This window comes from Sturnus vulgaris, chromosome 1, assembly GCF_052056855.1.
Source record: "Sturnus vulgaris isolate bStuVul1 chromosome 1, bStuVul1.hap1, whole genome shotgun sequence".
Taxonomy (NCBI): Eukaryota; Metazoa; Chordata; class Aves; order Passeriformes; family Sturnidae; genus Sturnus; species Sturnus vulgaris.
Window position 1 is genome coordinate 69,867,029 of NC_142243.1, and position 288,358 is coordinate 70,155,386.

Consider the following 288,358-nt stretch of genomic DNA (forward strand, 5'->3'; position numbering starts at 1 on the left):
GAAACAATCATCTTCCTGTCTCTGGGGAAACTTTACCATGTGTTTTCAGTATATAATGGAGGCATATAAGAAAGATGGAGAGAAGCTTTTTATGAAGACCTGTAGTGACAGGACAAGGGGCAACAATTACATACTGCAAGGGTAGAATTAGATTGGACATAAGAAAGATATTATTTATGGTAAGGGTGGTGAGGCATTGGAATAGATTACCTGGAGAAATGGCTGATGTCCCAGACCTGGAAGTGTCAGGGAAGTCTTAAAGGTCCCTTTAAACCCAAACATTCTGTGTTTCTTTGTGTTTCTGTCTTCAGCTGAGACCTTGCTTGCCATGTGTGCGGTACAGAACATAAATGAGAGAAAGCTCAGTCGCAGTAAAGGGCTGGTTCTTGGACTTTGCAAATGTCTCTGTGATGTGAGAAATGGTGGGAAATCAGCAAACGGGCCAGCACTGCCCATGTGCAAAGCTGCAGCCAGGAGGGCAGGGAACTTGGCTCTTTGGCAGGCTGCAGTGGGAGACCTCAGAAGAGACCAGTTTGCAGGATCCATGGAACTGGAGCTCTCTCTCATCCTCCTCCTGAGCAGGTGAACTGCTGCCTTAAAATAGTGAATCTGCCAGGCATTTCCTTGTAGCAAAGTACACTGTAGCAAAAGGAGGCACTGATTAGTGCATGCAATAGAAACTGCTCTGCCAAAGCCCTTTTTTTTTTTCCATTTTTCATTTCTTTGGTCTTATCAGCAAGGGCATGGTTTTCTCAAAGGTTATTTGACAGCCCAGAGTCATGAAGCAAACACATTGGCCCACGGCATGAGAAATACAGCTAAGCAATGAAGGAATGACAAAACGCTGCATCCTCTCTGCAATATAGCATTAACACTTGAGGTAGTCCTGGAGCAACACAAACCATAAAAGTGGTATGAAGAATAGAAAAATTAGGGAATCAAGCCTTAGAGCAGGGCACAAGGAAGAAACACACATGCATGAAGGGCCACTCAAGAGAGACAATTACAGCAGAAAATCCATATAGCTGCTGAAATTGCAAAATGTTGCAGTGCTCATTTGAACAGGAAACCTGTGCTCAGTGGTGTTAACTGCATGACCAGCTCTACTGGCTTTAAGAATGTCTTTAAGCTCATGCTTGAGTATCTGCAGCATCAGGGTCAGATGTGTGTCCTTTCATGGGGTGCCAGTGCAGGACAAAGTGCAGGTGACAGAAGGATTTAAAACATCTGTTGAGGTTTATTTTTGGGAATACTGAGAAAGGAAATTCATGTTTCCGAGCTCACAGGTGCATATGGTCACCCTGCTGAGGCCACTCACCTCTTGAGGAGTGTGCCCCTGTTACAAAAAATCCAAAGCTCAGAAGCTTCATTGAGCAGAGGCCATTTCTCCTTTTTTAGGAGCTTATGTCTGAGTCTAATGGGCTTCAGGAAATATTTTCCTTCTTTCCATTCAGATCTGTCAGAGGTGTGGTTCTCTCACCACAAGGATTTAGTGATGCTTTTTGCATGTCTGAGGATGTTAGAAATATTAGACAGGATGCTGTTCTGGATGTTAAAAGTGGCCACTGACATTTCTTAGAAAGTTTCTCCCTGATCAGGGAGACCATGTGTAGGAAAATAGCAGCTTGGAAGCACAAATAGATCCAGGGCTTGTCTCCAGTTTCTATTATGGAGAGGTACTTCATTATAATAACGACATTCAGTGATGCAATAAACTTCATGACACATGCCCTGTGGCATAAAACAAACAAAACCACCTCTGTCTTTGTAGACCTAGCAATTATTCTTAAAGTTCCTACTTGGGAGGGGCCAACAACAGGTTTATAGTCGAAAAAGAGGTTGCAAAAAAAAAAAAAAAAAAAAGAAAAGAACAATCTGGAAAGAAGAAAATGATAATCTGAATGCAAGGAGAGGAGGTCAGGTAGTTCAGTGCAGGGAATCAATACCACAACTCGGTATCAAGTTCCCAAAGGAAGTGACTTTGGAGGAGAAAAGAGAAATAGATTATCCCCTAGTAGTTCTGGCCTGGAGAGGCTGCTTAGCTATTCAAGACTAAAAAGCTGTGATTCTGTGGATGACCACAAGAAGCAATTACTGAAATCTGTTTTTGCTTAACAGCTAGAAATCGAGGTTGAGACTTTCACCAAAAAAGTGACTAAAACAAGTTGCTGGTAAACATCTTGCCTGGATTATGGAGATAGCTAATTAAACTGTCCCACAGGATTCTTTTTGCTGTGGGCTGAATTTCCCCTCCTAGAACTTTTGCTCACAGCTTTCTCTCCCTGAGGGTTTCCAGGCTTGTATTTATTGTTAAAACTAATCAACTTATTTTGATAAAATAAGGAATAGGGAAATGGGAATGCTGATGCTCTTAGCTTCAGTGCTAGGTGCCGTACTACAAGGTTATTGCTGCGGGAAAGAGCCGGAGCTGGCCGCGCTTTCCTCTCCTGCCTCATTCCAGCCCGAGTGCCTCTAGGTGGTGCCTGCATCCGCCGCCTGTTGCCAGGAGCCGGGAGCAGCAGCTGGAGATGCCTCCAGTCGCATATCACACCCGTGCCCTCCCGGCGCGGCAGAAGCAGCAAAGCAAGCTCCTCTCTCTCAGGCCGGGACACTCGGCTAGAACTGGAAGGATCCCTCCAGAGCGATAGGCATGTCTGCAGTTCATCCAGACCTCACACACAGCCTTCATCCTGACCTGACTGAGACACCCTCTCCCAAAGCTGCATCCCAAAGAACACCGCCAGTTGTTTTGCTTTGAGGATGCTGAAAAGCTATGTCTTCTAGAGAATTTGTGTATATAAGGAAATGTAACCAAGTTTGTACCCTTCAGACTGAAGTGTTAGAAGAGAAAAATGAAGTGGGCAGGCTCATGGGTCATTAGCAGGAGCAGGTGCCTATTTCTTTTCTGCTCTGCAGGCTATTTTGCTAACCTGAGCAGTATGAAAAGTGTGGTGTGTTTGGCAGGAACAATTAATAGAGATACCTGTGGAGCAAAGGATGCCATGGAGGATATAGAGCTGTCTCCTATCATTGACTGTGAGGGCATTATTAAGGGTAATATTGTGTGAGGACAATAGTAAGGATAGGAATTGAAAAGCTACTCTGAATTTTTTAGGTGCGGAGTGAGCGGTTCTTGGTATTTTTCTTTACATCTTTGAGGGATGAGGGACTTTGTTATGAGGGACATAACACCAAGGAGATTCACAGCCTTGGGGTGGTCACACAACTCTTCAAAATGCATTATGCAGCTAGGAAGCAGAACAAAATCTTAATTGGGAAGACAGGAGCTGCCTTGGAAGGCTTGCTATTTTCTTCCCTGATACATCATCCTTTTGAGTGGAGTGACAGTACCTGTATTTAGTATAGGGACAAAGAATTCACCCTTGGGCTTCCTACTTGTCCCTACAGGTTTCTTTTTGCTTGCATGTAAGGAGTGAGCAAACCTGGGACAAAGGGTGAGGTGGTGTCACAGATGGATGGACATCTGAGAAGGGTCAACTCATGAGTTCAGCCAGAAGCAAGACAAGCCAAGCTGGACGAGGGGATACATCTTTGACATGCACTGCTCTCCTGAGCAGGCTGAGGATTAGCCCCTGGATTTGTTTTTCAGATGATCCCATACTAACAGCTTTGGGTGGATTTGGTCTGGCTTCTCCACAGTGAGTCCTTTGACCTTTTAATCCTCCTGAAATAACCTATTCCTTCCCTGCCTCTGTCAACTCCCAACCCCACCAGATTTCCTTTTGTTGTTTTTCTCCTTGGACATGTTTTAGGAGCTTGTCGCAGCTTTCCTAGTGGGCTGGGTAATTAGATAGCAGCTCTGGCTCCTTCCTCCCACTGGACTGTACCTGTGGCTGTGCTTATTTAAGAGTCTTGCTGGACAAGGGTGTTAGATTTCCAATTTGAAAGTTTTTCAGGGCTAAACCCAAAGTCTGGCTTTTATGATAAATAAAAAGGAATATCTCTGACTTCTTTACCCTTATTTTAACCTCTTTGTCCCTCATTGCAACTGGTAGGCCCAAAGGGTTATGCAGTTCTATAAGGGGAAGAAAATAAGCCTGTGGAAAAGAAAATTACAGCTGGTAAGTGAGGCCAGATATAGCCGTGGTGTGGATGAGAAAAGAAGGAAAAGAAGAAAGCTGGAGTGAACTCTGGGAGGAGAGGGCTGCAGAGCTGGTCACATAGCAGAGGTGAAATATTTTAAGGACCCGGAATGTGGGGGAGGTGCAGAACCTCCTAAAGCCACTGCACACATGGTCACTAAAAGCTGTATGAGAAGGTCTTTTACAAGCCCAGATTCAGCTCACATCGTTTTGAGGCTCTGAAAGAAGCAATGGCTCCTCCATAGGGAGGTTCAGCCAGCTTTAGCCAGAGGATGGATGCATGCTGTGTTTTATCCTTAAGATGCATAAGACGCTCTGTCTCCAGCCATGTCCTGCTGTCTCTTTGGCTTCCTCTGCCATCTGCGGCTGAAATAAGAGGATCACAAGTAGTTCTTTAAAAGCATTTCACACTGGTGCAGGAGAGGAATAATTAGTCCATAGTTATTCTTCTGGGCTTGGGTCTTTAGGCAGACAGGTCGATATACTTCTGCTGTTCATCTTCAAACGTGTGTGTAGAGGAAATGCAGGCGCTGCTCAGAAAATTGTGAGGTGCCCTGCAAGGCTTATAGTTATCTGGGGCCGTTGAGAATTAGCATTGCCTTTAAAATTATGTATATACTCAAGATTTCTTCTCAAGAAAGATGGCTTAAGCATATTGGAATTGGAAAAGTCCTTTTCCCTCATCCCTCATGATCACCTTGTACAAAACTGAGCGAGTTCATGGTAGGCTGATTACTAGGTAACAAAATACACAGGTGTTTCCTTGGCTTTGGACAAGAAAAGGCAACATTCTGGGGACTCTCAGCTTTCTCCTCTTCTCTTCCAGTGAGAGCTTTTGAAGAGGAAATGCACAGAAAAAAAGTTGAAAAGCTGACGTCGGCAGCTGCTGTCAGTGTCCAATGCTGCAAGAGCCGAATGCAGAGGAGGAGGAGGAGGAGGAGGAGGAGGAGGAGGAGGGCAATGCCTGATCCAACCCAATACAGAGAACATTCACCCAAGGGATCAGAGAGGAGCAGAGTTATCTCAGTAGATCATCCCACACCCCTGCCCAAGGACACCACTGCCAGACTTGAAAAGGCATAGATATTTCCACACAGCCCAGGAAGTTTGTTCACTTTCCTTCTACAAATAAAACTGCCAGGGTCACAGTTTCTGAACAGTTTACACTCATTTTCCATGTGAACAAAGGAAGCAACTAGTTCTCACACTCCTTTGCACACCTGAGAAGGATGATGGCATAGATCTACAGGCATTATACTGCAGACCTGCTGCAAGATCAAGGTTTTGGGCTTAATCATATGTGATACATAGGGAAATAAATTCCATTTGAATGAACAAGATAAAGGAAGCAGCCTTTTCACACCTGTCACCATGTCCAGTGACATGTTTAATTGAAAAACAAAACAAAGTACAGCATAGAAAAATCTTCACAAAAAGGTCCTAAGACAGCATGCTTTTTACTTTTTCCAGGCAGTAGCATAAATAGTCTGATTATTAAGGGGCATCTGTGTATGGAAAAAACCAGAAACTTCTACAGCCTCTGCACCAAATACCATTAAAGTAAGCATGGTAAATATAACCCTGAGCACTGTTTGTATTTAAAAAAAAAACCAACAAATTCAAACCACTGAAATTTCGACAAGTCTTGGAAGTCAAAACCCAAGAATGGCTGAGCTGCCACAAGAGTCTTCAGTAGGATTCTGGAGAGTGTGTGTCAACCAATGGTTGGAAAACCAAAAAAATACATAAGATTTTGGGTCAATTCCTGCTCTTAGGAGTTGTCTTACCTTGCTCATCCTCATCCAGGGCATAGGTGCTATAAAGCATGCCCTTCAAATCCCTTGTGCATCCATTCAAATCCCTTGTGCATTCTGCATGCCTTGTTATGGGGAGGATATTGTGCTGTCACAATCCTTTTCCACGTGCATGGACACCTGTGCTGTGTCAGACCAAAAACCGCCAACATCAGCCCAAGGCAGATTCCTAGGAATGAGTAAGAGAATCGAGGAGGAAATAACTTGAGACACCTCCATGAGTCACAGAAGACTTCCTGAGTGAGAGGTGGTGCTTATGAATGCAGTAGCTCTCCATGGATTCCTGTTCCACTGAGTTACCTAGTTTTCAGAAAATGGATCATCTTTCTTGTTACAGCATCTCACAGCCAGTTGTTGTGGCTCACTTACATTTGGTGTGAAGAAAATACATCCTTTAGTTCATTTTCAGTCTGGTATATCATCCTTAGTTCCTGTCATGGAATATCCTTATATCCCTCCCTCCTGAACATGCAAGATTTACAGATTCCTGTCATCACCCTACAGTCCTTCCTGCCCTACGGGGACTGGTTTCCCATTCTCCTGTGCTGTGTAAGTCAGAAGTAGAAAGTTTGCAGACGCTGTACACGAAGCATGGAAGAGAATATGTGTGTGTGGTTTCTTAATGCAAACTCTGGTGTATCCCTGCAATTTGGCTCTAAATCTAACACAAGGTATTTCCTTATGCTACATCTAAAGGTATTTGGTGCCATTAGTAACAGAGTAATAAACCAGTGATCTTTTCTCTCCTGTCCAGACGGAAAAGAAAACGGGGACTTGAATGCTAAATTCTGTTTTCTGAGCTTTGGTTTTAGAAGCGTTCAAATTTATATCCTGTAAGTCCATGTTCACCCAGAAATTCAGTGAATTCTGGGGAAACAACTGGTCTCTGAACAGCTGTTAGTTTGGTTTTGTGTAGTTCAGAGGATCTTATTAAAATAATAAATTTCCATAGGAACTGCTACTGCAGCATTTAAAAGTTTTTTTTCTTCCCCAAGAGGAAAGTTATGCAAGGCCTTGGATGATATCAGCACATCTGGATGGCTCAGAGACTGGGGAGGTTTAATGGAAAGAGGAGATAAATGATAAACAGCAAAGAAACTCACGGTTTTCTCAGCTTGGGGCAAGTGGTGGGATCCCGGAGAGAGAACTATAAACTCTGCCAGCACCAGGAGGGCTCTGCCTGGCTCTTTGCTCTCCAACAGGGTGCTGTGTTTGGCAGCCATCACAGACAGCAAACAGCTGCTGATCGCTGCAGTGGGAAGTGCAAGGCCAAGCAAATTCATTCATGATTCCAATACTAAACACTCACTCCATAGCTACGGTTTGTATTTTTGCTCTCGGGGATCTGTGCAGGGAGGGTTTGTTCCCCCTCTTGCCTAAGTAAGAAGTATTGCACAACAAGCAGGTGCTGGATGCCTTGGAGCAACTTCAGCTCAATTTCCTGCTGAGAGGAAAACCATGGGATGTGCATGCAGGTGGAGGGGAGCCTGCAGCAGCTCTTGCACCTCACAGCTACCGCTGTGCAGTGACATCCTTTCAGAGCCTTCCGATGCTAGCCAGGGCAGCAGCTACTTGCATTTTAGCTTAGACACTCGCAGCTCATAACCACAACTTCCATATCAGCTTCACAAGCCTTCAGGACACGACTGATGGTGCAGGGGGCCCCCTCTGGCCTGCTGGCAAAACCAGATCTGCTCATTCCAGAGAAAGTGTTGCACAGTTTTTTTAAAAAAATTGCTTTCATGTACGTTTTTCCACACATCTTCACAATATAACTGTTTTTCAGTAGAGCCACCTCTTAAGCACATAATTAGACGTCAAATATTAATATGGACAATCCATGTCTTCAAATGCAAAACTTCCTCTGTCCAGAAATTTCCTGTGCTTGGCTAAACCTTCAGGGGCTAGTCATTACTCTCAGGAGTAGAGTTGCTTAAATCACGGTGATTCATAATCCTCTGCAAGAGAAAAATCAATGCTGGAGTGCTTTGCTTGTGTAACAACTTGTATTAGTGAGCCTGGAGTGTCTCTTCAATGAGATAATACCAGGCAGTTAAAATATGTAGAGGGAGCCTCCTGAATTCATTATGAATCGATTTTTATCTTTTTAATATTCTTCCTTACAAAGGAGTTCCTGTATAACACATTGGCCTTTTTCTCTGGTAGTTCACCTCTTTCTTCCTCTTTGGTCTTGTTCCTTGGTGCTCTCCCAGAGTGGACTGGTGGTGGGAATTATGGCAGGAACAGGCTGCTGTTGAGCTCTGCATAAACTGAGCCATATAAACTCGACATTAAAGTGTCTACAGATAGAGAGAAGAAGAGAGCAGAAGGCAATGGCTAATAGCCCTTGCAATGACAAAAATAACAACTTGCTATCAGTCTTTCTCTATAGCTTCAGGTGGCCTGTCCTGAGTGAATGGGAGCTGGCTTCTCCCATGCCTGTGGACATGCCTGCTACACCTCCTCTGTGGTTTTTCAGACAGCTTTCCAGGGATAAAGTGATTTGACAGGATTTGGTAAGATAAACAATTCCATTTACTACCTTGCAAGACATGAAGAGTTTAGGACTGAGTGACAGTAAATCATGGTCTCTCTTAAAAAGGGTTAACCACATAACTTGAGCTGTGGCAGCATGTGTTAGGTCTCCTCAGCCCGGACTGTCTCTGGGAAAGAGCACAAGTTTTGGGGGGTTTTTGCCTTTTCTCAGCAGGATAACTGTACCTGTAGGCTGAGCACACGCTCTACAGGTGTGTCTACCCCAGGTGATTTTTCCACTGCAGTGGCAACATTCACCAGCCACATCTCCTTGCAAACTCTATCCTTCACAAATTCATCAGGAAAAAGATATAAAGAGGCCTGACCTCCTGTTCTGCTTTTCATAGGCCACTGTAAGTCTACTCTGCCTCAGCCCAATGAACTAACCAAGGCTTAGGGAGCTTATTCTGCTTAATTTTTTTTGACAAATTGAGTATATGCTGAAAATTAGTACCTGATGTACACATGGCTTGCATGTATACTATTTGACTATGTCTTAGTTTGGTTATTTATAGATGATTAAATACAAAAATAGATTAAAGCATTTGTATGCCAGAAAATACGTCTTGGATGGGGCTGATAAACGTCTTTTCATATGTTATTTTAATAGCAGTAAATATCTAGAGATATACAGAAACCAAGGGTTCCAATGGAAAATGTTTCAACAACAGATGCTGGCTTTATGCTTAAAATCATAATTAAAATTACTTAAAGCAAAGATCCTAATATCCTGATGAAATCATTATTTTTCTCTGGGACTTCTAGATGTTTTAGTGTCACTTGAACTACAAATGCATCTGTTTATTTGATAAATAATTTGTTGCATCCTCTTCTCCCAGCCACCCCTTTTTACATCCAGCCACATTGTCCCTCTCCTTGACCTGGGCTATCATCCTGTAGCTTTGCATTTGCTGCACAGAACCCCCCCGGCCCTGAGCTCTCACTGTGCCTGAGAGTCCTACCAAGGGCTCTGCTTCTCCTCAGGAGGTGAACTGCCACAGAGACATGCATCCATCAGTGTGCTGTCATAAGCTGTGGTGTTAGATAAAGTGTCCAGCTGGAAGGGGAGGAATGCTGCTTTTCCCATCAGAAAATGCCCACCCACTTCCAGGGGCTAAATTGTGTCTAAAGCCTGTTTGTGCTGATGTTTTCTATCATAGCAGTGCTCTCACAGGGTGCAGGTGGACAAAGCATTTTGAGGCTTGGGGCTGTCCTGCACTCACAGGCAATTCTCAGAAAAGACCCCAAATCTTGGAAATTGTACACGTGCTCCTCAAAACGTGGTGTTTGATCCAGGATCAGTTCTTGGCACAGGAAGCAATGTTCTCTGCAGTTATCCCTAAGTGAAAGTTGCTACTCATGCAAACCTGATCTTTCCTCAGTCAATTTAATGCAGCAGAAGTGATGACAACTTATGCAACTTATTCTGGCACATGGAATTTTTTCTGAGCAAGATAAAGAGATGCATAATTTTGGGCCTCTGATCTTTGGAAACTGCTTATGTACTCCATTCTTAATGAGCAGGCTAGAGAAGTTTTCCCCACCTCTATCTTAGTATAAAGAAAATGTTTAAAACAGCCTTTTTGTTCTCAGTGATCTATAAAGAAGCATATTTTCAAATTCGTGCCCACGTTAGATTATTTATATCATTACAATTGGTCTCCCCATGGAATTTGTTAACATGTTGTTGGCTATTTTCATCCTCCACATGAAAATGAATCCATTGGGTATCGCAGTGCTCAGTTATTATGAGGTTTTTTGATGAAAGACTTAAATTGCATCTGAGAAATACGAATTACAGGGTCTAATGTCCCCCCAGAGGTTTAATTTAATACACAAAAGGAGCTGATTACTCCCTACTGAGGTCATTACACGGAAATATTTTTTCTAGTGAACAGAGTAATTGGGACCAGTGGAGATTGTTTCCCCTGCCCCTCTCAAGAAAAAAAGGATGGGTCAATTTTGGCTGCCTCTGAAGGTTCATAAGTTTTCTAAGTGATCATGCCCGAGATGAATTTTGTTGCTGTTGTTTCTATCAGGAACAAAGAACTTGTGAGAGCCCCTACTCACGTACAGGTGTTGCTTGACATGGTGGCCTCTCACCATTACAGCACAGCACTGCAGGAAACCACCGAGATCCAGGTCCCCACAAACCTGGGCACCCAAACCTGAGTGCCAAGGCCACCTCCTTTGGAATGCAAAAAGCCCTCACAGAATGCAGTGGGACAGTGAGAAGGAGGGTGCTCTCCCCAGAGGTTGCCCATGTCCTGGGTGCCTGAAGGAGTTCATGGCCAGGGGGGCTGGCTGCCACTGGCCAACATCATGGAACCGATTCCATCCCCATCTGCTGTCCCCTTGTGACTGCTCTGTGGATATCTGAACTTAAGGGCTGGGCAGTGTAAGGCAGATCCAGTAAAGTCCCCACATACCCGTTTAATTCCAGGATAAACAAACATGTGCTGAGGTCATCCCCAAGTTATGGCAGCGTGGGAGCCAGAGGGATGTCAGCAGGTCAGGCTGCAGGGTCAGGGAAGATGATCCCACCACAGCCCCTGGTACAGTACCATTAACCTCAGCAGCTTCTGGGCAGTTAAAATTTAAACCCTTGCATAAGTGGTTTGCTGAACTGGTGCCAGAAAGATCAGTGGCTTGCAGGACTGAGCCCATTAATTCTCACTCTCTGAGAAGTAGCAGAGGGAACAGATGAGCCAGAAAACTAAACAGCTTCGGACTGTTTGATCCAACTAGAAGGGCAAATTCCAAAGTCGAGGAAACCTCACAGCTTTGTAAAAAAAGACGAAGGGACATCAGGGTTTTCATGCCACAACCATGCTTGGGGCTGTGGCAACCATAACTTTGCATGGATGCAGGGTGTTTTTGCACAGCAAAGCAAGCCAAGACATTATTCATCATGCTGATTTGTAGGCACAAATTAAGTGTATCACTGGTGTGAAATTCAGCCTCTTATTTCTAACTTGAGACAAACTTTCCTAACACTCATTTTTTTCTCAATCTCCTGTTGAAGAACAAAGCACTCAGTAGAACAGGCAGCCAGGAGACACACTCATTCCCGGAGTGCCACTAAACTTCTTTAATGGATACAGATGATAACAAGTATACTAAAAACAAGGGTGAAATTATGACTCAAACAGAAGTAATATACTTCCAAAACAAGGCTCTCAACCACACAGGTTTCTCCCAGTGGGGGGAGGCTGTGAGAACAAACAGGTGACACTTTTTAGTCACATCACTTAACTGCACGCCTGGAGAGCACTCGGAGCTGCTGGTGGTGGGGAGGACGCCGTCAGACCCTCTGCAGAACATAAACACTGCACTTCAGTAAAGGCTTTCACAATGGTGTAGATGGAACCATTATTTTCCCCCAGGGTTTAAGGCACTGGATTCTTTCAGGAGCTGTTTAATTATTTCGTTTTATTTCTGCTCAATCTGTATAGGAAAGCTTAGTAGAAGGACTGTTCATTTTGACAAGATTCCTCAGGGAAACCTCAAAACAAAATAGCAGTAATTTCTTCCATGTATAACTCACTAAGAAAATAGCAGTGGAAATAAAAGGGTAATAACGGAAAGGAGAAGATTATATTTTAAAAGCAGTTCCTTAACACCAATGCACAGTGAATATATTTAATGTCATAAACATTGGTTTACTTAGGGAAGACATGAGGAAATGTCAGGAGCAAAGAGACTCTTACTGCTAAAATAAAATTAAGACTGGCAAGTGTAAGAGGAGAGGGGGGGGAGGAGGGGAGGGGGAAAGAGAATCCCTCTAGTGGGAGTCTCATGGTCCTGATGAAGACTTGATAGCTGTATCCCAGCTGTGTGTTTCCTGCTGGTTGGGCTGCCAAAGCACCTGCTAACCTGGTGGCCTTACTGGCTTTCTTTCTCCTGAGAAGGAGACAGCTTAGGCAGAGACCTACAGATAAATACACACATCTGAATTCCCTGGTGTGAACTTGCTTGTAGAGAGGAGACAAATCATAAAGTCCTGCTCCCCTGAACATGCAAGGGCTTTGTTTCCTCTGCTCTGAAACATCCAACATTGCTGATCCCCAGGCTCTTGACCCAAGCAGCCCTACCTTTCTTCCCATCCTCTGGCTACACTCCTGGCTGATAACACCTTCTTTCTTCCAAGCACAAGGACACAGGCATTTCAGGGCTCTGCTTGCCACTGGCAGTCCCTTCCTTGCAGGACTGTCCCCATGCCCCAGCTGAGAGCTTGGTGTTGCTGCCTGGGGAACTTGACCAGAGCTCCTGCCAAGCCTGGGAGATGCTACCTTCCAGAACAAAGAGGAAACCCCATCCAGCAGTTATCAGTATATTTTCGGATTATAGATCTTTCCTCATACCTCCACAACCAAGGTGTAATCTATGTTCTTAAGCTGATTAAGAGACCACAGTGCCCAGGCCTGCAAAACAGCACAGCATTTTCTCACCTATACTTGTTCTGAACCTTCTGGGCCCTGAAACTTCAAATATTCACTCAACTTTGCAGCACTTTAGTTTAGTAGCAATGAGTTTCCCCTCGGACTTAATATGTACCTGACTATGGTTTGTGATTGATGTGGTGACCATTCCCCCAGGTGATTTCACTGCTTGCAGTGGGTCAAGCACATAAATCATGGCAGGTTTCAGGCTTGGACTTTAGGAGAGAAACTCTCCCCTAGAAAATGTGTTGAAAATACTCAGTTGGGTGCAGCTCTCAGCTGAGGATATTGGTGACACAGAGTGCAGGCATGGCTCAGTGTCCAGCACATATCCTTGCAGGTAGATTAGTCCTTGTCTCACACCAGGCAGCCAGCCAGACACCGGGATCTTAAAAGCAAACTCCATTCCTATAAATTCATATGTCTACAAATTTTACAGCCATGGGGAGCATTAGGACTCTCTGCTCTATCTTTTGTTTAATTGGAGCCAAAGAAACTCATTCAATAAATTCTGTGTCAAGCTCAGAAGTTGTGATTGAGCCATGGAGAAAGTTGTCCAAATATTGACGTAAGACTAAAAGGAATGGGGAACATCCCATATTAAACTCTTTTCATATTGGCTATGTATCCTCATTTGCCTTGAATCTTTGCAACAACTCACATGTCTCACTGAAGTTTCTAGCTTTAGGTCTTTGCTACTTCTTTATTCTTTGCCAGATTGAATAATTTTTTTCTCCTCCCCTGCCTCCAAAAAACACCTCCCCCCGCCAAATAAACAAAACAAATGCTCTTGTTTGAGATTTAATAGCTTGGTTTTCCAAGCTGCCATCACTTATACTTCTCTCTACTATTCCATGAGCAGGCTACTATTTTGTTGCTAAAAGCTGATTTATTTTATATTACCTACCATTTTATTTTAGTGTGAGAAGCCCTGGAAAGCTTAAGAAGAGCGTCTTGAAGGAGAGACAGCATCCATTTAGACTGCATGGGAATTTTTGTGATGCTTGCTCCTACAGATGACCCTGGAACAACAGATAGACACGTAAATGTTTACCTCAGCTGAGGCTCTGGTGCTTGGCCCTCAAGACCATGCTTTTGCCATAATAATTGTGCCTTTAAGGAGTTAAATTACACAGTTTAAATGACTTAGAGAAAATGCTGATCCCAGACTTATACTGTACTGACTGGACTACCAGAGCTGTGTTTGGGCATTCAGGCATTAGTTCTTCCATATTTGATATTAATTCTCTTCATAGGGTTGCTCTCTCTAATTTTTTACAAGGCAGAACTCTTGGGAAAGGAAAAAAGGAAAGCAATTATGAGAGAAACATATATTCTACAGAAAGAAAAGCCTGGGGCATGATTGCTTTTACAGCAGGCAGCTGCAGGATCCCATACATAACCAATAGCACTACAAAGCTCCCTTCCTTGTGGTGCAGCAGATGTGGTTAGCAAAGACTTCGAGGAAGACTCAGGAATTTGGCGGGTATCAAACAGACCTGGGGATGTTCTTTTACAGTTTTTGTGGCCGTATCCCTCAGGCTCACACTAAAAGGTCTAAAAGGCACAAATTTCTGCTGGACAGAAGAGAGAAAAGCAGGCGGAAAGAGAGAAGCCACAGCTTGTCTTCCTCACCTTATACAAACACTGTGTGAGAAAGATCCACTTCAAAAGTATAGGCAAATTGATAGCAAATGGGAACAAGGAGGTAGGAAATAGGACTCTCTTAGCTGGAGAGAGTCCTTGACAATGAAAATTCAAATCTGGTTACTCCCACATCCCAAAGCAGCTGCAGTCCTGGGCCTGCCCATCATCGCTTTTCCCAAAATCTTCCCCCATGCACAGACAACTCAGCTCTGTGTGAACTCAAACTGAACCAGATTGCTCCACTTCTGGTGCTCAAATCATGACCACAAGAATTAGAGATTTGACTTGATGTTTATCACAAATAGATATTAAATGTGAGACTGAGTGTAAATCAAGCAGCTAAAGTCAATCTGAGCACAAGAATAATTCTTGCTACATATTGTGGCAGAAAAGTTTGCTCATGTGAGCATGAGCCTCTGTCCTGCTCCTTCCTCTGAGAGACCACTGTGTTAATGAAAAATTCATCCATCCAGAGCCACCAGCTTTCTTGCTGCCCTCCCTCCTTTCCATAGTCTGCCTCTCTGCTTAAGAGCTCCTCTCACAACCCACACAAAATTCTGGCTGCTAAGCCCAGTTTATATCCCATTTCCAATCCATGAATGTTTTCACACTGACAGGCATTGGCTTCAGGCTCTTGGCTTACCCTGACTCTCAGCCCATCAACTTTGGGGCAATTCCTCACCAAGCTGTTAACATCTTCTATGAGACCAGGTAACAATGGTGTTCTCCTTCCCTTATTCTTTATCCTTCTCCTCCCCTGCATCTTTCCTGACACAGCTGACTCCATATGGTGCTTCTCAAACTGGAAATCTGGTCTCTTCAGTATCTGGATTATCCCTGACATGACTGGAGGAGTTTCTACAGAGTCCTTTTGGCTTACATAAAACAAAAGAACAACTTTTCCCTTTTCCTCCTGCCGATTTTTAAAATAGAACTATTCGTTTTCTGTATTGTTATTCTGCTTGACTTAATGAGCCATTCTCCTCAAACACTTCACATTAGCATGTTTATGTATTTGCTTGCCTGGCTGGGTTCTTTAATAGCATGCCTTTGGTTCAGGTGCTCCCAGCAGAGGCTGCTCTGCCAGGCTGCAGGAAAACTTTCCTCCATTCACTGCAGCTGTGTCTCCAAATTATGCTTTTGGGGCAATTGCTCAACAGTACTAAGAAGGAATTTGATAAATTGGGTATTTTTGTACACGACCTGTTCACACTGCCTTGGAGAGACTGGAATCTGTCTCATTCTTAGCAGGCTTTTTTCTGCAGTATTAGCTGAAGATCCTAGCAGGAGGATTATTTAAGAGTAGAGTCTAGATTAAGATATCCTGCAAACCTAGAATATGGCTAGGAAAGCTGATGCAGGGGGAACCAATAGGTATGGGGATAACTCTAAAAGTAAAACTATTTTAATTTTAAACAAGGTTGGAAAGCCAATGGCATCCTTGCCAGAAAAGGGATGTCTGATCTGGCTTATTGACTGGTGAAGCCTGTTTCCAATGTCAGGCTCATTTCTTTGACAGCTGTTAGAAAATCTACACCTGCAGGGCTTTTCTTCTCTCTTTTGCCCTTGTGCTGGGTAAACTTGAGTTCTGACTGGTGTAGCAGCCACAGGAAGGCAGGCAGTGAGAGTAAGCCTATCTACCATCCCTACATTGTTGAAAGCTTCCTGTGAAATTGGATTAGCACTTAAATGTTGTGTGACAGAGCTTTATGTTCTAGGTTTTGTAAATGTTCTCAAGGAAAAAGGAAAAAAAATCACTCCTCAAACTCTGTATCATTTGGGGACAATTATAGTATTGCCAGATTAATTACAGTGTTTCTACAATGCTCTCCTCTGATTCTACTATTAGAACACAGCAGAAATCAGAGTCTGTTTTGACCTTTATTCAGAGCCTCCTGTTAAAGTGACTTTCACAACAGAACTCAATTTGTCACATTTTATTTGTACTTTAATTTTATTATTAACAGATTAATGAAGCTGGTAATGGATTTCCCAATGCTCCCCTTGGAAATGTGAACTGTGTCCCTTCCTTACATCAATCTGCTGTCAGCAGATGAAGTGCCTTTGCAAAATGCTATTAACTGTTACCAGAAGCAATTAGTCAAAATAGCAAGTCAGCTTCAAAAGGAGAGACTCCAGATTCCCTCAGTGTGTTAGGAAAAGCGCATTAGTAGGATTTAATCTCTCCAGCAGTCACAAGCTTTAGGCCCTGCAGTAGGTGTCTGGGTTAATGACACATAGAAATGTGAATGTATCAGACTTTAATTTGCTCGAAGGAGTAATGCCAGCTTAAAAAAAAAAATAAAAATCACTTTCCGGTGTCATTAAATAGCAATCCCCACAGAGCCAGAAATGCCCATGCTCTGTTGTAAGATACTGTCTCTGTACCAGCCTTAAAAATCCATGAGTGAAATCCTGGCCTTCCTGAAGGCAGTAGAAGATTGCTGGAGACAATGCTGAGGCCAGGCTTTGTCTTCTTTGTCTTAATTTTCTGGCCCAAACAAATATTTGAAAAGTATTTCAAATCACCTTCCAAAGCATCAGATTCCAACTCCTTCTCCAGCTCTCTTTTTTATGCTGTGCCAGAAAGTCACAAGATAATTGCGAGTGAGACACACACAACCTCCAGCTCCACTTCCCCCCTGGGAAGTGATGGTTTGGAATCATCATTATTCTGACAGCTTTACTGTCTGATCAGGGAGCACATGGCAGGGGGGGGTTGGAATGAAATGATCTTTAAGGTCCCTTCCAACCCAAGGCACTGTATGATTTGATGGGCCTGACGAAATTGTTACTGTGCACACACAGAACACAAGGTGTGCTCAGTAAATGGTCCCCAGGAGGAGGAGGAGGTAAGAGTCTGAGGAACAAGACAGCCCTGGGTAAAAAGCCAGCAGTCCCCAGCTCCCTCATCATTGCCCCAGATGAACTGGCAGGGAGGAATCTGGGGGAGGTGAAGGATCTGGTTTAATGTCCTACATGCTTAGCAAAGTTTCAGCCATATGCTGTGGTATTCCTACTGCTTTCCAGATTGGACATACCAACAATTGCCTCCCTCCTCTTTCAAATGTTGGAAAAGGATGTTATCCATCACTATGTCCAGTGCATTTCTAAGTATATGTGTATTGCATACATGGGTCCAATTAAAGGGGGAAGGTCACAAAAACAAGACAAATTCCACTGATACTGAAAATAAAAAGATTATCAATTTCTCCTCAGGAATGGGCAGTGAGGTTTCTGTCTCTATGCAGAAGGTTAATATTTTTCATGTCATTTGGCCCTCATTTCTTCAAACCCAGTCCCACCTCCTCTGGGTGGTTGCAGTAGCCCTGATGGCTGCCTGAGCTGCATCAAGGGGCAAAACTCCAGGCTCATTTCACATGCCTCTCCACAATCCTGCCATATGCCAATACTCCCACACTGGGTTTTTTTTTTTTTTGGAGGCAAAGAACAACTCAGCACCAGACCTTGAGGACATTTTTCCTCAAAGAAAACATAAACAGCTGAACCCCACCCAGGAACTTGGACAAACTACAGTCTGGATAAAAACCACCACCCTTTATTTTCCAAGACCTCATCGATTAAGAATATGCAGCTCTGATGATTTTGCTGAGTTGTTTGCAGAGTGTATTCCTGTTGGGTATTCTTTCCTCCACTGCCTTCAAGTGAGTATTCACAGAGCATATGGTTAAAAGGGTTTTTTTCCCCTCCAAGTGCAGAAAGATACAAGGAGAGCTAGAAGTCTGAGACTAAATAAAAGCCTGGCACAGTCCACTCAAAGATGTAAGAGCAGCACATCCTATCTTCCTTTGATACGAGCTTAATGACAGCAAGAGACTGTCCTCGGGTCCCTCAGTCAGCTCTTTCCACTGATTGGAGGAAGAGCTTGTTGAAAAAAACACAATGCATTCTGTCGTCTTAGATCAAGCATGGCTCTTACACTTAAACATTAGGATTAAAAGGCATCCATTAAAAGGAGAGTTTAAAATTCTATTTTAAAAAAAGCACAGAAGCTTAAAAGACTAATTATTTGCGTAATCTTCTAGATCAAACACTGCTGAAATAAAGACTTTAACTCCTTTATCAGATAAAACCTGTGCGTGAAAATTGCAAGAGGAGAAGGGACTATTAAGATAATCTAGTTTGACCTCATGACCTCAGGTTTTGGCATTTCACTAATACAAGACCCTTTCAGTTGTTCATGTAGCCATATAGAAAATTGAGTAAAACCACTGGGGACACAGCAGACTACATAAAATTGAAAAAAACCAGACCATAGGTGTTCATGTTCCTTTAATTTTTGTGTTTGTAGGCAAGGCTCAGTGCTTAAAGGGATAGTCCCAAGTCCTCTGCTGATGCAATTGGTGCAGGAATTGCTGAAGCTCATGAATGTCATTTTCCATCAGATGAGGATCTAGCCTGAGAAGTTCCCAACTGCAAGGGAGAACTAAGTAAGTACGAAAGTGCAAATACCTAGAAAGGGCAATTTGCAGAAGTCTCTGGGTAAACTATCTTCCTAAAGTCTCTCTCAGTTTTTCTTCGTTTTGTCTTTCTACTTTTTATGACAAGTGCTTAGGATTGTGTTCACTGTGCCAGTTTTCAGCAGGACAGGAGGGAGAAGCTGGGACACATTTCTTTGTGTACGTCTTTTCTAATCTGTTCGAGCTGTCTGATGTCTTCATATCTAATACATTCGGGAACTTTGATCTGAGTTGGAGGATGTCTCAAGAAGGAGTGATGATTCACAGGGAAACAGGATATCCACAGGGGAGCTAGTTGTCCAGTCCAGCAGAATTAATCAGCATTAGCTGTGTGAGCTCTTGCTCTGAAACACTGTAAATAAGAAAAGTGGCACAGGTCATTACAGGTATGGGAATAAACAAAAAGAAACACAATTTAAACCTCAAAGTGTCAAAAATAGTTTCTGAACCACCCACTTGATTTTTTGGTGGAGCAAAACGGTCTTGTGTCCAGATGAAAACATGACTTCTGTTTTGCAAAGAGGCACTATTTGCTTCTGTTCTGGCACCTAGACTGTTTTTGCAAACCAGGGACACACCTAACACTGGGTAACAGGTCTGAAATACAAGAGCTGCCTTCCTGTGCCCAAACATCCCAACAGCCTGGTTACAATGCCAGGCTCTCCCTGGCTTGCTCTGTCTTGCAGCTTGGTTTATCTTTCCCTCTTTCTCCTGGCCTCGTTTCTGCCAGCAGGTGCCTGCAGCTGGCCTGGCCAGAGCACAGGAGCTTGGAGCAGCCTCCTGGGAAGGAGGTGTAACTAATGGAGGTGCCCTTTCACCCAGGGACCTGAGGGACATCACCTCCCTTGCTGTGTAGTCCCTGACTGCATCTTCCCTGTCACCTCTTGGTGGCAGAGACTGCCACCACTGCGGTGTCGGTAGCTGAGTGCAGAAGAAATGGGCAGCACCATCTCCTCCTCCTCATGCTCACGTGCTCAGGATGAAGCCCTTGTGACTGGGTTGTATGAAAGGTATGATCACTCTGGATGTAGTGTTCCTGAAGGATACTACCTTGTTAGATCCTGTGCAGGACAGCTGGGTGCCAGAAGGGCAGCTGCTCAGGCTGGGATATGTTTGAGCATTAGTGGAATTAGGAGATGTAGTAATTTTCTATTCAAACAAGGAATTTTGGCTTCTTGTTAAAGTTCCTTCTGATTAGTAAAAAATTTCTGTCAAAAGATTCCTTTTAATCCTTCATTTTGACTTGATTTGCCTTGATCATAAGGGATGGGAAGGGTTAAGTCTCAAGATGATGGCTTTCCACTCAGGTGCTTCAGGTCTGGGTTGGTCCTGTTCATAGAGTCATGTTGGAGTTGGAAGGGACCTTTTAAAGGTCACCTATTCCAACCCCCCTGCAATGATGACAAACTTCTTTTTCAAAATCTGCTCCTGCATGAGGCCCAGCACTGAGCAAAATTCCTACTGGTGCACCTTGTCCTTGTGCTCCTGGGAGGTGGGTGGATGATCTCGGTGATGCTCCCTCTGTGCTATGTCCCTCACTGTGTGTTCACATCCAGGGATCCCTCTTGCCTTCCACAGGCACCCTGTGAAAAGCCCCTCATGAAAGTGGGGCTGCAATGGGGATGAGTCCTGTGCCAAAAGGTGGGCTCTAAACTCACTTCCATACCTGGATCTAGAGCAGGAAGATGATGGGGTGGCAAACAGCTCTTAGTGGTCAGTGATTTTAATGGAGAGCTTATGGAACTGTCACATGTGTCACATGCTCTCTTTCTCAGGAGGTGGAATCCAACCTTAATGTATTTAGGTACCAACACCAAAACACCTTAGACCTGAATGACCTGCAAATGGAACTTCTGAAGCCCAAAGGGATGTTGTAACTGCCTAAACTCAACAAAAAGAGGAAATGCTAGGGGCATTTGACTTTACAAACAGGCTTCAGCTGGCCCATTTCCAGCACAAATGCCTCATGCATGGTAATGGATTTCAAATACACTAAAGAGCACAGCCACAAAAACCAAACAAGCCTTAACATTTGACCTTATTGGGGAAAACAAGCCTACAATTACTAAAGAAAACTAAGCATGCCTAGCTAATTGACTCATCTTAGAACTCTAAGTTTTGTTTCCATGACTGACCCATAGGAATGTAAAGTCTTGCCATCTTTCAGCTAGCATGGTTTCCTTAGATCTCATGGAATATCTGAAAATCACCAGTCACCTCCTAACATTTTGAGTATTCTGTCTTTATACTGATAAAGAGGAGAAATGTACAGACAAACATAAATGGCAACAACGCCTTTTTTTTTTTTTTTTTTTTTTTTTAACATTCCTGGAATGAAACATGAACATCAAATCAATGAATTACAGGCTGTTACACCCTTGTTGCTGTATGCTCATCCACCCTTGAACATTCCATATGAAATAACCTAACAATCAACTTGAAGTACTTTATAATAGCTTGTTTTCATCCTAAGTCAGTAACAGAATCAGCAGTCCAGTATCTAGAACTAAGACAGGGGTCTTATCCTCAAAGATATAAGCCAGAAATGGTGTTAAGTCTTTGGTATTTTAAGTATAATTTAAAAACACCATCTGTAGGTGCTGAGACTTCTTACAGGGAACAGAAATTTCCCTAAGACAATTCTAGCCATGTTTTTTTTAGTCATTCATAATGTAACATTCACAATTAGTGACTAGCCAGAAGTCACTTAAGATGGGTGACACTTTCTGCTCCCATGGAAAACCAGGAAAGCAAGAGAAGGATTCCCTGCTATGAGATGGTCTTACTGGTCTCAGAGGATCTTTCCAAAGCAACTGAAGCAATGGCCCATCAGATAAGTCAGCTGAAGGTATCCTGAGTGAACACTCTCACTTGTGGATTGTTTGGTTTCCATGGCTCTTGGCAAGTCACTCATGCTAAAACTGCAGATTTTTTTATTTTGTTTTGATTAAACTGTCCTAATGTTAAACACACGTTTGAAGGGCAGTTTACAGGTTTAAACTGCAGTGTTTATAAAAGCTTAGTGTGGATTATCTTGCAAAAAATAAGGACTTCTGGAGTAAGTTATATAGTGACAAATTAATTTTATATTGTTTAACCACATGTCAGTAAACTCAAGGCAAGATAAATCTGTTAAGAAACCATACAGAATGTTTGCTAAGTGGAAGGCATGCTATGTCTGTTTCATGGTGCATCTCTGGCTTTGAGGTGGGCCATATTGTGTTCAGCCTAGTAGGTTGTCTGAGATGAAATACACATGATGGGCACTTGAATTTGCATGCAATACACTGGTATCAGACTTTCTGGCAGTGGACTGCCTGATACGGACCAACTGTGGGCTGCTCTAGCTTCAGGGCATAATTTACAGCAACCTGAACCTCAGTCAATTACTTGAGAAAGAAAGGGACAAAGGTGTGTACAGCAGCAGCAACCAAAGCAGGGCAGAGCATCCCTGAACCTACAAAGTTTACTTTATTTCAGCTGTGGTCCAGAAGCTGGGAGTTGCATCTGGGGATGTAATGCTACAGGTCAAGAGATCTGAGGCCAGGTAGATTTAACATGTTTTAGTGAACTCTGGTTTAGTTCTTGACCTAAGAAGTGATAGATAGGCCACGCTGTAGCTTATTAAAGCCCCAACAGGAAATAGAGACACATTTAATAGAGTTCATGTTCCAAACCCATTATTATTGTTATTGTATGCACATGCTGCCTCCAAAATCAGGGACCCACATCACCAACCAACATCATGTATTGCAATGAGATACCAAGTCAGATCTAAATTGAAAGAGCCACACGCCACTGGCCACTGATTGTTTTTCTAGTGAGGGCTTTTGGCAGATCACAGGGAAGCATCTGCACGGATCCCACGGAAGCTGACTGTGCCATGTCTGTACTCTAGCTGTATTTGTACCCAGCCTTTAGCTGGCACCTGCTTGCACCCTCCTGATGAAATAGGTTGTGAGAAGATGCCAGAGTGTGCCTGGGTACACTGAGGATCAACACTTGTTCTGGCCTTTAATGTTTAAACAGCTGTGCTGGATTTGCCAGAGGGTGTCTGACAGAGTTGTTAAAAACTGATCCCTGAGTAAACAGCCCAGTGTTATTTACTCCAACTCAGCTGTGATAATTCACACCATCTGAAGAGCAGCCTAATCTGGCATGTCTCTGAGATGTCTGCTACTGCTTTGAACAGAAGGATCCTTGTGGCAAGGGGTTTGTGATTTCCCCATCGCTGATGACTCTGGACAAGACAATAAAAGATACAATGCAATTTAAAAGAAAAGGAATTAATTCAGAATGAAAATGTAATTGCTAACGCAGAAGTCACAGGCTTGTGCTCGTGTAGGACACCCGTGTGTGCTGACGTATTTATAGATGTTGGTTACAGGCACTAACAGAGGAGAAATACAGAGTTTAACCTTCTCTCAGCTCTGGCCAAACTCCTAGTTTGTTTCTTCCTCTTGTTGCACAAACTGTAGAGGCAACTCAAGGAATATTCATTTGGAAACATCCTATAGGGAAGGGAAACAGTGTAATATTCAGGACCACAGTCTTCTAGAAAACTGTGATTTCCTCCAACCTTGATGTGAACATTAAATATATCTGCTAATAGTAGAGCTCCTGATTCAAAGGTGGCTTAACTGCTTTGTCTGGGTAAGTGATGATCCAGTATTAGTCCTCAGATCTCTTGACCTGCAGCTTTACTTCCCCAGATGCAACTCTCATCTTCTTGGCCTCATGGCTGAATCAGTGCTCACTCTCTTGGTCCTTTCTCCATGTTGTCCTGATATGAACTTACCAAATAACACGTCTTAACATTCCTCTTTATGACATATCTGTTGTCATGTCATTCTTACTCTTCAAGATATGCTTCCATCTCTTGCCCTTGATGTCTTCAAAATACCTAGAATAAAAAAGACAGATGTAGATCACCCAATTCACCCAGCTGAATTATCTGTTAAATTGGAAACTTCCTGGAATTAACCCTGAGCAGAATATGAGCGAATCACAAATTGCTCATCAAGTAAATATTGAAGATGTGTATACAGTAAATCTCTGGAGTTTAGTAAAATCAGGACTTAGGGGCATGTGCAACAGCAATTTCTTACCCACTGCTACATTATAAAACTGAGGGAATTGGTAAAAAGTTGTGATGACATTCAAAATTTTGGAGATAGTTTTACTTTGCTGTAAAGCTATATGATTCTGTAATCCTATTTTGGTCATGCTTCCAACAAATAAGATCAAATTAATTATCATCGTTCTAGTTTGCTGGTAGGTGTCCATTTCAAAGGAGCTAAAACTAATGCAAAATTTCTTGAGTTCATCAACTGCAAACTGTCACCTGATTGTACCTGAAAAAGCTTCAGGGTCTCAAAGCATGTGTAACACAGCAATGTTTTGGTTTTAGCTTTGGCTGGTTGGGGTAAGTTCACATAGGTATAAATGATAATGATACAAGACATGTTGACACCACTACTACACTTATAAAAAGAACACACAAATGCACAGTGACACTTCACACGGGGGTTGCACGTAAGACACTCAAAAATTTGAAGTCCAGCGCTGCGGGGAGCCCTCCCCGAGGACTCTTAACTCTCATTAAGCTCAATGTGAGTTGAGAGTGCTTGGTGGCTCAGGTGCTTGGGCCCTCAGTGAGGCTCTGCACATTCATGTCAGAGACAGGAGTAATTTCCCCTTTCTAGTGTGTGTGTGTTTCTAATTGCTAGATTAGTACAATTGCCTGATAATCACGAGTAATAGAAATGGATTTCTGGTACTGAAGTGCTCTTTCTGGAAGTTAATAAAGCTCATTCAACATCGCCTACAGTTTTACAACACGCCGTAATGGAATAATGTAATGAGTACAATGTGAGTACTGTACAAAAGCCAGGGTAAAGTTAAAAATGGATCTAGGATAGTGCTGCTTTTGCATATGAGCAGTGCAAGGTATGAGTTACTTGAGACGGATACAGGAGTTAATCTGTGAACAATGCAGCCCAGCTCACATTCAAGTTCACTCCCTTTTTATTTTCCAGATTTGCTTCCCATCCATTTCTTCCAGTTGTTTTATATGTGCTCATCCTTGTTAATTCCATAAAGGTGATCATGTTTTTAATTTACACCTTCCAGTTTCCTACTGGAATTTGGCTATTAAAGGGGTTATAAAAACTTCTGTAACAATGTGATAAAAGGACACGGCAGGAAACCAACTCTACTTAAAAATTACAGCATGAATCCCAAGTTAATTTGAAATTTCTAGGAATATGTAGCCCTGTCAGACGTATCTCCTGCCATTGTTGGAAGGCCTCAACAATTCAGTGATAATTTTACATTGTTTTCACTACGTGCAAAAAGAGGAGTGTTAAATTTAATTTTCCGGGATCCATCCATGTTTTGTATGCCCAGTATGACAGGTTTGTTGTTAAAATGGCACTTTAACTGTATGTGTAAAACCTCTAGTCCCTTCTTCTTTTTCTGCATGAATAAGACAAAGTTGCATTTAGGGAGAAAATGGCTTTGTCTACCTGTAAATGAAGATCTCCTGAAACACAGTCTCATAAGAGGTTGATGGTAATCAGTAATGCCAAATCCCCATTATGGCAGTGGCATTTTCACCAAGTGGATAGTGGATTTTGCAATTAACACACAAAGAATTATTCCTTTCTTGTGTAACAACATTTTAATGTCAGTAAAAAGTGGTTTTATAGTTCAAGATTACAAATAAAAAGTATTTCATCTTGACTCTTTTGCCATTTTCCCTCAGGCAAGTCTTCAAATTTTAGTTAGGAAAAAACCACGAGTTGGATGGATGCTTGCTCTGCAGAAAGCTGAAGGACTCCCTCCCCATTCTGCAATTGCCAGATGCTTTGAAATGGAAGATTTTACTCAAGTAAAGCCTGATGAGTTACTCTCTCTCCCATGGCAGGTGAAACCACAGGGGCTTTTACGACCACCAGATCCTTTCAAGCTGAATCAGCTGGAAGGGCACTTAGAGGAACGAGTCAAGCGCCTCTCTAGCTACAGGACTGCATCAAAAAGGCACAACATAAGCAATGGTAAAGTCAGTAAACAAAATTTTACTGTAATATTTTGTAACACAGATACTGTATTTCTCTTTGAAGTGTAAAGCTACCGTCTTACACAAGAAAGATGGACAGACCCTTTTCCAAGACTAATATGGATACAATAAATATGGAGTTTTACATACTAGATCTGTACACAGAAACTTTGTCCCACAGCCATAAAAATTTACATTTAACAGTGCAACATATAATTTAATCCTTTATTTATCTGACATAGGATGTTTACTTACTAAACACAAGCAACTACCTGGTTTTAATATACATATTTTATATATATATATTTATATATATATATTCAACAATCTGTACAGGTTTCTAAACATAAAACTCCAAAAAGGCACAATTGTCTATACAACATGTACAAAAATGGCTGGAGCTGACAAGAAACAACAATTATTGGTCAAGAGTTCATGATTGCACGAAGATTAGTAATGGGTTTGTGTCAGAAAAATGTGCTTTAAGGAAAGGAAGGTTTGCAAAGAAACCTGCAAGTGTTATTAAAAAAACCCAAAAAACCCTAAAAATAAAAACACAACGAAAAACAAAAACTAGGTTGCTATTACAAGTCTATCCTCATCGTCACTGCTGCCATCGCTAAACTGCACCGTGTTTTGCCGCTGGGGCGGGGCGGCTGGCCTGGGTACCTGTCTGTCCGGGGTGACAGTTCGGTGGACTGGGGACTTGGTTAACGTGTTGGGATTCACCTTGGAGCGGGGCTCTGCCGGGGCAGCCCTCTTCACCTGGAGGGCAGGGAGGTCACGCTTTGGCTTGCTGGGGTTCGTGAGGTCAGTCTTTTCAGGATCAGCTTTCCCAGGACCAACGGGGTTGGTCAGCGGGGTGGGCTCGGGATGGCTCTTCCCACCGTACCGCTGGCCGCCAGCCACTGCCTGAGGAGAAGCATCCCTGCCGGTCAGGCCAGCCTCGGCCACAGGGAAGCCAACAGGAGCTGGCTCCAGGTGGACCTCGCCGGCTTTGGAGCCTGCGGTGGGTGCCTCGGAGGCTCCGTGGCCGTCGGCGCTGGCGGGGCTGACGGAGGGGATGAGGGTCGGCAGGGCGATGTTCAGGATCTGCAGGCCGGGAAGGTGTCCCTGCGGGCTGGGGGTGCCCTGCGGGGCCGCGCCGGCCGTCAGCACCTGGAGGCCCACGGCGTTGAGGGTAATTCCCGGAGGGCGCATCTGCGGGGCGATGTTGGTGTTTGCCAGGCCCAGGATGTTCACTGTCTCCATGCCCAGCGGCGGCAGAGGCTGCAGGTTGGGCGTGCCAAGCCCCTGAATGCCCGGCACGCTCACCTGGCCGATGGGAATGCACGGCACCACGCTGTTCACCTCGGCGACTCCCACGGGATTCGTGGTGGTGCCGGTGGCCGTGCCGCCCGTCTCGCCAAGGGCGCTGGTAGTTCTGTGAATCACACTCACAGCTGGGATAGTGAGCTGCACTGGCCCCGCCTGGATGGGAACAAAGGTGGAGTAGGTGGCCAGGCCGGCAGGGACCACCTGGATGCCCCCGACCGGCACCATGCCGTAGGGAGCCTTGGCTTGCTGCTGCGAGTGCAGGGGCAGGTGGCTGAAGAGGTGAGTCTGGGGAGCTCTTGGCTCGGCAGCCGGCTTCTCCTCCGGGATTTCCGTGTAGGGTGACGGCACCGTGGTCGGCATGCTGTGGTCTGCTGGCGAGGACGGGGAGCTGATGGAGGGCGTGCTCTGGGAGAGAACAACACAGGCGTGTTAATGTTGCAGCCACCGCTGCCCTTCAGTGACATGAAAACACAAGGGAGCTGGGACTGCTTCCCAGGCCCCCCTTTAAGACAGAACAACAAAATGGTTCATAGTATATAGTGCTCAGCTTAAACAATGAACTGATTTCCTTCCTTTCTTTTTTTACCTCCTTCCTCACCCACTAATTGCATTTTCCTCTCCTAATTACCCCTGCTTAATTTCTCTCAAACACTAGTGCTCAAAAACATTGCTGAATATTTTTTGAATGTGTTTTAAGTGGCAAGAAGGCTTTGGAGAACTGTTTTATGTGGAAATCACCCCAGGCAAGAAGGTTAAATAAGCATAAGCTGGAATTTTTGATGCATCGGTTTTGATGCACAGTGAAGGCATTACAGCCTCCGGCAGGCAGAGGCAGCATCACAGCACATTTGTCATAGCTGCTTCTAATGTGGCAGACAGGGTACACAGTGACAAGAGATGGCTGACAACTACAGCTCCTGCAGAGGTGGACGTGATGGGTGGATACTGGAGCGAGATGTAGGACCCACATCCCATCGCTGCCTCAGCTCACTGTGATTTATTCGGTGCACACATCTGGATTTATAATGCTATTTCTATCCTCCCTTTTCTTCTCCTACAGCCTGTTACTGACCAAGGCTTGCAACTCCTTTCCTAGAACCTCCTAAAACAAGTAGCCTGAAAGTTCAATTGCACTCTTATAATTATTTTTTTAATTTAGGCACATTCATCACATACGCACACACTGGTGCAACCTTACTTAGTTTTTACAGTCCTAACACTCAAAAATTCTCTAGAGCAGGCAAAAAACTCAAAACGAGATGGAAATGCTTTTGAAATCTGCTGGTAGAAAATGTATTGGCAAAGGGAGAATATGATTAGCTGGCTATGCAGCACCAACTTGTCTAAATGAGAAGATGGGTGTGAGAAAGAAGCCGACATCTTTCTCAGAACTGACACCTCACAAGAGATCCTGATAAACTGGTATGGATGCTTTCGAAGGAATGTACAACAGCTTTCCTGAGCTGTGTTGACTCCTTTTCTCCATTGCAAGAACTGGGATCCACAGCCTTTCACAATAGGAAAAGACTGTAGATTAACTACTGGAGACACAAGGCTGATGCTTCTTTTGGTCTGGGAAAGGAAAAGAAAATCTGGAAAGGAATTACTTCCTTGTATTACTTACATGACTTCATTTTTTTTTTTTTGTTTTTAAATATATTAATGTAGACAATTATTAGAGCTATATAAATGAATACCATTCAACATTTTTAATTGCATGAATATTTACTTGAGGCTTCAGTGATTTTATTTAATGAGGGAGTAAACTCAATTAAATGTCCTTCTGGTATCCATTGGCAACAATGGAACCTAAACTCCAAATACTGGGACCCTACCCATTTTATGGCAGGCATATAAAGTGATCAGAGACCACTTCATTTTATACTCTGTCAGACTACAATTTACATTTGACACATGAACTCACAGTTCCTACAGGCAGGGATGAACCTGTGTCAAACGAAACAATACAGCAATAATTTTTACTGTTTCTCCATATCAACAGTTCGCTATCCTAAACTGTGTAAAAAATGAATTCAGTAATGTAAATTTTCAAAGGAAAAACCAAGTCACTAAGTACTTAAAACAGATTGAAATTTTTACTTTTTATGCTTCTGAAAATTTTCTGCTACTTTTTTTTCAAAAACTGCACACAGTTAGGTTTAGGCTTGGACTCAATGATCCCAAGAATTTTTTCCAATCTAAATGATTACATGGTTCTATATAATATTTCTAAATATTGCACTCATCATGGAGAAGGCAGTGCTTTGATTACCCCTTTAATTAAACTATTTTGTATCTCATTTTTCTGAGCATTACTCTGAAAAGCTCAAATGCCTACATGGTCTGTAGCAAGAATTCAAAACTTCCAAAAGATATCTTTAGGGTCGGTCTGGTAAAGTGACTTGTACCATCCCCATCACAGTCCATTAAAGCCAATCCTGAATTGAAAAAGGCTCAGCAGCTGCTACTTCCCCCTGTGATTTCGTGGGCACAGTTTTAAAAAATACAGTTGCCAAAATTACTGAATGCTCCCACAGACCGGCACACAGACTGACCTCACCTTCCTGCACACTGCTTTGAAAAGTCGCATGTCTAACAAGTGCATGGGCAAAATCCATCCTTTTCTGATTAAAATCTTCTTTCAGCTTGGAGAAAAGCTGAGAGCACTGGGAACTCAGGTCTCAGTCCTGTGCTCATCTCTCCTTTTGTTATTGTGCAAGGGCAATCTCCTAGTTTCCTTGAACATCTGGTGCTCTTTCTAATTCTACTATTAAGCATTTCTGGAGGATAGATAAACAGTTGCACCATTTTTTTTTAGCAATAAGGCAAAGAGCTTTGGGACTAGAATAATTTCCCTTTGGAATTACCAGTGATTGTATCATCATATTTCAGAGTGAAATGATTGCTGAATTCTATCACTTTCTCCTGAAAACTTCATAACTACCACCCTATGTTCATTCCACATATTTGTTATTTCCTCCTGATTTGTAACACAATCTACCAGCTCCAAACATCAGCTGAAATGACCATATTACAATTAAACGTTTCAGGAACAATACAATCAAACCAAAGAATTTGAAAAGCAATGCTCCTACAACATCCTTGTGTCTAGAGTCCTACCTATTTGTGCTTGGATTAATTTTAACTCTTCTGAAAGACTTATCACAAAGAATTCTAAGAATGAAGGGAAAGGCAAACATTTTGATCTTTGAAAAATTTCCAAAGGGATCTTTTCAGAAGGAGGACTTAAAATCCCACACTCTCCCTTGTTTTGGACACTCCTACCTTTGTAAGAGCTGCAGTTGATATTAAGGAGTGGCCCAAGGCTGTATCTGGATCAGAGTAATCCACAGACATGTGGCGACCTGGAGATGCAGGAGCGATGTCCGTCAGTGCTGCATCAGCACCGCAGGGACCCACTACTCTCTCTTGGACTTTGCCCTCATGTGCTTCCTGAAGAGTGGACTCTGCTGGCGACCTGGAGGTCCTGCTGACCGACTGCACTGTGCTAAGGACAGTCATCTTGGTCAGCAGCGCTTTTGGGAGCCCATCCATGGAGTCCGTGTGAGCCCCGGTGAAGCAGTCGGGAAGCCGGATGTCATCGTCGGTGCTGGCGGCATCCTGCAGGCCGTGGCGAGAGGGGTGGTGCTGGGGGCTGGCTGTCACCGAGGGCGTTGTGGATAGCACTGACTCAGCCTGGCTGTCCTCATCGTCGTCCTCATTGTCATTTTCATCTTCATCGCCACCATCAGACTCCTCCACATCATATCCTGACCGGTCATAACCAAATCTTTGCTTCTCACCTGCAAAAGTGGAAGGAGAAGTTATGACAATGAAGGCCCGGGACTGACTGGGAAGGAAGCAGGAGAGAACAACTAAAAACACCAAAAAAACACATGGCCCGTGTATTTTCCACTCACACCCCACTGCATCAAAGCAACAGGGAAGACTTAAATTTTTGTTGTTTTTATTTTCCAGCTTACATACTTTACTATTACAGCTACTTAATCTTTCATCTTCTGCTTCTATGTTGTTTTTAATCATCTGGATTTCGCCATTTTCCTTCATGCCATTTGTAATAATTTGCTCAAAGTCACCCTTCACTCTTGTGCTCAGGGAGCAGTGAGCAGATTCTCGGTTCATTAGGTTCCCTGTGCTGATGTGTGGGGCTGGTCTGTCAACCTTAGCCATGGGATATTCTCTGGCTGGTTCTGACTCATAAGTGGGTGTCCTTGTACCTCATATGAATCATGGCTGCAAAGGTTTTTGAAGGATTCAAACAGAGAGACTGGAGGCTGTTAGTCAAGAATCTGCCTCGTTAACAGGCAAAAGAGACCAAAATTAGACCTTACTAGATTTCTTCACTTCACTAATGTTTAGAAAGGTTTATTAAAAAATTACCCAAAATGTCCTAGGAGCCAAGAAAGCATTAATCATATAAAAACTTACCTCTTACCTATGAATCTCTGTTTGCATAAAAAAGCCCTCCTGACTTCAAGTCTTAAAAGTCAAACCTCTGTCTAGGGGTAAATTTCTCTACAAAATGCAGTTCTATTACAGCTTTTCACCTTCTTTTGTATCTAACTTGGAAAGAAAGAGTCATCTTTAGTAAAGTGACAGAAAATCCCATCTGCTCTGTTGGATTCCAAGCCAGACCGGGATCATATTTTATAAAAGACAAAATGCTTTGAATACATTAATATTTTGTATTTAATTAAAGGTCTACCTCTTGAGCTGTCCAAAAAAACATATCAGCATAAAAAACATTTGGCTCTGTAAAACCAAAGATGTCAGATAAAATCTCAGTGATGCTGTTCTAGGCAAATTTACACAGCAACTTACCATCAAAATGAACAATTATGAAAAAAATCAGACCCTTAAAAGAATTTGAATATACTGCCTATAGTTTAGGATGCTAAGTTACCAAAACCCAAACAAACATTTTGAACACCAGATAAAATAAATGGGCCTAATTGAGCTACCTTTTAGTAAGTTACCCACCATTATAAACCTTTATAGTTTCAAATGAGCAATGCAATTAGGAACTAATAGATTCTTTGACAAAATCCCTCTGTAATGACTTTCCCTCTCTTTGCCTACACAATAATTTGTACATTAGCTAAATATGGAAACTTCCTACATTTACTACAGCAGATGTGAACATGTCAGACATTATTAAAAATAACCCACATACTCCAGGTCATTGGAATGATCCTAACAAAAATATTTATCAGAATTTTAAATACTCCTAATTTATAATTCTTATCCACAGACAAAGCTGTTCAAAATAGAAAATTTTAGTGGAAAAATTAATTCATTAACTTCCATTCCAAAATTATGGCAAGTACAATTGTTAAAGATATTATTAACAGTAACATGTGGAATGACTAAATGTTTTTGGTATTTTTTTCTCTATAATTCTGTCATTTCTATTCTTCATATAAACAGTGTTTTTTTGGTAACTTGCAAAGCAAACATGTCTAAAATGTTAGAACATCTACATCTGTTTGATTTCTGAATGGAAACAACTACCTCTGCCTTCAAAACCAATGATAAGCTAGGAGAGTCCCAGTGCCTCAGCTGGAGGACCATGGCTGTGAGAATATAAACTCCTAGTCAACTCTGAAGTTGTGTGGGAACTGCTGCTCCAGCTGGATGCCTAAAGTCTATGGGGTCTGATGGGATTCATCTGAGAATACTTGAAGAGCTGTTGATGTCATCATAAGGTCTCTCTCGATGATTTTTGAGTGGTCTTGGGAATCTGGAGAGCTCTTAGCTGACTGGAAGCTGGCTAAAATGTTGTCCCAGTTTTCAAGAAGGGCAAGAAAGAGGACCTCAGAAAGTACAGATCAGTCAATCTCATTTCTGTGCCTGGTAAAGAGGATTATCTTGGGATGTATTGAAAAACATCTGGAGGACAACACAGCCACTGGTCACAGCCAGCACAGCTTCATGAGAGGACAGTCCTGCTTATCAAACCTGATTTCCTTGTATGGCAAGGATGCAGTTGACCAAGGGAAGCCAGCTGATGTAACCTTTCTGGATTTCAGCAAACCTTTTGAAAGTGTCTGTCACAGGATCCTTCTGGACAAACAACACATCATGTGATGGGTGAACAAATGGCTCTCGGGTCAGGCACAAAGGGCTGCAGTGAATGGGGTGACATCAGACTGGTGACCTGTCACTACTGGGGTTCCACAGGGCCCCATCCTTGGCCCTGTGCTCTTCAACACTTCATAAATGACTTGGATGCAGGACTGGACACTGTTCACAGATGATACAAAACTGACAGAAGCTGTTGAACTCCCCTGAAGGCAGAGAGGCCCTGCAGAGAGACTTTGACAAATCAGATAGGCAATTCCCATCTTTATGAAATTCAACAAGTCAAACTGCTGAATTCTGCCCCTGGGACAGAACAACCCTGGATGTACAGACTGGGGAAGGAGAGGTTGGAAAGGAGCCCCATGGAAAGGGACCTGGGGGTCCTGGTCCATGGCAAGTTGAACACGAGCCAGCAGTGCCCTGGCAGCCAGGAGGGCCAACCCTGTCCTGGGGGCATCAGGCACAGCATGGCCAGCTGGGCAAGGGAGGGGATTGTCCTGCTCTGCTCTGAGCTGGGGCAGCCCCACCTCCAGTGCTGGGGGCAGTTCTGGGTACCACAATTTGAAAAAGATATCAAGCTGTTAGAAAGCACCCACAGGAGTGTAACATAGATGGTGAAGGGCCTTGAGGGGAAGCCTTACAAGGAGAGACTGAGGTCACTTGGTCTGTTCAGCCTGGAGGAGACTGAGGGGAGACCTCATTACAACTTCCTCATGAGGGGAAGAGGAGGGGCAGACACTGATCTCTTCCCTGTGGTGACTAGTGACAGGACCCAAGGGAATGGCCTGAAATTGTGTCAGGGGAGGTTTAGGTTGGATATTAGAAAAGGTTTCTTCATCCAGAGGGTGGTTGGGCACTGAAACAGGCTCCCCAGGGAAGTGGTCACAGCACCAAGCCTGAAAGAGTTCAAGAAGCATTTGGACAATGCTCTCGGGCACATGGTGCGACTTTTGGGGATGCTGCTGTGCAGGGCCAGGAGTTGGACTTGATCCTTGTGGGGGACTTCAACTCAGAATACTCTGTGATTCCGTCAATGTCTCTGTAACAGATATTGAAGACTTCTCCATGTGTCACATCTAAAGGGCGACCTATAGGTTTCCTGCAACTCTTTAAATAATGCAGGGGGCATTGCAAAGTCTTGAAATTCACTCTGGACTCCCCACTAAATTCAATCAGTTACCAATGTAACACAACTATTCTCTATGAAACCCTTCTGCTTCTTGTCTTTTTCTCTCCATCTCTCCACATGAATCACATTTCCTATGAAAGCTGATGTCAATCATGAATGACTGTTTCTACTGGCAGGAAGAACTACCTGAAGTGATTAGACTGACTTGTCGCATTTGTAAAGCAAGAAAAACATATGTGCAAACAATGATTTTGAAGAAACTATCTTCTTTCAAGTCAACATTTAAAAATGCTACAGGATTTACCAGCAAATGCTGCTTACGTAGGAATTTTCTGCACCCCAGCTTTCTACAACAAAGCCTTGGAAAGAGAAAGGGAAACTGTGTGGAACACAGATTCCTCACATGCAGGATTCCACGGGATATCATTTCCCTCTATTGTTTCCCTGTTTATCTCCACCCTGTGTGCATTTGCCAGCTTCTATTTGAGTGTGGTTACCTGGAGCCAGAGCCTGCAGTGTAGGCGAGGTGACAGCGATGAGTGTGGTTCCCCTACTCCCACACCGCTTTGCAACATCACATGAGAAAAAATAAGATTCCTGACTTGCTTATTCTGGCAATGCTCAAAGGAATGCTTTGCTCTGACTTTTATACCTGTATGCATGTTTGCTGAAACAAGAGGTGCCCGGGCTTTTCCAATCAGTGACCCCACTAAGCATTGCTGTGGAATTACAAGATGACCTGATGCTGCAATTTTAAGCAGTAGAAGACCCAGGTAGGGTTATGGGTCTCCTTTGAAGGAGGCATCAGGCTGAGGCTGTGACCACTCCTTGTGGTGGAAGATTCTCTTTCAAGCAGTGTCTTTTTAACTAAGTAGTATTGGCCTCAATCCATTGTGGGGATTGTACACTGCCTACTAAGGTTCCCTGGCAATTTTAATTGGGGAAAAATTAATTCTTCGCTTCCGATCTTGAACTATGCACAATTATAACCATATGCTCATGCAGCTGATATAGAAATATATATATAAACATAGATGTAACTAGAACTGACTCAATTTCCAGAGGGAGCAAAATTACTTCTGTGTTTAACTTTGTATGAGGTTGTAAAATGGTGTACAGTATTTTCGAATGGAGGATGTATCATACATCATATCAAAGGCTCCTAACATATGGAGAAATGGCTTTTGGCATGAAAGTTCAGTTTCTTTTCTAAAAAAGAAAACAGGAAAAAAGTTTCACACTATTAAGTGAAGGCTTATGAAAGCTACTTCTCTTTCGAATTTGTAACTCAACTCTCACCATTTTAACAGACAAACTGTTCAAGACAGTCTCAATTTTTTACAGTCTTTTTGGAAGAGTAGGTGATGCCTTTCATCCTCTGTCAACTGCTGCAATCTTTTATTTTAAATTCTTAGAAAGACTCTTTCTTCTTCCTGGACTTCACAGGAGTAAGTGAATTTTACAGGCTTGAACTCTGCAGAAATTAGGAACAGCTGGAAATAAAGGCTTAATAGAAACATGGACAAAACTTTTGACTGGGGATTTTGTTCACAGGCAGCTACAATTATTTTTAAGAAAACTGAATTTTTTTATCCTATGTATTGAAGTGTATACAAATCATAGGCAAAAATACCTTAGTCCTTCATTTATTTTGCTGTCAGTCCTCAGTTGGTCAGCTCTGTACTATGTTTGTGGTGTTGGTGTTGAGCTTGTTGGACAAGGCTCTGGTATAGTGACATTTTACTCCAGAGCAGAAAAGAAAAAACTCCAAGTTCCACAGCACAATAGCATTAGCAGGAATTATCAGCATACTAGGATGTCCATTTGTGAAGTGCCTGGGGCTGGTAAATCCACATACTGCTAATTCCAGCTACGATGCTATGAATTAGGTAATTGAAATATGTCTCCTTATTTACTTTGAAGTTCTACATTTTATTGGAAGTTTTTCCTATAGGAATCCTTACTGCACATGGTTTTAACAACAGCCATCTAATTATCATCATACTGCAAAGTACTAAAACAAAGGTTCTTCAGAAACTCAACTTACAGCTTTTAATTCTATTTGCAGTATCATTGCCACACGGCCTGACTTCCTGAGTACCTGCTACAGATTCAGTAATTTCTGTACCAAATCCAGCAATGAAGTTCAAAAACTTACAACTTAGTCACATTTAGTTATAACTTAATCATATTTAAGTAGATTGTCACATAAAGAGCAAAATGTTCTTTTTCATTCTTTCAGTGGCAGAAGACAGGAATGGTTTGAAAGTACGAGTCTGAACTGCTCAGTTTTACAGATTCCTAAGGAAATGTGCAGTTATATAGACAACTATATGACTGCCATTAGCTCTACTTATGCAGATTAAAGACATAGTTTAATAAGTATCTATTCACTATCTATTAGCATCTAGATTTATTACATTTATTGGCTTTTAGCACCTGAGTAATACAAAGCAATGTTTATTGTCTCAAGTTCTGGAAATATCTTCAGTTATGGACTGGCATTTACATAAAACATTTAAAAATAAAGCATCCATTCTATATTTTATATATTTTCCATCAAACTCAAGAAAAAATGTAGACAGTGGCAAGAAAGACACAAGTACTTTTCAGCATGTCATTATAGGATCATAAATCGAAAGTGAGGTCTGTATGTCATCAATTCACTCCATTCTTCTAAACAATTACAACTTAGACTTGGCTTTCACCCGTTGTATTAGACTTGCAATAGATCATTCCACAACCATTCACACTAATTTAAAAAGGGCTAAACAAGATAAGGTTAAACAATGCCAGCATCTGTACCCCACCCTGCTGTCCTCCTGTCATTCTAAGCCTGTTCATAGGCTTCAATTATCAGATTTCAGTATGGCTTCAGCTGCTGTCCACTGCTCATCACCTTCTAACAGGACTCACAGTGACATCTACTGGGTTAAATTCAGACTGGTGATCACCAGGGCTCCTCAGAAATGAGAAGAAGAAAATCTGTGGGCTTTTGACCTTCATTCCTAAGAGCACAGAAAGTAATGAAGTGAAACTACACCAAAAGTAAGAGCAACTTCTGCTTAAAGAGATTATTTACACCCAAACCTTCCTAAGTAACTCGTAAATTGTTGATCAAACCTAGCACTAGGTATTCTAATGTCAGGCTGTGGGTGGAAGGCTTCAGCATGCCTAATGTACATCTAGTTGAAGAATAAACATTGATAATTAACAAAAAAAATTAAAAATAATTATTGTAAACAACACAGAATCAACCTTCCATTCTCTTTGTAAAAGGAGGATATTATTGCAAAGATTTTAATTTATTTTCACTTCTTAAATGCCGATTCAGTGAAAACACAGACTGAATCACGGTTAAGCTAATGAAGAGCCATTGAAACTCACTTAAAATCTACTATAAGTAACATATAGCTAATTAACTTAGAACTGTGGTAATAATACTGCAGCAAATGAATTTTTTAAATGCGTGTGTGTATGCGTAGATTTCTATGAACACGTATCTGAAACTTACAATTAGGTCTTTTCACTGGTAAAGTAATGAATATTTTGGGAAGGAATTTCTGCAGAGAAACCCCTTAAATGTTCTGTCCATCTACTGATTTAATTATTAAGGAATACTCTTGTGCAAGTTTACTCAGACATACCATACCATACCATACCATTCATACATTAGCTTATTACAAGTTTAAAGTTTTGAACTGTTTTAATTTGGTCACAAATTCTTGTTGTTTTTAAGACTGGATAGCAAAATGTTGTGAGAGCAGGGCCAAAGAGGATATCCCCAGTTGCAGTCTGTCACACTAAACAGTTCACCTCCTCTGACAATTTAATTCAGATATTAACATTCCTCACATTGTAACCCTGTATTTTGGTGACAAGAACATTCCACAGAGCAGAAGATGAAAGATAAATGGATGAGGGAATAGTTTCGAATACAAAAACCCAGGCCAGAAAGTATTTACTAATACCCAAATGATGACAAGTCCAAATACAAAGAATGCTGTGTTAAAAGCTGTGATCACATACAGTCTCAGACAGCTAGAGAGCATATTTCTTTTTTCCCGAGACACCACAGCACAACAAAATTTCAGCTTCTCAGATTACTGAAAAAACACTCTGTGTGTGTGTCTGCCTGTGCTCAGGATTGTGCACGAGTTTTCACTCCAGGTTAAGTTTGCATCCATTTAATCTGTACTGCTGTTGATCACAGCTGGCTTCTCATATGAATCCAAAAAACTGTATTCCAAAATAATTGTGATTTCCCAGTCTTTAAAAAAACCTACAAAAGACTGGAACCAGCAAATTCCTTCATAAATAAAAGGTTGGTGGCTTTCTTAAATTTATTTCTTTAATTTCTTTCTTAATTTCTTAAAATTCTCTAATTCAAAGTGGAATTCTAGTGGAAGACATACAGCTTAGTTATTTTAAGCAAAACTGCAGACATTTCTATTACCATAAGAATAATCAGTATTCCAAATGTTCAGATAATGAATTAGCTGGAGACAGACAGATAAGACAGACAGACATGCTACAGGTCAGGAAACAGGCCAATTTCACACAGTCTTCAGGTAGAAGTTTTTTTTCTGAGGTCATAATTATTTCTAATCAGATTTTTCTGCACCTTCCTCTATTGCTTCTCACGTTGCCTTCCAGCTGAGGAAAGTGATGGGAATAGACAGACCACTCTCTAAGAGACAGAACATTTTTAACAACTAAAACCCCAAAATTCCCGCATTTAAAGATGTTGGTTTTTAAAACATCTGAAGGGTTTGTGGCACAACTGTGCCAGCAATGCAGGCCAGAGGGAGGAGGGTGGAAGGGCCAAAGATGTAACACTGTAAGTGCAGCTCAGTAGCCCCGGCCCATGACACTGTCCTTTGTGGGTGATGTGCTGCTGGCCAGGGCTGTCCCTGGAGCCCAGACCTGGCACGAGAGGTGCTGGCCCCAGTGTCAGCTCTGCTGCGCTGCCCCAGGGAAAGGGCAGCCAAAGAGGTGGCTGAGGCTGATTCAAATGCTGCCTAAAATTAGCATGTTCAGGATTTCAGAGAGGGCAACTGAACCACACTTAAACACGTATGCAAATAGATCACACTTTCTTTCCCCTCCTGATTCTGCCTTAAAAATAGGCTGACAAGAAAGATTCTGAATTCTCATGAGAAAAACTTTCATGGCTGGCCAGGTGAGCAGATGGATGAAATCACATTTTTTAAGTGTAGGGTTGCTCACTGAATTTCCGTGGATAATTGTAAATGTCCTGTGCTCTGCAGCAACTGGAGAGGCCGGACTGGTTTGGCTGCAGCAAATACATCTTTATCAGGGGTTTAATTACCCTGATTCTTGGATAGGTCTCTAGTGCTGAACTTTGTGCTTCACTGCTGGTTTTGCTATGGGTACCTGAGCCAGATCCTTTGGAAAAGGCAGGGTTTTATCACCAAGTTGTTTTTTTGGTTTGGGGCTCCAATTAAAGAAAGAAGTGCTACGTCCTTTATTTTTGGGGGGCAGGGGGGAAAGGCATTGTAGCCATATAATTAAATTAAAGAATTAGTGAAGAATTTCAAGGATTATGTAGCAAATCCTGCAGATTGTCTGTGCTTTTTTTTCCAAAATAGAATATTTCATTTATTAAGTAGTTACTGTGCGGAGCAAAGAACATATTTCAGGGAATATATAATATATTTATACTATGGTCAAACAGGCCTGTACATGATATGTAAAAAGGGAAAGCCTCTCTCTTTCTTGATCAAATAGTCTTGAAGTCAAAGGAAAGCATTCTTTCAACAAATGTTTGAAGTGGCTTCCTTCAACCCCGTGTTACTGAAAATTCCTTATTACCTGAAACATTTCCCATTGCATTATAACCACAAATACAACTTTTAATGCATGCAATTGGGAATATCAATTTATCAATCAACAAAATGTTTTCAGTCCCTAGTAAATGGAAGTATCTCTTCACCTGTAGTTTATGAAACTCACAAAAATGTCAAATGCTACAGAACATTGCTTTAAAAAGTGACAAATTTTCTGTCATGTGAAGACTGAAAATATTAATAAAAATTGTTCCTCCATAAGAAAAAGACAGTAATTTTCTGTGTTATTTATTTGGTACCACAAATTGTGAAGGGAGACATATTTTTTGCTTATGAAAAAGGAGTATACTGAAGAAGGCCAAAAAATGCAGGTTTCTTTCTACCTAGTGCACTACTGAATCACAGCAGCTGAATCATATTTCCTGCCTTATTTAGAATTAGATTCAAGATGATTCGCTTATTCTGCCAGTGGTTGTCATATGGGAGCAAGTGCTTTCATCTTTCTCTCCCCTTACAGTTTAAATAAAGACCCCTACTGCTTTCCTTTCTCCAAGCCTCATCCACAATCTAATAAACTATTCCACTGGAGGGAGAAAAATACACCAAGGCAAGGCAACACAACATCTCCCCACAGAGGAATGTGAGGAAGGGAAAAATGCCATCACTGCACTGAGACATGCTGAGATCCCAAACAGTCCAAATGCACAATCCTGTTCTCCACCTCACTGGCTCTGGTGCTGAGCAAGGCTCTCATGAACCTGGTTTGGCCCTCTTTGACTGTCCTTGATCTCATCTCCTCTTCAGGAGAATCTTCTTGGGATGTGGGAAGTGCAGAATTCCAGTTTTTAGCAAATACATTCATTCTGAAAATATTCTCATCACTAATGAAGTAGAACAGGTCAAGATGAGTAATGTTTTTAATTTCTCTATGTTCTCTGTCTGTAGATTTATCCCAGTTATTTGTGAAGGAGGACAGAATTCTATGCTGGAAGATGATTAACCTCCTTGCACAGCACTCAGCAAAATATTTGTGATTTGTGTGGCATGTTAGATTTAATTTCTATGAAATATGCATCCCAAAACTTGGACCATTACATGCACAACTATTTTCAAAGAAGCACTACACTTGACTGCATTTTTTCTAGGCAAACAGCTGTTTTTCTGGTATTTTCAATCTTGTCATATTTATCTGTGAAAGTGATAAAGTTAAACTGCATAACACTTTGTGAAAAATTCAGCAGCAATTTATCCTTAGCATATGCTTGTCATTTCTTTTAGTGAAAGTTTTTCCAGTGTTTCTGGCTCCCTTGGACTAGCTCTTAAGATTTTTATCTCTATATCTTTTCCCTGTACAAGAATTAAAAAGCTTTGGAAAAGAAAGGATAAGAAGCTGAGATGACAAAATAGATACAATAATTCAGAAAAGAAAGAAGACTTTAATTTCTTACCAAATTCTTCTTCTCCATCCTGGTCATCTATTAAGCCTACTGAGACTCCCAAATCCATGCATTTTTTGCTATGTGCCTTTGACTTCATATGCTTTGTTAAATTTCCTTGAGAAAAAAAAAATAAAAATTACCTGCTCTGTGAGTACACAAACGTCTAAAAATATATGCTCAACATGTCCATCTCTTCTCCAGGTACATTTATACCAACTGTACAATTTGATTTCACACTTGCTAGAACCTTGTCTCTCAATGCAAGCTGTCAAAGGCTGAAGCAGATTCTCCATCCTGCATGCTACCAGCTCGCTGTCTACATTTCAGGAAGTTTTATATTGCAATAAAATAGAAGAGGATGGAAATTCTACATGATGATGTATTTTGTACTGGTGTAAGAGATTCCTCCTTTGTTTATGGCAAAGTATAAAAAGGGGTGATTCAGTCTTTAAAGTCATGTTGACAGAAAACTATTACACGAAACTGAAGTTCGTATCTTGCAGCTCTTCCAGTATTTGATGAATTCTATTTTTAGTATCAACATTTTCAATGCCAACTTAAGCAAACATGTTAATTTTATTCAAAATCAGAGCATGAAGATACTTGATCTGATTCTCAAAAGTGAATGTGTAGTTGAGAGGCCCCACAGGCTGCTCTCCCCTTCTGCTTTAAAAAAAATGGCAAATATCATCAAGAAATGGCTAAGAGCGGCTCAGATCTGTAAATGATGATATTTATGAAATGCATGTTACTACAAGTAACTGCCCACCTTAAACTTCACAAAAACTGTTTCTTTGAGGTATTTAAACAGGAAAAATTAAAATGTATCACTGACTCTTATATGGTTATGGAGTAACTTATTTCTGCTTTGAAATGAATGTGATAACTCATTCCGAATACTGAAATAATTGTTGCAAATATATTGACTCACAAATAGCAAATTTTCCAGTTTTTGCACATTTCAAGAAGCTACTGGCTACACTGTCCTGTCATGAAGAGAGGCTTACCAAACATCAAACACCCAACTGTGTGACCTGACTGCCAGCAGTAATGGGAAGAGCCAGGCACAGCAAATGCAGAAGAGAATGTGAATACAACAAGTATGGTACAACTGAAACTAGGGAGAACTTCACATGGGCAGAACTTAATTGCTTGAACTTGGCAAGCACCCCTCCTCTGCAAACACCATAATGAGAATTTACTGGGCTTGCACTCCAGCATTTCATCATAAAGGCAATATGATGACCCAGCCTGTCAGGATGCAGTGATGAGTTTTGACACATCTGAAACCTATTCATCCTACACCGTACTGGGTTATTTCTTGGAAGTCTTCCACCCAACCACTGAGTAGTCTCAAAAGCACTAAAAACACAAATGTTCCTGAGGTTACAGCTGGGGGGGGTGGATTGCTGCTAAATGATGTTCAAAGCCAAGAAAATTTTACTGCTTCGAATTTTTTTTTCTGAAATTATTTTGGCTTTGAATTTCTCCTGTCTATTTCATTTGAGTCCTGGATGTACCACTGTTTAATATGCTGCCTGCATAAACTGGGATGCATTTAAGTATCTAAAGGTATAAACAGGCTTTAAAAAGTAGATGTCCAATTAGAAGTTCAAGTGGAAAGCGAACCTTTGTCCTTCAAGGGTAAAAAAAATATATCATTTCAATATAATAATTTATTAGAGGCCAATTTCTTTCCTAGAGCAATTGGTTGAGTGCCCATAGGAGTGCAATATACATCCATCTCCTACCGCCAAAAGACACTGTAAAGGACTTAAAATTCTGTGTCCCATCTCTAGGATGAGCACCATCTCACTTGTCCTCACCTAACTTCATCATACTCCCATTATTTCCCTCTTCCACTCCACTTTTTCACCCACTGTGGCATGCCAGACAGCTCATTCATGTGAAGATGTGATCATATGAATAAATATACAGAAGACAAAGGAAAGGCAGGAGCTCAGAAATTACAATTATTTGAAGCATTAGACAATAAAACTCCACAGAGAGGGAAGCTCTTTAGCTCATGAGCAGCCAATTATAAGAAGAAAGGAATTCTACTTTAAAGTAAAAAGTGGGAAAACCAAACCCAGTAAAGAAGCCTTACCTTTAGTTTTGAAGGAAAAGTTGCAGTAATTGCAGTGGTAAGGACGGACGTCGGTGTGTGTGCGAATGTGCTTCTTCAGCATGCTGGGCTTCTTGCAACGTATTCCACATTCCTCACAGATATACTTCCCTCTCCCTCTCCCTCTCACATACACATAGTCTTCATTTGACTTGTACCTAGTAACAGTACCATAAGAGCAAGGCGAACAGTTGTAATGGGAAAATGAGTCCAGCTAGAAACCCTCATCTACCAGAGTTTTTAAAATAACACATTAGATGAAAATCAATTACTAACAAAACCAATCACGCTCTTTTTCTGCTCACTCTTACACGTATTTGTTAAATTAATATCTATATTTATCACTAGCTAGTCATAGACTTGTTTAGGAATAGCAGCTAATCTTTTTAAATAAAGGTACTGTTGATACTAAGCATTTAAAGTTAAAAATTCAAATTTCCTCTTAGCAACACAGTAGCTTATCTTTTAAAGGTGTCAGTTCTTGGAAGCAGCTTTGAGCACCATGAGGGAGCTTTAAAAGTGCATCTTTGAGGCTCTGCCTTGTGCAGAAAAGGAATAACATTAGTTAAAGACTATGGGAAAGTCTTTAAAATTCCCTATCAATGTCCTCTGGACTCAGCCTACGGGGACTGTCTCTAGATGGAAAAAGTAATTCAGATTCAACTAGGCCCTTCATATTTCCACTCAAGGATGCCAAATGTTGTCTTCAGCTTTTGTGACCTGGTCCTTGCAACGTCTGGATCTGAGCAGAGACAATATTTTACAGCAATATTTACCTGGGCAGTTGGTAATGATTTAACTGCTGGCCTAGACTAGATTCAAACTGGGACCCAGTAACTAAAGCCCTGCAGCTGACCATCGAGACTAATCAAATATGCACTATTTGTGCTACAAAATTTTACAGGTGTCACTGGCACTTTTCTATTTAAAAATCTGTTTTATAAGACGTTTTACATAGTGCAATACTGTGGCTAAAGCAACTGTTATTTATATCAGGCAGCAGATTTAAAGTATTATGGTGCAGGGAGGAGAGCTCTCAGTAAATATTTCCATGGCACTTTTCAAATCAGAGCTCTCCAGCCTGTGTATGCCACAGCAAGCTGCCAGACAGAGATGGCACCGCAGGCTGTTACTTAGCCCCTGGACTATTTCCTCCCCAGCTACAGTTATACAACCTTGCTGCAGAATAGGTATTATTTATCACGTAAGAGAAACATAGGAACAGAATTTACATCTCTGGCTGTATCTAGCTGCCTTTAGTGCTGATTAATGCTCATTCCCTGGGAAAAAAAATGCATCACACTGCCTACTGTTCTTTATTTTACTATCCCTTCTCATAACTCTCATGGCTCCATGCTACTGATGACTTTCCATTTTTCTTGGAAACATAAACCAACATCCACAGAGTGCAATATGGCAACTGTTGTTTAAAATAAATCAATCAGGAAGCAACATCTCTATGAAGTCTAGAATCTAGGAAAAATATCTTCCCAATGATATCTAGTATACAAAGTACAATACTTGCCCTCCATCAAATATTTTAACTCTTCTTGGTACAGTTTTGATAAAGGAGTTTTCTTTATCGTGCTCAGTGCTTGATTCAGAGTTTTCCTTATTGCTGAATTCAGTTGGAGTCATTTTTTTCCTATTTAATGCCCTCTGAAAGAAAATGAGATACGCTTATCATTAAAATTAGTGTCTTTCATATGCTATTCAAATATTCAAGTTATGGTGAATAAAAGCATCATAAAAGCCACAATTCTAATAACCGTTTTTTAAAACTGTTAAAGAGACGTGAAGCAAAAAATATCTTTCGCTAAACTTCTTCTCTACTATACATTGCCTGTTTGTGGACTGCTAAATCTATACAGAGATTATGGCCTTGTAGGAAACCAGGAATGCTTTGATTCTGAAGCAGGACATTATTTTTCCTTGTTCGGAGAAGATGAAGGTGATTCTTTTCAGCTCACAAATAACCTTCGAGAAAGATGTGTGCAGTCAAACCGAAGTGCTTCCTGAACAGCAGCAGCTGGACCAACCTGTCTGCTGAACCCAGGACACAGCAGTGCCTCATGGCCGGCAGGAGCTGCCTTCCCATGGCACAGCAGAGAGGAGAAGGGTGGCAAGGAGGGGTGTACCTAGGGAGGTTATTAACAGGTAACATTTCTGAGTGCTAATACTTTTCAAGAACTACAGCTCTTTTGCTCTGGAGACTGACTGTTCCCGATTTGTGAGGTTATTAACAGGGCTTCCAGAACCCTTTCAAAGCAGGACTCCACACTGCCAGACCAAATTACAAGAAAAAGCATACAATTGTCTAGCAGAACAAGATTATATTTTTCATTTCCCCTGATTATTAGTCAAGGAATTTTTTTTTGTTTGTTTTAAGGAGGATGAGTTCCCCCAGCATTTGCCAATTAAAATCTACTCCTTCCAACCCTAGGATATTTATAAAAGGGCAACAATGAAGGAATGATTCAATTAGCCAGCAATTATTACTGCTATATTTATAAACTGTTCTACCCACATAGCTGGCACATTTACCTCATTTGCTCATATTGATAAATGAATAAAATGATGAGACAAAAAAAAAGTCTGGCCTTATGTTTTTCACTCATTATAAAATTTAATGCTCTAAGCTTGTGAATTCTTGGCAAGAGGAATGACTTCACTGGCTGGCTTAAAATGGCTGATCAGTTATGCTGGTTGTTACATACATTCAAGGGTGACATAATTCTGGCACCTGGTCCTTGCCATTGTCCTTCATACAACCTCAGACACTGCCTTCACTTCTAATTCCCACATGATAAGGAATTAACACAGATCAGAGGAAAAGCATCTTCCTATTCAACTGAAAGCCCCAGGAAGCTGCACATGCACAAGCAGTGCCCCAATCCGTATGCCCTCATACAGCCCCCTGGAATGATTCAGGCTGCATTTTCAAACGTCTGAGCACCAAAGCACACATGACAACTCTGCCTGTGTGTAGGAAGAAAGAAATTTCACCCTGCGTGAACAGCACTCATATAATGTGAAAGGAGATGATGTTCTGGATGAGAAATATAAGAAGTGAAGCCTGCTCCAATAATTGCAACTCAGCCATTCTGCAGTTCCTATACACTACCTGGAACATGAACTGCTTTTGTTTCCACTGCAAACAAAGAGCAACAAGGTGACATTCGTAGCTTAACAGTAAGAGAGCTGTGGAGAATACAGAATATACACAATAAACCAAACACATAAATATTCCCAAAAGCTGAAATAATGCAATCTTTAAGTGCCTGATCTTTCAATACTATATACCAATTACTTTTTCCAGATTTAATTTTATGTAGTGAAAAGACGAAGGAAAATGAAAGATTACAGAAGTCTTAAACCCATGTTGTTATCCAAACTATGATTAAACTGTTACAATAAGTTGTATATTCACAAAAGCACTCAGAATGCAAAACCAAATCATCAAATGCAATCATCATGAAACCAAATACCTCTGATGCTCCCATTGCCCATCTGTTTTTTTTAAACATGTGTCTATGTACAGATATAAGGCAGTCCAACTTGCGTATTAAAATTATTTACCTCCCCTGCTGTGCTTTAGTTTACTGTTTATTTGTTGCTTTAGGAAATTGTTTCAGTGTCTTGGACATGCAAAATGCTGATATCAAAGTAACAGAAACATTGAGTTTCTTGTCACAGAAATCTACAGAAATGTTCACTGACAATGAAAAAAGCAGTCTGTTCAGGTTTTTCTGAAAAATTTCAATTTGATGGTAAAAATGACTTGGCCCTGTGTACATTTTAGAGAGCAACCAGTCTCTAAGGAGCACAAGTTTCTTGTGTGGAAATCCTTAATGTACCTCACCTAAAATCCCCCCAAGCCCCATATGAACTGGTGGAAAGGGCAGAAAAAAATCAGTACTGTAAAATATTCCTCTCTCTGATTACTTCTGCTTTCTGTTTCTAACAGAGAAATTTGTCTCTCTACTCCCATAGAGACAAGGATCATGATTCATTTCTACTTTACCCATTTTGCTCCAATTTAACTCCACTGTCCTCAATTACTGGTATAAAACTGAAAAAAAAAAATTCTCTTAGGGCTGCCCAGAGACCACAGTTCAACAGATACTTCTGGTACTTTACAACATCCTTTGGAAAAAAAACATGCTTGCAGCCTGAATCATCAAAGTTATAAATTTCAGATTAGAATATTCATTAAACATTTTTCCCACTGGCACACAGCCACTTGGGGAAAATGTTTTAATATCTTTAACCTTTTACTAGTTTACACATAAAAATCTTCTGCATTTAACTACTTTCCAATGGTGAGCTGGACTGTTGTGGCATATCATCCAAGAAAGGAAAGCTTTCCACAGTTAGGAGAAACTTTCCATTCTTCAGCCTATCCTTGCTCAAAAATCATCACCCTGGAATATTGCACACACTACTGATTCACTTTAGTCAGAAGAGCCAAGATCAATGTGGAGGCTTGAGCAAGAACTCCTGACATAACACCAGTGAATTCAAGTGAGGAAAACTGGTGAAAAGTAGTAATAAGTGGAACAATAAAATAAAAAGAAGACGGAGATAAAATAAGCCTTTTCCATGCAGGTGAAATCTCCTGTTAAATTTTAACACGCTGCACTCATTCCAGAAGCTTCTTTCACAATAACATTTTGTGGTTTGTTTTCTGAATCACTGGAACGTGGCAACTTCATCTATTGCCTCTGAGCAGTGAATTGTGAAGAGCAAACAAAATCCCAGGGTTCCTTTTTGTTTGCATTTTGTTCACGTGTATCTTTCTTTCCCATGGTACCTATTGTTGAAAGAACTGCCTTTTTTTGTGACAGTAATTAGTAGTGGTTATGCAGCAGCACGAGGTGTCTGTAAACATGGTTAAGTTCTGGGGGCAAACCCAGAACAGTTCAGCAAGTTTCTTCATCTTGGTGAGAAGATCAGCAGTTATAGCCCCACGAGCAGAATACACCAAATGAGTCTAGAAAGGGCTACAGCTGTAAGAGAGGAGGTGAGACATAACAGTACTGCATTTCTATTATTATCATTATTCATAAATTGGATTGTGGCAGCACTTAAAGCTCTCTGTCAGATCAGGGTTAAAATGTGCAAACCACTTGAGCAAACACAACCCCCAACACCTACAATCCAAACCATGGTTCCCCAAGGAACTCAGGACCCTGCCAAGCTTCTAAGCAGGAAATCAACAGCATTTTTAAAAAATAATTTGCTATTTTCTTTGTTAGCTTTGTTTGTGCTGTTTTGTTTTGTTTTGGTGTTTGTTTTTGTTGGTTTTTTAAAATGGAATATTAATTTCCGAAATTATCTCCAATGCTTTCCATCCTCAGACTCCAAACAAAAAAGCCCCCAGTGGAATTACTGGGCTTGAGCTGAGGAATTTCAGTTTTTGCTTTTTTAAAATGTGGCTTCAGTGAGGAAGTTTCCGAGTTGGCATCACCTATTCCATTACCAGGTCTAACTGGAGACTGGTAACACAGAGTTCTATTGTAATAGCAGCAGCAGCATTCTGGAAAACAGCTGAAATCCTGCTGCCTAAATCATAAGAAGGGAAAGTAGACAAACTCTGGAAGTATTAGATAGAAAAACCTATCAGGTCTTTGAAATTTTTAACTTCTGCCATGGTACACCTTGCTCATACGATCTGAGGTGCCAATTAAACTTTAATTGGTGCTATTGCTACTTTTTTCCTTAGTAATGGCTCTGAGCAAAGCCTGTAAATCAGCCCCAGCAGAGCTTAAAAACTCTTAATTTCCATCATGCTCGTGTGCTTCATTGAAAACGTCAGCAAGAAAAACTGAAGAAAGATTAGTAAATGTGTTTCTTTTGTGGCAGAAGCACTGTAAATGTACCTGACAGCTGCCTATTACAGCATTTAAGCACTCCCGGAGTGTTTTAAAACGGTGCTGTCAAAATATTTTTTCAAAATATTATCATCCATTATTTGTATTCTGAACAGAATTTGTTTGTAGAGAAAATCTGTTTTTCAAGAGGCATACAATTGCTTTGCTATCACAGAATTTCTTCTGATAGACTGTTCTTCAAAAATAAAACAAACATGACTCAATGACACAAGGATATGAGACTTTCCTGAGAAAGACTTGCTCAACTATATACAATGAAAAAAGCAAAATACTTTTTCCTTTTTTTTTTTTATATTAGCACCATTTAAGTGCAACATCTCATGAAATGTATGAGGAAGCAGACTGAAAAAAAAAGGTAGTAAGAGTTTAAAATGAAGGCAGCACACTAACATGGAACCAACAATTCGATTCAATTACAGCACTAAAACAAAATCAGCAGTCTGTATGCATTTTTTGCAGGAATCATTATGGATAAAGTTTTGAATTCAAATATAAATATTAGCAAGTCTCCCACGGATTTCAGGAGGACCAGGTTTAACTCCACTGCCCTTTTGGCCTTAAAGGTTTCAGCGTATCTTCACAACTCACTCTGTAATTCTGAAACTACTTCTTCCTGCCTCACAGTTTCTCTTCCTATTCTTTTCTCCCCACTGACAATGTTGTATCTTAGCAAAACATTTAGCAGACACAGGAACATTCCAGGGCGACTTCTGACAGCAGCAGTTTCTATCTCTCAACACCCACGCAAACAGGAGTCTTTTCCCGAGGCTGTGGAATGCCTCCTCTGGAGTGACTGCTGGCCTATGGACAATGACTACCAATGTCTGGGACATTTTGCCATGGCAGTAGGACTAGTCACAGTCACTTTTACCCCCTTGCCAGACCACTTCCATGCCCTGAAGGATCATGGAGAAAGGAAGCTCTGTGGCTTTGTTGATGCTCTGTTTTTGCCAGCTCTGATGTGTTTGGAAATAAAGACACGGCATATGCAGCGCAGAGCAAGGAAAAGCGCGACACTGCTGCACGCTTCAGAGAGCTTTACAACTTCAGTGGATGGGACAATAAAATCCACTGCTGGGTCCATTAGAGACACAGACACCTGCTGCCATATGGGGCTAAGAGCCACCTTCACCCATGCACAGCGGGGGTTCAATCACTAAGGAGCACCAAATCCAGTCTACACCAAACAGCTTTGGTCCTGTCCGTAACAAAATTGTCCAGCAAGTAAAATCTTGATCACATCTGTGCAGCCCCAAAACAGCTAAGGAAATAATGAGACTATTTTGCTCTGCCACTTTGGACTCTGGAATGATGTGGTTTTTTTATGTGGGTCACAACCTTTGCTTGGATTACATTCCTCAGCATAAGATTTAATGTTATCTTTGGAGCCGTATCAATCCAATAAGTTGTCAGTGGTTTTATGGCAGTGGAAATTTTGTTTAAACCTTGCTATTTTTGTTATTATTTCACACGACTGATTAACCTAGGTGGGAGAAAGAGAAATGGTCCTCTCACAATTAGATGATCAGTGATGGTAAAAACTGTTTGCATGGTGTATCCATGGACACCTGTCCAAGCACTCTTTTGGAGCAAAAAATACTCCCATTGTTATTTCCTTAGATGACTTTTAAGGCAAAATATGCAATTATGATATTAAATTAAGTTAGAAGTGTTTTAAAAAATATTTGTATCAGGCTTATTTCGTTCTACCCTTTGCATGACAAAAAAATAGCCAAACACATTCCTGCCACAATAAACACTCAATACACAGATTTAAGCCCTGGAACTAATTTCCATGAAAAAATGATAAATCTTTATGAACAGGTTTCCTAATTGAATTACTTAAGATCTTGTTAGCAGTTTGATCCAGCATAATTAGAATAAATAAGCACATATATGGTATTTGTCAGATATATTACATTCTCTAAAATACGAAGAAGCATGATTTCCAAAACAAATCCTCTGTAAATGATCAGTATACATCAAACACAGCTTAAGTACCTTGGTCAAGCTGTTCTTCCACTTGCTTGAATAGACCAACACATCAGATCTGGGGTGCGTAGTTCTTGCTAGAGTGTACAGTGGCTTTTCAACTTTTTGTTTGGAATTGAGGAGGGAGAGAGCTACCTTTGTCGACAAACCGAGTGGATTGGGGTTGTTAGGACTAACGCTCCATGTAGAATAGGCAGAGATTTTTTGATCATTTTGCAGCAGATGCAATGGTTTTCTCTTCATGAGGTAACACCAGGTAAAATTTGTTGTGGTCTTGAGGCTTGGAAATGACAACCTCTGCATTTCTCCTGCATTCATCACAGCCAGTGTCACTACAGGCTTTGCTTGGCCCGGGCTGCTGATGTGGGTGCTCTCATCACTGTTACTCGGGGACCTTCTTTCTTGACTGCTACTTACAGCCTTGAGAAGAGAACTCTGGCTATTCACTGGAGACAATTCAGAAGGTTTCCTAACTACAAACACCGGTGACGTGGAAGACTTAAGGTCTTCGGATTCTGGTGACTTCTTTAGGGTTTCTGAAACCCCAGTGTCAGATGACTGATGGTCAGGTAGGTCTGAAGTACTGGCCTTGCTGCTCTTTTCATGCTGTGTAACATCAGGATCCAAGAGGTGATTTTCTAGAGGCTCTGTGGTGCAAACCTGTCTTACCAAAACTGGTTTCTTTTGCTTACTAGTAGGGTCATTAGATCTAACGCTCAGTGATTGCAATGGTCTAGCATCTGTCATACAAGCAGCCCCACTCTCATCTTTAACACGCTTCTGCTGTTTTTCCATGGCAATATCTAAACTGTTTGCTGGGGAAAGCATTCGTTTACTTGAAGCTGTAACTTCTGGTTGAGGGAAGAGCCCGCTAACTGGCACTTTCTGAATGATATTTGAAGAGCTTGACAAAGGTGAATTTCTGGTTCCGCTTTCCAGTAGTGAATTTTCAAATTCAAATGAATTTGGCAAAATCCTCTGATGATCTTTGTGAGATTTTGGCAGCTGAGTTTTGCCTTCAAGCATTGGCACTGTCACAACATTTGTTTTGCAGACGGACTGATTTCCCTGATCCTGAGTCACTAAAATGTGAGGCAGGGGTGTAACAGTTGCAAAGCCATAGGATGGCATACTGCTCTGAATACGGACAGGAACCACAAAAGGAGCAATCTGATGTATCTGACTGCTGCAGTTATTAGGAACGATTTGCTTTAGAGGAGGCACAGAGTATGGATTAGACATGTCAGAGAGTTTTGTCTGCACTTCAAAGGAAGATGCATTCTGGTCCACCCCAACTTGACTCGGACCAGTCTGAGTTGATAAAGTATTTTTTAGCAATTTAGAAGAGTATGGCTGACCTATATGTAATGTTTTAACTTGAAGTTGATACTTTGGAGCAAAACAGTCCTTTTTTTCTTCAGGATGACAAGAAAGCGAGTTCATGCTTGCTTGCTCCCCTTGGGCTGATGTTTTAGTAGATGGCTGGGAAGGATGATGAGTCAAGGATGGCTGGCCTTGATTATTCACCATGTGATCTAGAGGCTGCTGAGCTGAAGATAGGCTAACAGGATTACAATTTTGAATTGCTGAATGAGGCCTGGAGTTAGTCTGTGAATGCTGAGTACTTGAAGGAAACTCCACTGAGGATTTGCCAGGGGTCTGCAGCCTATGCAATGGCACTGTGGACACATCTGAGGCATGAGCTGCCTGCAATGAAGTCGATTTCACTTGAGGCTGTTGATTTTCTGGAGCAATATTTAAAGATATCTGTCTTACAAATGGCCCCCTCCTCCTTTCTAGCAGAGGCACGTGTCCAGCAGCCCCATTTGCAGATGACACTTTCGGAGTGGCTACCTCTACAAGCGGGACAGGTTTCGATGGAGACATGCTTCCACAGTCGAAAGACTTACTCCTGTAGTCCACAACCTCCATCGAGGGCTGTGTGCAGCTGATTTGCTCTGAGGCTGCACGTCTCATTTCTCGGTAATGAGGTCCAGGCACTGCCAGTGCGTGTGAGCCAGCAGGAATCATGAGGAATTCTGAAGACTTACTAACAGGCTCTGCTTTGGAAAGGTTCTCAGTCTTTAAAGTTTCATCTTTATCAAGTGAAGTTGAGAAACTGGAGGCATGAGACAAGCTACTCTCCCGACTTAGGCTTCTGGAAAGTGTAGAGTCAACGCTTGATTCAGCAGATGAATGTTCCATTTCAGCCAACCGAATTCTCTTCTTCTTCGGTGGAAGCTTTTCTGTTGGCAATTTTGACAGTGTTTCACTGCGTTGTGGCCAGTTAAACCTTTCTGTCTTTTCCGGATCGCTGCATTGGTTTTCTTGCTCTCTGTCTGGTTCTTCTGTGACCAGTATTTCAGGAACCTGGATGTTATGCTGGCGAACGAGTCTTGATGGCTGAAGTGGTGCACTTCTCTCATTAGAAACTAATTGGCTTCCCTGAACTTCCCCTCTAGGTGGTTCTGATGACAAGGGTTGGTGACGCTGGGGAGTGCTCATATGAGAGTGTCTGTCTTCTTGGATTACAACTGTGTTCAAAGAGCGGTGCTTTGCAACCTTGTTGGTCTCTTGAGAAGAAACTGGCGATACTCTTTCAAAAGACTCTGATTTCTCAAATGAGCTATTTCTGCTCAGTGAATTTGTGTGCTGTATTACTGAAATGCCAGTCCCTTGTCTCTTCAACTCCACCTTTTCTTGCACAGCTGAACTTGCCTGCTTTTCAATGAGTGGAGCCATCTTTGGCTCAGTAGTCTGATCTGTGCTGCGAGCCACAAGCTGAATTTGTGAATTCTGAAGCAGAAGTTTGCTTGGTTGTTGTGATCCTACCACGGCTGTGGCACTGTGTTTTGACAGACTGGAAGAATTTGCTGGCTTGCTTTGGCCTTCTGTGTTCTTTGATGGTATGCTCGTATCATTTTGCTGTGGGTCATCATCATCACCAACACTTTTCATTTTCCTTCTTTTCCTTATCTGGGGCGTCTGCTCCCAGACACCAGTTGAAGTTGTAACTCTGTAGTGTAGAATTTGAGGCTGTGTACTGTTTGGAGCAGTTTTGTGCTCAGGCTCTCGGATTGCTGCTTTAGTTTTAGGTCCATGCAACTCTGAACAATAAAATTTCTTGTGGTTTTCAAAATTTTCCAGTTTTCTATATCTGTTCCTGCAGGTTTCACATTCAAACATTGTTCCTCGCACCTGAGGGGACTTCTTTGTTTTCTCTAAATTTGATCCCTGTGCCAGGGATTTGCTCCTTTGCAGTAAGGATTCATTTGATAAATTACACCCCAGATAACCTTCTTCTACAGATCGCACTGGCCCAAGACCTTGGCTTTCACCAGTAGAGGAGTCTTCTATTGCTGCCTGTCTAACCAGGGTCCGAGGATGTTCACCTTGGTTCAGCGGAGTAGCAGGTCCCGACACAAAAACATCATCGTATAAAGAGCCAATTTTATCATCAAATGACTGGCTTCCTCGAAGGGGATGAGAGGGAGGTATGACATTAGGAGGTACTGCTGAGTAACTGGTGGTAGGCATGGAATTACTTCGTGTTATAGGTAAACAGTCAAGGGATGGTACAGAAAGAAGGAAAACTTGCTTGGATTTCTCAGTGGGTGTGAAAGGAGACTTTGGTATATCAGAGCTTGAGCTAGTTCTTCTTCCCATGGGCTTTAAATCAAACTGGAAAGAATCCTTAAATATATAGGATTTTGGTGAATCTATGCTTCCTCTTCTTGAAAGAGATGTTCTTCTTGGTTTCACACTATCTAACTGTTTGTCATCCACAACAGCTTCATTATCAGAAATTAACTTTGAGATACGCTCCTCAAGGGTTTTTGTTGCTAAGGGAGGTCGCATTTGGCCAGAGAGAATCAGATTTTTTTCGGCACAAACAGTTTGTACCACTGATGCTACCATGCCACTTGCTCGTGGCACACAGGGCAGATTTTTATTTGGATCTTTCTCAGAGGTCAATAATCCCCTTACAAAAGGAGCTGGAGGGCTCATTGTTTGATCGGCACTTTCAGAACGAGAGAAATAACCAGAATCAGTACTACCTAAACTTCTAGGGCTCAAAAGACATTTTCCTTGCTGATCTTGAGAACCATCAGTTGCCTGTTGTCTCTGGAGTTGAGCATGCACTGGTCCTCCTGTTGATCCTGGCTGTTCCTCTAACAGGCCTGCTTCTACTTTCTGATGCTGCTTTATGTCATTCTCCTTGAATGCGGCTGTATGTGTTAAATTTGACTGAAGAGTTGTGACTTTAGAATCACCTTTTCTCTGTGCTGCAGCAAGCTCAGGTGCTGGCTCTGTCACTTTTGGGCTATCAGCCCTCAATGGAGAAACATTTACAGGATGAACTACTACTTTTGGTAAAGCTGCCCTTACTTGAGGTTCTGCATCATGTAACGAAGAGTCACCTGGCATACAGTCTGGGTTGCCTAACGGAACAGGGCTTCCTTTCTGCAGTGTTTCTGCACTTGAAATGACTTTCATTAATTGTGCAGGTTCCAGTTCTTGATCATCTTGCCTTTCATCTGCAGTACCTTCATCTTCACTTTCACCGCTTTCCTCCACATCTGAATGAATGCTAAGTGCTTTGTCCGAGTCATGAGATAAGAAGAGGCCACCTGAATCTGGTTGTAGGACAAGTCCAAGTTTGATGGCGTGTGCATGTGATTTTTTGTGCTTGTAGAGATTGCTTTTGGTTTTAAATGAAAACCCACACGTCACACAAGGATATGGTCGCTCTCCAGTATGGGATCGGATGTGCTTTTGGAGAACACTGGGCTTGGCACAGGCCCGATTGCAATACTCACAGACATATTTCCCTAACTTTTTAGGCTTCTGGTCTTTCAAGAGGTTACATATTTGTTCTACACCATGGTTTACAACTGATGCTATCTGGGCTGAATTATACACCGGACCTATAGACAAGTGTGTTGAACTCGATGTGTTAATTGACAATGGTGAAGATGAACTAGCTACTAACGGGTTTTGAGAAAAAACCTGAGTTACAGTGGAAGATGAAGTGTGAACAACAGACGAAGTTACTGCTATGCTGTAGATCTGCTGGAGCTTGGGGTTTTCTTGATTTTGCTGTTGCACCAGCGACCTAGTTAAACTTGGACACATAACAACCTGGTGATTTTGCTGACTGGTTTTAGTAATAAGGTCTTGTGAATGAGAAACTGATTGGGCTTGTGCTTGTCCAGTCTTGGCTGTTGTTGCTACATGCACATTGTTCAACGGGTAATAGTGAGGTCCAGCTGCAAACTCCTGCTGTGACGAAGCAGACTGATTTTGGACACTTATTGTATTGGATGTGAGACTAGAAGAGGTGCTTACAGTTTTATTTGGTCTCAGTTTCTCTATTTGCATTCCATAAGGGGGGCACTCTTGTGCTAAGGTGTTCAGTTCAGGCTCCATAGCTTTTAGTAAGACATCGAATGCAGTACGCGTACATGGGGATGACGTACTGCAATCAACAAAATTAATACATTCATTACTGTCAGTCTTTGTATTACTTGATGAGGAGTTTGAGGGAGGCTTCTTCTCTGCTGAGTTCAGTTGGTTTGCATCAGTATCCCTTGCTACCTGTTTACACAAATCTAAGGACTGATGCGTCAGCGAAAGCTTTGTCTGCATTGATGTCTCAGATTTGGTTGTTTCAACACTTATCTCACTGCTAAGTGCTCCCCCATTTTGTTTGGTACATTGATTTCCATTTTGCATGGGCAAGTGATCCTGTGCCCTGGCATGTTCGGAGGCATCTGGAAGAGCTTTTAGCGGTGAAGAGTCTACATTTTGCTTAACCTTGGCTTCAGCAGGGCTTCTCAAAGGCGATTTTGGTATTTTTTTAAGATGGTTTTCAGACACAATCTTTTTCCTTTTCACACCTTTAATTGTATCTTGGGTTCCTCTAGTACCAGCATCGGTGATTTCTGTTAAAACATAAAGAGAATAAAAAAGAATATTCAAACTGGATAATGCAGTATATTTTTTATTTAGACCATTTTACCATCTCTAAGCTTCAACAGTAAACCCTGGGGCAAAAGGACTGTCTGTCACTTCAGCCTCCAATGCTTTCAGTTAACAGTAAATGTATCTTAGAGAAGATCTATTTTGTTTTCATCTAAGATGAGCAATGCTTTCTAACTGATGCTTGAAGACATTACGAAAGCAATTTACTATAGGAAAAGCTTCAAAGGAAATGTAAGAAAAGGAAGGCTTCTGAAAGAATATTTTAGCAACTCCTTTTCAGACAAGTTCAGAAGCCGCTCTCTTGCACTAGTTTAAGAATTCAAATTATTATAGAAGGAAAATGAAGAACCAAGACATATATGTCATGTTTGTCACTTTTTCCATCTATATGTTCCCATAGTCAAGGAATGAACACAACTTCCTCATGGTTATATTTGTAAGTAGATTTATCATGGAAATGGCACAGCCACCCACACCATCTGTCAAATACTGTATTTCAGAGCTCCAATTACTGAATTTCAATAGCATTTCAGATGAGCAACTACTGTGGATGAATAAAATCAGTCACACTTAAATGACTTCCTATTTGTGCATCATGAAACAAAATAAACTAAATCTGAATTATTTCATTACTAGCTACACTTGTTGCTGATTTTAAACAGATATGCATGCAGAGATTCAGGGGGGTAGGGAATAGCAAATGAATTGGAGCATTATTCAGCAGAATAATAATTTTGTAGGAAGCACTTGTATTTGTAGACAGTCCAATTCCATCTATAACAAAAACCACAAATAGACTGAATTTCAGTGTTGATACACAGAAGTATTTTATTTTAGTGGATACCCAAGTTACACACCTTTGTCTACATCAAATGTATGATAATCTATCAGCTTTTTAATTTTTTTTCTTCTATCCTAACATAGACACAGTCATAGCCACTGCCTCCACTAGCATCACTGGTAGGACAGAGGAAGCTAAATATTAAATGGATGTAAATTCATTTTTTAAGGCTTTGACAACTCTTTCATCATGCTGTTAGCAAAACCCCTACTTGTCTGACTGTCAATATTATAAGCAAAGAAGGAATCCAGTGTGACTGGAGGGCTGATGGCTCTGGGAAGGTTCAGACACACACATTTTAGGAAGCAGCACCAAGCACCAGGTTTTTCTGCATGAGTAACTCAGGAACAGAGGTTTATGTGCACTTCTAGGTAAAGAACAGCCTTACAACAATGTATTAAGGGATGAAATTCTCAGTCAACTTCACAAGAAGGCAAGTGGAGGAAGCTCCCAGTACCCATCAACCCTAGAGCCCCTTGGACTGGCACAAGGACTGTCCTCTTGCAGAAACACCAGCTAGATTCCATACTGTGGTGGGAGGAAAGCCAATGCATTGTGTGCATCTGACAAGAGATACTGTAGTTGATGAATCCAGAGTGAAATTCCTGCTCTGTAGAGGAAATCCAGGCAATGCCTAAAGCTTGTCTAGCAGAAGAGAATGTCAAGTGACCAGTAGGGGAAAAAAAAGCAAAGACGTTATGTTTTCTCCATGCCAGAGCACAACCCAACTGGGATGTGTGGTAATGCCAGATACTTGGAATTTCGAAACCTAATTTCTGCCTTGATGCCAACTTAATGATACACACATATTCAGTTAAGCTGAATGGATATTCAGGTTACACTGCAAACTGAAAGATTAAAGACTACATATCACACAATGTGCTGGTTTTATCTGGGGTAGAGTTAACTTTCTTTACAGTGGCTAGAATGGGAATTATGTGCTGGCTGGGGTGAAACTACAGCACACATAATTCATTGCAGATGTGGAAGCTCCACAGAACCTGACCCATTCCTCTCCCAGCCCTACTAAAAAAGCTTACCTATGAAGAGTCTGTTTTGCCACATTCAGCAGCCCTCTGAAAGAGATACTTAAATCCATTGCCAGAACTACTTGCTCCAAATCCCAGTTCTGGTAACTTTGTGCTCCTCTTGGGCATCCAGAAAGAAATTTCTGCTGCAATTGTTCACTTTACCTTTAAACGAACTTTGGATTTATTGCTGTATCATCAAAACCTATTCCTATTAGGCTGGATTTAATATATTCAAAGCCAAGCAGCCTCCCTTCACGTTTTGTACTTTCCATTGCTTCATAATTTAATAGTGACTTACACTTATAAGTTATCATTCATATTATTAAGGGTGAATTCTTTACAATTCATAATCTACTAGAACTGTTTTTTCTTCAATAGCAACAAAAACCAGTTTTACACAAATCAAAAAGAAAATAACAAGGTAATTACCTAAAAATGTGCTTTTAGCCATGGTTTGGTGATCCCTCTGAAACACGGCCACGTTAATTGCACATAAGTGATTTGGTTCCTTTTATGCACACACTACAGCTTTTGTGCTGTCACAATCACGCCTCCACACCAATCATACTCTGGTGTTTTTACCAGAGCACTACAGGAAGAGCTGGGCACATTACACAGCCAGGAAAGTAAGAGTGTCATGAACTGCAAACATCCAAGCAAATGCACACAAAAAAGACTAAGTTGTTTCATACTGCAGCAATCGAACAATCAAATGATGTGGTGCTTCCCGATATACAGGAATATTCAAAGCTACTGTTTCTGGGTTTCAACCGTACAGTGCCAAAGAACAGGGATACTCAACCTGCACAATGTAATGGTGAACTGGAAACCAGCGAAGCTGAAAGGTATAATGTGGCTTACAAAAGCCTTAAAGGAAGTAAAAATGTGTCTCTAATCTATCAATCAAGCAATTAAAAAGATTCATTCACTTTGAATAACAAGATCAGAGTTTTCCATAGTCTTTTTACTGCTTTACTTTTTAAAATGCTGTTCAAAACATGCCAGAGTATAAATATTGTTTGGGAAGTTGACAAGAAATGAAAAAGAATAAAAAAAGCAAGTTATGTGTTGCGTTACACATAGAAAAAGTATTTTTTTTCAGTCTTCACTACAATTGTGCTGCTTCTATACCAATAACATTCAAGTCTACAGAAATAATGAGAACTAATTTCTTATTTGTATTTCTGCCTCTATATATTTTGTGATCCCAGAGATACAATCACAGAATTGCTTCAGTGTGCCCATCTATAAAATCTTGTAAAATGTACTTACTTGACAATGACTTTACATGGCTTAAAAGCTGTTTGAGTCCCATATTCTACCCTACTCCTGGATAATTTAGAAATTTTTATTATTATTCTTAATGGAAATATTCACCTTATGCTTGCTAACAACCAAACTTGTGGCATGTCTGTAGAAAAAAAGGAACTACCAACAACTTTGTTTCACTTATTTTTAGCTGGTCATTCTTTTTGTGTAAGTCTTTGCTTCACATTCCCAGCTTATGTTGAAGATATTCCACTGCACGTTTCTTAATCTACAGCTACATGATTGCACAAAGGTCAACTGCACCAATATTTCTGGAGGCATCAACAAAACTGGCAGAGAGCATCAGTCCCCAAATGCTAAAGACTCCTCTGCCTTGCAGCTTTCAGGGGTGTGATAACTTGCCGGGGCCGTCTGTGTACCCACATCCACAAACTGACACTGAACAAAAAGAATGTAAAAACATCCTCATGTGGAAAAAAAGTATGAAGGTGATCTAATTTTCTTTCTCTCCCTGCCATGCCATGCACTCTGCTCACCCCCTGTGCAGTCACCCAGCCATTTGCATCATTCAGTGGTAATTCCCCTTTTCCTCTGGTGGTGAAGTGATATTTTTGAGAACTGCTGTCAGCTCAATCAGATGTCTAAAAGGAATCTTTCTCATAAAGCTGTACTACATCAAATAGGATTAAGTTACCCAGGCCAGGAGAAGAGGGGACAATGCCACTGTGCTCAGTACCCTGCTTTTCACATTCCAGGGACACCAGAGCATCTCTTTTATGCTTCGCCTGGTTGGCTTTGTTCTGCCTGCTCTCAAGATTTTCCACTTAATTCCTTTGTTTCAGCATGAATTCTGCACTCAAAACATGACAAGAAAAAGCTGACGTTTCTAAACATGATTTTGTTCACCTACAATTTCTCTGATGCACTTCAATCTATGTGCAGGATATAGAACAAAAGAACACAGGTGTGATGGTGTAGATAGCAATCTGCAAAGTAACTCACGCAGCAAATAAGGGAAGCTATAAGTGATCTGATTTTTTCTTCCAAAGCATTTACTGGTGAACCAGTGTCTTGATAAAATGATCTCAATGGTTTTGTTTAAGTAACTTCCAGAACTGCCTGTCTCAAAGCCTACATGTTATTATAACACCTACTCTCTTTCTCTTCCTTCTAATAGAGCTACAGGCTTGAACTTAAAGAAAAGAATAAGAGGGAACCAAGGAAGGGCACCACTGCCTTCTCCCTCAATGTCATCCTGTGAACATGGAGCAACCAACCACTATCTATCCCTGGAGTCCAATGAGCACCATAATTTTCATCTCATGCTCTCGCTTCACGTTGCACAATTTAAAAAATCACTGTTGGCTCCCATACGAAGACCAGATCTTCAAATCCAAGTGCCTGATCTTTAGCTCCTAATCTGTACTTTGGCTCTCAAGGCACTGCAAGTAAGACCATGTCTCTTCTGAAAGTCTTCAACTACTAATTGATGTCTTAAATGAATGGCTAAGAGGTTACTCTGACACCCAACAATGCTAGTGATCCAAAGATGGAAGGGTTCCCAAAAGAGAGACCATTACTAAGGATCTTATTCTGATTTATGCTAAGCTTGCATACTCTTTAATTTTGATTTCACCAAAACTGTCAAAAGCACTCATGAATCACCTCACTGGGTCTGTTTCCATGAATAAGTAAAGAACGTGTTTATGAAATAAAGAAATAAGTCTTGCTGGCAAATATAAGGCCAGCATATTTCACATTAAATGCAGCAAGGAATAAATAAATGTTCATTTTTTAATAAATTACCTTTTCAACTTCATACTGCTTCCTACATGTTAAGAACAGCCATAAATATTTTCCCTAAAATTACATTTTTTCCCAAAAACTTGATTACATTACACACCCATATAAATATAAAAATATTCACAGTCAACAAGTCTGCACAAAGATTTGAACATGATTAACACAACTGCCATGCTTAATTTTAAGTACAAATAGATTAGGATTTTAAAGCAAATCACCAACATTTTTAACAGTGCTGTTTCAGATGCTTAATTTCAGACTTCATTAAGTGGCCAGAGGGTGGCTGCTCCTGTCTTAGAGGTCAGAAGGCAAGTGACAGAACTTGGAGTACTCCAAGTCAGCAGTGGTATCTGAAAACCCATGTCAGCAGGATTAAGGCATGTTTATGTACTTTTATTACTGAGAACACCAGTCCAAATATATCTAGTGTAGACCTTTAAAAACATTAGATTTGTATGTAAAGCACATTTTAACATGGATTAGTTGAAAAGAAAAGTAGGGAGGAGCTTTGACGTTCAAAGGCTAAAGAAGTATGACAGGGATTGGATCAAGTGTTCATCTGTGCCAACGTTTGTTCTTTTGTTCATACCAGCAAACAGCAGATGATTCCATCGGGGATGGATAAAGTGAGTATGGCTTCAGGATTTCACACTGACTGTAAGCACACAATTATTTTTCACATATCAACAATGTTGGTATGTGACCCATCAAAGGTTCTGTAGTGGCTGTCAGGTAGAGGTTCCCCAGTCCTCTTTCAAGGATCATTTCACACCAGATTTTTGTACTGGAATGACTGAATCAGCATAATTTCTTACACAAGCTCCAGGAAGGTGCATCTGTGTTAATATACAGTACTATATACTGCACCTATTTGAGTGCGACTAACTTTGATGACAGCACACATTGTTGTAAAGTCAAATTAAATTTTAATGTCCCCTACCATCACACCCTGGCAAGCCCATAAAATCAGTGTTTCTCAAGTTCATATATTAAAAGTAATTGTAGAGAAAAATATATATTGATCCATACACACCAAGAAATGACATCCACTACCTCTGCCACTGAATGAATTTTCCAAACTGAAAATTGGTATTTCATGCCATCACAAAACAATTCAGGTGGGAAGGGACCTCAGAAAACCTCTAGTCCAGCCTCCTGCTCAAATCAAGACCAGCTATGAGATCAGACCTGAGGCCATAGGGCTTTGAACTGTAAAGTATTGGAAACCTTCAAGGAGAGAGTCTACACAGCTTCTATGAGCAACATCTTCCACTGCTTGACTGTCCTTGTAGGGAACAAGCCAGTCTATATCACTCTTGTTTCAACTTGTTCCTATTGCCTCTCATCCTCTCACCATTTTCCACTGTGAAGAATGTGACTACATCCTAACTACCTCCAAAACCACCTTTTCTCAAGCCTGAATGAGCCCGAGTCCCTCAGCTTCTCCCTAGAGGGCAAATGCTCCAGCCCTGATGGCTGTGATGCCTCAACACTGAACTCTCTCCAGGTTTCTGATGTTCCTCCTGCACTGCGGGGAGTGGGGTGCTACTGGTATAACTGGATTATCTAAAAGGTGTCTAAGAATCGCTGTAGAGGCAGACAATTCCTTCTCCTGATCTGGCCATGCTTTCATCCACGCAGCCCAGAATGCTGTGGTCTCCCCTGCAGCCAGGTGTGCTGCTGGTGGGTTCCCAACTCGCTGCCCAACACACCCCCAGGGCCTTTCCACAGAGCTGCTCTCTGGCCTGTCAGTCTCCAGCCTGGGGCTCCTCCCTAGGTGCAGGGCTTTGCATTTGTACCTGTTGAACTACTCCTCTGGCTGTCCACCTAGCCAGACCTTACCAACCTCACCTGGATACAGCAATGTTGTGGGAAACAGTATCCCCTTGTCCCCAGCTCTATTATAGAAACCATTTTATCATAGTTATCAGAGCTTGCATCAATTTCCATTGTTATGAGACTGCAATAGGTAAAGCTGAATATCTGCAAAGTACTTTTGCTCACGTTCATACCCAAGACACTGTTCACATGCTTCCACAGGTCTTCATCTTGTTAAGCCGTCAGGATCAGAATACATATCAATGATACATTGTCTCGCTACACCAGGAACAGCATCCCCAGGAATCCTGCTTTTCTATTTTCCTTTTTGCTTAATTCCTTTTCCCATTCATGACTTCCATTGTGAAACAAATCTCACCAATAAATTCTGCTCACATTTCATCTTACTAATGGCAAAACTAACAGACCCCTCAACAAAACCAATGTAATATAAAAATATTCTGCTCATATGGAATTTTGGGGTTTTCAACTACAGACATTCCAAGAAATACCCATATTGCTGGCTACAAAAAATAAGCAATTGCTAAGAACTGGCAAATATTATTTAATAATGTTTAGTACAAATGGTAAGGTTTAGACTACACAATCTACTGTTTCCATTAATTCCACATTTACAGGAGTGAATTGTGAAGGTATGTGAAGGTAACACCAGGGAAATGAAGAAGCTTTTCTTGCCTTTGAGTAATCTTTCCCTGAAGTAATAGGCCTGCCTATACTTCTCTTGTGAGGGAGAGAGAAGCTGGTGTGGGAGTGAGCAAGAGACTCCTCAGCCCTCAGGTTTCAGGACCTCTCTCGCCAGTGTTTAAGTTGCAAAGTTACACTGAAGCCGGAAGGGGAGAATAATGCTCTGGACTGATCGAAGCTACAGTGAAGAGATACAGATATGATCCAGTCATTAATTCAAACCATAAAAGGTTCCTCCCCAAGAAATAGGAACACACATAACCTCCTAAGTGAATTACAGCAACTGACAAGTTTAAAGGTTCCAGCCACAAAGGTGTCCTCTGGGCTTGTCCTCTCATATGACGAAATACCATTGCGAGGGCAGAGGGCAGAGAGGATTAGCTTTATAAATTGTGCAATAACATTTTAGCACAAGGAAAGGGAGACACCTTCGCCCCCAGGCACAGGGCTTGGACTTACCAGGCAGCTCTTCCATGATACAGTTTCATCTCAGGTGTGAGAGCCTGCCAACACTTGTTTGGCCTTGGGACAGGTAAAGAGTAAATGATAAGCTGCAGTCTGGGGCTGTCTTCCCAGCGGCACCCTTTCAAGTCATGGCTACTCACTTCAAGCAGCCTTGACTTCTGATGAAGTGTAAAGAACATAACTGCCCTATGCTAACAAGAGCAAGAAATACCTTCTTTAGAACAGTTTGGTCTCATTTGATGCATCTAGCATCTCAAGTAAAGAAAGTAACAACCAGCAGATTTTTAGCCATAAAATCAGCATGCCTGATGAGGAAGACCATGAAGATCAAACAGCAATAACCATCTGACATCTGAGGAAACAGGAGAGCCTCAACTGAGAAATTCCAATGTCCATATGCAAACAGGAATCAAATGCAACACTTCAACACATCTGAAAATTTCTGACCGAAGTGAAATAGGATTTTTTTCTCCCCAAAATAATTAATTTCCTGCCCAGCATGACACACATTAAATGAAACATAAAGTTTGATACTGACCAAGATTTCCCACCATTATGGTGTAAGAAACCAGCAGAGGCTGAACCACTGTGAAGTTTCATAGGACGTGACATTGAAACACAGAGGAAAAGCAATGCAAACACAGCAGACACCGACGGCACAGCCTATGGTTAATGCCTAACTACACACATGAAATGGCAATGTATGAACATTCAGCAAAGGCATATACTACAGCATTTTAAACATCCTGAAAAAAAATTTAAATGTTTGCCATATTAAGTAGCCCTATAGCATTAATGTACTGGCTCTCTCTGCATTATAGCTCTTTAACAGCTCTATATTCCTAATCTACACAGAATCCTTCATACTAATCTAAAAAAAGTAATCACATTTTAAGTGCTGTTAAGATAAAGCACATTTACTACATGTAAGTGTCAAGACAATGCTATAATAACTCACATCACCAGCAATCACAGCCTGAGAAGTTCTTCCTTGCTGGGCACTCCAAAGACAAGCAAATGAGAGGATGACTCCCAAAAGGCATATTAATGAGCTCCCAGTCAAAGCCAAAGCAGAAACCAGTTCCACTTAATTATCCATACAAAAAATAAAAGCTTCCTCAATATAAATCGTTAAAGCAAGTACACTGCCAGAAATTAACTAAAATAGCTCAGGGATATCCGGAAATTTTCTGTGAGTGTCAGGCAATGTTGTCAACAGTTTCATAACTAAAGTACCTGTCTATAATTTAAGAATGTCCAGTTGTTACTGGAAAGTTAGGATTTGGCTAGCAAATCATTAGAACAACTTCCACCTCTAACACCACTTAAGAAGAAAAGCCAGGAAATCAGAATGACAGACAGGCTCATGAAACAGCCGCCAGTCTAAGGGTTTTCAGCAGAGAGCAACTGCTACATGGTCAGATGAGACACTGAATACAAAATATCCAAACAAGAGTCTGGGGAGAAAAAACAGAAATGAAAGGAACAAGATGTTAACTAAGCCATCCTTGCACATAATGATGTTGAAACAGAACAAGCTCCTTAGTCACATTCTCAGCATTTCTTTAACATAATCTTTTATTTGAAAAGCAGGGATCAAATGGAGCAATTTCCATACCGCCTGTAGTAACTCACTAGGAATGAAGAGCAGGAAAGAGCTCACACCTAACAACCTTATTTAAAGACAGAGAAAGGAATAGGAGGTTTGGCAAAGAGCATAGGAGAAGTCCCTTACAGCAGGTCTTTCTTTTGGGGCTAAATGGTGCTGTGAACAGGACAAGAGTAGAGTAAGAGTCCATTTGACTGAAATCTAGATGCGAAGAATGTGCTAACCAAGGAATATCCAGACTGTGGAAACTGGTTTTGTTCTGCTGAAGGTGGGAATGATGATCTCCGCAGGGCAGGTTTGCTTCAGCATCAGTGGGAAGCCACCAATTCTGAGACCTCTGAGCTACTCCGAGTCCTTTCCCCAGCCTCATCTGCCCTTTATTCACAAATGTCCACAGTCTCTCTTTTTGCCCTCTCACACATCTCACACATATGTTCATGGAGATTCCTAGGAAAGGCTCCATCCAGGTCAGCCCATAAGCATATAGTTATTAGAGAGTGGTACCTTTTATCCAACTCATCACTCATCATCCATTTATATATTACATTTTCCCTTCTAAAGCAGACCAAAGGAAACTAACAGCTCTCTGAGCTAAAGGAGTATCAGGGAAGAATGAAAAAAACCCCACTCATTACTCATATGCAAGGCAGACTACAAGGAAGCTAACAAGTAAGAACCTTGCATTTCCACAACTGGCTTGCTCCCAGCTCACATCAGCTAAAATTAGCACCCTATTGAATTTACTACGCGTGTGTGCGTAGGTATGCTCTCAAATTAGCCAGTTTGTTAGCTCAGCATCCTCCCACCACAAAAATGAGCTTGTTCTGGCCTCAGATGCTACAAAGTTGAAAGAAATCCTTCTATTCATTAAAGCAGGACTAAGCTCAAAATGTTGCTGTGTCTGAAAACATAGCCACCGATTTAGCAATGTACTGTACAGTGGATTTAGAATAGATACTTTCTATTTACTATCAGGAAGATGCTTTTCCAATGACAGTTTTATAATGTTAATTTGTAAAATGTCCCTTTGAAAATTATACTTACAGGTTGGAATCTCTTTTGCTGAATTGTCACTCAGAAAATTTGCTATACTTGTCAGGAGAAGTCAAAATACTATTTCTTTATTATCTCATTAATGCTTTAACGAAGTTCTTACAATAGCTCCAAGGACGAATTTCAATTTAAAACTGTAAATCTGTTTGTCTGCCTGTCAAAACAACACCAGCTCTTGCTATGTCTAGCACAAGCAATGGATATACCAAGCAGGTTTCATCTGCTAGTAGTCTAAACTAAATGTACTAACTGAAGAAAATTAAAATAGAAATAACAGATACAGACATTGACTTACAACACTGGAGGTTTACAGGAGCCAGAAAACTTCCCTAGGTTAAGCCCATATTCTAACATTGTCTCTCAGAGCACAGAATACGTAAACATCTCCATTTTTATCAGTTTGCTCTCACTGGCTAAGTGGGGACATTAAAATGTACTTAACTGTTGAAGACAAGAGCAAAGAAAAATGAGGTTAAATGATATCAGAGACTATTTCTGTTCCTACAGAAGTCAGGGGAGTTTTCTCACTGTTCTTTGTGGGCACAAACCCCTGCACTGAATGTGCCTGAAGACAGAAAGAACCTTTCAAGTTGTCACTGTTGTTATTAACAGCACTGTTCCTTCAATGTGAAAACATCAGAGATTTTAAGAATAGATGTGACTTTATGAAAAATTGACATCTTACATGACACGAGCTATAGACACGAATAGCTCCTGCATTAAGCCAATCATAGATGTCTGAGCTGATGTAAATATTTTAGGAAGACATTTCAGTCTTGAATTAAAGCCTTATAGATTGACACACAGAGAACAATTTAAATAAACTACCTCTCAGATGTACTGACATATTTAAATGCAGATACAAATACCTGATGAAATCAGGTATCAGGAAAATGCACAAGTGAATTGTTTGAAATCTCACTGCTAAGTGGTAGTTTTGAACACTTGGAAAGTAAAAGCTAGATATTTCTGGTGTATGTCAAAAAATAAAAAAGCTAATCCTCTCACCAGCATTAAGTAACAAACACAACATTACTGTAACTTGCAATTTTTGAAGATTATATACTTCCATTTAGAATGACTGTATTTCTAGCCCATGGGGTTGCTGAAGATAAGGAAGAAAAGATTAAAAAATCAAATGAAACTTTGGATCTCAGTTATGCACCTTGCCCAAGAGTAATGCGGTTTCCTATAAATACAAAATGAAAGAAAATGTTTTGGACTAATGATAGTACACTGGTACCACACAGCAGCAAAGAATCCAGAGAGCTCCTGTGCCTGCAAACCTCCTGGAAAAATTCAGGGAAATATCTGTGGAGGATGACGTCACACTAAGCTGGTAAATCAAAACATGTAAATTGTTTAGCATCACATTTCCAGATTTTTGTTTGATATCTCCCCTTCTCATTCCACTTCCTATGTCCCCCAAGTGAAAGAATTCAGTATTGACTGCAGCTGTCTGGCCATGTTCAATGCCAGGTTTGATGAGCCTTTGAGCAACCTAGTCTAGTGAAAGGTGTTCCCACCCATGGCAGGGGGTTTGGAAGAGGCTAGAAGCAGATGATCTTTAAGGTCCCTTCCAACCCAAACCATTCCATGATTCTGTGATAGCCTAGGGAGCAGGGCACATCACCAGCATGCAGTGCTCCCACCTGCATTTTTGGAGAGGTGTAGTGGCAGAAGGCAGGAATGGGAGTGCCTGTGAGGAGGAGAGAGGAGGGGAAGGGACCTGGCTGCTCCTTTGGGGCCAGATGATGGGCTGATGAGAGTGGTCTGTAAGCTGGGACATGACAACATGAAAACAGCAGCTATCTTTAAGGGAAGACAGATGCAATGATTTGTTTTTTTCTAAGCAGAATGCCAGTATATTTATAATAATTTATTTCAAATTCCCTCTATTATTTTGTCAACTACATGCATTCATTTAACAAGAGAAATAATAAAATGGAAAGGAGTTGCAAGAACTCTGAACATTCAAAATATGCCTACCACGAATCTGAAGCAGAACATATATTTGTGAACTAAAGTCTCATGCATGCATTTATAAAGACAAACCTTCTCACTCAATTCTCCGTGCTGTTCAGTTTACTAGAAAAAAAAAATTCCAGTTAAAAAAACAGCAATGGGCAAACAAGGTAGAGGGCATTTAATTTTGGTTGCCTCTCCTCCATGCCAACACACTGCTTTGAAGGGACTGCAAGTGTGGGAGGGGAACATATGTGCATGTGGATTGTGCATCTCAGAGGCTATTTGGTGGTGAACACAATCCCTCCTTTCTTTTCTCTTTCTATGCACGACAGCTCAAAGGTCTGCTCGCTCCATGGGTGGTTCCACACAGCTATACTGGGACTGAAGGAAGCAAATGGAGAGTCATGTTCTGCACACAAGCAATGACTACAGAGCCACTCCACCAAACACTGCTTTAACCTTTAGGCTTCAGAGACAGATCAGCACCCACTGAAAATGATGATGGAGGCTTCAGGCAGCTCCACAATAGAGGCTGGAAATAAAGGTGTACTTTAACAGCACCCCAGAAGTTGCTTGGACCTTGCTGGGGTCCAAACCAGGGCTTTGAATGATTCTGTTGAGATGGTTTCTCAGTGGGCACTGACAGAACCTCTGGCCATTTGAACAATCACTCAGCAAGTCAAGCAAAACTCTCAAACCTGCCAACAATATTTCTGTATCTCAAGACACTCATGAAGAAATTCTACTAATATCAAAGCATAAGACTCTGGAAAGACAGCTGATCTAAGTGAAATTTTGATACTGTCTTAGGGACAAACCTGTGGTACCCCTGAAAGGGAATGCTATCATCAAGACAGATCTGCCACAACTGGCCTCGGGAATAAGCAAGAGAAACTTAGAAATTCATCTGCACAGACTAGAAAGTGAACAGCTATGCTGAGGATCTGAAATTGATGACACAGAAGAATGAACAGCTTAGTATTTAAATTCTGCATCTCCAGCTGAATGCAAGAAACTGAAAAAGTGCTTTAAGGAATCTGGAAAGGATGGGGTGAGAAACTACAGCAACGTGACTGATAGGCAAATGACAGACTCAAATAGGTGCTAAATAGACCTTAGCACAGACCCTTTAACTGAAGTGGACACTCCAAAATGAGTCCTCATTATCAGAATTGGCAAACTGCAAGGGACCAATATAATGTACTGATCTGAAACTTAAGTAACAGCTTATTCCTTTCTGATATTTATGGCATTGCCTTTTCTGGGGATGAGACTATGTGTGCTGCAACAAACTGAGCCACCAGAGCATGGATCCTCCTCGTCCATGCTATGGAGCACAGATTTTGAAAGAAAGATGCAACTATTTCCATGCTTTGATTAAAGTTGGCTGCAATTGTTGAGGTAGCATGTAATACAAAGCCTCAAATCCATAAGAGGAAAAAAAGGCTTTTCCTTGAAGCTAGACAGAGAAATACCTTTCTGGGAAAAAATCAGAAGAGACTGGCAGATGCCTGCATGCCCTAAGAAGGTCTGGAAGTATGAGCTCAGGATGGATTTGTTATATTGTATACAGCCTGCAGAGACAATCAGTAACCTGTTTAAAATCTTACCTATTGAATAGGTACAGACAGTACATCTATTTCCCCTTTTCCTGCATGTGCTCATTATGGCTAGGATAGAGCTAATTTTCTTCACAGATGCTTGTATGGGATTGTATTTTGGATTTATGCTGAACATAGGTTTGATAAAACACAGAGATGTTTTCATTACTCCTGACCAGGGCTTGCATTGTGCCAGGGCCTTTTCTGCTCCTCACACCTCCTCACCACCCAGTGGGCTGGGGGTGCACAAGGAGCTGGGAGGTGACACAGCCAGGACAGCTGACCCCAGCTGACCCAAGGGATATTCCAGACCATACTGCATCAAGCTCAGCATATAAAGCTGGGGGAAAAGGAGGAAAGGAGGTGGACAGGAGGAATGATGTCATTTGTTGCTGGACAAATGCCAGTGGACCTCTGCTTTCCTGGAGATAAGGAGATGGAAGAACACCTGCCCACTGATGGGAAGTGGTGAATGAGTTATTAGTTTTGTTTTGCTTAAGTGCCTTTTGCTTTATATATTAAATTGTCTTTATCTCCATCTAGTTTTCTCACTTTTACTATAGTGATTCTCTCCCTCATTCCACTGTGGGGGAGTGAGTGAGTAGCTGCATGGGGCTTAATTGCCAGCTGAGGTTAAACCTTGATACTGCAGGAAGTCAAAAACTTGATCAAACAATAAGCAACAGCTTATTCAGAGGGATGAATTCACACCTGACAAACAACCAGGACAGCCTACAAGTCTAAACTACAATGAGGCTGATGAACACATGCATGCCTCCAGTCCATCTCAGACCACCCTATAGTCTGAGGACACAGCAATAGCCATGAATGAGAAGGAGAACAAAGAAATCCATCTTCCATCTTACCCTGAAATTTATCATTGATCCTTTTGGCTGTGACATGGCAAGAAGCAGTTACCTGAAATGATGGAGTCCTAACAGCCTGAGAGACCCCAGGATTGGTAGGCAATATAGAGTATATATCAGGCCATGAGATGGTCCTTTTGGAAATCTTTCATCCATTTTCTTGCAAATCTTGGTGCTGCTAAAGTTTGTCACCAACTTGAGTTCCCCAAACATTTTCAAAAGCAGAGAGAGAGAGATTTAGGTGGCAGTCAGCATTGCTGACACCAAATATGGAGACAGCCAAGTTAGTTCCACTAGTCCTAAGAAATGCGATGATGGTGTTGGTGGTGCTGATGTACCTAGGACCCAGAGGGCTGTGACAGGCAAAGAACTGCTCCAGTGAATAAAGCAGGAAACAAAATGTTTACAGCACTTCAGAGACTGGACTGTTTCTGAAGATGACCAAATCAGATGCCTCTGTGGTGATCACAGTCTGACAGAACTTGACTTAACTTGTCTGGAAGGGACAAGACAGAGAGACATCCTCGGAATGGCTTTCTTGGGAGGATGGCCACTGGCAGACCACAGATAAAGCAGTTACATTCACCTGAATGTTTTCCTGCACACAATATCCATTGAGTCTCACACCACAGAAAACTTTCACTGCATTCTCAAGGAGAGATTTTGTGTAGTTCAAGCTCATCATCCCTTCCAGATATTAAAGAACACCATGTGGAGCAAGACCTTCTCCACCACACTAATTAAATCCTGTACGTGAGTCAGAAGTCGAAATTCAGCCCCAAAGTAGGGGCACACCTAAGGTGTAAAAGAGCATTGGAAGATAGCAGCAAAACTAAGGAGAAGCAGTTTCTCCTCCAGAAAATTCAGTGGCAAGTGTGCAGCAGAGAGAAAATGAAAAGACATGAGAATTAGCCACCTTGCACACTCGCTGAGCAGGAAGCTGAGCATAGCCCCTAATGAACATGTTTCTGGTCTCAAGTGGTTATTTAAATCAAGGCCATTTGAATAATTTGTGGACTGTCACTTCAAAAAATAAGAAAGCAGTTGCAACTTTATAGTAAACAACCAAAATGCAAACCTGAAAACTATGTCTGCCCATTTGCTGTCTCATCTGTGCTTGAGTCCTACTCCAACTTGCACTTAATTGGATTAATACAGCTAATGGCAACATGAGGAGTTAAATACATGTATTTCTGCAGTCAATTAAATTCAACTTAAATCCCACACATGTATAAAGTTATGACTGATCAGTGCACAAATGCTACTCAGCAGAAACTCAGCATGAATAAACTTATGAAAAACTCCTCCCCACAAATACATTGTGCCACTGACAGCTCCTCTGACAGAGCAGCAGTTAACTTATGATAAATTTCACAAAATTACATTTCTTAATCATTTCACATAGGAAAACAAATCTAAAGTGATCTAGATGAACTGAAAACCAAAATAAATTAACCAAGAGGAAAAATATACAATCATACTTCATATGAATCTGTATACACTGGATTGTGATTTACAATAACTTATGTGAATATGTGCGTATTTTTGTTTACTTGTTTAGCTCAAAATATGTATTTTCTTTTTTTCAGCAGCCTTCAGAGTCTAAAGCTTCAAATAAATAATTTTGTTTACTTCATATTACCAAGAATGTGATCTATTCAGGCATTTAAGAAACTAAAAAACCCCACAGTGGCAGAGGACAGTTTTAATTTGAAAAGAGTAACTTTATTACCTCAGTTATTTCTATATCAGTTTTCAATGTAAAAAATTATTTTTCAATTTCCAGCCATAAGAGTTTAGGCCAGAGGCCAAAAATTAAGTTAAATCTCTCTTTGATTCTGAGATGCTTGAAAGCTGAGTGTTACCACCACATAAACCTTTGTAACCCCATCCCTTTCAGAGTACACTGCTACGTTTACCCTAGAGAATTAATCTTCCTCTATGTAAAGATGCTACTGTGCCACACTTGAGAACAAATGCCTGAAAGCAGAGCTTAGCTCTTCAGCTTGAACATGTCCATAAAAAAAAAAAATCATCCAGAGCAGTATTACTTTTGTGAGACCAACAGCAGCAAGAACTGACAGCTATACCTTCCTTGCCAAGTTTTTCACGTTTGGATGACAATACCACTTATCTATGATACACCAGTAAGAAATACATAAGAAATATTCAGTAGATGGTCTAGTTCGTTTAAAAGTCTCTGCAAACATTTGAAGGTCTGCTATCTAGCCACTTCTATTTTATTTCATCTACCTTTTACAAATACAGAGCAACATCACAGTCCTGGTACCCATATGAGACATTATATTGAACATCTTGAAATATGAAACCAGCTACAAGTTTGGAGAGAAGAAAGCTGAGCAAAATATGGACAAGATTTATAAAATCATGAAAGCAGAAGGTGATTGCAGAACTGCTATTTAACAGTTCACAGTGCTTGAGCTAGGGCACACCTGTAGGAAATGGAAGAAAAATTGGAAACTGAGGAAAAAAGATAAAATCACGTATTTTTAATGTAATTGCTAGTGAAGTACTGCAGACTGCTGCCAGAAAATGTTGGGTGCAAATAGCATTTAATCAACTGTACTCATAGATAACAGCTCCATGAATGTCTAGATAATAAAGGGATGAAGCAGACATCCTTAAATTCAATGTGTGTAGACTTCATAAAAGGAAAAGGCTAAAGAAAGTGGCCAGGCTTATGGGGTGTCCTTAAACAACATGTCCTGCTCCCTCCGTTGGAGGCCAAATGCTGGGCCATAGAGACCCTGCTGAGATCCACTTGGGTATGTCTTCTGCTCTCTAATCTTCAAAAGGTTTTGAAGTTCATTGTTTTGAAAGATAATAAGCCTTCCAGGACAGAGCATCAACAATTTACAATACTGTTCACAGAGGTGCTGCAGGCCAGATGGGCAGCTCACTACTACTGAAAGGTGAATTCCTACCCAGAAAAAGCCAAAGCACTGACACCAGTTACTAGAAAACATCTCATCTGCCAAATCCAGCAGCCCAAGAGAAGTGAGGCTTCTGCTGCTCCATGGCCCCAGGTACAACCAGTAGCAAGGCTTAAAATGTTTTCCCAAGAGGGATATACAAACAGATCAAACACACACCACCCCATACATGCGTACATATACATGGCTGGACATACAGATCCTGGACAGACATTCTGAGCACTCCTACCTCAGCCTGCTCCTTGATTTGGCTAAACAGGGCAAAGGTCCACTAATGGAAATATATCTATGCATCCAAGGTGGATCTCACCAGCAGCTTGGCTCAGAAACTCAGTCTGCCCAGTAGTCACCCTTAGATCCCAGACTCCTCGGTTGCTGCACCTAGACATATCACCCAGAGGGTTGCAGCTCCACTCCAGTTGCTGGTACAGAGCATTACACAATCCTAAAAAGCTTTTTCCCTGCATCCCCCAAGGTGTCCCACACCCCAGCCAGAAATACTTAGTCCAAAAAGTGAACTGCAGAGCTGCTCCCTGGCTGCACAGGGTGACAGTTTCACTCCTGGACACAGGCTGGGGCTCTGCAGGCACAGGCCTGAGAAGAGACTGGGCAGGATCATTCTTTCTCTGAGTCCTTAATTTGGGTTTCTTTCTGCCCAGTAGTAACCTGGCAAAGTTCTGTTTGGGCTCCCCACTCTGTGTCTGGGCATCCCCACAGTATGCAAATGAGATTTATCACACAACCAAATCGTATGACTGCAGCCAGCCATTCTTGAAATGTAATGACTTTGCACCAGCTTTCTAAGATCTAACACACAGATTAAATCTGCCACAGGTCATCTGTTTCTTAAAATAAGCTGTGATGATCAGTCCCTTTCCTCAGCATCTGTTGGAAATCATCACATATTGCTCACCATAAACCAAGTATGGTTATCGATGATTAGGTAAATCACATAATGAACGAAGGGTTAGCAGAGTTTGTGGTCAGAAGTGTGCACATCCCTGATGCTACAGCTTCAGTGATCTCATCAAGGTCAAGGCAGCTACTTGAGAATTTAAAACAAAGCCTTTGTGTCTCAGCTGAAGTGGGACACAGCCCCATCTGCAGACAGACATGCCTGGGGCCTCATCCAGTGTCCAGCCCATCCAAGTCTTTTCACTGACACAGGAAGACTTCGGACCAGCCTCTAGGATCACAATACTTTATTTATTTTCTATTTTATTTTGGGGGGGATGTTATTACCTCTCTGTTGGTCTTCTGTTCCATTAAGTTGTTTTTGTGCTTCTTCAATTTTGTCTGCAAGAAAAAGAGGTCACTATTAAAATACATATATAAAAAAGGCAAGATAGTAGTAAGTCATTTACTGAAATAAGTCTTGAAATATCTGTTTATATTTAGGAGTGATATCATTCATGTGTAACTATGTGGTACATTATGAGTAATACAACCATATAAAATTTTATCATGTTTTACCAGGGAGGCTATTGACATGTTAAATTACACGGAACCACAGAAAGAAAAGCACTGGCATCGGATCTGCAGTCAACAGCTAATCCCACTGTAGCTTCCTACCATCTATAATAATGTGTGCAGTCAGGGGACTCTTTGGAATAGGTATTATGGTGCATTACAGAGTATTTTAATACATTTTTGAAAAATGCTGTTAGAGCAAGTCAATGTTGCATTAAATATAGCAAGAACAGCAAACAGGATTTGCTAAGTGAAGCAATGGAGCCAATAGTCTCACATGGGAGCATCAGGGGGAGAGTGGTAGCCCCCACCTTATTCTTCTGTGAAATGAACACACAGAGCAGGAGCAAAAGGAGGCCCTGCGTTTTTACTCCCAGTCTGTCTCTGCAGTTCACCTGCTGCCCCTCAGACTCACTGGTGTTGAAAGAAGAGTTGTGCTTCGCCTGCTGTGGCACAGAAGGTCCCATGGAGTCCTTGTTCTGCACGTGTACATGTCTGCATGTGCAGAGCAAAAAGCAAGAAAAGGTGCAACTGGAGTGAACAAAAATTCGAGACCGATTTTCTTTTGGTAGCAAACCAAAACCCATCTGAATGGGTTCAGGATGAAAGGTTGTGTTGGTAAGAAGCAGCAGCACTGAGAGGCTGAGCTCGCTCTCTTGATGTTCTGAGAATCAAATTAAGGCCTGATTGACCAAGATCAGAGCTTGGAATATGGCTTTCAGATGTAAATAATAATTTTCTAAAACACCTGTGAAAATCTTTTTTCCTTGTACTATTTTTTATTGAACTAAATTGAAAGAACAGAATGTAATCCTAAATCTCTCAGACTCTACTGGTACAAATCAAGAAATGCCAGACTTCATGGCTGCCATACACAGGAGGGAGACTACAGCTCTGAGAAGTCCTCAGCTCTTTCTTTAAAAGCATGGAGGTTTTACTCAGTCTTGACTTTTACTCAGCCTTGCTATACAGCACAAGGTTTCAAAAAATGGCTCTTTCCTCAATACAATTCTTAGTAAGTGGGTTTAAATGACTTCTCTATTATTTATCAGGTGAATCACTCAAGCATGTTGGAATCAATTGTTCACAGTTGAAGTCTGGTATTGTTTCTCGATTATTTCCTCAGTAGAACCAAATAATTATAACTGAATCAAACCTTACTTGCAGCTTTTAAGACAGAGTTTTGTTGAGCTCAGAACTCTGGTTCTGCATTTCTGTTTTTCAGAACAAGTACCAGGTTTCCTTTCTCATTAAAGCTCAGTAATTTCTCCCTTGTACATTGTCCCAGAGAATGAACCAGAACATCTCACAAGGGTGCTAACTGAGCAGACTCACAGAGCTTCTCATGAGAAAGACTACCACTGCAATTTTAAAAGCCAAATTTCTTTCTGCTTCCCCTGGGGTTAGTGAAGACATATATACATATTTAAAGGAAAGTTTTATCACATTTTCTTTTGTATTGATTTACTGGCTGCTGAAGACAAGCACAACTCAAAAAGAGCACAATCCTTCACCCTCTCTTTACCAAGCCAGTTATGCAGGCTTACTTTAAACACAGAAGACTCGATATTTAATGCTTTCCTGGATTAAATACTACAGCTGAAGCACTAAATGTGTAAATACATTTTTTTATAGAAAGAGATGCAAAGAACCATTTCCAACAAAAATAAGAGGAAATGTAAACAAAGCATCTTTTATATATATGTGCCACTAATACAATCAGAGGAAAATGTATCTAGCAATCTTACAAGGTTTTTCCACAGACTGTTGCTTTACAGAAAGGTGATGGAATAAGCAATTTACAAAGCCGCAGGACAGCCCATAAAATATTTGAACACACAGGAAGAAAAATAAATATCAACAAATTACCCATGTAAATGGAGCTGCAGGTTTTACCAAAAAGCAACAAGAAATCAAACCTATAGTTTGGCTTTCAAACTTACTTCCCCTATGCCTAGAGATATATTTAATACACAATATATGGTGTTTCTGCTCTCAGAGTAAATGTTTTGTTAACAAAAGTTACACTTAAGTACACAGACAACTGGAGTTTTATTATTAAAATAATCATCTGCATATTTCATATAAATGCTACAAGAAATATATGCATTTAAATTCACAATCGTCCTACTTTTTAGAGAAAAATTATTTAGATATTTTGAAATCACGCTACATGAGATTGCCAGAAAGACTAAAGGCTTTGATCTCCTTAACTGAATACTCTGTCTCTCTTATTGGAAAAAAAAAAATCAGTTCCTATCACTTCTTTCAGAATGTAATCCCAAACAAAGAACCACAGATAACAGAAATAATAGCTAGGTAAACAGGTGCTTGGTACACAGCCAGAAAGTCTCCTACACTTCCTGCCTCTCCAGCTATGTTTTTTCCAAGGAGTTATATTTGCTGTGTATATTTCTTCATACCTATGGAGGTATCTGTGCACAACAGCTTTGAACATTGTGAGCACTGAAAAATCTTGGTGCTGGTGCCTGAAACCAAAAGCAGTGATCTGAACTGCAAATGAGGTGTGGGTATTAACATCAGTTTGGGGCTAAATGTTTTGTTAGGGCTTACATCCTCTCGATGGCCAGCATCACACGCTACCTGCTCTGGCTACTGCACCAAGGCACGTCCAAACCATTGTACAAAATCTGCGGCAGCTGCTTCCCTCCCTGCCGCATTTTACGGCTACAGATCCTACACAGGCAACTGCCTGACAAACCGCTGTGTTTCAGGCTGCAGGGAAGAACTGGCTTATCCCTAAGGGCCGTGGAGCAGGTGGCAAGAGCAGGCTTAGAGCCAAGTACCCCAGCAACACCAAAAGGCAGCCTCCCCAGGTCTTCTGCCAACTCGCACGTACGCCAGCAATAACTTGCTAACTACATCAAATTTATATTATCCAGTCATCTCCTTCTCCTCTGTGCCATTAAATTAGCTTATGTCAAATATCTTAAGGAAAATTATTTCAGACAACATACCACATTCTGTCATAATTATATTATAGGTGTTCTAATGGTACACACCTTTGAAAACGCTTTATAAGCAAAACAACACCATGCAAAAATCATCTGCAAAGCCCAGGAGGAACTGAAAACCAAGAAGTCCTCTATTTAACTGCAAATTATATTATCCAATCCAATAATTGTTTGGTTTAGTATTATTTCAGAATTAAAACTGTGATACTGTCTAACCTGAACATTTTACAAAGGAAACATTTCCTTATCGCTGGAATATTATCTACTTCTACTAGGATAAGAGAAAGCCATTTAACTAATGGACATTTCTAATCCACGGTAGGTATGGCACCCTCTTCATTTCCCCTAAGTGCCAGAATAGTACATATCTTGACTACTTTACTGTAGGACCTATCCTAATGGCCCCAACCTTCAGCAGACAGCTGAAGTAGCACACATCCAGAAGCAAATGACAGTGACAGAAACATTCTCACTGAAGACGGAACACTTCTCACCAAGCACTTACTAGAGGGGAAATGAGAGAGGAAATCATCACATACATCGCTGTAGAGAATAGGGATTCCAGGTGCCAGGTCTTGGTTATCCCAGGCAGGTGCATGCCACAAAAATGCAAACCACAAGTAGCATCATGGAATAGTTTTATTTATATATTATATATATAAATTATATTGTATATACGCACACATACCTGCATATGTGCAAAAGAAAATGAAACAACATATGCATAATGGCTTTTCTTATTCCAGCATGAAACCTCTTCATGTTATTCTCCAATCACAGCTCTCCCAGCAGGTATCTGCTGTGTGGAAATATCATCAAATTCCTTGAGGTTTTAAATATATAATGCAACTGTGCTTTTCAGGACTGCAAGGAAGGAGACTGGCATGCAGAGAAATATGCTTCTTGTTTTACACACCTCCCGCTGTGATAGATCATTACAAGGATACCAACAGTCTGAATTAGATATGGTGGTGCTGTGGTGGGGTTTTAAATGAAAATATAAACCAGATTTTTCAACAGCTTTACAGTCTCTATTTTTGGTCTTCACTGAATGATATAACCTCACATATTTTAATTAATTCACAAATAAAATGTAATTTACAGGGCTTTTTCAAAGATATTATCCCATTAATATATAAAACCTTGAACATGCCTAGTATTCTATGTATTAGATATACCTTACAAATTTTCAGAAAGATTTTAAAGGCCTTACTTATATGGTGAGTTAAAGAAAATAAAGGTTTAGGAATTTCAGCAGGGAAAGCCAAAATACTGAAAAGTGTGAAGTTGACAAAATATAAAACCAGTAACTTCTGACAGCAATTTAAACTGGAGCATGATATATTTTCTAGTTGGGTGTTTGTTTGTTTGTGGGTTTTGTTTTTTTCATCTCTTTGTTTTTGTTTTTATTTTTTTTCTGCTCACAAGTGTCCCCAGAGCAGCATAATGAGATGATTTTGTCCTGTTGAACAAGTCACCCCGCCCCATACAATGACAACAGACAGAGGAATGAAGTCACTGAGGAAGACCTACTTTTAAGCCTCCAGGAAAGCTTACAGGGGAGTGGTCGGTTCGAAAAGTTCATTAGGCTTTTGCAAAACACCCAAAGAGGAGTATTTTTCATTGCACATATTTGCATGTGTCTGTATCACTGTAAATAGGGGAATTTTTTGGCTTCTTGTTTAAGATGTACAATTGCTGCTCTAAAACAATAAAAAGTGTTTTGTTGTGTTTGGTTTTTTAATCACAAATACTCTGTTTATGTTTTGTGTGGGTAAGTGGAACATTAGGAGATTTAGACCATTTTGGATGCTGAGAACAGGCTATGACATCAAAACTTTTAAAAATACAGGCTTACATCTTGCCTGAAAGGCTAGAGTTATATCTTCAAATATTTAACCAAAACAACTGGAAGGAAAATATCAGCATATTTTTTTCCCTTCAGTTAGAGACAAGAACAATTCTCAGGCCTTAGGCCTGAGTCATCCTAAAAATACCTACTGCAAAACAGCTTCAGATGGCAGCAGATTTTCTTCTTGCTTTCTCATAGATCATACTCTCTTACCTTACTGCATCAGGAGATATTTGAAAAGTAATTTAGAAAATCACTTTGCACTGGTTTTAAGATGGACACAAAGAAAGATGTCACTTCAATTATTTTTTCTTGCATTGATCATTAGATCAGGGGCAGAAAAGAAAATCAAAGTGACAAAATACTCTTCAGCTGAAGTACATTAATGCAATCAGTCTGTAGCACTAGGCAGTATCACTGAAAACATTTGTCAGTGGGTTTTTATCTGGCGGGGGGAGAGAGGGGTGTGCCCAGCTTAAGAAAAACACTGATGAAAGTACAAAATGCTGCATTTTCCACCACTACTTAAATTCAGAGAGCAAGTGAAAAGAGGCTGAGTCCCTGCATGGAAATATCCATCTTCAGACTATTGAAACCCGCCAGGCTAATGTGCAAGTAACAAAGTGCTTCACATTTCATTGGATGAGACGGGTGCCTGAAAGCTTTTATTATTAAATAAATTAAACAAATAAAAAAATACCCTGAGCACCAGATGGGTGGTACAGAGTGGCACATCTTATGAATCACAGAATGGTTTGGATTGAAAAGAACCCTTAGAAGTCATTTAATTCCAGACCCCCAGCCATGGCAAGGACACCTTCCACTAGACCACTCAAAGCCCCATCTAACCTGGTCTTGAACATCTCCAGGACTCAGACTTGACACGGAGGATGGGACCCAAGCCCCACATCCCATCTGAGCCATTTCACACCTCCCCCGGAGGAGGAGGGAGCTCCAAGCAGCAGTGCCCATGCAGTACAGGAAGGGCAGCCACATGAAGCCGACGAAGGACGCAAAGATGATGCAAGCTTGGAGCATTTCCCAGATGGCAGGTTCCCTTGGCACAGCAGGCAGTGTTTAATCCCAAGGCACCCTGCCTGCAGCTGTGGGTATCCACCTGGGACTGAGGAGCATGCAGAAGCGCCCACGCTCCACTGCAAGGGGGCTGTGATGCTTGTCTTTCCCTTTTGCTAGGAGGAGGAAAGGCTCTTTACAACCTGCTAAAACAAGAACGCTGTAGTCCTAATGTGTTTTGGTTAAATGAGATGAATCCCAAGACTTCCTTTAACCAGCTAATTAAGAAAAAAATAAAGGAAGAAAAGAAGCCTAACCCAAAACCCCAGAGTCTTGTCTGTACAAGGAGCCCATTAGGTTAATTGGGAGGTGGTGCAGCCGGTGGGATGCTGCCTCTTGCCTTTCCGTTCCTCGGGGAGTGCGGAGGCTCGGCAGGCCCCTGCACGTCCCCACACGGCGGGAGAGCCTCCAAACCTGAACCCCAACCAGCCAAGCTGGGGTCCTGACTGCACCCTGGGCATGGCAGCGCTGTCCCTCTGTGCTGACGGGGGGGACCCTGCACCCAGGGGTGCAAGGGCTGGCAGCCACAGGCAGCTGAGGATGCCTTTGATGGCCCCAAGTTTCTACCACCGCCCTCCTGCCACAAAGCAAACACCTTCAAAGCTGGCAGACAGCACTAAGAAGGCATTTCACAAAACCCATTGGACGAGGCACTTTTCTCACTCAGATTTAAATCTACTTTTAATTAGAAACCACTCTTCTGTCCCCATACATTTCCTTTTCCCACTTTAATGAGGAACACTCAAGATTAAAAGGAAGAGCTCCGATGAGGAAAGACAGTCTCTTCGTCTTTGTAATTTCATACTGTGGGAACTTGACACTTTTTGGTGTATGGTTTGTTTTGTGGTTTCCCCTTTCCAGTTGGGGCTTAGAGAATCACAGCACCACGGCTTAGTGAGTTGCCAAATGCTGAGCCTGATGACTGATAGCTCAGATGTCATCAGCCTATCAAAAATGCAAGGTAAAACAGATTAAATCTCAAGTTTGTCCAGTACTACTAGGTCTGAAGACTGCTTGTACAGCTGTAAGAGAGGGGGTAAAAAAGACCTCTTAAAAATTATCTAAATTCAAAACAACTAGTAGGGTGATGCAGCAGCAGTCATCCTATTAAGAACTTTAAACTATTTTTTTAAACATCTAAAATGAGATTTTAAACAATTTAAAATGTTCTACTAGTCATTATAACCTTGACTAATGACCTGTTTGATCAGTTTTTCAGAAAAATTTGATGCATTTTCATTTTAATGTCAACTTTGAATGCTCATCAGACTCCCTGCCATATATAATTATTTGCATTTAAAAATGAAGAACTCATGACAGATACTTTATATAACTCTGTTGAAAACAGAAAATGAAAATCCTCATTTTATTATTCTTCATTTTAAAAAAAAGAGGCTTGTATATTTGAAAATACAATCTATAATCTCCAGTTTAAATTTGTATCAGCAATGATCTGCTGTACTGTGTATACAATAAAACAGTCAATATAAAGGCTGTATCTAAATTAACTATAGAATGGTTTTATCTTTGCCATCACATATATTAGTCAAATATAGTAAGGGCTCCTGATGAGGTTGCCAAGGTGTATGTACATAAATCATATAAGCACTTTACATATGAACCCAAACTCTGTCCCTGTGTCATTTATGTGTGATCGGGGACCTTTCAATCTTGTGTTTGTTTGTTTGTTTGTTTGTTTATATGATTTGAATTTTTATTATGAGGCTTTTAAGCTCATTAAAAACTGAGCACAGGAGGGGGTGGGGAGGAAGAGAATTTTTGGATGCCTGTCGCCTTACAGAAGGACATAGCAAGCAGCGAGGCACCTATGGGGAGAGGCACAGTAGCTGCCAAGCAGAAAATTTCAGAAGTGTCGGTGAAGTATCCTCAGAAATACCTCCTGCCTGGCATCTTCTCACCCTGCCTAAGCCAACACACAAGGGTGGCACTTGCCACGGCTAGTTCCTTTTCTGCCTGCCCCACCAAGCCAGGTGACCCTGCATCCTGTGTGTGCTTCTGAGAGCACCCAGCTGAGTCGCCAGAGGTAATTCCTTCACACATTGTCTCCCTCCGGTACCGAATTACAAACACAAGTACTGATTGCATCCATTTGCATAGCTCCTAATTAGCCATCTAGCACAATAATTACTCCATTGCAATGCTGATCCTACGGCATTGTTCTGCCCCACTGCCAAATTTCAGCTGCCTACCTAGGACAGGGTGATTATTATCACTAAAATCTGCATAATAATTACTTAACAGCCTCTAGGGTATTCACTGTTCCGAGGCTTGGTTTTGGCTTTCTGGGTGTTTTTTTTAATACCTAACACAGTATCAGTGTTAGAAGATAAAATATGAAAGCCATGAGTTGCTCCAGTTCACCACCTTCTCCAAGCTGCAGCTAGGACCACTTTCATACCTTCTACACTGAGACACGTTCCCTTCCCTTGGCAGGTTTACTGGCCTATGATCTGTTGCCCCCAAATTGAAAAAGGTGTGGTTTTCAATGGCATTTATTTATTTATTTAGAGTCTGACACAGAAATTCAATAAATGCCAGTGAAATAACTGAAACAATTTAAAAAAACCCCAAAAGGCAACAAACCAAGCTGACAGCTTTTCCACTCACTGGAAACATGTCAAAATAATGTGTGGAGCCCAAAAGATTTCATTAAATTCTGTATTTTCTCAAATACAGATCCTAAACCAAAGCAACAAACATTGGAGCCAGCCACTCCCCAGCCAAACAGGGGAAAAAGTTTCCATGCATCTTTCCAAAAGCACTTGTTCTCAGCTGCACGGCTGGTGAGGGAGGGCTTGCCCAACACAGAAAGGCACAAAACTGGTTCAACAGGTAGAACAACACCAAGCGTTGGTGTTTCGTCACCTGAGATAACTGTGTAGAGGCTTTCTTCAAGTTCTCTGAGGGGTCAAACTTCTCTGCAATTTCTTCTTCTATTTCTGGACTTCCTCAAACACTATCAAGTTTACAAGGATCAGGTAACTAGATGCATTCAGCACCAACAACCCTGTTTAATCAGAGATTAATTTTCTTAAGCTTAGCATATACCCTAAAAACAATCTCAGTAAACTGAGATTCTAAAGTGTCTAAAGAAACAGTTTAAAATATGAGATCTTTAGTAGGAATTTGGCTACTGAAGTTCTTATAATTACCTGATATTAAGATGGACAATAAAGACCACTGCTGGCTAAGGAAAAAGGAAGTTTTTGATGACTAACAAAAAACCAAAACAAATCAAAAGCCCACAAGTCAAGCCAGAAGTCCAGCCCAACATCTTGCCTTGAACAGCATCTGACAGCATAAGCAGAAGAGTAAGTTGAAGATTCTGAAACCAGGCAGCTCTGAAGTGAACCCCAGGAGCTGTTCTTGAACTTCATGGGTCCCACAGATTATTCCTACATTAGTTTCTCCAAGTATCATTTGAATCATTGGGAGCTTTTCATACTGAATCCATGTAAGCTTTTCACACCTTTCTTCAAACTTCAAATGGCCTCATCTTCTTAAGTCATTCCTTACACAAAAGCGATTCAATAGACTTATGACCTCTGCAGCTTTGCAGTGCTATTTTATCCTCTTTGGAGGTGGTAGTGAAGAAGGGAAAGACAATTAGAAGGAAGACATCAGAATCGATCCCACTGTTAAGAGATGAAGGCACACCACAGATGCTACCATGACAGAGATGTTTTTCTCTATTACTGCCATAAATATTCCTAATGCTTTATTTGCTTTTTGACAGCTAGTGTGTGTACAGTTGACTTTGCCACACAAATACATGACCCCCAGATCTCATGCCCAAGTATTAACAAGCAACTGAATTTAAATTGAAAGTTTGAATAATTTTCCTGTGGACATCACATTTATCTGCACTGAATTTCATTTGTCATTTTTGCAATTTGGTTGCACAGCAACCTAATGTCATTTTGAAATACTTTGCAATTTCATTTGCATCTTCATCTTCACCTCCCTTGATAACTTCCATCAAATCAGCAACACTGTCACTTCACTATTCCTGCTCTTTTCCTGGATCACTCAAGCGAACGCAAATCGACAGTGGCACATTTCTATTAACTGTAAAACAGCAGGCAATGTTTGTCTGCTAAGGAGCAGGTATTGACTGCAAAATGTGTAAATATCAGCCTCTCAGTAAATTTACACACAAGGGATTTTTCTGCTGGGGTCTTCTTTAAAGCCTTGCCCTTATTTCCAACCTGTCTTTAAAATCCAGCCTGCCCAAAAACACTGTCAGCCCTTCACCATGTACAGCCCAAAGTACAAATTGCCTCTGGGTCACCACCTCCAGCCACCCTGCCCACTCCTTCCTCACCAGCTCCTGCCTGTGCTGGAGCATCCTCATGTAATACCACAATAACTGGACCACTCTAACACACAGCTTGGGGCTTTTCCACACTGAAGGGCAGCTGCCTTTTCATGCTATTTGGTAAATCCCCTTCCATCAGGGCTGCAAAATCACACCTCCAAATTAAAAAATCACTCTCTTAGCATTAGACTAAACATTAAATGCAAAGTCAAAGTTTTTCATTAACTTGACTAATGTATCTCATTTTTAGCTTACTTGTTTTTCCAAGAACTTAATAAGTCCTAATGTCAGTCTAACATATGAACAGTCATAATGGCATCAGGGAGTCTTAGTGCTAAAAAACAAACAAAAAAAATTCTAAAAATCCACAATTCACTTGCTATACTAGACCTTGCTCTACAGACTTTGTAAGCTTATTTTTCCATAGTAATTTTGTATTTTCTCCCTGACTCTTACATGCCAAATGAAATGTTACTAGCTGCAGCTTTTAAGTGAAAAAACATCATCAGAAACAGGATTCATAAAATGAAAAACACCTTTGAAAAGCTAGTCAAATACAAGCTGATGTAGAACTAGGCGTACCTGAAACACAAAACTTCAGCAAAGGCACAAAAATATGACATTTTTCATGTTAACAGTGTGCTGCAGCCATGAACAGGGGCTTAGCCACTTTAAGAGGCTTACAAACCAAACAGCCCTAGGGAGTTCATGTTCTTTTCTCTGGACAAATTATAAATTGGTGGCAATAAATATACATATTAAGCAAATACCTCATTTCAATGACTCATTTTACTGTTGTCCTCTACCTGCATCCATCCTCCTTCAAAACCTGAATCAAAAGCTAGGTCTAGAGTATCCCAGTGAACACTTGGGTCTTTTCCAACCCACGTGCCATTCCTGACAAAGACAGCAGGAGTGAGGATAAACCATCTCTCCAGAAACTGATCATGCCCTACCCGGGTTTAGGCAGACCCTAAGCAGAGCAAGTTAGTTGTGCAGTGATTACCTACATCATCCAAATTTTCCCAGACACGCCCCGAGGAATGACTTGGGGAAGGAGAGGAGCGATCAGCAGGCTTTCAGTGAGGAAATCAGGCGTGCCAGGGAAATGTTCAGTACTGAATGGACAGTTCACATTATTATGAAAGGATAATTTCTGGTCACAACCACACAGCAGCTTGCTGAGGCTGTGCTCGGCTTTAAGCACTAACCTGGTTACCCTACAAACCACACGAGCCATTTTCAAGCTCCTCTCTGCTTCTCTTCTCCAAGAAGATTGGAGCAGGATTCTGCTGGTCCCAGCACAGCCAGCTCTGTCTCTCCTCCTCCATGCCTGCTCCAGCTGGCTCTAGGAGCCAAGAGGGGAGACTGGCCCCAGGGCAACCACTGCTGCACCCTCCCTGCTCCTCGTCCCACCCACAGGCACCCTGCCCACCCTGGCTCACCCATATGGACAGCACTGCCCCTATCCCTGACCTCTGCAAGAAGTCTAAATTGCTCAGACCATACAAATCCAGTAAAAGGGAGCAAAAACAACTGAATTTATACAGAAAGGGAACAGAGTAATGAAATCTTTAATCAATCCTCCAAAGCAGAGTCCCAACCAAAACCTTTTCTTTCTCTCTCTTCGAGGAGTGCTGGGAGTTTTTAAAATATTTGCCCTAGATGGTAATCAGCATCAAATCTGAAGAAAAAGCCTGAAATGCTCTTTCTCTTTCCCTCCAAGAAAGATAATACATTCTCTCCCAAGAAATAAAAGAAAGGAGGCTGAAATATGTGGCATTCCTTTTTTTATTATCTTCAAGATACTCTTGGATAATAAATCAGCTCCTGAAAAAAAAAAAAACCTGGAATATTGACACTGCAAATTTAGCTCATTGACTTTTATACAAAAACCCCCTAGTTACTACACATAGGTTTTGTTCAATAAATAAAGAATAGAAAACAAATATGGTAGTATGCAGATAGTTAAGTGCATTACTAATATGCTATGAAGTGTTTTGAAAGATAAAGAAAAAATTTTATAGATCAATTCACATTCACCTCATCCCACAAGAAATACAGTTCCTATTGCTATGGAACAGTAAACTACTATGAATTCTTTAAAAAAAACTTCAACAAGTAAAATCTACACCAATCCAAAACCCAGCCCTCTTCCCTTCTTGTCTCAGTGGTGAAATTTTCTTTTTGTACTTGCAAGCTTAGGAAGATAATTAATGAGCTACTTCTTAAACACCTACGAAATGATGGCACTCTGCAATGTGAACATCACCCAAGTGTTTTTTCTTTGTTTTATTTAGAATTCACGCTCCATTTTGTGCTGTCTGATTGAAGATGAGGGGGTGGTGAGGAACGTGGGGGAGAAAGCCACAGCAAGCTGCCACACACACCATCCTGATTCTGCATTTGGAAGTGAACAATTCAACCTGGAGGGAGCTTACTTCAACAACCATGTGCCAAAGCGAGCATCCAAGGATCTCAAGTCCTCAAAGAAATTTTTTTTTGGCCTTTAGCATCAAGATTTTACATTAATCAACCCCATGCCACAACACAGCATAAAGAATTACATCCAACTTTATTAACTAATTTACAGTAAGATTTTTTTTTTTGTTTTGTTGGAGCAATGACTTCTGGAAAATATGGTGGGTGGGAGAGGAGATTATCAGAAGGTGACACTTGACTAAAATAATGAAAATGAAAACCCAGTAGAATGTCCTGAAACTGCTTTTTGGTTTTGTTTTTATGAGTTTGTTGGGATATTTTCTTAGTAGCACTAAAATTAATGATTTAAGAAAGAGCCACAATTTTCCTGAACTATTCAGATTCTAAAGGGCATGTCATCCCTACCCCTATATAAACTCTAACCTGTTTATTTCAGCTTTAAATGTTGTACCTATTTACAGAAGCTGCGGTTTTTTATTTTTTTTTCAACAGCTCAGCTAAAATAAATTCCTGCTTGAAGTTTCCATATTTCCTGGCAGAGACAAAAATGATGCATGGTTAATAGGAAGAAAAGTAGCACTGGAAACTTCACATGCACAAAGAAGGGAAGGAGGACAGAGAACAAGGCCAACTGCATGACCTCGCTTGCCCTTTGATTTCTCTTCTCTGAAGAGGTTCACAGTGACTAGTAAACTACTGAGTCTCCCGGGCCTGAGCACCTGCAGTTGTGTTGAGGGAAAAGGCTTGGCTAATTTCTCACTAAAGCTTACACCTCGAACATTTCAACTAAGCTAAGAAATCATAGTGATGGCCTGCCAAGGAACAGATGTTGCTTTCCTAAGACTTAGTCTTCTGTACTTTTATCTTCTCCAAATTCACTTTACAAATCATTACAAGTAACTTCTGGAATGACTGGATTTTCTGGCACGGAAGAAACAGGAGAAAGGCTGGGCTTGGTGCTCCTCAGCCTCTCAGGTTTTTTCTCTTGCCAACCCCTCCTCAGCCAAGAATCACATTAGCAAGACCAAGTTCCTCCCATCCACTGCCACCAGATTCACCTGGTAAATCTGATATTTAGGGCTGTGAGTCATGGGCATCCACCAAATGCACAGATCTGTTATTGCACATGTGAACTGCAGCAGGCCAAAGGCTTCTGATGGCTCTCACTTGAGGGAGACCTCATTTTCCTCTCTTTCTTTATGATTCTCAAAAATAGAAATAGTTTGCTCCATGTGGAAACTGATGCGAGAAGGAAAGGACACAGGAAAACAAAGGCAGCATAAAATAGAGTACAAGGAAAAAAATAAGAAAATTATGAAGTACGATACAAGGCATATAAAAATTGGCTACACTGTAGAAATTATGCACTGAAATAATTTGCTTCGTTTGCTCCCTTTTTCCTGAGAAAACGATACATCAGGTTCATATTTTGAGGAATCTACTTAGGAGAAATCACAGCAAGTAGGAAAATACTAAACATGTGATTTCCCATTTCTTTTCTTTTTTTAACAAAACACTAGATAATATTTTGTCAGTGACTAAATTTAACTAAAATAAATACTCTTACAGCAGATGACCTGATGCTTTCATATCTTTGGCAGTCTTTCTGTGCAGATTCTTATTTTCTGTAGCTACAATTCATAAATACAAACTAAATAATCTTGGGTTAATCCCGAGACAAGACTAACCAATTCCTTACAGATTGTCAAGTATTTGGCTTTTAGTTTCATGCTATAGAATAAATTTTAAGCATAGAATACTTTCAGAGAAAGAAATAAAAGAATAAATCAACCAATCACATCCAAAAGTCAACAACACACCCTACATCCTTTCCATTCATATCATGTTTATGGTTTAGGTGTTTAAATACTTCCATTTTCATTTAACCATTTTAATAATTACTTCCAAACATAGTAAACTGAGACAGTTTTATTTTTAAGAACTTTCAGAAATTATGCTTTATTCAAACTGAAGACTTAACCAGTATTCATTAACAACTCAAGCCAAGATTCGGTAACAGAATCCAACCTTAATTACCAATTATCAACTAGATAAAATTTTCACACTCCTAGTAGATGATCTTTAAGATTTTTGTGGCTCTAATTTCATTATCTCATATGCTACAGTAAACAAAAGATTTGGAAAGTATCACTCCAAATTTAGCATAAAAGCAGGGACAAACGCAGTGGCATTCATTAAATACCCCTTGAAAAATTAGGATTTAAATATGGAAAAACTGACAGAGTTTTAAAATTATTACCAGGATATTACCAGTTCTGAACATGCAAACAGTTTAATTTCCTGGCTTAATTCCCAGCTGAACTTCAGGCTGTCATATGGTACCTTGCAAGTCACCTCCTTACAGGACAGCTGGGGCAATGCAACCCACCCAGAACATTAGCAGCCTAAATTTTGACTGGGAAAGTGTTTGTATCTGGAATGCTGTGTTACAACAAGAATGCTAAGGTAAAAAGCCACAACCAAGGTACTGAAATACATAAAGAAAGAAATAGGTCAAATCTCTGTATCTTTTTAAACTACTCATAACATTCAATTTATGACCTTTTGGTCTGTGATGCTGAAGAATTGACCTGCAGGTCTTGATGACTCTCTGAAAATAACCACACAGCACATAACTTCCTGGACACTTTGCTGGTTTATTTTTTTAATTCTTTGTAGGAAGGGTCAGTCTTTACAGATAAAATACTAGGCTGCTTCAGGAAAAATACAGAAAATACTGCTATATCAGAAATAAAAAAAGTTCAAAGAGCAACAAAAATACGAGGCTGCAGATGATTCCCAGTGAGAAGAGTCTAAAAGTTTACAGCAGTTTAATTTACAGAGAGGTGAGGAATATTTGAAATAAGGGTATATTAAACAATAAGTAATACAGAGAAAATCAAACTGAGCATTAGTGAAATAGAAGACCAAACTGAAGCTTTGTAACTCTTACTTCTTATGTCAAGTGGTAGGTCTTAGGAGTTGAACTTCTCACCAATTCTTTGTTATCAATTTGTCTCAGCTCCCATTTCCTCCCTGCTTTCAGGCAGATGTGTTTGAGATTTAGCTTTCCCACTGCAAATGAATTCACTGATCAGTCTGTTGGAGAAACACTTTTAAACACAATGAGGTATGAGCTCCTTGGCTTTTGTCCTAGAATACTGAAGTTGTGTATTGGGGAATCTCATCACTTTCTTTACTAAGAACACACCCTAGGTAAGGGCAAACAGATAACACTCTCGATGAAGATGAAATGTGACTTTCAGAACACCACCCAGATACAAATTGCACTGCCTAAAGATTAAAAAATCCATAAAACAAAATATCATGGTCCACAGCTGGTTCTTGCAAAACTGCCCACCGAACTCTTTGTTATCCTCCCTCAGAAACACTTTGTGGGAGCTACCTTGAGACAGGATCCTGATTAATTGCTCTTAATTTGTTTTAAAGAACTGAGGAAAGAGTTAAAAATAATTCTGGTTGCTTTAGAAACTGACATCCTTTGTTTTGGTTGAGATGAAATACCATTACATGCATGCAATACCCTTTAAACTTGCCACTGTTCCAACAATAACTAAAGCTATTCTAAGAAACTACCACCCGAAAGGAGATCACCACAGAACTACAGTAAGTGTGACGCTGCAAAGCTGGAGTGTACTTGCAACATTACCAAAAATGCTCAGCCAAGCCTAGCTGGGAGTGACCTCAGTGTAACCACCAAAACACGACAGTGACTGCTACTCACCGACTCGTTCAACCACAGTGATCAAACAGCAAGAGGAGCGTTTCGATTTTCAGCAGCAGCTTGCAGCTAAAGGTATTTTCAGCAAACTTCATACTCAACCCAAATAACTAAGATGACATTTCTACACAAGAAAATTAAAATACTGGTAAAATTTAATGAGTAGGGTAAACCCATGTGGTTTTACCATGCATTTTTATGGTTGCATCTCACCCAAATTGCAAACTTTTAGACTGATGAATTCACATTCTCTTGTTTGCTGATACAAACACTCTGGTTCTAGTCAGAAGTACACCTGATCACCAACCCTTCAGTATTTCTTTTAAACAATGCAGACTTTCAAACTTGCAAGCTGTTTCAAGTTGGCACCACTTTATTTCAAACCATCTCAATTAATATAATTCAAGCATGGAAAGGAATTTTTTGTTTTGCAGTATTTTAGCTTTCACAAACCCATTCCCAAGCCCATCCGTGCTGAGTCATCTCCCACACTCTCCCCTCCACCTGACAGCTGCCCTTGGCCCATAAGAACACAAACCTCCTGTTTTGACATCTGTCCCTCACCAAATGAACCTCAAAAAACCACTTTGAACCAACCCAGCAAAAACCTTGAAACCGATGTTTTGAAACATACTGATGTTCCAGTAATAGCTACGCTTATACAGTTCATGATGCTACTTGTGACAATATATGTGACGTGACTTCTAAGTCATGATCTGTCTTAACATTTTGGAGATTGTTCTGACTAAAATTAAGAACACTGATAGGCAAAACGAAGATCAATATTTTGCAAACTAAGCTGCCATCTCTCCCTCTACATATGCCTATGAATGTACACATTTTTAAGAATGCATAATTAACTGGAAGAAAATAGTTCTCAGAAACCAGAAAGCTAAAGTATTTATATCAAAAGCTGAATCTTTCTCACTCTATCTGCACAAATAAACCCACTGAAGTTGCCAGCTTTGTCAAAGTGAGCAAGATTAGGTTCTAAACATAAATCAATTTAAGCAGTCAGAAACGTTCAAGAAGTACTAAAATTGCTTTCAAATTCCCTGCAAATTTTTACAAAATAAAAGTAATTGCCATAGTCTCTGAAAACAAAGTTGCTATTTTCTAAGACAGCATTGCTACCACATTTCTATTAGGGACATCTAAAAGCTGATTACAATGCTGGTATTTCTAGATAGTATTGTAAGGGTGGGGAGTGGGGAGATGGTGGTGGTGGTGGTGAAAGAGGATACTGATCTTACAACTGCAGTGTCATTTAAAATCCGAAGTATCCATCCACACTAGTCAGTCAGATTTGAATTGTTCTGATTTGGTTTAATTTTGTTGGGGTTGTTTTTTTTTGTTTTGTTTTTATTTGGGATTTTTTTCTGGTTTCTCTTTTTTGCTTCCAAATTTTGCTATGTATTTATAACCATAGAAGTCAGTAAAGTGACTTGATTTGTAAGAGGCACTACAATCAGACAGATCTAAGATAAAAATAAAACTCATCTATAAGGTTGCTCTCAAAAGTCAGCTATCACACTGGCATCACAAGAAATTAATTCATCAGTATATTTTTGACAAGCACAGTTTTTTTCTCCGAAAGGTCATTTTTCTAAATTAAGCTAAGTATTAAATATCTTTGCTGTTCTGTCACACATCTCAACTCCTGAAATGTTTTCACAGTAAAATCAAATTACATTTGGAATAAACATATGAAATAAAGATTAACATGCATTTAAATTTGACATTTGTACTGTAAGCAATGTAAGCAAACACTAAGGCCTGTTTGCACATTTTATAAACTACAACAATGGAAAATGTGCTTACTTGGTAAATACAGTATAGCCTAGTTTTGCTCAGAAAGTGTCCTTGTTTTAGAACCCCCCTAAACCCACACTGTTAAGCATGAGAGGTAGATCTGGAAATCACTGCTGTTCATATCACAGTCTGCTAGTGAGGGATTAGGACCATATTTACTGAGTATGTGCCAGAATGATAAAATAGTTTGGGTCGGAAGGGATCTTCAAAGGTCATCTAATCCAATCCCCTGCAATGAGCAGGGACATCTTAACGAGATCATGTTGCTCCGAGCCCCATCCAACCTGATCTTGACTGTTTCCAGCCATGGGGCATCTAATAACTCTCTGGGTAATCTGTTCCAGTGTCTCACCACCCTCACAGTAAAGAATTTCTTCCTTATATCTAATCTAAATCCACCCTCTTTCGGTTTAAAGTCATTACCCCTTGTCCTATCACTAATGCCCTTGTATAAAGTCCCTCCTCATCTGTGTGGGTTTCCTTACTGAACTAGGGAGCCCAGACTGATATCCTGCACACTGTGCCCTGCTGCATGCCACCTCGACATCCTCCCGTTTCTTTCCCCTCTCTCATCAAACAGCTCTGGACTGGAATCCACCAGAGCTGCTGCCCAGGGTGCTTTGCTGGCTCTTTCAAGCAGCGGGGGCGAAGCCTTGTGATGAACTATGGAAAATACCCACCTCTCCCCTTCCGCGTTAGGAAAGGAAACCTACCCGCAACACCGACAAGAAAAAGCAGCTCCGCAGGATAAAAACCGGGAATCCTCTGGTGCCAAGCACACATGCCAAAGACAACTTCTCTTTGTGAATAAATACAGCACAAAGGTTCTCCTCCCCTTTTGCACCTACTGGAGTTCCTCTGCGATGAGTGGATTTTCTGCAGCGCCTGCCTTCCTGGCAGGCGAGGGTTACAGGAGTGTCTTCACTTATGTAAGTGCTTTTCTTGAGTACACAATTACCCAACACACCCAAGGCACTCCAAGGCTTTTTTTTTTTTTTTTTTTTTAAAGAAAAATCAGTTCCTTTCCAGCTGGAACATTTTTGTTTTTTTCAAACCTAGGTCCGTAAGCAAAGCCACGGAAGCGCTCTGAATGTGGTGCGCCAAGATCCTCAGTATCCCAGTAAAGCAGACATTAATTTCTTGGCAGCACAATTCTCTCCCTATCTACAGGAACGTAGGCTGAGCTCCAGACTTGCAAGAGACCTCAAGATTCACAAGAACCTCCTCCATTTTCACCTGTGCACCTTTTTTCCTCCTACAAAAGGTCATCAAGTATCTGCTGAACATTCCTTCCAAAGCCACAGAAGACACCTACGCCAGCAAGCCCCACCACCAGGAACAAACACCCCTTCTGCCATCTCACAGCACAAAATACTTGACTGTGTTCTTCCTAAATTAAACACTTCAACTCATTTTGAAAGAGAAAGAGAAAGAGCAGGATATGAACAAATAAGGGAGTATTTGCCCAGAAAAGGCAATGAGGCCTTCTGTGAGGAGGTATCTGTAATTGTTCAGCTGCAACAACATGTAGCAAATCTAACTCTGCATTTGAAAGGCCATCAGCGAAATCAAATACAGATCTGTCAGGCAGCACTGCATATACCACAAGAGCCTTATTACCAGGATTCGTACCTACCACAGCTTCCTTAAAATACCTTCTCCCTCCTGAACAAGTTTTCAGCTAAAGGCCATTGAAAAACTGTGGAAAGATTCCCTTTGGGCACACATTCAGGAAAAGACACAGCAGGAACATTCTGTGTAGGTACAAGTCACATCCATCATCACTAGGTCTGTGCCAGGCAGAGTGTGACAGAAATCTCTGATCACATGCTGGTAGAAATAGGCCTTTTTTTACTGAGAACTTGAATAGTTGAAAGCATGAAGGAATCCAAATCATTCCAGTGCTGATGTAAGATTTTAATCACACACATAGGTTTTTAATCATATAGGTCTGAAGGAGACATGGAGAAATCACTAGTTCATATCAAAGTCTGCTAGTGAAGATTAGGACCATATTTACTGAGCAGTGTGCCCAACACATATAAAAGGGAAAAAAATACTTAGTCCTTTTCTCCCAAGAAGTTTAACTTACCCATACTCTTAAAAGATACTGTTTCTATTTCACAAGCATTACAGAATTCCCAAAACCTACATCTCTGCTCAAGGACCTACACATTCTGACAAGTTGCTGTATCTGTTCAGGGGATTTTCATTCTTTCCCCCAAACACTATTTTTAATCATTTTCTCCAAAGGAAAATGGTGGAACTCCACAACTATACCGAGTTTGGAGGTATGTAGAATTTGCTTGCTTCATGGCTAAGTTACACCTGATGAAAGCTCAGAGATCTGGAACAATACCTTAGGAGAAAAAGGAAGATGTGAAACATGTCCAACCTGCAGCTTGCTCTTTGCCATGCTCCCACAGCAACCCAGGGCTTTGGGAGAGTGTGTTAGTAAGACAGGCTCCCCAGGTGGCTCTCAGGGCTGGTGGTGATGCCCGGGCAGCTGCACATCACCACCAGAACTGCTGCAGAGATGGAAGCAGAGATGGGCATTCCCACATCTGGCAACCACCTCTGCTACAGGAAGGGTCAGACACATTTTTCCAGACTCCCAAGATACTGACAGAGCCGTGAATTCATGAAGTTGTAAGGATGTTGACAAATATTTGTCCTTGTCATTATCTGAAGTAGAAGAAAAAGGTTAAGCTGTCTGAGAGAAATTAAATGTTTTAATAGAGACAAGGACAAATACGAAGTTGTCAGAATGCAAAAAGGCAACCTCCATAAAACTGTTCATGTTTTAATCTATGCAACCAATAAAGATACAGTAAAAATAACCATGCTACACTCTGCTTGAATGCTGTTGACATAAGATCTATGGGAGAGAAAATAAAAAGTAAATAACCAATCAGTCTGCTGTTACACTGCTGATTGCTGAAGATACACAGCAGGAAATGATACCTTCTGTCTCATACAGTTCAACAAGACTTAGAGCAAACCAAAATTTTATTTGTAATATTTCATTTCTAGCTCAGATTTGAGATGGCTGGCCATGGCAATTTACAAATTTTTACTTTATAGCACATCTAATTTATATTTAATAAGTAAGATTTGAAAACAAACAATGCAACAGTAAAGCTTCCTCAAGGCATAATGCCAAGGAAAACCTGAAGGCTGCACTAAACCACACTAGCAAACACATTTTGGGAATACCTTGTACAGACCAATAAGAAACTCTGTGCTGTATTATCAAAGGAGCTTTAAGTATTATACTGCAAATCCTGCGTAATAAGAAGCAGATCAAACATATCAATCCATATGCTCTCATCTAAAACTCCCCCTATAAAAACTAGGTTCTAAGAAAATAGATTGACAATAAATGTCAGCTGGAGACTAAAATGCATTATATGGCACATTATCCTCACATTTATCCCCCAAACAAGTAATGTACATACATCAAATCAGAGCAAAATAATTGAAACACATCATGGTTGGGAAACTCACTGTTAAGGCACATGGAGACTTCCTAAATCCAGAGTCACTACTGGGACTCTTACTAAGATATTCCAGCATTTTGAAATCCTAAATTCAATTTTCTTTAATGACGTACTGGCCATTTCTCCTGTTCTAATATTACCAAAGGACACATTGTTTGGCTACAGTATATGGTGGCTGACACCTACCCTCCCCTACAACTTCAAGCTCCCATGGAGATGACAAGAAGATGCTGCCAGAGGGAATCTGATCCCCTGCAAAAAAAAATAAAAAATTCTGCCACAAATTCACTACCAAAATCTAAGGTATTTGTGGAAAGGATGAGCTTCAGCAAGTTTTACACGACAAAATATTTTCTGGAATTAACAGTTTCATCTTTCCCAAAAACATACAACAAAAAACCTCAAAAACCATTTGTCCAAAGTTTTCTTTCAAGTTTTTTATTAAATTAAACTAGAAGCCATGCAGACTTTGAAAATTCCAATTCAGTACACAGTCTTTAAAATTTATAAAAAAGAATCCCTCATTTAATGCACATCATTTCAGAAAAACTGAAAAACTACAGAAATATGACAAGTTTTTGAGTTTTCTAACATTTTAGTTTTTGTTGGTTTTCTCCCATTAAATACAAGTTATAAAGGAAAACAAAGTCACACTTCTAAAAATAATGTCAATACTGTCCTACGAATCGAATTTCAATGAGCTTTAATTGTGGATGTTTGAGTACAGTACAAATCTGCAGTGAAGGTCATCTGACAAAACCATAAGGAATGGCTCGGCACACACTTATTAGGTGTGGACTTAATATCTACTGCTTATTCCAATCTGTGAACAAATTTATTACTGTTCAGAAGACTCCTTCTGAAAAGACACCTCTTTTAAGCAATTTCAATAGGCATATGCTTTGCTTTTTGCACAACATCGTAGCCATTGTAAAGAGCAACATTTATGGGTGTTGAAATGCAGGGCTTTTTCTTCCTTATATATCCACCCATCCCTTGCAGCAGTATGCAGGCACACACAGGTGAATATCTAACATGGAATAAATTAGATGAAGCTGAAATGCTTTCCACAACTCCATGCTCCAGTGTCAGGTAAGCATCTGACTCTTTACCAAAATTCAGGCAGTGCTCCGGCTGACTATAAAGTTCCCAAGGATTTGGAGAAGCAGAAATTCGCCTTTCAATTTTATTAGGAAACCAAAACTTCCTGGCACAACGCCACAACATCCACCTATCTGTGGGAACTCCCTTGTTATTACTTCCATTCCCCTGTGGCAAGAGACTGCAAACCTGCAGCCAAATCTCACACAAAGGTTCACTTCTCCATCGCACCTGTGGAATCCCAGGGCGTAGATGAAAGTGAGGACTGACTGCCTTGGAAAATGTCCAGGCACAGAGCAGTAAAAATAGCAGGCAGCAAGTCACTTACCAGAAGCTCAAAATTCCCTCTTTCAAAGCAAGAGGGAAAAGGGAAGGGGATTCTTGTTTTTGACCACATAGCTCAGTGATGGGAAGGCAGAAGAGAATTTGTGGGATGATGATGGAGGTGAGGGAATTTCTTAGTGAGGGGAAGTCTGCTCTCTGGGTTTAGGAACTTGTCATAAGCTATGTGGAGCTTGGTACCAACGCCCAACAAAAACCTTCCTGTGTACTTTATAGTTCCAGTCCATAAAACAAGATTTCCACGCTCCAAGAATTTATTGGAAAGATAATTATATTCCTAAGGAACTTAGTCGCTGCACACATGAAGTCTTACAGAGATATTTAGATACTTTATTGCCAACCACTTACATAGAGATACTCTAGGTTAACCCCTTGCCTGCCCTCCTGGGCATATCTCCTCATTTACCAGTGCCCTTTCCAATGACACACAAAAATTTAAAGGCAGCTTTTTTTGCTATGTTATAGAATCATGGAATGTTTTGGGTTGGAAGGGACCTTAAAGATCATCTGGTTCCAACCCCTCTGCCATGGGTGGGGACACCTTCCACTAGACCAGGCTGCTCAAAGCCTCATCCAACTTGGCCTTGAACACTTCCAGCGGCATCCATAGCTTCTCTGGGCAACCTGTGCCAGTGTCTCATCACATATTATTATTGCATCCAAGGGTGGCCACAAATTCCTCCTGCCCTTACACATTCTGTGAGACCAGAGACTTCCAAAACAGCTGATGAGTCAAAGTGCTGAACCACAGTTCTCTTAAACCAGCCTGGTTTTCAGCAAGAGGCTTTCTGAAAATCACACCCTATTAGATTGTCTCAGAGTGGGCCCACACAAAGCTACTGCTAAAACCCTTTTGCAAAAACATGACTGGTTTCTGTATGTGTCTCCTAAATACAGTGTAAACCAATTTTGTACAGACATTGCAAAATTTGGGTACTTAGAAAGTAGCCTCTTCTTCCAACTTGTAGCAATTAATTTAAAAATCAACAATCTTCATAATTCAGTTGAGAATTTTCAAAAGACCTTTGTGACGGGTTTTAACTAATTCATTTTCCCACAGAAACTGGTAATCTCCTGCCAATTAAAACAGCATTCATCTAATTCAACTCTCAGGTGCTCCCTACAATCACACTCATAACTCCTAGGTGAGGTAGCAACCCATTTAAATCTTTTTAAAAATGTTCTTTAAAGATAAAACTTATTATTAGGTCATAAAGCCCTGATATTTATCTTGCAATGATGATTAAGACATATAATAAAGCATGGATGATCAACCAGAATGAATACTGTGTTCAGTTATGAAGTGGTTTACAACCATATACTTCATAATATACAAAACCCAAAAAAGTAAAGACTAAAACAGTATGATAAACCTGTAGAGGGTCTCAAATGGACACTTAGACCACACTAAAAAGAAACCCATGTGGCTCTTTAAAGACAGCTCTGCCTCCTACCTGACACTTCCCCTCTGGCTGAGCTAGCTTCATTAAGATTCAAAAGCCTTATCCCTGCTTCTCAATCTTGCTGTACTACCCACTTTCTGGATGAAAGACAACTTGCAAATGTTCAGGATCACTTTTAGTAAAATATACTACAAAAACATGCACCATCAGATTTAATATCACAAAAAAACTTGCAAATATGGGAAGATTTATGCTTGGTGTTCTTCTGAAATCTCCCTCTAAATAAATTCCATGGTTGAGCTATAGGCACCTCCTAAATGTCTTTTCACAACATAAGCAGGAGTGGATGAAGCAACATTAACAGCTGATCCTCTGGCATGTGCTGTGTCCTGTCATTAATCATTTCCAGGGCCATCAGCACTGCTGGGGGTTGTAATCAAATCATGGTCCATAACAGACAAACGAGCAAAAATTCTTCTTAATTTAAAATGTCATTAATTCAATTAAAACTATATTGACTGTAGTACAGATCTGCCATTCTTAAACAGTGCACAAACATGTAATTCCCTGTGACAAGCACACACATACCAAAATAAAGATACAGAGATGGACTAGTTCCATGTCAGGGAAGTGAAAATATCTGAAAGACTTACCTACACAAAATCAATTAACACAAGTCATAAATCCAGGGAATTTCAGAAAGGCTTCAGAAGTGAAACAGATGACATGGCATGTCTCACTTCCTTCAAGGAGGAATTACTTACTGAAACCCTGCACTGTCAAAGGTAGCAGAAAAAGCAGCAGCAATTAATGATCTTGGTTGCATTTGCCCAGCCTAATTTTATGGCCAAGCCTCATCCACCTTAATTTGTTTATAATTTTGCCAGGGTAACTGCGATTAACTTATCAAGTTGCAGGTTGAGCTACTTTGGGGTCAGGGGAGATGGGAGAAAAAGAAAGGCTAATGCCAAGTCATGTGTTTCCCACAGACACCTAAATAAATAACTGCTGGTGATGCAGAAAAACACAGCATTTAAAATAAACAGGAGTCAAATCCTATAGCTGAAACAACCAAAACATAAAGTTACTTTATCTCTTGGAAAGTAGCTCTCAGTATGAACAGTCATATGCAAAAATCAGCTGAATACAGATAGAACCCCTACATATAGAACCCCTTCCTGTACTCTTACTTCTAGATATGCAGCAGAAGCAGTATTTCCAGTTCCTGAAAAGTCAAGGTGTAAGCTAATTTGGGGGCAACAGAAGATGTCTAAATGCAAGCGAAGTTCTCATATCCAAACACTTCCAGTTCTCTGAGCAAGCAACAATTGCTCATGCCCAGAGAGCACTGAGCCAATTTTGCAGGCTGCTTCAACAGGTACCAGGCCTGTTTTGCTAAATAAACACTCTAGCAACAAAACTATCTAGCAAATTCCCCATGGGAAGTTTCAAAACCAGAAGGCACCAGAAATGGCTGCAGGCATATCTTCTACCCTCCAGGCACCCCTGTCTCCCAGCCAGGGAGCTCAGAAACTGATTCTCAGCTCCTTCCTGCACCACCTGGAGTGAGCTGAACTGCTGCATAACCTTGCAGCAATAAATCCCAGCTTCTGGCTCCCCATGCTGCCCCTGTGCTCCCACAGCTCAGTACAGCTCTAAGATTTGGCTTTTTGTGATGCCAGCTCTGACTTTTACTTTTTTAGAATATCAGCATGCGTGCACACAGGTAGCAGGCAGGCTTTGCTAACTAAAGCAATGATGCTCTACTCAAAAGTCTTCATACAATAAACGCTCAGCTTCAGGAAAACTGGTTTGGTTTAGATTTTGTTGGTTTCCAAGTACAACTGGGAGGTAAAGGCCTTGTCAGAGCTGTAAAACCCAGTGGTTTTACACTGTAGCTACACTACAGTTTTGCCTATTTATACAGCAGTATCCTCACTTCAAGGCTTCGGAGTTCTCGTAGTCCATTTCTGTTTTTTTCATAGAAATAATACCTGCAAAAGTGAAATGCCTTTTCCTCCATAATGGCCTTGAAGCTAATAACTATTTTAGAGCAATTCCAGTACAGTCGGAAGCTGTTATTGGCTGTTTATGTAACAGTGAATTAACCCCCACTGACACCTTTCAGGAATTCAGAACCATAGTGCACAAAATGTACTTTGCGAGAGCTTGTTAATATATGGTAAGTGCAAGAGCCGTCTCAATTCAGAAGAATGGCTTTCAAAGCAAACATGCTTAACCTGCAGTTTCAGTCATGGAAGAAATTACTCAATTAATTGCAGGCAACAAAAACAACAGGGTTATAACTAATGTACAGTATATGCTCTGTGGGTGTAACGCAAGCTCATTTCCCAGAAGTATTCTCTCTTACATTTCTTACCCCACTGCTGTTAAACTGTGTAAGAATGTTAAATTCACTTAAGACTTTTTCCCCACACATCTGTTTTCTGGCAATGAATATTATTATTAACACAGGTAGGGGCTGCTCTCTTAAGAAACATGTTTACAACACAGTAAATTTGGAGACCGGTATTTTTCATACTCAGTTCTAGACCAGACATCATCTTTTCCAAACTTAAAATCGAACAGCGGAATTTATAAGGTTTTTGCCTGCACTAATGACATCCTTGCAGCGACAAAGAAGAGACCACAGCAAAAGGGTTCAATAAATGCTCACCTGCTTCTAGGAATTCTAGCAGGTAAAGAGTAGTGAGAAGATCAAAAGCACAAGAAGACCCCACCAGAGTTGACTGCTCCCATTCTGACATTGAGGAAGAGACGGTGTAAAACACTAATAACGATTAAAGATAACGGAAAGGAAACTTACCCAAGGAGACACTGATGCCTTCTCCCGTCATTCCTTCCATTCATGTAAAAGACATCTGTCAATGATTTGATCTAGGCTCGGTATCAGCATAGGGCTGGTACTTGGACTCGCTGCTTAGAGATTCCCAGGGTGTGTTTATATGCACATCTTACGATTAAAACGCTGACAACTAAGTGTGATAATAAAATATGCAGATGAAGATTAAAAGAATCCCCTTCCAGCACCTGCCAGGCAGCTCTCAGCAGGCACTAGGAATGTTCATAAAGAAGGATGCCTCCCGTTTGCATCGAGGCCAATTCCTCAAACCTACCTCCCTCAAGCCTTGCAGAATTTTTCTCATCCTGGCCCCCATGCAAACGCGTCTAATCCTCTTACCCCGAAAGCCACCCCCCCTCCGTCCCAGCTTTATTTTATTTAAAACGATGCCTACAGCAGCCCGGAGCTGCCCGCCGGGTCACCCCCCCGGGACACCTGGGCGACCCTGCCACATCACGTTAGGCGCCGCGGAGTGACGGGTTAAAACGTAATCTGTCCCTCTCCCCCGGCTTACGGATCCCAGGAATCCTCCCCCGCTATCTCGCCATGGCAACGGCACCACCGGGAGGGCGGCGGGGCCGCCGCTTACGCAAGAGGAGAGCGAGGCCTCGGGCCGCCCCGGCCGGGCTCGGGCCTGGGGACTCCGGCCCGGGGGCTCCTGCTGGCCCGGGGGGCTCCTGCTAGCCCGGGGGCTCCTGCTGGCCCGGGGGGCTCCTGCTGGCCTGGGGGGCTCCTGCTGGCCTGGGGGGCTCCGGCCCGGGGGGCTCCTGCTGGCCTGGGGGGCTCCGGCCCGGGGGGCTCCTGCTGGCCCGGGGGCGCTCCTGCTGGCCTGGGGAGTGCGCCGTGCTCGGATCGGAGCTTCCCCTCCCTTCTTTTCCCTTCCCCCCTTTTTTTCCTCCTTTATTTTTTTTCCCTCTTCTTTTTTCTCTCTTCTTCTTTCTCCCTTTCCCCCGTGAAATTTTTTTTCTTTCTCCCCTTTTCTCCTTCTTTTCCCTTTTTTCTCCTTTCTTTTTTTTCCATTTATTGTTTTACTTCCCCCATTTTCATTTTCTTTTTTCCTTTATTCGTGTTTACTTTTTAAAAATCCCTTTACACTCCTATTTACTCTTTTCTTTCTTCCTCGTTTCTTCCCGTTTTCCGCCGCCTTTATTTTGTCTTTCTTCTTGTTTCCTCCTTCTCCCCCACCCTTTTTTTACCCTTTTTCTTTTTTTCTTCTTTCCCCTCTCCCCATATTTTTGGTACGGTTGGTTTGCTATTTTTTTTTTCTCCTGGTTTGTTTTGTTTTTTTTTTTCCTCCTTGTATTTCTGACAGCCAATCAAGAACCAGCTGGTACAGATTTAACCCGCTCCAATCCCATCTCCCACCATGGAAAACTGACCACAGCCAAGCCGTTGGACAACCGGCCAATTCCCATTGCTACTTCCCCGGGAACAGGCACAGCAGAAAGGGGTTGTGCCTTTGAGTTCTTCAAATTAATAACCCTGGGAAGGGCAGAGAGCCGGCAGATGAAAGGCAAGGTACGGACTTTGATCGTGCAATCGGAGCCATGCGGGCAGGCTCCCGAAACATGTGGAGCACCCCTGAAGGTCAGCCTGGGCTGATCAGATTGCAGCAAGAGAGCCACAGAAAACAGAGCAAACGGAGGTGGAAAAATCTATACACCCAGATATCTGCCAAGAGATGAAAGAAAAGTTTGCCTCTGATGCTGGGATTTATGAATAAGGTAAATGAAGTCGTAATCTAACACTTGAGAAGATGCTTAGGTCTTCCTTCAGGAAAACACTTAAGCATGTGCTTAAACCCATTACTATTCAGAGCAGCCCATAAGCGTTTGCTGAAGGTTAAGCACAACCTTCTTACAGGGAGCCCCATAAGTACTGTGCTGATTAAGGTGGGCTTTTTCCCTTCTAAATCTGAGCCACTGTGAACCACAAAATGAATTGCCCTCATTATATTTTAATATTGTCTCTGTCTTCTTTCAAATTAAACTAGAGAATGCAAACAGGAGGTAAGTCTTACTTTACATCGAGAAGATAAAGCCCAACATTACATTCTGTCGCGTTTTATTTTTTCCTGTAAGATCAGCTGGCTGCACAACACTATGCATCCCTATGAATGAACATGTTTCACGAGGAAGAAAGAGCACATGGAAAAGTGATTGCTCTGCTACTCCTAAACTCTGGAATTCTCCTGATGTGCTGTTACAAGCCAGAAAAGATCACACAGAGCACTGCATACATACGTACATACATACAAACATATGCCTTATCCAGTGGTCTCTTTTGAAGCAAACCAGAAAAAGGCTGTAGATGGTGTACACATTTCAGCTATTGAAGGTCATGGATAAGACAGCTATTTATCAGTTCAAGTAAGGTCAGTGTTACATCCACCAGCAGAGAGCTCTGCCTGTTGCACAAATGACACTGCCTGCTCTTAATGCCCCAAGAAACTTTTGACAAGCTAAGCATATGTAACAAGCCACAAACCCTACATACAACTGCTCCAGTTCATTAATGTTCAACAGGAAGGTATTATGTCTGAAACTGGTTCCATTTCTGTATCACAGTGCATTTCCTCTCCTCCAAGCTCTCCACTGGTGATTTCTGACAAATTGTATCCCCCCGTGGAGAAGGAAAGCTCACTAACTAGTGGAATTGGTGGTTGTGGCTCTTCCCAAGAACCACTGTCCTTTGCTGCTATTTAGGAATATTCTACCCCACATACTAAACTACTGGTTAATTTATGTTCTTTATACACAGAAAAAGGGACCTTGGAAAACAATTTGTGCCAGTTTTAGACTTCTACTGGAGCTAAAATCAGGGTCTTGGTTGAATACCATAACACATATTTTTCGAGGAAAACACTGTTATATAACTCTTCTTCCCTTTCTGGGAGACAACCTTGGTAGAAAAGCTTGTGAGAAGCAGTCAGATCTTTTGCAGGTCTTGAGACAGATGGCAAAGTAGGAGGGTAGAAGGTTACCTTAAGGTTAGGGTGTTTCCCATCCTTATTAGATATATACAAATGCTACAGGCTGGCAGGAACACCTGCTACATTCACCTCCAAGAAACTTCTCATTTGAAGTAATTTGCCCTGGTAAATCCTGAGCTAAAGGCAGTATCTTCTTCCTGGAAACCTTGTTATTATAAACAAATAGGGACAAAGAAATGAAGAATAATCTCAAATGTCTGTCCCTAAATAACCAATCTACCTTTCAAGAACCAAAGGTCTCACCGTGCTCCTGTACTTGGCATGGAAACTGGACAAAAGAGATGAAGTTTGAAACCTGGATACTGCAACTGTCCTGGTGTGCCTTGCTCAGACCTTCAAACAGGAAAGCAAACTCAAGAAGTAGTAGGCTGGATCTTAAAACCCTTAGAAATACCTCTAAGATCATCGAATCCAATCGCTAACACGGTGCTGACAAGTCCACCACTGAACTATGTCCCTAAGTGCCATGTATACACATCTTTTAAATACCTCCAGGGATGGTGACTCAACCACTTCCCTAGGCAGCCTGTTTGAATGCTGAAGAATCCTTTTGTTCTTTCATTCTAAAGCTAACCGAATATAAAATTGTCATAGAAACCAATAAGAGAAGGCCACAAACATACTGCAAAAAAGTCCCAAAAGTGCATTCAGCTGTCCATGGACAGTGAAATTACCCATGAACTTTACAAAGTGACTCCTTAGGTGAATACTGTAGGATGCCTGTTTAATTATAAAAACAAAAAGGGGGAAAATTAGATGTCAAAGTCTTTCTCACTGTTCTCACAACTTAAATACCTATGGGCATTAAATCAACAGAAGTATGATGATGAAATTAATAAGTAAACAACTCCAACCTTCACTGGTGCACAAAGAAGCTTGAAACCAAAGAAAGATCAATATGAATGATCCCAACTCCAAATTTGTAAATCAAATCAAAAAGAAGATGTCTCCTTATGTGAGATCATAGCGGGGCACAAAGTATACAAGACAAAGTATACATGAACCACTCTCTTCTGTGAAGGCTCAAAATGGGATGCTGAAGTTAACCACCCATGAGTTTTCCCACAGAAGCAGGACCTTGAAGAGAGTGTTACTGCTGGCACCAGATTCCCTGCAATGACCTGCCAGTGTGTCATTACCAGATAAGCTTCTCTCTCCTCCCCCAAAAACAAGCACAAAATGAAGGATGCTAACAGCCAGTGTCATTAGGCACTGGAGATCATTGCACCTGTATCTCCCTACATTTACTTCCTTCTTGGAGGATTATTTCAACAGTCTATTAAACTAGCAATGAAATAAGAACAGATGACAAACTGAGTATCTCAATTTTCTAAAGCTGAACTCCCCGTCTCTGTCATTGGAGTAAAAGTCCAAGTGATGAAATAAACCTTGAACTTTGTTGCTTTACTCATCATTTTTGGAAACAAAAGAGCACCTTGTCCCAGACACTGCAATTTAGCAACTTCATCTGTATACGTGTCAGAAAGAGGGAGCAGAAAGCTCCAGCCAACCAGTATCCAAACAAGAGCATTCCCCCAATCAACGTCACTGACTGGAATCGCACTTGGAAGGGACACACACCAGTGCAGTCACTGTCACACCACCATGACCCAATTCCAGGCAGGAAGCTGTGCTCCCAACCCAGTGGTCTCAGAAAGTGGGCCACATGAGCAACAACCAATCATGTAGGTACAAAATGAGTGAGAGAATGAAAAAGGAGAAGCTATTTACCACCAACAGGTTCAGCAGAACTCAGCTTGCATCATCCTTTTAGCCCTCCCAGAAGCAAGTGAGCAGGAAAAACGACAGAGAAGAGCTTTGAACTGGAACTCTCCGGCAGAGGAAAGGGAGGGTTGTAAGGACCATAGCCTTCTCAGCTTCCAAAGTCCCCAAAGGAATAGTGGGTACCTTGTGCATGTGTACTGGTTCTCCCTCTAATCTCAGCCACCTCAATTGTTCCTGAACGTAAAATTTCGTTTCACTAAAGAAAAAGGATAACAGAATCTGTCTATTCTTGATGTAGAACATTCAGCTGCCACAAAAGACAACACTGCAGATACAGAAGAAGAGAACTATTTAAGTATTTTTCCCATTTTTTGTCCAAAGTAATTCCAAATAATGAGCAGGGGGAGGAAAGTTCACTATGTTATCCAGGTTCATCCTAAATCAGATTGCAAGATATATTAGAAAAAGATAGCATTGCACTTGAAATATCATTGAATAAAAATTCCTACCTGGGCTTGAAATTAACTAGACTTTCCAATGGTTTTGTCCTGCTACACTCTTATTTAAACCAGGTATAATGCAATTATGAATCATATTCAAACAAGGTACCTCAACCAATTTAAACTATATTTAGACTGCAGTAATTTTACTACTAAAGAAACATATCAGAGGAACAACATGCTTGGAACATCTGTCGCAGTGATTGAAAGAAGTCTATGACAGGAATAGCAAACAGTTATTTTCTTTCCTAAGATGATGTCAATCTGTTGAAGCAAAGTATCAGTGAAGAAGATTGCTTCCAAAAGGTACCTCACTCTGGCCTGTCTTCTCCAAAAATATCCTCTTGCTGCATAACCTTGTCTGCTTGCTTATTATTATCTGCTATCTCTGCTTCAGGGAAACACTCTTCATCAAAGCTAGTAAGCATGTTACAGCATTACATGGAAAAAATAATTCATTTGTTCAAGTCTAAAAACCTTCACCTAATGAAATTCAAATCTTAAAATGCATCAACTATTATTTACATTTAGATTATCAACTGCATGACTCAACACAATCCCTAAGATACAGACCTCTAAGCAAGGCCGTCACAGAACATGTTCTGCAGTGATGATCAGAACCTTTGCACGTTCTTTATGACACAACTTTGCAGTTATTTCATGGAAGACAATGACAGAATGGCTCTCACTCTATGCTAATGCTGGTTCTCCAGCATGGATTTCAGTGTGGTGGTCCAAATCAAGGTTCTTCCCTACAACAAGTGTCTTGCTGCCCAGACCACACAGAGGTGGAGAATGAAGGTGAAGGAAGGAGTTGCTGGGGGTAGTGATTGGGCTCCCTCTGAGCACTAAGGTATAGGAAATGGAGATGTCAAGCAGCGATGGAATGCCTCCCAGGATTCATTGCAAGTTCTTGGTGTACCACTGTCATGGGTCCAGCTGTGGGGACCCAGCAAACAGTACCTCTTCTGACTGTCATCAGGCTGAGGTTTCAACCCCATTGCCCCCTGGCAGCCACACGCACTGCTCCCCTGAGCTAGGATCTACTGGGGCCCTTAAATCAGGCACAGAATGCATGATCAAGAGTGGCCAGTTACCCCACATCACCTGTGTGACTGACACCATCAGCACACAGCTAGGGCAGGCACATCTCTCTTGAGCTCTGATACAATAAGCCTTGAGGCTCAGCTGGAAGAAGATAGGTCTGGTAGGCTGCCAACATGAGAGCATGGATGCCTTTAATAACCAACAGCAGCATTGTGTGACATGAGGCAATGCAGCCTGTGATGGGCCCAAGGCAGCTGCGTTCACACAGCCTGGCTGTTTCCCTTGTGCTTGGTGTTAAACTTGGCTCAGGAAAGGCAACCAGCATCATTCCTGGTGTTCTCAGACCAGCCTGGGAAAGAGCTCATCAGGTCACAGCCCTGCCATGAGGCTGCTGGATATGGCAGCACAGCCACAGCTGAGAACACCAGTGGTTTTCTATAAAAAAAAAAAGAAAAAAAAAGAAAAAAGTGACATAGTTTAGGAAATGTTGTGATAGGAATTAAGACGGGGACTTCAAAAAAAGCAGCCAAACAGTTTCTGAGCAGTGAATATGGATGTAAAAGCTTTCTGAGAAACTTAAATATCAAATAGCTAAGACAGAATCAAGTATCAGCACTCAGGAAGAAATGACTGAAAATTACTGTAAGAAGGGTGTGAAATGCCAAAGGCTGCTGATTATTTTAAGAAAAAGAAATCAAGCAATGACAGGGATACTTACATATTCAATAGAATAGTTTAAAGTCCTATTTTCTTTTCTTATGTAAATATTCCTGTTAACATATATTGTTTAAAAAAGATTCATAAGACATATTTATATAAAATACAGACTTGAAAGCAGAATTTATTCCTCTGTGTAGTGTTTCCTTGTAGCTATAGGACTGTGTAATATACAGTATATAGCTATATACTTCAAAAGGGACTGCTACAAAGGAATCATTGTTAAATTTCAACTTTCAGCATCAAAAGTATTTTGTGTACCCATCAAAAAAAAAATAAAAATCACAATTCAGCCACACTTGAGACCTCATGTTGGATTCTTCTACAAAAAAATTCCGGAAAAGTTGATGGCTTACTCCACCCATAACTCAAATCCTACCGTACCTCTATGAAAACCCATGGACATAGATCCCACCTTCCTGAGAGCGGAGATTTGATTTCACTTTGCATCCACTGCTCCTTCCTTTGAGCTCTCCAGGGGCATGTCAGCTCTTTGCTCCTGTTCTTTTCACCCTTCCTTAAATTTCTACTCAGAGACCTTAGCAAGAGCTATCTATTTTAAACTGGTGGTGTAGAAACCTTTCCAGAACAATAAAAAGGTAGGACAGAATTTCCTCTGTAGGTAGCAGACAGGCAGGGCTCCTTTTTGACTATTCATTTTAATGCTGCCATGATTTTGTTGTAGTATTAATTATGTAGGAGAGCACCCACAGCTTGTATAAGCATCTTTTGGAATTATTTAGAACAAAATAACATGGAAACAGTAGTTACTCAGTATTTCTGCAAATTGTGCAACTCAAATTTTAGCACTGATCACAGAACATGCTAAGCAGCAAATAATGTAGTCACCAATGGGCCTTGAAAGATGAAGCACAGGTCAATTCTATGGGTGATTGTCCCACTTGTAGCACTGCACATGCTGAAGAACAGAAGCAAAGTAGGATTGTTAAGTGCACTACTTTGTGGATTCAGGTGGTTAGCTACTTAAAAACACAAACAAAACAAAAAAACAACCCCAACCTCCTAACCCAGACCACATCATGGGTGGAAGATACACTGAATTGAACAATATATTTCAATTCAATTTTTGCCATTCTGGTTCAAAGAAGCCCAAGGTGAAAGACCTAAAGGGTATCAAGGGATCCCAGAGTCCCATATTATTTCAACCCCGTCCTCGGCCAAGTCAGTAATAGTTGGATCAGAAATTATAAAGGAATATAGCTGATATTTGACGACATGGTTTTGCAGCCATCATGGAGCACCCTTCCTTCCCAGCTCCCAAATCCACACCAGCCTCTGGTCCTTGCACAGGACTGTGAAACCATCCCCTTTCCTGCTGAGGATGGAAACAACATGGGATAGCAGATTTTAAACAGTTCCCTTCAGGCTAACAAGGCAATGTCGAAACGAACCAGGGTGCAGTCATAGCTGTGTGACTCTCCGAAAGAAAGCATTCAGAAACAGATTCATAAACAAGGGGATTGTGGCTGTCAGTAGGGGCTTAAGACCCATAATCGGGATCAGGCAACACAACGTGAAGCGTGGCATTCACCGCAGTAGTTACTACACTTCTCTCCTTTTTCCAGCAACTTCTGCTGACTCAGGAGCACAAATTGCTGACATCTCTCCTGGGAGTGCCTCTCACACGCTCCTTTACACACACACACGGTGTGAATGTGGAAAGGAGTATGAAAGAATAAGTATATGTCAAAGAACGTTAAAAAAAAAGTTCCATGCTCTAACCACCTCTCTTTTTAAAAAATACTCTCATTAAGTGCTACACTGAATGAAAGCAGCTGAACAAACAATCTTGGGATTACTGGAAAAAATACAGTGCTGAAATTTTGTAAGATTTTAGCCCACTACAAAAACCCATGTTTTTTTTTGTCAAATCTGGAAGACAAATTGCTTCAATGAGTGAGGATTTCCCCTCTTTTCAGGAATAAAAAACTCACTGTGCATGTGTAGAACATTCTAAATAACCAAAACCACCATGGGACTTGCATAGGTCCCCACTCCAGAACTGCAAGGCAACACTGCTCTTCCGTATGTGGGATAAAAAGATCACACAAAACCTAAAGTACCACTTCTTGAAACATACAAAACTGCTATTCTTACAAGAAAATGCATACACACAAACCTAACTGAATTTATCTAATACAAAAATCACTTGAACTGATTTTTTTTCCACAAGGAAGATGAAAAGGTAGCACAGAAAAGCAGCCTGGGCTGCAAAGTGACAGACTTCAGCAGGCACCAGAGCAAGCAGGCAAATGTTAGTGTTAATAGTATTAAGAACACTGTCTTGCATATACAAGCAAAACATTTCTTTGGCAATCTCCTAGCCTCAAACACTTTATAACCTTGATACCCAAACTGAACTTCAGTACATTTTACGCCAAAATCCCTTTGGCATCTGCTTTAGTAACTGTCGAAAAAGTATTGCATGTTTCGTCCTTTTTTTTCAGTGAAATGTTTACTGAGGTACTTAATCAGGTAGTTTTTCTCTAAGCCATTGTTGCCCCTTTTTCTATTTCACTATCCCAGGCCAGCCTCACAACCAGGTTTCTATCTTTCATTGACCACCCCACTTGGACTCTCCCAGTTAGGCAGGAGTTCTGTGGAAAAGAGCTAGAGGTTACAGCACACAATAAGCTAGATAAGCATCAGCAATATCACACTCTTACAAAAAAGCAAATGTTGTGCTAGAACAGACAGCAAGAGAGGTCTGTGAGGAAAGCCATCTGCTGTACTCACCGTTACTAGGTGTCAACAGGAATATTTTGGTCAAGTTTCACTGCTGCTCTCTATGAGGTATGTGGACAAGTCAGAAGATATTCAGAGAATAGTAGAAAGAGGATAAATTAAGTATCTAATCTGAACAAAAGGAAACTGAAGGCAGAGAAGGTTACAGTCTTCAATTGTTCAGAAGGAAGACGCAAACAGGAAGTTAATGTATTTTCAAATTTAAAGAGAAAAGACTTTACCAAGACAGTGAGAAAATGTTTCTGACAGAAAGAAAAGCACATGAATAGATTATATGTTTATATATATACATATGTATACATATACATCATATGTGATATATATTGTATCTTTTTATTAGGATGAGAACATAGATCTGTATGTCCTGTAGAGATGCTGGCTGCTGTCAGAAATGACTTTGCCAACCCTGCCTTATGGTAAGCAGGTTAGACCATTCCTTGGGCACAGAGTTCAGCCCCGTGGTTCTGTGTGCAGGCAAACTGCCTTGCCCTTTGGCCAGCACTTAAGCGCCCACTGAGGCCTATGAGAGAAGCAGTCCCTTTATTTTAAAATACAGAAACAAGAGAGACTTGAGTCTTGCTGTACCTGGTAGTCCTGGGTGAAGTACAGCCTGCCCAACAACAGCAAGTCTAAGGCAGAATGATGAAAGATGATGTAGCCATGTGGAGTACTGTAAGTCACCTGAACTGCACAAAAACCCCAGCATCCTTCCAATTCTGCTACTGAGAAAATAAAATCAGAGGTTTGCAGTTAGCTGCTAAGAGGCCTACAAACAAGAAAGGAAAAAAGTCTACTGCAACACTACCTTCCACTTCTTTATACTTTACCAGCATGATACATACTATTTAAGGACATCAGCCTTTCCTGCACCCTGCCTCTGTATAAAGTACATAGCTTTTTCCTCTCTTATCTGTATTTTGTCTGCACAGATTACTAGGAGTTTGGGGCTAAAAACTGTTTTACTCATTTACACCATCCCTCAAAAAAACAGGGATCTTGTTCATTTGACTATAAGCACTGACCAGCCATTAGCTGTCCAAACAAGTTACATCTTTCACCTCACTGTGATTTAGCTACAAGTTTGGGTTCAGTCAAAGAAGTTCTTTTTCCCTACTAATATGAATCTAAACCCACCCTCTGTCAGTTTAAAGCCATTATCCTTTGTCAAAGATCCCATTAAAAACATTCCAGACTGGGGCTTTTTGGTGAAAATCAACAGGACTGCAGTCTGGGTGAAGATCTCAGCCACCACACATACATGTTCCCTTGGCTCTTCCTTTTTCCACAGAAATTGGCACAGTGCATTAAGAGCTGAAGCTCTCTGAGAGAACAATCCAGGCAGAGCAGAACACCTCGGTAACAACATTACTAATATTACTTACACATGCTTGCCTTAGCACAGCCTTGTCCACAATACATGCATAACTGAGTTTCAGACTTGTTTTGGAGTCACATCTCATGCAAAGCAACTGCTGAGTTTAACTACAGCAACTTTTAACAAGAAATTTATCAGAACCATTACTGGGCAGACACATGGTATAGCCAGGACTAAGGGTGCTTATCTGAAAAGTGTATTTTTCTCCCCTGCCCATGCATTAGGATTGCTGGAACACCTGGGCTTTGCTTCCCTGTTTATATATATATATGTATGTATGTCAAACACATACACATGTTCTCTGAACATCAAGGAAACAACAAGGAAAATAAAAAGAAATATTTTATAGTTCTATTCATCCTCCTTTTTTCTGAAGAAGCCAAAGCCTCATGCAAGGGGCATGGCAGATCTGGCTTCACTGACAGGGTACCAACAGCTGGCCTAGTGAGGTTTGTGTGGGCCACACATAGCATGCTGCACTCATTTGGAAAGTACCCAGCAACCACTCCCCAACTCATTTTGAAATCACAGAACCGTTGGGGTTGGAAGGGACTAGCACAACCCCCTGCTACAGCAAGTTCACCTACAGCAAATGCGAAAGGCCACTTCTTTCTGGTTTATATAAAGTTCATCAGAAAACCACTGTTTCCCACAGCAGCTAACTAAAAAAAAAAAAACTTAGATGGGCATGCATGTGCAAGGCTGTTTTCTTAAACACTTTATGGACTAAACCCTGGCAGAAGGGTGGGCATTCTGCAACAGCAGCCTTACCAAAACCAGGTAACTAATAAGGAAGTTACCTCCTTTTTCCTAAATACCAAGTGCACTAGTATCAGCAAACTATTTGGAAACTAAGGACCAAAATTAAGGAGAAAGAAAAACAAAACAAAGCTGTGATTCATATCAGAGAAAGTGCTGATTTAACAACTTTCACTGATTTCACCAGAACGTATTGTATTTATATAGGCATCTGAAAAAAATGAAATAAAAAAGGGGCTTTAAATTCTGTTTTTGAAGACCAGTGTGCTTGGTTACATAACATGTTATAACCAAGTTTCTTCTTCTACTTGGAGCATTAGGCTGTTATAAAAGGCTCTAATGACATCATAAACCTTGCAAGTGTTTGTTAATTTCTTAAGGGAATTGATAGAGGAAGCAGAAAGTTACAGAAATCTCAGTTTTACTTCTTAGGTTCCTAACCTTCTCAGCAGAGCAGTCATGTGGAAGAAACAAATGTGAGTCACCAGATGAAAGAAGGCAAGTAAATACATTTTAAGTTACTTTTAAATTTAAAAAAAAAATCTAATAGAATAAGCAAGCTTCAGGAAGCTCTGGCTGAAGACTGAGCATCCAAAGTTACACACACTACTAAGCTTTAGTGTTTTGTAATAAAATCTCTAATTTCATGCTGTGTTCAAGCTAGCAGTTACTACCTGAATGAGCTTCCAAATTCAGTGTTACCTGGGTTGGGCAGCAAGGGCTCCATGCACCTGTGGCAATCTGCAGTTGAAAAATGCAGAAAAATCTGCTCTATCCCAGCCATGGTCTGTTCCCCACCTGCCCCCAAGGTCACCCCTCAGCCAGGGGTGATGCACTACCTGCAAGGAGGGGTTTCCCCATGCACTGCAGTCCTTTCCCAAGCCTCTCCAGCATCACCTACATCCCGTCACTTGCACACAAGACACATCATAGAAGGCTTGAAAATTCTGCATGGCCTCTTTTCTTTTAGGAACAACAGAGACACTGTTTACTACAGAATGACTTAACAGTGCTGCTTTAGGAGGACACTGCTGGCTTTACTTCCTTAGGATGTAAAGGATGATTCCTTCCTTAGGAGCTAAGAAGGATGAAGCTATTACTTATGTAATGACAGTAACTAGTTGTTTCTGCCATACAGTATGTCCTGTCCTACCAAGGAAAACACAAATATGTACAGAAGAACCAATTTCTGCCTCCAGAGTTACAGTAACTTAACTCCAGCAGGAAGAAGTGTGCCCAAGAAAAACTCAGAAGGGGATTTTTTTCCCTGAACTTTTCTCATACATGAAATATATGCATGTATAGCAATATCCCTGGTTTAGTCGTTCTGGTATTTGTTTTCCATTAAGCAGAATAAAACTTGCTTCAGCAAATATGTTTTGTGGGTTGTCATCCATAGCTTGTTAACCACTATATTCATTTAGGGACTATACATATGCTTCTTCAAATATAGACATAAGGGGAAGTGAAAATCATGCCAGAGAGCATTGGTTAGTTCCCAGGAAAGACAGCATCTAGAATTTGGCAGCCTTTAGACATGAGAAAAGTACAAACACAGTCAGACGCAAAATTTTAAGTCATTTGTGTGGACCGGTTTTTTTATTTTGGTGATCCCAACTTCTACAATTATTTGTAGCTTAAATTGGCCTTATTTCTAAATGCAAAATACATACCATGGTTTCCTCCTGTTGTATTGTACTAGAAAATGACATTTGCAAAACACCTTCCCAATTCTGAGTCCTTCCAGAAACTTGTTTTTCCTGGACATTTGATGAAAATACTGTTGTAATTTACCATATTGCTACCAAACCTCTCACAAAAGGACAGTAGGGTTGTTAAAAAGAAAATAATGAGTTTTCACTGGCTCTCCAGTAAAGTAGAAAAGGAAAGTGGTCACAACAAATCATCAGAACTCACTGAGACCTGGTAACTACCACCCAGCAGAAAGTGGCACAGCGATCCCCAAGGTCAGGCTGAAATTATTTAAATTATCTTCACACATGAAGCAACAGAAGTCTTGGATCCTCCCAAAAGCCACAGTCAGCAAAGCCTTCTGCACTTCATGAAGCCTGGCGCCCTGCTTGGACAGGGATCAGCCTCTCTACATGGCACCTGGCTTGGGTGCAAGCCCAGAAAAAGTCCCTGTTCCCCAGCACTGGTGTCCTTGGGTGGCAGCTAGCCTGACTGAACAAGGAATCTGTACCTCACATTCATTACAGTAAATAATAAGCTCTACAAAACCACTGTGCTAGCAATGAGGCTCACTAATTGGGAAAAACACACCCATTCCAAGCCGTCTGTCTTACTGTTTTGCTACAGCCAAGATGAAATAATCTTATCTTAAGGTTACAGCATTTTCTTTTAAACAAAAAGATACTGTTGGTTCTGTTAAATAAGCCACAACAAAAGAAACAAAACAAAACCAAACCGAAAAAAAAGAACAACCAAAGAACACCCTCAAAAAGCCCCCAAATCCCCACCATCAGCAGAAGCATCTGTCTAAATGCAGATAACAAGAGGAAGCTCATGTAGAACATTCCTTGCAAACACTGCCTTCAGAGGGCTGTTCCCCCTGCAGTACACAATTCCAGCCTGTCCTAGGGGCTGTCTGGCTCCCTTCCTCACCAGCACTTCACTCCCAAAGCCTGGGGTTAGTTACAAGCAGATCTGTGTTTAAGAACATCGCGGGGCTGGGGAGACAGGCACTGGAGCGAGGCTGAAGCCAGAGCCTCCTCCCAGCCACAATCGTTCTGTGCAGCTGCTCCTCTCTCTGTGGGGAAGAGATGGCCATCACTTGGTGGTCATCCATGCACTGCCCTCTCTGTTTTTCCTTAGGAAATGGCCCTGTGCCCACTTTGGCTTGTTTGTCAGCCCACTTGGTAAGAGACAATGTTTAAAGACAAGTCTGGGTTTGGAACACAACATTGTGGAGGGCACAGGTTTGAAAGCCATCACCAAAGATAAATTTACTCTCTGCTGATGCAGCTACTTCTCAACACTTGAGTTCTGCGATGGCTCTAAGCAGTGAACTCTACATTGTAATGGAGCTTCTGCACGTATGGTTGAGCCTATGGTATTTAACACATTACAATCCCAAAAGGTATCTGTAGAAAGAATATATTTTTATCACCATTTAAGAAGAAAAAGCTATTTATATTGACATTAAAAGGAGGCCTTTTTGGGTTACAAAAAACCCAAGCAAAACCTTCAATTACGTTCAACATTTTAAATTCAAAATTAGGAGTTTATTCTGCAAACTGTGATTGCACTGTGAAAGGGGAATAAAACCATTCTGTGTGCTTCCTTGAGGTTTAAGAAAGTAATTAAATACTGCACGTTTATAATATTTTATTTGCCTCAGCTTCTGAAAAATATTTAGACATGTAGGGGGCCCATTCAAAATTTTGATCTAGTTTAAAAACTATTTAAAGGAAATATTAACTGATATATACATTGCTGAATCCCTCTGCCAACGCTTGATAGTTATCCCAGCAGTTTTCCCTGCTACTGCTGTATGAAAGAAACAGCCAACTAATTCATTAACCAGGAGGTGCTGATTACATACATATTGTTAGCAAAAGCACAAACTACACTTTTCTCCCTTCTCTCAGTTACAGTAATTTTAGGTGCTTGCAAAACAAGCAGAGAGAAAACATTCAGCCTGAAACTCAATACTTAAATAACACTTGGGCATTGCCCCCTCAGGAACCCAAATAAGACACAGAAAGCATTTGTACATTCAAAGCCTAGCTAAGCACAGCTAGGAGCTATTCTCGATTAAGTATTCTATTTTAAAAATAGGTAAATTTGAACAAACATAGAGCACTTGGTTTTGTTCCAGAACTGGACCATTCCCTAACTTTACATTTATACATCCTTTAAATTCAATTTAATTCAATTTATTTTTTTCAAATGCAAGAAAAACAAAAACAACAAAACAAAGCTTTTTTTTTTTGCATGGCCCAACTACAGAAGATGTGATTATACAGGTAAGGAATGGATGAATGGATGCTGCCTTCTAATAAAATGATTCAACTGGCTATTTTCAATTTTATAGTCAAGTGAAAGAAGACCCCAAAACCACGAAAAATTACTTAGAATTTTTATCAGCAGTTCCTGTTTCTATATATTTATCAATACCAAAATTTGTAGTTACAACAGACTGCCCAATTATTTTCAGTAATTCATCATTGTGATGGCCAGAACCCCCAAAAATTACTAACAGTAGAACGGGCTAGTAGCTGAAGACTATTTAGAAGTATCACCCTGCAAGCCCAAGTCTGACATTGATTTAATGCATCAGGTTTGGTCCTCAAGTAAAAGTAATAGTTCACGTTAATGTCATTCATTATCACAATAAAGTGTTACTGAGCTAGAAGACAAAATGCTACATGATTCAATAAAGTGCTTCTAGTTCATGATGTAAGTGAATCATTGTAAGGTAAAACACTGGAATTTTAAGGATGCTCTTCAGCATCAAGACCTGTTCCCAAATAAGAGTTAAGGATATGACAGGATCAGCATCTTGGTTGCCACATAACTGAAGACAAAACAGGAAAAAAAGAGCTTAAAAAAGAAAGCAACAGAAACATGATCTGAAATTTTCTCTCTTTAACTCTAGGAAAGATTTTCCCTTAGAAAGAGACATTAGAAAGGCAAAATACACCTATGCAGAGCTGGATTCTCAGATTTTTGTAGCTATAAAACACCTTGGCCAAAACCGTAGAGAAATAGGTTGAATAGAATATATAGCAACTGTTTTGTGTAATTTGGTTTATGTTTACATTTTTTGCTTGTGCCAACTCAGTAATCAGTGACTTAAACCACCACCTGGCTGAACCAAAACTAGCTTTTGCCTGAAGTTTCTCCAGCATCTCTAGTCAGTTTGCAAGGTCACACTGAGGAGCAGTGATATCAAAAGCCAGGAAAAGCAGGACTTTTTGCCAAGCAGGCAATGTCCACTGCCTCCCTGGCACAGGGCAGACAAAACAAAGGCAAAGACAATCCGTGACTCTGGGAAATGCCTGATTTCATTTATTTAGCCCTCCAAAAGAAAACAGAGACCCATCACTTTAATTGAAAAGAATTTTATACAGCATCTTACTTCATCAGACAATATTTGGGATGGCAAGGCAGTATTTTCACCATCGCCAACTTCTGATGTATTTCAGCAGCTCTTTTTCTTCTTTCCATGATAAGCCAAAACATTCTACTTAATAATATTATGTGGCATAATCTTGGGCAGAATACTAACTACAAAAGGCAGGTGGATTTACCTTCAGGAAGCCCAATAGCTAACGGCAGTAACTTTAGAACTCAGTGACAAAAATATTATGTGTTTTATAGTTGCTACAGCCCTGCATCACTCTTACAGCATGAGATTGGTAACTCATGCCATATTTTCAGAAAAAGCTTCCCCTTACCAGTCTGGTCACAGAATCACATGGATTGGCATTAGGGTAAAAGGGTAAAACTGAGTATTTTTTGTGCAAGAAGGATGTCTAGTGCAGTAGCTCAATACTGCTTCTAGCACTTGTCATGTGATGGTTGCTGAGGGAATGGGTCGCAATCCTTCAATTCAATGAGCTTGTGAAAGCGTGCCCCAGCCCCCAGCTGCAATAAGGTACCTTTATTCCCTTCTCAATATCTCGCACAACAGCTGGATATCCCTGCCCAATATTATTCTGTGCAACGTCCTGAGTTATACCACGAATGGCTTACGTAACACAGCTAAACCAAACTGCTCTGATGGCAGCCGTGAATGGGGACTCTGTTGTTGCAGCCCTTGCCAACTGCGTGCATCGCTCTCGGTTCCGCTAGCACCCAGCAGGGACAAAGGCTATATTCTCTCCTTTATAGCAGCACAGCACAGTGATGATGCTGTAAATTAAAGAAAGCACAACATGCTGACAACAGACTCATTACTACCTTCTTACTCTCAGTTCCAATACATAAATATAGCATAGAGTTCCTCACATTGTGCTGAAAATAATGGGAAAGGGGAATAAATGTGGGACAGCCTTTGCACAGCTCAAGAACATAGATCCCACTTCCTCCATCTGGATCTAATTTTTTTGGGTGTTTTTTGCACCAACCATCTATCCTCATTCTTACCTTTTCTTCTACGTATTTTCAGAGCATATCAGTAATTTAAAAAACAATCTTCTCTGGAACAGGAAAATCTATACTCCTATGAGAATCTCCACCACATCCTCTTGTAATGTCTTATCTCTCTTCAATATCTTTACTTCAGGCAAATAGAAAAAAGTAAGTTTGAGGAAACATCCAAGAAAGTTTCTTTCATAACTAGATGTAGACATTTCCCATAGAGGTATGTAAATTACATAGTTCTGATTCCTCCTTAACCCCTTGTTCTACCTCTGTTCCCTCTCTACTTCTCCTTTCCCCCACATATGTATATATATATGACCTGGGCTGTCTGGCTGCTAGGTGTCAGCTCAATATCATCAGGATATTGAAGGTAACCTAAACAGAGACTTCAGAAAACGCATATCTAATAATAAAGCTGTTTGCAGAAAACTGTGAGAATTCCAGAGAATATTACAAGCCTAAAGGATTAAGTATGCATACAGAAAAACCAGACTCAATTCTGATGCCCCAAGAGAAAACACTTCTGTATCAATATTGTGTCTGCCTTAGGAAAAAAGAAATGCCAATCAGCATCCTTATTATCTTCACAACAAACAAAAACAAAGAAAAAACCAAAACAATCAAATAAACCCCATGCACAAACGTTTGGCTACTTTCAGGAAGTTTTATCAGGATTACACCTAGAACCATTAACAACTACAGTGATGAAAGACTAAAAGGTACCTGACCATGTCCAACACAGCCACCAGTGCCTCTGGCTAAACAGCCCCATTCATACCCATCCTAGGGAAGCCAGTGGTTAAAAAAACAACCCAAAAAATCTGAAATTATGAAAGTGTTCATAATACAAGATTTCTTGGAGACGACTACATTACAATTCCCGCAATGTTTAGAAATTAGATTCAAAATTGGAGAAACAGTGAACATAATCCTACTGCCAGGAATAAAAAAACCAAAAAAAAACCCTGAAAGTTCTCAGGTCAACAGCACCCTGAAAGAAACCCCTCACTGTACATTTGGGAGATATTCTCATGCAAACAGAAACACAAATTAAAACAGCCACGAACAGGAAACATGTTTTTCTATGTTTCCAAAGGAAGCAGAGAATTTGGTGCAAATGTTACCCTTTTCTCAAAGGTGGATTTCTACAGAAGTTAAGGCAAGCAAAAAGTCACTGTGTGAAAGCTTCACAACACAAAGGAAACATGCAGCCTATCCCAGTCTATGACAATAATTAAAATACTCTGCCAAAAAACCCCTGAAAATAAGCTTATGAAGAGTTCAACCATTATTAACAGCTTAGACTTTAAATACAGAGTGAAAAATACAGCTACTCATGGGCATATGTTAGGCTAAAACAGCTGCTGGTGTAAGTAGTGCCCAATGGTAGTTTTAAACCGGATTTGTTGAAGTGGAAATTACAGTCCTGAGCGGACTCTGTGACACAGTAAGTGACCTGAGTGCCAAAGGGCAGTGTTGACAGGTCTACAAGGATCTTTTGTTCACTTTCAGGGGTGAAACTGTATCAACTGTGGCAAAAATCAAGACAAATCTCCACAAGGGCTGCTGACCTCTCCCACATTGCTTCCAATTACATATTGTACTTTAAACCATTCTTACAGAGATACTGATAAAACCAATCCAGTGACAGCCTTACCCTAATCAATATCTTTACCCAATAAACGAGTAAATAGTCCTTGTGAGCAAACCCTGAGCAACAAGAAAACTTGTACCTGCTGGATGCAGCTGCAACAAACAGGTTCCCTATGTCACTCACCTGCTTCTGCAGGGATTTAACCTGGAGAGAGCATACTTTGGCATGAAATTCCACAATCACTGATCCAGCATTTTCCCCAAAGAACATACAATATGGCAGGAGCAGGAAAAAGAAGTCAGGGAGTTTGATGTTGCACAAACATGTCTATTTACCTAGTGGACATGAGCACTGAGAAACACCTAGACTCATAAGATTACTAACTTCCACACAGAATTTAGCATTTCAAAGTAGTAACCACTCAAAAATATGCTGCATTTAAACATTCCAAAACCAATGTATTTTGGATTCCTTTATACAAGATTTTCTACTATTTTAGAAGACGCATTGCCTGCCCTGTAAAATTCCTCTACTCCCTTTACTTTTCCCTTTTGAATTTCCCTTTTACTTACTGAGAATGTTTTGAGGTGGGTTTTTTGGGGGGGTTTCGTTTTAAAATATTAATTTATTGAAACACTCCATTAGAAAAGGGCAGCACTGATACAAAATTATTTCTTTAAATCAAGTCACACATTTCAATATCATGTAATTACCTCGGTAAGAAGTCTGGCAACTTCTGTTTACATGCCTTAACTTGCTCCTTTTCATTCTGTAAGGTATTTTGAAGTCATTAACTGGAAGTTACAGTATCCTCTCTGGTACACAAAAGGAGCCTTCATCCTGCATCCACAGTCATTTTCTGTCATTAATCGGCTTCATGATTCAAGCACATCTGGATTTCTGGTAAGAGCTTATGACCACTAATAAAAACTATATATAACCTGACTCAGTTTGGACTCCTGCATTCATTTGGGAAACTGTCAGCAGAAGCTCCCCCTTGGTTGTAGCTGTATTACTCAACATGCAGTGTGCAGGAATTGTTTGTGGAAACATTTGGTATTTTTAGCCTGGCCTCTCAATGGGAATTCCACACTGAAAATAAAGGTATCATTTATACACTCAAACCCCTTATTGAATCCTCTGTTACAAATTTACATACAGAGGGTGGAGGGTGAATTGCTCCGTTAGAAGCTGGAATTTACAAATGTTTTTAAGTACCTGCTGAAAATAACTATGAATTATGCTCTTGACACGAGTACATGCTTCTCATTTTCTGCAGAGAAAAAGACTTAGCCCAATACAGGACAGGAGTACATGTAAAACGAATTCATATTGAACGAAAACCCACAGATCTGCTTTTCTGATTTCTAGTTCTTAGTCTTAGTTGCTCAAATATGTTCTTTTAATCTATTTTTTAAGGTAAGATACTCCATATAGAATTTTTATTGAGAAAAAAGGAAAAGAAGGACAAATAAAATAATGTCTCAAAATAATGTCCATGGACATGAATCACGAATAAAAAGGGATAATCAGGAAGAAGCAAAGATGATTCAGCTGGAATACTGGAATATTTACCCCTGTCTTTCTCTCAGCTGCATGTTCCAACATTAGTGTCAGATAAGGACAGTTACGGACAAAGCTTTTCTTTGAAAATATATTTATCCACTTAACTGCAAACTACTTTTCTGGCGACTGTATGGAGGATTTTGACACTGAGCCTGGAAGCACTTCTGTACTTCATCACCACAGGAGTGCAGTTACTAGGAATGGGATGAAGCAACCACCATGACTTGGAAGAGAATTCCTGTAGCAATTTCTCAGCTCCAGTTTCTGAAGAAAATGGGTGGGGCGATTGGATTTGCTTCTGGAAAAAGCTCATCTTTTTTTCCAATAAGCTTTTTACTTAGAAGGCTGCATTGTTATTTTAATGAATATTTAGAATAGCTAGCAAGAGCACCAAAAGAAGCTAAGCAATGTGTAGATCCAGCAGTTTTACCAAGAGAGCAAAGAAGCAACTTACCAGGAGTGAGACATCCCTTCCTCCGTGTGTTGGCAGACTCATGGATAATTTGCACACGACAAAAAAATTGATACGACAGAAAAAGCAGCAGTGTGGCTTCACGCACCCACGCTGCAGCATCATTAGCCCTCTACAACTTCTAAACACTAAGCAAGCAGATCAGCAGTTCTCACGTTAGGATTTACATATGAAGCAGAAGGAATGAACCGGCTTTTAAAAATTCATTTACCAAACACGTTTTTCTCACGTGGGCACACATAAAGGATAAACCCATATTGATTTTCATCGAACCAAGGTCCTCAGCACTCCTGGGCACACAGATGGCAACAGTGGTGGAGAATAAGTTTTCCTCCCTCTGGGCAGCAAAAGTTTATTCCCTCTATCGTCCCATGAGGATCTCATTCCCGTGATTCATGTTTTATGGTTCCTAGGCTAGTGCAGTTCCACAGGCACGAAGTCAGCTGCTTCACAGAGGTAGCATACAGATGAGAATTCCACAGCCTGTACACAACTGGGGCCAGGCTCCACTGAACCTGCTGGTGATTCAAAAATCAAGAGTATGTGCCCCAGTCCACTGCACAGGCTTGCTCTACACACAGCTCTTCACATTTAGCAGCACACCTGCCATATTCACTGCAACAGCCCAGCTGAACAAAAGACACAAACACAGTTGCAGGGACACAGAGAAGGACTTGGCCACTACTGAAGGAAATTAATTCTCAGCAGCAAGATATCCAGATGTTAATTACTTCTCAGGATGAATGAAAGTCTAACTGTGTCTTCAGGCACTTCATTTCAGTAATTCATTCACCACAGAGAGCTTCCCTCAGATAAAACTCATAAGAGGAAAGTGCAGACTAAGTAGCTGGTGATGCTGTTCATTCGTGTCCCACTGGCAGTGTGAGGCATGGGCCCCTGGACAAACACTTCTATATTTCATTAGCCTATACCCTGTAGTGGCAAGCACAAATACGTGAGTGGGTGGCTCTCGTAAAGAGAACCAGAGCTCAAACATTTTAGGGAAGGGTTCTGCTGGAAAACACTGGGTCAGCAGTAACCACTGCTATCCAGGCCAACCAGGAAAGACCCAGCTTCATTTCCCACCATGACCTTAAGTGACCATTCCAAGGCATGATCCAGCAAGGACTTTGGGCACAACAGCTCCTCAGGCTTTAGTAGAGAGTGGGTGCCTAAACACCTCGGTTAAGCTGTCTCTTAATTCTCCTGTGCCTCCCCTTCTTTACTTCATGGTAGTTGTAACAGCAATATCTTATTTTCAAAGGTCTGTCAAAAGAAGTGCAGTTAAAAATATGGAAACCCCAATGACAGTTGGTGAAAAATGTGAAAAGCAGAAGGGGAGGAAAAAAAAAGAAAATTATGAAAAAAATAAGCCAGTAATATCAGTTATAGACTTGCTCACTATGAGAGGAGGGCGATTGTTCCATTTGTTGCTTGCATATGTTTACTTTCTATCCCTTCCCAGTCCTCAAAACCTCTGCCAGCTCAACAACAGAAGTCCTTCTGTATAAACAGAAGTCTTTGCTCTACAAGCCCAGGTAGAAGACTAATAAGAAACCTTGCAGAGGGTATCAAACCTAATGCAACAGAAATACAGCAGATGGAGGGGAGAAAAGGTTTGTGTCATCAGAAGGCACAGAAGGGATATTGAGTTTGGTTTGGAAGAAAGAAGAGTCAAGTCACCCTGTGCAGCAGTTCCCTGACCAACTCATAAGCACAGCACATTGTCTTTCCTTTCAGGCAGTCACATTAAGGGGAAGAGGAGCCATGGCTTTTCAGAACTGTCCCACCTTCCTAATGTTATCCCTGTGTGAATATTCCCCTTCAAAGTTAAATCACTCTACCTAAAAATTCTTTGAGAACAGCTCAATCCTTGTGTAAGACGTCAGTTTTTAAAGAGGCATAATTTAAAAGGCAAAGGGTAAGAAGCAAACAACATAAAAACAGAGAGTCACGAGAAAGCAAAGGAGGGGAGGAAGGGAGGGAAAGGATTCCGTTTTGCCTCTACAGAAATTGTTTTGATACAATATCCCTGTTGCATGAATTTTCCATATGCCTGTGTCAGATCCACTATTTCAAGCCACAGAGCTGTCAGATGCTCGTTTTTTATGGCATGCTTACGTGGCAGGCCAACCTTTCTGTTGAATCAGTCAGTTTTTCACTGTTGGGATCTGCAACCCAGAAAGATGTGCATGCTCCTTCGGCCACCAAGTATCAACTTTGCTGCCGAAGTGAGTTGGCAAAGCAAACCACTATCTCTGGTACCTAACAACTGTTGTCAGTATCAGTGCTTTTTCATGGAAAAAAATCACATTATGAGCAACAGAAGGAATAGTAACTATTCTCCACACATACATGAAGCAACGGAAATGCAGATTTAAATGTTCAGATGCTATCATAGATTGGCAATTCTTAAAATAATCAAGAAAAAACTTACAAGCTTTTGTACCTGCTCAGGTTGCTTTGTCTTTAATAAAATGAGGAGCAGGAGACATTCAGTCCATGAACAAAAGTCTTAATACTTAAATTATAACTTAATTTTGTAACTTAAGTGACACAAACACTTTTTCCTTTAGTCATACCTGATTACAAAACTCCACAATCCCAAAACTGAAGCGAAAATATCAGTGTGGGTGCACATTTTTTACCTTACATCCCTAGCATTTAGCATCTGAAAGATTATCTCCATTCTCCATGCCTCATATTTTGCTAAAATAAAATTGCATATTTAAATACAGCCTAAATGCTAATCAGGATATAAACATTTAAATAACAGAATGCAGATCCGTTAATCAAAACTGATTACCAGCTTGCTTTCCCTTTACTGGGGGCTCTTCTGTAAAACACTGCCTTAGCTACTGTTGCCAAAATTGTGTTTTTAAAGCCTCTTGGAGAAAAAGCCGATTACTTACAACATTGGCTCAAGAGACATTTTAGGACAGTTTTTCCTAGAAATGTGAGACTGCAATTTACTTGCAGGTAACCACTACATAAATGTGCATCTGCATTAACCCTTTTCTGTTATCTTACCATCAGGCTTTGTCTCCTCTCTCCTTTTTCTTCATAAGAGTAGATTTTAAAATATTTAATACTTCTGAATGCCCTTGAAGAACTCCGTGGTTAGCCAGAAACTTTCAGCTCCAGAAAACACTGACCACGACATCCTTTTCAGGCCAATATTTCCCACTTGAAAGAAATTAATGTTGAGATTCTCACCTGTTCCCAAGTATTTTTTAACAGTTTTTATAAATTAATACATCCAACTATGGAAGGCCAAAGCTGGTGAGCTAGGACTGTCACTGGCCATGCTGTGCAAATCGTGGTTTAGCAGTCAAACTGAAAATCAGAAATTCACAAGCAGCATTTATAAGATTTTACCACTTGACTGCAGGCAACACTAAGGTCCACAGAAAAATATATACTAAGGGCTTCAATCTATCTTTTACCCTTGAGGCCACAAAGTGATGCAAGAAAGGAGGCTGTGAGGCATGTGGGGTGCATCAGCCTGCTTATCACACACAAGTTTCCTTTGACTAAAGAGATCTACTGGAAAATCTCGTCAGTGTTTTGCTAAAGCATGGACATTGAACATTGAAAAGAAAAGCTGCTAGAATGTGAATCTCTTACAAATGGGAAAACGGAGAACTGCTCTGCCTGTATCCCTCTCCTCCCCCTTCCCCAAAAAAGAACAAAACAAAAGTGCTAAAATTACTGTAAAAGTTAGGAAAATATTCCAATATTAACCCTTTCCTTTGTACTTTCAAGCAGTCCTAAATGTGTTTATACTGACCTATGAGAAATGCAACCATATGCACACTTTCTCTTTTATGTTGAAGACACTGTAGCAACACTGTCTAAAATAATGGGGTCACTTTTCAGATATACTGAAAATTCATTTTGTCCTTGCTTCCCGAGCACATTACATACAGCTATCCCATCATTCAAACCTGGCTTCTCTAAAGCCAACTTCTTCTGCTTTCTCAAACCACTATACAGACGTTATTCCTGAAGAATGCACTTTAACTGTATTTTTTTGTATCTACAACTTTGTTCAAGGAGGAAACTGAAATGTGTGAGATGTTCTCAATATCAAAGGATTGTCAGGTTTAAAAACAGGAGGAAAAACCAGGCAGGAATAAGATGACACTCTGAATTTTTCTCTTTACTAGATGCCCATTATCTGTTTATCATACTTGCATTAGTAGGCAGAATGGTAGAAAAGAAAAAAAAGCACAGAAGAAGAAGAAGAAGAAAAAAAAAGCTGTTAAAAATTAAAGTCTTAAAGGAGAATATGCAACTTATTTATTTTTGAAAAGGCATTATAGAAGTCAGTAATAAGATACTGGGGAAACATTAATAATTAAAATGTGCTTTTTGCCAAGTCCATATCCCACCTGGGTGCCTATGAAAATCTCCCACGAGTTCTGAGATGTGCACCAGAGCACATCATATGTGTGTGATGGCCTCTCACTCTAGGATAGGATTCTAGCCTAATTAATGAGTCTAAGAGAGAGAAGATTGACCCTTTAAACAGAAAAGCAGACCCACATTTTAGCAGCCAAACAAGACAAACTGGCTTGCTTTCTTCCACTGCAGCAATGGACTTCATGTACATTAAGAGGGATGGCAGCCAGGTTCTGCAGCAATTCTGGTACCAGACCTTGCTGAAAGGGCACTAAGGACCAATTGCATTTCATAAATCTGACAAAAGGAAAACCATCTGGTATGAGAACAGCAATTTCTCCTGGTATCTCCAAAAGTTACATCACCATTTCAGAATTTTAAGAAAGAAAAGGAAAAAAAGCATATAAGGAAAGCACTATTCTGAACATACTGACGGACACATATATCTGGATATAGCACACGTAGGCAGTGTTCCAAAATAAATTCAGTATTTTATTGTCACAGAAATGTATGTTGGTTAAAATAAAGAAAAAAGCATCAGGGAAAACAAAATTAAATGTTCCATAAATCGTTAACACAAAAAAGGGTACTATCACACCTCCTAACAAATAGATGTGATACTTGAGACAAGTGCAGCAAGTCCTCATTGTAAACTACATAAAGATACACTTGAAAACTACTAAATCATTCCTGCAATAAAGTTTAGTATTTTCAGTTCCTAAACTGCCTCTTGGCCACAAAAGCACTGCCCTTCCACTGAAGAAAGCAATTCTCTTTTACAATTCAAGCATTAGACTATGCAATGTACATATTTTGGTCTGCCTCTTGACAGCAGAGAATTACAGGAACACTTGGGCATATTAGGTATTCTGTTGATAAAAATTATAGAATACAGTATTTTAAACACTATTAATACATATACCATTATGTTTTCTTCATGGACCTGTGACAGAAATAATTCTTTCTGTAAGAAATTTTACAGCAGGAAGAAAGGTAAAATCCATACATCTACTGCGTATGAGACATGCACTTCTCTTCAAAAAGCACAGTGGCTAGAGATTCCTTACAGGTAATGGAATAGCAAAACCACCACAGCAATTATATTTTAAGTGCCACTTCCATTCACTTTTTTTCTTTTTCCTGGCTCTGTATTCTGTCTGCGTTGCAACCTTTAGGGTAAGAACAAGCCTGCAATCTCCCATCTGACTTAACAGAGCTCAGTAGTTAAAAAAAAAAAAGCTATTTAATATTAACTTACCCTACTTCCCAGCCCCCAAAATTAGGCCAAAAATCAGAGGAAATCATGCGGTGTGCTCTGGATATTCCATGACTAGCACTGCTGGCAGGGAGTAAGCCACATATTTCATAGGTAACTAGGAACACACACACAGTTGTTTTGTAGCGACACTACACCACGGACTCCTGCTGAACTGCTGCTTTTCCTCCCTGCAGCTCATTCCAAACCTTCCACAGTTTCAGCTCAAGAGATCTGTCCTAGGATTTACAAAGGGCACTTGCTGGGAACTTATCTTTTAAACACACAGGAATTCAGGGTTCATGGGGTATTTAAAATATGAACACGCATTCTCTACTTACTGTTTCTGTGGATAATCAAAGATGTTAAATCCAGTTTACTGAATTGGCCACATGCATATGACAAAAATTAAGTTTTCAAGTTCGGAGACTTTTTTAACTTTGCCTTAGCAAAAATCCTCTTTCTGCTTTTCACAACTTGTGGATCCTTGCAAAGACATTTCTTCTTCAGCCTGCCACCAAAGGTCATACAGGAATTGCTAAGCTAGCACAGTCTCTGAGCAGCCTCATTCTGAGAGAAGCTTTAAAGGCATTTAAAAAGCTTTTATATAAAAACAAACAACATTGCCTCACCTACTGAACTAGAGCTTCCCTACTTCCCCCATAAATGCTTTACTGAAGGCTTCAAAAATCTGCCATGGTGTTTTATTTCCCCCCTCCTTCCTCTTAATGTAAATATTCTGACTTATGATACATTTAAACAAGTGGTGGGAAAGACTGCACTTTACCCAACGCATGTGATTTGGAAACTTAAAGTCCAGTTTATTCATCTGTTTTTACATGGCAAGGAAAATCTTACTTTTCCAACTAAGAGCCCCAGTTTCTCTCTCTCCATAATCTCATAATCCATTACTGAACTAAAATGCTTAACACAGAAGTCCAACATACCAAAGAATGAACCAGCCTAGGAACTTCGTACTGGTATAACCAGCTCTCTGAAAATGTGTGGCTCTAGGAAGCCTCCTTTATGTTTTCCAGCATAAATATTTACAGTAGTTCATAATTTGAAATCAAAAGATCTGATTGTAAGAAGAAACTCAAAATACACACCATGAAAGGGAACAATTCCTGGATTAAAAACCAAAACAGACAACACAACTCTCAAAACAGTCTTCTGCAAAAATTTCCTGATTACATTAAGGTGGGCTATGAGTGACTGTTTTGAAGATAGCAACTGACTGTGGTTAGAAAAAAAAACAGTTCTCAACTTTTCAACAATCTTGCAAAGAATTAGGTCAAACAGATGCTCCCAGCTAACATACAGACAACTGTGTTGTTACTAGCTTCCTGCCCAAGGTTCTGCATATGCCTGTCTGCCCAGCTAAGGACTGGGAATTTTTTCCACAGGCAAGAATCCTCACCAGGAGTAGCGGGCAAGTATTTGGGACACAAGTCCTTTCAAGCATAGTAACACTGGCAGATACAAGTTTGAAGGAAACAGTTACTATGCTTGCAAATTCCTCTGGTATCTTTTTTATTAAGGGGAAGTAATTAGCAAAAGGTATTTTTAAATGGTAACAATGTTCTTGGACTGGATTAGGCTGGATGTAAGACACAGCAGCAACAACTGCAGAGCCCAGGGGACTGAAAACTTCAAAGTTTGAAAATACTGTCAGGAGTCAACAGAAAAACTTGCATAGTTCTGAAGCCCTAAAAAGTCAGTTGTGAAAACTTGAGACCATAAGCCTTTGCCTTTTTCAAAGCAGCCATTTAAGATGTAGTTGACCATAAATTTGCAAGAAGGCTCTCTTTACCAAGGTTCTCTGGAATTTTCCTGTTTATATGTTTATTTCAGATGGTTATACATTAGTGGTGGCCATTGGGTTTCTCATTTGTTGCTTTGCTTTTTTACACACAAACACACGTACACACACACAGAGACGCTCCCCCCATTTAAAATTACCTTACATACACACTCACAGCAACCCACATATCGATTCTGAGATGCAAGGATTTTAAGAAAATCCCAGAAAACTAAACAAAAAGCCATATTCTTCTAAATGCTCATAAGAAACCTTGTTTCTTAGAAAATGTTAATTGTTCTTGGCCTCAAAAGACTGGTCTTAGTTTCATCCCAAAGTCAACTGCCTGCTGTAATAGAAATACTTCAAAGAACAACTGCTGAAATATTAGTTTTTGTTTCTCTTGTCACAACTACAATTTTCTTCATGACCTTCCTAACATGCTGGAGTTCATGCTTCAGCAAATGTCAAATTCTGTAGCGTTCCATGCTCAATTAACAATAAAGAAGATACAGATGTAAAGGTGAGGCAGAATTAAAGATGTGCACTGTTTCCACTTCACTGTATTCTGAAAGAAATCTAAACTGGCTTATACATAGCTTTCAAGTCTCAGTTCACTGCTACTTTTTTTGTTTCCATAGGAATCCGATTTTTTTTACATTACCCTTGACCATTCCTTCCCAGCTCACGCCTGATATCTAACTGCAATTATAATGGTTTTCTATTCCATAAAAATGCAATTTGTTGTTTCCTGAAATCAAAAGATCAGAACTAAGCTCTTTCCTCCATTATTTTATTTTCATAAATCTTCTTACAGGTATTTCTTTGGAATTCTGTTAGCTGGAATACCATTCTTACACCTTCCTTCTTAATGTTATTTTAACTCCCTCTGAAAGCACCTATTTTCACCATGGTCTATATCCAGTAGATTCTCTTTATATTATCCCAATTTTCTTTTCCCAATATTTAGTATACAAATGCAAAAATCTATAAATAAATATTCAAAGCTGTCAGTGCCAGCTACAATCAAGTTTAGTTTTCTGGACCTCTTTTTTAATTTCTTAAATCTTAACCAATTTTTTTTTCATTCTGAATGAAAGTCCTTCGTCAAATTTTAGAGAGAGCGTTTTATTTTATTTTTCATTAAGGTGTCAGCTGAGACCAGTTCAGTTTCCTGCTGGCTTACCAGTACAATAAAATTCCTAAAGTCATCCATTAAGAGCCTGTATCACTTGTGAAGTTTGGAAATTCATCAGGAGAAGGAGGGTTCTGGAAGGCAAAGCAAAGAAAGCAGAAACAGGGAACACATCTCTTGTTATCCTCATGAAAATATAGATCTGCTTTTGGTCAATTAAAGAAACTCAAAAAAGCCTGCTGCTCACAGATGGCAAATAGAGACTTACAACACAGTCTCACCACGAGTTCAAGCAAGAGTCTCAAGGCAGCTCTTTTGTGCTGTCTCTCCCTGTCTGCCACTGCCACTGGCTCCAGCAAGGGTGCACAGCATCGGGGAACAACCAACCCAGCCCAAAAAGCCAATCCAGATGATGCTGGCATAACTTGCTCTGGGTGCCACTATTTCTTCCATGGTGGGGCCAGCAAACAGACAAGTGAGAAGGGAAGAATGCATGGGGAACAAGCATCTGAGGCGGGCAGGAGGCAGGACCACTACACCTCCTCCTTTTCCAGCAGCAATGGCTTAAACCAGTCTCAAAACCAACTGGGAAGTGACATTTAAGGTGTTCCTCTCTAGAGACCTTTCTGCCACTGAGTATTCCCTCCTGGCTTCAGGGGCTTTCTCGGCAAGAGCGTGAAACTCTGACACATGACGATGTACACTCACTGATGGGAGAGATTCCTTTCTCCAGAGCCCTGTGCCAGGTCCAGGCAGGGCACACCAGCACAAGCTGCCCAGCTCACACAACAGAAACCCACGCTGCAGCTTGAGGTCCCATCATGTCAATGACTCATAGGAGAAGTTTGTGGTTCGATATGGTGGAATTTCTTGGGTTTTTAGTTTGGTATTTTAGAAGCTAGGAAGCAAGCTTTAATAATACCTTTTAAATGTTAAGATTGTGAGGTGAAGCAGCAAGAAGTTGGAGGATGCCAAAAGCAAGGGTGTTTACGCAAATGAAGCCAGTGTGCAAACTGAGCTGTGCTCACTGCTTGGCTCTGTTTACTACCAGTTTCTTCATCATCTTTTCCGTTATTTAGCCACCAAGTGTCTGCTTCACAACACTAACAACTTCATCTTCTGAGTCATTAAAAGCTGATGTGATACTGGTATCTTCAGTTTACAGCAGAAAACAAAGGCACAGAGAGATTAAGAGACAGAGATTAAAAGATGTGCCAAAAGTGTTGGCTAATTTTGGATCTTACATCACCTAGACCTTGATTTTTTTTTTTAATGTACCTTGAACTTTTGCAGTATTTTGTACCAAACTGTCACTATAGTGGAACAACTGTGGTTGCATAAACTCATAACTTGTGCCTGGGTATCTCAAATCAGGCAAAGTGCAGCACTCACCATTAGTGGGTGGCTGCAAAGGTTTAGTGTAATAGAATCTCTCAGTCTCAACACAAGAAACTCAGTGATAGAGGTAGAGGCAGAAATTCAACACAGCTGTCTCAAGGCAACAGTGACCAGCATTATCCACTTTACTGTTCCTTCCCCTCTTGCAATCCACTCTCAACAGGCTTTTGCCCATCAACTGTGGCTACTGATACAAGACCCCAACCATCCTGTGAATAGGTCTACACCCAGCTGAAAACACATGATCAAATTTAGGAACACGACACCATGAGACAGGAGCAATAGAGGTGATGGGAAAAGGTGGCAAATTGCAGCTTCAAACATAGCCTTTCTTTACACCATGGGGTATGTGGGACATTTTTTTGCATTTAGACATCATTCACATTACAATAAAATTTAAGGTCTGTGGGCACATTGACATCTAATTTGCAAGATGCTGGACCATACACACCATAAGACACAGCCTAAACATCTTATATCTTTAACCAGTAAAACAAAAAAAGCAGAAAAAGAAACATTGTCCTTCCATATCCCAAATGAGAAACTCAAGACACACAGGAAGAGAGTACTTCTGTGGTCAACAAGAGATGTCTATTCACTGCATTACAGGTGGATCTCCTGGTGATCTATCTGGTGACAGACCAACAGAGCCATGCATTCTCTCTACATTCATGAGAGAAGTCTGGAGCTCAGATTTGGTTTGTAGAAGAAATGATACAAACTATCTGATATACAGAAACAAAAACTGCTGTCAAATCACAGGATATTTCTATAGCGAAGTCATCAAGCCAAAACTCTGACTTTGTGCTCTACCTGTGTCTCACTCTTGCTCCAGAAACTTAGGCAAGACACATATGCAACATCTTTACAGATGCCCACAAGAACGCCACAGAGTGCAGACCACCAGCACTTCTGATGTACTAACACTGCACCAGCAGCCCCTCTGGAACATCCTAAATTACAGCATCATTTTTGTCTCAGAAACAATACCAAGACCCAAAAGTCAAATGTGCTTTTACACTTCTTTTGACTCAAGCAAGCACAAATTCTAGAATCAAGCCTTGAGAAAGCTCAATATTTTTATTAAGTCATTTGATGAAAATCATGAACAAAGCACAGCACACTAATCTATTCATAACTTACAAGACTACACAACCAACACTATTAAGGAATATCAATCTGTCAGCTTGCAACACAGACAGACCTATTTCAGCACTAAAAGCACATTACAATCTTAAAACAACACAAAGAGACTTTGCTAACTCACACTTAGAGAAGCAGAAGATGTCCAGCTCTTCTGGACATTTTAACATACACAGCTTTCCAGCAAATTTAAGCATGCTTTTCAGATTACTGCAGAGCTATCAACCTATTCAGCAAAGTTACTCATATTATACTTGCATTTCCTTATCAAATGCAAAGCACTGCAAGATTCGGAAGAGGCTATTGAACATTATGGGCCTGTCTGCCATTGTTTCCAAAGAGAAATATTTGATTGAGAAGGAAAAACAGCAACAACTTGTCTTCTGAAAAATAACAGAAAGCTTATCTAGAAATAGACAAAATTCAAAATATTTGTTACAGTTTTGTTTTGGTGAATCACAGCACTGTGCTAAACAGTGTACACATAACAAAACTTTTTATTTTAAACTCTGCAATTGGGTACTTCTAAGTAAACATAAACATGAGTTGGTTTTCCTTCCATATCCTCACAACCACCTGACAACAAACCAATCCCACTCAGCCCTGCTAAAAGCACGACTCTCTAATGTAACTGTACTTCTGGGAATATATTACAGATTCCCTGAAATGTTTTGTTACACATGTGGATCAATTGGCCATGTAAATACAGGGTGCAGCCACATGCAAGGGAGTCTTTTTGTTAGTTTTAGTGAGCTAAAATGGTAAAGAAAAATAAGAAAATGAAGCCTCTGGGTGTCTGAGCAAGACAGATATTTTCCTCTTTTGCAAATATTTTCCTCTTTGCTTTCTGAAGAAGGAATGATGATGCTTTTGATTAACAACACAATACACACCCTTAATATTTAAAAGACTAGACAACATCAGGAATACCTGCTTATGAATCCAGCTCCAGTCACATCACTGATGGACAATCCAGGCCAGGCTTTTCCCAGGCATACCTTTGGCCTCCACCTCTGAAACTACTAAACTTCCATGCATCCAATCCATATCTTTCTTCGAGACATGGAAAACTGTCATTTCTCTCAAATTTTAGCCACTCGGCCCCACTTCTGGGGATGACAATGCAGTTAAGTCGGTCAGGAGACTCAGCCTGACACTGTGCATGACTCCTCTTACCAAAGCAGCCCACTGGTGATGGCAACATGTTTCACCTTAGGAAGGGATTTGCAGTGAGAAGCAGGGAAGGCTGATGTGACAAAACAACCTAATGAAACAAGGGCAGCACAGCACATGACTTATTGGTACCTTCAGATTCAACATGCTCATTCAGATGCAAACAGGCATCAAAGCCATGTCACTAACACATTCATGAAAACAAATGGCGAACTAATTAGATTAATTTTTATTTGCAAAATAATGTTTCCTATACCCCATCTTACTTCTGTATTTTTTGTCCTGCTGTAAAATCAGGTCAGTACAGCACTATATTGACACATCTATAAGCAGATAATGAAATCTTCAGGATAAAAGACAGTGAAATCTTCAGAATATTAGGATCTTCACTGATCCTAACACTTTAGGGCCATGCTTTTCTGCCAAAGGCTGTCAGATCTCACAGAATATACAAATGAGCAAAACCAAGCCACGACACAAAACAAAGAGCCTTAAGGTTTCCTGACAAAATCTTAATTTTACCTCTCTATATCAAACAATGTTACTTTACTTTCCCCAGACAATAAGGTTGCTTACGGTAAACACAGCCAATATTAAAACCTTCAAAACTTATTCCTCCACTGCAGCAAACCTCAAATTAACTAATGGCAGTGTGTGGGGGGATCTCTATGGTGGTTTTTCTCATGTGCATTTTCTTGGCAGGAAGGGAGAGAGGGATTGTGTTGGGGTTTTTTTAAGGGAAAATAATTTAGGTTCTTGGACTTGGTTATTTATTCTCCAGGCTGATTTGGACTGCAAGTGCAACCCAAATAACTCATCTAATGCACAACAACATAGGGAGTCTCAAGGGTTGTTCAAAAGTGATCTCCAAAAAAGTTAAACATTGATGGGCTGTGAGCAAGTCTAGTTAAAGTTGTTGGCAATTTGATTGCTATGGGGCAATGAGAGGAGCTGGCAGCAGGGAAGGAGAAGCCAGGTAAGGCCATGGAGTGTTCTTTGTACATAGTACAAAAGGTGACAATCAGGTTTAGACAACTTAAAAATAGCTTTTAGCCTAAAAACCTGTAAAAACACAGGTTACTTAATATTACACCTTCATTTTTCAAACGTTACTGTATGAATTTTTTTGGTTGCCAAGTTTCCTGAGTTTCACCTTCAGCCATATACATCTATGCTTTTTTGCACATTTAGTTGTCATCAACACTAGTTATCATGGATTAAAGCATGTGCTAAACCACACATCTTTTAAAGTTTTAATGGTTAATTAATAGTATCAATTTAAGATGTGTCTAACCTTTGCATACACAAAAATAAGCTGTCAGAAAATAGACCTGTGAAACTTTTTAGCTTCCCCAAGTTCCAGCAAAAACAGAGTTCAAGCAAGTATTTTCTGCAATGCTCTCAGGGGCAGATAAGATGACTAAAGAAAGTGAAGTCTAGTTTTCTTCATTATTTAGACTAGAAATGGAAATAGTGTATAACTAATGAGAAGTTAACTGATTTTTCAAATCACTTCACCTCTAACAACCCATGACAGTAGCAATATATGCTCACAAGGTGTTGAAGTTTGCAGCAACCTGTATAGTTTTGACAATCATTTAGCTGTTCCAACATAATTTCTAACTATGGGCTTGCTGTATACTGTTATTTCCCTTCTCAACATTTAACCCATCTCAATTCATTCAAGAACTCCATTAGATGTAGAAAAATAGGAACTAATGAAAACTGCTGTAACAGGGTTGATAAAAGCTAAATGACTGGAGAAATTATGCAAGGCAAAAAAAGGCAACGCATTTCTTATACAATTAAGAGTTCAATTAGATTATTTATTTAAGTGAATAGGGAGCTTTACAACAGATTTAACTCCTATTAAGTTTCAAGCAATACAAGAGTAGATATCAGTCAGAGTACTAAAATCAGATCACTCTCATATTTGATCAGAAAACATAAGCTCAGTTCTGTCAGCAACTTGGTAAGCAGCAATATTAAAAACTCAGCTCTGATTTATTACTTCACATCCAGCAAGCAGGAGAAATGTAAAATTCCTGATCTGTGAGAGAGGTTTATCCATCATACCAAAATGCTACTCAGCACTTCCTGAATAAAGACAATGTCTTCTCCAGCAGAGATTTAGTGGTAGCAATGACAACAGTCTGCAAACACGAGATCTCAGACACAGCTGTATGCACAAGCCCTTGAGAGACTTTCAACTGTAAACTAACTGAGACACGTGAGGATGTTTGCTGTATTTTGACATAAAAAAGTTAAAACCAGAATCAAATGCTGTTCCTGCCCCTAAAGCCTTATGATGATGTTTGTGGTTTTGTAATGGCTTTTTTCCTCTGAAGGGATGCTTCCACGCTGCAATTGTAAAATTAACCTGAAAAAAGCTGATGACAGCTACATGTAAGGGTGCAGGTGGAAGCATGTTCTCCCAAAAGCTGGGTAAAAGGGTGGAGATGGAAGCGTGTTCTCCCTCAACATGGATGTCTGCTCGTCAACTGACCTGCATTTTTCCTTTCATTTAATTCCTCTAGGGCCACTTCTACCAAGGCAGTAACAAATATCCATAGGATCAGATTCCTCACATTCATACAGGCTTGGTAAAGTGCATTGGGATTTTGTTCAAGGAAATGCTAGGACATGTAAGCTTGCCAGTTTGCAGAGCAGGATTTTTTTGCCTGCTTGCCCCTCATAGCCAAGCTACGGTGTGGCTGTGCAAAGGCAGGAGAGCGAGGAGACCAAGGTCAAACCCAGCAATGCTCAAGGTAGCATGGGTGACAATTGATGGATAAATAGCGAGAAGCCATGCATGGGAGGAGATTTTGATCTCCTCAAAAGCAAGCCAAACTGAAAACTATTAAAGAAAAACAACTACCGGCTGCCAGATGTCAAGTTCTGCCACGTCACACCCTTTTCCCACCTCCCCCTGTATTTCAACTGTAAATTCTCTGATAAGGAAACTGTTTCTTCCTTTACATTTTCGAAGTCCATGCTGGCTATTGCTGTAGGCTGGAGAATATCAAGAATGCTGTCAAGTACACAGACTGCAGGAATAAGGACATATTCCAGTTATTTCCCTGTGAAAATGAGAGCGGTCTCATGGACAACTCCTAAAACCTGCTTACAAACTACTTTTGGAACAAAACCAACTTCTTAAATACATATTCCTTTAACCTCATAATCGAAACTGCAACCGAGTTTCCCAAGAGCTTTTTCCTTCTCAACTGAGAGCTACATACCTCTCAGATTTCTGGGATGTATCTGCTTTGTCCGAGGCATTTTCCTCTAATCTCATGCACCACTTTCTCCTCTCAGAAACAGAAAGTACAGGAAGCAGAGAGATGGCAGCTCCATAAACTTGTCAAAGGGCTCAGTTATTCCGTATGCTAAAAAAAAACCAGAGAAAGTTATGAGATGCAGGCAACAATAAGAAAAACAAAGATACCTATCTGATCCCTTTCATCCTCAAATGACTATGGAAATCAGCAAGAAATATTTCTGCACCTATGATTTGCTTAGGAAACTTTCCTGTCTGACAGCCCAGGAGCCACCGTGGCTGTCACACTCTGACCACCAGAGTTACACTGCTGGGACCAAAGTCTCTTCACAGCGGGCTTGACTTTCACACAGTCAGACAAGATTTCCTTGCCGGCTCGACCCAGGTTTCCCACAGCAATCTCAGACCTCTGGTCCCTTTAGGTAGTTTTTTCATGGTGCAACACCAGAGGAACAGCCCAAGCTGGTGCCTCAGAGGAGGGATCCACAAGGATTCCCTGGGCTTTTACACCCTCCCAGTCTTATGCATGCCATAGTCTGGGGTCTTCCAGTTGAGTCCAGGATTCCTGCTGTGTCCCTGGTGCCCTGGCAGGGCCACAGATGCCAGTGCCCTTTGTTGTGCAAAGGGTCGGCACCACTTCCCTGCCTCTTGCCTCGGGCTCCCGCCACCCAGAGCTCAACCTGCAGCTCCCAGTGCGGCTGCACAACCTGCACTGAACGGATTCCCCAACAGGTTTTATGGAGTCAAGTGTTCCAGTATCTTAAGAAAACCACGTGAGGCTGGAACTCCTTTTAGGATTACTCAGGAAGCATGAGAAAACTAAAACACTTTTCCACATTTGTCAGCTGTTTTCAAGCCAGAAAACATCTTCCAACAACCCTTGTCTCATGCAAATAAATCCAAAAAATTAAACAGAATTTGGCATCAGGCTTTCAGATACAGATCTTCAGCTTCGGGTGGGGGAAGTACAGAGGGGAGGGCAAATGCACAAAGCATCATCCTATTTGCAACATTACCTACAGAATCCTTACATGGAACATGTAAGTTTGGAAGAATTCCCTATGGGATGTTCCTGCTGAAATATCAGTGTACAGCAGAGGATCACACTAGTTCTTGACCTACCTGCACTTTCTTAGTTTTCAAACATTTTTAGGAATTGCTAACAGTTCAATGAGTGCTTGGTTCAGTTTCTGATACAGGATGTGAAATCTCTCAAAGACCTATGAAAAACTACTTACGCAGAAGAACTTAAAAAAGAAAATTACTGCTGTAATTTCAATTGCCATCTAAACCAAATTTTAAAATAACAAGTTTCTGCTTCTTTTTATAGTAATACTACTTCATGTTAACAGATTTTTCTTTAAAGTAAACACTAGGAAATTTTTTTTTTTAAAACTATATGAACTTTGGAATGGCCCCTAATATAGGCAAATTGATTAAGGACAGCCACTCGAAGGAGGAAGAATGTAGAATTTTTAGCATTTATTGCAAGTATTAATTTAGGGGCACTTACATTGTTTTTCAAGGCAACCATGTTTTTGTGAAAATTTAATTCAAATCCAATTAAAATAGACTCCTTGCAACCACCCCTTCAGTCTACATACTGTTGAGGAATATAATCATTAATTTTTAATGTTTCTTTTGTGTCTGTTGCTGCATAAAAAGACCCAAACAGGAGGAAAAAAATTACTGCAACTGACACAAAGGAAAGCTGGAAAATGTTGTTCTGACTAAACGATTCTTCACTAGGGTATTACTGCATGTTGAAGGAAAAAGATGGAAAAAATCCGAAACTGAGCACAGTGCCTGTCAAACTGTTAACTCATACCACTTTATCTGCAAGCATAACAGAAATATTTACAAATTAAATAAAACCTTACGCTAACAGGTCCATTTTCCAGGTCTTAGGCACGAACTGGAAATGGAGAAAAGTGTCTGGATGGCTTGAAGCGACCAGCATTCCCTGAGCCCCAGTCGCCCTTTCCTCTGGGTGGACTGGGAAAGTCCCTGGGGCTGAGCTGAGCTGAGGTTTTTAAAGACGCTAATAAACACCGTCACTTCTTTACACAAGTTATTTGGAGCGAGAGTTTGAAATCCCCCGGGGTCTCGGTAAATCGGGAGCCCTTCCCGACGCTTCCCTGTAGCACAAATGACATCCTACTGATGCTTTAATGCCACCGAGCTTCCCCGCTCGCCAGCAGGACCCTCTCCTTCGGGGGAGAGATGGCCGTGTGGGAGCCACGGCGGAAACACCGGGCAGGACCCACGCCACAAGTCAGTCCCTCCCTCGCTTGAACAAGAGGGAAAAAAAAAAAAAAGGGGGGGGGGGGGGAAGAGGGAGAAACGGGCCTTTGCGATCGCAGCGGTCACATCCCCCCGTATCCACCCAAAAATGGGGGAGCGGGGCGGGAGGCAACCCGCCCCGGGGCCGGGGGAGCCGCCGGTATGCGCGAGCGGGACTGCGAAGGGAAAGGAAGGGGAAGGGAGGGAGGCAAAAAATCCATGAATGAATAAAGAGGGAGGAGCCTGGGAAAACCCCTCTGCAACGCCGCACCGAACAAAGCGCTGCACACATGCCGCGGGGGGGTGGGGGGGGAAGGGGGGAGAGGGACGGGGGGCGGCCGCGGCCCGGCACCCAGCGGGGACGGCGGCGGGGCCGAGAGCAGCCGGGCCGGGGCTCCGCGCCTCCCAGTGCCCCCGAAATCCCGGCTGCAGACCCGGGGAGAAGGGGGGGGCCGCCCGGACAAACCCAGCCGGAGCCGGGGCGCACCGGCACCCCCGGGGGCAGCGCGGGCGGGCGGGCGCAGCCGGAGCGCGGAGTCTCCGCGCGTCCCGGAGGGGCTGCGGCGGAGCGCGGCGGGTTGAGGAGGGGATCGGGGCCTGCGGTCCTCCCCGTCCCCGCCCGCCCGCCCGCCCGTTCCCCCCCCCCCCCGCCGCCGGCGGAGGACACATTGTGTTGTGGCTGCCGCAGCTCCACGCCGAGGGGGGCGGCGGGGGACAGCCGTCCCGCCCCGCACCCCTCGTCCCCGCAGCGCCTCCCGAGCCCCCTCCCGCCCCCCGCGGGGCCCGCTGCAAACCTGGCGGAGGGGCCGGCGCGGCGGCTGATGGCGGCGGCAGCGGCGGGGAGCGCGGCGACCCCTGCGCGGCGGCGGCGGCGGCGGCGGGAGGGAGAGGGAGGGAGGGAGGGAGAAAGAGCGGGGGGAGCGGGGGGGCCGGGAGCCTCCTTCACTTGACAACCTCAAACACAAACATGACCCAGCGCCGCCGCCACAGCCGCCACCGCGCCCGCACACACACGCACACACAGAGCCCGGCAGCGGCACCCACCCCTCCTCCATGCACCGTCCCCCCGGGCCGGCCAAGGCGCCGCCCCCCGGCACGGCCCCGCTCCGCAGCCCCCCGGCCCCCGGCCGCGCCCGCCCCCCGCGGCAGCAGACCCCTCCTCCGGGAGCCCCATCCCCCACGTCCCACCCGGGAGCCCCCATCGCGGCCCTGCCCCTCGGCCGTGGGGCGGTGGACGGGGAGGGGGGGGGTCACAATGCGGGGGAACGGGGGGCGGGGGAGTGGGAGCCTCCCCTGGCAGGCGGGAGAGGCGGGGCGGGCCCGGCGGGGGAGGGAGGGAGGGAGGACGGGCGGGCTCAGCGCATCCGCCGGGGTCCCCTCGGGGAGAGCCGAGCTCCCCGCCGGGCCCGCCCCGCCCCTCCCCCCGGCGCCCCGGTCACCGTCGGGGGGAGCGCGGGGGGGCGGGGGGTGTTTTACCTTCTCTCACTTTCTATTGCAGGAAGCGCGGCCGGAGCAGTGACGTCACCGGGTCTCCCGGTCCCGCCCCCTCCCCGGGTCGGGGGAGGGGTCACCGAGGGGGTTTCCTCGCGGCCCGGTGGGGGAGGCACGGCCGGCGCGCCGGGGGGCCGCTGCTGCCCCGCCGCCTCCTCCTCCTCTTCTTTCTCCTCCTCCTCCTTCTTCTCACCGGTGGGACCCTCCGGGTGCCGCCGCCGCCCCGGCTCCTGCCCCGAGCCGGGGGGGGGGCACACCTCGCCGCCACAACTCCCGGGGGTCTCCTCAAGGGGGGGTCCCCGTTCGGCAGGGCACGAGGCAGCGCCTCCCCCCGACGGCCGAAGCGGCCGCTCGGGGCGCTGCGCGGTGCGCGTCGCGCTCCCCCCTGGCAGGGCCCGGCCCCCGGGGCACCGGCACGGCCGGGCGCGCACACACACACACACACACACACACACACACACGGACGGACACGCAGAGAGACGGGGCTGACGCGGAGATCCCGGAGGTTCCTCCCTGCCGCCCGCCCGGACGGGCTTCCCCGCGCCCCCGCCCGGCCCGCCGCGCCCCGGCGCCGCTGGGGAAACTCACCGCCGCGCCGCGCATCCCGCCGCGGCTACAACTTTCCATCCCGGGCGGCAGCCGGCGGCGGCAGCGAGCCCCTCCGCCGCTGGAAGTGGGCGGGGGAGGAAATACGAGGAGGAGGCGCGTCGTGCTCTCCGCCGCGGCGCCCCTTTTTTGGCCCGGGACGCGGGTTTTGCCGGTGGGGGCTGTGCCGCCGCGGTGCGTTTCCTGCATCAGCTGCGGGGGTGTGTGTGCGCACAGCCCACACGTGTGTCTGTGTGTATGTGTGCTCTCCGTGCCGGGTCACCCTCCCCGGCCAAGGGCTGCCCTCCCTTCTGCCCCGCCGTGGGCGAGGGGGCCCGGGCTAGGCTTTGGGTACTGACTGAGGAGGGGAATTTGGCTTTTTTTTTTTTTTTTTTTTTTTTTGGTCACCCGAACTCCCCGACGAAGCATGTTTGGCAGCTTTTCATTGCCACTCGGGTTTTCCATTGGGTTTGCTTTTGAAGCTAGTACGTGATGTCTTTGGCAAATAAACCTAATTAAATATTTCTTGCATCACCTCCGCGTTCTCCCTCTCCCCGTGCCCGCACTCCCCTGGCAGCCTGTGTGTTCAGCTGTGAGCACCTTGGTCCTGCTACGTCCTTCCCTTTGGAGTTACAGTGTCCAGACTAGATCCTGCTTTAATCGAACAGGACCACCATTCTCAGAGTTTTTCAGGTTTTTACAGGGCCTTCTTTCAACCTACATTTAATCATGATTGTAGGACAGATGAGTACTTCAATCCCCATTTCACAGGGGAGAAAACAAGGCAGGAAGATGCAGAGCAGCTCACTGTATAGCTGTAGACTGATGTGACTCCACTTCTGCCTGAGGTTTTGGCCACAGGCGCTGTCTCTGGGCTATTTTTCCTCTTGAGCTTACTTAAATTATACCTGGAGAACACTTACAATGGTGGCAGGTTCTCTGCTGTGGGTAACCTGTCCTACGTCCTGCCCAGAGGCAACACGGGAGGCAAATGTAAGTGAAATCCCTGGCTAGTTTGCAACTGGCAAGACATAGTATTCATCGTTGAACTGGGGATTCATGGAAAAGTCAGACCCTCAAAGAGGAGAGTATCTTCTGGAGAAATGTGTTCTGCTATTCATAAGAAAATGATGATTCTTTATTGTTAGAAATGGTGCTCATCTTCCTCCTTGTCTGCCACCCCCCGCCTCGTTCTTCCTTTGTCTGGCTTTTAGACTTGAGGCTCTGACTTGCTAAAGAATGGAGTTGGTGTTATCCTAAACACATCAGCATAATATGATCCTAGAGGTGCCATAAGATTAAATTATCGTACCAAGTCTGACCAGTCACAAACCCAAGACCAAGCAACCTCTGAAGCTAGGTCTGAACTCTACTTGTTCTGCTTAGCTGTCCCTTAAAGTCTGTCCTGCAGACCTCTGGGACACATAGCATCTAGCTGCTTCTTTGCTACTCATTGTCTGAAAGCCTCAGACTGTGATCACCAGAGTCATCAAGGAGAAAGCATCAGATACTGGCCCTTCCTCACAAGATATCTTAGGGAAAAGGAGCCATCCCAGCTGCTGTGGTTCCAAAGGGAGTTGTAGGTCACTCATCTCTTCACAAAGACCTGAGAAAGCTCAAAATAAATGCTACAGCTTGCAAGTTGAAATAAGACCATAGCAAACCCCCGGCAGCCAGCAGGAAAAGTTTCTTCTACTAGAAGTAGTCAAACTGCCTTTTACACCCAGAGGGCTGTGAAAATCCAGCCCTCTCACCACACCGATGTGTACAGGGATATAATAGGTGCCCTTCTTCTGCAAACATGCACAACTGTCTTAACAAGAAAGACACAATGAGGTGTCAAAGAGGAGACAGGACCCCAGGAATGAATATCAGATGGTGGCAGCTGATCCACCCTTGGATATAAAACCGGTCATCTCAGATCCAGTTTGGGTCAGAGGAACAAGGAAGAACTGAAAGTCTGGCCTTGGAGTAATTTCCTTGGCCATCTGAAAAAGTGGCCAAAGAGGCAGCTGTGAGCTGAGGACTCTCCTCAACCTGTTCCCCTCGAACGAGCAGAACTGAGGGCTGAAGAGCTGCCTTGAGCCCAGCTGAATGTCGTTCCAGCAGGCTGCCCCCTGGCCAGGTAAAAAGTGCAATCCTAAGGGCTTTGAAAAGGCAGCATACCAAGCTGTTTATCCCGGGAAGACCACTTCATCTTTTTCTATCTGTTTTCCCGTCAGTAAAAAGGAAGTGCATACCCACTCAGTAAAGTACTTTGGGAAAAGTGCTGTGGATGATTGCTAGTAGGAGGCACAGAGTAATCTTCTCAAACCTGCAAATGAGGGAAATTCTTTAAAACTTTTCAGTGAGATCTAAAATGCCACATCAATTGGCACATAGGAAAAAACCCACAACAACACCTTCATTGCAGAATTTAGATACTTTAAAAATTTCACCTAAAAGGAGTCCTACAGGATATAGATCCTCTTTAAATGACTGTGTATAGCTGAACAGGGAAGATTATTGAGGTTTTCTTCTCTCTAAAACGCCACTGTATTTTTCAGGAGGACACCTATTTTTAAACATCCACTAGTTTTTCTCTTGAAACCTCGCTCAGAAACTGGTTTTCTGTAATGGCTCACAGGTATTTTATATATAAATATATACACATACACACATTAGGCTCTCAAGAAACCACGATACATTAGGTAGTCTTGAATAATTCATTGTTAAGCACCCCATGATAAATCTCTAGTTGAACAGTATGTGATTTTGCTAGAATTCTTGGCATAAATTGAATGTGAAGCACTGTGGTAAATTTAAATATGCTGAGCGTCAAATGTGAAAACTTTACATTGTGCATTACATCCTGACATGCAACTGAGAATCATTATTATTAAGGCTTTGGGGAATTTTTGAGGGAACTTCTGAAGTTCTGAAAAGAAAAAGAACAAGACTGAGTGCTGTTCTCTATAGAAGCCGAGATTTTCTCAGAGAAGGGAAATTCCATAAGTAGTCTGTATTGAATTAACATAAAGGTTTCACTAAAAGAACTGCTGTCTATTAGTTTATGCTCTGAGGCTTCTCGTTGAGCACTACTCATACGTAAGTCAGAGAATCTTGGCTTACCTGGTACCAGCGGGTGCTTAGAGCTTTTCCAGGGCTTGCCACTCCTGCAGCGGGGCTGGAGAGATAGGGCAGCAACCGCTAGTGTGAGGGGAGGTCATTTTCCCCTTTTCTGTAGCAGTAGCTGTCACCCCAGATACTCACAACTCTCCCTTGTCAGCAACAGCCAGGCACTTTCCTGGAGGTAGGCAAAGGCGGCAGCAGGGACCTGGTCATGCACCACTCCTCACAGCCTGCAGCTCCAAACAAGAAACTGGTCTTCACTGGGACATTTTGCATGGCAATATCCTTCATCTCCAGCCTTCTCAGGATGTCCTGAACTTGGGTTGCTTTTCACTGTCCCATAAGCTGGCTCGGTTCTTTCTGATTTGGCGGAAATGGCATAAAATAATGCAAACTGTTCCATCGAATAATTTTGGCACAACCTTCCTTTTTATTTAATTGGGTACACTGCAGTTCTGTGTGGTGGTACTTGGTATGAACTCCTGTGGCTAAGAAAAAGGTATAATTCTGTCCAGCTTCAGGTTAATCGTGTGGTATAGGGCACAGTTCACTGACAGAGCTTCACCTTTTTTCCAGGTATTATTAACCAAACATTTCAGTGAACTTCAATATCACCAATACCATATCTACTTATTTACATCATATTCATCTTAATGATCTCAGACAAGAATACCTGTGTTTAAGAGGCCATGCTAAAATCTCTTTTGGTTACTTTTTGTTCTCCCTCTTTGGAAGAGTCCCAATTGCTGGGGTGCTCCCCCAAGGGTAATCACAGGACAGCTCATGGAGGCAGGGGAAGAAATCCTATTTTAACCCTGCTTTAACCACCACCACCACAGCCTGACATCAGCCTTCTTTCCTCCCAGCACATGAGGTCTCATGGGGCTGGTCACAGGATAGAGATCAGACAAGAGACCAGCCACAGAGCAAAGCAGACAATGAGAAGAATATCTCCTAACAGGGTCCCTGTGCAGTGTCCTTTGGTACTGCAAGCCCTGGTGAGACCAGTGCCGAGCCCACACCTCATGCAGCATCCTCCCTGCAGAGACACCTGACGAGGCCAAGAGACAGGGAGTCACCCTCAGCACTTTGCAGGCTGGCCCCACTCCCTGCCTGGCCAAACCATTTATGACAGCATGCCAAAGTCTAAGGAGCAAAACAAAGAATAATTAAAATTGTACTGGTCAAATGACTGCTGCCTTTTTGTCCAAGAGGAAGCCCCAGTGGTGGGCAGATGGTGTGGCCCTGCTGCTGCTGACCTGCCCTTAGCAGGATAAGGAGCAGGCTGGACCACTGGCATGCTGTGAATGTCTCATACTCAGCACACCACACATCCAGCAGAGTTTTGTGGGATGTGACATTACGCACTTCTGGAAGGGAGATAATTGCCACACAGGAATATGAGATCTGGAATGGAGGATTTAGGAGAAGGCAAAGGCTCATCTGAAGTGCATTGTATGATGCCATTTGGGTTCTATCAAAGGGCTGAGCCAGCACAGATTCCCCACCTCCTCCCAGAGATGGAGCTCACCCAAGGCCTTGAGCAGAGTCTTGTGTCCAAACATGAGGCAAGTTTGAGCTTGGGCCGGTGCTCTGAAGTTAAGTATAGATGTACCCATGAAAAGCAAGTCCCAGAGCTTTTGGCTTTCCACTGACAGTTACTTCTGTCTTTTCAGAAAAAGCTGCTCTTCTGTAGGTCAGCAGGCTCTGCACTTTCACAGCCCTTCTATTCCCTTCCACCCTGGTATTTTTACTTCTGAGTTAGACAGGTTTCTGAACTTTTTCATGAAGTTGCTCATATTTTCCACTGCATCTCCTTTTTACCTCACCCCACCAGTTCACTCTGATCTTTCTTTCTCAGTAGCTCTAGGTTCTGAACTGTGCATTTAAATATGGTGTGGTTTGCCAGCACTTTTTCCTAAGCCTTTCATTTTATCAGTTAAAGAAACAGGAGACACATGAGGCACTTAATGCAAGTGCACCTTGCCAAGATGCCTTCAGTGGTATGCTTTTTCTTTAGGTTCGACCACAAACAATTTAACATATCTGAATGATTAAAAAGCATTCCAACCCAGGCTTTCTTCCCCAAGTATTTTTGCCATTCAGTGGTCCTCTTGTATTGCTTGCCATAGACGTGTGTGGGAGAGGTCTTTTAAATATCACTTTTTGAGCATGTTAGCTTAGCAGCTCAAAGGTTGCAGGGTTAAAAGGAAATAAGCAAAACACAGTTATTTTCTGTGGAAGTGTTTTCCCTTGTCTCCTTCCCTATACAGATATGAATAGAAGAAATCCACAAAGGGGAAAGTAATCCCCATTCTATTGAAAATTCTCAAATATGTTAAAGTTTATTTGATTACTGGAATGTTTACTTTGTAAGCATATTGCAGATCACTAGGCAAAGATCAACAACAAAGCTTCAAGTTCCTTTAGCCTTTATTCCTCAGAACTATGAAGTGGTATTCACGTAGTACACTGAATATTTGCAGTGGTGCATCACAAACCACACAGCTCACCTTTCATAAGCCATGCTCTATCATTTAAAGATGTTCAGTCATCCTTAAATTCAAATGGCTGCAATAATAATTAAACATATGGCTTTGCCTTGAATTATTGTGGTTCTATGTAATTTCCCTGTTTATGGGGTCTCCTGAAAAATCATTTTCTCTAGTTGTGGCCAGTGATTTTATAAATCACTGTCAAAGGCTAACAAGGTCAAGCTCCAATGCTGAGGAGTGTAGAAAACTTTAAAAACACACTGTAGGAAACAAATGCAAGTTGAAAACAGAGCACTTGCAGTCTTGCAGGTGTTCCAAAATTTCACAAGGCCAACACTGTAAAAGCCATGGATCTCATTTTCCAAAAATCCTGTCACAGCAGTATGACTGCATCCTTTACCCATTTTCACACACTGATAAACAATTATCCATGTAGCGTGCAAGATAGAGGAAAGACAGACGAAGGAGAACTGCAGTGATATGAATAATAAACACGGGTCAAGGCTGGCTTCTTACTGTAGCAAGGAGAGAAATAACTGGGGTTTGGTTTTTCATGGATCAGCTGATGGCTGCTGCAACATCCAGCCCTGTTTCCCCCGACCCAAACTGTTGCTCCAGTCTGGCTTGGCAGCCTCCACATGGACTTCTTCAGCTCCAGCTGCACATTGCACCCTTCCAGAAAGTTGTGCCACGGCTTTGTCACATTCCAGCTGAAGCTCCTTTTCATCAAAAAGGAGTAAGACATTTCACAACTGACTCTACCTTCTGTTTAAACACTTGAAAGGCAACATCGAAACACGTTCTAGGGTGCAGCAGCAGGTCTCAAAGCTGTTTGTCTGTTGGCTTAAGAAGTGGTACAACAGAAATAGCACACTATTTCCTTCAGAGGTGAATCATTCCCCAGCCCTGTCTTTATAGCAAGTGTTAAGGCCTTTTTTAAGTCACAAAAATATGGTTTATATATTATTTTGACCAAACTGTGGAACAGCCATTCTGATGAATTAAATGTGTGTACATTTGTAGAAAGTAGAATCTGACACTGATGCACTGTTAAACTTGCAGATAAGCTCATGGAAACACAAGAAAAAGCAAATTAAGACATTGAATCCTCTGCTGGCTTAAATTGTCAAAGTTCCTTCAAGATACTTAGATTATATTATTGCCATAGAAATGCTACAGGATGAGCAGCCAGTCAACCCATAAACCCAAAAACAGTGTGCACTCACTTCTTAAAAATACTGTTTGTCTGCTTGACCAGAAGAAATCCAGCATGGAGGCCAGGCCAGCTGAGATAAAGAGAGCCAAGCCACATGAGGCAGATGCTGGACACAGATAGGAGACAAGCCTGTGAAGAACAGCTCGGCTCCCCAAAGGCTTCAGGCACCAGAGTGCAGTGAGGGGGAAGAGTACACAGCACAGCTGTGAATCCCTCTATGGAGAGGCATTTCCTTTGTGGAGTAATTTTTCCTGTGCCTATCTTCAGGAAAGAATTTGTGTGTCTGTTAAGTCCCACTAATGCACTCTCAGAAAACCAGAGCACGTGCTTAAGGGGTTCTTGTATCAAGTTTTACAGGCATCATTTGAGCATGTGAGCTATCCCCTTGGCTTAGTGGGATCATGCATTCCTGGAGTCCCTGATGATCTTACTGTAGCCTCCACAGTGAACTCCAAATGAAAAAGGAGAGTGACTATTACTAAATCAAGAAGGTTCATAACTGAAACATTGCTGAACACCTCCTCCCCCATCTAAGGATCCATTTTGGGGTATCTGATCCTGTGAACAGCTTGCACAATGAGGCACCGAGGTCAACGGGGCTAACAAACCACAGGTTGTGCTTTCTGTTGAGTCAGAGGCTTTGCTGGCAAACATTCAGAGCCAATTCTGCAATGATCCACCATGCATGTTCTAATTACCAAGACAGTAGTGCCATTCTGGTGTAATGTTTTAGAGATCTTTCTCTGGTAAAAAAAAACATAACCGTGCATTGCTTTTTGTTGTCTCTTAAACAGAAATACACAAAGCTGTAAAAACACTTCTAATTATGTTTAAAAACCAAATCACATTAAAACCAAAGCTGATGCCAAGAACATATTATTCACAAAAACCGAGATGTAGAAACACTTCACTCCAGTGCTATGGACTGCAGGATAAAGTAAGCAGGATAATTCAGTCTGGTTTATGGAAGCCAAACTCATGATATCTACCTTTGTATCTCCCCTTTTTGCCCCACTGTTTGCATATAAACTTCCTTTTTAATATACCCTTTCCACTTACACATTCTTTTTTAACTAATTCTTCATTCCCTACTCCCATTCCCAGGGCCTGTCATCCTGTTGTGTTTTGTCTCTTTATCCTGTTGTTCTCCACACTGCTTCTCTTCCAATTTCAAAGCACCTTTTCCCTACGCAGACTGCATGAGGAGACACTGTGTTCCATCTTATTTTTCCCAATCTGGATGTAGCTTGAGAAGCTGCAGGTTAGGAACAGAAGGATTGACGCTTCCTTCACTCATTTCTCTATCATCCTCCCTCTGGGCTGACCATTTGGTGGATACCTCTTAAGCAGCTCCCAAGAAGCACAGAGAACACATGGAATTACAAATAGCTGGTTCTTGTTTTCAAATTTGGGACCTGCTGCCCAGCGTTATTACTACTAAGGCCAAAAACATTCCTTGATATTGTGGAGTTGGATGGATGCAGTGACAAAAAGTAATCAAAAGGTGTTTCTGGAAGCTTGCTGCATAATCCCAGTCCCCTTGACCTATAATACACAAGTGGATCAGTCTGACTGATAAGAAGTACCGAGTGTGACCTAACACTGAGCTCTGGAAACACATGAGGCACGTCAGCACACATTTCTTACCTAGACAAGTAAGGCTTTGCAGTGAAGTGAAACATTGAATAGAGGATTATCTATATTTGTGGGCAAAGTCCTCTAGCTAAATCTGAACCACAGATCTTCACATCTGAAAATAAAACCACTATCTAGATTTTCCTCCTGTAGTGCAGATGATGTAGCAATGCTGCCAGAGACTTCTATTCCTTATTGCTGTCTTCTACTGCTGCTTTCCTGCTTCCAGGAGAAGAGTAAACAGTTAACAACAGCTTCTTCCTCCGTAGGCAAAAAGATGACTTCAGTTACAGCATTTCTGTGGAGTGGGTAGGAGCCACCACCTTCTGTCATCGTGACAGCACAGTGCCTCACCTCTGTGCACTCACAGACACACACACTTGAAGAAAGCAGAAGAGAGAGCAGCAAAAGCAGGTCATTTCTCCAAGGGATGGCAAGCCAGGAACTGAGGTGACCCCACAGCCTGCCCCGTAGCCTCCAGTAAGCCAAGCAGGATGGGCTCAGAGATAGCAACTAAGAGTCCAGATCATGAGACAAAAGCATGCTGACAGGGCAGTTCCAAGATCAAACCAGGAAGGCAGAACCAGGAAGCCAGTTCATAAGTCAGGTCCAGTGATGTCCAAGTAGGGCGATGATGATAAGACAGTGCCCAGTTTAGGCTGGGAAGCCGGTCCAGACAATGAGTTTCAGAGAAAAGGTATCCATAGCAAGCCCTAGCCAGGCTGAGCTGGGGACCAAAATACCCCTGACAGGTCAAGCAGAGGCTGACAGTCCCCAGCTGAACTAAAAAGGGGCTCTGCTCTCTTTTAAGGTGGTTGGGTGAGAGTCTCCGATGAGGCTGGCCAGGTTTATTGAGAACTGTTAAGTGTTCTCAGGACCCTGATGGTGAGAATGAGCAAAAGAAACTGTAAAACATACACGTATATATATACAACCTATATGTCACTATGTTAATTCGCTGTTTCTTAAGCCCCCCTCTCCATTTCCAAACATATGGCTTATGATTTTAGAACCTCTAAGGCTTGGAATAGACCTTAACTCTAAAAATCTATCTGATGTCACACAGCAAGCAAAAGATTAGGAAGTTAAAGAAAGACACAGCTGCAATAAAAGGATTGCAAGTACTTCTAGGCAAAAATTTCAAGCTTCAAATAATATGGCCTTCATTCCAATTTGCATCCAGGCTACTTTAAAATCTATTCAAGAACTTTCTAGTTTGCTTGTCTTCAAATCATTATAAATCTGGAAATAATTTTTCTGCACTTCCAACATCCTTCCACATGTTTTCTTTTCTTTCTTTCTTCCTTTTTTTTTTTTAATTTGCATTACTGCTTTGTACTTCTACTACTACCTGTTGTGCTCACTTTTAGACCGTTTTTCCCAAATCGATTCTCCCTTTGATCTTTCCATTCCACAAAGATAACTTTCCCAACATGCTCTCTAGTTTTTATGGTCTTTAGTGGCAACTGTACTCCTTCCTAAGTTAAAAATCAACTGAAAAATTAGTGCTGTTTGCCTTCTCTCTGCTCTCTAGTAGATACTAGTGAGTATCTGGCACATCAGTCAGGTTATTTCAAGCAGTGTGCAGACAGGCTTGAATGCAAACACACACAGGGCTGGGCTTGCAAGTGCTGGATTTCCCGGAACAAGATTATATTCTAATTATCCTGCAGTAAGGCATTTCAGGGGCTGTTGGAAAAAAAGTATACAAAATATGAAACAATGATTGTTATTAATAACTTACTTTACCTCATGTCTCAGCTTAATTTGGTTTTCTCTGTTTTCTCTTAATTTTGTTTTTTTCTTTTATAGTCTTATTTTATATGATAATTATTCCCGGCCAAATTATCTGAAACAATTTTTAAAACATTCAGTTTTGCAAATGTTCCCGTACAAATGGAAATCCCTTAATAGAGTTCAGTTATTATGTTTATTCTTCCCTCTTCATTGCAAGTTTCTGTAATTAGTTTTTAATTTAGTTTATGTTGGAATCTTTTAATATTTTAAATCCTGTCCATGTGCTACCATTACCTCAAATGGACCAGGTTAAAATCAGATGGATTTCCAGGCTGTGGATAAATGTTTTCTACTCACCTTACTTTTTCAGCTGTGATTGTGCGTGTCGGAGTCCCACCTGAAGTTCACAGCTCCTTCTTTGCCAGCAGAAGGGTTTGTGTGGACACTCCTTGAACTGCTCCACTGCATGTTGGCTAGTTCAGACTGCCTTCTTCAGTGGTTTGAGATAACTGAGTTCATTCTGTAAAGAAGCAAATGGTGTATGTAAACACATTTCCACCTGCTGGCTGATCAGTGGGAATGGAGACCTCTGCCCTGGAGCAGTCACCAGTACCTCACACGGGCATTATCTCCAACCAGCAGAGACAGCCTCACAGTAAACATGTGCTTATGACCCGGCTGAGCTAAAACCTGGAAAGAAAGAATGCTGCAAAAGCGACATTACCTTTGAAAAGAGATGGGGGTGACCAAGAATGGTGCATGGTACTGCGTGCAGGACACCACGAGCGACTGCACAGGGCACTTCCCCCTGGGTTGGTCTGGAAATGCAGGCGTGGAGCCAGCATTCAGCAAACCCTCCCAGATTGCACAGATGAATCAACAGAACGTCAAAACCATCTCTATGGAAGAGTTATTCAAGGATGATTCATGACCACTGTCAGAAGGAAATTATCCTTCTGATAAGCGAGAGGACAAGGACAGTTTCAGCTTCTCAAATTGCTTCAGAGAAAATGAAACTGATTCACACTAAACTCTGGCCACTAAGAGTGCCCATCATGCCTGGATCTTTAGAGACTGGCAGCTGCTTAGCATGTCTTAATGGAGGAGGTCTGAAATATTTTAGAAACCACGGAGCAGCCCATAAGGCTTGAACCAACAATTTCATGCAGGGAAGATTTGGGCAGGGACTGCAGCTACCTGCATCCAGAAACACTCTCACGTGCTGGAGAGGAGGGGCAAGGGCTTCTCTTCTCACTTAATGAGCATGTTCTTATCAGAAGAGAAGCCTCACATCTGAAAAGCCAAAGATGAAAGAGAAAACCAAACCAAACCTGATAGAAAGAGCATCACACACACACATTTGAGTCTGGGCAGCTTCTTGCACCCTTTTCCATCTCTGTAATTATGGAGGGGCTGCCAGGATCCAGCCTCCAATAAAAGGCATCTGTTCCTGAAGTGAAAACCAGCACTTAGTTGCTAACAGCACACAGTAACTCTACACATCAGTGCGGAGCAGGAAATGAAAAACGCCTTTTCTAACTATGTTATAATGGCAATTTTAGGTAGATGGAACATTAGCAGCAGATGCCAAGCTGGAAGTTGGCCACACCATTGGCTTTTCAGCAGCAGCTTTGGTCTTTGGAAGCTTTTCACAGGCTGACAATGCTTCAGAAGAGTCTACTTTTGTCTGGGATTACAAAAATCAATTGCATCACTTTTACATAGCATGAATGGTTACCATGTGGACAGCCTCTTCAACCAACTGGCATTTATTCTAGGTTATCACATGATGAGCACCACACGAAGCTTTCTCCACCTTTGTGATGCAGTTTGTCAGAAGACGATTACCATTTTTAAACTCAATTTTTCTCATTCAAAGAAGAATAGGTTATTTTTCTCCCAACAGGCAAAAATTAGTTCCCTCAGGGAAGGTTTGTGTGGTAAAGTGTCTTGTACGGCATTTCAAGGCTTGTGCACAACACCCATGTCACTGTAGTGGTGCACCTGTTGTCTTTTAAATTTCTATAAAATGGATCTTGAACTCTAACTACCTTTCAATCCTTCTTTCAATGCAGAAAATTGTACCAGGTGGTGGGAATGATAGTTCTGCCAATGTCAAGCCTCCTTGCCATTGGTAAATCCTTCTCAATCAAAACAGATGCATTTCATACATGAATTAAACTCAAGGTACACCAGAGCAGAGGGGCAGGTTTCCCAGCTCAACCCACGTATCTTCACTACAGTCTTTTGGAATAGCAGAGACAAACCAAAATGTCCTGAAAGCCATCTGGCTTCACTCTGAGGGAGTTGGCTAACTTGCTAATATGAAGTTAGCAGGGCACCTTATGTATCCTTTTATCTTCTTTGAGGATGGCATAACGATTAAGACTAGGGCATCTTCACCACTAGTTGATACTTGGTTGATGCCCTCAGCCTATTTGCTTCTCCTTTCAAACTGCTCTTGGGACCACCAGCTGGCACAAATCCAAGAAGCTTTCAGACTCCACCTTCAGTTAGAAAACTTATTTAGTCCACTTCTGGCCTAAGATTTAGGTTATGGGCATGGTTTAAAAAACATTTCCCTTTTCTACTCCCCCCACCACTACCCCTTCCACCCTGGTTATGCCTTGTATCTGCTGTAGACTTGGGACACACTACTGAGCAACTCTATAGTGAATCAAACATGTTACACAATTATTTGATTAAAGGAATCATTCCTCTTCAACACCTTTATGTCATGGATCTGCACAAAACACTTTCTGAATGATCTTTCATCCAACAGTCCAGAGCAGCTGTTAATATTTAAGGAGCACCAGAAGTTAGTAAGTGTCTCTGAAATGCCTGTGGGATTTAAATGTTCTCTGTGAGGTCTACTAGGTAGACTCATTGTAATTTTGACTGGGCCATAGCACTGATTCATCTGCCCCTGGAGTATTTCCTAGTGCATAGCAAAGAAAAGGTAACAAAAATAAATTTCCATACATATGCATAGCACACATATACCTTATGTAACCTGTATTTCCATGTGTACTGACATATAAAAATGTGCTTAGAATACTTTTCACACTGTAAAGTTCACCACTTAGCAGTTGGGAAACACCACAAGAAATGTCACCTGTGCAGCACGGTTTAGTCCTGTGTAGTGAGTACTGGAGCCCAACATCGTGTTGTGCGCCTTTGCTGTGGGTGAAGGCCAACCTATGCTCTGCATTTGGCTGAAGGTGGGACCCCAGTGAAACAGGATCAGATATGTTTTGATCACAGTTTGTCCCAAGAAAGAGTCACTGCCCTGGTGCTACCACCGGCTGCTCATCACCCTTTCTCTACCAGGGACATAATCACGCTTTCTAATCTGCCAGCACAGCTCCATCTGTAGTCATTTCCTAACTCAAATTCTGTCAAATGATCCAGTTTTTTGAGGGGGCAGCATGGGGGTGTATGTGCCTTTAAATGGCAGTCAAAGCAGTGCCCACGCTAAGGCAGATCATTTTTTGCAAAGCCGAGGAGCAGTGAGATGTGCTCTTCTAGCAGCAGACCTGAGAGGTCAGCAACCCATGAGACAGGATCTGCTGCAGCCAGAAAATTGTGTGTGATTGCACCATTAATGAGCTTCTGTTCAATTTTCCTTTTTGCCATATTGCTCAAGGCATGATACCAAAGCCTTAGTAATGGTGCCACTCAAACCCTGTGGTGGAGACAGAATTACTAATATCCATAACACCCGCCACTCTAGTATCACAAATACCCATTTGTTCATTAATTTTAAATGCCCAGTTTGATTTTTTTTTCATAAGCTTTAGCATTATAGAGCACTTTAGTTGACAAGAGAACAACTTATGTTGAGTTTTGCTGCAAACATAAGTATCAGCACCTGAAATCTGGAATACAGTATGTAAGAAACACACTTGCTTAAATAAGCTGTCAAACTGTCAAAGCTTGATTAACATCATATAGGAATTAGAGCAGAACCAAGATACAACTCTGAAAATCTCTAGTTTCTATCCTCAGTTCTTTTTCTCGTGCAATACCCATTTGCCATTTTCTATATAGAACAAGGAAGAGGATCCTGGATATGTCCCAGAGCAGATTCATCCTGTGTCTTCAGCAAAGAAGTGTCCTGAGGGAAAAAGTATGCATGATGATGCAGTTAAAATTATAGGTCTCAGTGCTGAGAGCATTTTGCAACCTTAATTCTAGCATTGCCCAAAAAGTAAGGACTTGATATTTTTAGACATTAACAAGGAAAAAAAAGGTCATTATTTTCTAAGTTTATAAAAACACACTGAAAGCCCAGAAATGTGCTTCTGTCTTCTTTCAATACCCCAACATGCAGGAGCCTGCATACTGTTCTTGAAGATATCACCTACTTAATAAAAGGACAATTTTCATTGGTGTTTGACCATTGCCTGGTATATCTGACAGACTCTATGGTATGAAAGTTTGTGTGACACACACACACACACACACACACGCACACACACACACTTTCCCAGCAGGTTTCAGTGCTATTTGCTGACATTGTATGAACCACAGCAATATATGCTGCAAGAGGCACACAGAGTCATAGAATCATAGAATTGTTTGGTATGAAAGGGACCTTCAAGATTATCTGGTTCCAACTCCATTGCTAAGGGCAGGGACACCTTTCACTGGACCAGGTTGATCAGCGTGGCCTTGAACACTTGCAGGGATTGGGCAGCCACAACTTCTCTGGGCAACCTGTTCCAGTGCCTCACCACCCTCACAGCCAAAAATTTTTCCCTAATATCAGACCTAGGCCTACCCTTTTCAATCTGAATCCATTCTCCCTTGTCCTGTCACTGCATGCTCTTGTAAAAAGTCCCTCTCCATCTTTCTTGTGCATTCCCTTCAAGTACTGGAAGGCCACAATTAGGTCATCCTGAACCCTTCTCTTTTCCAGGCTGAATAAGCACAATACTCTCAGCCTTTCTTCATAGGAGAGGTACTCCAACTCTGTAATCATCCTGGTGGCCTCCTCTGGACTTGCTCCAGCAGGCCCATGTCCTTCCCATGCTGAGGACCTGTTGGAGCTGGATGCAGTGTTCCTGGTGGGGTCTCAGAAGAGCAGAGCAGAGAGGCAGAATCCCCTCTCTCAGCCTGCTGGCCATGCTGCTTTGGATGCAGCCCAGGACACATTTGGCTTTCTGCATTGGAAGCACACATTGCTGGCTCATGTGCAGCCTCTCATCCCTCAGCACCCCCAAGTCCTTCTCAGCAGGGCTGCTCTTGACCTGTTTATCCCCCAGCATATCAGGGGCTGTCCCACCCCATGTGCAGGACTATGCTCTTTATCTCATTAAACCTTATTAAAGAGATTCCTGTGGGCCACTTCTCAATCATGTCCAGGTCCCTCTGGATGGCATCCTGTCCACCAAGTGTGTCAACTGCACCACTCAGCTTGGTGTCATCTGCAAATTTGCTGAGTATGCACTCAATCCCTTTGTCTGTGTCTTTAATGAAGTTGTGAGATACCACTGGCCCCAGTACAGACCCCTGAGGGACACCATCTATCACTGATATCCATTGGGATACATGCTCTTCTGCTTTTCCTTCCCGAGCTTGGCTGACTGCCCCTATGATGTTTCTGATTCTTTTCCTTTGGCACTCCTCGGCCCCACACATTTCTCCTTGTCAGCTGAATCCCTTCCTTCCTTCCTCCTTTGGGCTCTGAATCCACATCTGAGGCTCTTTGTCAAGCTACACTTTCCCCTACCTGAGTCTCTTCCTCCCCTCAGTCCTTCTGCTTCACAAGCATTCCCTTGCTGTACAGTCTTCCTGCCCCTTATGAATGCTCTGCCTTTGCCTCCTTGCCCAGACAGTCCCAGCTCTACCCCAAAGCTTCCTCCTAAAAAGTCTCTCACCCCACCAGGGTGCCTCTGTAGACCCTTCATCCAGCTCCATTCTTCTGCCTTTTGTTATCCTGACTACTTTCCCCTGTCCCGCTGTCATTCTGATTTTCCAAACAGTCTCACATTGTTGCACCAGTTCTGACTCTACTCTCCCAGCTCCCCTACTCAGCCTCCTTTTCCATTTCCTTATCAAGCTTGTAGTCTTCCTTTTAGCTTCCTCTGTCTCAGTTTTCCCTTAAGCTCTGGTTCCCAGACTCCTCTTCCACTACTTCTCCTCTCTCTTGGAACTACCAGCTGCTTGGCTGGTAGCATGTGGATGGATAATCAAAGACGGAAAGAAGGGGACTCAGTCTAGTTTTGTCCCTTCAACCCAAGGCCTGAGGTGGAGCTGCTGCTGGCTCTGTCCTGACAGACACCTTGACCTGATCTCAGACATCTTAAGTGCCTTAGCATGTCAGCTGCACCAATAAAGTCTCTTGATTGCTTACAACTTGAAAGCTTAGGCTCCATTCCTCAGGGAATGGCAGGCCAGATCTTGGGGTCAGAGAGCTGGCATTTACACCACTATAAAAATAACCAGGACTATCTTTATCCTTCTAATACATTACTATAAAACCTGTATTGAGTATCAGGATCAGTTATCTGCTGTACTTATATTAGACATTGCAAAATATGCTTCAAAGGATGTACAATCTAATCAGACCAAAAAACCCACCTCAAGAAACTAACCAGAAAAAAACCTCCAAACACAGATTGAAGTGCTATTGCCTTAGTATAATTTACTAGTTCTGGCTATACTATGGGAATGCTGATAGTTTGCTCTGCAAGGCCTTTTACACTCTGAAAATCCCCCGAGGTTCCCTCCTGAGCAAGTGCCAAGGACCTGGAAGTACGCAATAATGAGTTCCTGCCAGAGAGCTCTCACACAACTTCCATAATTTGTGATGGAAAACACGCCACACTGATCCTCTGCATTCACATTCCCTTCACCACTCCTGAGCTAGCAAAACAATTCAGGTAACTTAGGACTTCCCTTCCCAGCCAGTGAGATGTGTCCACATTGAAGGGGAGGCTCAGTGCAGTGCGAGGGGCTGAGTGAATAAGCTCTGCTGGGGTCTGTGACCTTGTTCTTGCGAGCTGGCAGTAAGGAAAGGCAGCAGGAGCGTGGGGAGCTAGGACACAGGAGAGCAGCAAAGACTGTCTGGCAAGATGAAATGGGAAATTTCAGCTGATATGGGCAAAGGTGGAAGTTATCCACTGGGGACAAGGGCCGGAAGGAAAAGTGGTAAGAGGCTGGCTCCAAAAACATTGGTAACCACTGGCCTAGAGACACTGGCAGCTTGCAGTAATTAATGTATTCCATTACCTCATGGTTTTATGCTTCAGATGCAGATTAATAGCACTCATTCAAAGAAAGAATGACATCATCTGCATAAAATCCTTTCCAGTGTCATACAGTATTCTCTTGCTCTCTGATTATTGCTGGTCTACTGGATTAGTGATGGTGTTTCAGATTTTGTTTTACAGTTTCAAAAATATAAGTCCTCCAATCCTCCATTCAAGCCTGTTTTGTAAGAATTCTCTTCATGGAGAAAAGGACTTTATATCCAAATATTTTTTTCTGTCTCCTCCACCTCCTCATTCCTACAGCAAACTTTCTGCAGAGGTTTCCTGTGTCTTCACAACATGAAAGGAGGTTGTAGTGAGTGGGAGTCAGTTGTGTCACAATACCAAGCCATAGGACAGTAGGAAATGGCCCCAAGTCGTGTCAGGGGAGGTTTAGATTGGACATTAGGACATTGCCCAGGGAAGTGGTTGAGTCACCATCCCTGGAGATATTTTAAAGAAGTGTGGATGTGGTACCTGAGGGTATGGTTTAGTGGTGGACTCGTGTTGGTTTCACAAATCAAAACTATAACAACTCACTAGTGCTGGGTAAACTGTTGAGCTCAATGATCCTAAAGGTCTTTTCTAACTTAAATGATACTATGATTCAGCCTTCATCCCAGCAGGGTCATCTGGGGGCAGTTTGCATACTTGCAGGACCTTTTTTTCAGGAAAAACAGTCATTAGACTCCTACACACCATTCTGTGTAGGCAGCACAATCTAGCTCTGCAATTTTTTGATGCCATTGCCTTATTAAAAATAAATAATCTCCAAAGATAACAGGGCAAAGGAAATAAGACAGACAATATTCCTTTGGACAGTAAATCTCTCATATGCTTATATGATATAACCTGATATCAAAGTACTTGAATTTCAGAGAAGTATGGTTTTTCCTCAGCATTTTCACAAAGCTTCCATTAAACACCAGTTGAGTTCACATGCATGTGGCAGAAGGAGAATATGCTGAAGAGTGCATACAAAAAAAGAATGAGTGAAACAAATTCTAAACACTTAACTGCTTTATTTTTCTATTCCTTTTTCAATACATTTCTAATCTGAAACCTGCAATTAAGATGTGCTATCTGAAACAATAGGCTGGGTTTACATATAGCTGTCAATTACCACAGAAGGTGCTGGGAAACATTCTGTAAAACTCTGTCTACACTATGCAAAAGGAAATCACAGCTGCAGCTAAGCAAGCAACATAATAATAATTTCCCTGAAGTCATCTGCTTGGATTTTCAGATGAATTCACCATGAGCAGGCTTAAGTTCAAATAACATTCCTTTTCCAGCAGCTTTCAGTCAGTTCAATAGCCCAGACCCTTGTGGAAAGGATACTTCCAGGACCTTAGAGCTGGGAAGATTTTCTGTGTGTCTGATTATTGTTCCCTGCTGTGGCTTGCAGACACACCGCATCTGAATTCCTAGAAATGACAAACCCCTGTCTTTAAAAGGAAGGGCCAAGGAAGGAAGGGACAAGGCAATTCTTTCTATTATTTCCTCTAAAAAGATACTGTCTGTTCAGAAACACTTCGCCTCCAGCTCGAACTTTTCTTAACTAACCTAGTCTTGTCATGTCAGTGATCTTTCCACTGTTTACCCAGTATTTATACACCACTCCCATAAGCCTTCACAGCATTGATTTTGGCAAGGTAAACAAGCTAAACTCTTCTGGTATTCTCCAGAAAGTTTCTAACATGGTCTAATATAGAAAGTTTCTAGATGATCCAACAAACAAACAAACGAACAAACAAAAAATAAGCCCCCAACCTGAACAAAACCAAAACAAACTAACCAACTAAACAAGCAGAATAATCACAAAAGCAGACCTGTATCCAGAGCTACATATGGAGGTTTCCATCAAATGTCTGTCACCTTGCAAATAATATATGAATTCTTAGTACTGTTCTGTACTGTTGCAAGAAAACAGATTGGCCCAAGGCTCCAGAGGGAGCGAAAGGACTGTATTGTTTAAGCCCCTGGCTGAGCATCAACATAACCCAGTGCATGTCAGGCCTGTTTTTCAGAAATGTTAAACAGCATCAATCCTCCTTGACTCCAGATCGAGTTGAGGATGCTCAGACAAGGCCCTTAAAAGCATGGCTTGCTCTTGAGGTAGGTGTGGAATAAGTCTGTGTTCACACAGGAGTCTGATGCAGACTGAGGTTCTCATGTCCTCAGGTACATTTATAGTTGAGAATGGTGGCAAGCTCTCACATCCTTAGAAACCCTTTTTTCTCTTCCAGTCGCTTCAACTTGGCACTCTCATTCTCCGAGTGAATCACAAGTGGTCAGAAGCTGTCTGAAGGAAATGTTTTCTGCCCATTGGAGAAAGCTGACTCATCCACACTGAACCCTCTGAAGAGACTGATTACAGAAAATGTCCAGTTATTGATGCTATGTGACCCTCTTGTTTTCAGAGATCTTTTCTGGGACTTGTGCTTGGGTAATGGATGGATGGATGGATGGATGGATGGATGGATGGATGGATGGATGAAATCTGCATGCTACAGGTGAAAGAGAGGTGAAGCTCTGTGTTTGGTAAGAAATTTGATGGGTGACTGGCACTTTCAACAGATTTAGACTGTGCAATAGATATGATAAAGATATGCAATAGATATGATAAAGGAAATAGTGCAAAGAGGCATAATTTTGACTGTTGGTTATTAATGTTGGAAGAAAGAAGGGGTTAGGTCTCACAAAACAGAGAAGAAAACTCTTGGTCCATGTTGTAGGGTCAGGTCCAGAGATAAGAGGCTCTGCATTTCTGAGAGCAAGACCCCAGAAAGCTCTCAAAAATGTTCAGCATGATAAGAAAACTGAAGCATGATGTGGCACACAGACATGTTATTGTTTTGCCTAGATCTGTATTTCTCTTGTGCTGCCTAAAATAGTTTTGAGGGAGCTATAAGGGGAGGGATTGGGATGTGGTTGGAAACCTCATGCAAAGGCTGCAGTATTCACTTCAGCTATCATGTGTCCCCCGAGGAGACGGCCTGCCAGAAAATCCACAGTGCTGGTGCTCTGGGAAAGAGTTTGATTAAGCCATCAGGGAGTCGCTGAGACCTGAGACCAGTCTCAGGATCTGCATCAGAGGGAGCAAACCATTACATGGAGGTCAAGTTCACCCTGACTAAAGATCTGAGTTGGCACCAAAGGCAAATCAGCTACAAAGTTTTTGCTTATAAACTTGGCACTCAGCTCCAAAACTCCTACTGAATACCAAGGCTGACTGAATACCAAGGTCCCAGTTCTCATAAGGGGATGCTCAGAGAGGGTCTGCACTTTGGGATTGCATCAAGAAATGCAAAGATGTGAAGCAAAGAGATGCAGCAGACTGGACCAAGTCACACAAAGGGGAGGGAGATAAGGGCACCAAGCTCTCCAGAGATCACCCTGTGGACTGCTGGGGAATGATGGACTGAATCACCAATTTGCAGCCTTGCAGCTGCCTGGGAAAATGGGAGACCCTGTGGCTTTCAGGCTCACTGGTCCCAGTCCTGCCAGTCACATGGAAAGCCCTGGGATGAGAGACTGGGGGTTTCCAGCACCCTCCCTTGTTCAGCAGCCTGCCAGAAATGCAGTGACCCAAGGGTTTTCCCTTTCATGGAAAAATGTTGGAATTTAGGTTTCATTCCAATTTGAAATGAAACCAGATTTTGCAATATCAAAATCCTCCACAAAACAAAATGACTTCTCATAGCACAGCTTTACTGATTGATGCAGACTGCATGTAACTGAGAAGAGCCTGATAAGTGGGTGTTTCAATCAGAATTTCCTGGTCTGTCACTTCCAAGAAGACAATTCACTGCAGAACTAGTGGCTGCAGTTTTGCAGAAAGATGGTGAGAAAGCAGATGGGGCACAGCATCGGTGCAATGTCACACAGTGTCTGGGTGCTGCTGCTGGTGTGGCAGCTTCTCAGGAAAGGTCCCCTTGCACACTGCACCTTCCCATTTTGGTGCTGCTGACATGCCTAGACTGTGGTGGGAATATTTTCCTCATGGACACAGGCACAGTTACCTGGCTCTCTTGGCTTAGAGGTGTTCACACTGCAGGTAGCAAAGCTGCAGCAATTGGGGTTAGCTGTGCTCACCAGTAAAAGTATTTGATTTAAGGTGGACAGGAAAATAAACTGAGGATGGAGGAGCTCTGGAGATGAAGGAACGCTGCATCAAATGTTTTTGCACAGAAATTACTTCTATTTATCACTATTAAGCACATGCACATGGCTTCAGTTTTTACAGCAGTTGCCCAACTTACCTGCTGCGTATGGATGATAAGATACTCGACAGTGAGGAAGATTCCATTAATTCTACTCTGCAGTTAGTTTGGTAAATTCGTTTGATAGTCTGGTCTGAGCAACACAGTGTTATTAATATCTGCAGGAGGCACAGGAGAATGCTGCAGAGTAGTATTTCTGAAACAAAGGCTCTAAGACATGTTTGAGACAATAAAACTTTTCCCTTATACAAAATGATAACTTTAAACTCACTTCTCTAAATATCAAAAAGTTGGAGGCACAAAGATGGGTTAAAAATACTTATTTTAACTATTTATTTTACTGGAAGAAGGTTAGAACAGAATAAGCATAGACTTTAAATGACACATCAAAAAATGCAGCTTACAAAACAAAGAAACAGACTTGTATGGCTTTTTTCATGTCTTCACCTCTGGAACAAATCCTGACTAATTTAACTGCATGTATATCTTGTCCTTTCTGTTTTAGGTGTTGCCTTCTTGCTGACTTTTCATGTTATTAATTCATTTACCTCCAGCAGTTACAACAAAGTGGACAGTCTTCTTCTCCAAAAGAAGAGCAGAAATGGGTCCCACTTGAAGGAATTCCCCACCTAAGGAAACTGAGGCAAATCCTTGTTCCTTCAATCTACCCAAACACGGGGAGCACAGATTTCCCAGGGTTTTACTTAAACCACTTAAATGGTTTAAATAATAAAATAAGTTAATAATATTATGCTTGAGACACCCAATGACAAGGTGTTCCAGATTGTCTAAAATCTATCAGTCTGTAGGTGTTTATAAGTGTGGCAGCCCCATTCTCCATTCCCCTCCAAGTTCTGATTTTCTGGATGCAGTTTCACAGTGAGAGCCCCACCTCTGCAGCCCGTACTTAAAGCAAGCACTTGGATTAGACCAGGACCTCTCTACTGTGGCACCCAGCTTGCACCAGTATGGCCAAAGCAAGTGAAAATATGCTCCCAGCAAGATTTTCTGCAGACAGAAAAGGAGAAATCTGTATTGAGCAAAATAAGCAAGAAAGTATGTTCACGACTTGAAAATCAATATTCTCTGGGAACTTCACCTCATCCTTAAGGTATCTAATTACTTGTGAACTTCCATTCACAGTGACATGTAGTGTTGAAAGGAGGAAAGCTAATGGGAACTGTTTGTCTTCCTTTATCCTGCAGAAATGTCTGGTTTAAGAGCTGTATTTGTTACAAGCATGCTCTTTCCTTTGGGAAACATTACATATTTAATCCACTTAGTATCTTGCTACCAAGACAGGTACTGTTTGGAGCAATATGTATCTTTTCAGTGCAGTCTGGGATATGAGTTTACCAGCAAATAAACAACAACAACAAAAAAAAAAAAAAAAAAAAAAAAAAAAAAAAAAAATCAAGAGAGCGTTTCTCTTTGGCCAGGGTTGTAAGGTACACAAAATTCAGGCCTGGTTGTAGCACACTCCTCTTCTACTCTACCAGAATACACAACCATTGCAAAAAAACCCTAAAAACAACAGCAACAAAAAAATCAAAAACAAAAGAAGAAGAAGAAAAAAAGCACAGCAATTAACACAATGAGCTCATTTGAAAAATATCTGAAAAGTTTCTAGGAGCATTTCCACTGACCTGCTCTTTCATACCAGACATCTTTGCTCCCCTCCTCTTTAGGCTGCAAGCTGTCTGTGAGTACTTACACGTGAGTAGCAGTTTGCACTGAACAGTAACATTTCTCTGGCTACATTTAGGTGTATGCACAACGTGTGGAGGTCTTTGGTTTGTCCAAAGAGGAGCTCTTCCAGGACAGACCAATTAGTTGCTTAAATCAAGGAGAAGGAAATGCAGCTACCCATACTCTTTTTTCCCCCCCTTTTCTATCATTTTGTTCCAAATTAACTTTACACTGAGTGCTAGGCAAATTAAACATCTCCCATGGAATTTTAATGAATGAGAGAGTAAATTCCAGAACTTTACAAAACAGGTAAATAAACTGAGAATTCTCTCAGGTGTGCTGGTGGAAATGTGGAGTAGCCCAGATAAAATTATTGAAGTAATTCCACACAAAGGAGCTAGTATGAATTAGAAATTCATTCACAGTGCTAGAAAGGATCAAAGAAGAGGAATGATCAGGTAGGAGTAAGGATGATGGTACACAGACTTTGTCATAGTAGCATAAGAATGAAACACAGACAAAGGGAATCAGCCACCCTCACTCACACACAGGGCTGCTGCAGTACTGGAGAGTGTGTTGTTACTTGGGTGAAATACTCGGCATTGCCTTATGGGGTGTGCATGCCTGCAAAGTTCAAATATTTTGTGTGAGACCTATCTGGCCTGGAGGGAAATTCCTGCTGCCCCTATATTTAACTTGCATTACAGAAGGCCAATAAAATTCCCCTTGGATTTAACTGTCTCGGTAACAACTGCCCAAAATTAGCAGGCAACCCTTTTTTTTTTTTTTTTTTTTTTTTTTTTTTGAGTCTTGAGCAATCCAAAGGAATTTTACTAGATTAAATAATATTTACCCTATGCTAAAGTGGGATGCCTCTTGAGAGGAGCCTGGCTTGTGGCAGGGAAGGGGGTGTGAAGGGCATCTGGACCTCCAACTCTGGATCAAGCAGTGTGGCCAGGCAAGGGCAGCTGCCCTGCTGGCAGTGGTCTGGGATATGGTCCCAGCTGCAAAGTGGGGAAGGTGCTCGTGCCTATGTCTTGTTTGTGTGGCACCACCCCTGGACACCCTAACCCATCCAAGGATGGGCTGAATTGCTCTGAGCAATCTTATCCAGTGGATGGTGTCCCTAGCCATGGCAGGGGGTTTGAAGGAGTGGTCCTTAAGGTCCCTTCCAGCCCAAAGATTCTGTGATTCTGTGAAGAGGCTTTGCACCAGGCACATGCCAAGGGGCAGCTGTGCCTCTGAGGGGCAGAGATGTGAAGCAGCAGGAAGGTGTCAACAGCACTTGCAGGGCAACCCCAGCCTCGGGAGCACAGCTGAAGCTTCTCCACTGCCACTTATGAGAGACAGACTGCAGCTCTTCCTTGTCACCTCTTCTGCTCCCTCCTGCAGATGCAAGGCATCAATTCCTTTGGCAGTGGTGGGGCTGTTGGAAGTGACAATACAGGAGAGGATGTTTTGGGCTCCCAACTTTTGCTGTGCTGGACCTCAGCTACACTGATGCCACCAAACTACAAAACTGATGAAGTGGGCAGGGACTTCCAGAGATCATCCAGTCCATCCTCCCTTCTTAAAGTAGGGACAACTACAAGCAGTTTTTGAGAGCCATTTTTAGTTGGGTTTTGAAGTGTGGAGATTTCACAACCTCCCTAGACACCTATCCCAGTGTTCCACTTTCAGAGTGAAGGCTTAAATGTATATTCCTGTGTTTCAGTGTGTGCCTATTCTCTCTTGTCCTGCCACTGGGCACCACTGCAAAGAGCCTGTCACTTTACATCTTTCCTTCAGATATTTTTACACACAAGGCCCATCTAAAGCCTTCTCTCTTCTCTTCTCTTCTCTTCTCTTCTCTTCTCTTCTCTTCTCTTCTCTTCTCTTCTCTTCTCTTCTCTTCTCTTCTCTTCTCTTCTCTTCTCTTCTCTTCTCTTCTCTTCTCTTCTCTTCTCTTCTCTTCAGCAGTCTCAGCTTTTCCAAGCAGCTGCAAGGCACTGCATAGCATGCAGGTGCAAGGCACAGTCATAAAACCATACTGACCAGTCAGCAGCTTATGGACAACCACCCCATTTTACAGCTTAGCCCTGCTATTTTCCCACTTCTGCTCCTGCTAAAATCATCTAACCCCCTCCCTTGTATTGCCTATCACAGAACCTAACACACTAATATTGTTGTAGAAGGCTATCAGATGGTTTGAGCACAGTTTGCCCTTCTGAAGGCCATGCTGACTCCTAGTCACCTATTTGTTCTTCATATGTTTGGAAACTGTCTCCTGGATGAGTTTTTCTATCATCTTCTTGGAGATCTAAGTGGGGCTGACTGGCCTGTAGTTCCCCAGGTTCTCGTTCCTGAAGACAGGGAGTGACATTTTTTCCTTCTACTCCTAAGGTACCTCTCCCAAAAGCCAGGACCTTTTAAAGGTTATCAGGAGCAGTCTCACAATTTATCAGCCAGCTCCCTCAGTGTCTGTGAGTTCACCCTGCCAGCTCCCATGGGCTCAGGTGTGTCCAGTTTGTTTCAATGCTCCCTAACCCAGTCTTCTTGCACCGAGAGCACATCACCCTTGCTCTGAGCTTTCCCTCTGGTCTCAGGGCCCTTGGATTGCTGAAGTCCACTCTTCCAGTAAAATCCAATGGGAAGAAGGCATTAACCTTTTCTATGGCCTTTACCATCAATTCTCTTGCCCTTCTGCCCCATACAGCACCAAGCCCATATTTTCCATAGTTGTCCTTTTCCTATGAATGTACCCAGGGAAGCTATTCTTGTTACCCTTTACCTCCCCTAAAGATTCAACTCTATATGGGCTGACTTTTCTTACCCCAATCACGCACTCTCAGTGTCTCTGTATTGCTCCTGGATCACCTGCACTTGCTCCCACTTTTTGCATACTTCCTTTCTACATTTTAATTTGATAAGGAGCTCCTTGTTCATCCATGCAGATCTCTTGCTACCTTTGCTTGATATCCTGCTCATTGGGATGGACCATTCTGGTGCTGGGAACAGATGATCTTTGAAAATTAATCAATTCTCCTGGACCACTCTTCTTTCCAGGGATGTTTCCTGTAGGATTCTTCCAAGTACATCCAAGTCCAAAGCCTGCTCTCCTGAAGACCAGGGCTGTAATGTTGCTTTGTTCCCTCCCCTCAGGATCCTCAACTCCAGCATGTCAAATGCTGAAGAGTAGACAAGCACCTTGTTCCCAGCTTGGGTTCTGGCATAAGATGTGTATGAAAAGCCAATTCTTCTTGTGCTTGAATGAGGAAAAAGATTGAGTCTAAAAATAATAATAATAAAAATGATAGATCTTCCTTTGGAAATGTTGGCTGAAACATTTGTTTTTGTCTCTTTTTTTGTTCCCAAATGGCTTTTATGAGAATATTTCTTAGTGCTTTTACATAACATTTTATATTGTGTTAAATCACTGATCAGATTTCTTTGAAGAGAATTCTTGTGGGGCTTTTGCAATGCTAGGAAAAGAAGAAAAAAAGGAAAGCATATTCTTTTTTTTCTTTCCAATTGGAAAAAGTCAACCCAAATCAACAGGGAAATAGTTTAATTTCAGGCTCCTAGAGAGATACTAGAAACACTGGCAAGGAGGAGAAAAATAATTTTAAAAGGTACAGCTGATACTTTATGTTCATTCTGAATGTTTTGAATTGTTTTCCTTGTCAACTAAAATGGTGTCAACAATTTTTAAAGATGCAGATTTAAAATACCCAGCTCAATCAGATCCATAGAATTTTTTGCAAAGAATAAAAGTCTGGTGTTCCTGAGAAGCAACACAGCATGATGAATTCAGACTACTACCACTGCACTGCTTTTTGACAGACACAGCTGAACCAGGGAACTTTTTATTTCTTTTGATAAATGTAAGAATAATCTCATTAAGGTTTTTCTGCCCACTCTTCATGGTTTTTAAACTATACACATCTAATTGCAAGCTATTTAAACTGAACTTCATATAAAATGTGTACAAAATAATCTGATACTAGATAAAGAATGTACATAATAAATAAGGCCACAAAAGTCTGTAAAAGTACACAAAGCAGTTAATGTGGCTAAAAGGTTTACAGAGTTGGCTGGCAAACGTGGCAAGTTTTGGAATCTGTAAAAATCTGTAAATATGTAAACGTTGGTGGAAGGAGGTTTCATCTTGAATGGTAAAACTTACATGTTAAATATCACCAGGCAGATTTTCCATTCTGTCTTGTAGCCTTTGGGAGCAACAGTGTAGAAGATTGAAGAATACTGTGGCCCTTTCCATAGGCATGGGCATGATGGACATCAAATTGCCAATTTGTGTGTGATGCTTCTTTTGGCATCCCCAGGAAAACCATCTCTGTCTGCTCTGGCGCCCGACTGAACACTGACCATTTTTATTTCCTGCTTTCCAAGACTCCTGTGCAAATAATTTTCATTTTAAGACCAGAATGAAAATAATTTAAGAAAGATTTAGTACTCAATATCTTTACTGAAATAAATAGCTTTTTTTTTTTTCTTCAAGAAAGCTCAAAAGCTTCTCTATGGGGGAATTACTGAGTGCCAAACTTTCTTCTGATCGTTGCCTCAGTTTGGCATCTTCACTTGAATGTCTCAAATGCTGAGTACCGATCCGTAACAAACACTCTTGACTAGATTTCTAATTGAAACCATTAACATTTTTTGAGTTCTGTAATAAAAAATAAATATAATACAAATGAGGCTGAAAATTTGGATGATTTTTGATTCCTAAAAGTAAGTCTTAAACTTGAGAGAGTTCTTGTTATTCACTGTATAAGCCACTGAAGCACATTCCAACACAGATAAATGAAATCTCTGCTGCATTAAACATAGATAGCAAAACAAAAAGAAGTCTGCTTACAAATCCAGGGAGATTTTCATGCACAAAAGCAAAGCTGCTGAACTTCTTATAGGATTAAAAATTGGAAAAATATGCAATTACAACCAAGTATTTAATAGAAAACCATTTAAAATTGTTCCACCCTTTTAAAATGCTGGTGCCTATTAAAACATAGACATATTAATGTGGCTTTCAAATGCATTCCAGTAGAGTGTAAACTGACAAGTCACTGCATTTCATCACACAATAGTCAGAAGCAAAAAATGATGTTGCATTCTAAGCACTCATTAAATGCAGATATATGCACCGAGGATGTAAATGTTGTATAGATTCTCAGGGAAGTTTATAATTTATATTCAAAACTAACATTCATATTAAATACCCAGCTTCAAATCTCCTTGGACAGTATCTCTCCATAGATTTCTAAAAGTGTACATTTATGGAGTAAACAGAATATTTAATGGCTGCTAGCAGTATATCAGATTTGTTATGCTTATGGCAGCTGTGGTCATCAAATATTCATGTTGATGGTTCTTATGCAATGCTGACAGCTTTCTAACTTGTGAAATAAGTAATGGGTGAGTGGGAATTGATGAGATAAGTAGACTGCTTTATCTAAGAAGGGTGACCAAGCTTTTCTGTGGCAGCAAGAAGATTAAGAGTTGCATTCTCAGAGCAAGAGGGAAAATCCGAAGGTGTATTTCTTCAGATTACAAACCAGACACATCTCTTGATCTTGCCATATGTTTTCTTATTCTTCTCACTCTAAGTGTCCTTTTCAGCTCCTGGGATTTATTTTTTAGTGTCAGGGTCAAGTAGTGGAAAAATGGCTCATGAGTTTCTCCTACCAGACAGGCTGGGCTGAGATACTGGGTCGTTTCAGTCAAGCTGGGGGAAGAATGATAACACATACATAAACCAGTCCCATATTTCTTACTTAGGCAGTTTGCCCTTACTCCAGTGAGGGCAAATAAATGATTTTACCTCTTTAAGGAGCCTAGGGGATGGTCCATTAGAGGTTTTGTTGTTGGGGTTTTTTGTTGTTTTAATGGACTAGAGTTCTCAGTGTTGGCACATCTGTAGTACATTGTCTCATTACTATTACTAAATATTGTATTTCAGTTTGATAATTTGGCATAATTGCATTGGAAAAAAACTGCAGGTTAACCAGTTATCCTGTACCATAAGCCAAGATCAGATCATAGGAAGTTTCAAGCATGGATATTCTTCACTCTCTTAATAAATTTTTATTTTATATGATAGCCATTACTGTGCAGTAGTTGCACATCCTTCATATTATCTGATCTCAGCATCCAGCCTTCAGACTTCCAATTGCTGGCATATCTCTATTATAAGTCAAAGAAAGAAAAAGTATCTCCACAACAGTCTGGAGAAGTAATTCAAGTCCAGTACACTGTATGATCAATGACAGTTATTTAACTGCCAGTTATGGTTTTCTAGATTTAACCACTAGTATTACCTTTAATTCTTTCAGTCTGAGTTTCCTTACCTAGAGACAACACTTGAAATAATTTTGGCTCTCATGTATCTACCTTATTAGTCGTTTCAAGAGGCAAGTTACAGAATTGCCATAAAAATAGTTCAGGAAGTCCATGTACAGTGTGATGTGAGTTTAAGCAAAACTATATATGCAACTCAAAAGCCTGGTTTTCAACCACGAGATAAAATATTTCAGACTATAAGCCAAATCCAATGCTCTTTCCAATAAAAAAAAGAAAACCTCCCCTCATACTAAAATCAAGCAGACTTGTATCCACACTCTCAAAAACAACTTTCCTCAAACACAGATAGTGATGCAAGGGAACCTGGGAAAGTTCAAAGTTTTTATCGCAGACCTTGAAAGATAAGAACGTTACTGAAAGGATAAAAGCCCTAAATTTTGGTGCTACTCTGAAATTTATCATGAAGTGTGAGTAACTTGAAACCAAGTCTTGTAAATTTGGCTTGGGAGGTGTTTTAGAACAGACTGAAAAATAAAAATAAGGGGTATAGTCAGAATGTCTACTTTTTGTCCTGTGTAGTTTTCTTCGAAGCATAAACTATGGTTCAGTGAGAATGTGCAGTATTAAAAGTTTGCACCAAAATTCCTTTGCTGGAAGTTGTATTGTTATGATGCAAGTAACGTTACAGGACATGCAAGAATTTTTGTAGTAGATAATGTCAAAGAGATGTCTTCCTACTAGAGGAATTTCTTTCTAGTGCTCCAGCAGTCCAATGCTCCCTCACTTCCTGAAGAAGGTGAATTTGTGTTCTTGCCTAAACTAAGCCGTTTTCTTCTTCTCTCTCAGAAATCTTTGTGCTGCTTTTTTTTTAGACAAGGGACAGCTCCAGTTCATTTTGATGTCCCAGGTGAAGTCATATTTGTCACCCACACTGTTCTAACATGACTAATTTTTAAAATTGTTCACTATTTACAAAAGGCTGTTAAAACATGTAAGACATAGGGAAAAGGAGAACCACAGTCGTCTACTTCTCTATATTCTCTTCCAACCACAGATTTGTTTAAAAAAAAAAGATATTCCATCCATCTTTTGACATACTCTAGGTTCTCTTGGGCTTCCTTTTACCAAACGCCAAACCCAGGGGAAGCTGCTGTCTCAACTCTGTTCTAATTTTTTGCAGCCTTTCTGCAAACATTCTCTCACTACAGTTCCATATTCCCTTTTTGCCTTTTCTGCCCCAGACCAGTTGTGGTTGGCAAGTGTACATCAGCAAAGTTTCAAAGACAGAGGGCCAAAGAAAAATAACCTGAAAAGCCTTGTTTTCAGCTCGGTGGGTTTTTTTCCCCTCTGTAAGATCTAAAATTTTTGAATATTTCTTTACTTTCACTCTTATTTTTTAAATTATTCTTCTAAAATACTATGTTATTGGACTATGTTATGCCAGGATGCATTTCCTTGTACAAAGGTGAGGAATGGCTGGCAGTTCTGTTTGAAAGCAGATTTATGCTTTATCAGTGTAATATAACATATTTGAATGGACTGTGACTACTATTTCTATTCTTTAAGACATTTTAGCATTCTCCACGAGCTCATGGCTTCCACAAGGCATACTAAGTCCACCTGCTGAACTGTTATGCCTTTTCCCCTCATCTTCTATTTGCAAAATCTACACGGATGGAAAGTTCAGCAGCTTCCAAATTAGCTTTTACAGTGGGAATTCATACTGGATAAAATTGGTTCCTGGTGGAACAACAGCTGGCCAACACACATGCATCTTTTTCAGTGAGGTTTCTGCTTTCTCCTTCGGGTGGTTTATGAGTTTTATATAATAACTCATGTGTGAAAAATACTTGACTGGCAGCAAAACTTGATGGAGAATTTATCAATGCTATTCCTGCATCTAATTCACAGGTCTGTAATTAGGACTCTGAAAATGAGCAAAATCTTCCCACGTAAGACTTTGCTTTTTATTCCTGTGCTTAGCCTAAAGGTATGGGAAAGTCCTTTGCACTGTCTTACACAATATTTTTCTTTCTTTTCCTAGAAAGGCTGAGCAAATTTGCACAAAATATACAGTTGTGTAACCAAGGTCTTCTGGAAATCCTGCAAACCCTTATTAAAATCTGGAAAGGTGTGTTATAATAAAGACAGGAAAATACACGTGATATAAGGTAACACAAAAAAAGGTACAGGAACTTTTGCAATATTGAAATTGATTCACTTCTCACCAAATCAGCATTGATTAGCTTATTCAGCTGAAATTAATAAGATTTACACAGCTATCCAAGGGGTGTTAGCAAGAGGAGGATTCAAAAGGCAACTGATCCTCTAGTTTCTCACAATGGAACGAATCAGGAGAACACCACTGGAGCCAGAAGAGCAAAACTAGAGAGGAGAAGCTGTCCCATTAGGGTTGAAGAACAAGAGATGAGAATTTGCATGGCCTCTAAGGCAATGACCACCTTCTCTTCTCCACATAGATAGTGCCTTATATACAGCATCCCTCACAAAGAGTTTTGCAGGGCTGGTAGAACAGATGGGAGAGGCAACAAGAAAGTGACAGCAGCCTTTGGTACATGTTCCTGTGCAGAGCCATATAAGCCCCTAGCAGTCCATGTTTAGGTGGGTACCAACAATTTGCTGGCTCAGATCCTTAGCACAAAGCAGCTGGCAACCTTTGAGACTTGAAGGAAGCAAGCACAGCCAAACTGAAATAGCTTGGATATTCAGTGATGTGCAGTAATGCTTCTCAATAAACAATCCCATTTGGCTAAGAGGAAAATGAATACTAATAAACCAGCTGAAGCACAATAATATAAATTATTTCTAAGGTGCTGAGGAAAATCCAGAAGTGTTTTACTAGGAGAGGCAGACCATGTGGATAGAAGGACTGTGTTACATGCAGTGTCTTTCCTCTTCTGATGGGGAATTGCATCCATCCCATTCTTTCCTTTACTTCTTCTCTATCTAACTCTGTTAGGACAATGATACTTCAACACAAGGAAATAAACCTTTAATTAATAGTCTGTGAAGGAATTCACTTATCTGTAGCACACTCACTCTCAGTATGATTTCTCAGTGTGATCATTCCCTATTCTTCTGTCTTCTACCTCTATATTCCTGTCTTCACTATTCTTCATTTTCAGCTTTTGTAACTCAACTAATTTTTAAACATGACATGAAATAAATACTACTACAATATATCTGAGTGACAATTACACTACTTACTAGGTCAAGCCATTGTGGATGCTGAATGCCTTCTCTGTGTGAACACACCACAATTGTATTTCAGAGGTACTGATGATATTTTACCTTTCTTCCTTCCTCTCCCCTCCCATGGTTTACTGCTAATTTTTTTTTCTCCTTTTTGCTGTTTTATATCCTGGCTGAGTATAATTTTTAGAAAATTTCTCTAAAAGATAATTATTGGAAAGCTAGTTCCACATATGCCAGTTTGTAGCCAAAGAACACAAGATGGATGACAACCATTTTATCACACATATTACCTGTGTTTTCAAATTACTTTTAATAGATTACGAAAATAGAAGGCAAATCTTAGATTTTCACGTATGACAGCTCTCTTTGGTAGAAATAGATGAAAATCGAGGGAATAAAATATTGCAATCTATTGAGGTAAAAGGTATGTACCCACTCTAGTTAAAAGAAATATTTCTTATTTCTATGTACTGATTCTGCAAAGTGCTGAGCAAGGCCTCTGTTGTGCAGATGTTCAGTTCTGAACCTCCAGCTGGTTCTGTGGCAGTCACAGGCTGAAATAGCCAGAGGAGAGGGACTGGGGGTGCAACATGAGTCCTCCAGTTCCTACCTGGAGTTGGGCAGAGGGAGACATCACCAGACACACACACAGCAGTGACCACTTTGTGCTCTGCAAATGGGGAACACACAGCCTGGATAAAAGCAGGGAAGGTGGCCACTTTGCCCACCCTTCCCAGAAAACTCTCTCCCTGAAACAACTGTCAACCTGCCATCCCAGGGAGAAGAATGAGACATCTGCCTGTAGTAATATCATCTTGAATTGTGAATTAATCAAGTCTCAGAAGTTGAGCTTAGGTGTTACAAGCTTCTCTGGGGAGCTCAAATTTACCTGGAAGAATTCTAAGAGTTTTAAACAAAATTATAGCTACAATTTAGCAGAGGATATGTGTATAGTTACGTTTCTTATCACTGGAGTGCTGTAAAATTGAAGTGAATTTTCAATGTAATTCATTCAGAATGATTCTTGTTGAGTAATTATCTTCAATAAAGATCTGTCAATACAGTTTCAAGCTATTGTCATTTTATATCAAATATAAATTAGACAGTATAATGAATTCAGGTGCACCTAAGCTCAATGTCAGATGAAGTTCTTCTATGATAATCAAGTGAAATAATTGCGTTAAGAAGATAAAAACAAAACCATTTAATACAATAAGAGTAAAACTCATTCTTTCTGCATTAACATAGCATAGACGATTTTGCAAAATCTGGGGTATACGTCTCAGATAAATTCCACCTAATAAAGTTTTTGGGAAAGTTTTCTGGAAAGAAAGAGCCATTATGTTGGCTGGTGTAAAACAGCATAGCTTTAAAATAGATGAAATCATATCTATTTAAACTAGGTGAAGATTTGCCATAGAAACACTGATTTAGCTTGTCAAGGTGGTTAGATAGAGGCTGTGTAGCCAGAATCACTGACAGGATGTGCTGCCCAAGGAGCTAATTTAGCAATATTAATATTTTCTGGGACACAGAGACAATTGCTTAAATACCTTTTGGTTAGGGCATCACCAGCTGATGCATGGCTTGACACATGAAGAGAAAGAGACACAAGAAAGAGCATCAGTTCAGCAGCTGTTGTGACTGGACTTGGAAAACAAGACTGTGCTGAATCAGAGGTTAGCTCACAGCTCCCATCAAGAGTAACTGACTATCTTTTTCCAACAGGAGCATTTTTCTGACCTACTCAGTGGTTTATAGTGAGTGGACACAAAGCAGCAGAAGCTCATTGTCCTCCATCCTGTCCTCGGAGGCCAGTGGTGGCACAGCCATCAGGTTGTTACTTTAACAACCTTTAAAGTGCTCAAAGTAGTGAGTATTTTTTTAGGAGACAGAATCTGTGCTTTTAAGTCCATGCATTGTTATTTGGCTGTCTTTATTCTACCTCTAACTCTGAATGTTTCTCCAAGCCAGGCTGCCACAGATATTGTTTAAATTTGTCCTGCACAACCACAACAACTCAACAATTTTTGTTTCTGAATACAAAACTAAGATAAAAACCACTGCTTTTATACATCTATAGTTAATAAGCAGACAAAACCCAAAGATAGTTGGAGAAAAGGGAACACATGTAAAGGCTCTTTCTTTACAAGCACAGCAGCAAATTGAAACATGGATGATCCAAAGCAGAAAAGCCAGCAGCATCAAGCAGTGCCATACCAGAGGTCTGAAACCAGCATTCAGCTCTCGTAAAACAGAACAGAAGCTACTGAGAGAGTCCTGTCCTGACTCTAAGTAACAGAGAGTGGTGTCAATGGGGTTCTGAAAGACAAATGGCTGTCGAAATGGCTTTTATTTTTTCCAAGTTACTAATAAGTTTTCTAAAATCCTCCACAAAATCTGGTCTTTTTCAGTGTCAGTACAGCTTATGTGCATAGAATAAGACAATGCATATGATGGGAGGAGTGTCTGTCTAGTAAATACAGCTCATGTCTCCAAATGGATTTAATAACAAAGCATTTTTAACAGAACTTTGAGTAGTGAAATCAATCCTAAATGGGAGACTGGCACTGCAAGATGCTGAGAGCTCTCAACCTCCAACTACATCCTTGGGGACATCCAGAGCCTTGTTGGGTCAGGTCTCTGCTCTGCCTGCATTTGGGAATCATTGAAGTGGAAGCCAACAAAACCCTTAAGACACAGGCAAGCATTTTGTATGAATCTGCACAGGCACATGCTGTTAGGTTAGCTCCTTAATGCTTTGCACCTGACATTAAGACTAAATTATGCTGCAATTTGCAATTATTTCTCTTCCTGACTGTTTAAATCTGTGCTTTCTGGTTGCTGTAAATCCCTGCTTTGCTTTGCAGTGCTCCTTGGCTTCAGTTGCTCTATTATTAGTGATAGACTTACTTGTGCAGTAAATCAGCTCAGACAGAAGGACTGCAGAGTTACTCTTACATTTACCCTCTGCCTGACCAGGGACCAGCAGGAGTGACATTCATACAAGTACCCAGTAAAGCTGGTCACCCACAGTTCAAAGTTAAGGCATGACCTGCAGTGCACTATTTACTTGCACTCGTGCCATATAAACTGTGTATATATATAAATGTGTCCCAAGGGAGGAAAAAGGAATCCTATTTTGAGAGACACTGGAACAAGTACTGATTAAACCCTGTTTTCTTGCCCACATTTGATATTTTAGAACAGGGTAGTTAGGATTACTTTTTTGCTGCTTCTTTTACTTGCGTTACTCATTACATTTCTCCTGTACCCAGACAAAGCAATCTGGAAAGATTAGTTTCTCTGAAACAGTTAAGTGATCATCTGTGTATATAAAACCACAGATGTATTTATGCTTTTGCAGTCTGCAATATAAGGCAGCATTTATATAATCATGGGAGAATGAAACAAAGGCATTCCATTAACTTTCAACTAGGCACAGAGGTTACACTCCACATCGCCTTTAATCTGTTTTTATGAAACAGAAATCAGTAGTTGTATTGGCATTAAATAGCACAAAAGTTGTTGAATAAAAGCTGCTGAAATTATTTTCCCCAGTGTAAATTTTGGAGATGCTTGAACAGCATGGAACTTTTTAAAAAAAGGTAAAAAAGAATATGCAACAAAACTTAGAGTGTTTGCCCACTAATGTATAATCTGGTTAAAATGTTCTTACCTTTTGTGAAAGCAGAAGTGATCTAGTGAAAGAAATCATTACAGTAAATAGAACTAGAGCAATTTGAAGTTAACTTGGGTGAAATCAGTACCATGACCTGGGAGCAGTGTGTACATTTATAAAAGCATGTGCCACACACTCTGGACTCACAAACAAGCATCTGTCCCTTCTGGTGCCCAGCCACAGGGCTGAGCTTGGCCACACCAGCACTGTGGTCCTTCATGACATCTGTTCACCAGCAGACATCACCCCTTCCAGCAAACACCATCCTCTCTCCCACTCCTTCCCATCCCTCAAACACTGCACAGAGGGCAGGAGCACTGTTGCTCCCTGTTTGCCTGGGGACTTGGAGCATTTTGGCCACTTTCTAGGCTGCCTGCACGGTCCTTGGGGACCTGAAGGGGCATCACCAAGGAGCCACAGCCAGCGTTCTAGGGGTGACCATATGACAGCTGGATTCTTTGTGCCTTCCCCTCAGAAGCCTGGGTACTGGGACATGAGCTGAAATACTGACTGCAAGTCCATTTTTCTACATAAAAACGTAATATTGCTTGCATAGTGACTCCTGGGCCAGCAAATAACTATCCCATGTAGTATGATGACTGCTCCGGCAGCTTGATAGGCAGAACATGCTCCCTTTCTGTTTATAATCCACCCCCATTTCTCCTCCTAAGCTGGAAGGAAGGCCTTCCCAATGGAGAAGGCATGCAAGCAGCTTGGATTTGGATTGTTTTCTGATTGCAGATAGGTCATTTAAGGGTTATATAGACCTTCTTGAGCAGAGCTGGTGTCAGGGGCAGGCAGCCCTCAAGTCAGAAATCAGTCTTGCACTGCAGTTCTTGGCTCTAGGGTGCTGCCCTGACCCAAGAAATCTTGCAAGCAGAAAGCAGAAGGCAAATTTTATTGCCATCTGTAACAGCTTCTCTGGAAAGAAACTGCCTTAGAGGTGACAACAAGGTTGTCTTCTGAAGTTTGGGCAAAACTGGCACATTCAGAGCATGAACACATGAGGCTCTTACACAGCACTCTCTGGCAATCCCCAAGCAATGATTTCACCTATCTTGTGTCATGAGGGCACACTCCTTTTGCTCTCAAACTCAGGGTCAGACACGTGGAGAGGCCGGAGGATTGTCATCAATAACTGGCAAAGATGAGTATCCCCTTCAGGACCCTTCAGAACATTTAAGAACACAAGGAGTGCAGAGGCCACTGGCTGCCTGTCTGAAATCTCCCAGCACTGGGTTCTGCCCCCAGAGTTACGTGTTATGTGTTGTATCACATTCTGCAGCTTGTGCTTGAGCCTGGCAGAGGAGCCAAGAGCTTTAAATGGCAGTTGTTTTTTATCCACTGAGCCCTTTCCTGTGGAGCATCCCTCTGGTTCAGGGGTCACCAGCTCAGGTGTACTTTGTTGGAGCCTCCCATGTGATGGCAGAAGACCCCAGGACTGAGCTAGGGTAAGGGCAAAATTAAGCATGCTGATTTTTTACCAGAGTGTAGCTTCCACTTTCCTGCCCCTACATCTTCTTTCACTTCTCATGTCTTTAGAAAGCTCTGTTCTGCCAGGCTATATAAGCCCTTGACTTGTATTTTTCTGAAGAGTGGCTGCAGCCATTAGATCATGTTCTCTGCAGGAGGAAATAAAATGTGCCACAGTAGCAGTGGTGGGCACAGACTGGTGAGATGGGCTGAGCAAGTAAGAGCTCACACAGGTGCACAGACCTGCTTGAAAATAAGGCAAACACAACAGGAAGCCTCTGTGCCACGCTCACTAGATGGTCCCACACCTGCCAGTATCTTCTGCTGGTTTTACTGGGGTAACCACAGAGCTTTCTTTTCCTCCCCCATCCCATTGCATCTGTGGAAAAACAGCTGCCACCATACAAGATGTCCCCAGAGCTCAGCCTCCTGCAGGGCTGTGGGCCACAGAGTAAGCTGGTGACAGCCCCATGTGACAAAGGGCAGTGCTGGAGCAGGGCAGGATGTCTCAATAGGCATGGCAGGGTGTGTTTGCACAGATGGTCCCATGCAGGGCATGATCCTCCACTCTTTGCTGCTGGAGGAGTGCAACAGGTCGGAGTCAGCCTCTCTAAACACGTGTTAAGTTCATTATCCTATTTGCAGCACTCTTTTAGGACAACAGAGATGTGAATGTTTGAGCTGCGTCATCAGCTCATGCTGTTAGACCTCCAAGGAAATTAAGGCCCCAAAATGATTGCAAATGGAAAGCCTTTTTTTTGCCTTTTTAATTAGTAATCCAACCAACCATTTAATAGAGAGCAAAATAATCACAGAGGGGTGAAGGCAAGGTATGTAAACTAGATTTCTGCTTGACTGGACCTGCTCTCTCAGGGTGCAATTGGTAACACTTGTCTGCATTAATAAATCTGCACCTACCTGAAACACATGGGAAAAGCTGGGGGAAAATATAATTGTTGGCTTCTACAAAGATGTATCTAATACTCCTATTTACTTCCAATTGCTCCTCAAAGGTCAACTTTGATCCCACTAAAAAGTTAGGATTTCTACATTATTTTGAGAAAATTAAGAATACATATTCCAGTGGATATTTCCACATTACTGAGGTTTGAGATCTTCATTAAAAGCCATTAAATCTTGAGGAATAATTACACTGTTTCTTGTTAGATGAGGTCTGTGCCAATAGGGCTTCTTAGCTCCATTTATTTACAAAAAAATACAAAACATCCAATCCTGAGAGATACTCTTACATCTGCATATCTGAATTATATTCCACATTATATTTTAGCCCATACATAGCACTCTTGAGCCCTCCTTATTTTAAGAAACAGGCTTTTCAAATTCATGCATCCATATCTAAAAATCTGCACTCTTCCTTTGCATTGAAATTTTGTTCTGTGCTTTTTTTTCCCCAAGCTAACCCGGCAGGAGGTATTCCTGCTGAATATTTTACCTAATGCTGAGATCTAATCTGTGTCAGCTCCTCTGCAATGGGTTTTGTGGGGTTTTTTTCCAATTTTGCTTGTCAAGAGAGCTCGTTGGGAGAAGGGATGTCTTGGGCATTAGCTGTATGTGGAAGGAGAGAGCTGGCATGTCCCAGGTGCTGTACCCTCCTCAGTGATACCTGGAGGTATCACACTGGTGTTACCTGCTGCCAGATGCCAGCCAGTCTCCTCTGGCATGCCAGGCTGTGCTGGAGGAATCCCGGGTTCCACTTCACCATGCTGTGCTGCCTCTCACCCAGCAGCCACACTCATCACTGCAGGGAGCTCTCCCAGCCATGGGCAGTGCCATCCCTGCCTGCGCCCTGCCAGACGTGGAAACTCAGGGCAGCTTCACTGCATCCTGTGCTGGGCTCAGACCTTCCCGTGCTCGAGCATGCAGATCAGGCACCATCTGCTTTAACCTGGGCCATTCCTACAGCCTCCGGCAGAGGCTTTCCTGCCTTTGTCTTCCCTCCTTCCCAAGGCTCAGGAAGGGGGAGACTCTTTACGCTGCCAGAGATGACACGTAGGAGGGCGAGATTCAGAGATAGTTGGCAGAGAATTACCACTCAGGCAAATCTGGTGAAAAGCATCTTTTAAAGCAACCAAGAAAAAGGAGGAGGATAAAGTACATTGCCTTATACTGTGGGGTACCTTTGGACAGTGATCTGCAGAGTCCCAATGTACAGGACTGTTCCAGCTCATAAAATGAGAAAGCAAAGCTTCTCCCTTCCAGATTCATCATGAACTCCAGGAAGGGAAAATTATAAATGCTGGACAAACGCTGGAAATAAAAACATAAATCTACCGCAGTTCAAACAGCGTTACTCACAGCCCTGCACCCCTTAATAGCCCCACCGCTGCTATTTATAACACCACAAGCACCCTCGGAGCTACGGAAAGTCCAAACACTACTGGGACAAGTATTTTCCCACCCGTGAGAACAGAGAACCTGTTTGTGCCACGGCAGTGACTCAGAAGTGCCTGGGGCTGCTCCTTTGCCTCCTTGCAGGGCCATGGTGGGAGACAGATCCTGTGTGCACCAAGATGCTGCTTTGCGAAGCTCAATGTGTTTGTACACTGACTTGCAGAGCAGTTTTAGGCTGAGCAGTAGAAACGGATCCATTTTTTTTTTTTCAGGAGATAGTAAATTTAAAAAAAAAAAAAAGATCACGGGAGAATTCGTGAATAGAAATATGTCCAGAAAACTCTTTCTGCTGGCTGAGGCTCAGCCATCTGCTGTTGTATTTGTAACAGGAGCTTTTAGAGGTTTGTCCCTTTCCCTAAGAAAAATTCAGGCTCCTTGCACCCTGAGGTCACATATCCTTGAATTTTCCCAAACAAAGTAATGTCCTGTGGCTTTGCTAAGAACTTTTTCTGACTGTTTCAAATTCACCATTTCACTTGCTCTAGTGAAGGGGTTTATATGCAAACTCTCATGCAAGTCTTTAGTAAGCCACGGTAATACCCTTGGCACTGGAAGTATTTAACAAGGAAGCCTCCTTTGGTGTGAAGGGATACACAATGACTATGTGCATGGGCTATGAAGTTTAGCCCTTCCAAAAAAGTCTCCTCATTCTCCTCCTCTGAACTCTCGAATGTGCCATTCATCTGAATGTGTCTAGAAGATATCTGATGCTTGAGGATCAGAGAGTTTATCTGGCTCTTTACCTGGACTGCTGTCTCTTGGAAAATTTCAGCTGTTGCAGAAAATGAAGTGAATGGTGGTGTACAACTATGACTGGTTTTTTTTCCTTCTGGGACCCAAAGCCAGGATTTTGTTTGGTACATGGAGATTTTGTTTTAAACAGAGATTGCATCTAAGGGGAAATGAAATTCCTGCTCCAATCTTAATGTCAAATTAAAACATGTAATGTTTATTCCTTGAGAACACCTTGACAGTGTAGAACCTCCACCATCACATTCCAGAATTAATATGTAGATAGGCCTATCTGCCAGGGACAGTGACTTAGGAAACTAATCTGCAACTGCAGAAACCACAGCCTCTGGCTCTTGCCCCTTGAGGCCAAATCCAGTAAAGAGAAAAAGGCAAGTGTCACATTTCCCTGCCAGCAAAGTTCCTGACCACCCAGAAGGCTATTCAGCCCAGAGAGAAGCAAGCAGTTTATGCAGCTTCTACAATATCTCCTCCCAACCCTATTTAGACACAAACCAGGCCTTTACAGGCAATGAACAGACTCTACAGGGGCTGCTATTCTGCATTTCAGAATCGTGGTAAGAGGTCTCACAACACTGCCCATGGTGACAGGCCTTAGAGAAACCCATCACAGGAGGCAATACTTGTCCTGAGGAGCACCAGAGCCTAGAGAGAGGGAAAGAAAAGCTCAGCCCAGCAGACAAAGAGCAGAAGAGCAGACAGATCAGACAGAGAATCATAGAATCATTTACTCTCACAACGTCTTTAAGATCACAGAGTCCAACCATAAGGCTAGCACTGACAAGTCCATTGTCACACCGATTCTCATACCAGTGATCCTTGTGCGCTTTTTACATTTTATCCTGGATCTAATTGTCTATGATCATCTTCAAACAGCACTGAGATGGACAGGGCAGGGGCAAGGTAAAAGAAGCTCTGTTTTCTCTGGTTTTCATTAGCAGGCCTCTTCTCCTACACATGATATAGGCATTTATCTGATTTTCTAATCTAGGCCTGGTTTAAGGCTTATCATCCTCAACACAAAGGACAGCAGGTCTCACCTGCAGAAAGGGGCACTCCAGCACAGTCTTGCTTCAACTTCCCTCTCCAAATCAGGCAGATTGGGGATTTTAACATGGGCTTCCCCAGTAATTTCTGAATCACAAGGCTGCTGGTTACTCTGCTTAAAGATTCAGCATTTCCTGTTGGAGCTGCTCCGCTCTGTGCCAAATAATTAAGTGTGAACAAATCTGGTTTGGTCACTCTCGTTAAGTTTAAAGGGGAATAGGACTGGGGAAGGGTTTTCATAAAGACAGTCATGATCTACATCACATCATGTCATGAGAGGAAGTTGCAAATTTCCTCCACACAGAAAGAAGGAACTGAAGTGGAAAGTGCAAACTGTGGACAACCCCTGTTGGTCCAACCACAGAGTGAAACAGAAACAAACACAATTGCAGGAGGAAGCGATGTGACCAGCAGGGTGTCACATCAGCACTGCTCCTCTGGAAACCTCCTGGCCCAGGTCTGCCTGCCTGGGGGTGGGAGAAGACTGAATGAGGCAAAGAAGAGAGAAAATGTCTCTTCACTCTGCTTGACCTCAGCTCAGCAGGGTTTATGAAAAATTCCTTGCGTGCTCTGGATGTGCACATCTATTGGCATCCACTACCTTGCTCAGGGAAAACTCTCTTAGATGTTTGAGATCTGAGCAAATTTCTCAGGGATGCAGAGCAAATTAAACCTTATAGGGATGGCCTTGGCAAAGGGAAAATTGGAGAGCTACTCCCTCACACACCCCAGTTTAACATAATCTGGCTTCTTGAAGATCTGTCTCTTGTGGTTGATTTCAAACTCCCAGGGAAGCTTTTCCTGTGGTTGGGACATTCATAAAGTCTCTTTCTCTCATGTGGGTGTTCCAGCAGTTAACACCATCTGCAATCATGTTGCAGACATTGCCTCTGCTGGAGCACACATTTTGACTCTTTTTTTTTTTTAATTTTATTTTATGGACACCCTAATTTTCACATGACTGATGGAATTTAATGACAGTTCAGACATTTCCTCCTCTGAAAAATGTGCCTAAAAATGACCAAAGGATTCAAACATTGAGAGATTCAAGCCAGGCAGCCAACACGATTGCATAAGACTTGCTTCCTTAGAAAAGCCATGGTGGAAAAAAACGTAATTCAAAGTAGCTGCTTTTCTGTTCTCTTAATTCTTTAATTCTAACAAACTAGTCTGCCAGTAGGACTGGAAAATTTTCCATTCACAGAAGTCACACAGTCTGTGTCTGTAAGGTCTTAGAGATTTGCCGAAATTTATGGGTGCCCAATCCTCTACAGAGGTGTGGAAATCAACTCCATATTTAGCAAACTATTCCCTTGTTTGCCTGTGCCTTTTGATGAGAATAATTAATGAAAATTCTGTTGACTATTTTCACAGTCCACTTGAAAAACTGATACAAATCTGTGCAAAACTGAGCAGATTTCTCATCAAAATACTCTCTTCTCAAGAAAAAAAAAATAAAAAGTAAGAAAAAAGCTAATTAGTGGTGCTGATCATAGCTGAGGGGTAAGCAAAACCACCTTGCTTACAGACTGGCACAATAAAAAAGAAGATGACAAGGCAAGGGAAAGGGCCATATTCCACACCCACTGTATAAAATCCAGGGAAGGTGGACTTGCTTCCTCTGAAGAAGCTCAGACAAATGCCACAGAAATACCTGGGAGAGTGGCACTCTCTTGATTTGTCAGTGGATCAGCACTCCAGGGTTGGACAGCCTGGTTGGGATTTTCCACGCTCCCTACAGCCTTATCACCCTCAGGGCCACCCCTGTGAGTCAGGTGAGAGGCACATGTGCTGCTGGCATGAAGGACATGGCTGCAACTCCAGAACAGCCCGAGCTGGCAGATAATGCCATTTGGGAGGAGGAGGAGGAAGAAGAGGAGGAGGAAGCTGGTGTCAGTGACATATCTCACATGTGTGACAACAACCACAGCAGCTGAGGAGGTTCCTGAGCCAGGAAACTGGATTGCAGATAACTGAGAGAGGTCTCTCCTGTGTCCTGTGGGTCCATGAACCTGCATGTGGGTGAGTTATCTGCCTGGGAGCATTTGGTCCATTGACCAAACCTGGGCCAACAGCCCATCATTTCCAACAGTACCCAGAAACTTGTGGCTTGAAAAGTGCCTCTGTAAGCCTATATATAAATACCAGACACAGCACAAGCTGCATCGTGTCTAACTGGAAGACAATCATAGCTTCTCTGGATTTATTGTTGACTGTGAACACACCAACATGAAAATACTTTTTAAAAAGTCTGAACGCAGTACATGTTTTCTCCGTCTGTGTTCTTAAACTGATAAAATACATCTGCTCTGAAGAGCTATTACAGCTTATCACAGAAACTTGGATCTAATTTATTGCCAGCAAAAAGCTTTCTTCAAGCCTCTTTCTTTTTCAGATGCTCTACCATAAAACATGATAATTCACATTAAGAATGCATTTAAACACTGCTGAAAAGACAACTTGTCCTGAATAAAAGGTAGCATTCAGGGTGATGGTTAAGATAAAACATAGCCAAGATTGGAAATACAAGCTTTAGTGATTTGGAATGCATCTAATCTTGCCTAATGACCCTTATATAGCCAAAATGGCCTACAGCCTGCTGAAAATCATCTCTCCTTAAATCAGCTTCCTTTTGAGTCCTCAAAATCGTCCACCAGATGTTTGAGAAACCCAGATCCATTGCTTTCTCCCATGACACTCTACCCTTTTTCTGTGGCTTTGAGAGTGCACCCATCAGGCAAAACTTGTTGTGCCTCATAGGTTTTAAAATCAAATAAAATCAAATAAAATCAAGTAAAATCAGAGGGGTGTGCAATTCCAAACATAATTGCTGACTGTGGCACATTGATGGACAATCTGAGCCCTCCTCTCCTGCAGGGTCGAGCAGATACCACAGTACCTTCAGGGAAGGTTAAGGAGAAGAGCTTAGAGAAGGAGCCTGAAGGGTCACTGTGGTCTGCATGAATCCTGCTTGTGAGAGGTCCCTATGGAGAAGAGGATGCTGACACAGCCCTCGGATGTTCTACAATTATCACCAAAATTCCTCTTCATTCTCCTCAGATTTTCACACCTTTGTCATGCACTCTGCACCCAGCCCTTGGCTCTTGTGCTCTCCTTCCCCTGCTGGGTAACGAGGTGAGCACAGAGCAGGTGCTGGGGAAGGGTGATGCAAACATAAGCAAACTGTGTCCCAGAAGCTGAGCTCCTTTTGCTCCTGCACCAAGGATGCTCTCCAGATCCAGCAGGGTTTCTGTAGTGGCTCTGCTGGATTTGGACAGGGAAAGCTGCAGTTGCCTGCTATAGTTGGTGCCTGTTCACCTGTTCAGGTCTTCTCCTCAGGTCCCATCTCAGCGCTCATGCCATGAGAGTTAGGGCAGTGACACTATAGGGTAGAAACTCCCTTCTCCCAAAGAGAAAGGATGAGAGTAATTACTGCAATGTATTTATCTTGTGGCCAGGGTAGATCCAGTTTTCTTGATGATCTCAGGGATTTCCAGGCAGCTTTTTTACATCCTTGTCTTAGACACTGTTCAGTTCTTGCATATGGAAATGAAACGCTTTTCCCAGGAAACAAGGGGTGCTGAGGTGTTGCCCCTGTTCCTGTCCAAAACTGCCCTATTGAAGGCCCAGTGGGTGGTGGGGCAGAGAGATCCATTGTGCAGAAGACCACTGGGACTCACCTGGTGGCTGAGGAGACGCCAGGCAGAGTCACACTCCCACTCTGAGCTCTGCTCTCCAAGCATTCAGCAACCCAGCCCCATCAGCTCAGCAAAGTAACCACCCTGCTCTGGCCACTCTAAGGTCTGGTAGGGCAGGAATAAGTGGGCTTGGCCACACTTTTAGGTTTGTTTCCACAGCTGTGTTAATGTCATTTAGTGCCCCCCAACAGCTGCTGGTTTGAGCATTGCTTTCTTAACTCACTCCAAAGCCCCTGCTGAGTCACTCCAAAGTGACTCCATTGCTTAAGTCACTCCAAAGCCCCTGCTCAGTGCCATCAGCAGACACATTTCTGTGCAAGACTATTCTGCTGACATTGGTGCTTTCCTGAGCATCACCAGCAAAGCACAGCTGCAACAAGCCAGGAGGTGCAGAAGGCAAATGGATGTTTCAGGTTTAAAAGTGCAATGTCATAGATTGTCATAATAGAAAGAAGGAAAAAACTCCAAACCACCCCATAGGTAACTCTACTCCCTCAAAAGGATCAAGTTCACTGGCAGATTTAGAAGTTTGAAAGCTAACAATGCTCTTGCATTATTGCTTGAACAACTTGGCCAGATCTTCCTCCCTCTGAGCAGAACTCAGACTTTCCTGGAGACATCTCTGCAGCTACGGGTAAATCCCATTTTTTTGGCAGTACTTAAGGATTACTGGAGATCTCTTTTCATGCACTCAGCTATCCATGTAAAAACACCATCAAAGTCTCCAGTGCCAAGCACGTAGCAAAAGCTGTGGACATCTATGTTAGATGCTTTGGAAATGCCACCATGGAGCATGCTCTTCCAGACACTGACTCCAGCTATTTGCTTGCCATTTGCTCAGTCCAACACACACAAATCAAGAGTGTTGTGCAGCAATACAGCATTGTTCACTTTCTTTTCTCAAAGAAAAAAGAAAATCAGATTTCATCACTTCTTTGTGTGTTACAGTTGTTTAAACGAAAGCCTTAGCTTTGAATTTTCCTACAGTCATTTTCTGTCTTATTTTTGTTATGCTTCCAAATAACAGGCATTCACTTGGGAAACACAAGAAAAGGAAAATGTTGAAAAGCTATTGATCTGCCAGGTGGAAAACTCTACATTTCATTTTCATTTGCAGGGTTTGGTTGGGGTTTTTTTCAGCTTGAGAAACAACATATTATCCCTTCAGTAAAATTCTGGAATCATAACATTGTTTTATAACAAGAACAATCACAATGACAATTTGTTTTTTGAATTTATTTTGAAGCCTGCACATCAATTGTATGCCATGCTTATATGTATAGGTCAGTTGTGAATACAGTTTCGGGTCTTGTTCACAAAGCTGATTACAACCAGAAAAGAAAAAACTGCTAGCAATGCTGACATTCGTCCCTAAGGAAAAAGCATCTTTAAAATGACTGCTCATGTGCCATGGAGGATGCCAAATGACAGTACCTCCCTTTCCATTAGTCATTCCACAGCACTGTTCCCAGTTGCCACATCTTGCACTTCCCCATCAAGAAAGCAGAGGTCCACCATGCTCCCTGCTATCCTTAAGTGATAGATTTTTAAAATTTCCTTTTTTTTTTTCTTTTAGGAAGAAGAGAAATGGACCATGCATTTAGAGAAGAGTTTGAGATGCTGCAGTTCGAAATTTCCACAAAAATACTCCTTGACAGAACTGTGAGAAAGAACCAAGAAGGCTCTGCTTAGTGGGGTTTCAACACCCCATGCTTCATATATTTTCTCCAACTGGTTCTCAGCTTATCATGTCACTTCTCTCCAAAATAAAGTGCCTGTCCTGCACTGTCTTTGGCAAAACCTATACTCTAATGTCCCCTGGGCCTTCAGCAAACACAGAAGCAGCAGCAGGTACTCATTAATTACCTACTTCAGCCACTGCTATTGTCAGACCTAAGGGGGGGTGACATCACAGGTTTCTCTAACTTAATGAACACTGCCTGCACTGCAAAGGTCAGAGAAATCCTAGACACACTTCAACTGATGTTGAAAAATAACTTAAAAAAACCAACCAACCAAAAAAAAAACCCAACCAAAGAAAACCCCAACTCCTCCAAGCCCCCCAAAAACCCAAAACAAACAAACAAAAAAGTTAGAATCCTGTTCTTCCTGTATTTGCTCCAGAGCGGGTGAAGCTGTGGAGAAAGAATAGCTTTTAAAGGCACAAAGTGGATTCTGGCACGCTTCCCCTTTTGTATTCCAAGCTTCGGGTTGGAATAGGCTGCACTGAGGGTGGGGTTTTTTGTTAGTTTAGTTGGGCTGCTCGACATATATTTAATCTTTTTCCCTGATATTCCTGTTATGAGGAGTCACAGCCAGAGTTAGGGAGACATTTATCAATAGAGAAAGCACACACACAATTACTTCAGCATGGTCGAAAACAAAGGGAGTTCACTTTTCATTACCCTGAGGCATTGAAAAGGCTCTGCCATTCTTAGTATTCCCTCTCTCTTTCCAACATTAAGTTATTGGGAACTGGCACCCATCCTTTCCCCATGAAGACATGGGAAGTTTGCAAGCTTCAAGGGAAAACTCTGGAGGTGGATCACATCAGCCTGGCTGGGGTGAGAAGAGACCTGTGGGGATCATCTGGTCAAACTCCTGCTCAAGTGGGGTCACCCAGAGGTGGTTGCACAGAACCATGACCAGAAGACCTCTGAGTATCTCTGAAGATGGGTATCTGTGCACTTAGAAGCATTTGTTTTCCTCATGAAAATGCAAAATAGTGCCTTATCTTACCCAAATCCAAACTTATTTCCACAAGAAATAAATCCCATAGATCATGGATAAGTTCCCACGTAAGGGAAAATGAAGCAAGCCTGAAGATACTGCATGGTCAGGGTGGGCATTAATTTCTCCCGTGACATCAATCATTCCTTTCACTACTTATGAGAGAAGCAAACTCACTTTTCCTTTTCTCTGCATTTTAACTTTTTTTGCCTCTCCAAACACCCACACTTTGCCAGTGGCACTGGGCCATTGAAGGGAATTACTGAGATGGAGGGAGCCCTTTACCAAGACATCCAATAACCACACAGACAATTTCTAATCATCTTGTCCCATCACCAGGGGCAGTAGGGGTGACAGAGCTGGAAATTTTACGTGGGTCTGATGGGTGGTTTTGTAGACAAAGGAGTGACTAAGCAAGTTTCAGTTCAGCCACCTTCCTGCTCTTCCCCTGGGGAAATACAAGCCTCTGTAAGAATGAAGAAGTGGCTTAAAATAGGGTTACGGGACCAGATCTCTCACCAATCTTCCATACTTGGGGATTCCTTCAGCCACCAATACATACATTTCTGAATTTTGATAACATATACTAGTGCAGTTCTGCATATTCTTGTTAACCTTGGGAATGGTGGTGGGGGTTTTGTTGTTCTTGGGGGGTTTTTGTTTGTTTGTATTTTTCTTTGCCTGATTTTGGTGGGTTTTTTGTTTATTTGTTTTTGGGGTTTTTTTTGTTTGTTTGTTTTTTGAATTGCATCTTGTTAACTTGTGGACTTTACTGACTTGTGGTGGTAGCAAGATTTTCAAACAACTGTCCCTTATTTTTTTCACTGTATGCTCAACAAAGTACTCTTTGGAAGCTGGCACAGATTCCCTAGCACTTTCCAGTTTTCCTGTTTTTAGGTGTAATAATATCCCTGCTCCAGCATGAGTGGAAACAATTAGGAGCCATCTCTCTGGGCTTCAGCAGACTGAGAACAAAGCCTCCAATTTGCTCTCTGAGACTTTTTGAAAAACATGCCATAGTGAGTTGCCCTGAGGTGTGAGTCTTACTCGGGAACATGTCTGGGGCAGCTGGGGACTGAAATGATGAGCTTTTCTTGAAAGACTGTGGCCTCCTTCCCCTTCTTCTGGCAGGGAGATCTGTAGTACTGTTTCACTGTAGTGAGTGCACTTTCAAAACAATCTTGTCTTGTGTTACAGGTTTACTTATCCCGATTGCTATCCTACTTAATTCTTCACTAGAAGGATGGTGTGACATTAAGAGCCCACATAAATGGACTAATGATTAGTGTTATTGCCTACACTGAGAATTGAAAATACCTTATTAATGAAAAAAATCAGCACGATCCTTTTGGCTTGTGTCAGTTTATATTTTTCATTTGCCTTGTATCTCAGCTCTGGTAATTAAGCTGATTTCACTTTTATTTACACTTAAGTGTCACTGGCAGATTCAATTGCAAAGGCTGAAATAGGGAGGGGACAGAATCCTGTATGAAAACCGGCTGTTGACACTGGAATTAAGAAAAAAAAAAAAAGGGAGAGAGAGAGAGAAACATCTTCTGCATTTCTTTGCCTATCATTGCCTAATTTGTGGCAAATCACAGACACATTCCTAAGAATGCAGATGATGACAGAGTCAGAAGTCTCCTTGTTCCCGAGGTCACAGGAAGCCAGTGGCCATGGGAGGACCCAGGGCTCCCCTACAGAGATACTTCTAGTAATTTTGGTATTTGTCCACAACAAGGTGAAATTTAAGTCGATAAAACTGCTTCAAAATCAATGCTTTGGAAAAGATTTTGCATATGTTTTCATTTCTATCATACACATTTGATTGTTATGTCAGGGTTTTTTCAGACTTTTTCCACAAACACAAAACGTTCCAAAACATGAAATTCTCAATTAACTGTGCAGTCTATCCTGTAAGCAGAGTGCAAGTCACAGCATTACTCTTGTCCTTAACCCTGTAAAATGCATTAGAAAATCTGAATCGTGCTGTTTCAAAAAGCTCATACCCTAGAGAAGGGCTTCAGCTGTGACACGTTGATGTCACATATAAAATATCCCTCCTGCATGATGCCACCCAGCCGAGGGGGGCACGAGACTACAGCCACACTCAGATGCCCAGTAAAGCCAGGAGGGAATCACAGTAAGGCACGGAATTTGCCTGCCTCTGCTGGCAACAAATACTATCTACACCCAAACCTCAGGGGGGCTAAAACGCTTCACTCCAAGGAAGGGTCAGGATATCCCAGGGAAGCAATCAGCCAGACACTGATAAATCATCCCATTTACACAAGGCAGTGAGAACACCTCAGCCACACTTTAAAGAACATGCCTTTTAACCCAGCTCACACAGCCCTGGGGCACCACTGCACTGTTTGCATTTCTTCCTGAAGTCAACAAAGAAGCTGTGGATAGCACATCCACAGCTGCATCCAACACTCACCCCCAAGGATTCAAGTCCAGGTTGCAGGGAGTTTGGAGTAATCTGTCTCGTGGAAGCTCTCCCTGACTGAGACAGGGGAGTGAAAACAGGTTATCTGTAAGGTCCCTGCTCAACATAAACTATTCTGTGATACTTTGTCTCTCACAGTGTTTTCATATTCTTTCTTGCTCCGTCATTCACTGCTTGATTTGGTTTCACACGCTGATGAACTCCTGCATTTTACTGTCTCTCACCTACCAACTCCCTTTAGTTTCTTTAATCAGGCCATTGCTTCTCTCTGATTCAGCAAGCCAGTTTCTAATTCCTAGTTCCACTTGACTAACCATCAGCTTCATATACCAAAGGCCGCTTGTTTTACTCCTGCAATTTCAATTTTCACTAGCTCTGCCTACCTCCCCGGGCTGCAGTTGGCAGCAGCATGAGGAGGAGATGCAGGACACAAGCAGAGCAAACAGTCTTTGATTACACAGCTCCAAGGAAGCAGCTCTGCAGTTGGCAGCAGACAGCAGCTCCCAATATCTTCACTTTGAAGGGAGGCAGCTTCCCCATTAATGTTACCCAGCAAAAACTCAGTCGCACGTCAATTGCTACTGATGAAAAATTAAGACCTGAAGATTTTGGAATCAAACTCAGAAATGAATAAACTATTCATAGGAAATTACCTCTCTCTTCCTTTGTGTGCACTTTGTTCCAACATTTCCTCACTTTTAGACATGTGTCGTCTGACATAATTCATCAAATAACTTAATCTACATGACAAAAATTATGCACATAATTTGTGAGCAGACTCCACAAACATTTAATATTCAAAATTCAAGCTGTGGTGATTAGTCTTGATTGAACACACAAATCAGGCAGTGTCTTACTGTATTTGAATGATTAACTCCACAGTTTTTGGGAAAAAAACCTCCATACTTATGATTATGATGAATTCAGAATCTGCTTTTTTGGGACTACTTGATATTTGCTTGTGATTTTGCCACCCCTCCTTTTTGTTTTTGGTTTTAATTCTATAACTCTCTAGCCATTAAATCCATTTGCAGACAGTAAACAGAAAAGGAGGATGTATTCCAGAAATGTATTCTGGGATGCATTCTGGTAGAAATTTGGAATTGACTTTTTGTAAAAGCTTTCTGCAACACTTGCTCTGACCTCTGATTTTTCAGGCAAATAATGAATTCATGCTGATGAACAGTGTGCAATTTCATGATTGCAAGTCAAAAGTGCTTTAGAATTATTTTTCTTCTCTCTGGTCCCTCTTTCTTTCCCAGGATCAGACCGGTGGATGTGAATGACCATAATCTGGATTTCTTCCGTTCAACTGTTTTCAGAGGAACATCTTGAAAGTTTCCTTTCTCCTTCTTAAGATGAAAAGTTGTTTTGAACTCCATTGGCACTTCGGTGCCAGCAATGAGATCAAAATGAAGGGTTTCTTATTTCTCTGGCTCAGTGAACACCTGGAAGAACACCAGAGGTTATCTGATATTCTGAATATCTGCCACTTTTTTCCTGGTAGGATATGTTCTCTTCATCCTTGGACAGTGCTGTCCTGTACTACACTTAGAAGCCCAAAATCAAGCAAGAATGCTCTAAAACAACAACAAAAAAATCAATTACTAGAATGTAAACATCTCTATAAATACCCTATTATCAGCCTCATTTGTAAGCAGTTTCATAATATTGTTACAGCAAAATGCACATTTCACCCCCATGTACGAGATGACTGAAGCAATAAACGTACTGCAAAGCAAAACCACCATTGGAAGAGCACAACTTCCCTTGGAAAACAGCCTTAGAGCAAAATCAGAGAAGCACAAAATCCTGCCAAGACGTCAAGTTTTGCTGACATTTTGTTTTGGAAATAACATCAAAAAGTAATTGTTTTCAATACCAAAAGGGAATCTGATAGCAGTATTTACAGTTTCAGTGTGCTAAAATAAAGTTGTTTAACTTAATTCCAAAGCCACCTTTGCTTCATATTTCAGCCAGTCATGGTACCTGACTTAATATCTCAACCCTCAAGAAAAAGAGGGGGATGGAAATGCTCCAGTTACACTGAAGCATACTGAGGGGAAGATTTCAGTTTTATTATGGTAAATATTTTGGGCAAAAACAGCACAAATTTGGGAATGTTAGTCTGAATTAACATAAAATCACATCTGGGAAAAAAAAAAATCAGAATGGATAGTTAAAGAGAACCTCAATCCTGCACCCAGCTCCTGGTGTGGCAGCAAGGGAAAATTGTCCAGATGCTGCACATGTTCAACCTCTTTCCTTTGGCTGGCAGGGAGGATCTAAGGATCTTTTGGGGTTTGCAGTGTCTATACAAGGGGGAAGGAGATGCTCAACATCCTACTGCCAGTGATGGAGCAACCACAGGGCAGGGACTTCTGCAATAGAAACCTCAAGAGGGCAGAAAGGGTAGCAAGAAATTTGGTGGGTGCATGAGAAAGGGAAGAGCAAACAGGGCAGCTGCTCCTGGGTATGGGGCAAGGTGTTTTCTGAGGTTTCTGCAGGAGGGAATTCCCCAGCAGCTGTTTATTGCCATTTCTCACTTCAAAAGGCCGGACTTGGGGAAATTCAGCACAGGGATAGATGGTACTGAGAAATACCCATCTCTCCATCTCCCATTTCTACTTCAGATGAGGAAACCAACTGAAGCCTGCTTCTGCTCCTCTAGGCAGCTGCATCACACACATACACAGGCTTTATGTGCATACTTCTTTCTATGCATCTTTTCACATGCCCAGGAGGAGGACAGGGAATGGGAAATGATTGCATTTACAGAGGTAGAAAGCCGAGATTTGTTTCCTGCGAAGAGCAAGGTGAGGTCAGAAAAGGGGAAAATTGGCAGAGCTCTGCCTGTATATGCTACAGGGTATTTTTGGCAGAAGGGGAATCCCAGTTTCAAAGTGAGCCTTAGCCGAGAAATAGGAGCTATCTCATGACGAGGAGCCCATCTCACAGGTGCTTGTAGGGAAGTGAGAGTCACAGCACTCCCGAAAGAGATGCCTCCAAAGCCCAGGGAGGTGCAAGTTGAAGAGTCCGGCTCCATCTTGAGGGTTCCTACTAAACGCCACAAGATCTGGCGTGGGTAAGACCCTGTGCTGCCACCATCCCACCGAATTAAAGGATGATACCCAGCAGCGTTGCTGCAACATCCTTTTGGGACGTTAAATCCCACACCAGCAACTTTTCACCTCTTTCAGAGAGATGGGGCTATGTTGTGGCCAAGGAGGAGGGTGCTCTTTCCCACGCCAAAGCCAGACCCTTTCTCTCAGAACAGAGTAATTTCATACACCGAATGACCAGATGGCAAAGCTCAAATGTCATATTAGCCTGTTTCTGAAAAAGCCCCACAGCCCAGGACAAGCCTGGCAGAGCAGAGGGAGCATAGCACATGAGCACACACACCCACTCACCAAAACACAGCTGGCTGGGGTTATTTTTAGACCCGATTTGACAGGGTCCCTTTAAATTTCGCTGGCTTTTGTCAGTTTGTATCACAGAGCAAACGTTGTTTAAACAGAACACATTATTTTTGGCCCGTGAATCACAGGACCCGCTCAGCAGCCTTTTCATGCAAACCACTGAGAGGCCTCTGTTTTTCTCTGCACCGGATTATTGCAAAAAAACCCCCTTAATCACCAGGTATGGTGATTGGCTTCAAAGATTTGCAAATTAGGAGTAAGCTATCAAATAGCTTCCTAGGGGCTGTAAACCACACAAATCCCATTGCCATTAATGAGGGCTTATGCCACTAAATAATATCTTTCTGTACATGCACACACACATATATATACACACACAAACATGCAGTGTATAGCAAGCCTGATTGGTTAAACTCCTGTGGCAGGCACATGGGATTTCCCCGATGTAGCATCCTTGGTAAACCTAACTGGCAGGCACACGGGGAGATCTCCCGGGAACCCCTCACTCCTCCCTCTGGGAGCCAGCGCCCTGGGAGCAGCGGCGGTAATTGCTCAGCTGCGGTTCTAAGGGAGATGCAGGCAGAGGAGCTGTGGGAGTGCTACGAGGGAGGCTGAAGCACCAGGGGACTTTTAAGTATTGCAGGAAAAAAAGAAAAAAAAAAAGAAAAAAGAAAAAAAGAAGCAGCAAAGAAGCAAAGGGGGGAAAAGCAAAAGCAGTTTGTTTTTCATCTGTACTCGCAAAGACCTTTGTAAATACGTGTGCCTCGTGCCTAACCACTGTCAGGGGTGACAGGGATCTTCCTGTCAGGGAGGAGGAACATCCCCATCGCTGAGCTCAGCGCCTACGTCGGCTCGTGGTTCCCCGGTCACGCCGGGCTGCGGGCAGCCCTCCTCCAGCGCTGGAGCATCACCAGCAGCGCCCTGAGTCACTGCTGTGGGGACCGCAGCCTGCGCAATGCCCGGGGAAAGTAAAACAAAAACAAGGCACACGCTCCCCCGCCCCGCTCCCAGCCGAGGATGGAGTTTTGGAATGATTCGCAGCTGTTGCACAGAGCTGTCAGCTCTCGGCCGCACCAGCGCCTTCCTTCTCTGCGCCGCGGGGACGGGAGGGCAAGGGGAAAGCAAAGGCCCGAGGAGGGCACAGCTCTGGGAAACCCAGTGCTCCCGCCGGGCCATCCCACTGTTACTGGCTTTCCTCAGCTTGTGCACACTCAAACCCGCTCCTTCAGAACGGCAGGATTATCCAAATCATGACATGCGTGTGAAAATGAAAGGAATGCAAGTATTCAGGTTTTTTAAACTCAGATCTACAGATTCCCTTCTGTTCTAAATTTAAAAAAAATAGGGAAGGTAAAGAAAAAACAAAACAAAACAAAAAAACCCACTTCGCTTCCATGTCCCAAGCTGAAATAAAATAACGCAGCGTTTGCTGTTTTGCGCTGGGGATTTCCAGGATCTGCCTTCCTGCCTGAGCGCTGCTGGTGTGCCCGGCACAGCTGGAGCCTGTGTCAGGGCCCCGGGCAAAGGGCAGGGCACCAGTGGGCGGTCTCCAAAATAAACTCAGCTGCGGCCACATTTCCTCCTCACCGCCCGGTCTGTGACAAGTCAGGAGCCTTGCCCAGCCCCGTCTAGCCCCGTTTTTCTTAGCCGAGGCAAACGCTGCTGCAGTTTGTCCAAAAGGGGTAAAGAGAAGGCGGTGGGGAGGGATGGAGCAGAGCCCAAAAAAGCAACGAGGCTGTGAGGGACAAGAGGCAGGATTAAAACAACAATCATTTCCAGGATAAAAATGGTAACTCCTGAGAAAAGATGGCTTAGAAAGTGTCCAGGCAGATGGAAAGTCTCAAAACTTTATATTTCTTTATTTAAAAAAAAAAAAAGACAGGAAAAGGAAAGAAAACAGAAGGAGAAGCCCTACCTACTGCTCTCCATTTTAAAGACCACTTTCCCAGCTGGCAGCAGTAGCCATTGCCTTCACTGGCTGCAGAGTCCTGTGGAGCAGGCACAGTAACATGTCTGAGCACAACGCCTCATCCATTTCAATTTATACCCTCATTTGAGATTTGAGTATCCCAAATTCAACTACCCCAGAAGGGCTCAAGAGGGCCCTTGGTGAGAATGCCTTGGTGGCTTCCCTGTGGTGGGAAACTCAGAAAAGGGGGAGCCTGAGGTTGCAGGTGGGGCACTGGCTGTACCACACACAGGCCACATCATCTTTCCTCACTGCATGCACAACAAACAGTGAGCAAAACAAATGCATTCAAGGCTCAGGAGAAAGTCTGGGACAGGTACAAAGCAACAGTAAAAAGAGGCCTGTGAACATAAGGGTGGATGGTTGGTTCTTTTCCCCTAGCAAACATTTCCATTTTGTTCACCCTCTGATGACACCGTCTCCTTTGTACAGTACTCTTGGAATTTTGGCCCTCTTCAGCATCTTCTTTGAAAGACATATCATCATCTGGGATTTGTGGCTAACTTATCCACTTAAAAAAGTACATATTACATACAATTACTGCTGTAGCTTAATAGAAATTGTATTCTCTCCAAAATAAACACTCTGGGCCAGTGAGCTTCAAGTGACTTTCAAACAAGTTTTACCAGAACAGAAACAAAAGTGAAAAATGACACCAAGTAGGTGTCTGTATCTCTACCTCCCAAATAAAACAATTTTGTCCTCAGTGGAAGGTTCCACGAGAAACAGAGGAAAGATAGGATTACATGGAGTCTCTGACATTTAGAGGGGGGGCATGCTATTGAGGGAGAGGAAAGGACTGACTACTGTCTGCTGTTTCTTCTTAACAGTTGAGAAACAAGGGAAATGAGTTAGTTTTGACACTGGGGGGACACAGACCTCAGCAGGTTCCAGAGCATAGCATCAAGAGAGCTTTTCCCAAGGTCCTTGGGACAAAAAAAAGGCAACTGAGGGCAAAGGAATTAACATTTTAGTGCAGAGCTAGCATCCACTCAGGCAGCTGCTAGGATCACCTAATTTTGGGGGCAAGTCAGGTCCTGGGTTTGGGGACAAGGCTGATATGTGTATGCTTTGTCATTTTCATTAATGTCTAGTTCCAGTTGCAGCTCCAGATCTTTAGCAGCATATTGGAAGTGTACTGGATTTACTCAAGATTCCAATTAACCCTGCTTTGGGTAGGGGCTTAGCCAAAGAAAAAGCAGCCTACAGGTAAAATGTGAGCTCTGACTGAGGAGTGGTTATCAACCACCAGGGTCTCATACAGAAGTCCAATGCAGACAGACTCTTCCTTCCATCATAGCATCTAATAGAAATGGAGCAACCCATGTGAGGCCATTCAGCATGTCATCCACATGCATGGACATCATATATTGAAATAAATACAGGGACTCCAGAAGGCAGAATCTCCCTCCCTGCTTCACCAAGCCTTAGCAGTACATCTTCCTTTAAGGAATCAATATCCAAAGGTAACAAGGCCATTCTGAACTGCTGCTCCTGACCTAACTACCTACTCGCACAGGTGATCTTCTACATTTGAAAAGCAAAATACTTCAGAAAAAGTTATGATCCAGCTTCCTGGAGATTGTTTGCTGTTTCCTCTATTTTTCCATTTAGGCTGCTTTCTCCTTTGCCCTCCTATTTTATTGCTGTAGTTCTCATTATATTTTTGAATCCTTGACTTCACCTTTTCTTGCCAGCCAAACTTCTCTCAGTGACCTAAATTCAAAGCTAAACATTGAGGCTCATTGAAAAAGAGGGTGCACTTAGTGAAACTAATTACACAGAATAGATAGCTTATTTCTCCACTGCAAAGAGACACTCTTAAGTAAATTTTTAAGAGTCCATGCATGTCCCACAGAATTACATGGCTAACTTCAGATTTGCAACAGCAGTCCTCAAACTCATAATTTAAAGGTGCCCAAACCACTTCCCTACTGAGTCAGTTCAGAGCCCACTTAAATTTACATTCTCCCACATGTTTCCATATGTATTTCTGGCATTATTTAGTATTTTCTTCTATAAATTTAGAAAAAAACCCAAAGAGTAAACAAGATATCTATTTGCTGTTGACTGTGTGTGTTCAAAGTCCCAACATTGAAGTGCAAGGCTCCTGTTGCAGATTGAAAGAAGGGCTTCTGTTCTTGGATCTTGTCTGCTTCTCCCTACTGTATAAGGCTTGCTAGCAAAATCTGTTATCTTCTCTCTGATGTAGCCTGGAGCCACTACTGGAGTGGCTTCTGCAAGTCCTGCATAGCCATGAAGTTTGTGGAGTCACTTGGAAGTCACAAAAACTAGTTTTTTGGAAGACAAATCAGCTTTAGGGCAGCTTAGCTTTCTTCTAATTAATTTATTTTTTAATAATGTGATTACTCCCCATAGATGACATTTTCACTAATCTGTAGCAAAGTCCTCACATGCCCTGACTTTTGTGTTGTTGGGAAACAAGCTTCTGTTGCATGAAGGTGTAAGCTATCTTTGGTGTGGCTCAGATCTGCTCAATATTTTACACTTCAATTTCACTCTGCTCAAGATCTCCTCTGGAACTGGCTTCTGGCAGACCAATGCAAAGCTGGGCTGGCAAATCCCTCTGTCCCAAACCTGCAAAAGCTGTCCTGGGAAGGAGCCCTTCCAGTCTTTTGCAGGATCTCTCCTAATTGACTTTCACTGTGCTCATGGAAACCATCTCCAGCATGACCCAGCCTTTGCTGCCTCCATGGTTGATGCCCTGTTTTTCCCATGTGCACACACTCCATCAGGATGCATTTCAGGGCTCCACTGGAAGGACACTGGGACATGTGGCAGGAGGGAAGTTCAACAGAAGGCCTCATCTGGATAGCCAGGGGAGCAGGGCTGCAGCGTGCACCAGTTTCTACCTCCCACACAGTACAGATGCAGCCCAGGTGGCTCAGCGTTTTTATTACTGCACTGATGGGGAAGCTTGAAGGAATGTAGATTTGGACAGTCTGGAAGTCATTATCCCATGGTGCTGTCTTTAGAGTAGGTATTCTGTCTTGGACAAGCTCCCTGAAAATGTACACAGGCTAACTCTTACGCAATAATAAGTGAAATAGAGATTTCCACAAAAATAGCAATTTCCAGGGTGTATAGAGTGTCTTTGAGGGAATATGCATTTGCTGAATTACAAGAAATCTTGTAGAAAGCAAAGATGCTCTGCTCAAGGTTGTTACTAAATATCTGCAAAGAACCAGAGGCCCGACTTCATTCAGCACAGACCTTCATTGTGCTGTGCAGTCAGAAATATTCACATGTGATACTTGACCTTCCTGAACTGCATATTTTACAGCTCGATTTTTTTAAGAAAAAGCAAAAATAAAAGCAAAAAAGACACTTCAAAGCATCCTCAGCATGTGCTGCAGTCATGTGCCACATCCTAGCTACACTAGTGGGATTGAACTAGACATTGTCAGCAGACAGTAGTTTGATCCAGTCACTGGGGTCTCAGCAAAGCCTTTCTTCTAGAAGAACATCAGTTTGCTTCAGCTCTCACACCAAGCTGGCTAGCAGATTACAAAGCTTATAACCTTTTACATGTTAAGAGTGTATTTTTTCCATTTTCCAGTCACACAGCAAAAGTTCTTTCCCCTTTGACTGTCCTAAAACACATTAGATTTTGAGTTTGGAAATTTACATCCCAATGGAGAGGAAAGAAGGACAAAGAACAGAGTAAAAGAGCAAAATATGTGAAACTGGTAAGGCTCATCTTTTTAATGTGGCAGTCTCTGCTCCTCCCATTGCTGTGTGAACTGCAAGTCCCTTCCTTTAACCAAGAAGATTTGCTATTTGGTTATTCCTCAGTTGCTCTGATTTGCTCCTGGTTTCCTCATGAAGCAATACTGCCCAGTTCCCCAGCACTGAGCCCACTTTAGCTGACAGCACCACCTTTCCTTTCAGCCAGGGTAGACTGAACCAGGTTCTCTTACTCCACAATGACTACAGCACTTAGTGGGAACAGCAGTGGCATCTGGATTCATGTTTATTGTATGAGTACACCAGCAGGCATGAAGAAAGAAGCACAGACTGTGCTGACATACACGGCTGTGAGAGCTTCTGCCACCCAAGTCAGTGGCACAACACCGAGCTAAAACCGAGGGCACAGGCAAGCTCTGGGCTCTCAGCATCAGCACAGCATCACCTACTTTTCCCCCTGTGCTTTCTGCATACGTGCTGGGCTAAACTCCAGGGATTAATTTACCACCCACTGTGCAGTTTTGCAGAGGAGGAAGGGATCAAAGACTAGTTCAACAGCATGAAGTTGTCACTAATGACGCAGAGGCCGATATTTCCTCTTGGCAGCCTGGAGTGCGGCGGGGGCTGGCGCTGGCCCCTCCTTGGGTGACCCTAGCACTGCTCTCCATGCCAGGGTAGCACCACTGGAAGGCAGCACTGCCCAGACCCATATACATTTGGCTGTAAGAAAAGCTCCAGGCGTGGTATCCCAGGAAAATGCCAGCTCAGCTTGCACGAGGCCAGTGCTGATGGTACTTAGGGAAAGCCCCATCCAGATCTGGCGTGCTTTGGATTATTTTTACGTTCTTATCCTTTTTTCCTCCCTCCATATATTTTCCTGGCTCGATCACCAACACTGAAAGGAGTCATCACAAGCCTGACTCCTGCTCTCAGACACCTGCAGCAGCACCCCTTAGCATCAGTCCATGTTAGCATGGGGCAAAATTTGGGAAGAAACAAAACTCTCTGAACTCCTAACTGTTCTTTGTCATTTTACTAGCTTCCATCTAATGTATTGGAACCAGCACACCTGCACTGCTTGTCTAGAAACTCAAGTTTCCTTTTTCAAAACAGGGAGATGACACCCTCCTTCGTTAAAGGGTCTTGGAACACATGCAGAGAAAGCAGTGTAGCACATTGCTGCGGAGTTCTACAATTAAACACCAGCAGAAAGCTCCTGAAGAAAACAAGCAAGCAGCTCTGTCCTGCACTCTGCAGATGAACTCACTGCCAAACACAAGCAGCTCTCTCACTGTGTGAACAGTAAACAGTAGAATTAGCTGATAACCAGCATCTTGAATTTGGCAAGGGCCTGCTTTTTTTCCACCCCCACTTTTAGGAAGCAAGAATGCACGAAAACTCCAAGGCTTTGAGATGGGAAGTGAACAGAAAACACTGCCTCCCTTCACCAGCTGATCCCAGAAACATAAAGGTGTACAAACTACCTATGTTTTCACTAAGCAGCTAAAGCACATGACTGAGAAGATTCAGATCCTGCAAACACATTTAGCGTTGATGGAGCACAGCATGATTTCAGAGGGTAGGGAAAAGGAGGCAGCACAAGAGTTTCATACCAAATGGCCTTATTCCAACCTCAAATTCCTCACAAATACATCTGATTATCTGACCAGTAATCAAAGGAAGTGTTGCAAAAACTGGAAGCACTTCTCCTCAGCACTGAAAATATGGCAAAGGTAAGCCACAGCTGCTGCAGGAAGCACAGGGCTCCCCATCACCTCTCACTCCCCTGCAGAGGGCAAGCTCAGTCTGTGCCCAAGCTCAGCCTGCAAAGCAAGACAGGCTCAGAAGCAGAGAGAAAGTGCTTGGACTGCCACGCCCCTCACAGGTAGCACTGCTGGAGCACGGGTATGCTGCAGGCAGGTGCTGTGGGCCAGAACTTGGTCATGCCTGGCACAGCTCTTTGGGCAATACATCGTCACTGCGCTTCGAGGAGGTAGGAAAAGCCACCCAGGGAGGAAGACCTGTGAAAATTAGGAACTACCGTGAGTGTGGATACATGTGACAACTAAGAGGAAGCTGGAGGGAGTGGACTGACATCCTCAGAAAGGTGCTTTATGTGGGGGTTGGTCCTGGTGACTGGGATAAAAAGAAATAGAGGCAGCACTTCAGCTTGGGGAAGTAGGGCAGGGCTTGCCCATTCCCCATCCCATCTTCACCAAAGAGGCAAGAAAATTCAGAGAACTTCCCAGGGTAAAGGGTCTGAATAACAGGGGGCAATTTGCCAGCCCTTCAGAGTTGCAGGAGTACTCATATATTGCTGGTGAAGAACAACAGCCAAAACACTGAGATATTGTTGGTATCACACACAGCTTCTGTAGCAGGATTTGCTTTTTTGTTTGAGAAAAGGGAGATGAATAGCAGCATTGACTTGGTAAACCCAACATTTGCCTGCTGACAGTGCCCAGCTAGAGTCTGATTGCCATGGCAGTGCCTCCCTAGAGAGCTGCGTAGGGGATTTAGGCTGTGCCTGAGCTGGGAAAGCCCTCTGAGTAACCTCTGCTCCAACGAAAGCCTTGTAGCAGCTGACTGCTCAGTACACAAGTAAGGTTCAGAGCCACAAGCTGTGTAAGACACTGCTGACGTTTTTTGTGGAAACCACAGCAGTGGCTCTTGTGTAGAAACCCACTGTTCTGTACCCATTGCTAGAACAGCAGTCAGACCAACCCACTGGTTCAAACTACATTATTCTGTTAACAGGTTGTTAACATCAGTAAAACGTTGCAACCTTTGTTTTTTCCTGTCTTTGACAGACTGATAAAATTACTTTGTTCTTCAGTGTCTGGTAGTGAGCAGGAACTGGACATGGATGTGGTGTACAAAGATATCAGTACAATGATGATACCAGTGGTGGGAAGCAAACCAGCACCTCTTCAACATCTCTTGCAGAATTATGTCCTTTCCTCCAACATGCTTCAGAGGTTATCAGGACTTAATGGGAATAACCATTAATTTACATTTCAGCAGAAGATTTCCATGTGACTGGAACACTGTTTCACTGCTCTGGATTGCACTTCTCCATGCACATGGCAGGGATAAGCAGTTCCATGCTCTGCTTTGCATTTGTTGCAATCTAAGTACCAAAGGTTTTGACAACAGATTTAGTTACTATACTAATACACACTATAGATAGGACTTTATCTTATTATCTAAAACATAATCTAATATTATCTAAGATAGAGTTGCACATAATTTACACCAATTCAGCAAGCACTTAGTGGAGTCAGTGCTGGATCTCTATTGCCTTGTATGTGGAATAATTACTTATGGTTATGAATAGACCACACTAAGTGTAACGTGCTAGATCTGGTATCTTTGAAAAGGAAGTGGAAAAAATGCTGTTAGTAATGTCTCCTTAGTCATGAAAAAGTGACTTCTGTGGTTTTTCTACTCTGCCACCTGCAATTCTTATCCCTCCAGTCCAGCAAGGTGTTCTCTCACACAAGTATTTATGAAACTCTTCTGTCATAGAGTTCTATTGTGTTGCCCTAGAAGTTCCTGAGTTTCAGTGGTAGATGAAGAAACCCCACACAGATTTGAAAATTTTGATATGCAGTACATTATCAAACACACATCTATTTACCAGACCAGTTGTTGACCTTCCTCTAGAAAGGACACAGAAAAAAAAATAATATAAATTAATATCTTAGCTTGCCCAACACAACTGTCTAGAAGGACAGAGTCTGAGAACCAGATATACTTTGTGTGTGCAGGATAAATACCCTGGCATTTTTTCCCTAGTACACTGTGGTGAGTTTCTCTCGCTCTGAACTTCAGGTTGTTTGTGCACAATATTTCTAATTAGTCAAATATTAATTTTGCCTCTCTGACAGAAAAGGGAAAAAGTGAAATTAGGAAGCAACTTATATATCTCTTTTAAAAAGTATATCAGTTATTGGAAGCTGTTGAAAATAAGTGAAAAACATGCCTTTTATTTCTAAACAATATTAACCTTGCCAAGAGAGAGCACACTCTTGGGGTTTGGTGGTAAGGTAAACAATTACTAATTTCCCCTATGAGTAGGAGATAATGAGATAGGAAAGCGTTTTTCTGATAAAATGTTTTTTAATTTCAACATATCTACTTTTAGAATCCAAGTTGTTAGCTGAAAAGGTTTTGTTTTGATTAATGTCATAATTTTCATTCATTTAAAAGAGTCAGAAATGTCAAATCATTGTTACACAGGAAGTTTTGGGCTTGGATCAAAGTGACATTTCTTTTAGCAGTCTGAATAAACACACGGTTTAAAAGCCAACTCAATGAGAAGGAAAAACTCTGAAATCTAAGCAAATACTTCCAACTACTGAATCCAATTTCTGCTTGTACACAAATCATTCCTTTGGGACTGAGAAATACCTCTGAATTTTGGCTTTTTGGAGCAACCTTTTAATTCAATTCAGAACAAAGATATCGAGATGAGGTAAGCCACTTCCTGCCTTCTCCTTAAAAATATGTATTAAAAATATTAATCTTACACAAGAGGAGAGGCACATGCAGGAGGATGTGTAAGCTGTCTAAGAACTGTACAATTTTCCCGCTTGCCACACACATTAGGTAGACGTTGCAGCGTCGCTTGTTCTCAGATTTGTAGCAAAATCTTTCAGGATATTTTTAATCAATCTTTATTACTTGTTGCTGTCAGTGCAGCATTGCTGGGCAAAGCCCTCAGCTTTTATTAGAAGTTAAAATATTTTTACACTTGCTGCTCACGCAGCTGCGAAGAAAAGTTAACTCAAACCCCCAGAAGCTACCAAAGCCCAAGACAAACAAAACCGGAGAGAATTAAGTCTTGTGAATTACACCAACCACATGACTTTGCCTCAGGATTTAATGATGCCTGGAGCGGACTATGCCGAGCTTGCAGTTTTGTCAGTTATGTTTCATTTCATATATCGGGGCTGTCATAGAATGAATTGTTATCATAGATGTCCCTGGGGACACAGAGCTCAGGCAGCCTCACACTACATGCTAAAAAGCTTTTTCAGATGGGGCTCGTCAGAAAACACATCTTCCACACAGGCCCCTGCACTACCTGCAGCTGAGCCAGAACAAGGGAAGCAGAGCCCCTGGACACATTCACATTCTGCACAGAGGATGCTGCACAAGATCAGCCCCGGCCCCCCTTTCAAGGGATGCTGCCCCTAATGCAAGCCAGCTGACAACAGCAGTAAATTAAGAACAACCAAACTAGGAAATCTACGTGTGAAATAGCAAAACTGCGTCAAGGACAGAAACATACATCAAAAAACTAGAAGAAAAATGTACTTGCCCAACTCCTTGTGTTTTTTTCACCCTATAAAATCACTCTGGCAGAAGCAAGACCCCCCTTCTGTACCAGTCTCTTATTCTCAGATGGTGTCTAGAAAGAAGAGCTAAGCACAGAGATGGGGTTTGTAAGTCCCCAAACCTTTCCTAGGCTTTTGCATGGCTTTCAATCTGTTCCTATAACCTGATCCAAACTGCTGTCACCTGCCAGTAATTCCCTGCCTTGCTCTCACTTGTTTTGCCATCACTGGATGCTGCCCTGACAGACAGGAAACCTTGCCAGTGCAAAAATATTGGAGAATATTTGAAAGACACCTATCTGGTCTCTAAATGAATTGTCAGAAGGAAGGAAGCAAGAATATTTGTTTCTATCAGCTGCTTCGTTAGTGACAGGTTGAGGTGGTGGTTAAACACTGTATGGTAATGATGGACTTAACTGGGGACTGCTTGATGGCTTGAAAGTACCATGCCCGTCAGTGAAGACACACAATCATCTAAGATATTGCCACTTCACACTGTTTGCTGTCACCTCTGTACCTGAACCATACTAATACCATTAGTGAGTCAAACACATTTTGGTGCAGCCAAGCAAGGTGGCCTAAGTCACTCTCATAGAATTGGGCATGAGCAAAGGACATTTTGTGGACACAAGGTGATTTATAGCTCCAGTTATTTGTTCTATCCTCCAGCTGAACTGTGTTAATGAACTAACTGCGGGCTCCCAGTTTGCTTCAGCACAAAGTCAGCTATTGCTGCACAAATCAGATGAGCCCCTGAAGCGGATTGGGAGCACTGTCAGAGTGTGTGAATGTGGCTCAGCTCCAGGGGAGAAGCAGACCCAAGCTGGGGTGTGGTACCAAGCAGATGGAAAATGGTGTTTCCCTAAACAGTCCCACTAGATCTGCAGCAGCACATCTGCTGCACCCCAGTGTGCTCCTTCTTCCTTTTTCCACTCAGTGCAAAAACATTTGAGCTGAATCTCCTGTTCCACTGAACCTTCAGTTGATGTTCATATCCATGGAGAGATGACATAAGATATGACCTTTCCCGTGCATTTGCTTGCTACATCACAGTGGCTGTGAAATAAGAAAGACTCCATGAAGTGTGGAATGCTGGATTTCAGATCCTGTTTGGTGCTCCTGCTTTGTTTGCAATGTTTCTGCATCTAAATTTTATCCCTTAGCTAGGCTGAAGGGAATGTATCTTCCTTCTTGTATATGGGAAAACAAAGCAGATGGTCTCAGTCTGAGGGACAGATGTCCACATCAGAAAACTGTCACCGCACTTGACACCTTCCCAGCCATACTGGCCAAAATCCTCCAGAAAAGAAAAAACACACCTTGCCATTTTGCATACATTTACATTCATTTGCATGTATTCAGGCACCTACTGAGCAGAATGCTCAGCCTTCCTAGTTTTTAAGTTACACTCAAACCTCAGAAAGACTGGTGTGAAGATTGCTTGTTAAAAGAGCTGACTGCCTGGTGACTTTGGTATGCAAACTATTAATAAAAAGGACACGTCTGTGCCATAGTCCTATTTTCTTCCTGCCTTTTGTCACAGGGATGAGTCTAGACTAGGAAGAGCAGCTCATAACAGCACTGCCCCTACCCAGAAATTCTGTAAAGGCAAATGAAAATCCTTTTCTGCTAGATTTTCTAGGACCTGAACAAAGCATTTGACACTATCCCATGTGACATCCTCCTTGTCGCTAAATCGGAGAGACACAAATTTGACAGATGCAGCACTCAGTGGACAAGGAATTGACTGAATAGTTTACACTGAAAGCTGTTTCTGTGGTCAACAGCTCAATGTTCTAGTGGAAAGCAGTGAAAGTGGCATTCCTCAAGAGCTGATATCAAAACCAGTGCTACTTAACATCTCTGTCAGTGACACATGGACAGTGGGATTGAGGGCACCCCCAGCAAATTTGCAGGTGACACCGAGCTGTGTGGTGCAGTCAGCACGCTGGAGGGAAGGGATGGCATCCACAGGGACTGGACAGGCTGGAGAGGTGGGACTGTGTGAATCTCATGGAGCTCAACAAGGCCAAGTACAAGGTCCTACACCTGGGTCAGGGCAATCCCAAGCACAAATACAGGCTGGGGGAGAATGGATTGAGACCAGCCCTGAAAGAAGGTCTGGGGGTTGATGACAAGAAGCTCAGCATGGCCTGGAAATGTTCATTTACAACCCAGAAAGCCAAACGTATCCTGGGCTGCATAAAAAGTAGGGTGGCCATAAGGTCAAAGGAAGGGATTCTGCCCCCCTATCCTCTATGTCTCTCATGAGACCTTACCTGTAGTATTCCCATTCAGCTCTGCTCATAAGAAGCACATGGACCCGCTGTAGCAAGTCCAGAGAAAGCCACGAAGATGCTTAGAGAGCTGGAGCTCCTCTCCTATGAAGACAGGCTGAGAGAGCTGGAGTTGTTCAGCCTGGAGACGAGAAGGCTCCAGTGAGAGCAGCCTGACAGTGCCTAAAGAGGGCTCTGCCAGAGAGCTGGAGAGGGACTTCCTACAAGAGCATTTAGTGACAGGACAAGGGGGAATGGATTTAAACTGACAGAGGATGGGTTTAACTTAGATATTAGGAAGAAAGTCTTCACTGTTGGTGAGGCACAGGAACAGGCTGCCCAGAGAAGTTGTAGATGCCCCATCTCTTTAAGTGTTCAAGGCCAGGTTGGACAAGGCATTGAGCAACCTGGTCTAGTGGAAGATGTCCCTTCCCATGACAGGGGAGCTGGAACTAGATGATCGTTAAGGTCTTTTCCTACCCAAATAATTCGATGATTCTGTGGTTCTATGAAAAGACTGGTGACATTGTCAGAATATAAAAAACATAATCCCGTTTTGTTTTCCTTTTTTTTTTTCTTTTTTTTTTTTCCTGGCAGGGAGTTTTCTCTTCCAACCTCAACCAACCACAGAAGGCTCTACATCTTTATTTTTCATAAGTGAGACAGCAGTAATTCTCTGTGATTGTAGTGGCTGGATGCCTGGGGGATCTGGATGCGGGCAATCTGAATTAGGGGAGAAGTCAATGAAACACAGGAGAATACTGAAGTGCTTTTGCGCAAGGTCTGTTTCCCAACGTGCGTGCACATTGCTGTCTGAGTTCATAGGAAATTATCCCCCATGGAGCCTTGCGTCCAGTAGGAGGGGGGGAAAAAAAGCCAGATAAAAACAAACCAAAATACAGCAGATTGCTCAATGCTGTCTGTAGGCCAGTTAAGAGAAAAAAGAGATCTCTTAATGCAGTCTGCTTGGCCAAAGCTGAGCCCTGCTCACGGGGCAACCTCTGCCGGGGCAGGAAGAGCATCCTGCCTCCCTGTCCTGCATGGGGAAGGTCAAGCTGTGGGCTGGGGCATGACACCTGCTCCCTGTCAAGGCCCCCCTGAAACACTCAGGTGGCAATTACTGCTGAGAGTGCAGCAATTATGGACACTCCAGGAAATGCTGTGTGTGTTTTCCATTGCTAGCTATGGCTGCTCTGTAAGGCAGGAGGAGAGGGAAAGCAACCATTCTCGTGGGAATTTTTTTTGTTTGCTTCATATTAGGGTCATTTTGTATTGGTTCTTCTCTTCTTCTCAGCCCTGATGATATGATGATGTTGTACCAGGGAAAAGGGGTTGTCTGAAGGTGATTGGCAGCAAATAAAGAAGCAGAGAGGCAAGACATGCTGCTCAGCACTTCCTGTTTGTTTACCCACGGCCTTTGCCCTGCATCTCCATCCCTGCCAGAGCTTCGGAGTGACTCAGGGTTTGTCCAACCTGCCATGCACAGCTGTTGGGAGTGGCTTAAAGGTGGCAGTGCCTTTTCCCACAAAAAAATGTTAACAGCCGCAGAGATTTTCAGCCCCGAGGACCTTTGCCTATGAATCCTGTCAGCTTCCTTGCCACCTCCATAGACTATCAACAAATCAACTAGGTTTTTCTTTCACAGGCCATTACATTTCCCACTTCTTTCTTTGGCACAAGGCAAAAAACATTCACAGAGGCTTCCCAAGCTGAGCTGGAGACATGGCTGCACACACAGCTACAAGTGAGGAAAATGCCGCTTGTTTTCACTCTCTGCCTGACACATGACAGCCTGTTACACAAAATCAGCAGCAAAACTCCCCCCCACTTTTGCAAAAAAAAAATAACCCAACCCAAAACTTATGTAACTCTGCAACTAATCTTTGTTAATCTTGAGCAAGGCATTTAAATCCAGGGAATAAGCCTATTCTTCACATCCCCCCACCCCCCAGCTTATCTGTACAGTGAAAAGGGAAACAAATAGAAGCGAAGTTCGCAGCCTTTTTCCTTCTGACAAGAGCAAAGTGGCGTCGTGTCCCCAGACTGCTCTGAAGTAAACCGTCCTGCCTTGCCTTATCCCAAGCACTGAGCATCTTAAGAGAAAAGCTGCTTTTGGAGCAGTTGTCAGTCACTCCTGACTGAAGCATGGAAATCTCTACTCTTGCCACGTACCACTGCCTTGCTTTTGTCTGGTATTTTTTCGTTGCCTATTCCATCACACACTTAAAAACAGAGGAGCGGCCATCTGAAGTGTTCCTTTACGGTGGGCAGTGGAAATATTTGACAGTCCTCAATCTGGTAAGCAAATTGTGTTGTACAGTGATACCAATATGTCTGTTTGTCTGCCATCTGCGCCTCAAGACACATGCAGCTGGTGTATTTGCTGATGTTAAACTGCTTCCTTTGGTGGTTTTTACCCCAAAGGAAACTAAGGAGGGATCTGTGCTTGTGCTGTGAAATGTATTCACAGGTTTCATGCACAAAGAATACTGACTGGTGAAATGCTTGGTTTTCAGAAAGTACTTTGAAGCTAGCTGCCTCCTTGTAAAAAGACATTGTCATGGAGGAGAAGGACAGAAAAGTGGGGATATGTCCAGCCAGGCCACATACAAGTTTGGTGCCTATTTTCTAACCTTTGATTCAAAATATTTCAACACTGCTTGGAATTTTACTTAAAAAATTGTAATAGGCTTTTATATCCTCTAAATTACAGGAAAAGTGAAACAAAGCAGAGCACCGTGCTAATTTAGCCATTCAGAGTACCTGCTTTGTTTGACAATCAGTTGAGAACACAAGGGAAAGATATTCCAGCCTGTGAGGTGCTTGTGATATTAATACAGGAGTTTCAGCAGTGCTATCAACTGGTTGTACATTTCCTAAAAGGACACAGAAAAAGAGAGACTGCAATGTATTCTGGTTCTTCTAATGTGCTAACATTTCACTGGATAGAAATCAAAGTGAAAGTACATGAGATAACCAGGGGAGAAGGCTTGTTCAGAGCCCAAGGTGTTCATCAGCAGCTCGGGAAAGTAGTGCTGGTGGGGTGGAAACACCAGGCTTGTGCAGAGGTTTCCTACAAGGGAAAAATTTCAGGCAGACTTGCTAATTTGAAGGATGACTGCAGAGCCTACACAGCCTTTCATCCATTCTGTGTGACCATCAGGGTTAAATGTCACTGGGACGTCTGGTCTGGGACATGTCTGTCTCTACTTTTACCCTTCAGAAGGAGACAGCCTATGCTGGAGTTCAGTGGAAGCCTAAAGGCTCCCCAGCTCCAAGTGGGGCTCTTGGAGACATTGAGGGAGGCGGGGAATTTGGCTCTCTTCCATCCTCAGCCGTTCTGTAACTCTGCAAAACATTTGCAACCAAGAGGCAGTGAATGGCAAATGAAGTGGCCACAACAACCCTAGGGACTCTGAGAGTCCCAGTGCTCTCCTCAGTGGCCAGGCCAGCTGTGGAAGGATGAGGACACAGATATATCACTGCAGTTGGGTGGCATTCATACTGCTAATTGCGATGTGTATCAGTATAGCCATTTGGGGGGAATAGCTGACCCCACTGAAATAACACCCATACTTTCAGGCAAAACAGCATCTCCACCCCCATCCCCTGGCACCATTATAATGAAATTTACCACCCAGCTCTAAAGCATGAGGTCAAAAGGACAAAGCATGTAACTAATCTCCCAGTATTTTGGGATGAAGAAATACTCACTGAAATTATAATCCAGCTTTCCTTAGTGACCAGCAGTGAATGATCAGGGAAAGGCTGCACAAGGCAAGAGCATGTACAATCATGAAATGAAGTTTCCATGGCTTTACTGTCCCACTAGCATACTGAGTAACCCAGCCAAAAAATAAATAAAATAAAATAATGGTAGCTAATACCCATTCAAAGCCTTCCTTTCATCTGTCTAAAGGAAAAACATGCCTGTTCATAGTTCTGGTACTTTCCCTATCCTCTGTGCCATGAGGCAAGTGTGCCTTGTGTGAAAGAGGAGTTCATTTTGTTGGTGTAAACCTGCTTCTTTGACCACTGAACTGTATGCCTCATTATTTCTGTGTTATAATCTAATCATCCATCCCTCTTCAGGTTTTCTTTGCCACTCATTAGAGTGGCATTAGATTATCCTCTCAGTTATTCTTTTCTGCAAGCTGGAAGTCCAAGCCTTTTTCATTTCTCTCCACAAAGGGTTGCTTATTTCATTAAAGCATTTCATTAAAGCATATTTCATGTCCCCCTTTGCAGCAATTTTTCAAGTTTCAGGAGGGGGTAGGTAGGGCAGGCTGCAGTGGTCAAGTTATGAGCATATATGGGTTTATACAGTGGCCTAGGTGTTTCCTTGCTTGTAGTTTAATTCTTCTTGACTACCCTTAACTCTCTATTTGTCTTTTTTGATCACTGGTAGGCAAGGAGACAGCAAGTTGAGAGAGCTATCCACACTGAGTCAAACATTTCTTAACTGGATGGTGATAGCTAATATAGAACTCACTGTTGAAAAATATATAATTTAAGCTGCTTTTTCACTTTTTTCTGAAATGTTTTACATTGCACTTATCAACTCTGATTTTTGCCTACTGTTTTATCACTCAGGCACTCAGTATCCTGAGATTCTTTGGCAATTTTACAGTCAGGTTGCTTTGACAGGGAAAAAAACCCCATCAGATTCACAAAAGTGTATCACCTCAGTATTTGCTCCCTTTGCCAGCTCATTTACGGATCTACTGAACAGCTTAGGTCTTAATAAATCTCCATGAGTGAGGGCTCTTTTTCCACTTCCCTAGTCCTAGTTGACTCCCAACTTTTAACCACTCATTGATCTGACCCCAATGCTAAAATGGAGCTGCCAGCCAACAGGGAAATGATTTGGGCTGAAGATGCTGCCTTTCTAATGCAGAAAATGTGGCAGTGGGACTGGATATGCAAAATTACTCCTTCATGGATGGCAATCCTTCTTCTTCAGAGATTTATTTATTTCAAGAAAGGATTGCCAAAAAATGAAGAGGGATTAGGGAAAGAAATGCTGTCAACCCCCCCCCCCCTTCTGCTGAACTGGTAGCATTTTTTGGTAAAGCAGTGGCAAAAAGGTGGCAAAAGGTTCTTGAGCTGCTGTATAAGAGAGGAAGAGAGTGAGAAGACAACACGCCCCTCAGTGCTGTGGTGCTCTCTGTGGGGCTCCATTGAGCCTAAAAAACTCATCCCGTGGTCTGGCATTAAGCCACTCCCTGTTGTTGCTGAGGAACATTGAGGAGCAGGAGGTGCCTGTGAACCACACGTGTGCACATCCAACCCATTGAATTCCTGTCAGTCTGGACACAGTACTAGGAAACACCTCCGGATGTGGGGAGGTATGGCTGTGGAGAAGAGCAGGCAAAAGCTTCACACTGGGCTCTTCTGGTTCAGTGGATCTGGTGTGCTGAGCACGCCTGGGCAGTGCCTTGGAGCCTCCTTTCCCAGAGCCAGGAACACAGAGACAGCCTTTGTCCAGCTCTTCTGCCTGTGTCCTACCAGACTGGGATTGCCTGGCTTCTGGCACTGGCTGTCTGAATCACTTGGAGATTTTCCCTCCAAAATTTATCTCATCTCTTTGGAATAGCATTTAAAAATTTCTTTCTGTGGAAAGCTGCTCTGGCCACCTCACTGTGATCTGAAATGGAAAGACTGGGAAAAGTAACATTTTCTAGGGATGAAATTGCTGCTTGTCTCCGAGTTTTTCTGGAGAGATGCTGGAAGAATTCCTTCTAGATATGGCCTTCTTTTAGCACCTCATTCAATTTCTTGCTAGTCATGTGGCTCTCCCAAGAGAGCTACAGCTCTGACATTGCTTCAGATTCGTCTTCTTAATGATCATAGAAATCAAGATTTGGAAAGGAAATATTTTTGTAGGGGGAAAAAAAGGATAAGTGGGCTTTGTATCAAAGAGGTTCATTGACCCATTATTGAAGAAGCAGAAATGACAGATAAAAACAGTTTTGTATTAATTTCGTTTGTCTGTGACACGAAACAGTGCAAGCAGAATCATTCATTGCCTGAAATATCTGAGCTCATAAAAATCTGCTCTCAGCTGTAAATCCATTACTAAATCACTGTATAATGAGCACACTGCACCTTTAAAAACTATTAATTGTGTTCCTGCCCCAATTTATTCCTTACGCTTTTGTTTTTCATAATGGAAATACTTTTCAATTGTCCTGAAAGCTGCTTTGTATTTATTTCAGAATAGGTCCACTATTTAGTAAAGATATTTTCCAAGATACTATCATGTGAATGGATGTATGTCTACACTAAATGTTGACTTTTATGTCTAATAACTTGCTCGAAATATTGGATTTATCCCTCCCTGAAGGGCAGAGCTTGGAGCCCGATTTATTTGTACTAGTTGGAGATTTCAATATACACATATGGTAAGATCTTATACACAAAAGTAAATCATGTCAGGTTAGTTAAACAGAAACACCCTTTTGATCACTGCACCAGATAAAAATTGAGCTTTGTCTTTGTCACTGTGAGTCTCAGTTTGGAAAATTGATCTGGCCAAATTAAATGTTTCTACAGCACCCAGCACCATGGAACTCTGCAGGGTCTAGAGGGGAAAGCAACCTCTCTCCAGCAGGGATAATCATATCCATATTCTCTTCTTTGGGTTAATCATTAGCTTTCTGAATGCTTCCAGTCTTCCTTCTGTTCATGTGGGAACACTTTAGGGAATCCTTTCTATTTGCAGCCAGTGGATTTATATTCAATGAGTGCCTGCAATGGATTTGTGAGTGCCAGCACTGCTGCTTGGGAAATTCACAGGACATCTGGAATAATTTGATGTTTTCATGTATTTTTTTTTTTTTAACATCAACATTTTCTCTTTAGTGGAGGGCTACAAGATTTGGATGCACCTTTCTTACAATGATAATCCCAGTGGGTTTGGAACTCAGATTTTAATCTACTAGGGGTGTACAATCCCAGACTGTACAGTACTAGGGACAATCCTAGCTAAGTTCAGTTTTCTGGTTTGAAAATTACTTGTATAACCTTCCATTGCTCTTGGAAATACAGGGTGATCACTAAAGTGTCTGTAACACCATTGAAACTATGGTGATGAATAAGGGTAGAGCTACAGCAGCACAAATCCCAGCTTCTGAGGCTCAGTTCAAACTTCTTCAGGAGTTGTTCTCTGTGTTAAGCCAGAGAAATGGGTCAGGTTACACATTCAGATAAGAATTTTCCATACAGAAGATAACATTGTCCTCCCTTGTGTATAACAGAATATTTACCAGGCTGAGAATGTGGCTGTTTTGGGACTGTTTCTTTTCAGTAATGTTTATTTTAGTTAATTTTGAAGCGGGGAGAGAAGCAGCCTATCCCTGTCCCATGATTAATGTAAGGCTGGCCATGAACAAGATAATAATAGCCCCATCCTCTGGGAACCAGGCTTCTCCCTAATTGCTTTATTGGCAATTAGTCACCATGTGTCACTGGACTGTCACCACCCTCATGTTCATTTTTCATGCCTTTTACAGAAAGTTACTGCTGACTCTACAGGGTATAACAAGAGCTTCTGTTTATTACCAGGCTTTTCTTAGCTCTTCAAGGACTTGGCACTGGTGTCCTGGTGAGGCCAAGGATTGGGACAGACATTTGGGTTGAACATGTGTTTGTGTCTAAGTACACTGCACTCCTGCATGGACTTTACTGACCCACACTCATGATGACTTGGAGGGCTGAATCCCTACTGAGTGAAATAGCGCCTGCTAATTGTGATAATGGGGAGGGAAAAAATCACACTTGAAAGAGCTGCTTTGCATGCCTCAGAACTGAATAAAGACCTGTGTGGGTTCTGATGAAGCTGCTTGGGGGTATTTATACATAAAGATATGTCTATTCATCCTAGGCCTTGATAGGAAACGTGGGGCTCTGCAGATGAACTGGGTGATGCACAACCTTTGATACCTGGTCCTGGGTGGCCCTGGGCTAGTTACCCAGCCTGTGTCAGCACCTCCCTACCTCCACTGCTGTGGGTCTACACAGGGAGAGGGACAATCCAGCATTGGTTCTTACTGTCATGGCTCCCTGGAATGTGGAAAGGATAGGGAATTTGGGTTTTTTTCCCTGTGATGGGAAAAAACAAAATATTTGGGGATAGTTGTAGACAACTGCAAACTATGGTCATTTTGTTGCCCAGGAAGACTCAGTCTCTGGAAACTAAATCTTGCAGAAGCCCTTGTTTGACAACAGGCATGGTGAGATCATAGTCTCCTCCTCCCCTCATGTATTTTGATAATAAAGGAATTTCTAATGGAAAAACATTTCACTAATCCTGTCCCCTCCCAAGCACCACCCTTTTCAGCTTCTTCAGGAACTGATGAAGTAACCAGCCACAGCTTCAGAGACTTTGCTCTAAGTAAATATCTGATTCAGAGTAAGATCATGGCAAAAGAGATCTCATCCTGAAAGCTGTTGCTCTCTTTCCATTTAAGCATCACTAGCTGATCCAGTGTTTGCAGTAGGCTGCTTTTCCCATATTCATCACTCTGGGACAGCCTAGCCTTAAAAAGAAGAGGTCACCCCATGAGTTAAGTGAACTGAACTAACTTGGTGCTCAATGCAAGACAGTGGGAGTAGTATTTTCCTGCAAAATTCTATTCTGCCTTTGCATGTCTGATAAATCTGGTTAATCTTGATCTGCTGTGTAGTGTTAGGAGAGAAAATGAAGCAATTATAAACACAATATTGATTTAAACCGTAATAATATGACAATTTTACTCATTGTTTGGAGAAGTGTCTTGTGTCACTGTGCACGTATCTGATTCTTTAGCAAATCCTCCTAGTGTCCTCCCCAAAAAATCCCACCCTTACTATCTATAAATGATTTAAAGAAGGAATGAAGAAACTTCAAACTAAAACATAACCTCCCAACTCTAAAATTCATTAGTTATAAATAGTTTCATTTAAACTTCAGTAAAACTTCATTTTTATTTGGTGGCGTCTGGATCTTTGTTTCTAAGCACTTGAAATCCTTTCTTAAATCCCTTTGAATTCAGCAAAAGAGGTTCTGTTTTTGTAACTTCTGCACCTAATTCTCACCTCCGATCATTTTGAGCTACTTGGCACTGAGATCAACTGCACTGTGAATCCCTAGAAAGAAGAACCTGTGTTGGCTAAATAGTGGAAAAGCTATCTAGCAATTGCTTTACAGGAAATATGTCCTGGCAAAATTTGTTCTCTCCTGCTCAGATACATCCAGTGGTCAACCATTAACACAGGAAGTGTGATGGAGATGGCTTTCAAGATGTCCCTTCAATTCACCCATCTGAATCACCTCACACATATCTGTTTAGTCCATTGACTGGGATACTGTTAAAGTTAACTCCTGACCAACTTTATTTGATCAGTTTGGGTTAGTAAAAGAGATTTAGCCAACAGCTATTTCCCTCACACAGGCTTGCAGCTTACAAACAAAACAGCTCCCTGAAGAGCAAGAACAGATTTCATTGAGGAGCATGCTAATGAAAGCTGGATGAGTTTCCCTCATTAGGTGTAATTACTTCAGGTTTTGCAGGCTGTCTTCTATGGGGTGTCCTTCCTGGCTGATGTGTTGAGACTAATTAAGAAACTGCGATGTGCTAAGTGCGTAATTTCCAGCAGAGACCTTCTTTTCAGTGTCCTGGCTTTCCCAGTGTCCACAGTAAGTACCCTTTGTCTTGGTGAGTGAAAATAACGTTTGCATAAATGATTAGGGGTGTATAGTACCAAAAGTATGTGTATGAAATAGATAAGAATTAAGGGCTTTCTTCTGCCATTGAATTTGGAATGGATTTGGACCATTTAGAAGAAGAAACAATGCTGAGCCTGTCTGGTTGAGAGCAAAGCCTCTTGCACAAACATTAGGGTTGCTGTCCTCAAGTGGACACAGATTGACCCCACAGGGTGAATGAGGTGTAACCTCTCTGTTAATCTCATGGTCCAAATAGCTGTGGATTTATCAACTTAGGGCTTTTCTCTAAAGGGCAGCACAGGTCAGGAGGACACGAGAGGGTACCTAAGAGGCAGCAAAACCTCACATCTCCTCCTTTGACACCAGAGTAGCTTTAAATAAGCACTGGAGAGAAACAGATTCACAGAAAAATAATTATAGTCACAGCCTACGTCAGATTCATCATGGATCACCTACTCCCTCACAGACAATGCTGTTTATCAAAGTGCCGTGGGTTGGACAGGAACGGATGGGTTATTTATACATGTAGGTACACTCTGTGAGAGTGATACCTGCAGCCACTGCTGAATCTCAGAGGGCTGAGAAACACTGCTTAAACATGGTCTACAAGCAGCTCAGCTAGCTGGCTCCATAAAAAAGCCCTGCCAGGGATGGAGTCAGAGAGACTGGATAATTATCTTCCCTGCACAGCAGTGTTCAGTATGCTGCTCTCATATCCTGCCAGGCATCCTCACCATGCCTGCAGGACTGTGGCATAGTCTCACTCTTCCAGCTTCTCACACCCCTGATTTCTAACCCCAGGCACAACGTGTGCTCAAATACAAAGCTGGGCCAAAAGTTGCAAATCAGCTTCCAGGTATCAGTAACTGAGACCGGGGATCATTTCCTCCAGTTAATTTGTCCCACTGTAATTCCTGATCTGTTGGGGAAGAAGATGGGTGCCCACAGTGTGCAGCGTTCACCTGCAGTTTAGGAATTAGACTCATGAATTGTGAAGGTAAAGGGTAAGTTTATGTGAACTGCCTTATCAAGGTCTGTTTTTACTTTATTACTGAGCAAAACAAAGGCTTGACAGACAGTCCCTTGAGGAGAACTACTTGACCATCAAAAGATCCCATCTGCAAAGGGAAAGGGAAAGAGGGAAAAAAAAAAGCAGCGGCTAATCTCAGATTCCACAGAAAATGTCAGTGTTGGCAATTTATAAAGCAAGGGTTTTTTTCTCTCAGTATCAACACAGAACACTGCATCTCTGAGTAAATGTGAGATAACTTGAGTTTATCTGGCAATGTCATCATTTTTCATGTAAAAATACATGGAGACGTTTTGCCTTAACAGAAATGAAAGCATTAACCAAATCCTATCAGTTCTGTTTGTCTGACAAAAAAAGAGAATCTGACATTTTTAAACTTCTTTCATTTTGCATTTTGGTTCCAGTTTGTGTGTATATCCTTTTGGACACTGTATACCTACAACCGAGAGCTGGTTTACCCCAAAAGCCTTGATGGAGTCATCCCGCTCTGGTTAAATCATGCTATGGTGAGTAAGAAACACCTCAGCCCCTTGCAGAGAAAAGGGAGACTTTGCAACGTGTGCCCCACCACTGCATTGTGCCGTTTTCCAGAAGAGCTTCACAGCTTTTCCCTTCTCACCTCCTCCTTCCTCCTTATCTGAATCTGATGTTGAGCTGTACGCAGCAATCAGATGCATGTGCTTGAAGCTGCCTCAGGAACACAGGGAACATCAGTGAATCGGTGCTTGTCAAACCTCTGAAGTCAATGAAAAGATGTGTAGTCATAAGGAAAGAAAATCTCGCTTATTGTAGCTCAAAAAAGAAATTGTGTCTGCTAACAGAAGTCTCTGAAATACAAAATGGCTGTGAGTGTAACAAAGCAGCCCTTAATTTTAAAAAAAGGTGAAATAACAAAAGAGAATCTGACAGCTCTACATCTAATAAGCTAATGTGTGCACAGCTTTGAATAGCTGGATTGCAATGATTGTTTACAGATTTTCTATAAATACTTTCCAGATTTCTCCTTCATTTGCTCTGGCCATTTTTATGATGTGTTGAATAATCACATATTTCTCATCAGTCAAGTGAAAGGAGGCTGACAGCAGCATGGAAACTGTGGGTGGATTGCAAGGTCAGGGAGGCCTCGTGGGGCGAATGGGAAATGGGAGAGAAGGGAGAGGTTCAGCGCTAGGCTGAATCAGAGAAGCCAAAAAGTATGAAATAATCGCATAGAAGACTCATTTCTGTCCAGTCTTCATTTCTTAAAAACAGCGCCTTGCTATCCACTGCAGGAGTCCCCAGTGAGTGCTGAAGGTAAATCTGGGAGGTTTGGGGTGTCTGGCTGAGAACAGTTGCTCGAGGTTTGAGCAGCCCCTTGATTTGGACAGGTGCATCCAGAGTCGTGTGACTGGAATCCAAACACACAAGGCATGTCCGCATTGCTGATACCCGAGCAGTGAACCATGGCCATTATGCACTTTTAACCTCATCACCTGCTCTCTGCCCACCAATTCATTTCCACCAGGACCTTTCTGTGGCTGTCCAAACCTCTGCACAGGTGCAAAAGGACACTGCTTTTTTTTGAAAATCATCATCCACCAAAATGAAAGATTCTTCATGTCGTCAGCATCACGCTGGTTTCAGGTCCAGGATTTAGTATGGGCAAGTGGTTTAAAATCCACACAGTGATGGAGGTGCTGGGCTAGCGGGGAGAGGGAGTAGCACAAAGTGAAGCTCAGAGAAGATAGGCTTTGCTGCTTGTTTTAATCCTGGCTCACAGCTGAGAATTTGCCCTTTCCATTTCCACATTTGTTTATGACAAGGGAAGGTTGAGAGGTGTTAAGGCGTACATTTTTATTTCATGTGAAAGAATTCTTTGCAGGAACCCCTCAAACACATCTGTTATAACTTCTTCTTACCCTACCTACATCTACATTTCATAACAGTCATTTTGACTACAACAAAAAGCTTTTCTCTATCAGAAATGTCAAAAACAAGTGTTAAAAAAGGAAAAACAATTCTTTCTGAGAATTATTTTGACGAGAGAGAAGCTTCACATAAAGCAAACCTCTATCACAACCTGGTATTTTATTTCTAAAGCTCTTAATACACTGCAGACATCTTGAGCTTGACAGTTCCTGGTAGGAAATTTTCCTTCCAGTCACTATCAAGCACAAAACACCTGCCATCAGCATAGACTGATCCCTGCTTTGAAAATCCATGTGTTTTAGAGCACCTTCCAACAGGTGCCTTCAGGCTTAGCTGATGCATTTCCTTCTTCCAACACAAAATATCCACTGGAAACACTAGGGAGATCCAGGGACATACCAGCACTTTAAGGGACAATCTCCAAGTTCTGATTGCCAAGTAGACGCTTTTTCTTTGGGTTCATTTCCTTGCATATTGCTTTTACATTATGGCTCTGAGATTACAGGCATTTCATGGCAGATTGAAGCAGCATGTAGCTGGCTTTGGAGGAGAAAGACATGGGTGTATCAGTAGTAACCATCAGTGCCATCTCATTTGCAGTGGGAGTGCTTTTTTAAAAATCTCAGTCTATTTTAATGTTGTAAATAGGGAAAGCATATGTTGTTATGTAACTGGAGAGTGAACCTAAAAAATAACCATGCGAACCCATTTCAGGAATAGTGAGCTCCTTGGCTTTGTAGTGATGCTGTAGCACCTTCCCTGCAGAAATGAATAACAATTTTTTTTCCTCACATGGACTGCTCTTACAGTGGGAAAGGGTTGCTGTTGCCCACCTGGTAGCCCAGAGTTGCAGAGTAAGCACTACAATTTAGCCATGTTTTTGCACTCTGAGCAGAAATATTTTGTTTTGCAGACAGGATGGTTAATGTAGAAAGGAATTTTGCTCATATTTGAAGGAGACCAAATATTACAGACTATCTAGGTTTCTCTCTTTGCTATACTGCTGAGTTTAACCCAAAGGCTGGGCCTCAGGTTCCACTTCTGTGTGCCTGGGATAATTATGTTTTACCATCTTTATACAAAACCTTGACCTTCGGGGATGAAAAGAGCCTGCTCTACTTATATCTCAAGCACAATTATTTTATTCGAATAAGATTTTTGAAGTGGAAGATGGCTGAGACAAAAGATACGCTGGCCAATTTGTCAAGTGAATTTGTTTATTTCTTTCCCAGTCATCTCCTTTCAAGCAACATCTGGATACTCTCCAGAAGGATACTAACTGCTGGAAACAGCTTGGATTAAACCATGTGCATGTATTATTCAACTTAACGGTAGTATTGGGGAACACTACACTTTGAAGGGTCTGACAGAATTGAATGCTAAATAAAGTGGGTCAGAAGAGATAACTCAAAAACATTTTTGATCTATAACAAAAGATACATATAAATGTTGAGCAGATGTGTTCACAAAAAATGGTAATGGTACAATTGTGTTTTCATAAAGTAAGATTTATATTTTCAGTCTGTTGGCACAGTTATTCTCAAAAGCACAATTTTCTTTATTTTCAGAGTGCTAAGTTGAGTTTGACCACCTCTTTTTCTAATTTACCCTGTAGCTGTGTAACCTTTTCACCTTTACAAAAACCAGCATTTTAGGTCCCTGGGCACTCTACTGACACATGGTTATGAACTGTGCATGTTCAGAAGATTTTGTAAGCTAAAAAGCTGAAAACAGATGAGGAAGGAAGGTAAATGAAGGTTCAGAAAAAAAATCTCTTACCTAGCAGACTTTCAGCAAAGATGACAACAGATCCCCCATTGCCTGAGCTTCTGAAGGTCCATGTTGTGGCTAAGCTGTATCTGAAATTTAAAAAATGAAAATGCAAGGGAGTGAGAGAACAAGCAAGGTGCATACAAGTAATTTTCCTTCACTGAAGCAGGCCACTGATGCCCTGACAGTAGGAGTACCAGCAGGACTCACTGTGTCCTCTCTCATTTGGAGCTTCTTGGTATATACAAGCTGCTTGTGTTCTGCCTACCTAGCTAAACCTCACTTTCCCCAGTGTAGACGCATGCACATCAGCAGAAATGGTATTTTGGACCAGTGTCATCTACTTCCATCTGGAAAAAATGTAAGTTATGTGAATATAAGTTACTCTCATGTGAGGGTATCTGTGTGAAGGATTACATCTTACTACAGCTATTTTAGGAAGCTGCTGCATCACTAACCAAAAAAGGGGGCACAAATTCAGTTTGTAGGGCAGAACCCTCTTGTCCAGGCCACTCGAACTCAACTCCTACTCCAGGTGTGTACATGAGAAGAACCTCAGGTTCATCTTTGACCATCTTAAATGATTCTCTTTGTAAACGTTATTTAATGCTTAATAATTCTTGCATATTTACACAAGGGAGAAACATTTCCATTTGTTTGCATTTCACAGTATCTCAATTTTAAGCTGTCTGGCAACTATGGACATTCACAGGCTGCCAATTACATTCAGCTTTTGGCAAAAGAAGAAGAATGTGTGTGTGAGGAATATGGCACACAAAATTAATCACCCGACACATTTAAGAGCAAAGATGCTTAGCTTTTCCCAGCACTGCGAAGATTTTTTTGAAGTTTCCATTTTTGTTGACATAAACCCATTTCCTCAGGGAGAAAGTATGTGCTTCACAGACAAATGTTATGGCAGGGAATCCTCTCGGGCTGCTGCTACCCCAGCGTGCACAGGTGCAGTCTCTGTAACCCTCCCCACAAAGGAACAGCTGGAGAAAAATATTCCACAGCAAAGGATGTGTCACTTCAGTCTCATGTCAGCCTCCAGCTGCAGTGCAACATCAGTTTCTTAGACTACATATCTAATGTCAGGGAGAAAGGCAATTAAAATTCTGGCATTGACATTGAGACAAAACATTTGCTAGTAAGCAATAGGATATTCAGCCAGGGCCTTATTCCCAAAAATGCATGTGTTCAGGCAAGAAACTTTATCTCTGAAGCTCTTTTACCTTTGATCATATAATTGGTCTAATGTTTCATCCATTTTTCATGATAACACTTCCAAACTAACTACATGTCTAGGAAAAAAATATTAATGTTGCTTTACAGGTGAGCATGAATGGATCTGGAAGGGGCACAAACATAGTAGCTGATGGTTCAGAGAGGAGTGCTGCTGGAATTAAATTGAGCAATAGCTTCCTCGCTAATCTGCCACCACACCTGCTCAGTAACAGGACTCTCTGTGCCTCCCACTCTATCCATAAAATAAATCTGTGGTTCCCTGAAAATGCACCGATAGTTGGAAACATGAGAGACATGTAGCAACCCTAAGTAAGAATTATTTCTGCAACTAAAAATGGCAAGGTACTACTTAAAAAAATAAGATTAGCAATAATGCTTAAGCCCTTTCCACCCTGAAAAATAAAAGGAGGTTAAGAGAAGAAGAAAAATGTATAGAGAGAGATTGCAAAAAAAAAAAATTTGATGGAGGCATTTGAACATGGACAAAATAATAGCAAAATAAATCAAAAGAGGGAATTAGTTCCAAAACTAAGCCAAGAAAGGAGAGTCCATACAGAGATTTGGAAAATTATGAGTATAAAACTAAACAGAGGTTATGGTGACAGGAAATCGTTTAGTTTTATTATGCACAGATAACACAGGCTGTAATTGTTCATGAAAGCATCCAACTGAAGGAAATTTCCATAGACAAGAGGACATTTCCCAACAAAGAACTGAGTATCTGAGTAAACACCTCAAGGGACAACCAATGAACACTGGCTTATAAGCCTCATAAGGCAACACCAGAGTGGGTTTTCCCTTTTCCTTTGCAGCAACATATCGATGGGGAAGAGAGAAGCGTGAGTATTGGCCACGACTGGTTGTCAGCACACAGGCTCTGTGGGGAATTGGTCTGAAAGGAGAAACACAGGCAGTTTTTCAAAAGGGCTTGATGGTCTCCAACCGTGCCCAGTGGAGTTTAGTTTGGCCAGTGGTAACTGTTTGTGGAGAGATCCCTCCCTAAAGTCTCACATGTTAATGGAAAGCAGACATGGAGGGTATGTAAATGCAGACGAATTAGAAACAAACAGCTCTGGTCAGGCGAGGCATCATTTCCTTCACTCCGGAGTCAAACAAGGTCACACCGAGTCCACTGTGATACACGCGTCAGGAGCACGAGTGATCTCAGCAGCTCTGGGGACATTATTCATGTGCTCAGAGCTCAGCCTAGGCTGGAGCCTGCAGCTGAGCACAAACTCTACCCAGCCCTGTCTTCTCAGCCCCAGGAAACTCGCTCTTACTTGAATTCTCAACGGCAAAATGAGGATATAACATTAAATAAATACACAAATTACTCAAAATACGGGAAGTAAAAATTCCATATGGTCTTAGCAAGCACTGGAAATAATATTCAGAGAGGACTATTTATCTCAGCTTAAACTCGTGAACCTGAAACGTATCCTGGGAAACATACACGCAGGATAGGAAACAAAAAGTAAAGAAGCAGGGGAATGTTCTTGTCTGCAGGAGATAAGTTAACATGCCAATATTTGAGATAAAGTTTAGAATATGTTTAAGAAACCTTTTTCCCCCTGTATTTGTATGCCAGAGTTTGTATGAGCAACAGAAAAAAACTTGTAATTAATTTTATAACTAGTTCAGATTCACCTGAGCTTTTCAGGAAAGATGCAAAGAACAAAAAGAACTAAAGAACTAAAACCAACTGGAAAATCATAATGACTGCCAAAAAGAGACACAAAGGATTTTAAAATTGAATGTTTGGAAGCAGAATTCAGGCTAAAAGAGTGGTTAGTTAACTAAACGTCTCTGATAATTTTCAAAGTCACATCACTGTTACCTCTTCACTATAGAAAGAAATAAAAAAAATTCTAGTCTTGCAAAATTTGTAAGCTGAAAGCTTTCCTCAACAAACAGATGTTGTTAGACAAATAAATACATTAATATTTCAAAGAACATAAAAATAAGTACCAACAGGATCCCTGCCAAGAGTAGGGAAAAGCTCTCTGATTCAGTTTGGTTCATTGATAGCCTGATCAGTACACACAGCTATTGTTTTAGCCTGTTTTCCTTACCTTGGAGTGAAATAGGTTTTTTTCTTTCCCTCCCTCTGTGATAATTATTTTTGACAGTTTCACTGTTTATATGTGAAACTGAGAAACTGTTAATTGAAATAAAAAATGAGTCACTGTTTCCAGCAAGTTTTGCCAATGTTTTGATCTGTGTCAATCTGAGCTTAATTATTAAGTTTTCTTTAAAGGAAGAGGCAAAACTGTATCTTTTAATTTGGCCCCTTACAAATACTGTGCTCCTCAGATATACGTCAGTTTAAGAATATGAAACACTGCTAAGTAGGATTGAAAATATTTAATGACTATGCACCAGAGACCTATGGTTAAAAATAATGCAGATGAGAAAATATTTTTTTATCTTTCTTTTTTTTTTTTTAAGGGAAGGATTTGAGAAGCTTTTATAGCCTTTCAGCAGATCTGATTAAGCATGATATATGGTCTATCACTAATGATGTTGCCAAAGTCAACGTCTCTGGGCTGAGAGAGGGAAATCATGTGGAAAGCCAACTGTGTGTCGCAGGCAAAGGGCAGGCTCTGAGCCCTGTAGCCATCCACACATTCCCCTGGTGTCTGCTCCACAGAAACGCATCTGCTCTCATAAACTTGCTCGGATATTCGATAGGAATTCCTCTGTGATTTTACTGTTAATGCACAAATTCAGCTTGGCAGAAATAGACTCCGGGATAGCAAAAGTGCAAGAGAAGATTTTCTCACGTGTTTACAAGCCTGGGGTGTATGTGCACATGAGAAGGAATTGAGGGGCAGAGGGGAAAAATGAAAATACAAAAACAAAAACAAACCTTTATACCCACAAAGGAAAAATAATAAATTTTTTAAAAATCATCCTGGGGGTGCTTGAGGAAGCTAAGAACTGTTGTAGGAATCTGTCTCAAGAAGGCATTTTTCACAGCAGATTTAAATGACTCTACAAAAAACCGCATCTAGTTAATATACACGGCAAAATATATTTTAAAAGATACAACTATTACTTGAACGGAAACATAGCACAGTCATGGGCCAGTGACATCACTGGACTTGGGAAGAGAGCAGCTTGCAGCTTTCCTATGCCACAAATTTCCTTTTTTTTTTTTACTTGCATTTGTTTTCCCAAATCAGGATAGCTCCAAGACCTTTAAGAAACTGTTTGCAAAACAAGAGACAGACAGTCCCACTCCTGAATGCTTTTGCTGTCCTTGGACATGGAAACACCCTTACAAGCAGTGGAAAGATCATCAAACTGGGAAGAGCAGAAATTTCAACCTACCCCTTCCACTAAACTACTGGCTATTCCCAAAAGCATCCAAATTTTCCAGTTTTGCCAGTAATTTTCAAGCTTCTATTGATTTATAGGCCCCTGAGTGTTTTCTCTAACTCCTACATAAGTGGAGGAGCCTGACAAAAATGAGTAGTAAAGCATATTAGCCTTTCCTAAACCAGCCCAGACTAAAAAGCAGATCTCCCAGCAATCTTTTGCAGGCAGTACCAGGCTGCTGCTCAGCAGCAGTGCCAGTGCAGGGCGTGTTTGAGCAGCAGGCTGCCCCTCACCATCCCCAGCCTCTCCTTGGGACCGTATCCTGCTGTCCACACGTTGTCTGTGTGCTGCTGGAGCGTATGAGCTTCCCAGCATGAAGCCACATCTCTCTTGTGGAACACTGAGCCACTCATCCTGGTCATGGACACGATGGACACGGAACACTCGCCTGTCACAGCGATGACACTGCATCGATCTCCTAAGCTTTTGAAACTTCTCATTCTCCTTCCCTCTCTAGATGCAACAACACGTTCAGTGCGTTCACAATTTCTGTGCCTGCCTTTGGGCTGCTTCACTGTTCATACTTTCTGGCTCTTTGTGCTGCTCTTTCCTGGGCATGCTCCAAAATACCTATCAAAACGAGGTGCTCTAAATCAGCATGCCAGCCAAAGGCTTAGGCTAAAGCCCAAAAATGAGGACAAGGTGCAGTTTTTCCATCACTGTGCCTTGCCACGGGCATTTTGGGTTTTGTTCAAGGACAAACTATTGTTCAGCTATGGAAAATAAACTCTTTTAAATCTTTTTGAAAGCAGCTTAACACATAGATTTTTGACTACAAGAAGTTACAGGGATTATATACAAAAACTGTGTGCACTGAAGATATTTTTCTGGTTAAATGAATCCAAGAATCACTTGTACTGATACGAGACCTCTGCAATCAATCAAGCAGGTTGTAGAGCTGAAGAATATCTTTGTGAAACAGAACAGAAGAAAATCCCAGTGCCAATGACTGAGAGGAACTGAAACATCAAAGAAATATTTTCTATCTCTTTTCTCCGAAAAAGGATAACTGAGGTGGAATGGTTATTTTGATAGAAGGCTAGCCAGGTATGGATAGCGGCTCCTGGGTGTGGTAGGAGGGCTGAGGGAGGACACTCAGCTTCTAGAGAGGGGTCACTTGGAAGCAGCAGACAAAGTGGATGTCTGTCTCTTAAACAAATAGCTAAATACATGCATGCTGTTTATAACTCATTGTGCATTTAAAGAATTTAGTGTGTATTTTTTCACAACCTATAGCATACGGCAAAAAAAACCTTTGACACCACATTACCATATCAGATACTGACCACAGTTTCTGAAAAACACGTACATTAAAAATATGAGAGCCATTTCCTTGGGACAGGAGGAATCTTCATACCATACACCCAGCAGATTATGCCTTTAGGGAGAAAGACAAAAAAATTCCTTACTTTGACATTTTTTCTACTTAAAAGCCTATCTTTCTCTCTTGCCCTCCTCCCATGCCTCCCCCATCTACCCATGAAACTATTTACTTAATTAGCAGGAATTTAACCAACTAATCAGTTACAGTTGTTGCTATAGTTTTCTCCTGCTGTATTTCATTGAGTACTTTTGCTTTGTTGTTCTCCGGCATTGTTTAAGCCATCTGTCCTAGGTATTGAAATACAAAGTTACTGTTTGCTTGTACAGGGCATACAAAATTTTCAGTGGGGAAATTTCACCCAGGCAAATTATTTTCTGAAATTGTTACAAATCAGTCAAAAATTTGAGGCATTAGCATCCCGTGAATCCCTGCATTGGTCATTTAACATCTGAGCCCAGAAGGCTTTCTGCTGCGCTCCCAACATCCCCATCATGAAGGAGCATCCCTCTTGGAGGCAGCTCCTCACCACAAGTCAGTGCCACCAAACTGTCTGCCCAGAGCTGAAAATCCTCCATGCCCAGACAGTTATCATTAAAGTCCTTGAAACTGAAGCTACAATTCAAACTCTTGAACAAGGGGGGGAAAAAAAATAAAAAAAAAAAATAAGAGAGAAGCAAAATACATTTCTCCATCAACTTAACTCCTTTCTGACTCTGGGATAAGCTTGTTTGAAGTTCCTTCATCACCTTCAATCACAGCTAACTGAAGTCTCCTGTATGTTTTCAACTCCATTTTTCCATTTACAAAGGGAAGCACAACACACTGGGATTGCACTGGAGCAAGTAATAAATGACACTATATAAAATAAAATGATGACTAGAAGAGAACATGAAAGCAATTCAGCAATTGCTTAGTGAGTTCAAGGAGCACTCTTCTGACATCCTCAACCACACATAATGATAGAATTCAGTATCTTTTGTAGTCTAATGAGAATTATAAAAAAATTATTGCATTACAAAATGCAAAAGGAGAGCTCACCTATTATAAACATAGATCATGCTACAGGCAAACCTCATTTTTACATCATATTAACAAGAAAGTTTCTGTGTTTATTATTCTAGGGGTACTTCTTCATTGTAAAAAATGAAGTATGCACATTTGTATACAATTATACTCAGTATTATTAAATAATTTTTTGCTTCTGAGCAGGGGTCTGAACTTTATGATCAGCAATGACTGAAGGCAAGGCACTGTGATCTGTCAGTGACAGACTCTCTTTTTTCCTCAGCACACAGCTGTATTGCCATTTGCTCTCCTGGAAATCCTTGCCTTGCCACATCGTTACCCAACAAAGAAGAAGGGATTGATCCTACTGGGATTTGTCGCTTTTCTGTATATCAGTTGGTAAGAATTTAAGTATTTTTTCTTCAAGTAATCTACTTTTTAAAATAAGGCTAAATGTTGTACTTTAGATCTAAAGTTCCCACCCAGACACATGGAGGACAGCAGTCTTTTCTGTGGAGAAATCATTTAAACTTCAGCTGAGACCCATGAAAACTATTTCCAAACACAAGCAAGGCAGGTTTCTTCAAACACAATACAGGTCCTGAGATCTTACACAGCATCTCCTGCTCTTGTAAGGCCTCTTAGAGGAAAGTAACCTAATTGCTGTAAACTCAGGAATAATGTGAATAATTTCTTCTGGGCTGGAGTTTTCACTTCTACCAGTACCATCAAATTTACCTCCACTTGCTGTTCTGCTCACTGCAAAACCACCAAATCCCAAAAAGTATGGGGGTCATGGGAGCAGGAGAGGAGTAAAACTCAGTTTAGTGTTTGGCAGAGACACGTGGCTGATTTTAGAAACTTGAGACAGAAAATGATAGTCAGAACCAGGTGCAAACTGGTAGGTAACGAGGAGGCATCTGCCCCACCACCACCTCCCACTCCACCAGTGGACACTGCCCACATTTCCAGCAATGCACCAGCTGATACCCAACTTGTTGGAGAATGATCCTGAGAGAAAAAAACTATATATCTAATCAGCACCTCCCACAGCTCATAGCCATCTGTCCACCTGCTGTGTGTGTGTGTGATGCACCCCTGGAGTGGGTTTGCTCATTGCATCCTGGCTGCAGTGCTGGGATGTGGAGACACTGCCACCCCATGTAACTATGGGCAGCTGCCAACACTTCAATGTTCCTAAGAGGATGACTTATATTGAGACCCAACTCAGGAAGGGGGCTGTATAATTTCAGGGTATGCTGTGATACAGCTTTCCAGAGCTGAGGAAACATCCAGGCTCTAGAGTGAAGAATATAGAATACCTGTATAACAACAAGAGGACACTGGTCAGCGAAGAAGCAACTCGTCCTCTTGCAAACACTTCTGAAAAGTCACTGGAACTATGAGGAAACCCATCCTTCCATTACAACTCACCAGTTCTCACTCTCAGCTAAAAACCATCTTCAGCCCAGTGAGTGAAAATCTGAACTAGAAAATAAATTGTTCAGATGAAACACTGGAGTGACTTGAAACCCATCAGAGTGGCTGTGGAAACAGGGGACCTCACTGATACATTACATAAGCAAATTAGGAGACATTTATTCTAATCCAGTCCAGAGTCTAATAGGATTACGACCATGGCTTCCTAAATTCCTTTTCTATGTTCTGATTCACCCAGTTGCTTAACACCAGCTTTGTTTTGCTTGTCTTATGAAAACATTTGGGTTTTACTGTATTTGAGACCAGACTGCTCTTACGGCCCTGAGAGCCGTGCTTTTTCCTAAAATCCCTATCAGCTGAGCAATTTCATCCCTCAGGAGACATGGCTCATATCAGGACCTGAATCCACATCCAAGGAGGATCAACACAAGCATCAACACATTTGAGCCCTCCCAGTATCTTCTGTGAGTTGGTGCTGCATTGTTGCCAGGGTCCTGAGTGGAAGGCAGTCCCATAGAGTGCTTTCCCCCTGTGTGCCAGGGCCCTGATGACTGGCTAAAAGATATTAGGATGTCAATACGGTTTTCAAATCAGCAAGGAACCTTCTGTCTGCTTTCTTTTTGCCTCCACTTCGTGGCGCCCTGCAAACCACAGATAACACCTTTCAACAAACAGAAAAATTTTCTGGCCCGTGTACCAAAATCTCAACACATGTACATATTTTACTCTTGGTTCTATAACCTGGTGATTTAATAGCCCTGTTTGGGCACCATAGGTTTCACAAGCAACAGAGTCCTTCCTCCAAGCCTCTCCTTGGACTGTCACTGCCATCACTGCAGTGCTGATGGGCTGAGAAGTGGCTTGTGTCTCCGAGGCAGCCGAGAAACTGAGCAGCCAGTTACACCTCGCACCAGACACCTGCCTCAGAGCAGGGCAGCACTGTGGCTTTGCACAGTCACTTATTTGGGTTTGAAGATGCAGGTTGGAGTGCTTCATTTGAGACACACCAGCTGGCCAAATTGCACAAAGATGATCTAGTTACTCGTTATGTAAAAGAAAGCTGTTTGTCACTCTGTTTTACTGTTGGAGATACAATATGAGAAGTGGAGTCCTGTGCTGTGAAGAACACATGCTGACATTTGCATAGGCTCCACTTAGCACCTGGACTTGAGTGTTTCTGCTCAGCCTCTCAGGGGCCTTTCCTGCAGGCCTTTCTTTTTTTAATTACTTAGGTGTTTCACAGCTCTGTTTGTTAAATGAAAGAATCTTGAATCATAAAAATGAGTCCCTGCATTTAAATATTTCCATGCTCAGTCCAGACAGCTCTGCTATCAATCCCTTCCATTTCTCCACTCTATCCCTTAGGTGAGAATAGTAAGTCTTAATTTACAAGCAAGACAAAACCACTTTTTAATGCCCCACTCCTTCCTTCTTTTACTAGAGAAAGGAAGAAGCATCTTTTCAGCCTTTTATTTTCCTCCTTAACTTTCTCTCATTCCTCAGTGTTGCGACACACTTTCAGGATAGTGTGGCAGCCTGTTTGCCACTTCTCTTTGAGGCACGATGCTCAGTGTAAGGTAGCAGGCTGGGTGCCATCAGAAAAAAATTGTCATTGCATTCCCATGTTAGCACTGGTGGTGGAAAGTATGGCATAATCCTCAGATTCAGTTTTTTTAATAAAGAATTAAACCTTTTAGGACCATGTGGACCAAAAGTTTGTTTTAGGAAAGTACTGTCCTTGTTAAAATGACATATCCTGATAACAATCAAAGAAGACTTACCCTATTTCTTAATTTCTTTACATAAAAAATATAAATAGAAATAATTTTATTCACAAAAAAATTCCCAATAAACTGTTTTCCAGTACTTTATATATAAAGATCACTTTCATATTCTTATGTTCAGGCATTCTCTTCTAACCACTCTTATGAGCCATAAGCAATTAATACATTCCTAGCAAACTGACAGCCACTACAAGATATTTTCTGAGATAATAAAAAAAGCAGAAATAGAGGGCACAATTAGAAGAAAAGAAACCCTATAAAGCAGACATATTAATCCTCTTCTGTTTCCTTCTTTTCCAAACCATGCTTTGCAAACAGTTCTGGCACAAAAAGGATGAAGCAGCCACATCTGTTTCCCACCTAATCATTCCTCTTCTTTTCCTTCTCTTAGAAAAGAAAAGGTGCTGGAGAACTCCCCTTGCCTTCTCACCTCCTGAAAACTTCTTTCCACTCCTCAAAACAGTGGTCAACAACAGAAGGATTGAGACAGGGAGGAACAGCTCTGTGTCTCCACAGACTCTAGGGATCTGGATAGGGGCTGAAAAGCTATTGTATCTAAAGAGCAAACATATGTGAGAGCTTATTTGAATAAGCTTCATTTAGCATAGCCAAGTACACATCCCTGTTCCTGAACATTTTGCTATTTTACTGTGCTTTTACTGCTGTTAATAGCCAATGCCACCAGGGTGACAGCAGAATATTGTGTGCATTTCAACCTGCACTGAAACACATTTAATTTAGCACGGGCTCAAGTGTGCTTCACAGCAAATGGGCCAAGTGCCGAGGAGATGTATTGACAGCTGAGCTAATTTCCTCTGTATCAAGCCTGTTTTGATAACTCAGCCCCTCAGGAGCTGGAAATTTTGAAGTGTTTCTTCTAACTGAATGGTCCTAACCAAAGGTAATTTCTCTCCTTCCTTGCCTAGGATCCTGTGGATTTATTCTGTAACAGGAGAGTGGGTATATCCTCTCTTTGCTTTGTTCAGCCCCCCTGGGCTAGCAGCCTTTTTTGCCGGTAGCCTTGCCATCATCATCTCCTTCTACAACTTCGGAGAGTTCCTCAACCGTATGATATGGGGTCAGTCCAAGTTTTCTTCATTACTTCTATGTATATGAAAAGAATACCCCCAAAATGAATTGCTGTGATTGCCCAGGTAGGCAGGGAGAGGAAGGGGGCATGAGTACTCTGGGGAAGGTGTTGGGGTGGTGGCATTTGGGTGTCAGATAGTAATGGCTGGGTCCCACCCACATGCTAACAAATAGAGAACAAATTGGAGCAAGAATCCCAACCCTACCAGACAAAGCTGGAAGCTACCAGCTTCCTCTAATTTGTCTCAAGAAGCACCTCTTACCATCATAATCTCTGGATTTTTAATTCCTGCTCAAAGAAGGGGGCAGAGAAGCCACATGTCTTGGGCTAAAACTCTTACACCTGCATCACATGTTGTTTGTCAGACTAGGGAAGAGCCGTGTTTACTGCAAATTTACAGGAATGCATTAGTGTATCCAAGCAAAAGCACTGCGGCAGCAGCTCCATGACTAAAGCAGCACTTTGGAAAGTTTTACAAACTGTTGAGAACTTTTCCCTTCTGCTTTGGTAGTGGTATAATCAGTAGTGACCTAAAAAAAATGAAAAGCAGCTTCCTTGGCTATAATGGGCAGTTGGAGGGGAAAAAAAAGTAGTTTAGGAAAGCATATTTAACAAGTGGAAGAGAGAAATGAGGAAGCACCTTTGGGGGCTTGGCATGGCATACTACTATTATTATTATTATTATTATTATTATTGTTTCTGTCATTATTATTCCTTCTGGTTTCCTCTCCTTTTTCATTCAAGATTGAATTTTTGAGGATGAAAGTGTTTCTGTCAGGAAAACGTGTGTATTTTATTTAGGACAAATGTGTGAACATTTGCAATTTCTTAAACTAGCTTTCTGATGAAAGAAAAAACACTGCAAAAACACCTCTGAAAATAAACAAGACAACCTCCCTCTGTTCTCAGGGAACGTTTGATGCCTGATCCATTTTGCAAAGTCTCACATGCCTGTCAAGCCAAAGTAGAGTGTCTGTAGCTAGTCTCTCACCATCCGTACTCAGCTACCTAAAAGCAGCAGATTGGCTTTCAAATGTGCTGAATAACCAACTTCACCGCTTGCTACCTTTGCAAACAAGATGCTTGCTCTACATGTCCATGTTTGGAGATTTTGGCTGCATTCTATTCTGCATAAACATAATAAGAGATGAGGATTGCTGGTAAATGAAAACAGACCTGCAGCCTTTCTGCACTAGCTCTGTTTTAAGAGGCATCACATAAATAGTAACTATTACTAATAAAAAACTGCACCATCACTACATGATGGCATAAGTCTTTATATGAGATATCTGATACATCTATGTATCAGATTTTTTTCATCACTGAGTACATATTAGTAATTTTAGGCCTAGAGAATGCCTGCTGCACAAGCTGGAGATAATCAGAATTAAAATAATTTTATTTCCAAAGTGTTAACTGATTGGACAAAATGTTGCACCAAGCAGAGATCAAATTAACTGCAAAAATTAGATGCATATTCAACAGCTGACTAAAGAAACTGGGGCAAGCACTCAACTTTACTGTGCACATAGAGAGGCTGAAAAGCACCCAGTTGTGGTAGCATGAATGTAACCTCAGAGTATGTATACAAACAATACACAATATTCTCCATTGATATCTGGTGTGCTCTTGCGATCCCTGGAGGCCTCATCTGTGTGGTGGGTCTGCCTCTCCATGCATACTTGGTATTTTTCAAAGGAGCCACAAAATCCTGGCCTTAACAATTGCATGGTGTTTTCATCCACGTGCAAGACACTCCCCTTGAGTTACAGTTCCCCATGTTGGTGCCAAGTGTTTTCCTGATCCACTCCCAGCTGTGTCCACCCAAGAGAAGAGGAGGACTTTCTTAAGCTGGTATCAATAACGAAATCCCAATAAGCCTTGAAACATAGCCACGGGAAAGCTATTCCAAATTACACTCTGCCAGAGTTTTAATATATTCCTGACTGAGACAAATTTTTGGTTCAGCATTGCCAGAGAAAAAAGAGCTGCAAACTGAATGAAGACGTGATTCCAGCATACCTTTGTTCCCACAGCAAAAATGGCTCCATGTACTCTCTGTACTCTCTTTCATCTTACCTTTTCCTGTCTCTCCTTCCCATCACAATAAGGCAGAGGATGCAGTGGAAATGATCCTTCAGGAAAAAAAAAACCCACAAAACAAAACAAAAACCATTCCTCCCCAAGGCAAAATAATCAGTGGTGGTGGTGGTAGAGGACAGACCTCTTCATCTTTCCATACTCTCCACCCTGTCCACTTCCTCCTTCCCCCAAAAGACAAAGTACATAGAAGGGCATTTTTGATCTCTCTTTTGCTTCCTCCTCATTCCCCAAAGGCAGTTTGAGTTACAGGTTAATGCAGTTATCTACTAGGTTCCTATAGGCACATCTGAAAACACCTTGTCTAACAACACCTGAAGCCACCAAACAACTATCCCTGATGCTGGTGGGATCTGACAAGGCAGAGCTCTCTGACTGGGCTGCTGGCACCAGGATTCTCCCCAAAGGAAAAGAATTCGAGGCTATTGCTTCTTTTTATTTCTTTCCCACTCGAATGAAGAATGCAGATGTGTTTATTCAAAGATACAAGAAGCAATTAACAAACAGCTCCACCAGAGTGGCAAGCCTGGCTCCTTCTGGACTTCCATCCTGAGGCAGACTGTAGGCTGCTAATGAAGCTCTTTCCACAGCAAACCATGCTTCATATGGGCTCTTCCACACTCCCTTATAACTCCAGGCCATTATTATTTTTCCTAAAACCAGCTACATAAATATTTACTCTTTTTCACACTTAAAGGTATATTTAGTTCCAACTTATTCCAAAATCTATAGATGGCAGCTTCCAGCTTCAAACAACTAAGTGTTAAATCTACATCCTGTGCTTGACCGAAAAGATGCAGTATCATTTCTGAGAGCTGGAAAATCTAGGCTGTAGAATAATATAACCCTTTTTTTCCCTTTTCAGGATGCCAGACCCTAAATTCATTTTATTATTTATAGACAAACTGTTTCATACAGTATTGGAGGTTTTAAAAATGTATTATCTCTCATGTGCCTCTCCTCTCCCTCCCCTTGCACAGTTGGATTGGTGGTAACTAAGGCAACCCAGCTGCACAGCCTGAGAGGCACAGAAAATAGTACCAGTAATGACTTCTTTTTGTTTTAAATCCCAGAGTTTCTAGAGTACAAGACAATGTTGAGCAATAGAGAAACTCCAAAGAGGATAATTAGAAACAATGAGCTGATTCTTTTACTGCCATCAATTTACCTCAGCCAAGAACTTGGCTGCAGGGTCTGAGTACCAAAGATGAACCGTGTGATAGTTTCTCCCGTTCTTGATGGGTGGAAAACATCACACAGGCAACTGATCTCATGTTTCTTTGACCAGTCAAACTAGAATCCTCAAAAATAAAGCAAAGCAGTGCTCACTTGTGGTTTGCTCTTATTGGGACAATCAGATCCTTGGGAGAAATTTGGATCAAAGTTCTCCACGTCAGACAGAGCAACCTTTCAAGTAAGGTCTCTTATCTAGAATTTGAAGAGGGAGCACATTCATTTGTCTTCCATCTAACACACCTGAAAAAACCCCAAAATAACATTCATCAGCTGCTTTATTTCAATACTCTGAAATGCAGCTGGAGAGGAGCTCTAGCTCGCAACAGCTACTTGCTCCACCAGTGATTGAAAAGCCTCCTGAGGGACACCTGGCAAACCACTTGCAAGATTTTGTGGGTCCAAGGCCTCTCCCAGCGAAATGCTTATCCCCAGGTGGTGGAACTGTCCTTTGGGAGAGAAACAGGGGAGGAAAGTAGGTTGATTGTTGAGTGGGCAGCAGCTCCAACAGACCCACCTGGACGCTTGCTGTCCTCCAGAAGGGAAAGCCTTGGCCAGCAGCTGGCTGAAGAGCACTGTCAGGGGCAAAACAAAAATTAAAGATATTATATTGCAAGGGATAAGGAAGCACAACAAGAACAAGAGCCATTGCTCTGAGGAAACAGAGAAAACTTACGGTAGAATAACTTTCTCATGCTCAGAGAAGAGATGAACTCTTCTAGATCTAGGAGGTCTTAAATATCTTAGGAAGACATTGCTGAAACCTATTTACATAAGGCTGAAATAAAGTTAAACAACAATCTTCTCTTTAGCCTGTTTTTCCTCTTTTTTTGGGAGTACTTTTGCATTCAATGCATTTTCCAGAATCATATAACATGTTTTCACAACTGATTATTTTCCCTGGGTTTTTTTTTTTCATATTTATGGGCTTTTGAAACCAAGCTCCCTTAATACCCTGTAGCCTTGGGAAATCCAGCCTATGTGACAGCTCACAAGTCTGTTCAATACAAAGCAATACTATAATAAGATTGAATTCTTGATGCTGTCATTATTCCGAGCAGCTGTTGAGATTGCAGAAACCCAAATGGCAAATAAGGGAATGTGAAGGGCAACTGTGTGGGGTATGAAGCAGTGCTACCATTGTACTGGTACAGGCTTATCAACAGCAGTTTTTGTGTGAATGTTAAAATGCTGATGCTCTGCACGTAGTTATTACTCCAGACACAGGTTCCACCCTTTGTTATTATAATATCTAGGTGGGATTTTAAAACTGAGATTCCTTTCTGGAAGATTTGTTGTATCATGCCTTTAAAAACAAAGAATAAGAGTCCAGAGTCTATCTGTTCCTTTCAGTGACCAAATAATGTTTATATCCATAATTTCACTATATTGCTGATGATGAATGGAACTCAGATTTTACAGCATTTAAATCACAGAGTTTGCAAACTAAATATGAATATTTACTTTAAACTCATCCATCTGTCCTAGTTGTACCACAAACCTGTTATGGCACATTTATGTCCTTCATATTTGTCACTCCCCAAAGCTACAGTTTACCCCTCAGGCAGAGATGACTGGCTGTGTAAAGGAAACCTGCACTATTTGTTACAGGTCCTATTTTTGGTCATAAGTTTATCTGGTGATCCACTGGAGGCAGACTGGATCAGAACCTTTTGCAAACCACTGCTTCTGAATCCATCAGTGGAGGCCAGACATTAACAAGTGCTGGTTAACGTGCTGGTCTCGACTTGCCAGGCAATTATTTTTCTTTGTGGTTTGGGGTTTTTTTCCCTTACCCACAAACCTCTGTCTGGTAAGTACACACCAGTACAATACAGCAGTTAGTGTGTCAGAGCTTCTGAGGTCTATGGACAAGGAAAGATCATTTAAAGGAGAGTTTCCTGTGAGCGAATGATCATTGGAGGGGAAGAAGAGAGGCTGAGACAGTGTGTTAGAAAAGGTACCCGTAAACAGTTGATTATTGACACACTGGGTGCCTCACAGTAGCACAATAGCTGGTGCTTCAGAAAGCTGTGGGATTTCAGTAGGTCTTGTGCTGTCCTGACCAGCCATATGAGGATCCTCCAGATATCCCAAGTGCAGGGATTACTCATCTGCTGCCCTTCCAGACAAGCTTTATTTTTAAAGCTTTTCACGTACTCTTACAACAAACTAGGTTTCCTCGGTGGCAGATACTTTCTCCCACTGGCAAAGCACAATTATTCTCAGTGGGTGTGGCCCATGGCAGATTTCAAATAATTCCTCAGTTGTTGAGTAATGTGTTACTTGCTGGGGACATCCCAGGCTCCTTTGACTTCTGCAGCACTTTAGCATTAGCAGCTGGTCCAAGACATGCACTCGGAGTTTACTCCCACTCCCAGATGGGTAGAGGTCCCCAGGGATGTTGGGAGGCTGGAGCCAGTTTCACATCCTCCTCATGCCTGACGTGTGAAAGGACTCTGTTGTGCCTTCCCCCTCCAACATCCCAATAATTTCTTCTCCTCTGTCTTCAAACAGGAGAGTCAATAGTAATACTGGACCACAAGTGGAAAGGCAAGTGAATCCTCCTCTTGAAGCCAAACAATTTCTCCATGAATGCTGAAGCCATGAAGTAGAGGAAAATAAATGTAGCTGTGATAAATCCTTTCTCCAATGCATTGCAGCTTCTGGTGAAGCCATTATGACATCAGACATATGGAAAACTGGTGGAAAATATGAAATGTTTGCCTCTTTCATGATAACTCTGCAACTGCTATGAATAAGAAAATTGTGTTCATCTGTTTACACAGATTTCTCATCTCTTGCACAACGTACGTGAGGATGTGTCCATGGTTAAAAGTTGTCACTGGTAAATGCACTCCCTCATGATCCTCACACCACTCTGTAAAAGACCTGTGAATGCAAGCCAGCTCTTGTTTGGATTGCCCTTCATCAAGTCTGGAAAAAATTAAGAGGAGAGATAATTTTAACAGTGCTGTGACTTCCAAGCTAGCTAGATAACAAATTGGGCTAACAAGCACTGTAATTAGAAATGTCTGCTCAGAAAGTTCACCAAGAAGCTGAGTTCTTCTAATGAGAAACTTTCTGTAATATTAATATGCTTAATATCTCCCCTCCATTTTAACAGGAAATGTGAAGGCAACAGTTTCTTCCTTTTTCTTGGTTTCAGTTAATCTCGCAGCAAAAGTAACCTAATTATACTGACTGTATGATTGCTTTGACAGAAAGCATGTTAATTTAAAGCACTGTTTAACATAAAGCTGCCTGCCATATAATTACACTCTATTCACATGTTTACTAATTCTCCTCAATATAGTTGATTTCTGTTATTAGCCTCAACATTTTGTTAACATCCAAAACACTGGAGATCTGCTTTGCAAACTCCAATAAACATGCAAAACTGAGAGTAGCTTAAGTGTTCCTTAATGGTCAATGTGAAAAAGAAAAATCTCTCTTATTATTCCTGCATTCAAAGAGGATTTGAAACTAGTAGCAGTACTTACATGTCTAACTCCATCTTCATTGCCAAAACCCCTCGTTTAGAGCTACTGTGCATGCAGTTCACCGGGGTGTTATTTTCACCTTTCAAATGCCACTGGAGCTTAGTAAAAACGAAACACACTGGAAGCTGCCTGTGAGCAATAAAAAGATAATGTGTATACATAAGATTGTTCTTCTCATGTGTTAAGCACCTGATAAAAATTCTAATCTGGGAAGTTAACATGCTAGGCCTAGACTGTAAACTAAATGAACTCAATGAGAGACGTGCATGCATTCAGTAATTCCCAGCTTATCTCCAAAGCTAACTTTGCAAGGTGAATGTAAGCAATTACACATGCCCACACACAAACACACTCCTCTCTCCTTTTTTCTTGAAGCTGAAAGACACTGGTCAAAGGAAATATATTGGAGACACAGACAGAAGAAAAAACATGGAGGGGATTAGGGAAGAAGAGAAAGTTATGGAAACTCCTGGTAGAGATTTGTTGGTATTTTTGTCTCTACCTGTCTTCTTTTAAATTCCTTTATTTTGTACTGATACTCCAGTAGAAACAGTTTGGTTGTCAGAAACTCAAAACGAAGCCTGGGCCCCAGCACAGAGGGATAAGTCTTTCCACTTCCAACCAGAGGAGCCAAATGGCAGACCTCACCCTCAGCTCCTGCACACACCAGGGGTACCTTTGGGATCTGATACAGGGACTGAGCTGCTGGACTACAGGGCTTTGAGGAGAATCATGGGGGAGGTTGTTTATTTCTTTGAAAAGGGCTCCGAAGAGGCACTTCTCTCTGCTACATCCTGTATGGAGAGAAGCTGGATTCTAGTCATGCACTTTGGGAAAGCAATAAGGAATGCCTGTCCCCAAAATACAACTGCTGGGATCTTGGATTTGCTTTGTTCCTTTCTCCCATGTCCACAAAACCCCGAAAGCAGGAAAATGTGTCATTGCTCACAATCCAGCATTTTCCCTGTGATTTTTCAACAGGCTTTACTGAGATACTCTGTGTCAGGATCTGGCCTTGACGACATTTACACCAGATTTCTCTTTCCAGTCCATCAGTCTCTCTCGTTTCATTTTAAGTATGCAAAGTCAGTCGGAACTGTTTATTTATAGCCGCCGATGTTCATGGCTGTATAAATTAGCTGTTATTGCTGAATGAGGTGCCCGCCCACTCGCCCAGAGCAGCTGCACAGGAGCCCTTTCATGCTGCTCCACGGAACACAGTCCCAATGGGGAGGGAAACGACGCTGTCCCAGGCAGACGAAGGGACCATGGCTCAAACCCCTGGGCAGAAAAACAGCAATTAATTTTTTCCACTGTGCAATCTGCAGCATGACAACCACAATTACCTAATACTGTTTAGACCTGCCACTTGCATTTGGCAGAGACAGAAAATGAAGGATTAAATTCACCAGAGGAAAAAAAAACTACCCAGACTAGAACCTACCCCTGGACTTTCATTTTATAAGATTAAGTGATATTTGTTTAGAGGGGGTGAGGGGGAAGACACAGTAGGGGGATGGAAATGCAAAATTGGTTGTTATTTGAGACAGAGTACCATCAGAAAATAAGGATTCATCCCATACACACACACTGAGCTGTTTCCAGCAGAAACAGCTGGAAAGCAATATCCACCACCACGAGGAGCTTTCATCTTAGCTCACACCTTTGTAACAGTTTACTTCCACAAAAAGCATAGGCAAGTGCTAATTTATTCCCTCCCCAGTTTCCCACACAAATTTCTTGGTTTGGGTCTCTGCCAGAGATTCAGGGTCACAATGTGACCTCAACAACATAATTTAAGATTGTTCCAAGCCTTCAGTGGAACTACTGCAGATTTACTTTGATGGATACGGAGCCAGGATCTGGCATGCAGAAAATATGCATTTACATTCTACCAAAGTGTCTAAAATAGTTGCCCAGGGACGCTGAAATTCAATTTGAGACCTTGTATTCACTTGGCAGAGCACATAATTAAATATTTTGTGCCACAAAATTAACCAGAGTCTCAAGGGTATGGGTAAGAGAAGGCTTAGAATCAACCATGAGACCCAAACTAAGACCCACTTCCCAGGCAAGTTATTCAGTAAATATTGGGGAAAAAAATCATTGCAGACGTATATGAGTTCTTAATAATTTTTGTTAGTATTTAATCTTGCTGATTATCTATAGTAACCATTACCTCAGAGGAAGAGGTTATTGGCAGTGTGAATTCATATAAACAACCCCAATATCAAGAACTACTCTTGAACTAAAACTCCTGCTCACAGCTAAAAACTGTCTGTCCTTGAATTAACCATTTGGAAAGAAGCATCAGGTAAAAACCAAGTACAGTTACAATAGGCCAGACCTCAGAAAAAGTGGTCAAAAGCCCCAAAGCAGAATTTTTGCCTTTTAAGGTCTTCAGAGACCCTACACTTCAAGGAGTTCAACGTTCCTGAAAAGCAAACCAAATTCCCTTAGTGTTTGATGTCAGTACCCTTCAGTTTAGATTCCAGACACTGGTGAGTCTAAAAACAAGGGTTTGAGTTAAACTTCTAGGATATGGCCCAATAATAGTTCTGAGCTAATAAAGTTTAATGGTCATACTTGGTGTTTCAAATGTCACTTTCTATCAAATGCTCTCAAAACCTTTAAGCAAACCTTCAAGTTCCTTTCAACTTGAGAGGTTAATTTTCCTCACTACCTGGAGAAGAGCACATATATAAGAGAATAATGCTTTATTTTACACCCTAGACAAGCAGAATCACCTCCTTCAAGTATGCAGGACAATATGGTTTCACTGTTGGTATGGACTATGTTCTTTAGGGAGAGGAGAAGGAAACCAATATACACCAACACAAGACTGCATTTTGAGATGTTAATTCAAGTTTTTGATGTGGAAACCCCCAGTGAATATGCCCAAGCATCGGTGGCCAGATGGGAGATGAGGACACTTGTATGAAAGGAGCTCCATGGTTGAGTATTTCTTTCCATCAGGCTTTTCTATCTGTGGACAGAGAGAAACACAATTGTGGAAGGGTGCTTCAAGCAGGGCAGAACTACACTTTCAATCACAGAGTCATCAAGGTTGGAAAAGACCTCTAAGATCACTGAATTCAAACATTAACCCAGCACTGCCAAGTCCACCACTAAACCACGTCCCAAAATGCCACATCCACGCGTCTTTTCAACACTTCCAGGGAGTGGTTCCACGATTTCTGTGGGCAGTCTGTTCCAGCGCCTGGCAACCCTGCACCCCTCCATGTCCTTGCTGTAGTGAGTGCGGGGCTCACAAGCGGACACAGCAGCGGAGGTGTGGCCTCACCGCACCGGCTGCTCTCAGCACGGAGCCGGCATCTCCGCTGTCCCGCAGGTGCCGGCGCCGCGGCCGCTCCGTGAGGGCAATTCCCGGAGGGAAGCGCGGCAGGGCGGGAGCGCGGCCCCGCTCCCGAGGCGCCGCAGCGACACCTGGCGGCGGCGCGGCGCCACGGCCAGCCCGCCCACACGGGCCACGGGCGGCAGCGGGAGATCCCGGGGCGAATCCCGGCCCGGCTCTGCCGGCCCCCAGCGCCGGGAAGGGCCCGGAGAGCTGCCACAGCCTCCCCACAGCAGGTCATTGCAGCGTCATGTGTATTGGTGGGCGATTTCAGCGTTCCGCCGTGCAGCAGCCGGCGGTCGCCTCAGAGCTCGGAACGGCGTTAATGAATAATTCGTCACTAGACACCCCCGGTGGGTTCCCAGAGACGCACCAGCGTTCGCCTCTCAAGCACGGGGGCAGCTCTTTGGCACAGGCGCCCTTGCACTCGCACATCTGTGAGCCGCAAGCAGCCGCAGCCCGAGGGCCGAGCCCCGCCGTGTCCCGCTGCGGCGCCTCACTGTCAGCCAGCACCACCTTATTAAGTCAAAATCACAGAAACAGGGAGAACAAACACAGAGGCGTTTTGATCAACGCATGTAACAATTATGTGCAAGAGGAAAAAGCCCAAAAGTTAATAGAGTACGTTATTTTTATCCATTGGTTCAGGTTCGTGGATGTTCTGCCCTTCTTTCTTCTCCCCCGAGCCCCCCCCTTACCACCCCCTTCCTCCTCTTTTTTTTTTTTTTCTTTTTTCTTTTTCTTTTTTTTTTTCTTTTTAAAAAACAGATGTTGCCAAATGTTTTTGAATCACACATACTCCAAAATGCCTCACAATCATTTGTGGAACAACCCCCAGGCTCTGAACCCTTATATCACTAATGCAGCCTCCTTGCTGCTAGCTTGCCAAACAATAGCCATTGTTCCTGAAGGGTCTAGCCAAAAATAATATGATGTGCAACTGCCTTCCCACTGTTGTCTTTGCAAAACTACTTAAAAGTTCCAGAGATGCCTTTACGGATGGTCTACAGCACAAATAAACCCGAAAGGAGCAGAACAATTTAAAAAGCTTGTAGGAACATTGGAAGTGGGTGGAGTAGAAATAAGAAAGTGGTAAAGGATGGAAGAGAGAAAAGCATTATGAGAAAGAGTTTATGATAGTGAAGTGTTTAGCTATGCAGCTGTTTTCATGTTGTTGCAGAAGTGAAACCACAAATATCTGAGTACTCATATCACTATGACTTGCATATAATTCGTGAGTTTGGTGGTTGTGTAATTACACCTTAGATGATGCTTTTATGCAGCTCTGATTTTGGGAAAAATCACTTTGAAGGAGGATTTGGAAGGTAATATAAAATGGCTACCCTTCCTGTTTGGAGTTTGGAGTAATATCTGAAGAAGAAATATCTGGAAATCATAGGGGTCACAGACCCACAGCTAGATATATATAGCCTGTAGCTTATGGGCAATCTGGTCTGTATTGAATTCAAAGCTTAAGCCTTGAGGTGAGGGAAAAAAAAATAAAGATGAACCGCCATCCTAAAAATTGACTTTATTTCTTACATGCAGTTCATTAAATACCAGTCCAGGCCACGAAAGAGGCTCTTTCATGAACCACTGGAACTTCACACTGCTGTTCTCTGTGTTGTACATCTCCAGATATAAAGATCATTCATCTTCCATCAGCAATATATTTATTGATAAAGAAAGCCTTACAAGACAGGTCAAATCCACATGCACACTATGTGTGGTGTGAGAATTGACTTTCAAGCTTTCCTTCACATTTCTACTTCTAACCATCGATCTACTTAGTCATCCTAAGTCTCAGTCCCAGACTCTGATACAAATTCAGAGCTGAACTTTGACTGCAGTCCTGAATCAGAGGTGCAGATAAAACTGAGCAAGTGAAAAAAAGTCACCACAACTATTTCAGAGGAAAGATAATTAAATTTAAATTTAAAAACAAACAAACAAACAAAACATTCTGGCAAAAAAATAAAGCTGATATTTCTACATAATGTAACACAATTATGAGGTATTTACTAATCACATCATATTTATTGTTAACAAATTGTTGCAAGTACCTGCTACAATGGGCCTCTGTTTAGCCATTACTGGCTACTTGACAAATGATCTGCGGTGTTAGAAGGTCACAGAAGAGTAGTAGAGAAACACTGGAAGGGAGAAAAAAGGGAAGGAAAAAACCCCCAAACCCCCAACAATACAGCAAGACGAGACTGTGGGAGAATCTCAGATATGCTCTTTAAGTATAGCCGTCCCTTATAAGGAAGAAAATCATTACCAACATAAAGCACAGCCTGTGGGGTAAGCCTGTGCCACTCAGATGTACCCCCAGCGTGTCCCTGGTGACGTGTCCATGTACTCATCAGGGAAGTATGTTCCACTAATGTACAGCTGCAGCGTCTTCCTCCCTAGGGGACACAGCGTCTATATGTCCAGAGAAACAACACGTGGGCCCAGGTCTGACCCCCTGACCTCCACATGCTGCAAGCTGCTTCCAGAGCTGGGGGAAAGGAAATGACCTGGAGGAAACAATGCAGGACATCATTCCATGAGTGCACTCTTGTGGTCAGCTGGGAAAAAAAAACCCCAAACCAACAGACGAAACATGACAGAAATTAGGTTGATCTGGTCATTACACTGACAGAAAAAATGCCTTTCCTTTTAGTGGTTGTGGTGCCTTTTAGGAGTTTCTGGTTTGTTTTGCTGAATTGCTGGGTTTGGAGTTTCCCAGTTATCAGAGCCCTCCCAAAGCACTCCTACGCTCTGTCTGTGCATGTGAGTGCCGTCTCCTATTCCCCAATGAGAAAGAATTTTTAACAAATTGATAAGACAGAATTTTCCCACACAGTCACTATCAAGCAATCAGAGCACTGCATGGCGTATTAGAAATGAAAAAATGTGCTCTGACTTGGACTAGCCCTCTCGTTCCTCCCCCTTCCTCATCCCAGGGTCAGAGCCAGATACAGAAACATCTCCCAGTCTACAGCACTCACATTCCTGAAGCAAATGCCAGACACAGTCCCGTGCCCTGGGTTTGGTCCATTTGCCCACCTATGTTAATTGTTGGGGAATTTCAAAGAAGCAGGAAGAACAGCAGCTGAAGGAATGAAAAAACAGCCACTGTATCCAATATCGGCAGCAAGCACACAAAATCTATGTGCTGCATCTTACTTGTGTGTTTCCCCATATACTTCGAGGAGCAATCAGTAAAGCCTGATTTCCCTTATACAGACTGAAAATACCTGAAAGCAGAGCTTGCAACGAAAATCATGCTTACACTGGGGTTTGTATAGGAGGGTTTTCCTATGGGAATGAGGCAAGGGGCAAAGTGAAATTCTCTTTTGGCTAACATACCATCCCATAAAACACCTAAAATGTCCAAAGTATTGAAGAGGAGATTTAGGTCTGGGCAAGAAGTATGGTCACAGAATAATTTAATAATTAGTGGAGGGGTTCTTTCATTTAATTCCAGTTGCAGTGAGCTTTCGATTCTCCTTGGTGTTGGGAGCAGCCGGGGCTTTCCAAGGGCAGGCAGCATGAGGCAGTAGGCCATGTCTGTCAACAAGGCGTTGTGTAAGCCAGCTTAAAAACCTCTCTTCCTGCCATTGTTATCCTTGAAGCCTGGAATTTCATCCAAATGGATTTGACCCCTTGCTAAACAGCCTGTGCATACTTCCCTCATTAGGGTATTCCTGTTAGATGAAAAGAAGGAGGGGGTGGAAGTGGAAGAAGAGCAGCTTTCTCCACACCTGCACAAGCAACATGAGCATCCTGGACGCCAGGATGACCACGTGGCTTTGAGGAAAAACGTCTTGTCCACTGTCCAGTGAAGGAGCAGATCTGTGTGCTTCAGGTGTGCCCCATAAGCAGCTAAACTGCTAAAGGAGAGAGAAGATAACTCAAAGGATGCAGTTCTTCACCCAACTTGCATTTGCTTGTGGAAGAAATTTGTTGGTGTCATTTTGACCCAAGTTTTAGGAAAAACCTTTTATTTTGGCAAATTCAAGTCTGAAATGCATTGTCCTTTACCACGGTACAGGCCTCAGTTTGCCCTAATGCTTTGCCATGCTTGCAAGTAGTTCTCAAACCTCTCCATCTATTTTCCCCCTCATTTTTGTACCAGACTATGCCCTGCTAAATTCCCTGTACCTTACTAGATGATCTCAAAATTTTATATAACTCAGAATAATCACTGATTAGTATTAGCACCTGCTTCCAGCTCTCCCACTTTGTTTTTCTCCATTCTATTTCCCCAACCATCCTAAAAAAGAAACTGCACAATTTCTTCTATGACAGGACTGCTGATGTCCAAGGACAGACAACTGCTACCACTTCAACTCTATCACTCAGCATATTCCTCTGCCCATACATGAAGGTGTTCCAACAATCAAACTGGATTTCCTGGAAACAGAAGAGCACTTGGAGCAAAAACTACCTTCAAAACACCTGAAACTAAAAGGTCTGGACAGAATATTCCAGACTTAATCAGAAGAGGATCCGGACTTCTCGCTTTTGGCACAAGACTTCCTTCCCTTTGTCTTCACTGGGCTTTGGATCAATGCATGCAAAAAATATTTCCACTGGGCTTTAACTTTGGCCATTCACCCGACTATGCACTCCTGTACAGCCATGTACTGTTATTGTGGTTCTAATTAGCAAAGGTTACACAGCTATATCTATTGTTTCAGCAAAGTTTTGGCCACGAAGTTCACATATCATACTGAGCTGAAAATAGAGGTTATCAAGCAATAAAGCGAAGCACATTACTTGCAATTACAGCTTATTTGTTTTATTCCCACACACTCACCTTTTTGTCCTGCCTTCCCTTCTCCCCAGCCGTACTGCCAGCATACCAGTTGGAGCACTGCTGCAGCTTTGCTGTAAGCATTGACCCTGCATCATGTAGGCAGCTGAATTAAATCCTGTCGCTGTACCCATCTAAAGTGACATTGTGACGGGGTGACATGGTTGTGCCTTGGCAGCCGCATGGCAGTAAATTATATTACAGCAAAGACACACCACTGGAAAGGACAAAGAACATTGAGTTATACCTCAAGCCAGGCTGCTCGCAGCCAGTGGATGCAAATGATCGACTGAGAGTTCTTCCTGTGCCAAAACAATAATGAGAGATAAAAAGGGTTTCGGACATTGTTCCCCTTTCACTCTCAGCCAGAATCCAAAGAAACAAGCATCACACATGCACACAATTGGGTATTTTGAAATATAAGTGCACACAGAAGATTGAAATTGTGGAACAAACTCTGTTCTTAGTATCACTGTCCATAGATGTGTAAACTGCATCAAAACTTTGGCCCCTGCAATTCAGTAAAACTTTCATCTTCTTCTGATCAGGTTTATGCCTGATAAGTTACATAAAGTGATCTCTCTATATGGCTGTTTTGTAATTTACATTTCACCCATCTTGCTGAATGAGACCATTTGACTTTTATATTCAGCCTGTCATGTTTTTGGGTCTAAGGAGCTAACATGAGGTAGTTATGCTTGGATCACAGTTATGAATGCTGATACTCAGAATTTGCAAGAGCTTTTTAAATTTACAATAGCTTATTAATCGAATTAGATTGATACCTGGAAACTTCTATGGACAGTGTTAACCTGTTTAAGCCCTGCTTGGTTCAGTTTAGTTGTGCCTCTTACAGATACAGGTTACTGCTAAGTGTGGTCTGCCATCACACTCTGCTTTTCACTGACTTTAAGTGCCATGTTGAAAAACTGTGACATTAAGGGTACTTCAACCTGGGGATCTTTATGTTTGTATTCTGCCCAGAGACTCCTTATGCCCTACACTGTTCTCAGAAGCAAAATGATGTCTAGAATCTTTTTTCTGCCTTTTTTGCTCTGTGCATGAAAAATCAGATTTCCTCATAATTAAGTGACTCTAGAACAGTGAACTCTAAACCAAGATGCCACCCCTGTTCAGGGAAGGAAAATCAGGGGCTTGCAGCATGGCTATGGCACTCTATAGAAACAGTCTGGTACTACAACCTCTTCCCAGACACCACCTTTTGTTCTTTAACTTCTTCCACTAGTTTATTCCTCAACAGCTTCTCCATATAGAGGAGCCTTAAATAGCTCTTCTTGAGCTCTCTAGCTTGAGAGAACAGGTTGCCAGCTATCCTCAAATCTAGCAGTGATCCCTCCACTAAAACATGTTTAAAGCAGGGGTTATTTGTGCTGCATGCAGGTCTGTTGTTAGCCAAATACTTTGTGCCTGTCATGGAGTGGTTACGTCCTTTTTCATAAATGCAACCACAGAAAAGTCACATTCCGTTTTAATTAAGTGGTAAAATTTATCATTTTCTCAGGAATTAAAGGTGTTTCAAATATGGTGGTGAAAACGGAATTTACCAGATCTCAGAGCAAATGAAACCAAGTCCTCAAAGACAATTATTCTTGGAATACTCCAAAATTAATATTAAGGGAAAAGGTGCAGGCAATTCTTTGCTAAGAGGCTAGAGGTCAGATCTGATATAGTAAGCAGAAAATGTTTGTTCTTTCTCAAAATATAAGGGAAACGATCTGGTCAGGATTCCTCAAAAAATTTGTTGAAGAACTGACTTACACAAAACATGGCAAATCTGAATGGTAATTCTGCTCTTTTCAAGCATCTGTTTTGCTTTCACAGGTAATGCATTGTTAAGCACAGTATTGATTAGCTTTGATTTAATGCAGGTTCTCTTGTGACTACTTACCCATAGCAATGAAGATTTTTCCTCCCTAAACGGAAATAAGAAGCAATAACATTTTAGAGCAGTAGGCACCAAACCCCATGGTTGCTTAAAAAATACTGTTCATTCTTAATAAAACAAAATTTAAATACTCCTTTTATTATAGCTACTCTTTTATTTCCCTTCTGATCTTACACGTTAATAAAGGCTGTAGCTATAATAAAATCTGGGAAGCTAATGGAGACATAAAGTACCTTCAGAACCAGGTTAGAGTGGTGAATATTAACCCTATTTCATTCGACACCATGTAAGACAAACACCTAGTTTGCCAGTCCCAAGCAACTTTTTGTGGTTCTTTAGGAGCACAGAACAGCTTGCATTTTATTAAAACTGGTGCCACTTACATAAAGAAATGAGAACTTTCTAGTACAGTGATTTCTAACACAATTCATCTGTCCCTGCATGAAATTCATATTGCAATGAAAGATGAGCAGCATAGATTAGTTGTGCACTGGAGATTTTTTGCTAGCCATTTCATTCCCAAGCTCTGAAAAGGCTGGCAATTAAATCTGGCAGACACAAGAAATTACATCACATTAGGCTCACACAACACAGAGCTCCTGAGAAAGGCCAGAACAACAGACACACCCGTCCCAGGCCTTTGTGGCTTCTCAAGGAGCAGTGGCAAGAACACGTTCTTTAATCCAGTTCAGGCTGTCCTCATGTGAGGCATCCAGTCACTGGGTGGCTGAGCAGGACACACCAGGTGACACGGGAGGTAGGATGCCATCACTGTGCCAGACAGTTTGTGCAAGGGCACTCTACTGCTGAAATGAAGGTGCTGAAAGATCATGCCCACATTCTGCCCTTTCTGGCAATGACCCTGAGTCCTGTTCCACGTCTGTTCCGCTTACTTGCTGTTACACATAGAGAGCAGAAAGCAGCAGCAATGTGAAGCCTTGGTTGGCATTTTGGTAAGGTCTTTGGTTGGGTTTGTTCCCCCTGCCTCGTCCCGAGAGTAGTATTTCCATTTCTCTCTCTGTCACTTCTCCATCTTTAATGACATCTTTAGCATCACACACAGAGTAAAAAAGAAGTATAACAGAGAGAGATTTGGAAGCTGCTACAAACCAAACCCTTTTGTCTCCACATTCCCAATATCTATGAGTACAGTTTGAGACCAACGTGAGGTTGAAGAGGCATCTTAAAACCCCATGTTACTTCACAGACTTTGAGCCAGGTTTTCAATTATTTTCTTTCTTTTTGTGTGAAAGTGTTCAAAAAACCTAAAAGAGCATTTTTATTAGAAATTTTTTTAAGTGCTTAAAAAACCAGAGTGGTGCAAGGACAGGAGTTGGAACTCTGTGCAATGGATACAAAAATATTTTAACACCAGAGCTGGTGTTATAGACTCACTTTCTATTCCATAACTTGCTCTCGCTTTCTTCATTTTTGGTCTCCTACGTGTTGTACATATTCATGGCGGTCTTCCAGTGGTGAGGTTGCAGTGAGAGTGCAGACAGCAGCACTCACCTGCAACAGAAAATTAGCTTCTATTTATGCCATGGATATCCTATGCCATTTATAAATACCAAGTTGTTTGATTATGGGTTTGGGTTTTGGTTTTTTTTCCTTAAGTTATATGTATTTTGGAAAACACGCTTGCTTCCCCCAAATGCTAAGCAGCTTCACAATGTCTCATAGGGAGGAAATATAACTAAGAGTCATCTTTTTAAAAAGTGACAACTGGCACATGAGTAGCAGCTGTGCCTCATGCAGTATAATTGCTGGTATTTCAAAAGGTGACTTTGTAACCAGGGATGTTTATAAGGCACCCTGCTGCCTGCATGCTATTCAAAAGTTGCTATGGATTTGTGTGATTTTTAAAAAAAAAAAATGTTTGTTTTGAGCTTTTATCTTCTCCATAAAAGCAACAGTTTGACATTAAAGCAGAGTCTGGCAGGCAGTTTAGCTCTCAAGTAACAAAACTGTGGTCTCATATAGTGTCTGATACCAGAATAGAACAAATGAAACATGGAGATATAGTCTGAACATTATTTTAAGAGACCTACTTCTAAAATACTGTGGCTCTTTGTGAAAACACAGCTGTGCAAGAGAGAAGCATAAAATGAACTTCTACCAAATAATTTTTTACTGAAATTTCCTCAAGTGATATATTTAGATTACCTGCTGTCACCTCAAACAGGTTCATAGGATCATGGACTAAGCCAGTTTAGAAGGAGACTAAGGAGATCATGCAGTCCAGCCTCCTGATGAAGCAGACTCAGGGTGAACATGGGGTTTAAAAAAACAAATCTCCCAATTCTTTTTGTTTATATCTTAACCACTACTTAGGACTAGAAGGCAGCCTCCTCCTCATCAAGCTTTTGAAAACAATTACATATGAACTTCTTTCTTTTTTTCAAATACAAGGGTATTTTTTTTTAATATGACAAAACTTGAAGCCTTTTCAATCATACAGTGAACAAGGCAGGGAAAGAAAAGCCTCTCTTGGTGAATAAATACATTAGCACATACTCGCAAGGATTCATGGAGAAAATGGAAATATGGACATCTGACTTGTACAGGTTAACTCCAGGGAAAAGAGGTAAAAACCACTATTGCCTTTGCCATCTATAGTTATGGCTTTGCCATATAGAATTACAGTGATGTAAGCTCAGACTAAGCGAGCTCATAATCAGGCTTTTCAGTCTAGTCCTAAAGGAGGTGTTGGGGAGGGGTAATGTTGACAAGTAACTAAAGTATACTGAGACAGTATCATGAACAAAAAGTAGCAGAAGAAGTCAGAAAAAAATATTGCTCCTCCCGCTCAAACCTCCCTCAAAACAGTATCTTTACTTTCAGGTCTGACTTTGATGCTGTTGTTCACATGCAGCAAACTTGGGTTTAAGCCCAAAACAGCTAAAGATTTTCCAGGAAAGAAAGTGGCTCAACAGCCAGAGTAAGAAAAAGGTAAGGAAGTCCACATCATGTGCTGAGTTCTGAATGTCTGCTCAAGGAGTGAGCTAATGTGACAAGGTAGGAAGCTGGTAATGAAAGACAAGCTCCAAACTGGAGATTCCCACGTGCCTATCAGACGAAAAAATAATTGCAGCAAGGAAAATGCAAGGGGGAAAAAAAAAAAAAAAGTTCTTATGATCTCTTGGTTGTGTAACAGACTCGTCTTGAGTCACTTCTCTGAAGCTTTGTAAAGTCAATTGTAAATACACCTCCTAAAGAAACAGAACAGAATTGCACTGGCAGGGAGAAAGATGTAGTGATGCAAAAGGTATTTTCTGTCTCTAATTACCATGGCCTCAGCTGGACATGCTCAGAAACTTTTAGAGAGGAATGTATGTTAACACTTCCATGAGGACATGGGCCCCTGGGGAGGTGAATGTGCAATTGCTCCAGCAAAGAAACATCATCTAACTAGTCAGGAATGAAAAGTTATTGTACGCTGAGCCAGTATTAACGCAGTTGAGCAATTTCTTGTCTTTTTTTTATATTTTTCTTTATCATCAACAGTCTCCCAATGTGATCCATTTCAGCTAGGCTTTCTATCCCACTTAGCAAAGAATCTCCCAGATTTCAAATATTTTTAAAGTTCAGATGAACAGTTTAATTCAGTGGTATTTTGTAATTTTTTTTTTAATTGTATCATCAGATAAGCAAAATTTTGTTGTAGGAAGAAACTGCAGCATGTTTCAGATATCTTTGCTGAGTATGCCTCCCCTCTAAAAATCAGTGACTGTAGTAATGACTAGAAATGTTGTACTGCTATTGTTAACACTACTTGAATGAAAAGAAATTTTCAGGAAACTTTATAAATATTTCTACGCTGGAAAGTTTTTAGCTAACCGCCCCCCAGGTTTTAGAAAAAATATTTCTGTTTTTGTTTAGTTTTCAAATAACAAAGGTGTTCTTTTAAATTGTTACAAAATTTTCAGCAACATTATATGCAAGTTTTTTATTTGTATCTTTCTATTTAACAAGTACATTAAAGTATCATAAAAGATTTTTAAAAACAACAAGAAATTTCAGTCATATCCATCTGTTTCCTGAGAGGGAAAAGGAATTACTGACATTTTATTGTTGTTTTGTTTTAATAAGAAGAAGCACAACTGGTCTGTTTTGATAGCAAGTCCTGAGAATTTGTCAGAACGAATATTGCTAATGACTAAAGTGGTGATAGTTGACTGCAATTAGATTCAGCATTCCCGGAAGAGCTTATTGCATAACCAGTGTGAACCTATGTGGTTAAAGCAAATCAAAGGATTAACATAAAAATCAGTACAGGAGCATATAACCATGTCAGACCTAGGCACACTTCATCTCTGGCTTCCAGTGGCAAAGACCTGGGAATAGCATTGAGAGTGGAACTATTGAAAAAACTGGGGAGGTCTCAGCTTGACATGGAGCAGCAACAGGGTGCCCTCTAAGTCTGAAATCAGGGAAAGATGTTGTAGTTTTAGGGTCTTTCCCACCCCAAAACCACAACCAATATAGCACTAGCTTAAAACTTGCTGAGACTGAGAGGACTGGAAAAGCATATAACTGTGGACATATGCCTCTGGCTCTTGATAGTGGCTTTGTCAGAGCTGGAGATAAATATTAGAGGAGAAAAATTTACAATTTTTATTTTTCTTTGTTAAAACAATAAGAGAAAAAGCTCCTGCTTCTTGCTCCACAGTTATTACTGACTTTGGTCAGTAATAACATTCAAGTTGCCTTGAGGGCAATGATGAGAAAAGGCTACATTTAAAAGAGAGGTTTGAAAGAGGCATGGACTACTATCCAATCTCTGAGTGGAGATCTTTTTATTATCATCATCATCATCATCATTACTTTGTTATTGTCCTGAGATTAGCCTTAACAACAAGAGCTATTTTTGAAACTGAAACATGGGTGAAAAATGCTTGGGTACTGAGCCAAGGTTTCCTAGGGCACTGTTCCTTAGATGGGTTTTTAAACATTGTAGAAAACATTTCAAAAAGTTTATTGTTTTTAACTTTTTTTTTTAATTTTAAGTAATATACACAGTACAATGCTCCTTGATAAGGCTAAAGCAGACCTGGAGATGCTTGATTGCAGCTGAAGGCAGGCAGGGCATGCCCTGCTCCAGCACTGGGAGCACTCAGGGGAGACACAGTCATGCCAGAGGCACCTGTTTCTGTGCCTCAGAAATCCCTTTGTCCTCTGGGTGGGTGAAAGGGCTGCAGTCAGAAACTTACCCAACCATGCTCTTTTAGGGTCACTACTTAGCAGGGCCTCTAACCCCACGTGTGGAGCCTAGCTAGGACTGCAATAGATGGGAAAAAATGCTCCCTTCCTCCCTACAGACTGGCTTTCCATAAGAGCAATTCTCTTCTAGAATGTAGCTTGGCTGTGTTTGTTAAAAATATCAAACTGCATGGATTGCACATGACAGATGCACATCAGCAAGGAACTTGAGTATGTGCCCCACCTTTAACTTGTTGGAAACAACCTGTGTGCAGCTGAGTATGCATCTACCTATCTTGCTAAATTGAAAAGGGTAAGATCTACAAGGCACTGCTATAATATAAATCAGGCACATATTGCTCTGTTTTCTCAATTAGGAACATGCTGTTAAAATTTGGAATGGCAGTTTGATGAATGTAAGATAAAATAAATGTTTTTCCATATTGTTATGAAAATTCTCATTGATTAAAAATAAATATATTACAACTGACATTTTTTTCTGAGGTAGTTAAGAAAAGAAGAGCTTTTCCTGTCAGAAAAATGTGATTTTTAGAAGGTCATTACATGGTGGAGAGGAGATAGTGGGCACCTGTTTCCAAAAATGTGACAGCTTCACTGTGCCCTCAACTAACATAATTAAGCTCATATTGGATTAAAAATTATGTTCTAGGGGTATCCTGTCAGCTGTACAAATGCCTTAATGTCTATATTATTACCATGTGAGAGCTGCAAGACGGTTTGGCAATGGATTCCTAAAAAGGGATTATTTATTGTTTTCCTCTCAAAGCTGAGTTCTTAAAAAAAAAAAGAGTAAAAATGCAGAATCAAAGAAAACCTGGCATCTGCCCAGCTGTATGTTGGAAATAACTTATGAATTAGCACTGTAAAGGACAAACTCAGCCCATGTTTTGGAAGGGTTTTCTGCGTTGCCCTTTGTTTGTCACTGGGCTGCTCTGCACCTGTTTCATACTGTACATATTTGGAATTTTTCTGTATTCTTCATCATTTCAAAGACAGGAACATAAACAGCTCAGCTTTTCCTGAGATGACTGTGTCTGTGTGTGTGTGTGTATATGCATCACTGAAACTTCCTAGACTCAAATGCTGTTTTCTCTTGCCAGACTCGCCTGTGGGTCTTCCTGAACAGCAGGCACTTTTTCAATAGCAACTTGGAGATACTGAGGGAGAATAGAAGGTCATTTTCTAAGACAGGATGCCAAGAGGACAGGAATTGAATGGTGCTGGCTGGCCACTAGACGCCATGCAAATCAAGAATGCAGCATGGTCCCCAGGGAAATAGTTCACGAGCCTGGAGTATATGATAAACCTGCAACCAAAGCCTTCTTAGGCAAGTGCGATAACAATGTGTCACATTCCAGAGGAGTCAAAAACAAAGGTTGCAAAAGTCCTTGCAAAGCAGCACTCCCTCAAGACAACTGTGCTTTCAAGGAAAAGGAAAGATTTGGCAAGTCCTGTCACTTCTGGCTATTTTCTGAAAACAACACCCAACGACTTAAGGTCAGTCTGTCTTGAAGCCTCTATGTAAGTGACAGCAGAGAAGAGCTGTAAGAATATCTAATCTTTAAGAGGTTAAAAAGTTAGTACGAATACGCAGTCATATATTTACTAAGTAAAGTAAATGCAACAAGAAGGAGGTGGTAAACAGATATTTCCACAGTACATTACAAATAATTACCTGTTTTAATGTAGTGTTAGCCACCAGCTAGACTAAGCCGCCTCTTTAATTGCTTCCTTACCTTTTTCTTTGCATATTGCACTATTTTTATAAAGAAGTAGTCACTTCATTGCTGCTCATAAATTGAGAGTAAACGATTCAAGATATGTACTCCTTCTGTTTACCATTGTTCAGGGACCAGTCTGTGCAAACAGATCACGAAATAATTGCACTGAGGAGATGTTATTTACTACTAATTACTGATGCTGGCCAAGTCCCATGGTCTGCAGGAGAGGGGGACCAAGGAATGGGGGACCAAATAAATCACCCTCATTGACGAGATACAAAATCCTGACATGTGTATGAAGCACAGGATTCCACAGATAGAGCATAACTTCTGGTGTCCTGAGAATCAAGGAAGGAAAGATCAAGTGTGCCCCAGAATTCAGAAAGTAACTACACTGTTCTTTTGTGAATCAGATCAAACTTACTGCTTCACCCTGCTTTCAACACTGAGGTTTGCTGCTCCTCTTTCAGATCTGAAGGATATCTGAGCTCATATGCTCCTTTGTTCCAGATATTCCTGCCAATAGCAGTACAAACAACACAGATCTTTGTGGTGTTGCTTCGTAAAAATTCTTTGATATCATCAAAGATCCCTTCTCTCTAGCAGAGTATCACAGTGCCCCTCACAACACACCACTTCAGCAGTGGGATAAAGCCTTTGTGCCAAGCTCTAGAGCCAGAGATGATTAGCTGAATTGCAAAAAAAAAAAAAAAAAAAAAAAAAAAAAGCAAAACTGAAGGCTGGAAAGACTGCCAAGATCACAGCTGAGCTGTCTGTAGCAAGGCTGTGTTTTTAACAAGAGCTAGTAAGTCAGGCAAAAGAAGGCACTGTCTCCTTATTCTCAAAGGCACCCAGAATTTATGGATAGGTGAATGTGAAACACACATCCACATCAGAAAACAGCTACAAAGAGAGCCTCTAGAACAGGATCTGCTGTGCAAGAGTGTAACAACCAAGAAACCAACAGTGTTCAAAACCAGGTAGATATCCTGTATAATAACTTCAATTTCTGGAACTGTTTCTTAAGGCATATTTCCACCTGTCTTATGGTTTATGTAGTGCTGTATTTCTGGCTACAATTACATGACAAGCTCTCACATGCCTCAGAAGGAACTGTTTGGAATACCATATTTAAAAAAATTAAATAAAGGCTAGTTACCAGTCGTTCTCATCTTGCAAGGACCAAAAATTATCCTCAAGCACTCCAGCAGCTTCTAACTAACAATAGAGAAAGTGTCAATTGGATCATAGAAAGTGCTAATAAGCTCTTTAGCAAGTGCAATTTGCCTTCGTAACTGTCTCCTGAGGAAAAATCCAAAGGTTGCCATTAATTTTACCTTCTCTTCTCAGAAGTGCATTTAAGACAACCAGCCCTTTGCTTCACTGGCATCCACATAGTGAAAAAGCTTTCCCTTTCTCATCTGCCCCATCTGTGCTTCTGAGGAAACACACAGAGCCTTAGGAATAAAGTTGCAATGTCAGTCATTCGCTTTCACAGATCTCCCCTTCCACCCAAATAATATCTGCTGGCAGTAGCCCACTCTGGATTGACAGAAAAAGTTATCAATCAACTGGCCAGAGCATTAGAGAGGTTTGGGAAGTCAGGACATTTTGTTGTTACTGCAGCTGGAGTGAGTACCTGAGCTGTGAGTACTTGAGTTGTGCAAGAATCACAGGTCTCCTTTCCTCCATCCCATCCCTATCCTGGGCAGTCATCCAGTTTTCCAACAAAATTCAAATCTCCAGGTGATTTTTGTCTCTGAGAGTCTCACACATACCAGAGATGAATATGAATCCTGGATTGGGATTTGCAGTTTGAATTTTCCCCACCACTCTAAATTGTTCACATTTAATCTTCTAGTTTAGACTCACCTGCAGGGATTAATACATCTGGGAAAAACAAGAACAGCAAATTAGAACAGTGATTCAAAGCCTGCCAACTAAAAATAGATCCATTTTCTATGCAGATATCACTTATAGCTGAACATATGCATTCGTCACCAATCTATATAAGTCCTGGCTGTTATTTTCTGTTTCCTCATACTTAAAAACTCCTACACAATTATTTCCTATATGATTCTTTCCTTCCTACCCACCCCAGCCACTGCCCTTCCTGGTAGTGCGCCAGTTCTGTTATTGTTCAAAGGTGAAAAACAAGACCTATCCCAGGAACTCACTCTGGCAAAGCTTAATCCAAAATGATTAATTTAAGAAGAGGGAAACAGCCCAGTCCAGGGGCCTCTGAGCGGGGCTGGTAGCACTGATAGGGCACAGAGAGCTTTGTGCATCACTCTGCTTTCCACTGGCTTCACAGTGACAGAGGGGACAGTCCTGCAAGGACAGAAAGGGGATCCCACTCAAGGAGGCCAAAAAGTTACATTTAGGATTACCTTCCTGGCAAAGTAACAATGATATTGCCATGAGGATGCTCTGAGGTTTCAGAATGAAATGTGGGGTGAGCCATTAAGTTGTGAAGAGAAGCCATGCTTCCCTCCCACATAGCCTCAACACACAGCTAATGATTTTATCCATTTATACCATTTGTGGAACAATTTGACTTGGCATCTGGGCTGCCCAGGGGCAACTTACAGCTTCTGCAAAGCCACCTACAAAATGAAGCTGAATAGTGAATTCTGAGTATTTGTATCAACTGGAGACCTGCTCCCCAGGGATTACTGTCATTCCATAAAATTTCACTGTTGAAATTTCACACTTCTCTTTCCAGTTTACAAGATCAACTCCCTGGTACTTTGTTTTATTATATTCTTTTTTTTTTCTTTCCCTGAGAAAACAAGCAGCCACTACATGGAAGTGAATTAGCTTTCATTCAAAACATGTTTTGCAAAAGGTTTGTTTTCATTCAGTGCCAACCAGAAGACAGACAGTGACCTTATTTATGAGGCCTGGATCTATTGTCCAGGTGTAATTAGCTGATTATTACACTTCCCATTTCTGTTATTGTAGATCCTTAATTCTTTTTGTAACATGATGTTCTTTAAGAGATGTTTTTCAGAGCAAGAAGAAGACATTTCTATTTGTCCTAATTGTTCAGGAAATTAAAACTGCCAATATTTTTTCAGCTAATTAGCTTGAAATACTTTGTTTGCTACTCCCAGAACCGACCTGTAACATCTTTGTTGCTCTCTGTCTGAATTACCAACTGCTCATTTGCTTCCTTTCACCGTCCTACATCACTCAGCAACTTTTTCCACAGGACATTTCCTCTCACCAGTTGTTCATTTGCCCATAACAAAACATATTCTAATGGGCACGTTGAGCTTTTTTTCTCTCCAGATATGACATATCATACTGCTGTTGACAGCAAAAGTCACTTCTGCAGGAATAGAGGCTGCTGCCTCATGTAGGAGAAGAGAAGGAGGGGTGTGCAACAGGCCACTGCACTGCAGGCATGGCTAGGTAGGATACTGAACAACTAGTAATTAATGTTCACTGTATTATCTAAATATTGTGATTGTGGGGAAAAGGAAACAAGAGAAAAGTTTTAGGGCTTTGTCATTGCTGCTTTAGACAGTAATTAGTAAGAGCACTTTTTGTAAGTCATAAGGGTCTTTAGATATCTCTGTCAGCACCTTACAGGACCCATCAATTAAGTCTTTCACATGACACACGAGTTTTAGAAGCTTGTTTTACAAACATTTGTCTACACTTGGTCTAGGCTAACCACTCCCATGTAACTTTCTGTAGACCCTCTTACTTCAGAATTAATTACTCTCCCTCCTTAACTTCATATTATAGAAGTTGTCCATAGGAAGTCAGGCCCTACACATCTTACCTTGCAAGCCTCTGTGGTTTTTGAAGTGTTTGAGATTGTGCCTATCCATAGGCAATTTTTTTCTGTAGCTACCATTGCACCTGGTATACCTTATCCTTCTTCATATCCCAAACTGATGTCACAAGGCGAAGGATTTAAACCTAAATTGACCCCTTCTTTTGGCATTGGATCGATGCCCCCGTGAAGTGTGCTGCAATGAAGAATCATGAGTGAAATGCATTTCCTAATGCATGGTTTGCTTTTACTGCTGCTTCAGTGAAACACGGAGTGCTTACTCACAAAGGTCAGTGGCATGAAACATCTATCAAAAGTTTTTCTATGAAAATAAACCAGAACATGCCTAAAATAACAGTAATTCTTCTGAAGAGCTGACAAATACTATTTGGTACTGAGACAGAGAGCACGGTCTCTATCCATAAATCAAGATGCCACAGAAAAAAGCAACAGGACTTCTTCATATTCTCCTTTCCTATGCCTTCACCCCTTCTCTCATTATATCATTGCCCCAGGAAAATGATGAACGCTTACAGGAAGAAAGTTGTTCTACTGCCAAGCCTGCTCAATACACGTCATCCTTCAGATTGTACTAATAGGTTGTTCTGGTGGTATTTGGAATATGAACAGCCATCTGCAAAGCCTGAAATCATCAATATATTTCTAAATTTATCCTGTATAACTGAAAAGTTTTGAAATGGCTATATCTGGGTTTGGGTGTTTGTTTGTTTTTTCATTTTTTTTCCTTTGGTTTGGTTTGGTTTCTTTTTATTCTAAGTGTCTTTTGGCTTAGGAAAAACATACCAGAGATTTTAAGATATGCATATCGGCAAAAGTAAATTTAAAACCCAGTACATGTGTTAACTAAAGCTGTGACAGTGCTCATCTAGCTAAGGAATATTGTTAATTTAAGATATAATCCTAGAATTGCCATTTTCTAAAACAACCCCGGGCCTCAGAATAAAAGATGAGAGCACACACAGTATATCTTTCCCCCTTTCTCCACTCTAGTTGCAACACAAAATCCTCATGGCAGGAAAGCAAATGAACAACACTATCGTGTAAGATAGACACATTTGCAAAAATATTGCACATCTTCATCTTGAAATTCCTTACTGCTTTCTGGCAGATTGCCTTTCCTAGAGCACCATGGAGCACGAGGGAGAGGAGATTTTACTGTTGTACACCCATATGTTTTCTCTCACTCCTAAAATCCAAGAGGCACATTCTCTGTACTGATATCCTTTCGTCTGGCCTAAGTCAATTATTTCTTTTCTCTTATATAACTGAGTCATAAATGCATAGAGTCACACAGGAACCACATGTCCTTAAAGCACCTGGAAAAAGATACCCAGGGGTAGGGAGAAAACAGTAATTTTGCTTGCCCACAATATAATGGTGGGGTTTTTTCTTTTAATTTTTTAAAAATAGATTTTAAAAAGGTAGTTATAGGCTGCATCTTTTCTGTCTCAAGCTGCATGAATGTAAAGTTCTCTTTTCCATAGCTCATTTAAGGAATCCAGCCAAAAGTAAACCTAGGAGAAAAGGAATATCTGAGAGTACTTAAGCATAGCGTCATATTTGTAATATCAACTATCCCAGGCAGTTCAAGACAAACAATTTGATCATTTTGGATATCCTGCAGCAAGTTTTATTGAAAATGGGGACAGAAGGGAGAATAATGCAGGGGCATGCAAGAGCAGCTGTGATTTCACATCAGAACATGAATGAAAACATTCAAAAAAAGTGTCTTCTTAAACAAAAAACAGGAAGTCAGAGAGAAACCTCCAGAAAGAACTAAAAGCTATTTGAAAGAAAAAGAGGCATATAGTCAGCATAGGTGCCAGCAAACCACGGCATGAATAAGACCTGGCAGCCTACTAAAACTTAGAAACCCTTTAAGTGCTCTCTTAAGAGCAACTAAATATCATTGTGCCGGATGCAGGAGTGATACACACTGGGAATTACTCTTTCCCCCCCAGCTTGGGTTACTCTAATAAATATTTATGCACGTACGAGACAAGGCATACCTAGAGGATTATTGCTTTGTATCAGAACATCTGAGCTGACTAAGGCAATGAAAAAATGGATCTCATATATTTACTGAATCCCATGCTCACTGGTGGCCAGGGGGACCACTAGGGAGCAGAAACCAGTGCAGGTAGGTAGCAGCCTTTTAGAAGAGTCCTGCTGCAAAAACCACACCAAGAACCTGTGAAAGAGAAGGCAATAGAGCTGCAGGAGTAGTTAGTGAGTAGGAATTATTGAGACAGAAGCTAGCCTTCAAGATATTCACACCTGGAACTTAGGTCAGTCTACCACTGACCACTGCCTACACACCACTCCCTGTGCTGTTTGCACAAAAGCAGAGACTGTGCAGGCAGTGGGAAGATTTCACAGAATATTCACTGTCACTGAAAGGGGCACCCAAAACTTACACCATATTTTGTTTTCATAGGGCTCTTTTTCACTACAGACTAGCAATAAGTGTTATTATACTCTACCCCATCCCCTGAGTCTGTACATGCTCTTGTGTTGAGCTCTCAGCCTTTATTTTTATATAACCATAGGAGCCAAGCAATTCAACCATGCCCCCGTTAAATTACATGTTTGTGAAACTGAGCCTGGAAAGGGAAATTTCCTGACAAGTACAGAAGAAAAGCTGGAAAGATCAATTGATAGAACCTGTTTGTGACCCATCTGTTATTCAGAGGAAGCAATTGGGCAGACAGTGTTACAGTCACTAATACTTTCACACAGGTGCAGCACCATCTGCTTCTGCTTTTTGGCATGGGGCTTTTAGATGTTCAGTCCTAACTCCCTGATTTAGGTATAGGATAAAATTGGTAGGTCGAACCTTCACAAACCAAGGGAGAACAGTGTCAAACACCTGAAGGAAGATCAGAGAACACTTAAGAAGCCTTAGACTAGGCTGTACCTTGCAGATCTGTGGTATAAGATTTGTAACAGGCATTTTATTAAGGAGCAGATATACTTTTAGAAGCCTCAAATGCACATTTCTACAGGTAAATAGGGTTCGTTGTTTAGCTAACACTGAGACTTCACTAAAGGAGGTTGTCCCCTTCTCTCACGTGGAGAGAGAAGTCAGGGAAACAAGCTCTTGACCATCCCTAGCTGCACATGTTCCCCCTGACTGCTCTGCTGAGGAGCACTGAGTGTTCAGAGGGTTAGGCTGGGCTGTTCACTCTCAGAAGATGGATATCCATGTGTGCTCCTCCTGCGCTTCCCGAACTCAGTCTGACCTTTGAGTTTTGCAATAGGTCAGACTATTTAGCCTTTTGTTTGTTGGTTTTGTTTTGAAATTAAGGCGTGATGTCTTCAAAACTCATAGCCCTACAATTTTCAGGTTCAAAACTGCAACTGTGTGAACTAATTCAATGGCTCTTCTACCACTTGTAAGTTCGTGTTTTGACAAGGAACAATTACCTCTCATGCAATCTCTGGCATTAAATACCTGTTTGCTTTATTCTTTCTGTTTAATTACTGGAGTAATAAATCTCTCCTTTACAGTTTATTTAAAGTAACTTGTCATCCCAAGCACATCATCCACACACTACATTGTGCTTAGAGGTCCCTCAGCAAAAGCAAAAGCATTCAACTATTGAATTGTAAACTTACTAGAAAACTCACTCTTCAGGCTTATGGTAAAAGGCAGAATATTGCTGTTATTGGCATTGTTGAAAGTTTACAACAGGGACTCACCATTTATTTTTTCAACTGGAAGTTTCCATGGGGTATCTAAAAGATGTTTATATCTTAGATTAAACAGATTTCACCATGCTGAAAGAATTAGTCGGATGACTTTAGTTAGGAGAAGCACTCCAAAGACTGTTTTACCTACTTGAAAAAGAAAAAAGGGGGAAAAACCCAACAAACAATCTCCCCACAGCTTTTAAATTTGGAGATTTAGAAAAGTCTTCTTTATCTTATTAACCTCCTTGAAATCTGTACTCAGAACTTGACAAAGTTAAGGAGCTGACTATCTTACTGATCCAAAAAGGAGTTAATTTGAAATTAAAAGGATTGTCATAGGCCTAAGCTCTTATTTTCCCTGATTGGTTCCAGGATAATACATTATTATAAAATAAATAAAAATAGTCGTAGATCTTCAATATGAAAGTGTGAGGCTCAGCTCTGGGCATATGCAATCTCTGTGATTATGGGACAGTTTAGGCAGATAAGTGGAAATATGGGGGGTTTAATGCTAATATGAGGAATTTCAGGCACGTTCCTTCTCTACTGTAAAGTTATTGAAGTTCACTACAGAACTTTTTGTAATCTTTCCCACGGGACATGAAATCCTGTGAAAAAGCTCTACTTCCAGTGGGAACTGGTAAATTTTTCTTGCAGTTGACTGAGATTTTCATGGGTCTTTGATGATCTGGCTGTTTTCAGGCTGATCTTCCTTAGACTCTGCCAGTCAAGGTCCTCTCTGTCTGCAGAGTAATTACTCTGACTGTGAAACACCTGGGTGGTGCTTTGCACAGATTTAAATGCAAGACCTGTCTTGGCACTGAAGTGCTTGTTCCTGAACCATCTCATATCTCAGTCTCACCAATTAGAAAGCCAAGGAGGACTCCACTTTCCAAAACATACACTGGAATGAGAGCACTTAATGCAATGGCTGTGCACTGAGAGAGGGATGACCTATGGGATTCTGAGTCCCAGCTTGCATGAGCAAACACAGATGGCAGAACTTTCCCATTCCTGAAAAACTCCCGGTTCTACAGGCTCACTTTGTCAGCCTGCAAAAGGTAAGGAGTTGGAGCTGCTCTGCATGGAAAGAAAGGAGATGTTCCAAAGAAAGCACCTGCTGTGGCAAGTTAAATAGAAGTATAGCCTCAAGAAGAGATTCCCTTCTGTCCCACTTTGTTGCACACTCCCACTTCTACTGTTTCCTTACTACCTCTCACCAGGCAAAATCTTGTGCCCTGAATTCCCGAGCCAACACACTACTGCTCTGTTCCTTTACTTTTGGAAAAACACCAAAACCACTTTTTTTTTTTCAAGTCAGGTAAAGAGTATTTTAACATTGAAGTGTTCAAGATCTACATTTTCTCATCTGCTCCTGTAGTTTTTAGTCTGAATTTTAGAAATATTCGTTTCATATAGCACGATGTTAAATATGCAACCAGGAATAAATAATAAATAATACCTTGCATATACGGACATCATAAACAGAGATTAAGTTAAGAGGAAAAATGTGAGAATGAGTAGTTTTCGTCTGTCCTAAGCTTTTAAATGCTAAGACTATTAACCTTTGTAGACATAATATTCAGAAACAGCATTAAAACAGGATTGTCATTTTGGTCATTATGTAGAAGTGCAGCGTGGGAGGAAAGGGGAGAGAAGGGAGGAGGAGGAGGAGAAATCATGGACAGGGTAAGATTACCACCTAGTGACAGAACTTCTGCTTTGCAGGGGATTTGCTTAAATATCAGACAAACTCCTGGTGCAAGAGAAACAAACCATCCAACCCTTATGCAACAAGAGTCCTCTAAAGGAAGGATTATATATTGCTTCGGGATTACAAAAAAATCCATTGCATACGATCTGGTATAGTGAAGTACGTAATACTTTGTTGGTTCTTTTTGTTTGCTTGTTTTAAAAGCTATCAAGAAAAATATTTTCTTGTATTTGTGGAAAACCAAAGTGGCCAAGCACTTGTTTTAGTATTCTCCAAAGTAACAATTTAAATATATAAAATATAAAAATAACTTCAATATTATTTGAACCTGAACAGGGTTTTAATTATTTTGTCATTAGTTAAGAGAGGCATGAGTTTTCTAAACTGGTGGGATCCCAAAAAACACAGAATAAGTACTACATGAAAATAGAAGTGTTCTTTCTGCATGAGGGAAACAGCCCTGGGTGTGAACCTTTGTGCAGCACCTGACTCTGAAGGAGAGCTGGGTGAAGTATGAAGATTGTCTGTAATCTGTCTTTAATTCATCCAGCACAATATTCTTTTCTTTCATATCTCGCTGTTTTCTTTCCCTTCCTGTATACAACTCCATAATTAAAAATGCTAATTTTGAGGCATGATCTTTGATGTGGATGTCTACCTTTTTATATTCAGAATAATAAAACTCTCCTAGCCTTCCAGATGAAGTTCATGCTGCTTCCCTTCTGTTATTTCAGCATCTTTTTTCTCCCATTCTGAGCAATACACCTTTCCTTGCTCCTTTTCACACTCTACAAAGATCCTCACCATAATTCAGTGCATCCCGGTCTTGCTTACTCTGTCTCTTGCTCTGATTCCCCATCCTAGCTAAGTTCCATGATTTTATTTCAAGGTATTCCAAAGTATGTGCCACTCAAAACATCTAATGCACTGTTAAGGCATTTTCACCCACATCCAACGAGCCTGTCATGTCACTGTCTGGCAGTGACTGACTTCTCAAGCACTGTTATGCTTTATCCCTAATCACTCAAGTTACTTAGCTATGTGATAACAGCCTCAATTTTGACTTTTTAAAAAGCTATTTTCTAAACCCTATCATTTTAGCACACTGAACAATGCTATTGCCTCGTACTTCCCATCCTGCCTTTAGATGACTCTTTTCTACAGTCCTACACTGAGTTACAGCCTCTTTAGGGTAGGTCCTGGGCATGCATGCCAGCACTAGAGGGGAACAGTCAGGGACTAAGGCTCTAGGCTGCCCAGTGCTAGGAGCAGGGCAGCACACCTCTCCCAGGGTAGCTAGGGCACAACAACAAATAACCTTTAATGAAGGAGCGTACTTGGAATTGTACTGAAAGCAGAAGCTGTGCCTGGCAAGGCTTGGAAATGGAAAGGCATCCATTAGCTGTAACTGCTCCAAAACTAAAGAGAGAACAAATAGTGCAGGCATTAGAAACATTCTTTTTTTTTAAGCCACTGTTATTTAATTATTTTTTTAGATAGCACCAGGGACAGTTTAGGCAGCTCTAAAGTAAAATGCAAGCACAGTACAAAGGTGCTGCTCAGCTGATAGGCACTGTGCAAAGGGACAGCTTTGCCTGGTTCTGAAACAGTTGTGTTGGATAAATTCCATGTTAAATAGGAAGCTATATGCTCAGACTACTGATTACTCTGGCTCCCCTTCCACTGATAACATTTCAAGCTGCTATTCTACAATAATATTTTCAGTCAGCTTTTAACAATTTTAAAAACTCCTGATAGTGCCAGTATCTATTATGTCTGGAATGTCAGTAATCAGTGTTGTTCTATTATCTATCAACAGAGTTGGGCTGACACATGCTATAATTTATTTGGTTAAAAGGAGCATACTTGAAATAAAAATGGTGTCCTCATGCTCCCTGAATAATTTACTTGTATCCTATTTTACAACTGAACAAGCTTCACCTACACTGTACTTCTGTGCCCAAGCTTACTACGAATACTTGAAAAATAACAAATACTTCTACAACAAAAGGTAATCCCCACCACCATTCACAAATACAGCCAGGAAGAGAAGCTCAAGTAAATAGGGATATACATATTGATGTGTCTATATTTGCATATATGCTTGTAGATACATTATATATGTTCTAATATGTAGAATACTTTAACACAGTTTTATTCTGGTTACATCCAACCCACCAGGCTAATTACTTTTGGTATTCTAAAGCTGACATATTATTTCTCTTATATGTCAGGAAGACTGAAACTGATTTAAAAATCTTTCTGTGAAGCCATGTAAGACACAATGCTTAACAGCATTCCCTGGAACTAAGCTTCTCAGAAAACAAGAAAATCTTTGGGAGAATAAGTGTCTTGAAAATAAGCACGTTTTATTTTTTAAGAAAAAAAAAATCAGTTGTGAATGAGCCATTGTGGGGTACTGGAGATACATTTGGACATTGCTGTTCCCAGAGTGAGGGCTCCAGTTTGGGCACAGGGATGACTTACCTTGGAGCAGCTCTCGTGCTCTCAGCTCCTGCAGTCCCCTGGCTCCTGCTGGGGACACGGATCGGATTTCCCAGATGTTCCTGCAGGGCTCCAGGGCAGGCAGCCAGGGAGCAGGGTGGCAGTGGAACATCCCTGCTGCGTTCAGAAGCACATCCAGAGGGTACCCAGCTGTTCTGCAGAGGCAGGTACCCCACACAGGGTGCGAAATTAAAGTAGCTGCTTGCTTCTGGCAGCTCCTCTGGAAGCTGATACTTTTGCACAGCATTGCATCGTGCCTTACAAAAGCTCCCCCAGAGTTTATAATAAAAAAATTCAGGTATTTCGAATCCTTCCCTCTAGATCGATTTCCCTTTCTGTGCCTCCATCACTCACTGTAAAAGTTCATCTTGAAAGCAACTTTAACTTAAAAATTAAAAAAAACCCCGAACCAAAACTTCAAACACACACACACACAAAAAAAGCGACCAAAAACAAACAAAAAACCCCACAACCCACCACGACTTTGAGACACAGAAATCTGGTTTTATACTCTCTAAAGCCCCTTAAGCACTTCATAAGTCAGCTCCTGTAATGCCATCTCTAAAAGCAGTACTTTCAGGCTCCATGGAAGACACAGATTTGCTAGTGAATATTCTCAGGCAGATTATTTAAGAAAATATCAATCAAATCAAACTTCTTTTCCTTTAAAGTAAGCAATCCAAAGCTTACACTACTGTCTGTCAAAATGGCATCTTCAAGAGAAAACGACTAATCATGGTGATTCAGACTTCTTTAAAAATTAAGTACATGAGACAAAAGCAGGAAAAACTAGCAGCTATGTACCTCAGCAGGACCACAAAAAAAACCCCTATAAAAACATTTACATCATGTTGACTAAGCATATTTTTCCCAAACAGCTCTCCCTTGTGAGCTGGCTTAACCTGATGAACTATATCAATCTGGTTCTCATTTCTGCAACCAATTTGTTTTCTAAACTGCATACATTTAGTCGCATAAACAAATCCTTATTACAACCACAGAAGCAGCTGCCTCAGTTTCTGCTGTAAATAGCCATTTACAGATGTTTCATTTGTTTGGGCATTTTTTTCCCCACATGCTAAAGTTTAACTTTAGTTTTTAAAGTTTAACAGAGGCCAAGGGTTATAAAGCTGTGTGTGGAAATAATGGAGAAATGAAGGTATTGCTCACAACACACTTCAGTCTTGTGCTAACACAGGTACCAGAGAGGGTTTTTTTTCTATCTATAAATCACAATTAAGACAACTGCAGGAACACACCACTGTGGTCTACAAGAAGGTACATAATTTAATTACTAATTTTAGCTTTATTATGTGTACATCTGTACATTTCAACCAGATTGACAAAATGTAAAACTTGTGTTATCAGAGTATTTCATACAGAGATTGACACATAGCTTCCTGATTACTTAGAAGAACATGCAATAAGTTACAGAAAGTTTATGAAAATATTTTAATAGAAAATTTTTGTTATATAAATGAGCATGAGGAATCACGTTTAACTTACAAATTCTGTTTATAAGCTACTATTAGACATTTCCTACCACTAAAATGAAAAGAAATATAAATAACTATTTAAAGATTATTTAAATCTTACAATTGGACAACTGTTCCACTGTGTCTGCATTCTAAAGAATGGAAGTGGAAATTGTGCAGAAGAATGTTTTACTTTAAATAGTTGTCCAACTGTTATTGCTGTTTTTCAAAGAACCTGGAAACATGCAATGAAAACTTCAAACTAAACAGACAGATGAATGGACATATTTAGGTTGTTAACACAATTAAAATGCAAAAAGATAACTACAAAAGTTTCTCAAAATGTTGTGGTTTGTTTGTTTTAGATTTTTTAATATGTATATAAAGAACTGTACACAAACAGGGAAATAAAAAAGTTGCTTAAAAAATGAAATATAGTAGTATACAGTATTTACAGCTTAAATGCCACCCTTTTTTTGACTGGAGCTAAAACTATTACATGAGCATGCAGTACACCCACAACTCAAAACAAGTACCTTTTGCACACTATAACAGAGTCCTGTACACAGCATAAATCAACTAAATGTTAAATCACTCTTCTCCATCACTGTCTTTGAGCTTCATAACAATGCCTAGGTCACAACACTTTAGCTTAGGTAACTTCATAAGGTGAAGATATGAACATCTATTTCTAATACAAGTTTGAAGAATGCATTCTATCAACAAAACAGTTTATGGTGATATTTCAGGAATGTTCTATTGTTTAAGTCATGCTTGATGAAAAGCTGTACTGAAGGAGTACAAGTCTGTCAGTGGACTAATGGATATTTTTTACCTTTGTCATTTTTAAAGATTTTCAAATTCCTGTTTTCTTCTCCTCCTATTTGTTCAGCCACAACCAAATGGTTATAATACTTGTATTGGTAAAGCTTATAGTACAACTGTTAAAGTTATCAATACTTTTTCTAACTGTAAAATATGTATTTATTCTTAGTGGTTTCTGCAAGCACTTCTGAAGAATTGTGTGCTATTCTATATAATGTCACAGTCAAAACTTTAGCTCTATAGGTACCTGATTATCTTCTAAAACACCCAAAATATTAAGGACCTTCAAAACTTCATTATCTGCATAAAATGTAGGCACATTTCGAACAAGTAAAACCTCTAGCAAGTAATTGTAAAAGGTTTTAGATTTTTAGCTCCCATATACTTTATATTGATGCATAATCCAGAATGGATTTTACAATGTTGATACTAAATATCTCAAGTAAACCTAGAGAGTTAAGTCTCAAATCAAAAGGAATGCCATTTGTATCAATCAAGTATTGTTTATTTTACTGAAAAGGTCTCTTCAGTATTTACTTTGCCTTATCGTTGCTGTTTTCCAGCCCACAGAAGAAGCACAAAGGGACATACTATCCATTCCCTTCAACAGCTGTCAAATCCTGCTAGGATTCATGCAGTAGCTTCTTAAAGTCTTCAGTAACCACAAGATTGAACAATGAGAAATGACAAAATGTGTATTCCTGAAAGAAAATACTTTTGATAATTTTTTTAGAGTGCAATTTTTTTTATACCTGCTGTACTGGGAGAACACACCAAGCAGTAATACATCTTCACAGGCTTTGAGATGTCCTTGTGATTACATTTAGGTTACAACACACAACCTGAATTTCACGTGTAACTTCAGGCACAATTGTGGGAAACAGCAGAAACAGCATGCTTCAGGACACAATCTGTCACAATTTGAGGATACCAAATGCATGTACTCAGGGTGAATTCTACTTTCTGTGATAACTTCATTTGTCCCAAAATTATGCGCAGTTACATACACAAATTAATGAATCCAGATGAAGATTTCACTGCTGTAACAGAGTACAAAATACTTTTTCCAGTGACCTTAAAGGTTATGATGGTGGTGACAAACGTGCAACCAAATATCCGACCTTTAGCCCAAAACAAATGTTCAGCTCTGTTAAATTCATCTCTACTCAAAGAACATTTATTCCTTCTGAAGCAACAGCTGAGGATTTGAACAGTCTTTCCACCTTGGGCTGCTCCCAATCTAAAGACTAAAAAAAAGTTATAATTCAAAAGGTATCCCATCCATATGCTGATGCAATTGTACGTTAAATTTTGGTAACTCTAAAAAAAAGTTATATTTTAGCATTTTTGTGTATGTAATACTCCATCATAATTTACAAACAACATTCAGAATTCCATTTTGTCTCAAATTGCTTGGAATTAGATTGGGTGTTAGGATGACAATTGTGACTGATCTCCATGTTTTTTCCCTTAACTGAAATACAAATATGATGAAAAAACCTATTTCTAGAAACAGAAGAGCAATTGAAAAAAAAATCCTCAGGTTCACAATAGCATTTCTAGGCCTTATTAGAGTCACATACTTTCTGGGGAGGGGGGCCTACTGATGAATCCACAATTCATTACACCAAGCCATACTATTGTGTCTATTTATCTGGAATTATACACGTGTGATGTATGATGGCTGTGTACAAAAGCATGCAGTTTAAGATGCTCATAATACAAATACTTAGATTTAATGCAGGCAAGACATTATTAAAATATGCCTAGTGCATGAAATACATAAGTTAAAACAAAAAAGAACAGTTCTTACAGTTACTAGAGCTCAGAATCCATTACAGCTTCTGCTCAAATGGCATTATATATGTGCCCCCCACAACAGAACTCAAATACAAACTGTGAGCAAAATAAATATTAATGTACAGTATGTTGAGAGGGAAACACTATTTTCTTTATCAAAATCAATACAGTGTACTTCAAAAATAGAAAGGTACTTTAGACATAGTCAGATCAATGTTGAATGTTCAAAACTGGTTAATTTATTGGTTTCTTTAAAAGAAAGTCAACAGCAAATCATGGCTAGCCACAGCACACAGCTTAGTTTCATAAACTCAAAATCATCCAGAAAATCAAAGACAATAATTATTTGGAAGCATTTTTTCCTGAAACATAGCTCCAGGTTTTGAATCAAAACAAAAATTTTTGATGTGGGGAGTAAGTCAGGCCACGCTGAGTGGTGCCAAATATTCCTTAGCTGCTTCCCAAGATGAGAACCAAAAGAGCAACCACCTCCAGTACATGTGTACCAATGCACAGAGATTGTTGAAGCTCTATTGAATGCCTGAGTCGAGGTCAGAGAGGTCATCTCTAAGGGGAATCTCCGAGTAGGCTTCTGCTACTGACCTCTAAACAAAGGAAATAACACCAATTAAACAATACTTGGGTCACTTAAGAAAGTTTTGGGTCAACAGAACCTGGTTCTGTGGGTGATTTTGGCTCCCTAGATACTTGTAGAAAAACAATACAGCAGCCCACATGTTATCCATCAAGTTCCTGGAGTATGTAGAGGTCAAATTTTGAATACAGATTGTTAGATGTGCCAATCAAGGGTGAGGCACTGCTGGGCTTGCTACTCACAAGCCAAGGAAACCTGCTTTATAAAACCCCCATCAGTGATAGCCTTGGCTGACATGCTCACTGTAGTGGGGTGCTGCTGAGCTCGCTGGAGGTCAGTGTTAAAGCAAACATTTCAGATTTAGAAGATCAAACTTCACTGTGCTCAGAGCCCACAGGAAGGGATGCCATGGAGGATAAAGAAGAGCTGGGAGTTTTCCACCAACAGTCTCCTGGAAACACTAAACCAGTTCATCACCTTTAAGGTCAGGAAAGAGGTAGAGCAAGAGACCTCCTTGGCTTAACTGTGAACCTCTGAATCTGCTCAAAGCCAGAAGTGTACCAGTGTACCAGAGATGGAAAAGCAGAAAAATACACGTTGAGAACTAAAAGGGCATTGATAGGATGTACAGAGAATCTTAAGAAGTTCAACAAGGATAAGGGTAAGATCTTGCACTTGGCAAAACATAATCTAGGAGTGCAGCACAGACTGGAATGGACCTGTCTGAGGAGCAGCTCTGTGGAAAGGGATCTGGGGGTCCTGGTGAACAAGCAGCTCCATGTGAGTGAGCAGTATGCTGTTATGGCAAAAAAAGCCAACATGATGGACTGCATCAACAGCAGAGATAAAATCACCATTATCTCACTCAGCACTTGTCAGGCCACATCTGCAATACTGGGTTCTCTGTGTTCAGCTTTGGTCCCCGATATCCATAAAACCCACAGAACCATGGACAGGCTGGAAAGGGTCCAGAGAAAACCCACAGGTGCCAATTTTCAAAGGGTGACTACAAAGAAGAGACTCCCTTTTTAAAAGCAGTCACATAGAAAAGATGAGGGTTCATGTGCACAGATTACTTTGTGATAGGCCAGTTGGACACTGGAATAATGCCATTGGAACAAAACCTACAGGGAAGTGTTGGACTCCCCAGCATTGGACATTTTAAGACTTGGCTGGTCAGGGTGCTAGGCTACCCTGTCTAGACCATGCTATTGACAGGAAAAGTTGGACCAGACCATCATTGAGGTCCCCTCCAACCTGGTATTCTATAATTCTATAAGCATACTGATGAACTGAAAGTGTGTGGAATGTTTAAATCTTTGACTGCAGCAGCTTCTAAAAAATCAGTAGTTTTTCCACATTAAATAATATATTCAGTACTCCCCCCTCTTTCAAATATTAATCTGTGTTGAAGCATTATTTGTTTTACACAATGCAGAATGTGCCCAGCGATGGAATGCAGAGACAGGCAGAGCTGATTGAAGATAGTGCTAAAACATCCTGTAGGGACAACACTGTATTGTCCAAGGGGAGCCAGGGTACCATCAGTGCCATTCACACATAATATATCTTTGTAGCCTAATTAAGAGGGGCAGGGGGAGGGGAGGCTATGTAAAGTACCTTTATTTTTCTTGGAAAAGCTATTTCAATTGTTAGCTTGTCAGGTATGAAACTCCACAAAGGCACCATTCCTTCATAGATATATATATATATAAAAATATATATATACACACACACACTGACTAAAGCACCTTATGCTTAACAATGCTTTTTCTAGGGATATGGAATGAAAGTTCCAAGTTTTGCAGGCATAAGGCCACTTAGACTTTCCTTCACTGCTGGAGTTATTAAGCAGTATGTTCATGCTGTGATCAAAGAATACTTCACAGAAAAACTTTTTATCATCAAAAACACCTCACAAGAAACAGCTGAAAACAAATTTCTGTCAAATAAAGCCTTGCCCCTGTTAGGCCACTTAAGCATTATACTATCTGCCTGTCCCTTGTTGCCAGGCAATAATGCTGTGTAATGCAGAGACAACTAAGCACACGACAACATTTCAAAAGTGAATACAACGACCTATGCAAGAAAAATTATTTGGAGAAAGGTAGCTTAAAATCTGCAAAGATGCCTCCTTGTCCAAGGGGGAAAGTTACAATGGCAACAATTTCAGTGGCACAGTAATTAGAACGAAGAATGAAGCTCATCAATACAAGCATGTGTCTCATCAGTCAGCAGCAGTCTGCTGTAGTAGTGAAAGACAGCAAGCCATTGACCAGTGGCAGTGTAATAGCCTCCTATAAAAAGTAAGAATTGAGATGTTCAACGAAATTTAGAACCTGTGAATAAGTTTCAGTGTGAGATAATCTAAATTACTGAACACAGTGCTTCATGATGCATTTGGTTATGATCCAGAGAAGCATTTCTGGGTTGTCAAATAAAATGTTTTAAAGTCTGTTGAACAAGACACTGTATCAAGTAACCAAATTAATTAGAAATAATCAAAATAAAACAAGAATGAAGATGTGGCAATTTAAAAAAAATCCTCTCCCCTAAAAATATATGTAACAAGGCACATATTAGGAGAAACATCTTCAATTACTTTATTATTCCATTTGACTTAAATACTTGAAACCAGTTTTCTCAGAATTTAAGACAATGGGGAGAAGTTTCAATTGCTTGTTACAGATGTCATAATTTCATTGTCTACTAAAGTGCAATAGTTGTGTGCCAGAAAGTATAAGCAGAAAGTAAAAGACAAAAAACAACCACAAAAAGTTCTTGAAGACATTCAAAAACAGTGAGAGCATATGTATTCAGCCACACTTTTTAAGCAATTAAAAGTAACACTGAAAATGTTTATAAACCTATATTTTAACTTGTTCCCTGTAAAGCCCATAACTTTGTATGTTTTCCAAACAAGACTTTTATGCTTTTAAAGAAAACAAATATTAGCGTTTCTATTACCTTAAAGAAATATATGTGGAATAAGATAAAGGCAGACAGGTTAATTCATTATATTTTGAAGTATTAAGCAATGACTGGATTGCAAGTTATATTTTAAACATATTCTTTTAGGTGTGCAGTAGGTGCCAGTATTTGTGACAGTCCTGAAAGTGTTGTGGACATCATAACAGCAAAACCTTTGAGCGATTTACTCCCCATCATCATTAAGAGACAACTGCTGAAAAGCATTTAGTTGAGAAAAGATGTAAAAGATTCCTTATTCTTCACAGAACTTTATGCCCTTTCAATTTTGTATTTCATAAATAATTAGTAATTAGACTTAAAATTTCTCTTTAGTTCAAACACTCACATTTATGACATTTCACGTGCACAACACCACTCAGTCCCTTTTAAACTAGAAAAGTACAAACTACTGAAAGCTAAGTGTTTGAAAGTTCCAGGTATCTTATCTTTCCAAAGATACAAAGTGTTCAGAAACAAGGTAGTAAATACATTAGTGCTGACCCACTTAAAAATTTTTGGAGTATGGTAACTATTTTATTACACTTAATATTTTTTTCAGTAGAAAACCATCATATCATATTGTTACTCCTCTCCATTTTCCTCAGAGGTGTATTCTCTGAGAGTTTGTTCTATTTGTGTGTTCCTTACAGAATACATGTAGGGGTAAGGGTCCTACCAGTGCTTAATTAAATATAGGGTGTTTATTTGCAATGAGTACCCTTTTTCTGACGTTTGCAGAAGGGCTGGTAACCATCTGTCAAAGTAATTTTGAGGAAAGCATCAGTTGAATATTTGTTTGTGCAGACATACCAGCTTGTACATGGTAACCTTCATACAATCTCCTTAAACCCCTGATTTCAACAGGCTAAAATCACGGAGAAACGTGCCAAAGAAGAAAACTGCCACAAGCCATTCTTCACATAGTGCTAATTATATCAGGGTTGTTAAAGCCGTGGTTCTTAAACCCCATCAAAATTAATCTACAATTTGAAACACGTCTAACAGTTGTTTTGAATGCTGAACAAGAACATTCAGCATTCGGAGAGATTCTTCTAACACACAAAAGTCAGTCATCTTGCTATTTCACCTGAATTCAAGGAGAATTGTGCACATTCACAGAATCCTTCTACATTCCAGAGCTTACCCAGCCACCCGCTCAGCATTACACCCCAAGTCCGGCACACGGAGCAACTTCCAGGACGGCCCCTCTGTTTCATTCCAAGGTGTTCAGGGCAGTGACCCCCTCACCCAGCACGGACCTGCCTGGCAGCTGCTCCAGGCGCTCCCTCCCCGCGGGGCACAGGGATCGCCCCCGCACGCTAAGGCGCAGCGCAGGAGTGCAGCAGTTCCAACACTAGAGGACAGCCTGTTCATTTGACTGAGCCTCGAGATTTGTCGTGCGCTTCCCACATAGCTCCCTTCCTCTTGCACTAGAATTCGAGTTCATAAGCTGATGAATCCACTTTCAGGAAGCTCCTCTTCAGATTAAAGACGTTTTTCTCCCCCCTTTCTGTGTAAGTTTCAAAGCGTTGCAAGAATTCTTGAAAATGAGATAATTAATGTCAGTACTGTCTGTCCAACGCCAAAGACAAGAGCTTCTAGGGGAGCCATATTCTTTCCTGCTACTCTGTAAATTCCAGCTACTGCAGCACCTAAGAATCACAAGGAAAACAATGATCAAATCACAGAAAAAGTCAAGGTTGAAATATGTAACAAATTATCTACTCTGTCTATGCGTCAGCTATTTATAGAACATTACCAAACACTGTATTACTTCATGGCATTACACAATTACCAGCCTTGCTTGTATTTTTATAGTTATATATATCCTTCAGGAATGATTTTCCCAATTTAACCAGATCAACTTTTCTATCATCAGTTTGATTTAAGAAAATCGAATCTTCTTGTTTCCCTGTACACACCTTCATATTTTGTTTTTAACACATTTTGCCTTGTGGCGGTTTGCAAAGGTAGCAAGGCAGTCCTCTAAAAATTGACCAAGTCTGAAGAGTGGTTTAATACTGTTTGTATAGGCAGGGAGAAGACAAGAACAATAAAGCTGCTAGTGTCAACAAAACAATTGTAAACACACATTTACCAGCTTCATTTAATATTTCAGCTGAATAAACTGGTCGTATTATATGACTTTATTTTGACTGAAACTATGAATTATTAACAATTGTTTAGCAAATCTAGCAAAACATGAAAAAGGTCAAAGTATTGCAGTGTTTTCCATACATGTGTATGAGAGGAAATTTCTAACCGGTACAACTAGATTTTGAGCTATAGCACATTAAAAGAAACTCCAACTCAACAGATAATTTTTCCTGTACAGTTGAGTGCAAATTCACATTTGAAATATAATATCAAGAGGCCAGGATCAACCAAAACCAAATCCAAAACTTAATCGTAGACCTTCACTATGTATTGTCACAGATGCTATCAGTCATAATTAAATGCCTTCAGAGATTACAGAGGCTTTTTCAGGCTCAAAGAGAACTGAAAAGTCATCACAAATTTTTTAAATAATAGGCAAGAGTTAAAAAAAAAAGTGGGGGTTTGTTGTTGTTTTTTTTTCTGTTTGGTTTTTTTTGTTTGTTTGTTTGTTTGTTTTGGCTTTTTTTGCACAGTCACCGACAGGAATAGTCTGCTGGAGTGATCAAAAATCCATTAGTGCCACAGAAATACATTGAGTCCCAAACAGATTTTCTGAAAGTACAATCAGCATCTGAATCATCTGACATCTTCAAAAAGTAACACTTCATTTTTACAATAGCTTTAGGAAGAGTAGAATTCACTAATGTTTGTGGCCATAACAGTACTTACAAACACTATTAATCATACTAGGCAATTTTTGGGTTAATTTATTTTAAATGGTTTTTTCAATAAATGTACTTTTGTAAAGTATATTTTCTCTCAAATACCTCACCAGAAGGCTAGCCTTATGGTATTTCACTCAGCTATCTTTCACAAGCTTTTCCATTTGTTCCTTGGCTAGCTGCTGTCAAAAACTGGAAGAGATCCTTTAGACTGAGCCCACTATTGACATTAAAATTATTTTTCAGATTGAACTCTCAAAGTGAATTCAAATTGGCCAGAAATGTATACCAGAATTGTCACTACTAGATCAGTAACATAAATTTCAGGCTTCCTGACAGAACACTGAGATACCCTGGGAAGTATCCAGAATAAAACAATAAAAATTTGGTGGTTTGCTAATTATGTATTATTACACAAATAGCAGTGTGCAGTACAACCTGTAATGCATAACCCAGCACAGCTGGTATAGAGCCAAAAGTATGTACAATAGGCTGCCAACGAGGGAAAGGAGAATTTGTCACCAAAAAGGAGTGTGCTGGGGAAGGGGAGGAAAGACAGACTCTTCTGGATCAAATACAGCTAAAGGCTTGCCTTAAGCTTCTGGTATTTATATATTCTTGTTTGGCTTGGCAGGGTTTTTTAGGTTGTTGTTTCGTGGGTTTGTTTGTTTGTTTTTGTTATGGTTTTGTTGGGTTTTGGTTTTAGTTTTTTTAATGTTGTTGGTTTTTCTCTTTTACTGTATCCGTTACTGATTAGTATATCAATACCTTTCTAAACAACACTTAATTTCCATGATTTTTCAAAGCTTAGAAATGGAGGAGTCTCCTGCTTTTCTATATGCTGGTAAAAAGGACCCAGAACATCAGAAAGTCTGAAAGATCTCCCTGAGCAAAATTAAACTTACATTGTGCAATAGTCTATACTGCCTTCATTCTCCTACACAAACAATGCAGAAGACTGGAAATACAAAGTGGAAATTGAAGTCAGTTTGTTTTTTCAATTTCTCAAGCACTGGACCAGGCATATTTAAATAGCTGATATTTCAACTCGCATCTCCCAGTTGCAACACAATAGCTATTCAAAATCCTCTTCAATATTTGATCACCATAATTTGCCTTCAAAAGCTCCCCACAGAATTTCTTTCAGTATGAAACAACTGAGTTCTGGCCAGAAACAAAAAAATACTTCAAGGTACAAGTACTTGCCTAAGCAAGTTGCAATGCTCTGTGCAAAACCTTTGGGAACAGCATAACAAGTCTACAGCCTAAGCTTAGAGAAGTCCTCTGATGAATATGCACACAAACAGGACTGCTTACTGCTTACGTGCTAAATGTTTTGACCTGCAAAACTAGATGCCAAAAATACAACTGTGTTGCTTCTCTTTTTATGCAAAGATAAAAGACACAAAGTACTTTCATCAGGAAACACTGATCCTGAAACCTCCCCACCATAAAAAGCTGTGAAAGTCTCTGCTTGGATCTTCCAACACCACATTTCCTAACTTCAGTTCTTCAGAAATGCTCACGCATGGCTGACCTTGTAACAGGCCACTTGCTATTTTAATCCCAAGACAAAAGTCAGCATAACATACAACATAAAGCACTCAACTAGTTCCAAGTTATCTTAGCAAAAAAAACCCAACAACCCAACCAACCCCCTTGCCACCCCTGTAAAAACTCAATAAAAAATAGTTATACTGAACTATACTGTGTTAAATAGTGGAAATTCAAAGTTGAGAAATATCTAGCAATTAAAATAACCTTTTGAGGAAAGTCTTAGTGAAGCTTCCCATGACATTTGCATTTTGCATTTTTATTTAACCTTGAAAAACAATAGTCAGGAAGATATTTCAGCAGCAATAAGAAATCATCTGTCACAAATCCTCTATGAATGCATCCAAAGCTGACAGGCATACCACACAGGGCCCATATTTCAGTGCTGATATAGATAATGGAATTTCTTGGGAAAGATGGAAAAGCAGCCTCTGATACCAATAACTCTAGACGAAAGATAGATGAGCAGCGTTTTCTCAAAAATTCTTGGCAACACCACTAGTGTCATATTTGGTCAGCTGTAACCCTTCCACACTTTTACCACATAACACACTCCTACTTTCTGCAGTGTTTTAAACATGAGTGTGGTTTTTAACTACAGCTCTACGAACCTTTTGGCTTTAACAGAAAAAAAATGGCTGCATCTATCTGAGGATACAATGTCAAGAAATAAAAAATGTATCCTGAGTGGTAGCCATCCATCTAACACTGTAAGAAACTCTGTAACAGATGCGCTTGCCAAACAGTATTTCACCAAGAACATCAACAAAGATTTTTTTTTTTTGGAGGGGGAGAGGTCACTCTATAATTATTGCAAAATCCTTAATAAACAATTAGCAATTAACTAAGAAAAGCAGTTTTGTTGGTGGTTTTTTTTAA

At 41.5% G+C, this 288,358-nt stretch overlaps 3 protein-coding genes and 1 long non-coding RNA gene across 11 annotated transcripts in view; 1 reads left to right on the forward strand and 3 right to left on the reverse strand.

The window, feature by feature from the left end:
* Nucleotides 1-18,084: 18,084 nt before the first annotated feature.
* On the reverse strand, nt 18,085-146,414 carry HIVEP1 (HIVEP zinc finger 1). Of its 7 annotated transcripts, XR_015805243.1 has the most exons (10): nt 141,949-144,276; nt 77,101-77,154; nt 51,900-57,835; nt 45,530-45,663; nt 43,987-44,162; nt 41,889-41,993; nt 30,685-31,202; nt 26,812-27,804; nt 23,821-23,925; nt 18,085-19,374 (listed from the first exon to the last, which is right to left on the reverse strand). XR_015805243.1 is itself a non-coding variant. In XM_014878605.2 (9 exons), exons 2-9 carry the CDS (start codon nt 141,986-141,988, stop codon nt 26,656-26,658), a joined length of 8,112 nt encoding a protein of 2,703 aa, XP_014734091.2. In that variant the 5' UTR covers nt 141,989-142,095; nt 146,349-146,414; the 3' UTR covers nt 26,082-26,655. The 7 variants fall into 7 exon arrangements, 6 of the variants coding, with proteins under 6 accessions (XP_014734091.2, XP_014734100.2, XP_088025615.1 ...); XM_014878605.2 differs by lacking the exons at nt 18,085-19,374; nt 23,821-23,925 and adding an exon at nt 146,349-146,414 and having other exon boundaries at nt 26,082-27,804; nt 141,949-142,095; XM_014878614.2 differs by lacking the exons at nt 18,085-19,374; nt 23,821-23,925 and adding an exon at nt 145,064-145,215 and having other exon boundaries at nt 26,082-27,804; nt 141,949-142,095.
* Nucleotides 146,415-153,936: 7,522 nt separating this feature from the next.
* On the reverse strand, nt 153,937-157,038 carry LOC148225289 (uncharacterized). Its single transcript, XR_015805244.1, has 2 exons — nt 156,897-157,038; nt 153,937-155,681 (listed from the first exon to the last, which is right to left on the reverse strand). It is a non-coding gene; the product is annotated as an uncharacterized LOC148225289 (long non-coding RNA).
* A 59,259-nt stretch (nt 157,039-216,297) lies between these two features.
* ADTRP (androgen dependent TFPI regulating protein) lies at nt 216,298-246,610 on the forward strand. 2 transcript variants are annotated; one of them, XM_014878667.2, is made up of 6 exons: nt 216,298-216,482; nt 223,729-223,863; nt 225,328-225,429; nt 235,843-235,958; nt 239,710-239,861; nt 245,724-246,610. In XM_014878667.2, exons 1-6 carry the CDS (start codon nt 216,330-216,332, stop codon nt 245,765-245,767), a joined length of 702 nt encoding a protein of 233 aa, XP_014734153.1. In that variant the 5' UTR covers nt 216,298-216,329; the 3' UTR covers nt 245,768-246,610. The 2 variants fall into 2 exon arrangements, with proteins under 2 accessions (XP_014734153.1, XP_088015125.1); XM_088158999.1 differs by lacking the exon at nt 245,724-246,610 and adding an exon at nt 241,910-242,058.
* Nucleotides 246,611-276,703: 30,093 nt separating this feature from the next.
* The window catches only part of TMEM170B (transmembrane protein 170B), a 19,612-nt gene continuing 7,957 nt past the window's right edge, over nt 276,704-288,358 (reverse strand). The window contains exon 3 of the mRNA XM_014878687.2: nt 276,704-284,758. Coding sequence (XP_014734173.1) covers nt 284,628-284,758 — 131 coding nt within the window. The 3' untranslated portion in view covers nt 276,704-284,627. The remainder of the gene's footprint in view (nt 284,759-288,358) is intronic.

What these genes read in the sequence shown, in the direction of transcription:
- HIVEP1 (XM_014878605.2), bottom strand. Translation starts at nt 141,988, where the DNA reads ATGCCTCGGACAAAGCAGATACATCCCAGAAATCTGAGAG. An exon ending in GGAAGAACAGCTTGACCAAG is followed by an intron (nt 45,664 to 51,899) that starts GTACTTAAGCTG and finishes ATTTTCTTTCAG; the next exon opens with AGGGCATTAAATAGGAAAAA. An exon ending in CAACTGCAGCTCTTACAAAG is followed by an intron (nt 27,805 to 30,684) that starts GTAGGAGTGTCC and finishes GTTCTCTCCCAG; the next exon opens with AGCACGCCCTCCATCAGCTC.
- ADTRP (XM_088158999.1), top strand. Translation starts at nt 216,330, where the DNA reads ATGGAAATCTCTACTCTTGCCACGTACCACTGCCTTGCTTTTGTCTGG. An exon ending in ATTTGACAGTCCTCAATCTG is followed by an intron (nt 216,483 to 223,728) that starts GTAAGCAAATTG and finishes TAATTACTTCAG; the next exon opens with GTTTTGCAGGCTGTCTTCTA. An exon ending in TGGCTTTCCCAGTGTCCACA is followed by an intron (nt 223,864 to 225,327) that starts GTAAGTACCCTT and finishes TTTTGGTTCCAG; the next exon opens with TTTGTGTGTATATCCTTTTG.